The sequence below is a fragment of the Balaenoptera acutorostrata genome, chromosome 1 (genome assembly GCF_949987535.1).
Source record: "Balaenoptera acutorostrata chromosome 1, mBalAcu1.1, whole genome shotgun sequence".
NCBI lineage: Eukaryota > Metazoa > Chordata > Mammalia > Artiodactyla > Balaenopteridae > Balaenoptera > Balaenoptera acutorostrata.
The window spans coordinates 108,865,193-109,139,170 of record NC_080064.1 but is presented as its reverse complement, the minus strand read 5'-3'; the positions used below and the strand labels follow the sequence as shown (position 1 = coordinate 109,139,170).

Below are 273,978 nucleotides of genomic sequence, written 5' to 3'. Positions count from 1 at the left end.
TATGCATTATCTCAATTAATCCTCAAAACAACCCCTTAGGTAGGTTTTGCTGTTATGCCAATTTTAAGATCAGGAAACTGATATTAATTTACTTGACCAAGGTCACATGCTAAGAAGTGGTAGATGAAGTAAGATCTGTCTGAACTTCAGAGCCAATTGCTTAGTCACATTATACTATTATATTTACTGAATAAGTCCTTGTTGAATGAATGAATGTTTTGCCTTGTGACGTATTGGCTTTCTATATAAGCTATCCCCTCTCTTTAACTGGATTATAAGCTCTTCAAGGATAGGAATTTTGGTGCTTCACTTGTTAGCATCTCTCACTGGAACTTTATGGTATCTTAGAGGAGCTGTCACTGACCCTGTTTTGTCCCTCTTTACACTCCCCATTCTGACAATCTTGTGTCCTTGGAGTGGGGTACGTAAAAGCAGTGATAGGATATAGATGGGTGGCTGATGTTGAGTAGCAATTTAAAAAAACTTTTTTTGGCATGCCACGCAGCATGTGGGATCTTTAGTTCCCCGACCAGGGATCGAACCCATGCTCCCTGCAGTGGAAGCACGGAGTCTTAACCACTGGACTGCCAGGGAAGTCCTGAGGAGTAGCCAATTTGATAGGTAAGTGGTGAAAGAAGCTACACCAGGAAGTAGTACAAAGCAGTGGTTAAAAACCCTGGAAAGCGCTGAAACCCAGAGCTATGAAGCCAGAGACCTATATACTGTATGAATCTACTTATATAAAACTCTAGAATAGACAAATCTAATCTACGGTGACAGAAAGGAGATTAGTGGTTGCCAGGGATGGGGAGATTGACTGCAGAAGGGCAGAAGGGCACAAGGGAACTTTTAGGGGCAATGTTCTTTATCTTGATCAAAAGGTTGTTTACATGGATGTATACATTTGTTAAAACACATGGAACTATACACTTAAAATGGATGCATTTAAAAAGAGTAAGAGCTCTGCATCTATATTGCCTCGGTTCAAATCCTAGTTTTGCCACTTTTGAGTTGTGTGATTATATTAAGTTACTACTTAACTAATCAGTGCCTCAATTTCATCTGTAAATGGTGATCATCTCATAGGTTAATGAGGAGGTGGGGTGAGTTAATCAATGTAACGTGGTCAGAAAAGTGCCCAAGTCAGGTAAATGCTCTAACAAGGTTAACCATCATTACTATACACTCATTGATCACCTCCTGCTCCATAATCTTATTTCCCACACCCAATTTAAGCCATTTGTGGAGGAGAGCTGTCTGGTGGAGGGAGGTAAGAACAAGTCTAGACTAGTTCCCATCAGTGGCAGCAGGACCCCCAGTGCCCAGGTCCGCAGATGTGGGCGTGTTGGAAGCACAGCAGGGAGACCAGTGAAGGTAAAGCAGAGTTGAAACCTGGGAGAGACCTAGGAAAGAGGGTTGGAGGGAGCAGGTAGGGGCCAGAACATGCACAGCTTTTTAGATCTTGGTTAGGAGTGTGGATTTAATTTTTAGTATAATGGGAAGCCATTGGAGGATTTGAGGAAAGGAGAGTGGAAAGATCTCATTAAAGCTTTTTTAAAAAAATTGCAGTATAAAATGCATTCAGAAAGACACACAGTTCTTAAGTGTATTTTTACATCTGTATGCACCCTTTTAGCCACCATTTAGATTTAAATGTAGCACGTTCCCACCATGTAACCACTATTTTCTCTCACAGTAGATTTGCTTTTTCTTGAACTTTACATAAATGGAATCATAAAGTGTGTACTCTTTTTTTTTTTTTTTTTTTTTTTTTTTTTAGAACCTTCCAGTCACCTAGAGAAACGAAAAAGAAAACAATCTGGCCCTCTTTGTCAGCAAATCACATCTGTGTCTATAAAGTTGGTCACTATGAATTAAAACTTGAAAAAAAACACAGAGGAGAAAAACTCAGTCATATACCTGTAACTATATTAGGAAAGCAGAAGGTCACATTATCTTGTGGATTTGCAATAGTGCCTTTTTTTTTTTTTTTTTTTTTTTTAGACAATTGTTTGAATTTTATTCATTTTGGTGCCAATCCTCTTTTTTTTTTTTTTTCCACACACACACACTGTATTTTATTTTTACAAGAGATAGATAGACTGACACCAAGCATTGTACATGGATGACCACAACAAAAGCAACAATGATTGCAATTACCAAACATGAAACACACTTATACTATGTCATAATATTGACATTCAGTCCAGTAATCCTCCACTGTAACAGCTCCTTTACTTTGCAGTGAAAATTGATTTGTATATTCTTTTCCTCTGAGTCCTTGTGGGATTTTTTTTTTTTTAATTCAGACAGAAAGTCACAAAAATTATACTCATCCTCATCAGTTCACTCAGTCCCATGTAATTAATTTCTTTTTTTTCATCTTGATCTTTTGTTAGCACTTTTATGAGTTCATCAGTTTTTCATTAGAGTTCTGAAAATGCTTATTCATTCAGTTCAGCAGTACAGTCAGTTACCAGAAACCTGTACTTGTCAGAGTCTTTTCCATGAATTTCTTGAAGATGAAACTCTTTTATAGGAACATATTTGCAAAATCATCAGAGTACACACAGAACTGTCTGTAAATGACAAAAGACTTAAAAATGACCATGGTTAAAGATTTGATGAAAGTTCATAATAATGCAGTTGACAAGAAAATTAGTTATTTCTGAGATATACATTTTAAAGTAATAACTAGGATTATTACTTATAACATTATACCAGAACATATAAGATTTTTAGACGTTTCCTGTAATGTCTGAAACATTTATATTAACATATTTCCATACATATTTCCATACAAATACAAATATAAGATTTTTAGAAATTTCATGTAATGTCTGAAACATTTATATTAACATATTTCCATACATATTTCCATACAAATACAAATATAAGATTTTTAGAAATTTCATGTAATGTCTGAAACATTTATATTAACATATTTCCATACATATTTCCATACAAATACAAATATAAGATTTTTAGAAATTTCATGTAATGTCTGAAACATTTATATCAACATATTTCCATACATATTTCCATACAAATACAAATATAAGATTTTTAGAAATTTCATGTAATGTCTGAAACATTTATATTAACATATTTCCATACATATTTCCATACAAATACAAATATAAGATTTTTAGAAATTTCATGTAATGTCTGAAACATTTATATTAACATATTTCCATACAAATAACCCAAAGAAAGTTTAGTATTAGTTGTTTTGTTTGTTTTTTTATACTGCAGGTTCTTATTAGGCATCAGTTTTATACACATCAGTGTATACATGTCAATCCCAATCGCCCAATTCAGCACATCACCATCCCCACCTCATCGCAGTTTTCCCCCCTTGGTGTCCATATGTCCATTCTCTACATCTGTGTCTCAACTTCTGCCCTGCAAACTGGCTCATCTGTACCATTTTTCTACGTTCCACATACATGCATTAACATACGATATTTGTTTTTCTCTTTCTGACTTACTTCACTCTGTATGACAGTCTCTAGATCCATCCACTTCTCAACAAATGACTCAATTTCGTTCCTTTTTATGGCTGAATAATATTCCATCGTATATATGTACCACAACTTCTTTATCCATTCGTCTGTTGATGGGCATTTAGGTTGCTTCCATGACCTGGCTATTGTAAATAGTGCTGCAATGAACATTCGGGTGCACGTGTCTTTTTGAATTACGGTTTTCTCTGGGTATATGCCCAGTAGTGGGATTGCTGGGTCATATGGTAATTCTATTTTTAGTTTTTTAAGGAACCTCCATATTGTTCTCCATAGTGGCTGTATCAATTTACATTCCCACCAACAGTGCAAGAGGGTTCCCTTTTCTCCACACCCTCTCCAGCATTTGTTGTTTGTAGATTTTCTGATGATGCCCATTCTAACAGGAGTGAGGTGATACCTCATTGTAGTTTTGATTTGCATTTGTGTACTCTTGGTCTGGCTTCTTTTGTTCAATATTTTGTGAGATCTTTTTATGCAGTTGTGTATAGTAGTTCTGTCTTTTAAAAGTTTGTTACATAGTATTTCCTGTATGAATATACCACAATTTGTTTATCCAGGTTTAACCATTCTTTGGCTGATAGACATTTGAAGTTTTTGACTATTATGGATAAAGCTACTATAAAAATACTTGTACTTGTCTTTTTATGGGACATACGCACTCATTTCTCTTGGGAGTGTATTTGTTAGATCAGGTTTGATTTGTTTTTAAAGGATCACCCTGACTGCTGAGAATAATGGGTTTTAAGTAAGCAAGATTGGAAGTAGGGAAGCCAGTTAGGAGGCTGTTGCAGTAGCTAAGGAAGGAGATGATGGTGGCTTAGACTAGGGGGCAGTGGTGGAGAAGTGGTAGATACAGAATAGATTTTGAAGGTAGGGCCGACAAGACTTGCTGATGTAGGGATAAGAGAAAGAAAGGAAACAAGGATGACTGTAAGGTTTTTGGCCTGAACACCTTGGTAAAAAGATGAGGAACTCGTTCAGAAGTTTGTTTATGGTCTGTTAAGTTTGAGATGCTTTTTAGATACCCATGTGATGATGTTGAATTGACAGAGGGTGATTCTGAGTTTGGGCTTGGTGGAAAGGTCTGGACTGGAGATAGAAATGTGGGAATTAATAGCATATAGGCAGCATTAAGGTCATGGGTCTACCTGAAGTGATCAAGGAGAAGAGAGTAGGTGGACACAGAGACGGGCCCGGGACTGAGCCCCTAAGGAACTCTAATGTTAATGAACCCAGAAAAGGGACATGTGAAGGAGCAGCTGGTGAGGTGCATGGGTCCTTGGTTCTAGGGAAAAATGATGGTCTTTCCTCAGAACTTGAAAAATATATACAACCTTTCTCTCTAAGAGTACAAGATTTCTATTTTAGTAATGGATAAGTAGAGAGTATGCAAAGTTACCTTAAAGAGAAGAGATGGCTCCCTGCCAGCAGGACTTGGCTGTAACCTAATTGAATATTAACATATTTCAATAAAGAATATGTCAACCTGAAGAGAGGTCAGCAGTGAATGCTAGCCAGTAAAGGGAGAGTCCATGAGGCCCACGTGGGCACAGCCTTTCCAAGAGCCATCCTGGAAAGAGTGCCTTAACCAGCAGAGTTAGAGTAGTCCAGGAGCATTGGCAAGGCTGCCCATAGCTTAGAGATGGGGGTGGAGAACTGTAGCCAAGAAGAGTTTTCTGAACCCATTGGCACGACTCCTTGCTGGGGATGGCCAGATGCCATTAAAGATACAACTACTCCTGTTCAGTCAGTTATGTCATTGTGCATTTATATGTTGACATTATTATTCTGATTTGGTTTAAGGGAGAAAATGTGCTGGACATGCAGACATGAGTTTTCCTTCAGTCTGAGTGACAGTTAAATTTCTCACTGTAAATTAATGCTTATGTATTATGGTTTTATATTTTAGTAAATTGTAAAGTTTGTTGGCACAAAACAGTATTTCCAAGATGTAGCTTTGGAGTGTGCGAAACTCCAAAGGCCCACATCCTTGTCAGTGGTAAATTCAACACCACAAATGCCATCTGTGAGGTTGCTTGGGACACAGCCTGCCAGCCCTCTCCATGTAACATATCCCAGCATTTTGAAACCTCCATGTTTAGGAGAACAGAATCACAGGGATCTGATACAGCATCTAGTCCAAGCCCCTCATTTTCCAGATGAGAAAACTGAGGTTCAGAGAGGCAGAGAACTGGACCAAGAGCCCACAGCTTATCAGAAGTGAGAACCCAAGTCAGAGCCCCTGGTCAGTGCTCTGGGCAGATAACCCAAGACCTTACCTAGAACAGGTAGACACATTCAGTATGAACATCCCCAAAGCACCCTGCACCCCGCACCTCTGGAGCAAAGATTTCACCAAGTGGTATGTCTTAGATCTCTAAGCCCAGGTTACTGGTACGGGGCAAAGGAAAGATAAAGGAAAGAATTGAAACCAATTCACTCCTTGCCCTGGAAGCAGAAGTGTGTGTGTGTGTGTGTGTGTGTGTGTGTGTGTGTGTGCGCGCGCGCGCGCGCTCGCGTGTGTGTAGTAAGAGAAAGTGGGGAAGAGTACTGAGGGAGTTCTTTTTTGAGTCATTGGAGCAAATAAATGGAAGGGGAGATGCCCACTTGGTCAGGCCTGTTAAACCGCTTCAGCTTCTCCAAACTCTGCTGTCGCCAGCAGAATGGAGGACAGGGAGGTCTGCATTGGAAATAAATAATTTGGACTGTTTCTGGAAAGAGATGGCAGGGATCCAGGAGTTTCTGCCTCTGGCAGTTAGGGATAGAAACCACACCTTGTTATTCCTGCTTCCTCTAAAAACAGCCAGGTAAACTTGGAGTGTGAGCACTCCGGATTTGGGAGAGGGTTGTGCAAAGGAGTTTGGCTAGGAACCGTGAGGAAGGGGAAGGGAGGCGATCTGAAGGAAGAGAGAGCCCCTGAAATTCGTCGGTCCTGCCATTCTGGGATTGGGCCGCTGAGGAAGGGACTGCCTCGTTCACCATCTCCCTTTTTGTCTTCCCACTTGCCTCCCTGATATCAGTTTTACTTTCCTTAGATCCTTTAGTCTTTAACTAGAAGGGGCTGGGAAGGGGCTGTGTGTCATCTCCAGCTGTCCCTGTGACAGCCCACCTAGCCCCGTCAACACTTCTCCGCGGAGCTCCAAGTCCCTCCCCATCCTCTTTTCTTCTTCCATCGCCCCCCCCCAACAATGGTCTCTCCCGATGCTCAGTGGCGCTGGGGGGTGGGGGAGGGAGGGCGGAGGCGGGGCCGGAGCCTGCTGGGGGGCAGGTCTGCGCTGCCGCTTCCCCTGGTACCCGGAGCAGTCGCCGCTGCCGCCAGCCCCACGGCCAGGACCCCCGCCCTCACCCGGACTCCCTTATCCGGGGGACCCAGCCCAGGTAAGACCCCTCTCTCAGTCTCTCGGCTCCACCCCGCCCCGGGCAGAAGCATCCTCGCCTTGCCTTGCAGCCATTTTATCCTCCGATGCTTTGCTTGTGGGAAGGGTGACCGTCCCTCTTTAAGGCTGAGGGAATTGGTGGTGGTTTGAATGGACGTTTATTGTGGTTGCTGTGCTGATCAGAGAAGGAGAAAAAAAACATTGCGTATATATATATATATATTTCATATATGTATATATATATAGGGAGGAGGGGTGTTTTTCTCTACCTTAACCAAGTCCCTACTACCCTCCTCAGATATTAACGGGCTGGGGGTTTGTATGGTGGAACAGGGTTCCTTCAAACTCCAATTCCCAACTCATCTTCCCCCGCCTCCTTGCCTCCCCCCATGAGTGATAAATGACCTTGGCTGGGGCCAGAGAATGGATGCTGTCTCAGTCTGTGCGCCTGGACTTGAGTTGCCCGGGGGGTGGAGGAAGGGCAGGAGAAGGAGGGAGGGGAGGGAATGATGAACGGAAACGCTGGGTAGGTAGAGGTGGTAGATGAATAGGCTTAGGGGCACGGATGGCGGGGGATGGGGGCAGTTGCTCCGGGGTGGGGGGAAGGGGTGTTGAGTAGGCACTCGTCCAGCAGCAGAATCAAGGGTGAGGGGAGGCGCTCAGAGAATCGGTTCAGTCAGTTCTAGGGGCTCGTCTCTTACACCAGAGCGGAGCGGGATGGGGACGGTCGCCGCAGATGCTGGCAGGTGCAGTCTCTGCGCGTGTGCGCGTGGAGTTCTCCCCCTGCGCCCCTGCCTTTCCGTATTCCGTCTTGGGCATTCTCAGCTGACACCTTGATCTTCTTCCCTCAGATACTCCATCTTCCCAACCCTAGGGTAGCATGTAGGGAGGGGAGGTGCAGCCTTGGCTGTCCTGGGGTGGGGACCGAGGCTCAGTCACCCAGCTGTAATGGGGAGGGGTGCTCCAGAGCCTCCCCCTCCATGGATGTTTTGATAAGTGACTGCTTCTTAACGACCTTGTCACCTGGGCTAGGGTGGGTTGGGGAATCCAGGTGGCTTCCAAAGTCAGGGGTTTTGATGGGGGGAGGGGGCTTCTGGACCCTCCCCGCCTTATCCAGGGCTGATTCAGTTATCCTGAAAGGAAGCTTTTGCTCAGAGTCTCCCCCCTCCCTCCATCCTCTGCAGAAAATCTCCTGGGCACATTTTCCGGTCAGGTGAAGCCAGCCAACCTTAAAGGGCCCTGTAACCCTGAATCTTGTCTCCTTTAACCCCCACCTCTCCGAGTCCTGTCTCCTCTCCCACAGGCTTAGCCACCCTGTGCTGCTTCGGGGGCTAAAAATAACACCACTTCCTCACCAGCTCAAAGAATTTGTCTTCCTTCTGTCCCTCCTGACCTCCTGGGCTTGTTGGCCCTGGGGGAGCTGGCTGTTGAGCCATCGTATCCTGCTGTGGCTCTGGGGGCCTTGTCTACCCTTCCCGTACCTCTCAGGGGCGGATAGTGTTAACAAACAAGGGGCATGGCTCCTGGTGGGTCCATCTGCCTCCTTCAGGGTTTGGAGGGAGATTCTAGTTGGGAAAGAAAGGAGAGGCAAGCAAATTGCATGCATGAAGGGGATTCCACTGTTCCCTTTCTTTCGTGGGGGATGATTTGGGTCCTGAACCACAAAGAAAAGAAGGTGATGTAGGGGTCACTGGTTCTGGTCATCGTGGTCCAGTGCCCACATCTGACCTGAGGGGTAGGACTCTGCTTGCCAGTGCTTCTTTCTGAACTACATAGCATTACTTACCCCCTTTGCCAGGGCCACCGTGTGTGTGTGTGTGTGTGTGTGTGTGTGTGTGTGTGTGTGTGTGTGTGTGTGTGTGTGTGATATTTAATGAAGGCCCTGGATGGGTGGGAGCAGGAGGCAGGATGTTTTTCGGGGAATGATCTCTGATCAGAATCTGGTCCTGCTTCCTCTGCTTCTGTGAAGAAAGAGGGGGTTCTCCTATGCCTGCCTCTGGAGGATGTCTTTTGTGGTGGGGAGGTCCAAGGCCCTCTTCCTTCTACATCAGCCTCCTACGCAATGCGGTATTTATGGACTCCCTTTTCCTTGACTCCTGGAGGAGGAGCAGAAAGGATTAAGGGGGATTAGGAAGGGAGGCCATGGGGGAATGAGGTGCAACTGTAGACCTTAGACCCCCATGTTGGAAATGTACATGTTTGATCAGTCATTGCCACTCCCACCCCCACCAATGAAAGGGGGGCCTACTTATGACATCCTGAAGGAAGGTGGCAATAGCCAGTCATCACCTCTTTCTTAGATTTTGGTGTGCCTTTTTTTCCATGACCTTAGGTTCCGGGTCTCCCTTTTTGTGAGTCTTCCATTGTTTGTCTGGAAGGAGACAATGTGGGTCCAGCTGCTGGAATTCGTTTGAACACAGACAGAGGGGTCTTGGGACTCTGTTTTGGGAGGATACAATAGCATCCAAGTATGACTCCCCTGCTTTGCCCTTGCTGCTTACTGCTTCTTTCACATTTTTCAATCTAATAGGAAGGAAGGAAACTAATAGAATGTCTATTGTGAGATTAAATTCTCACATCAACTTGGAGAAATAGAGATTATTATCCCCAATTTAAATATAAGGACTCTGAGGCTTAGAGATGTTAAATGACCTTCTCAAAATCAGTTAGTAAATGGCAGAGCTGGGATTTCAACGCATGTCGTATAACTGTCCTGTGCTTTGCACTGAAGCAGCTTTCTCCTTGCCAGTATCCCTTTCTGTTGCTCACCCTAAAGAGCATCCACAGGGCTTTTGTTCTGGCATCTTGTGAAGGAGTAGAGGGCATCTCCGTACGTTATTATCACCACAAAGAGTAATAACTAATATTTATTCATCAATTTTTATGTGCCAGGTATTATGGTAAAGAGCTTACATACATTATGTCATTTAATCCTTACTTTTCCCTGCTTAAATAAGAGGCAACTAAGGCTTGGAGGTTCAGAGACATGCCCATGGTCACTTAGCTAGTAAGTGCTGAAGCAGGAAGTCAAACCCAAGTCTGTCTGACTCTGGAAGCTGAGCTATCACCCACTGAGCTATGTTGGGAGAAGACCTCTCCCTGTGAGGCCTATAAACATGAAACCTGAGGGAAGGACTGTGGAAGCCCCACCTTCAGATGCCATCAGTGGGCTGAAGGCAATAGGTTGGAGGACGCAGTGCTCCTTCTCTACCTTCTCTCCAAGCTCCGCCCTCAGTAAGAAACCCAGACCAGACTGGAGTAGGTAGTTCTGGTTTCTCTATCTCCTCTGGTGTTCTTGGCAGGTTGGTGGTAAAGCAAAAAGTCTGATCTTGATGTGCGGCAGGGGGTCGGGAGAAGGGCTCTGGGTAGATGACTGTGACTTTGGAGCGAATCCCATGGGTCTAGTCTCCAAGGTCAAAGTAAGGGGGCTTATACTGAATGGCCCATAGTAGGCCCAGGTAGTCATCCCTTTTTACCGAGTGGGACTTGAGGCAAGGAGACCATCTCTGTCATACATGGCCCAGGTGGGGCTCTGTGTCAGCAGGAGCTCTATGTTGGCCTTCTTCAGTGTCTTAGGCCTCACAACCTCCTTTTTCTCCCTCTTATTTTTTTCTAGATCTCCAGAGGCTCCTGGAAGAGAAGTAGCAGCCTTTTCTGAGTTATCCTGGCTCCCCAGCTTAGCCTCCACAACCTGGTTCCCCCTCCCCTTCCTGTTCCCCCTCTCCCCTTCTCCCTTCCCAATGCACCCAACTGAACTGGGTGTGGGCCAAAGCTCCTCTCCCTCCTTTCCCCTCCTAAACACACACTGGCCGGGCCCTATATTCTCCTATTCTGTACTCAAAGATACTCGAACACACTTCATCTAAGTAACAGGGGGACAGGGTCTTTCTGACTCCACGAGTCCTTGAGCAAAATCTGAATAAGGAGTGTAGGAGATCTGGTGAAGTATTCCCAAAGCCCCATCATGGAAGAGGGTTTCAGAGACCGGGCAGCTTTCATCCGTGGGGCCAAAGACATTGCCAAGGAAGTCAAGAAGCATGCAGCCAAGAAGGTGGTGAAGGGCCTGGACAGAGTCCAGGATGAATATTCCCGGAGATCCTACTCCCGCTTTGAGGAGGAGGACGATGATGATGACTTCCCTGCCTCTGCTGATGGCTATTACCGTGGGGAAGGGGCCCAGGATGAGGAGGAAGGTGGCGCATCTAGTGATGCCACTGAGGGCCATGACGAGGATGACGAGATCTACGAGGGGGAATATCAGGGCATCCCCCGGGCAGAGTCTGGGGGCAAAGGCGAGCGGATGGCAGATGGGGCAACCCTGGCTGGAGTGAGGGGGGGCTTGGGTGACGGGGAGGGCCCCCCTGGGGGCCGGGGAGAGGCACAGCGGCATAAAGAACGGGAAGAACTGGCCCAGCAGTATGAAGCCATCCTACGGGAGTGTGGCCACGGCCGCTTCCAGTGGACACTGTATTTCGTGCTTGGTTTGGCGCTGATGGCTGATGGTGTCGAGGTCTTTGTGGTGGGCTTCGTGCTGCCCAGTGCTGAGAAGGACATGTGCCTGTCTGACTCCAACAAAGGCATGCTGGGTAAGATTCTCAACGAGCACTCTAGCCCCATCCTGCCCCAAACTCTGGAAACACTCCTGTTCCTGAGAACTGCTCCTGTCCTCACCACTGGGCTCCTAAGGACCCTGCTCCCAGGATGCCCCAGAGGCTTCAGGGTTCCTCTGCAAACTCCCCACCCCCGCCCCCTCCTCTGGAGGTTGGGTCATGGTGAGGTTGGTTGTGCAAGAGAGGCCTGAGGGAGGGCAGCTGGGCTGGGGCCAGTGGTTGGGTGGTGGTCTGCTTAGTTCTGCAGGAGGTGGCCATGGTGGGATGGGCCCCCATTTAATGTTTCTTCAGAGCCTTCCCTCTTGTTATCCTGATCCATTCCCCTTTTGGGGGAACAAGAAGTCAGTATCCAAATTCCTTGGTTTACGTGAGGAGAGTCAGTTTGGGGTGGTGGGGGTGGGGGAAGAATCCTCGGCCTTCAGCCAGAGAAGCTGGTCACACTTGCTCTTGGTTAGCCTTGGGAGTGTTCAGGGGCCAGCGAGTGGTCCTTAATGGCCCTTCCTGATGGGGACCCGGAGGGAGGAAATCCCCTAGATTCACTCAGAAGGGATCAGGTCTTGCTCTGTCGCCAAGTTGCCATGAGATCTTGGGCAGTTCCCTTCTCCCTGGGGCTTGGCTTGGGCCTGGATAAAATGCAGAGTTTGGAGTAGATGACTTTTAAGATCAATTCCAACTCTGATTTTATGAAGGAAGTAAGAAACAGGAGAGTTTTAAGACCAGAAGTATTGGAGCTGGAAAGAGTAAAGGATGGATTTTGTGCGTGGGATTTCCTGGGAAGATTGAAGCAATGGAGCCTCTTTCCCAGGGAACATGAGACACCTCCTGCTGCTTTGAGAGCATCACGGCAGAAAGAATAGAGGGGACCCTGGGAGGGTCCGGGAATCTAGGCAGATCCATTCCTCATTCCAGGCAAGCCAGAGATGGGGGTGTCATGTATGTGTGTGCATGTACATGTGTGTGCGTGACAGCAAGAGAGTGAGAAGTGAGAGCGAGCAAGAAGGAATGAGGGAAAGAAAGAGGAGAATTCTAGGGATCTCCCATACCTGCATCCCTGCCTTTGAACCCCTGGCCTGCAGAGATGGCCTTCCATTTTTGCTCACATAATTCATCTTCTCTCACTTGCTCTCATCTCTGGGTAGACTTAGCTTCTAGAAGTCCTTCAGATCCTCCATCCATGCTCCTGCAGTTTCAGCTCATTTAAATATTTGGCAAGTGGGAGAATTGAAATGTGTCTGCTCATACCCCTTCTGCCCCTGTTTTCCTCCTTCCAGGCCTCATTGTCTACCTGGGCATGATGGTGGGAGCCTTCCTCTGGGGAGGGCTGGCTGATCGGCTGGGTCGAAGACAATGTCTGCTCATATCACTCTCAGTCAACAGCGTCTTCGCCTTTTTCTCATCTTTCGTCCAGGGTTATGGCACTTTCCTTTTCTGCCGCCTCCTTTCTGGCGTCGGGTGAGTGTCCACTTCCTAAGCCCCTGGAGAGCAGGGCTGGGTCTTGGTCACTGTTATATCTCTAGGGCCCAGCACAGTGCCAGGCACACCAGTGCACCTCAGATATGTGTGAGTTGAATGAGTGAATTTCTTTCTTTTCCCACCATCTTCGGGCCAGCTTCTCCCTGTCCAGGACCTGTCTACTGCCTGTGCAGAATGCCATTCCATGTGTGGTTCACTCCTGAGTCTTCCACCCTATGCTTTAGTTCCATTCTGAGCCCGGCTCCATGCAGAGGCCTAGTGGGTTTCAGCTTCACCCCTGGGTACCTGTGGACCCTTGAGTTATCCCCTTCCCAGAGTCTAAATATTTCCTACGTTCAATAACAGACCTTGTTAATACCCCCACCTGCCAGAACTCTGAAGTCTTGACCCACCCAACTCCTACACTTCCTCAGCCACCTGCATGTACTCTCTGCATTGTCTCCAAGCTCTCTTCTGGCCTGCTCCCATATATGTGCCCTCAGATGCCTCTTTGCTCTTTTTCCTTTGGGGATTTCCCCTCTTTTCTGTAATTATCTTCCCTCCCTTCCAACTCTGTAGTCATCTTCAAGATTCAATGTTTGTTCCTTCCCATTCCCCGAGACCTGCCTGCCTGTTTCCCAGCTTCCCAAGGATGAGTGCTTGATGGCTGGTGGTGAGGGAGCTTATAGGGCACATGTGAGAGAGAGTCTCTTTAAAAGGTCCAGAAGATGAAAGGGACTTGGGGATCCAGAGCACTGGGGCAGGGAGGGGATCAAGAATATGGCCATTTTCCAATGCTGAATTCTTGCAATGCCCTCCAGGATTGGAGGGTCCATCCCCATCGTCTTCTCCTATTTTTCGGAGTTTCTGGCCCAGGAGAAACGTGGGGAGCATTTGAGCTGGCTCTGCATGTTTTGGATGATTGGTGGAGTGTACGCAGCTGCTATGGCTTGGGCCATCATCCCCCACTACGGTGAGCAGCCCCCAGAAGATGCACCCCAGACTCCCTCCTCTCCTGTGCTCCCTGTGGTAGGACCTTCCAGCCTCTGGCCTCTCTGCTGATGCTGTGACTCTGTCCCTGCCAGGGTGGAGCTTTCAGATGGGGTCCGCTTACCAGTTCCACAGCTGGAGGGTCTTTGTCCTCGTCTGCGCCTTTCCTTCTGTGTTTGCCATTGGGGCTCTGACCACACAGCCTGAGAGCCCCCGTTTCTTCCTGGAGGTGAATGGGGCTGGGGGTGGGCTGGGGGAAGGGCAGCAGGGGCTCCTGTATTCAAACACCCACTGTGGGTTTGGTTTGGTCCCATGTGGCTGCTTTCCTTCCTCACAGGGTCCAAGGTCTGGGGGACTTTATCTTGCTTCCTTTGTCTTAGAGTGTATTTCCAGAGGAGTTCTGTGGGTGGAGAAACCATGGGACCTGCTCAACCATGGGTGGCTTAAGGTTTTGCAGGCAGAGGTCCTGGCCCTGGCCCTGACTTTACAGTTCAAAAGAGGATCTACTGCCTACTCCTTCCCCCTCCAACTTTATCTTGATCCAGCAGGGTTAGGATGCTGCCCCTTCTCTGACTACATACTTGCCCACCATCATCATTTCCCTTGTTTTCAGTTTTCTCTTTCCATTGGACCAGGGGATTCCCTAAGACTTGGGTTAGGACCCTGGATTCCCCCACTCTTGCCCAAGTCTGATGATATCTTGCTGTACTCCCGCTTGGGCTCTTGCAGAGTGGATGATGGATGTGCACATAGGTCACATAGCGGCACATAGGGGTTGGGGGTAGGAGCCTTTTTGTGTCCTGTGATTCCATAAGCCAGGCTGAGGGAGGGGGTCTATAACCCTGGGTCAGGGAGGGGCTAACCTGGATATGGGGATTGTGTCTGTGGCTCTAGAACGGGAAACATGATGAGGCCTGGATGGTACTGAAGCAGGTCCATGACACGAACATGAGAGCCAAGGGGCATCCTGAGCGAGTCTTCTCAGTAAGCCACAGTCCTCCCCCTCAGTCCTCCAAGCCCCCACCTGGCCCCTCTTTGGATACCTCCTGCAGTCCCCACCCACCTTCCTAGGCAACTCTGGCCACACTCTCCCTCAACGAGATCCCTCAGGGTATCATGTCCACCTCCTGCCTCCCATTTTGCTACTGCGGGAGAAACTGAGGTACCTGGAAGGGGTGGAAAGTACAGACTGTGTGACTGCTCACTCCTTCTCTTGACCCTAGGTAACCCACATTAAGACAATTCATCAGGAGGATGAGTTGATTGAGATCCAGTCAGACACAGGGACCTGGTACCAGCGCTGGGGGGTCCGGGCCTTGAGCCTGGGAGGGCAGGTAATGGGGTATGGGATGGTGGAGAGAAAGAAGGGAGTGGGAGAGATGGAGAGGAAGGCAGAGCTTGAGCCTGGGTGTGGGGGTGATGCGTGAACTGAAGGGAGGTGGTAGGGCAGAAGAATGGGAATCTTTAGGTGCTAAAACTACTGGCTAGCAGCCACTGTCTGACTGTCCTGTTCCACCTAGGTTTGGGGGAATTTCCTCTCCTGTTTTGGTCCAGAATATCGCCGCATCACTCTGATGATGATGGGTGTTTGGTTCACCATGTCGTTCAGGTGAGGAGGTGGGTGGGGCGGGTGGTATGTGGTGGATGTGATGGTTTGTGGGTTGGGAGAGAGGTGGAGAAAATGGAAGTGAAGGGGACGAATAATGAGGAAGGTGCTTTTCAGAGCCCCTCTCATCCTCCACCCTATACTTCACTCATTAATCCAACAAACTTATATTACAGGCTGAACAGTATTAGTTTCTATTCTGTGCCAGGTACTCTGATGGGATGGAATAGATGTGGTCCCGGTCCTCATGGAGTTTACATTTTGGTCCGGGAGCTAGAGAAAACTAGCTGTAAAGCAGTGTGATGGGTGCCACGGTGGGGGAAGTGCTTCTGGAACACATGAGCAGGCTTTCCAGCCCAGATCTGGGGTGGGCTGGGAAGGGAATCTAAGTCCTAAAGGATGAATAGGAGTTAGATAGGCTGAGGGTGGGATGGGGAGACTGTTTTAAACAGAAGGAAGAGCAAATGCCTGGGAGGTAAGAAATAATATGGTGGGAGGGTTAGAAGAACCTGAAGTCCCCCAGAACCACAGCAATTGGTGAAAGATGAGATGAGGTGAGAGATGAGGCTGGGGAGGTGAGCAAGGTCCTAACATGAGCTGACTCCTGTATTTCGCCCTCCTTCTGGACTGCGTGGCTCTGATCCTTGAGCCCTGTCTGATTCCATTGCCCTTGACTCTTCAGCTACTATGGCCTGACTGTCTGGTTTCCCGACATGATCCGCCATCTCCAAGCAGTGGACTACGCAGCCCGCACCAAAGTGTTCCCTGGGGAACGTGTAGAGCATGTGACTTTTAACTTTACCCTGGAGAATCAGATCCACCGAGGGGGACAGTACTTCAATGACAAGTATGTGGGGACCTTTACACTTCACTCCTTCCATCCCTTCTACCCTTTGCCTCTTTTGTGAGTCTGGGGATTTGGAGACAAGGTGTTTGGGGGCAAAGAGCCATGGTTCTCCTCAGCGCTGCAGCTTCCTGTTACTTCACTAAGGAACTGAGTCTTGGAGGAGGGTATAAGGATGAGGGGAAAGTGGCTCTCATCATCCTGGCCTTACAGGTTTATTGGGCTGCGTCTGAAGTCAGTGTCCTTTGAGGACTCCCTATTTGAGGAGTGTTATTTCGAGGATGTCACATCCAGCAACACTTTCTTCCGCAACTGCACGTTCATCAACACCGTGTTCTATAACACTGGTAAGGTGGGGTGGCTAATGGCTGACAGACTAAAGGGTTGGGTGGATCTTGAGCCAGGGAAAAGGAGCCTTCTTTATTTCCTAACTGAGTGTTCTCAAGCTGAGCTCTCTGGAGCCTTGGAGGCGGTATGGGGGCCTATTAGCTACTACCAATAATTACAAAAATCTAATAGAAATTGAACATTTTTCTGTGATAAATAGAACATCTGACAAAAACATCAAGTTCCTTTGCCTTTGGCTAGAATTGAAACAGCTCAGTGTGGTGATATTAATGCATTTTTGAAGAGGGCAAAAATCATTCAAAACAGTGTCCTTGGGAAACAGAAAAGCAAAGGGATATTTGGTGGAGAAAAGGGAGTCAGTGCCTTAATCCATTTCTTTAACAGTGATTCTCAAACTGTATGCACATGAAAGGCTGGTTTTGTGAGCTAGACTGAGGTTTCCCACCTCTAAATGGAGTACTGGGTGAGTTTTCCCACCTTGCAGGAAAAAATAATGGATAGGATTTTTAATATTTTGCTCAGTAATTCATCCTAAACTCATGGCACTGCTACTGCTTATAGTCAGCTAGAGCAGACAGAAAGAATGAACGGGAAAGAAGCAGACACTATTAATGGGAAAACTGGGAAACAGCCAGCCACAGTTTCATTTGGTAGACCATGGTCATTTTGTGCTGTAAAGAGTTCTAGTTCGTATGGTGATGTTATCTGATGCTTTGCCATGAGTGCCCTGAATGATTCTGAGAGCCATCCCAGCTAACGCCCTCAAAGGCAGAGCCCTGAGCATAGCAGTAGCAGCTCCCTCTCACATCTACCCTGTCCGCCTGTCTTGGCCTTCGCCCCCAGACTTGTTTGAGTACAAGTTTGTGAACAGCCGTCTCGTGAACAGCACATTCCTGCACAACAAGGAGGGCTGCCCACTGGACGTGACAGGGACAGGTGAAGGCGCCTACATGGTGTATTTCGTCAGCTTCTTGGGGACGCTGGCTGTGCTTCCTGGGAACATTGTGTCTGCCCTGCTCATGGACAAGATTGGCAGGCTCCGGATGCTTGGTAAGGCGGGGAGGCTGGCAGGTGGTGCGTCCAAACTGTTTAGGGGGCTGGGGGAAGGGGAAGGCTGTCACTGGGCTTCTCAGCTTAGTCTGTGGAAAGCTTAGCCAGAAGCTAAGACAGAAGGTTCTGTCTCTCACATCTTCTGCTTGGGGGTGGCTGCAGGACAGGGAGGGGTCTGGTGGGGAAGCTCTTCTGAGGGTAGGAGGTAGGCAGAATAGCAAGTTCAGGGCACAGGCTTTGAGGTCATGGGTTTTGAATCTCAGCTCCACCGCCTACCTTGGGCAAGTCACTTTACCTCTGTGAGCCCAGCTGTCTCATCTGCAACATGGTGGTGATGATAGTACCCGTCTCATGAGGCTGACTTATTAGCAATGTGTGTAAACCATCAAGTTGCTTGGCCCATAGCCTGCACTGAAGAAATGGTTGGTACTGAATTGTTAATAAGACAATTATAAGGGAGGCTGGGGATGAGTGGAAAGCCTTTCTTTTGGGTACCTTGGCAAAAAGAGAGTCTCATCCTGGGCTGCGCTCAACGCTGGTCGACAGAACAGTGTGGGCTGTGGCCAAGCTCATGCTGCTTTCTCCTTCCCTGGCTCTAGCTGGCTCCAGCGTGATGTCCTGTGTCTCCTGCTTCTTCCTGTCTTTTGGGAACAGCGAGTCAGCCATGATCGCTCTGCTCTGCCTTTTTGGGGGGGTCAGCATTGCATCCTGGAATGCGCTGGACGTGTTGACTGTTGAACTCTACCCCTCGGACAAGAGGTAGTTGGAGTGTGGTAGGGGCAGGGCAGCAGGTTTAGTGCTCAGAGGACAGGACAGAAATGGGGTGAGGAAGGGGGCTGATTGGGAAAAGCATCTTTAGGGGTAAAAGGGTACATATTCCCCTTGAGTTTCTCCTCTACAAGTTGGTAGCTTTTATATTCACTCCTTGCAGTCTTAACTATTAACCTAATTTTTTGGTGTCCTTTCCTCCTTGCCTCCCAATTTATCTGTATTCCCTGATATGCATCCCTCACCTCTCTAATCTCTCCATCTTTCCTCTCCCTCTTTGACACTGCCTGCCGTCTCTCCTTCACTTTCCCACCTACCCACCCTTCCCCCACAAACCCTCCCATGCCTCTTCCTTTGTCTCCCTCCTGGGCCGGGCCCCTGCATCCTGCGTGCTGCGCTGGGGGACTCCTGAGCAGGACCACAGCCTTCGGCTTCCTGAATGCTCTGTGTAAGCTGGCAGCTGTGCTGGGGATCAGCATCTTCACATCCTTTGTGGGAATCACCAAGGCCGTCCCCATCCTCTTTGCCTCAGCTGCTCTTGCCCTTGGTAGTTCTCTGGCCCTGAAGCTGCCCGAGACGCGGGGGCAGGTGCTGCAGTGAGAGTCTCTGGGGCTTCGGGGGTGGCAGGCACACTGTGAGACCAACAATTCCTTCTTCCCCTTCCCTGCCCTGCCATCCTGGCCACAAAGAGCCCTCATTCCCCGCTCCCGTTTGGTGTCTTAGCCGTGTGTGCGTGTGTGTGCGTGTGTATGTGTGTGCACGTGCGTGACCCCGTGGGCAGGGACTACAGGGAAGGCTCCTCCATCCTAGGTTTGGGGTGCAGTCCTGTCCCCACCTCCTCCCGCCCTTGACTTCGCCCAAGAGAAGGCTTGGCCCCACACTTCTCCCCAGTGTTAGTGAGAGGCCCTTGCTCTTCCCGGCGCCTGGGACTCCAGAACAGGCTTCCTGCCTTCCCCCTCATTCCCTCTGCCTGGGCCCTGGTGAAAGCACAGGCGTGTGGCTATGATGGTGGCGGGGGCCTAGTGTAGACCACGGACCAAAAGAACTTAGAGTCGTAAGGGCGTAAAGTGCCCTCTCATGCCTCCTGTTGGATGCTGGGGGAGTAGCAATAAACCTCAGCCCCCTGGCCTCCATTTCCTTCTCAATTTGGGCTACAAGAAGCCTGAATTTTATGAAATTAGCTTTCTGATTCTTATTTATTTATATATTAAGTTCTGAGGCAGCTCAGCAGGACTGTGTGTGTGAGTGCTTGTGTACATTTATGTGTGTGTGTGTGTGCGTGCTGTGAGGTGGGGGTGTCGTTATACTGTCCTCAGATACAAGCCAAGGGTAACTTCAGTGGACACACACACAACCCTGCCTCCCACAGTACCTCCCCTAATCTTGTTTCTGTGCCGGGCCTGGGTGGGAGGAGCCCTAGGCCAGGCTGGGATAAGAGTCCCACAGTCTAGGGAGAGCTGAGGGCACCTGACAAGGTCCATCTCCTCCCCTCCTCTCAAGAAGCACAGGCCTCCTCTGGAATGAGAGGCTCTACCCGCTATAGCACAGACAGGCACAGCACAGCAGCCCTCCCACCTCCAGCCTGTCCCCTCACAGGCAGGGGAGCGGGGGAGGGAAAGAAACCAGTCATATGGTCCAACCAGCAGATCAAAAGCACAAGGAGCTGGGGCGGGGCAGGAACTGGGGCCTTCCCAGCAACTCTGTAAAGTGGGAAGAGTTTAGGCAGTAAGCCAGGGACTCCTAATGCAGGGACCAGAAGCCTCAGTCTCCCCGTCTCACCCCTTCCACAGGATAGCCCCTATAGGTTAAGCTGCCCCTGCCCCACCCTACTCTGTGTGGCTGCTTTCTTTGGTGCCCCCTTTCCCCCACCGTAGCTGTGATGTGTCGTAGTTTTTAGCTGTTTGTGAATGTTAAAAAAAAGTTAAAAGGAAAAAAGTGAAAACAATAAAAAAAGAAAATCCAAATTCACCCTCCTCATGCCGCGTCTGGTGCCCCCCACCCTATGGTCACTCCCATTTTATAACACTGAACCAGGTGGTGACTGTTTAACTCTTTGATGTCTGTGCTCAAAGGACTGCCTTCTCCAGTGCCCAGTGTACGAGTGTGTGCCCTCTTTCCTTACCCTTCACTTGCTGGACGCAGCCCTCTCCCCTGCAACCCCCTGGAGGGACCCATCCATCTCCCTTACTCTCCTGGGGAGCCCTAAACCCAACTCTGTTGATGTAAAAAATGAAAATATTGATGAAAAATAAAAAGGAAACAAATCCTTAAAATCTATGTCTGCTTCTTTGCCTCTACCTACGTCCAACTCTGAGACAGTCCTGGGAGGGGAAGACGGTGAGATGGAAAAACAACTCCTCTCTCTCTAAACTGAAGGCCAGAATAACATGATGCATCACACTTACTTCCTGAGTTGGCCTCTCTATCCTGACCTTTCCACTTCTACAGATGGAGCGCCCCCTCGGTCTCCTAGATTTGAAAACCTGGGGTAATGTCCTACAACTCAATAGCAAAAAAACTAATAACCTAATTAAAAAATGGGCTAAGGACTTGAATAGCCATTTTTCCAAATAAGACATAAAATGACCAATAGGTATATATAAAAAAATGCTCAATGTCACTAATCATCAGGGAAGTGCAAATCAAAACCATAATGAGATACCACCTCATACCTGTCAGGATAGCTATTATATATATATAAAGTGTTGGCAAAGATGTGGAGAAATTGGAACCCCTGCACATTGTTGGTGGGAATGCAAAATGGTGCAGGCACTCTGGAAAATATGGAAGTTCCTCAAAAAATTAAAAATAGAACTACCATATGATCCAGCAATCCCACTTCTGGGTATTTATCCAAAAGAATTGAAATCAGGATCTTGGAGAGGTATTAGCACTCACGTTCATTGCAAAATATCACAATGGCTAAGATGTGGAAACAACCTAAACATCCACTGACAAATGAATGGATAAAGAAAATATAGTATGTACATAACAATGGAATACTTGCCAGCCTTAAAAAAGGAAATTCTGCTATGATAAACCATGAGGACATTATGCTAAGTGAGATAAGCCAGTCACAGAAAGACTAATATGCATGATTCCACTTTATCTAAAATAGTCAAATAGAATCAGAGTGGAATGTTGGTTACTAGGGGCTGGAGGAGAAGAGAATGGGGAGTTGCCAATCAACAGGCATAAAATTTCAGTTAAGCAAGATGATTAAGCTCTAGAGATCTGCTGTATGACACTGTACCTATAGTCAGTGATAACGTATTGATTGCACACTTAAAAAAAATTGTTAAGACAGATCTCAAGAGTTTTTGCCATAATAAAATAATATTTACAAAAACATTTAAAAAATTTAAAAACTCCAAAAATGAAAATAAACAAAAACTTGGAGTAATATTTCTTGAGAACAGAACCAGCTTTCCTCCAAATCCTTTTGTGTGTTTTTTAAAAATATAGATTCCAGATTCCATTCCTGACTTGTGGAATCAGAATCCTTTTTTGGAAGAGAGTTGACCTAGAATCCACATTTTAAACAAGCTCCCTTGGGAATTTTTATCTGTGAGGAAATCTGAAAAGTACTGCCTGAGGTTTACCATTGACTCTCCTCTCACTCTAGTCCATTTCTGTTGTAATCAAGCCGTTTTCTGACTTTTTAAAAATGGTAGCTCTCAGCTTCCCTGGTGGCGCAGCAGTTGAGAATCTGCCTGCCAATGCAGGGCACACGGGTTCGAGCCCTGTTCTGGGAGAATCCCACATGCCGCGGAGCAACAAGGCCCGTGAGCCACAACTACTGAGCCTGCGCGTCTGGAGCCTGTGCTCCGCAACAGGAGAGGCCGCGATGATGAGAGGCCCGCGCACCGCGATGAAGAGTGGCCCCCACTTGCCACAACTAGAGAAAGCCCTCGCACAGAAACGAAGACCCAACACACCCAAAAATAAATAAATAAAAAAATAAAAGACTACTACTAAAAAAAAAAAAAAAAAAAAAATTAAAAAATGGTAGCTCCCAAATCAACTCCTTCCTTTCCATTTCAACAGCTGACCTCTAGGTCAGGGTTCTGCCTTCACCATTGGTTAATCTCTGTGCCTATTTCCTATGCCAACCCACTTACACGTCACTGCCAGATCAATCTGCCCCAAAATGCTCTTTGGCATCCTTTCCTCAACACCCTTCAATGACTCCCTACTGCCCAACCAGATGCAGTCTAAACTCTTTAGCCAGAAATGGTCGATACATGTTAACCAAGCTTTCTCTTTACTAAGTTCCATTTCCACATTGAGATCATCAGAAAGTTGCTTATCTAGACATTATTTGAGCTTCCCTCAGAATTATGACGTTTGGAAGACTCATAAGAAAAAGGGTTATGTACAGTTTTCTCCCCCTTCTATACTCATTTCCCAGATTATAATCTTTTCACTGCTTTAGTGTTTTTTTTTAAGTTTTTTTTCTCACAAACAAATGTAAATCCTTTTGGAAATGGACAGGTTGATAGAAAGCCAAACATTCCCTAAGTCTGAAGTTCAAATGTGTCTGTAACTGCTGTCTTGTCCAATAACTCTCTGCCCAGTCCAGCTTCTATGCCTTTGCTTGGGCTCTTCCCCCTGCCTGCAACAACTTTCCTTTTCTTTCTGGTTTAATGAAGCCCTTCCTGACTATGCTAGGCTTCAAGTATCTTTCTTCTCCCAAGAACATCTGTAGCCCTGGTTCAACAGGCCTTTAACAACACAGCAATTCACCTCATATGATAATTTTTCTTTTAATGTACAGGATTACTTGCAACTCATAAGGTCTGGTGGTTCCTTAGTCACAATTTAACATGAAACAACTGGGCAGCTTTTCCTTAATAGTCCAGGGCAAGAGCAGTAGTGAGTGATTGTATGCTTTCCTTAGGTTGACCTTGATGTGAAATGAATTGCTGTCTCCAGAGAACCTGTATATGCCGGTTGAATGGGGCCCAGGTCCTCAACTCTTACAAATACCAGACTGTATTGAAGGGAAGAAGGCCCCAGTAGTTTATTCTCACCCAACCTGTTTGGATCCCGGTCCTCCCTCTCTCTCAGGGTTCAGGGAGTTCCTCGAGTTTTCTTGCTCCCGCCCAGGCAGGGGGGGCTCGTGTCCAGTTGAGGGTTCTCCCTCCACTGGGCGGGGGTCCGCGCTTGTATGGCCAGGGCGTGGACCGGCCCAGCCAGCTCGTCTGACAGCGCCGCGTGGACCAGCCGATGCCGTTGCAGGGGGCTCAGTCCCTCGAAGCGAGAGCTCACCACGGCCACGCGGAAATGGGTTTCACTGCCTGGTGGGACCGCGTGGCCGCCGCTCTCATTACGCAGCTCCAGGACCTCGGGGTTCAGCGCCTGCTCCAACTTTGCGCGAATGGCGGCCTCGACGGGACCGATGGCCCCTGATCTGGCGCTGCCCCAGGACACACAGACGCGGCCAGCCATGGAGAACAGGCTTCCGACCAGCTGCCCACTCAACATCAGCTACGGCAGAGACAAGGACGGGAGCACTGAGGGTCAGGGCCTCGCTCTTTATGAGAGACCAGTCTCTCAACCACCCCAGCCCCCGCCCCCCGGCCAACGTCCGCACTGGGAGCCCGCCTAGACGCGACAGTGAGACGCGAGGCACCGCCTCTTTCCCCTGTGTGACGTGGGGGAATCTGGTCTCCAGCCGCGAGCAGCTGAAGGGAGGCGGTGAATTAGAAAGAGCCCGCGCGCGAGGCACGTTCCTTACTAAGGGGATTCGCAAAGAATGAGCTGGAGGTTGCAGAGTAGGGTATGTGCAACTCCGGGCTTTTGGTTGAGCCAATGTCCCTGTGTCCCCTCTGAACCCCAGGCTGGGCCCTTTCTACCTTGCACTCAGTCTTCTCTACCGCAGCTCCCACTCAGGACCGGAACTCCTGACGTTCCGGGCGAAACGCAGACTTCGCGTCCTGAGGCACGCTGGGAACTGGAGTCCTCGCTACGCAACAGACCCGGCAGGCACCACGTAGTGCCCTGAGGGTTCACGGGAACTGTAGTCTCTACTTCGCCCGACTCGTGAGGTCGTGGGAGGCTCTGAACCTGAGGAATTGTAAAGAAAACGGGAACTTCTGTGCAATTGATATTGAGATTATTCATTTTATTGACAATATATCTTGTAGATCATCTAGCCCAATACCTTCATTTTACATACAAGAAAATGGAAGTCCATTTCATTTATTGAATACATAATTATTGTGCGCCAGACCAGTCCTGGAGGCTGGGGAGGTAAGACAGGCCCTGTCCTCAGGCAGTTAACAGAACATTGGAGAAGATGGACCAATGAGCGGACAGTTGCAATACTGTGTGCTAAGGGCTGTGATGGGACTAACAGCAGGATGCTAAGGAGGCATGTCATCCAGACCTGGGGGAGAAGAGAAAACTTAAGGAAACAGTTTACAAGAGGCACAAAAATCCCTTTCTCAGCCCCTCCTAGTGCGGTAGCTGCACGCGCAAAGTCCAGGAGGAGAGAGAACTTTGGGGGAGTGGTTCCTTTGGGTGTAGTTAGATATGGTTGGAGCCCACGGGGCAGAGATGATGGTGATGGGAAGCTGAGTGAATGTATAGGCCTGTGGGGAGAAGGCCTCGTTAGGCAGTTTTATTTTTATCCTAGGAGCAGTAGGAAGCTAGGGAAGGTTTTCAGCGGGGATATAACAGGATGAGATTTTTCCAAGATGATATATAACTCGTCAATTCAACCAGTATTTTATTTTGTATCCTAATATTTTATAGATTTCTCCATATATGTATTTCCCCAACTTTTAATTTTGAAAAATTTCAAATCTGCAGAAAAGTTGAATAGTACAAAACAGCATCCTCTACCTTTCACTGTTTTTTACATTTATATATATTATATACTTATACATATATACTTTTATGTTTAAGTACTTTATACCTATATACTTTAAAAATGTATTTCTATACTTTTTTTGAAAATAAGTTGCAGATAGCATGACATTTCACCCTTAGGTACTCCAGTATGTATCTCCTAAGAACAAGGATATTCTCTTATATAACTACAATACCCTATCACACTCAAAAAATTTAACATAATGTCAATTGCAAGGTTAGTACAATGAGCACCCCATTTATTCTTCGCCTATATTTAAGGACATTTTACCAGATTTGCTTTTTAATCTCTTTGAATGTGTGTATATAATAAAAATATTGTTATCATTTTTGCTGAACCATTTGAGAGTTGTGAAAATCTTTACATTTCATTGCTATATACTTCAGCGTATATCTCCTAAGACAAGGATATTTTCCTACATAAGCGCAATACCATTACCACAACTAAGACGTTTAATATTTGTTCAATACTATTATTAATATATAGTTGACATTCAAATTTCCCCAGGTGTCTCATTAGTGCCTTTATAATTTTTTATTTTTCGAAAGCCAATCAAGGATCATGCATTGCATTTAGCCATCTTTAAATTTTTATTTTGCAAAGATCCCTGGCTGCAGTGTGGAGAACTGTAGAGGAGGTAAGAGTGCAAGCAGGGAGACCAGTTGGGAGGTTAGTGTAGCAGTCTAAGTGAGGGCTGATGATGACTTGGACCACGCTGGTGGTCATGCAAGTGGAGATGGAAAGAAATTGTGGCTATAAGATATACATTGGGAGGGTAAAACCCACAGGATGTGGTAATGGGCTAGTTATGGGAGGGAAAGTGTGAAGGATAACTATCAGGTTTGTGCATCTGGATGGATGGCATTTGTTTCCTAAGATACAGAATATTGGAAGCAGCACAGGTTTGGAAGCGTGGGGAAGGGAAAGACTAGGTGCCCAATTCTGTTTTGGACTTGAGTCTGAAGTGTCTTTATGATATCCAAGAAGAGATGTCATGTTGGATGTATGGTTCTATGTGTGTGTATTTTATTTTTAACTTTTTCTTAAGTGCTTTCAGAGTTATAGAAATACAAAAATAGTACAAATAATTCTTGTATACCCCTCACCCTGATACCCAGATTATCCAAATATTGACAAGTTTTCATGTTTGCTTTGTTTCTTTTTATGTATCTAACTACACATATATAATTATTTTTCTGAATCATTTGAGAGTAAGTTTCAGAGATAAGTCCATTTACCTCTAACTACCTGTGATGGTTAATTTTATGTGTCAACTTGACTGGGCCACAGGGTGCCCATATATTTGGTCAAACATTATTCTGGGTGTTTCTGTGAGGGTGTTTTTAGATGAGATTAACATTAAAATTGGTAGACTGAGTAAAGCAGATTGCCCTCCCTATTGTGGCTGGGTCTCATCCAATCAGTTGAAGGCCTGAATAGAACCAAAAAGGCTAACCCTCCTGGAAAAAGAGAGTTCTTTCCTGCCTGACTGCCTTTGAACTGGGACATTGGCTTCTTTCCTGCCTTCAGACTTGAACTGAAACACTGGCTCTTTCTGGGTCTCCTGCCTGTTAGCCTTTGACTGGAACTACAGCATTGCTTCTCTTGGTTCTCAAGCCTTCAGACTTGGACTGGAATTACACCATCAGCTCTCCTGTTATTTCCAGCTTGCTGACTCACCCTGAAGATCTCGGGACTTGTCAGCCTCCATTGTCATGTGAGCCAATTCCTTATAATAAATCTCTCTCTCACTTGTTTGCTCTTGCCCTCTCCATATATATCCTGTTGTTCTATTTCTCTGAAGAGCTCTAATATATATTTGCTAATATGTATTTAGTAAAAAAAAAAAAAAAAAAAAGACATTTTCTCGCATAGCCACAATGTAATTGTCAAATTCTTGAAATTAACATTGATACAGTAGTATAATCTACAGATCTTACTCAAAATTTGCCAATTGTCCCATAATGTCCTTTATATAGAATGAAAAAAAAAATTCTGGGCCAGGATCCAATCTAGGATCACATGCTATATTCAGTTGTTATGTCTCTTTGGTCTCCATTAATCTGTAATAGTTCATTAGTCTTTTTGTCTTTCACGACTTTGACATTTTTGAGGAGTACAGACCATTTACTTTGTTAAATATCCCTCAACTTGGGTTTGTCGAATGTTTCACTCTGATTCAGATTTAGGATATACATTTTTGGCAGGAAAACTGCAGAAGTGATATTGAATCCTCTCACTGAAGCATATGGGGGCATATAATTCAATTTGTCTCATTGTTAATGATAATTCTGATTAATTGATTAAGGTGGTATCTCTCAGTTTTCTCAATTGTAAAATTTTTCTTTTTCCCTTTGTAGTTGTAGGAGATACTTTGAGTCTATGTACTATTCTGTTTTTCATTAAGCTTTTGTCTACTAGTTTTAGCATCTGAGAAGCGCATGTGAAGCAAGAGTCGCTGAAGATGAAATGAGATGGTGGGCGGGGGGAAGGTGGGGAAGTGAGTAAGGGGAGTGAAATCACCTGGGAAAAAGAATAAAGTGAGAAAAGAATCAGATTTTCTATTAGAAGATCACTCTGGCTAGTGTATGAGGAATATATTAAGGGAATGGGAAGAGTGGAAGCAGGGAGAAGAGGAGAAAGCCTTTGGCAGTAGTCTGGTGAAAGATAATCTGAGTAAAGGCAGGAGACAGGCTAGAGAGAAGTAAATCAACTAGAGTGCTGTTAAAGAGATGGAATCTCTAAGAAGGACTTGTTTTTGGTGACGGCCTTGTAATTTGCTAATCCAGTGACAGTGGCGGGGAATGGTGGGAGGCTGTGGTCAGAGAAGGCCTTGCTGTGGAGGGGACATTTAAACAGAGATTTGAATGACTAGAGGAAACCAATCATGTGGAAAGAGAGATCTGGCCAGAGGCAATGTATTCACTGCATGTGTTATGCCAGGCTCACTGTTGGCATACTTGGGTGTTTGGTAAAATGTACCGGATGGATGGTGAGCTAGTATGTGAATAGAGAGGGCCGACATTATTATTCCTGTTGCAAAAATAAATGAAAGCTTTGTAAGTTGCAAGCTCCCTAGGGCAAGTTTAGTGTCTTTGTTTCTAATAAAAACATAGTCATGACAATATTTACTATTTAGTGAAGGTTTGTCATGGTCAGATTAAGAGTCTTAGTTAGAGGCTTTAAGCACTGAGACATTATGGTGGCCGCCTCAAACAAAACGAAAACTAATAAACACTAATCTGTAATGTGAGGAGTAAGATGCCCAACAAAGTATTCATCTTTTTCCTATGATATTACTTCATTATTTGTTCATTAAAAAATTAATTTGTCCCTACTGATATATAATTTACACATAAGAAATGCACACTTTTTAAGTGTACAGCTTAATTTTACATGGGAATACACCATATCAAGATACAAAAAATTTCTAGCACCTTGGAAGGCTCCCAAGGAGGTCAATACCACCCTGCCACAGTTAATCATTATTCTAACCTCTAGCACCATAGATAAGTTTTGCCTGTTTTTGAACTTCTTATAAATAGAATCACATAGTATGAATACATTTGTGTTTGTCTTTTGCTCAACATTGTCTGTGAGATTCATCCGTGTGTGTGGCAGTAATTTTTTCATTTTCATTGTGTGGTATTGCAGTATATGAATATACTACATCCTTGTACGTGCTTTTTGTTGGATGTAAACATTCTTTTCTGTTTGGTGTATATCCAGGAGTGGTCATAGGATAAACTCAATATTTATTTCTGAAATGGCAAATTCGTTCAAATTTTTGAGATGCCCCTGCTTTGTTGGCGACAGGTACTATGCTAAATGTTTTACATTTATGAACTCTTTTAATTCTTGCAACAAGTCCATGAAGTAGCTACTGTTATTACTCTCGCTTTACCATTGAGGAAGCAGAGACCCTTAGAGGTTAGGTAAGTAATTTGCCTATGGTCACAGATCTGGTAAACAAACCCAGAGAGTCAGGCTGCAGAATTTGAGCTCTTAACCATTAAGCTATTCTGCCTCCTAATCCAGCATTTGGGCGTCTCAGCTTCCATCTCTGTACTAGGTTCTTTATATTTAATTCTCATTTATTCTAACAACTCTATTATGGTAGGGTATATGATTTTTATTTAATTGATGAGCTTCTGTTGTATTTTCTGTCACTCTGGCTACCACAGTCTACTGTTGATAGCTAGCTAGCATTTGGAGAGTGGTTTGTTGACCAAAGAGAAATATTTTAGAGAAGAAGATGCTAATTCTCTAAGAGTATAGTTTTATTTGTTTATGCAAAAAACATTTAATTACCCTACTAAGAGCCAGGTAGAAGGAATAAAGGACTCCTGATTTAAAGGTGAAGAAGACATGGTCTCTCCCTTGAAGTGGTCACAGAAGGGAAGTGAGACCAAGGTCAAAACACAGGGCAGAGTGCTTAAATGCTATCAGCAGGATATGAACAAAGAGATGTGGGTACACTGAGGCTGTGTGTTTGACAGTAGGGAAGCTTCATGAAAGAGGAGGTGATATCTAGGTGGAAACTGGAAGGATGGGGAGGATTTTGCAGGTCCAGAGGAGGCTGAAAGCATTCTAGCCAAGGGCAACTTTATGTGCAATGGCAGGGAGCTGTGGAAAGGCCTTGCTCATCTTATGAATGATGTGCAGCTCAGTACAGAGGGGGCTGGGGGTGGAGTTGAGGAAAGGTGTAAGAAAAGGGGAAGGGAGAGGAGTATGGCTGGAATGATAGAATGGACCTAGAATGCCCTAAATGTTTGATTAACTAGATTGCCTGGTTAGGAACTGAGTTGCTTTTTTTTTTTTTTAATTGATTGATTGATTGATGGCTGCGTTGGCTCTTCGTTGCGGTGAGCGGGGGCTACTCTTTGTTGCAGTGCACGGGCTTCTCATTGTGGTGGCTTCTCTTTGTTGCTAAGCACGGGGTCTAGGTGCGTGGGCTTCAGTAGTTGTGGTTCACGGGCTCTAGAGCGCAGGCTCAGTAGTTGTGGCGCACGGTCTTAGTTGCTCCGTGGCATGTGGGATCTTCCCGGACCAGGGCTCAAACCCGTGTCCCCTGCACTGGCAGGTGGATTCTTAACCACTGCGCCACCAGGGAAGCCCAACTCAGTTGCTTTTGGTTAAAAATCCCAGAGGTGTTAAAGGAGATAAGATCCAGCCTGTTTGTGATGGTGTATGACATTTACAAATAGCCTGCTCTGTTATATATTTTAATAGCTCTGGTAAGAATGCTGGGAAGGGAGGTCTGGGGAGCAACAGATAATAATTGAGCTTGATAAAATTTGTAGGATATTGGCCTATCTGGACTTACCTAATAAGGTTTTATAGCTAGATGGAATTTAAAGTATTAAGTCTAATTCCATCCCTCTCTCATGCTCTCTCACTCTCACTCTCTAACTCTCCTGCTCTCCAGCTCTCCCTCTCTCTGCAACAGAGGGAGGAAGCAAGGCTGGGTAAATTAAGTGACTTCATGAAACCCATAATCTAGTTAGTGAAGTAGTGTGCTTGGAGGGATGAAGAGCACAGTCTTTGAGTCAGGCAGACCTTGGTTCTAATCATATCTTTGTAAGTGGCTGTGTGACCTTCAGCAAGTGCTTAAACGCCTCTGAGCCTTGGTTTCCTTATGTGTGAAGGAATTACAGTCGTCCTTCAGTATCCATGGGTTCTGAATCTGAGGATTCAACCAACCGTAGATGGAAAATATTCTAAAAAGAAATCCGGAAAGTCCCCAAAAAGCAAAACTTGAATTTGCCCTGCCCTAGCAACTATTTACATAGTTTTACATTGTATTTACAACTATTTACATAACATTTACATTGTATTAGGTATTAAAAGTAATCTAGAGACACTTCATTTGGGAGGATGTGCTTAGGTTATACACAAATACTACACCATTTTATATAAGGGACTTGAACATCCTTGGATTTTAGTATCCACTGGGGGTCCTGGTACCGAGGTACGAGGTACGACTGTATGTCTACTTCATAGGTAGCCCCTAACATAGGGCTTATCTCATAATAAAGGTTTAATATAATCTCTTTTCCCTTTACCCTTCCTAACAGCACAGGGTCACTGTGATAGAAGTAAAAAGGAGATCAGAGACAGCAACAGTCAGCTCTACCCACCACCAGAGCCTCCCATCAAGCCTCTTAGATAGCCTCAACCACCAGAGGGCAGACAACAGAAGCAAGAAAAACTACAATCCTGCAGCCTGTGGACCAAAAACCACAGTTACAGAAAGACAGAGAAGATGAAAAGGCAGAGGGCTATGTACCAGATGAAGGAACAAGAAAAAACCCCAGAAAAACAACTAAATGAAGTGGAGATAGGCAACCTTCCAGAAAAAGAATTCAGAATAATGATAGTGAAGATGATCCAGGACCTCGGAATAAGAATGGAGGCAAAGATTGAGAAGATGCAAGAAATGATTAACAAAGACCTAGAAGAATTAAAGAACAAACAAACAGAGATGACCAATACAATAACTGAAATGAAAACTACACTAGAAGGAATCAATAGCAGAATAACTGAGGCAGAAGAACGGATAAGTGACCTGGAAGACAGAATGGTGGAATTCACTGCTGCGGAACAGACTAAAGAAAAAAGAATAAAAAGAAATGAAGACAGCCTAAGGGACCTCTGGGACAACATTAAACGCAACAACATTCGCATTATAGGGGTCCCAGAAGGAGAAGAGAGAGAGAAAGGACCAGAGAAAATATTTGAAGAGATTATAGTCGAAAACTTCCCTAACATGGGAAAGGAAATAGCCACCCAAGTCCAGGAAGCGCAGAGAGTCCCATACAGAATAAACCCAAGGAGAAACACGCCGAGACACATAGTAATCAAAGTGGCAAAAATTAAAGACAAAGAAAAATTACTGAAAGCAGCAAGGGAAAAACGACAAATAACATACAAGGGAACTCCCATAAGGTTAACAGCTGATTTCTCAGCAGAAACTCTGCAAGCCAGAAGGGAGTGGCATGATATACTTAAAGTGATGAAAGGGAAGAACCTACAACCAAGATTACTCTACCCAGCAAGGATCTCATTTAGACTTGATGGAGAAATCAAAAGCTTTACAGACAAGCAAAAGCTAAGAGAATTCAGCACCACCAAACCAGCTCTACAACAAATGCTAAAGGAACTTCTCTAAGTGGGAAACACAAGAGAAGAAAAGGACCTACAAAAACAAACCCAAAACAATTAAGAAAATGGTCATAGGAACATACATATCGATAATTACCTTAAACGTGAATGGATTAAATGCCCCAACCAAAAGACATAGACTGGCTGAATGGATACAAAAACAAGACCCATATATATGCTGTCTACAAGAGACCCACTTCAGACCTAGGGACACATACAGACTGAAAGTGAGGGGATGGAAAAAGATATTCCATGCAAATGGAAATCAAAAGAAAGCTGGAGTAGCTATACTCATATCAGATAAAATAGACTTTAAAATAAAGAATGTTACAAGAGACAAGGAAGGACACTACATAATGATCCAGGGATCAATCCAAGGAGAAGATATAACAATTATAAATATATATGCACCCAACATAGGAGCACCTCAATACATAAGGCAACTGCTAACAGCTATAAAAGAGGAAATCGACAGTAACACAATCATAGTGGGGGACTTTAACACCTCACTTACACCAATGGACAGATCATCCAAAGTGAAAATAAATAAGGAAACAGAAGCTTTAAATGACACAATAGACCAGATAGATTTAATTGATATATATAGGACATTCCATCCAAAAACGGCAGATTACACATTCTTCTCAAGTGCACACGGAACATTCTCCAGGATAGATCACATCTTGGGTCACAAATCAAGCCTCAGTAAATTTAAGAAAATTGAAATCATATCAAGCATCTTTTCTGACCACAACGCTATGAGATTAGAAATGAATTACAGGGAAAAAAACGTAAAAAAGACAAACACATGGAGGCTAAACAATACGTTACTAAATAACCAAGAGATCACTGAAGAAATCAAACAGGAAATAAAAAAATACCTAGAGACAAATGACAATGAAAACACGACGACCCAAAACCTATGGGATGCAGCAAAAGCGGTTCTAAGAGGGAAGTTTATAGCTATACAAGCCTACCTCAAGAAACAAGAAAAATCTCAAGTAAACAATCTAACATTACACCTAAAGAAACTAGAGAAAGAAGAACAAACAAAACCCAAAGTTAGCAGAAGGAAAGAAATCATAAAGATCAGAGCAGAAATAAATGAAATAGAAACAAAGAAAACAATAGCAAAGATCAATAAAACTAAAAGTTGGTTCTTTGAGAAGATAAACAAAATTGATAAGCCATTAGCCAGACTCATCAAGAAAAAGAGGGAGAGGACTCAAATCAATAAAATCAGAAATGAAAAAGGAGAAGTTACAACAGACACCGCAGAAATACAAAACATCCTAAGAGACTACTACAAGCAACTTTATGCCAATAAAATGGACAACCTGGAAGAAATGGACAAATTCTTAGAAAGGTATAACCTTCCAAGACTGAATCAGGAAGAAACAGAAAATATCAACAGACCAATCACAAGTAATGAAATTGAAACTGTGATTAAAAATCTTCCAACAAACAAAAGTCCAGGACCAGATGGCTTCACAGGTGAATTCTATCAAACATTTAGAGAAGAGCTAACACCCATCCTTCTCAAACTCTTCCAAAAAATTGCAGAGGAAGGAACTCTCCCAAACTCATTCTATGAGGCCACCATCACCCTGATACCAAAACCAGACAAAGACACTACAAAAAAAGAAAATTACAGACCAATATCACTGATGAATATAGATGCAAAAATCCTCAACAAAATACTAGCAAACAGAATCCAACAACACATTAAAAGGATCATACACCATGATCAAGTGGGATTTATCCCAGGGATGCAAGGATTCTTCAATATACGCAAATCAATCAATGTGATACACCATATTAACAAATTGAAGAATAATAACCATATGATCATCTCAATAGATGCAGAAAAAGCTTTTGACAAAATTCAACACCCATTTCTGATAAAAACTCTCCAGAAAGTGGGCATAGAGGGAACCTACCTCAACATAATAAAGGCCATATATGACAAACCCACAGCAAACATCATTCTCAATGGTGAAAAACTGAAAGCATTTCCTCTAAGATCAGGAACGAGACAAGGATGTCCACTCTCACCTCTATTATTCAACATAGTTCTGGAAGTCCTAGCCACGGCAATCAGAGAAGAAAAAGAAATAAAAGGAATACAAATTGGAAAAGAAGAAGTAAAACTGTCACTGTTTGCGGATGACATGATACTATACATAGAGAATTCTAAAACTGCCACCAGAAAACTGCTAGAGCTAATTAATGAATATGGTAAAGTTGCAGGTTACAAAATTAATGCACAGAAATCTCTTGCATTCCTATACACTAACGATGAAAAATCTGAAAGAGAAATTATGGAAACACTCCCATGTACCACTGCAGCAAAAAGAATAAAATACCTAGGAATAAACCTACCTAGGGAGACAAAAGACCTGTATGCAGAAAACTATAAGACACTGATGAAAGAAATTAAAGATGATACCAACAGATGGAGAGATATACCATGTTCTTGGATTGGAAGAATCAACATTGTGAAAATGAGTATACTACCCAAAGCAATCTACAGATTCAATGCAATACCCTATCAAATTACCAATGGCATTTTTTACGGAGCTAGAACAAATCATCTTAAAATTTGTATGGAGACACAAAAGACCCCGAATAGCCAAAGCAGGCTTGAGGCAAAGAAATGGAGCTGGAGGAATCAGACTCCCTGACTACAGACTATACTACAAAGCTACAGTAATCAAGACAATATGGTACTGGCACAAAAACAGAAACATAGATCAATGGAACAAGATAGAAAGCCCAGAGATTAACCCACGCACCTATGGTCAACTAATCTATGACAAAGGAGGCAAAGATATACAATGGAGAAAAGACAGTCTCTTCAATAAGTGGTGCTGGGAAAACTGGACAGCCACATGTAAAAGAATGAAATTAGAATACTCCCTAACACCATACACAAAAATAAACTCAAAATGGATTCGAGACCTAAATATAAGACTGGACACTATAAAACTCTTAGAGGAAAACATAGGAAGAACACTCTTTGACATAAATCACAGCAAGATCTTTTTCGATCCACCTCCTAGAGTAATGGAAATAAAAACAAAAATAAACAAGTGGGACCTAATGAAACTTCAAAGCTTTTGCACAGCAAAGGAAACCATAAACAAGACGAAAAGACAACCCTCAGAATGGGAGAAAATATTTGCAAATGAATCAACGGACAAAGGATTAATCTCCAAAATATATAAACAGCTCATTCAGCTCAATATCAAAGAAACAAACACCCCGATCCAAAAATGGGCAGAAGACCTAAATAGACATTTCTCCAAAGAAGACATACAGATGGCCACGAAGCACATGAAAAGATGCTCAACATCACTAATTATTAGAGAAATGCAAATCAAAACTACAATGAGGTATCACCTCACTCCTGTTAGAATGGGCATCGTCAGAAAATCTACAAACAACAAATGCTGGAGAGGGTGTGGAGAAAAGGGAACCCTCTTGCACTGTTGGTGGGAATGTAAATTGATACAGCCACTATGGAGAACAATATGGAGGTTCCTTAAAAAACTAAAAATAGAATTACCATATGACCCAGCAATCCCACTACTGGGCATATACCCAGAGAAAACCGTAATTCAAAAAGACACATGCACCCGAATGTTCATTGCAGCACTATTTACAATAGCCAGGTCATGGAAGCAACCTAAATGCCCATCAACAGACGAATGGATAAAGAAGTTGTGGTACATATATACAATGGAATATTACTCAGCCATAAAAAGGAACGAAATTGAGTCATTTGTTGAGACGTGGATGGATCTAGAGACTATCATACAGAGTGAAGTAAGTCAGAAAGAGAAAAACAAATATCGTATATTAATGCATGTATGTGGAACCTAGAAAAATGGTACAGATGAGCCAGTTTGCAGGGCAGAAGTTGAGACACAGATCTAGAGAATGGACATATGGACACCAAGGGGGGAAAACTGTGGTGAGGTGGGGATGGTGGTGTGCTGAATTGGGCGATTGGGATTGACATGTATACACTGATGTGTATAAAACTGATGCCTAATAAGAACCTGCAGTATAAAAAAACAAACAAAACAACTAATACTAAACTTTCATTGGGTTATTTGTATGGAAATATGTTAATATAAATGTTTCAGACATTACATGAAATTTCTAAAAAAAAAAAAAAAAAAAAGGAGATCAGAGATCAAAGACAGCGGGAGGTCAGCTGGCCCCTCATGCAGGGCCTCGAAGGGTACCAGAGTTGTTGTGGGGTCCCTACTACTGTATTTTGTTCTGTGCTCTGTAGGGCTGAAAAGTTGACACTATTAGAACTTCCAGAGCTTCTTGGGGAGAGAGTTACACTAACAAAATACACAAGAAATTGATGAATAGGTCAGAATGCAAATTAATTAACTTCTAGTGATAGATATATCTTCCCATACTGGTTCTCCCCTTCTCAGTCTCATATTTTTATCCTATAGTAGAATAATTGGAAAGTTGTTAATTGAGAGCAGAACCTGAGCTAAGAGGGTTGGATAGTCTTCAGAAACATTTCACCCAGACTATGAGAACAAGCTGATGCTTTCACCAAGGAACCTTCTGTAATAGCCTAAACCTTTGTGTCTAGCAGACACATACTCTTAGTGTTAGAGAAGCACAACACATTCCTACTGTAATTGCCCCATTTAGATGGTATGTGGACCATATCTTTCTATTAACACGTGCATCTTCTGAAATGCTATAATCCGTTTGGCTAGAATTATCTTCAGTTGCATCCTACTATTGAGGAAACACTCCCATTACTTTTGACTGTACTTGGGTGCTTCACAAATCTATACCAGCATCTTACCAGGGGTAAGCTCTACAGATAGCTGATATTAACTAATTTTAACTTACAGAGTTCACCAGATTTCCTCCATTTTCTAGAGGCATCTCATTACAGACCTCTTTGTACTAGTCTCAATTATCTGTATACCCATTGCCTGATAGGTAGCATGTACTCAATAAATGTCAGTTGAACAAAGGTGAGGATAAAAGAGGAACACTAGAAAAGAGCTCAAGGAGAAAAATTTAAGTCTATTCTTTTCTCTATAGCATTCTACCTCCTGTCTTTGATAGGGACATAGTGAAGGGACAAAGTAGGTAATTAAACAGTTAATCCCACTAGGGGATTGTAAGTAAAGAAGAAGGTATGGGAGACCACTCTAAGTTAATGATCACTCAATCAAGCAGGCCTGCGTAGCAACAAAACTATGCAACAGAAGCATGAGACGTGCCCCAAAACAATAAAACAATGGTGGCATGAGACCCACATCCTGCCCAGTGAGCTCAGTAAGCTGATTCGAAGGACATGATTCTCTGCACACACTAAAAACAAAAAATATAAGGAAAGGGTGACATTATACTGAAACCTGAGATGATTTAACATTTTTAGTAAATGAGCGCCTTTTTGCTCATTTCCATTGCACCATGACAGTCCCAACTTGACCAAGTAGGGACAAGAACCTCCCTCCCCCCCCCCCACGTGGAGGAGGAGCTGATGCTGGAAGTTTGACGTCTACTCAAGAATGAGGAAGAAGGTGGTCTTTTCCCCTTCCCCACTTTTCCTTTGATTATAAAACTGTAGCCCACTAAGTTCTAGGAGCACGGCACCCTCTCACCCAGCCGCTTGGGAAGTCTCACAAGTGTCCCATTCTAATAAATCGCTTATCTGTTACTTTGCCTCTCGCTGAATTCTTTCTGTGCTGAGACATAAAGAATTGAAGCTCCTCGGAGCCCCCAGAAGCATTTCAGCGGTTTCAGCTTTATGGGATATTCAGGAAAGGGTGAAAATGGGGTGGGGATGTAGAACTCCCAGGGATGGGAAGCTGAGGAGAAAGAAATGGAACTTTCAGGAAAGATTTCTATGTGGAGGATTACATAAAGGAGTCTCTAGGGGCTGTTGCTGAAGTCTAAGAGGCAAACAAGAGGATCACGGAGGAATAAGGCTGAAGTTAAAGAAGTAACACTGTGAAAGAAATTAAAGATGATACAAACAGATGGAGAGATATACCATGTTCCTGGATTGGAAGAATCAACATTGTGAAAATGACTCTACTACCCAAAGCAATCTACAGATTCAATGCAATCCCTATCAAACTACCACTGGCATTTTTCACAGAACTAGAACAAAAAATTTCACAATTTTTATGGAAACACAAAAGACCCCGAATAGCCAAAGCAATCTTGAGAACGAAAAATGGAGCTGGGGGAATCAGGCTCCCTGACTTCAGACTATATTACAAAGCTACAGTAATCAAGACAGTTTGGTACTGGCACAAAAACAGAAATATAGATTAGTGGAACAGGATAGAAAGCCCAGAAATAAACCCACACACATATGGTCACCTTATCTTTGATAAAGGAGGCAAGCATATACAGTGGAGAAAAGACAGCCTCTTCAATAAGTGGTGCTGGGAAAACTGGACAGGAACATGTAAAAGTATGAAATTAGAACACTCCCTGACACCATTCACAAAAATAAACTCAAAATGGATTAAAGACCTAAGTGTAAGGCCAGACACTATCAAACTCTTAGAGGAAAACATAGGCAGAACACTCTATGACATACATCACAGCAAGATTCTTTTTGACCCAGCTCCCAGAGAAATGGAAATAAGAACACAAATAAACAAATGGGACCTAATGAAACTTAAAAGCTTTTGCACAGCAAAGGAAACCATAAACAAGACCAAAAGACAACCATCAGAATGGGAGAAAATATTTGCAAATGAAGCAACTGACAAAGGATTAATCTCCAAGATTTACAAGCAGCTCATGCAGCTCAATAACAAAAAAACGAACAACCCAATCCAAAAATGGGCAGAAGACCTAAATAGACATTTCTCCAAAGAAGATATACAGATTGCCAACAGACACATGAAAGAATGCTCAACATCATTAATCATTAGAGAAATGCAAATCAATACTACAATGAGATATCATCTCACACCCGTCAGAATGGCCATCATCAAAAAATCTAGAAACAATAAATGCTGGAGAGGGTGTGGAGGAAAGGGAACACTCTTGCACTGTTGGTGGGAATGTAAATTGATACAGCCACTATGGAGAACAGTATGGAGGTTCCTTAAAAAACTACAAATAGAACTACCATATGACCCAGCAATCCCACTACTGGTCATATACCCAGAGAAAACCATAATTCAAAAAGACACATGCACCCCAATGTTCATTGCAGCTCTATTTACAATAGCCAGGACATGGAAGCAACCTAAGTGTCCATCGACAGATGAATGGATAAAGAAGATGTGGCACATATATACAATGGAATATTACTCAGCCATAAAAAGGAACGAAATTGAGTTATTTGTAGTGAGGTGGATGGAGTTAGAGTCTGTCATACAGAGTGAAGTAAGTCAGAAAGAGAAAAACAAATACAGTGTGCTAACACATATATACGGAATCTAAGGGGAAAAAAAAAAAAAAGGCCATGAAGAACCTAGTGGCAAGACAGGAATAAAGACACAGACCTACTAGAGAATGGACTTGAGGATATGGGGAGGGGGAGGGGTGAGATGGACATATATACACTACCAAATGTAAAATAGATAGCTAGTGGGAAGCAGCCGCATAGCACAGGGAGATCAGCTCGGTGCTTTGTGACCACCTAGAGGGGTGGGATGGGGAGGGTGGGAGGGAGGGAGATGCAAGAGGGAAGAGATATGGGAACATATTGTATATGTATAAATGATTCACTTTGTTATAAAGCAGAAGCTAACACACCATTGTAAGGCAATTATACTTCAGTAAAGATGTTTAAAAAAAAAAAAAAAGAAGTAACACTGGATATGCTGTTGAGATGCAGGAACAGTGGATTCTGGCTTAGGTACCTGGAAGATTGTTGGTGCCATTCAGGTAAAGAGAGCAAAGAGAGGAGGGTGGGGGGTGTTTGGATGAGTTTGCTTTTGGATAGGTCGAGTTATTGGGACAAACAGGTTGAAGTATCCAGTCAGCAGTTACATATATGGGTCTGAGCTTCTGAAACAAATCTGGGTGTTAGTTGAAAGCATGGAGTTGGGTAAGACTCTCTTCGGGAAGAGTGAAGAATGGAGGAGTGTGGGGGAGGGGCGAGTAGGGAGGCAGAGCTCAGCTGGACACCGGGATTTAAAGACCGGCAGAGGAATTTGGTGTTGCCAGAGTTGAGGGGTGGGGGTGGAGAGAAATAAAATAAAATAAATAAATAGGTTAAAAAAAAAAAGGGCAAAGGAACAGAAGCAGGATGAGGAAAGACGAAGGGCGACATTTTGAAGGCCAAGGGAAAGCCGCCTTCAGGTTCAAGGCCGTTTTGGACGCCGTTGGGAGGTAAAGAGGAGGATGACTAATTCTATGCTAGTCCTCAGGCAAACTGGAGTCCGAGGAGCAGTGGCGGGTGGCATGGGGCTAAGCCACGCCGCAGGCAACGAGTAAATTGAAAGGCGGAGGCCTTAGTAGTACTATAGTCTCTAAGGAAGTTTGGCTTTGACGAGCCAGAAAGGGAGGGACTTGGAGAGTAATTTAGGGCTCAAGGGGGTAATCAGCTTCAGAATTCGGTACCCTTGAGTGGGAGTAACTCTGCATCTGCCGGAGGCTCTCTGCAGTCCTTTTGGGCCCTTCTTGGGATTTCCCTTGGTGGACAAAAACCTACCACTCTTAAGCTGGAAAAAAATTGCCACTCACAAAAAAACAAAACAGCGTGTTGTTTGAAAGCCTTCGCTTTAAAAATCCTGGCATGCAAATAAGGGGCTTTAATGTGGCTCACAGCGATTGGTAGGTACTTACCAAGGCCGTCATTTCCTCGTAGTACAAGATGCAAACGAAGAGTCTGCTTTCCGCTTTCCTATTGGCTGTTCGATCGGACTCAGCTTTTAGCCAATCAAACCACTTCGCTTCACCCCTCCCGGTAGCTCTTATAAATTACATCAAATGGGTTATCCTCGCCACATCCTTCTCTTTGAAAAAGAAGCTGTAACTGCATTTTTAGCCGTAATGTCAGGACGCGGAAAGCAGGGAGGCAAAGCTCGGGCCAAGGCCAAGTCACGCTCATCCCGTGCTGGCCTTCAGTTCCCCGTGGGGCGAGTGCACCGCCTGCTGCGCAAAGGCAACTACGCCGAGCGAGTGGGGGCCGGCGCGCCAGTGTACCTGGCGGCCGTGCTGGAGTACCTGACCGCGGAAATCCTGGAGCTGGCCGGCAACGCGGCCCGAGACAATAAGAAGACACGCATCATCCCTCGCCATTTGCAACTAGCCGTGAGAAATGATGAAGAGCTCAACAAGTTACTCGGGGGTGTCACAATTGCCCAGGGCGGCGTCTTGCCCAATATCCAGGCAGTCTTGTTGCCCAAGAAAACGGAGAGTCACAAGCCTGGCAAGAATAAGTAATTAGGAGGCTTGACACCAACCCCATTCACCCCAAAGGCTCTTTTAAGAGCCACCAAAGTGTCAAATGAAGGGCTGATCACGAAACAGCGCATTAGCTCTTTTTTTGAAAACTTGGGTGGCTCTAAAAAGAGCCTTTGGTCTTTGGTTTACTTTGTCTGGATTTATTTGCTTTTGGCTTTGTGGCTTTCGGTTTTCTTTGGTAATAGAACGGCCTGGATGTTGGGCAAAACGCCGCCCTGGGCGATGGTGACTTTGCCCAACAGCTTGTTCAGTTCCTCGTCGTTGCGGATGGCCAGCTGCAGGTGACGAGGGATGATGCGCGTCTTCTTGTTGTCTCGGGCCGCGTTGCCCGCCAGCTCCAGAATTTCGGCGGTCAGATACTCGAGGACTGCCGCCATGTAGACGGGCGCGCCGGCCCCCACCCGCTCGGCGTAGTTGCCTTTGCGCAGCAGACGGTGCACTCGCCCCACCGGGAACTGAAGGCCAGCGCGGGACGAGCGCGACTTGGCCTTAGCACGGGTCTTGCCTCCTTGCTTTCCGCGGCCAGACATAATTGAAAATAATGCTATAAGGCCTAGAGCTCAGATTCTCGCAACAAACAGGATTGAAAGATCAGCAATTGGAAAGCCTTTATAAGCTTTCCTAGGGGTGGGGTCAGGAACGAATTTTTCATTGGTCCTAAATTGGCTCCAGAAATGGCCAATAAGGTCAAGAGTCGGTGTTGTTACGTAGCTATTACTGATAACGCAAGGTCTCTACATGGCCCAATGGAAACGTAAGACTTTTGGAGCCTTAATTTGCATACGGTGGTTATAAAAGGATCAGGCCCGCCCATTCTCCTACTATTTTTCTTTGCTAACGGGTGTTGTATTCTACAATGCCTGAGCCGGCAAAATCCGCTCCCGCGCCCAAGAAGGGCTCGAAGAAAGCTGTCACCAAAGCTCAGAAGAAAGACGGCAAAAAGCGTAAGCGCAGTCGCAAGGAGAGCTATTCCATCTACGTGTACAAAGTGCTAAAACAGGTGCACCCGGATACCGGCATCTCGTCCAAGGCCATGGGCATCATGAACTCGTTCGTCAACGACATCTTCGAGCGCATCGCGGGTGAAGCGTCGCGCCTGGCGCATTACAACAAGCGCTCGACCATCACGTCCCGGGAGATCCAGACGGCCGTGCGCCTGCTGCTGCCCGGCGAGTTGGCCAAGCACGCCGTGTCCGAGGGCACCAAGGCGGTCACCAAGTACACCAGCTCCAAGTGAGTCCCTGCCGGGACGCGGCGCTCGCACAAGTCGCCGGGCCGCTTGACTTTCCAAAGGCTCTTTTCAGAGCCACCCACCTAATCACCAGAAAAGAGCTTTGTTCACTTGTTTGCCCTCAGTCTCTTCTCACAAAGTAAGTTGCGTTAGTTGGTTAAAAGTAATGGCAAATGGCACACGAAGCTTTTTAGGCCCTTATGACTTGAGGTTCCTGGCGCGTGACTGGCTTTGCTTTTGAATCTAGGCCGAGTCTTAACTCCTCACTGTGCTGCTTAGATTTCCTATGAGTCAGTTCTAAATTAGGACACTGAGACTCTGCTCTTTCCCACCCTCTCCTCGTAGACTGTTGTGTCCTGGTGGCTCTGTTGGGTACGTTTCATCGGTGTTCTAAAACGAAGTGAGTGATTTCGGCCATCCTCATTTAAGAAAGGACCCCAGAACATAAGCCCGGGTCCTGCGAACACTGCATCACAGCCCTGAAGAATTCTCCCGAGAATTTGGCAGCTGCTTGGGTGCCCAGTCACCAGTTATGCCCTGCGACGTGACCTGTGGATACCAGTAGTTCGGGGTATTTAGGACGGAACCCGCGCTGCCTGGTCTCAGCCTTTCCCTGATTGGACGACATAAATATTCAAAATCTCGCGCCGCTCCAGAATTCATAGATTCTGGTTTCCACCGCTCACTTTGGTGCTTTGAAATCCCTGTTATTTTTTGGTTTGTGGATCATTTTTGCATTTAATTCTCTTATCTTGGAATGTTTCGGTCGCAAGTAACTGTAAGGCACTAGTCATTTTAGTCTGGGCTCAAACGTCACCTCTCAGAAACCTTCCCAAGTCATCCACTCAGGAGTTTGTGCCTCTCGTTCCTGCCTGTCCTGGTCCCTCACTCTATTTTATCTTCCTCCTAGCAGCGGTCAGAAATTGTCTTGTTCGTTTATATTCTTTTTTACGGTCTTTCTCCTCAAGCCCTTAACAGAAACTTTGCTGGTCTGGTTTTCCTCTATATCGTCAGTGCCAACCAGTACTGGGCACACAGTGGACACTTCAATACTTATTGAATTAATATTTGTTGAATTAATTTTTCTCTCCCACTCCTTTTTAAAATCGCTTCCGTGGATGGATGGGTGCGGTTCATTTTCATTAGATGTATGTGAAGACGTGATGAAAATGGAAATGTTTTTGGAGCTCCTTCCCCAAGTCTGTCCGTGGTCACCTCAGGGCAACAGCTGGGAGGAGGACTTTGTTAAGAGTTTTTTCTTTTTTTTTTTTTTTTTTGCGCTAAGGGGGAGGTGGCAGTTTTGTCCTTCCTTTATGCTTCTCAGTTTGGCCTAATCTCTTGGATTTTCATTAAATTCAGAACATTGGTCACTGGAAATTATTTTCCTTTCTCTATTTATGACATCCTCCTTCCATCCTGATCCTTTGTTCCTCACGGAGATGAGCTTTTAATTTATGTTCACCATCTTATTTGCTTTTCAGGAGACCCTGTACAATAGACAAGATTAATATCCCTTTAAAAACGAGATTGAGAGAAGCAAAGTGATTGGTCCACTGGTCATGCGGCTAACCTTGTCCACCTTTGTATCCTCAGATGCGAGGACAATTGTATTTTAGTTTTACTTCATGTAATTACAGAATGTTGAATCTTTCTGTACAAGCCTTGATTTTGCTGATAAAGACACTGATGGTCTGATGAGTTATTCAACTCTGCTTTTGGATAAGGGGTCCTGGAGTTAATTGCAGGGGTTTCATGAATCCAAATGGACTCCAGACATTATCAGAGACTGAATAAATCTTATGTTTCTTACATGTGTGTTTTCAGGTGTGTGTAGATGCTATTATTATTAATAAAGGTACCAGTTAATTTAAAAGCTTGGCTGGATTATTGTATCTGCAATATAGCTTTTAACTATATGAAACGAACAGATACAACCACTACTGGGTCTGTGGAAAAGCTGAGTGCCTCTGACTTGGAAGATGAATATTTATAAACCATCAACCAAACTTACTTCTACTCCAGAAGTGTACTGGAGCTGAAATAGCCTGTTATGAGGACACTGCTAATGCTCAGTAATTGAAAAATACATGACCACAAAACCAAACAAAAATCACCACAAAGAAGAAGCACTATAAACAAGATAGAAGAAATAAAGTCCTTAAGAAAGTTTAGATAACACCTGCAGTACTTACTGTATGCCAGACGATGTTCTAGGTCTTTTACACATATTGACTCATTTAATCCTCACAAGAACCTTATGAAATAGTTACCATTATTATGTCCCATTTTACAGATGAGGAAACTGAGGCACAGAAAGGCTTCTCGGAAACTCTCCAGAGAATAAACTCTTAGTTCAATTTTTAACGGACTTGAGAAAGTAAGATCCCTCTCCGAAAACCTGGGTTTTGGGGGAAATATTTATGCTTTAAAATTAAAATAAAAAGAAACACCGCCTGCTTTATTTTCAGCATGCACCCTGGATATAAGTCAATGATGGTGGTGGTGGCTGAAAGTCTTGGGTGGGGTGCTCTCATTCTCCATTCCAGAGACCATAGTTCAGCTCAGTTTAATTTGTCCCCATAGTTGTAGGGCTCACCAGCTGAAATACTTTTACTAATGTGAGAGAGCTTCGGTTACTGATCGTGGGCTCCTCCTGGGCATGGTGTTTACTAGGAAGGAAGTTACAGAGTGAGAAAGGGGAAGGAGGTGTTAGAGTTTGGTATTTTAACTCTGGAGGGGAGGTGATTAGTGATAGTGAGATTTATCCTCCTAAAGAACCTGTTTGATCTTTCTCCTTCTCAAAAACATCTGTATACATTTGCTTAAGTTGGAGTTAATAACAATACTTGTTATAATAATAATTGCTTCTACTTATTGAGCACATAAATATTTACCTTGTCCTCTGCTAAGTGGTTTACAAGCATTGCCTCATTTAATCTTCACAGCCACCACTTAAGATGGGTTCCATCCTTATTTTATAGGTAAAGGAGATTGAATTTCAGAAAAGTTAAATAACTTGTCCAGGGTTGTTTAGGAAGTAAATGGTGGAACTACAACCCAATGCACACTTTTAAAAAGCTTGATATTCAAGGCCCTCCATAATCTGCCTCTTCCTTCTTCCACAGCTCTATCTCCTACTGCTATACAGGTTTTCTGCTCTAGTTAACATGGTCCAGTCACCTTCCCCTAAACCCGTTTGCTCTTTCTCAGGGCTAGACTGGACTGCCCCTTCTTTCTGGCTTGGCCAGAGCTTTCTTTCAAGCCAAGGCCATAATATTCCACCTCAAATGACACCTCTCAACTAATTTCTCTACCACCCTCATCTCTTCTTTGAACAAACAAACAAAAACAAAAAAAACTTTACTGAGGTATAATTGGCATACAATAAACTGTGCATGTTTAAAGTATGCTTTAAGTTTAGACATACATATATACCTATGAGAACACGAGTACAATCAAAATAATGGACATATCCATCCACTCCCCCCACAAAATAAGGGTTTCCTAGTGCCCCTTTATGATTCTTCCCCCCTGCTCCCTTCACCAATGTCCTCCTTTGGCCCCATCCCTGCCCTCAAGCAACCACTGGTTTGCTTTATGTCATTATAGGTAGTTTGTATCATACAATGTATCATTTGTATCCGGCTTCTTTCACTCAGCATAATTGTTTTGAGATTCATATATATTTAGGTGCATGTATCAGTAGTTCATTCCTTTTTGTTGCTGAGTAGTATTCCATTGTATAGCCGCAATTGGTCATTCAGTTACTTGTTAATCGATAGTTGTGTTGTTCCCAGTCCTTCCTCCAGTTTTTTTTTCGTTTTTTTTGGCTGCTCCCACATGGCATGAGGGATCTTAGTTCCCCGACCAGGGATTGAACCCGCGCCCCCTGCAGTGGAAGCGTGGAGTCTTAACCACTGGACCGCCAGGGAAGTCCCCTTCCTCCACTTTTTAATGCACTCCAACTTTGTGTCATGTTGGTTCCACGGATGAGCACATTAAACTTTCTGCCTTCAATTGGGAAGGAACTCAGATGGTGGATGAGCCATATACACAAATACTTATTCTATTCAAGTGGGAGAAAGTATTAGGGTTTCACTTCTGTTCTCTGAGACTCAGAATGTCTCTAATCCATTTTGTGTCCTGTGGCCAGAGTAGTCGTCTAAAGCACAGACGGTGGCCTACCTCGCTGACTCAGTTTGGCCTTCAAAAGAAAAAAATGAGAGTAAAAAATGTAAAACTATCAGCAGTTCTTATACCATATTTGGTCTCACAGCATGGTCTGGGGAGCTCCGCTCCTTCAAAAGGGAGGCTAACATAACTCACAATACGGCTAATCAGTGGTTGTGGCACAGGGAGGAAGCCTGAGGGGCAGCTCTGTTCAGGTTTCAGACACTGACCCTTAACTGGAAGACTGTCCCTGTGGCTCGGGAGAATAGGTTTAATCATTCATTTAATACGGGTGATTGAAAATCTGTATCTGCTAATTTAATAAATAATTATTAAGTATCTATTATTAAGTTCTGTAAGAAAGGCTCTCTAGGACCACTCCTCTGACTCCTGAGCATTGTTAGGTATGATATAATTAAGTCATTCTTTCATTCAGTGATTTATTGAGTATCTGTTAGATAGCAGGCAATCTGGTTTAAGGTTAAACCGAACAGAGTGGCTTCTGCCTTCCTGGACTTTTAGTGGCTAGAAGGGAAGATAGATATTATACAAGTGACTATAATAAAATGTGACACGTGTTAAGATGGGAGAAGTACAGATACAGAGAGTGTAATGGAGGGAGGCCTAACTTAACACCGATGGGGTAAGGAAGGCCTCTCTGAAGAAGGACTTGAAGGAGAGTGAAAGACAGCAAGCTCAGGGAGATAGGAGGAACTGCAAGAAATTTAGTATGGGTAGTATTTAGAGGGTGAGGAGGTAGGCAGGTAGAGCCAGACCTTGAGGGATTAGCCCAGACATATGGAAACGGACTTTAAAGAACCCGATTAGCTTCTGGGCCAGAGTGACTGTGGAAACATCTGTATCCGTTCAAGCAACCTCTGCTGCAGATGACACCTTGACCCTCGAAAGAGTGTCCATTCGTTTCAGTGGCTTCCCTTAATGTGGAAATGGCTTCATCAGGCCATCCAGGCTGATGCCAGCCACCATCATGCTCTGAGGGGACCATGAGGTCCTGAGGGGGACTGTGAGATTCATAATTGGCCAAATGCAAAGGTTTGCCAATACCCAGAGCTGGCTGGGCTAGAGAAATGAGGTATTCTCATACACTAGTGGTGAGAGAAGAATTTGGTGCAAACTTTTTAGTGGGTAACTTCACAATAACTATCAAAATTCTTTTTTCATATACAAATACAAAACAAAAACCCCTAGCAAATCACTCTAAGATATTTGTGCAGGGATTGTAAATAGCAGCTTTTAAAAAAACGTATTTTTAATTCTTGATAATTGAGAAATTAAAACATATACACAAACAGATGCCAATGTACCCCTTATCCAACTTCAACAATTGTCAACTCAAGGTCAATTATCAGCTCAAACCAATTATCAACTCAAGGCCATCCATCCTGTGTCATTTTGAAGCAGATCCCAGGCACCATATTATTTAATCCATAAAAATTTCCTTATGTGTCTCTAGAAGATAAGGACCATAGTACCAAATCATGTCTAAAATAATTAACAATAGTTCCTTAATTTGTCAAATACCCAGTTAGTGCTCAAATTTTTAATTTTAATCTACCTATCTAATCTAATTTATATCTTTTAAAAGTACTTTATCTGAATCTGAATCCAAATAAATCTACACATAGTGGTTGGTTGATGCCTTTCAACTCTAATGTATGTTTCCCATCCATCTCTTTATTTCTTTTTTTTTTTTTTTTTCCACACACACACACTGTATTTTATTTTTACAAGAGATAGATAGACTGACACCAAGCATTGTACATGGATGACCACAACAAAAGCAACAATGATTGCAATTACCAAACATGAAACACACTTATACTATGTCATAATATTGACATTCAGTCCAGTAATCCTCCACTGTAACAGCTCCTTTACTTTGCAGTGAAAATTGATTTGTATATTCTTTTCCTCTGAGTCCTTGTGGGATTTTTTTTTTTTTTAATTCAGACAGAAAGTCACAAAAATTATACTCATCCTCATCAGTTCACTCAGTCCCATGTAATTAATTTCTTTTTTTTCATCTTGATCTTTTGTTAGCACTTTTATGAGTTCATCAGTTTTTCATTAGAGTTCTGAAAATGCTTATTCATTCAGTTCAGCAGTACAGTCAGTTACCAGAAACCTGTACTTGTCAGAGTCTTTTCCATGAATTTCTTGAAGATGAAACTCTTTTATAGGAACATATTTGCAAAATCATCAGAGTACACCCAGAACTGTCTGTAAATGACAAAAGACTTAAAAATGACCATGGTTAAAGATTTGATGAAAGTTCATAATAATGCAGTTGACAAGAAAATTAGTTATTTCTGAGATATACATTTTAAAGTAATAACTAGGATTATTACTTATAACATTATACCAGAACATATAAGATTTTTAGACGTTTCCTGTAATGTCTGAAACATTTATATTAACATATTTCCATACATATTTCCATACAAATACAAATATAAGATTTTTAGAAATTTCATGTAATGTCTGAAACATTTATATTAACATATTTCCATACATATTTCCATACAAATACAAATATAAGATTTTTAGAAATTTCATGTAATGTCTGAAACATTTATATTAACATATTTCCATACATATTTCCATACAAATACAAATATAAGATTTTTAGAAATTTCATGTAATGTCTGAAACATTTATATTAACATATTTCCATACAAATAACCCAATGAAAGTTTAGTATTAGTTGTTTTGTTTTTTTATACTGCAGGTTCTTATTAGGCATCAGTTTTATACACATCAGTGTATACATGTCAATCCCAATCGCCCAATTCAGCACATCACCATCCCCACCTCATCGCAGTTTTCCCCCCTTGGTGTCCATATGTCCATTCTCTACATCTGTGTCTCAACTTCTGCCCTGCAAACTGGCTCATCTGTACCATTTTTCTACGTTCCACATACATGCATTAACATACGATATTTGTTTTTCTCTTTCTCACTTACTTCACTCTGTATGACAGTCTCTAGATCCATCCACGTCTCAACAAATGACTCAATTTCGTTCCTTTTTATGGCTGAATAATATTCCATCGTATATATGTACCACAACTTCTTTATCCATTCGTCTGTTGATGGGCATTTAGGTTGCTTCCATGACCTGGCTATTGTAAATAGTGCTGCAATGAACATTCGGGTGCACGTGTCTTTTTGAATTACGGTTTTCTCTGGGTATATGCCCAGTAGTGGGATTGCTGGGTCATATGGTAATTCTATTTTTAGTTTTTTAAGGAACCTCCATATTGTTCTCCATAGTGGCTGTATCAATTTACATTCCCACCAACAGTGCAAGAGGGTTCCCTTTTCTCCACACCCTCTCCAGCATTTGTTGTTTGTAGATTTTCTGATGATGCCCATTCTAACAGGAGTGAGGTGATACCTCATTGTAGTTTTGATTTGCATTTCTCTAATAATTAGTGATGTTGAGCATCTTTTCATGTGCTTCGTGGCCGTCTGTATGTCTTCTTTGGAGAAATGTCTATTTAGGTCTTCTGCCCATTTTTGGATTGGGGTGTTTGTTTCTTTGATATTGAGCTGAATGAGCTGTTTATATATTTTGGAGATTAATCCTTTGTCCGTTGATTCATTTGCAAATATTTTCTCCCATTCTGAGGGTTGTCTTTTCGTCTTGTTTATGGTTTCCTTTGCTGTGCAAAAGCTTTGAAGTTTCATTAGGTCCCACTTGTTTATTTTTGTTTTTATTTCCATTATTCTAGGAGGTGGATCGAAAAAGATCTTGCTGTGATTTATGTCAAAGAGTGTTCTTCCTATGTTTTCCTCTAAGAGTTTTATAGTGTCCAGTCTTATATTTAGGTCTCTAATCCATTTTGAGTTTATTTTTGTGTATGGTGTTAGGGAGTATTCTAATTTCATTCTTTTACATGTGGCTGTCCAGTTTTCCCAGCACCACTTATTGAAGAGACTGTCTTTTCTCCATTGTATATCTTTGCCTCCTTTGTCATAGATTAGTTGACCATAGGTGCGTGGGTTAATCTCTGGGCTTTCTATCTTGTTCCATTGATCTATGTTTCTGTTTTTGTGCCAGTACCATATTGTCTTGATTACTGTAGCTTTGTAGTATAGTCTGAAGTCAGGGAGTCTGATTCCTCCAGCTCCATTTTTTTGCCTCAAGACTGCTTTGGCTATTCGGGGTCTTTTGTGTCTCCATACAAATTTTAAGATGATTTGCTCTAGCTCCGTAAAAAATGCCATTGGTATTTTGATAGGGATTGCATTGAATCTGTAGATTGCTTTGGGTAGTATACTCATTTTCAAAATGTTGATTCTTCCAATCCAAGAACATGGTATATCTCTCCATCTGTTGGTATCATCTTTAATTTCTTTCATCAGTGTCTTATAGTTTTCTGCATACAGGTCTTTTGTCTCCTTAGGTAGGTTTATTCCTAGGTATTTTATTCTTTTTGTTGCAATGGTAAATGGGAGTGTTTCCATAATTTCTCTTTCAGATTTTTCATCATTAGTGTATAGGAATGCAAGAGATTTCTGTGCATTAATTTTGTAACCTGCAACTTTACCATATTCATTAATTAGCTCTAGCAGTTTTCTGGTGGCAGTTTTAGGATTCTCTATGTATAGTATCATGTCATCCGCAAACAGTGACAGTTTTACTTCTTCTTTTCCAATTTGTATTCCTTTTATTTCTTTTTCTTCTCTGATTGCCGTGGCTAGGACTTCCAGAACTATGTTGAATAATAGTGGTGAGAGTGGACATCCTTGTCTCGTTCCTGATCTTAGAGGAAATGCTTTCAGTTTTTCACCATTGAGAATGATGTTTGCTGTGGGTTTGTCATATATGGCCTTTATTATGTTGAGGTAGGTTCCCTCTATGCCCACTTTCTGGAGAGTTTTTATCATAAATGGGTGTTGAATTTTGTCAAAAGCTTTTTCTGCATCTATTGAGATGATCATATGGTTTTTATTCTTCAATTTGTTAATATGGTGTATCACATTGATTGATTTGCGTATATTGAAGAATCCTTGCATCCCTGGGATAAATCCCACTTGATCGTGGTGTATGATCCTTTTAATGTGTTGTTGGATTCTGTTTGCTAGTATTTTGTTGAGGATTTTTGCATCTATATTCATCAGTGATATTGGTCTGTAATTTTCTTTTTTTGTAGTGTCTTTGTCTGGTTTTGGTATCAGGGTGATGGTGGCCTCATAGAATGAGTTTGGGAGAGTTCCTTCCTCTGCAATTTTTTGGAAGAGTTTGAGAAGGATGGGTGTTAGCTCTTCTCTAAATGTTTGATAGAATTCACCTGTGAAGCCATCTGGTCCTGGACTTTTGTTTGTTGGAAGATTTTTAATCACAGTTTCAATTTCATTACTTGTGATTGGTCTGTTGATATTTTCTGTTTCTTCCTGATTCAGTCTTGGAAGGTTATACCTTTCTAAGAATTTGTCCATTTCTTCCAGGTTGTCCATTTTATTGGCATAAAGTTGCTTGTAGTAGTCTCTTAGGATGTTTTGTATTTCTGCGGTGTCTGTTGTAACTTCTCCTTTTTCATTTCTGATTTTATTGATTTGAGTCCTCTCCCTCTTTTTCTTGATGAGTCTGGCTAATGGCTTATCAATTTTGTTTATCTTCTCAAAGAACCAACTTTTAGTTTTATTGATCTTTGCTATTGTTTTCTTTGTTTCTATTTCATTTATTTCTGCTCTGATCTTTATGATTTCTTTCCTTCTGCTAACTTTGGGTTTTGTTTGTTCTTCTTTCTCTAGTTTCTTTAGGTGTAATGTTAGATTGTTTACTTGAGATTTTTCTTGTTTCTTGAGGTAGGCTTGTATAGCTATAAACTTCCCTCTTAGAACCGCTTTTGCTGCATCCCATAGGTTTTGGGTCGTCGTGTTTTCATTGTCATTTGTCTCTAGGTATTTTTTTATTTCCTGTTTGATTTCTTCAGTGATCTCTTGGTTATTTAGTAACGTATTGTTTAGCCTCCATGTGTTTGTCTTTTTTACGTTTTTTTCCCTGTAATTCATTTCTAATCTCATAGCGTTGTGGTCAGAAAAGATGCTTGATATGATTTCAATTTTCTTAAATTTACTGAGGCTTGATTTGTGACCCAAGATGTGATCTATCCTGGAGAATGTTCCGTGTGCACTTGAGAAGAATGTGTAATCTGCCGTTTTTGGATGGAATGTCCTATATATATCAATTAAATCTATCTGGTCTATTGTGTCATTTAAAGCTTCTGTTTCCTTATTTATTTTCATTTTGGATGATCTGTCCATTGGTGTAAGTGAGGTGTTAAAGTCCCCCACTATTATTGTGTTACTGTCGATTTCCTCTTTTATAGCTGTTAGCAGTTGCCTTATGTATTGAGGTGCTCCTATGTTGGGTGCATATATATTTATAATTGTTATATCTTCTTCTTGGATTGATCCCTGGATCATTATGTAGTGTCCTTCCTTGTCTCTTGTAACATTCTTTATTTTAAAGTCCATTTTATCTGATATGAGTATAGCTACTCCAGCTTTCTTTTGATTTCCATTTGCATGGAATATCTTTTTCCATCCCCTCACTTTCAGTCTGTATGTGTCCCTAGGTCTGAAGTGGGTCTCTTGTAGACAGCATATATATGGGTCTTGTTTTTGTATCCATTCAGCCAGTCTATGTCTTTTGGTTGGGGCATTTAATCCATTCACGTTTAAGGTAATTATCGATATGTATGTTCCTATGACCATTTTCTTAATTGTTTTGGGTTTGTTTTTGTAGGTCCTTTTCTTCTCTTGTGTTTCCCACTTAGAGAAGTTCCTTTAGCATTTGTTGTAGAGCTGGTTTGGTGGTGCTGAATTCTCTTAGCTTTTGCTTGTCTGTAAAGCTTTTGATTTCTCCATCAAATCTAAATGAGATCCTTGCTGGGTAGAGTAATCTTGGTTGTAGGTTCTTCCCTTTCATCACTTTAAGTATTTCATGCCACTCCCTTCTGGCTTGCAGAGTTTCTGCTGAGAAATCAGCTGTTAACCTTATGGGGGTTCCCTTGTATGTTATTTGTCGTTTTTCCCTTGCTGCTTTCAATAATTTTTCTTTGTCTTTAATTTTTGCCACTTTGATTACTATGTGTCTCGGCGTGTTTCTCCTTGGGTTTATTCTGTATGGGACTCTCTGCGCTTCCTGGACTTGGGTGGCTATTTCCTTTCCCATGTTAGGGAAGTTTTCGACTATAATCTCTTCAAATATTTTCTCTGGTCCTTTCTCTCTCTCTTCTCCTTCTGGGACCCCTATAATGCGAATGTTGTTGCGTTTAATATTGTCCCAGAGGTCTCTTAGGCTGTCTTCATTTCTTTTTATTCTTTTTTCTTTAGTCTGTTCCGCAGCAGTGAATTCCACCATTCTGTCTTCCAGGTCACTTATCCGTTCTTCTGCCTCAGTTATTCTGCTATTGATTCCTTCTAGTGTAGTTTTCATTTCAGTTATTGTATTGGTCATCTCTGTTTGTTTGTTCTTTAATTCTTCTAGGTCTTTGTTAATCATTTCTTGCATCTTCTCAATCTTTGCCTCCATTCTTATTCCGAGGTCCTGGATCATCTTCACTATCATTATTCTGAATTCTTTTTCTGGAAGGTTGCCTATCTCCACTTCATTTAGTTGTTTTTCTGGGGTTTTTTCTTGTTCCTTCATCTGGTACATAGCCCTCTGCCTTTTCATCTTCTCTGTCTTTCTGTAACTGTGGTTTTTGGTCCACAGGCTGCAGGATTGTAGTTTTTCTTGCTTCTGTTGTCTGCCCTCTGGTGGTTGAGGCTATCTAAGAGGCTTGATGGGAGGCTCGTCTCACTGTGGCTTCTCCTCTGTCCTTGGACGTGGGGTGTCCTCCTTGGTGAAGTCCAGGGTCTTCCTGTCAATGATTGTCCAGCAGCCAGTTGTGATTCTGGTGCTCTTGCAAGAGGGAGTGAGAGCACGTCCTTCTACTCCGCCATCTTGGTTAATCTCCCATCTCTTTATTTCTTGTAATTTCTTTGTTGAAGAAACTGGGTTGTTTTTCCTGTAGAGTTTTCCCAATTCTGATTTTGCCAATTACTTCTTGATGTAGTTTATCATGATCTTCTGTCTCTGTATTTCCTGTAAATTAGTAGTTGGATCAGAGGCTTGATTAGATTTAGGTTCACTTTTCCACTCCCTGGCAAGACTACTTCATAGATAGTGCCATATATATATATATATATATATATATATATATATATACATACATATATATATATAATATATATATATATATATACACATGCATATATATATATATATTTTCATATCAGGGGACATAATGGCTAATTGCTTCTTTTTTGTGATAACAACACCTATTGTTGCTTAATACTTAGATCCTTTAAATCACTAGGGGCTGCAAAATAATATTCTAGCACTTCTCCTTTATTAGCTGGAATTAAGAGAAAGCAGTATTATTTTTAATAATAAACACATAGAAACTACTTAGATATCTATTAGCAGGTGAAAAGAAAGTGGTAGGATCCTTTTGGTATAAGTAAAAAAGGATATGTGTGTATGTATTGGTGTGTCTGCACTGGTAAAGAGGTACAACATTTTTCTGGAATTTCACATATTAAAGCTAATAATAGTGGCTACTCATCAGGAGAGGAATTTGGTTAGTCCAGAAGGAGGCTTTTACTTTTTCCTTACATCTTTCAGTATCATTTGAATTTTTGATCAATGTGCACTTAAAAACACTGTCAGCAGAAGTAAGTTATTTGGGCAGTGTGGGATTATTGGCCATAAAAAAAGCCCGAGTGATGTGATAATATTTTTGGTGAAAATAATGTATTTCAGATACCTATCCTAGTGCCTGGCACACAGCAGATCCTTAACTTGTTTTAGTTAATTGTGAAAAACAGTTTTAAAAATCTTCAATAATATAACCTAAACAGTAGTAACAACAACAACACACTCCAAAAGTCCTTGGGATTTATGAGCTGACCTACAGTTCTGGGGCTGGGACTCCACTAGTCCCAATCCTGTGAAAAAACCAATCACTTTAAATTGTGAACATCCACTTTAAAGAAGGTATTCTCTGAAGTGATTTTCCTGACTGGTCAACTTCACTGATGAGGCTTCGGCTACAGATTTGGTCCTCAGCCAGGCTAGGAGACTGGGTCACGGAGTGAAACAAAATCAGGTGGAGAAGACAATGTGTAGAACATGCCTGGGAGAGTCGGTGTGGGTTACTGAGCAAGTCAGGAGCAGTATTTTGGGAGGATTATTCTGACCTTTAAATCTTTATCCTGACTGAGACTTGCAGGATAAATTGATGCTCCTGAATTTTACTCAAAATTTTTTTCTAAAATTTGCAAATCACAAACAATCTGAGGATCTCTTACTATATTTGCTGTATGCATTTAATAGAACCATTTCCCCTGTTCTTATTTATTATTCCTTTTTATGTTCATTATTTGCTCCCTTTCAGACAATCATTCTAATTTCGCTTCTTTGTGTTCCTGCAAAAAGTGTATTGCTTTCTATGCATTAAAAATAATTATCCTCGCATACTATATATTCCACTTATGTGGCATTCTTGAAATAGCAAAGCTACTGAGATGAACAGATTAGTGGTTTCCAGGGGATGGGGGTGAGGTAGGAGGTGGTTGGGAGTAAATTGCGGAGTTCTTTTGAGGTGATTGAACAGGTCTGTATCTTGATTGTGGTGGTGGTTAGAAGAATTTATACATGGAATAAAATTGCACAGGATTACATGCACACACGCACATATGAATGCAGTTTAAAGAAACTGTGAAAAGTAATTCAGGTCTGTAGACTAGTTAATGGTAATGTACCAATGTCATTATCCTGGTTTTGATATTGTACTACAACTCTAAATCATGTCACCATTGGGGGAAGCTGAGTGAAGGGTACATGGGATTCTACTATTTTTGCAACTTCCTGTGGATCTATTATTATTTCAAAACAAACATTTTAAAAAGCTGCAGAACATACTTTACTACTAACTAAATAGATGCAAAGTTAAACTAGAATGGCATATGCTTTTTCCGTTCCTATTGCTTATATGCTCTTCTTTGGTACCAGACAATGTTTTAAACACTTTACATGTATTAAGTCATTTTATCCTCACAATAACCCCATAGGTAGGTAGTATTATTATTTCCATTCTACAGATGTAGAGATGGAACCACAGAGAGGTTAAGTAATGTGCCTATAGTCACACAGTCATATCAGCAAGAATCATATCCTATCAGCCAAGTGACCAAGCCAAGATAAAAATTCAGTCTCCTTTTAGTCACTATACTACACCACTAATGTCAAAGAAGCAAGATGTTGATGCAGCATTTACAGCAGTTAACAATATTAGAAATAATCAACAATTTAGGAATGCTGAAATAAGTTATATCAACTCTAAGGGGAAAAAAAAAGTTAGCAGTTAGACTTAGTCTAACAAGCCCAGTTTATTGACTTGTTTTCAAGGAGGGAGAGCACACACCAAAAACTGTGAGGTGTCTCACCAACAAAAGAAAAACAGAGTTATTGTAAGCTGTGGGGAAGGATAAACTATAGAGTTTTGATGGGCTTAAAGCAAAGCAGGGCTGTGTGAAAGGATGGACATCAGAACTAGGCTTTCAGGTGCATTCAGGGTCCTGTTTCCTTGGAAACTACAAAGTTTAGATAAAGGTGGAATGTTGTGTTTAGAAGTCTCTTGTTTGAAGTTTTGTACCTGGGTTGAAAACCAAGGCTGCTTCTCTGTGTCAGAGTGACTTAGGTCCTCTGGGCAGGAGGGGGATATTTCATTCTTACTGATATGATTTCACACAGCAAAAGTTCTGATAATCTATGATTTTTAAGAGAACAAAGTTTCTCAGTGAATAAGAAAGCAGTGGTCCCTCAAAGAAGGGGATTCTGACTCTTTATAGCTACAGCATGTCCTTGGGACTTGTGTTTCCTGCTAATTCTTTCACTAATTCTTTGACGTTCATTGCAGCCTGATGAATGGCAGAACAGATTTTTTACTTTCTCAGTCCTAGCAAATGTCTACTTTCTCAGAATGCATGTAAGTGGTATTGTGTTTTATATTTAATTCTATTTTTTACTTCCCCCTTTCTAACGTATATGTTAAAAATTGGCCTTTCCCTCTCAACTCCCACAAAAAACCTGCATCTCTCTTTTGCTATCCATGTTGTGATGTGAACATGCACTCTGTTGACTGAAGTGCTGCATTGAACTTCAGGATGTGCAAACACCACATTTTACCCCCCACTCTCCCGCTGACAGACATCCACGTTTACTCCAGTTCCCCATCATCACAAACATGCTGTTATAAATAAACATCATTGTGCATTTCCCTTATGGACCTATGTAATAATATCTTTTGGATAAGAACTCTCATTACTAGGGTCTATTTATTCTTTATTGAACGAAGTAGTACCAGGCTCCCCTCCAGAATGGAAGGCTCAGACTTCCAACACCAAGGCATCAGGACTCCCATGAGACCACTTCCAGGTCAACGCTTGGGTCATCCAACTTTCTAAGTTTGGCCAGACTATCTGGTGTAGAGTGATATCTCATCTTTGCTTTCATTTTCATTTCTTTGATTATTAATGAGTTCAAGCATCTCTACATGAGTTTGATAGCTTCTGTGTTTGCTTTTCTGTATATTGCTTACTTATAGACTTTTCCCAACATTGTTTATGGAGTAAAACCTAGCCACTCCATAGTTTGGCATTTGAGACCCCTAAAACTGGTCCCTGATGTCCCCAGTATGAAAAGCTCATTTCTCATTACTGCCCTTTGTCCATGCTACCTGTGGTCCAACAACAATTCTTCTTTGTTTTCACTCTCCCTTCTGCCTGGGTTACACCACCTTCCTTAGCCCCCAATCTAAACATATCTCAAATCCTAAATATTCCTGAAAACCCATCTCAAATATCACCTCCTACAGGAAGGGTTCCCTTGTTTGTTCAGCTGGAATTGACCTTTCCCTCTCAGCTCCCACAGAGCTCAACCTGCACTCTCTTTATCATCCACCACAATAGGCCTTCCACTTTTGCTATTCATGTGGGTATCACCTCCCCATAAAGACAGGCATCAGGTTATGTGTGCAAGAACAGAAAGATTCAGAAGGCATGTTCAGAGAAACATTGACTTTAAAGAATAAGTAAGATGATTTTTACTTTATTCTTTGTAGTTTCCTCTAGCCAGTGTTTTTCTAAATATAGGTTGTAACTCATTAGTGGGTTATGAAATCGATTTACTTGATAGAGAGCACATTTTTCTCCCTTTTTTTAAGAAGAAGAGAAGAGAAAATATCAGAGTATATCACAAATAGTAAGTATTATTTTGTGAAACCTGTTGCAATTTATATTCTTTTGTGAATGTGACTAGGAGGCCATGTAAAATGTGTTTCTTACTGGGGGTTGAGGTCAGGAGAGGTCTGTTCTACTGTACTGAAAGGGTCGTAGAACATGCCATCCCAGAATATGCCACTTTGGCATATTGATCATTTTGAGCTGTAGGCACTTGAAAAACAGGAAATGCAGGGACAGACTTTCTTTGAACTCCCCTTATCTGCTTAAGGACAGATTCTCCAAAGGAACTCAGTTGTCATAAATGCCCTCCCTGGAGAGTTTCATTGACCAGGGAACATTGACTCTTCACAGGATAGGAGACCAGAAGTCGAGACCACACTCAGACAAACTTTGTCACAAACTATCATACCTCCCACCTATTCTTCTAGGGCCTATTCATTTCTCCTCAAAGTCATTTATTCTCCCTTAAGAGGCTTGTATCCCCTGTCCCCTTTCCCTATTAAGAAAGATATTTAAGTCTGAATTCTAAGCCACGTCGGTGTGTTACTCATTTTTTTCCTGAGTATCTACCATGTATACATGAGGTATACATGTTAGTAAACTTCTGTTTGCTTTTTTCTTGTTAATTTCTCTTTTTATTATGGGGGTCTCATCTAAAAATTCAAAAGGTCAGAGGGAAAATTAGTTTTCCTCCCCTACAATGCATGTATTGATGTTATTTGTATCTATTTTGTATATCACTTTTCCTTGAAACACTGACTCTAATACCAAAAAAAAAAGTAAAACACAGAACTTTTTTTCCCCCTGGCTTTAATGAAAGCAAACTCATGAATAATATTTTCAAAACCTGCTTCTTTGCTTAGTTCATTTTCTTTCTTTCTTTTTTTTTTTTTTGAATTCTCCTAATTCATCACACCCCCACCCCCACCACCACTTTCCCCCCCTTGGTGTCCATACATTTGTTCTCTACATCTGTGTCTCTATTTCTGCCCTGCAAACTGGTTCATCTGTACCATTTTTCTAGGTTCCACATATATGTGTTAATATACGATATTTGTTTTTCTCTTTCTGACTTACTTCACTCTGTATGACAGTCTCTAGGTCCATCCACCTCACTACAAATAACTCAATTTCGTTCCTTTTTATGGCTGAGTAATATTCCATTGTATATATGTGCCACATCTTCTTTATCCATTCATCTGTTGATGGACACTTAGGTTGCTTCCATGTCCTGGCTATTGTAAATAGAGCTGCAATGAACATTGGGGTGCATGTGTCTTTTTGAATTATGGTTTTCTCTGGGTATATGACCAGTAGTGGGATTGCTGGGTCATATGGTAATTCTATTTTTAGTTTTTTAAGGAACCTCCATACTGTTCTCCATAGTGGCTGTATCAATTTACATTTCCACCAACAGTGCAAGAGGGTTCCCTTTTTCTCCACACCCTCTCCAGCATTTGTTGTTTGTATATTTTCTGATGCTGCCCATTCTACCTGGTGTGAGGTGATACCTCATTGTAGTTTTGATTTGCATTTCTCTAATTATTAGTGCTGTTGAGCAGCTTTTCATGTGCTTCTTGGCCATCTGTATGTCTTCTTTGGAGAAATGTCTATTTAGGTCTTCTGCCCATTTTTGGATTGGGTTTTTTTTTTTTAATATTGAGCTGCATGAGCTGTTTATATATTTTGGAGATTAATCCTTTGTCCATTGATTCGTTTGCAAATATTTTCTCCCATTCTGAGGGTTGTCTTTTCGTCTTGTTTGTAGTTTCCTTTGCTTTGCAAAAGCTTTTAAGTTTCATTAGGTCGCATTTGTTTATTTTTGTTTTTATTTCCATTACTCTAGGAGGTGGTTCAAAAAAGATCTTGCTCTGATTTATGTCAAAGAGTGTTCTTCCTATGTTTTCCTCTAAGAGTTTTATAGTGTCCAGTCTTACATTTAGGTCTCTAATCCATTTTGAGTTTATTTTTGTGTATGGTGTTAGGGAGTGTTCTAATTTCATTCTTTTACATGTAGCTGTCCAGTTTTCCTAGCACCACTTATTGAAGAGACTATCTTTTCTCCATTGTATATCGTTGCCTCCTTTGTCATAGATTAGTTGACCATAGGTGCGTGGGTTTATCTCTGGGCTTTCTATCCTGTTCCATTGATCTATATTTCTTTTTTTGTTCCAGTACTGTATTGTCTTGATTACTGTAGCTTTGTAGTATAGTCTGAATTCAGGGAGTCTGATTCCTCCAGCTCTGTTTTTTTCCCTCAAGACTGCTTTGGCTATTTGGAGTCTTTTGTGTCTCCATACAAATTTTAAGATTTTAAAACACAAAACTTAGGCTCAAATTCCATCCTGGCTGCTTTTTAGCTGGGTGACCCATGTATCCAGGTGTCTCATCTTCACCAGAAATTTTCTTAACTGTAAGACAGGGAAACAAACCTCTTCTTCCTTTCCTGGGTTCTTGTGGAATCAAATGAGAAGACATAAGTGAATGGCTTTTGTGATTCATAAGGCACTCAGGAACCCAAGTATTCTTAATGTCTGGGCCACAGTCTAGCAGGATCTCAAGATGCTAATCATCTAGAGATTAAATAATGTACCAATTGTTTCCTATGTATTAGTCTTTCTTTCTACAACATGATTGTAATGTTCCCAAAGGAAAGATTTAGGACTTGTATCAATTAGTGTTTATCATAATGTTAATTAAATTGACTAATAATTATTAATTTATTGCCATGTTGAAACTCTGCTCTAAGTATTTTGCATTACTTGTATTTATCTCATTTTATCCCTATGGCAATCCTATGAGGTGTCTACATTTATTGTCACTATTTTACAGATATTGAAACTGAGACACTGAACTCCTATTCTAGCTCCATATCTTTTCTCTTCCAGCTTTTCCCAGACAAATGAATCCGGGAACATTCTACTATTGCCCAGACAGTTCAGGCTGTCTCATGATTACCAGAGGCATCTAACCAAGGGCCAAAGACATTTCCCTGCACTGCCCCTGAAGCCTGGACTTCCCCAAGTGGAGATACAGCCTCTCCTCTAGCCTCCACACTCATGGGCACAGAGAGCATTAGTAAAAATGCAAAGCTGTTGCTCTTAGTTTTAATACTCAGGTGCAAGTGACTGACAGATGGCCTTTTGGAGGTGGAGAGTTCATGGGCACCTAGACAGAGGGAAACCAGGGGAAGTCTGGGCCTGCTTCCAGAGGGCCCTAGGGGCTCAGGGCTCAGCATCCGTGGTGGGTTGAATAGTGTCCTCCCCCAAAATTCATGTCTACCCGGAAGCTCAGAATGTGATTTTATTTGGAAATATGGTCTTTGCAGATGTAACTAAGGGTCTTGAGATGAAATCATCCTGGATTGAGGGTGGGATAAGTGAAAGGAGAGGGAGAGTTGGACGCAGAGATTCAGGGAAGAAGGTCATGCGAAGACAAAGGCAGAAATTGGAGTGATGCTGCCAGAAGCCAAGGAACGCCAGGAGACACTGGAAGCTGAAAGAGGCAAGGAAGGATTCTCCCCTAGAAGCTCTGGAGAGAGCATGGCCCTGCTGATACTTTTTGATTTCAGACTACTGATCTCCAGAACTGTGAGAGAATAAATTTCTGTTGTTTTAAGCTAGCAAGTTTGTGGTAATTTGCTATAGCAGCCCTAAGGAAACGAACACAGCATCCTTGCAGCAGTTTGGGTGTGAACTGTCCTGAAGAGCAAGAAGAGTTTGCCACTGCTGCAGACGACAGCGGAGTCAATCTGGGTTCTTCCTGCCCTGGTATGGCCTCAGGGAGTCCTACAGACGTCCATGGCTGGGAGAGGTCAACCAGTGTCTAGAGGCCCTCAGTGCCACTTGCGAAGATGGAGATGCCCTGAGGAACTCTGGGTTGAACAGGTCAAGGGGCTCATGAAGGGGCCAGTCTGATAGCTGTGGAGTACCAAGTCTCCCATTCTTGAGGCCTTTTCTTCTCCACTGCCATCTCCCTTCCCTCCCTCCCACCTTCCCTCCAAGTACAGTGTATACTCTGCTTCTTATCACACTCAAATCTCCCTTCTCACAAATAAAAAGAACCTAGTGTCTTTCATGAATACAGGATGGTGTATTAGTTTCCCATTCCTGCTTTAACAAATTACCATAGATTTAGTGGCTTAAAACAACACAAATTTATTCTCTTGTAGTTCTGGAGGTCAGAAGCCAAAAATGAATCTTAAGGGACTAAAATCAAGTGCCAGAAAGACTGATTCCTTCTGGAGGCTCTGTGGGGAGAATCCACTCCTTGTCTCTTCTAGCTTCTAGAGGTTGCTGGCATTTCTTGGCTCCTGGCCTCATCACCCCATCCCTGCTTCTGTCATTACATCACCTTCTCCCCACTGAGCCTCGTGCCTCCCTCTAATAAGGTCTGTTGTGATTACATTTAGGGCCCACCCAGATAATCCAGGATAATCTCCCTGCCTCAAGGTCCTTAACTTAATCACATTGGCAAAGTCCCTTTTGCCATATAAGGTAACATATTCAGAGATTCCAGGGATTAGGATGCAGGCATGCTAATGGGGGGGCTGTTATTCAGTCTACCACAAATATGAACCCCTCTCTAAAGCACCTCCCTTCAAGCACTGATCCTATTAAGCAGGTCACTAGTGGTGAACTCTGCCCTCAGCAAAGGTCACCAGAAGCAGGCTAATGGTTGGCTTTAGCCATCTGTGGGCAAGGGTTACAGCCCAGGGAAGCTACCTTCTGCCCTCTTTTGGAGCCAACCTGCAGGAAATTCCTTCCAGACCTGCTGTTGGCCTGCAAATTCCTGAGAGTTCCCTGAGAGCTGGGAGGGGCGTGGATACTGGGTCCTTCTGAGTGAGGATTCAGAAGCCAGGGTTTCTGGGTAAGCAGGAGGAAGAGAGTCCACTGAAGCAATGAGGCCCTCAACCCTGTGTTCAATCAGGCACCTCCTGTCATTTCCCCTCCCAGCTTCCAGTATGTGCCCTTTACTTGGTGTTTTCTGCTTAATATGAACTTTGGAGTCCCAGCACTTTGGTCAGAGTCCCTGGCCCTGGCACTCACTAGCTGTGAGAGCTTGGGCAAAATACTCAAAGCTTCCCAGTCTAAAATGAGGATGATAAAACATCTACTTGCCTTGCAGGGTTGTCATGGTGATTAAAAGAGATACAAAATATAAAGCATAGTCAGAAGTGACTGAGCTTAATGCATAAGTGGTTGTTATTTCTGAACTTCAGTGTACAATATGTCCCTATGATGACCACAGTTGCCCCTTGGGACACTTTCTCCTGGTGGCCCTCTTCTCTTTCCAGCTCTCCTTCTGCCTCTTGGTGTTCTCTTCATCTACCAGCCCCACCACTGGTCCTGCTTGCCCAGGATGCCTGCCTCAGTCCTCTTCTCTTCTCCTTGACCCCTGGGTAGATCTCATCTCATTCCTTGCCTTCTGTTACCCTTATCTATCTGCTAAGGGCTTCCCCCAAAGTAGCTCCAGCTGACCCCCTTTGCTGTTTAAATTAATATTCCTAACTCTTAGTGAATGTGTCCTAGATGGATAACAGGAATATCAACTTCAATGTTGGAAGGGCCTTTATGCAGCTTCTTGGTTCCAAAAGCAATTTCTTCTCCCTACATTCTCCACCTTAGTGAAAAACTACCATTATCTCCTAGCTTCTCAAGCCAAGGAGAGGCTCCTTCCTCTCTTGCATTCTCCAAATACCTAAATCACCAAATCTTATCAAATTTACTTTCTACAATTCCCTCAAGTCCATCACTGTATCTCTGTCCACTCCTAGCCACTGCCTTAACTGAGGCCACCAACAGCTCTGATTAAAGGACACAAAGTCCAATAAACAATCCAGTTCCATGACCAACTTTTTCTGGAAACAGGCTGGACATGATGAAACTTTTAAAAAGAACGTGAATTTCTTTTTGCTTGATTTTCTTTTTTGTAATCTGAAAGCGGAAAATTACTTAAGTACCTAAAATAATTAAATTTTGATACTGACATTAAAAAAATTGGGTACTACTTCACCCTAGGTTTTCAAACCAATGAAGACATTCCAGAAGTTTTCTATTAGGCCTAGGAAGTTTGACCTTCACAGAACAGTGGCAGGAATATCATCTTTGTCCTATTACCCCAAAGGTGTCAAAGCTAAAAATGCCTGTGGCAGTTTGGGAAGCCCTGAAGGCACTGGAGAACTCCTCACTCCTCCCAGAACAGGCTCACAGTGAGAACCAGATTCTGTTGTCTTGGCCTTGTGGGGCAAATCCCCCAAGCAGCTGCTGATGGGTGAGGCAGCAGTGTCTTGCTAAGGCCTGACTCTCCACTGGGTGAGAGGGATTGGGTCAGACAGGCCCACTTCCTCAGAAAGTGAGTGTGTACACACCTGTTTCCACTGCCTGTTGTTTCTTGGCCCCATGTGAGGGCTGGGGGCTGTCAGCTGAGTAGAGATCACCTCCATGGTTGAGGCCCAGAGCCTGGCTGTGTAGCAGCCCTGGAAGAAGGATCAATGATGCAGACAAGGCCCTGCCCTTAAGGGGCTCACCTTTGACAGGAAACCAGGAAAGACCAACCAGGGAGGGCCTCCCCTGTTCCACCAGCAAGAGACCAGTGCTCCTCCCTCTCTGCTTTCTTTCATCATTATCCTTCCACACCCTGCAAGCATTGAGTTTGGTGAGTGAGCAATCCACTGCTGTGGCAGGAGGACAGAGGTGGGTAGAAAAATGAGGAGGGGGTGAAGGCAGGATATAGACATTCCTGCTAAGCTAGGAACGCCTGACCTGCCTTAGCCATGACAGATGCCCATGCTGACTGCAAATTTCAGGGCCACAGGGAGATCTTAGATATCTGCTTTTAAATCTGATGTAGTATCCCTTCAGGGAGTATGATCCTGGGGAGGAAGAGCCCTGACATGGAAATCTATGTGCTCAGGGGTCTGCTGAGCCACTAATGGCTCAGACATGCTGGAAAGTCACTCACTGTCTGAGAACTTCAGGCTGCCTCTTTGAAAACAAACTTCAGTGGATGAGATGCTGGGTGCAAATGTGCCAACCCTGCACAGCCCTGAGTCACTGCTGCTTCTGCTTATATCTCACAGAGTATAGATCCTGAGGATCCCATCTTGCAGTGTTGGTCTGAGCAGGGAATGAGACCCTGGGTCTGTTTTAGTTTTCTAGGGCAGCCATAACAAAATACCACAGACTGCGTGGCTTAAACAACTAATTTTATTTTCTCACAGTTCAAGAGGCTAGAAGTCCAAGATCAAGATGTCGGCAGGTTGGATTTCTTCTGAGACCTGTCTCTTTGGCTTGCAGATGGCTGCCTTCTCATTGTGTCCTCACATGGATATCCCCCTGTGTTGTCTGTGTCCTGATTGCCTCTTCTTATAAGGACACGACTCATTTAGGGTCCATCTTAATGACCCCATTTTAAACTTAATTGCCTACTTAGAGGTCCTATCCCCAAATACAGTCACATTCTGAGGTACAAGGAATTAGGGCTTCAACATATGAATTGTTGGAGGGCACAATTCAGCCCATAACAGGGCCTATTCTGAAAATCTCTGTGAGCCTGGGGCTGCAAACTGGGGACCCACTGTCAGGAGAAGCTGCAGTCCACATTGCTCTTTTTTTCCCCACACTCCTTGCAAAGGGCAAAAAAGTTTTCAAAAGTATGTCTACTTTACTTTCTATTCCCCTCAGTGAATTCTCACCCATCTCTGGTAATGCTTTTATCTATCAACTGTGCTGAGACAACAAAAACACAAACTCTGGCCTCTTCCAGGTGCAAACAAGCGATGATCAAGGTTAAAAAGAGATGTCATCTGAGACCCACATAATAGCTCCTATCTGAGTCTTGTGTAGTGTGGGCTCTACAAGATACTGTCCCACTCCCCCAGTTGAACAGGTTCATTCCTAAAAGACAGTAAGAGACCTTAGACTTCTGCTCTCATCTGGTGCAGGAACTGCCCCTCTGAGACAACGTCAAATCTCTGCCCTTACAGATCCTGGGGCCAGCAAATGGGTGCAAGGGAGAGGAGCAGGGTCTTTTCTGCCTTCCATTGGTTCAGTGCCTCCCACAGCTTGAACTCTGAGCGCCTTGACCTGGATAACTTCTCATATAACCACACAGACCTCACGCCTATGCCTCTCGGGATGTCTTCCAGGAAGAATCAGTCTCCTGCCGTGGAGCCGAGAACAATACCGACAAGACCGAGTCCCCGGGGAGTGGCCTAGGTTATGGCGGCCCTTGAGCTCCCGGCCGTCCATCCTCTTCCCCACAGCTGCTCCTTTGGGCTCAGGCCGGTCAAACCCACCCGACTGTCTGAACTGAATGCCATGCCGCAGACACCAGATCCTTCCTTGTCCTCTGGTCTATTCCTGCACAGAGCTACCGGTACTTGTCTGAGTGGGGTTGGCATTTGAAAGAAAAGGAGCAAGGCTGAGGAAAGTGAGAATGTCAAGGGCTTAAAATAACAGGCGAAATCGTTCAGGCCCGCGCGGGAGTTTTGAGAGAGAGGGTGGAGTAAGGGGATGAATGGCCTCCGCTAAGTTCCTCGCTGAGGAGTGACGCCCGGGCATTACCGACTTCCAACACGCAGCCAGGTTGCAGGAATCCCTCATTTTCCCCGGCAGAAACGGGGCGGGACCGACCGAGGTGGCGATTTCCCTCCGGAGCTGGAGAGCCACGCGGGGCGGGGCCCTTTCCAGCGGGGGTGAGGAGGTCAGACATGCGCGCGGCTCTCAACTGCCTGAAGGCCAGCCCCCGCGCGCTCAAGCCCGCGAATCCTGAGCGTCCCCTAGTGACTCTGCCTGCTCTAACCTCCCCCCCCAGCCCCCCCTCCTCCCGGGACAGATTACAGCTCTGGGCCACGGTCGACTAAGAAGACGCCCTAGAAGAGCCCGACCCTACGGGAGGACCCGTGGCCGCCTCCAAGAAGCGAAACTGGGCGCCCTGGCCGCGCCCAAGAACGCAGCGACAACCTCGCCAGTCCAGAGAAGCCGACTGACCAAACTCACTCAGATCTTGACACCCCGGAAGGCGGCCAGCAAGCAGGGGACTAGGCCGGATACCTGGCCTTTCTTTAGCCTATCTGTTGGAGCCTAACGCTCTGCCCGCTCTAACGGCCTCTCCTCCCGGGGTATGCGAGGGCCCGCCGGGAGAGCACGGACAAGTGGCACAGCTTCTTCCAAGTGCAGTTGTGGGTGGCTCTGAAAAGAGCCTTTGGATATGATGGAACCTCGAGCCGAGCGCACACTGCTTAAGCCCGCTCCCCGCGGATGCGGCGGGCCAGCTGGATGTCTTTGGGCATGATGGTCACGCGCTTGGCGTGGATAGCGCACAGGTTCGTGTCTTCAAACAGCCCCACCAGGTAGGCCTCGCTCGCCTCCTGCAGCGCCATCACGGCCGAGCTCTGGAAGCGCAGGTCGGTCTTGAAGTCCTGCGCGATCTCGCGCACCAGCCGCTGGAAGGGCAGCTTGCGGATCAGCAGCTCGGTCGACTTCTGGTAGCGCCGGATCTCGCGCAGGGCCACGGTGCCCGGCCGGTAGCGGTGCGGCTTCTTGACGCCGCCGGTGGCCGGCGCGCTCTTGCGGGCCGCCTTGGTGGCCAGCTGCTTCCGCGGGGCCTTGCCACCGGTCGACTTGCGGGCAGTCTGCTTTGTACGGGCCATAGCGAAACGAGACACGAGCTCGCCGGCGCAACGCTGCACAAGGAGAGGAACCGGGATCCAGCCCGCCGCAGCGGTCTTTATAGGCACAGTCTTTTCCCGATTGGGCGGGACAATAATTGAAAGTCCCGCGCTGGCTGTCCATTGGCTGTGACGTCATCGGCCCTAGCGCCACTGATTGGCTTGGGCAGTATCCCCCCGCCTCCCCGCCTCCCCGCCTCCCCGCCTCCCCGCCTCCCCGCCTCCCCGCCTCCCTTTCTACTGTCCAGTTTGCCAACAGTTTTCCCTGCCTTGTTTTTCCTTTCTTTCAGAGTGAGAGTCAGTTTTGAGCGCAACTGTGTCAGAATGTTCCTCCTCAGCCCTTCGCTCCCTTGGAACGCGCTACCCGCGAAACCCTCTTTCTACGCTTTCTAGCTCCCGAATTGAACCTCAACCTTCTGTTTGGCCCCGCCGCCCCCGGAACGCCTTGTTGCCTTCTCCGAGCCCCCTAGCTTAGTTGGCATGACGGATCGTTGTGTGGTTTTTGGTTTTCTTTTGTTTCCGCCTTTCCGTGCTTTTCGGATCGGAAAGTTATCTGCGCCCCCCTCCCGGCGCAAGACTCCGCCTCCGAAAGCCTAAGTGGGGACCTGTATCTCCGCCGCGAAGGCGCCTTTTTTTTCCCCTTTGAGACAGTCGACTCACTTAAGCCAAACTCCAGGTCCGCCACACTCCCGAAAACTGTCCGTTCCCCTAACCGACTGGGGTGAACCGGGCGTGTACGTGTGTGAGAGAGGGAACGTCCCCTTGGTACTAGACCTCAAGTGTTGGGCAAAGGCCTGGGGAACAACTATAGAGTTGCTCATAGGCATCCGACTCCGAGTTAAGGCATCGCGGGTCGCCTGACGGAGTACTTAGAACTGAGTCGACCCTGGCGCCTAAGAGGCTTGCTACCTTGACCTGAGCTAATTAATCTCCTGGATTTACAACCCGTCGCCCCCCCCAACTCAAGCAAAACACCGGTAAGGTACTCAAAGATTCCTAAAGGATGGGCGAAAGGTACTCCCTTCCCCTCTGTACCCCTGGGCCGCACGTTTACTACTGAGAAGGGTGAAATTGAGCAAAGCAGGTGCTGGAACAACTCTTTTTATTTGAAAAAATGGGTGGCTCTGAAAAGAGCCTTTGATTTCAGAGGTGCCCCTTCGAGTAGGGGGCTTGGGAGAGCTTCCGGAGACCGGCCTCACTTGCCCTTTGCCTTGTGGTGGCTCTCCGTCTTCTTGGGGAGCAACACAGCCTGGATGTTCGGCAAAACGCCGCCCTGGGCGATGGTGACTTTGCCCAACAGCTTGTTCAGCTCCTCGTCGTTACGAATAGCCAGCTGCAGGTGACGAGGAATGATGCGCGTCTTTTTGTTGTCTCGGGCCGCGTTGCCCGCTAGCTCCAGGATTTCGGCGGTCAGGTACTCAAGAACTGCCGCCATGTACACGGGCGCGCCAGCCCCCACCCGCTCGGCGTAGTTGCCTTTGCGCAGCAGGCGATGCACTCGCCCCACCGGAAACTGCAGACCTGCGCGGGACGACCGCGACTTGGCCTTGGCGCGGGTCTTACCTCCTTGTTTGCCACGACCAGACATGACACCCACAGGCACTGCAAACTGCTCCCGTTCGATGGCTAACAAAATCATCCTCAACCGCGCCGCTTCACCCTTTTATAGGCAGAACGGCGATTGTCTACGGAGCAATTTGATTGGCTACAGCACAGCTTTGTCCTGATGACCAATAGGATAGCTCAACCAGAATCCACTCATTTACATAACCTCGTCCCCCTCGCAAGAGAGCCACTGAAAACTCGCGAATCGCAACGCGGCGTAATCCGAACCTTAATTTGCGTACAGCCTCTATAAGTACCGAGTCGCTTCCGGTAGCCTCGGTGCGGCTGTTGTGTTTGCGTTCGTGGTGGTCTCTGCAGCTCGTGCTTGCCGTTATGCCTGAACCGGCAAAATCCGCCCCGGCGTCCAAAAAGGGCTCGAAGAAAGCTGTCACCAAAGCCCAGAAGAAGGACGGCAGGAAGCGCAAGCGCAGCCGCAAGGAGAGCTATTCCATTTACGTGTACAAAGTGCTGAAGCAAGTGCACCCGGATACCGGCATCTCGTCCAAGGCCATGGGCATCATGAACTCGTTCGTCAACGACATCTTCGAGCGCATCGCGGGCGAAGCGTCGCGCCTGGCGCATTACAACAAGCGCTCGACCATCACGTCCCGGGAGATCCAGACGGCCGTGCGCCTGCTGCTGCCCGGCGAGCTGGCCAAGCACGCCGTGTCCGAGGGCACCAAGGCGGTCACCAAGTACACCAGCTCCAAGTGAGTTCCTGCCGGGATGCGGCGCTCGCACGAGGCCCCGAGCCGCTTGACTTTCCAAAGGCTCTTTTCAGAGCCACCCACTTTCTCAGTGGAAGAAGCTGTCATGTTGTTTTACACAGGTTTTTTGTAGCTCTACTTTGCTTTTTTTCCTCACCTAGTTAACGTTAAGAGCGTTCACAGTCGTTAAGTACGAACGCAGCTATTTCTTTCAGATAAGTGATGGAGTATTTTTACCTAGTTTGGGAGAACCTAATGGGGTATAGATGTGCTGTGTTTTGTCAGAACTCTTGGAACTGTTTCAATGATGTTGCTTTTTATGAACTTATGTATGCAAGATAAAGTTCGAATATCAAAGGTGCTACCATCTGGTGTTCCCAAGTGGTAAACAGTCGTGGTACTTAATTTTTTGTATTGTGTGGTCGGTGTTGTTTACAAAAAAGGGATAACTTTCACTTGGTGCTAACAAATTCCTTGCGTTTGTGTTATCTTGCATTCCCAAGCACCTGCGTACCCAGTTTATGTGTAGATTCCCCAATAGGGAAACTGGAGCTTGCTTTTGATACCTAGGAATTAACCATTCTTCTGGTGGTTTTTGTCTGCCTCATCTTAGGTCAAATCACATAAAACTTGACTAATACTCGGTGATAGTGTTCTCCCCAGAGAATTGCCTCTTAGAAAAGCTTACCCAATTTAAAAGATATGTCCATACAATGGAAATAAGATATGCATAATTTCCGAAGCAGGAAAATATTTGAAATGTTCAAGGAGCAGAAAGCCCCAATATAGCTGGGAATGCAAAGGAGACTGGCTTCAGAGGTTAGTGTCGGTGCTTTGGGAACCCTTGGATTGCTTTCTGTAGGGACATGGATAACAGGACCTCATTAACCTTAAAGTAGGTCACTGGTTGCTATGGTGAATCATAGATCCTAGATTATCCATAGAAGCAAGGGAACCAATTAGAAGGGCTATTACAGTGTTGCAGGCTAGAGCAGTGACTCTTTACAGTGGCTTCTCTTGTTGCGGAGCACAGGTTCTAGGCACGTGGGCTTCAGTAGTTGTGGCACGCAGCCTCAGTTGTTGTGGCTCACAGGCTCTAGAGCGCAGGCCCAGTAGTTGTGGCACATGGGCTTAGTTGCTCTGCAGCATGTGGGATCTTCCTGGACCAGGGCTCAAACCCGCGTCCCCTGCATTGGCAGGCAGATTCTTAACCACTGTGCCACCAAGGAAGCCCCTATAGCAGTGACTTAAATAAAGTCTCTTCTCCAGACCAGCAGTATTAGCATTACCTGAGAATTTATTAAAGGCAGAATCTTCAGACCCTAATAGTTTGTGTTAACGAGCCCTCTGGGTGATTCTGATGCATGCTAAAGTGTGAGAACCACTGGGTGGTCTAGACATGCTGGATTGGAGAACAGTGATAATAATGGAGATGGTGAGAAATGTTGTGATTACGATTATATTTTGGAGGTAGTACTGTGGATAGGAGCAAAACCCCTAGATTTTTAGCTTGAGCAACTGCGTAAACAGTGGTGCTGTTGATTAGGATTGAATACTGGGAGGAGGGATAGATTGGGGCATTGAAGGGAGATCCAGAATTCTGATTTAAGATTGAGAACCTTCAATATATGGAGTTGACATTCAACATTCAGCTCGATAAATGGAGTTGGCAGTGTGAGAGATGCATCTAGAGCTCAGCGAAGAGAACACGAACCTGCTTTTAAAAAAAGTGCACAACCTAAAAATTGAGAAGTATGTTTTATTCGGTGGACTTAGCTGAGGAATTAAGCCTGGGATACAGCCTCTCAGATCCAAGGGACTGTTCCAAAGAGGTATGGGAGGAGCCAGGATATATAGGAGTTTCTGATGAAAAAAATAACCAAACATATAGTCGAACATAAAAAGATTACTGCTAATCACAAAAACAGACATCTCAAGTTAATGATTTTAGTGCTTTCCTAGGTATGGGAAGATACAAGAGTTTGGGCTTATTGAAACCATTTCTTTGATATGCACCTTAACTACGTAGGGCCATTATTTTGTTTTTCTGCATCCTGAATCTCCTCAGGGTGCACCGTCAGGGGTGGCTGCAGTGGCTGAGGGCTTTTTGGCCACAACATCTTTTGCTTACTGAAATGGCAGGCGACATTCTTTGTCCACACTCTAAACACAGCAGTGGGGATGAAGGCTATCACCTTATTCTTCTAGACTTTATTTCTCCTTATATGTTTCCTTAACGTATTCTTTGAGATTTGATTTCGTATGTGTTTATGTAGTATAACTTAGTAGTTGATAGCCCTATAATGTATGTTATTGACTATGTAGCATTTTTCTTATTCTGTTTTTCTAATTTTATGCTGATTTTCATTAAGGAACTCACCTTTCTCAATCCCTTATGTAGGTGGAGCTCAAACTTGACTGCCCATAGGTACCTGGAGAACTTTTAGAAATACTGATGTCTGGGTGCCATCCCCAGAAATTCTGATTTAAGTGATTTGGGACACAGTCATCACTTGGAATTTTTAAAAAGTTCCCCAGGTGACTCTAATGAGCAGTCAAGTTTGAGAACCATTACCACATGTGTTTCCCAGAAAACAGATCTTATCTACAGTTCTTAGTGTTGGCATGATTGGTTTAAATGTAGTCCCAACCACTTCCCACACTGATTAGCTCAGGAATCTAGACCAATCTAATCAGCACAAACATTTCAGAAACTGAACTACTGGGAATGTAGATTGCTCTTATCTTTTGGTAAAGAATCTTCTTTGCTTTCAGGAGGCTGCAGCAGAATGTAGTGTTATGTGGGTGTGAAGGCAAGAATGATTGTAGACAACAGGAGGGCAACTGCTGAGAGGAAGAATTCAGCCAGCCTCAGAGCCCTACTTGGATCTTGAAATATTTGAGAAATAATAATTTCCCAGAATAAAAGGAAAGATGATAGACCTTTTATCTTGGAAGGTCTCAAAGAGACCAAATAGGGTAGATAAGGAAAAATAGAGGTGCTCCAACTACACATTTGGACTAAATGTCCAAGTTTTAAAATCAATATTTGACCAGGGCCAACGATTAATATTGCCATTAAAATGAAGGACAGTCTAGGATTTTTAAAAATCTGAAATTTTATTTAAAAATTAAATAATTCTATTATTAAAAATTTTAGTTTGCATTAGTTTCTTAGGGCTGCCATAACAAAGTCCCACAAATTGAGTGGCTTAAAACAACGGAAATTTATTCTGTCATCATTTCTGGAGGCTAGAAGTCTAGTCAATGTGTTGGCAGGCCCCTGTCCCTCTGAAGGCTCTTGGCCAGGATCCTTCCTTGTCTTTCAGCTTCTGGTAGCCCCAGGTATTATTTGGTTTATGACAAACCCTGACATTTGTCTCAATTTTCTTCCTGTGCATTTCTATATATATATATATTTTTTATTATAAAGACACCTGTCATACTGGATTAGAACCCACCCTAATGACCTTATTTTAACTTGATTACATCTACAAAGACCCTATTTTCAAATAAGGCCACATTCTAAGGCACTGGGGAGTTAGACTTCAACATATCTTTTGAGGGGACACAATTCAACCTATAACAGTAGTCAACAGCGGGGGTAGGCTGAATAGGGCTCCTAAATATGCCCACATCTAAATCCCTAGAATCTGTGAATATTACCTTAAATGTCATAGGGGACTTTCCTGGTGTGATTTTGAGATAGGGAGATTATGCTGGATTATTTGGGTGGACCCAAATGTAATCACCAGTGTCCTCATGAGAGGCAAAAAAAAAGCCAAGGGAGGAAGAAGGTGATGGAAGCAGAGAGATTTGAAGATGGTACGATGCTGGCTTTGAGAATGGAGGCAGGAACCATGAGCCAAGAAATGCCTCTCTAGAACCTGGAAAATGCATGGAAAAGGATTCTCCCCTAGAACCTTTGGAGAGAGCAGTTTTGAGACCCACCTGGTGAAACTGATTTTTGTGCTTCTGATCTCCAGAACGTTAAGAGAATAAATTTGTGTTTTAAGCCACCAAGTTTATAGTTATTTGTTACAGCAGCCGTAGGAAATGAATGCAACACCTTTATAGCAGGGGTCCCCAACCCCCGGGCAGCAGACCGGTGGGGGTCCACGGCTTGTTGGGAACCAGGCCGCACAGCAGGAGGTGAGCGGCGGGCGGGTGAGGGAAGCTTCAACTGCCGCTCCCCATTGCTCGCATTACCGCCCCCCACGCCTGTCTGTGTAAAATTGTCTTCCACAAAACCGGTCCCTGGTGCCAAAAAGGTTGGGGACCGCTGCTTTAAAGGATATTTTTTTGACAATTGGAGAAATTTGAATATGGATTGCATATTGGTTAATATTACTGAATCAATATTAAATTTTTGGGGGGTAATAATGGTACTGTAGTTACATAGGAGAATGTCCTTGATTTTAAGAGAGACATGTAAATAAAGTAGGGAAAAGAATGAAATTTTGCCATTTGCAGGAACATGGATGGACTTGGAGGGATTATGCTAAGTGAAATAAATCAGAGAAAGATACTGTATAATATGACCTATATGTAGAATCTAAAAATTACAACAAACTAGTAAATATAAAAGAAGCAGACTCACAGATACAGAGAACAAACTAGTGGTTACCAGTGGGAGAGGGGCAATTTAGGGGTGGGGGAGTGGGAAGTACAAACTACTGGGTGTAAGATAGGCTCAAGGATGTATTGTACAACACGGTGAATATAGCCAATATTTTGTAATAACTGTACATGGAAAGTAACCTTCAAAAATTATGTAAAAATTTTAAAAAATGTTTAGGGAAAAATGTCAAGATGTTTACAACTGATTTTCAAATGGTTCAGAAAATGCAAATGCAGCAAATAGTAACAATTGGTGAAACTAGATGAAGATAATGCTGGTCATTGTACAGCTTCTTTCAACTTTTCTATAGGTTTGAATTTTACAAAACAAAAAATTGAGAAAATTTTAAAAACTTGTAATCAGACTTAATAAACTAGTACAGAAAACTTTCATAGACGTTAATTATTCCATTTTATTTTTACAGTATGTTAACTGATAGAATTTCAACATATGAACATATAAGATTTTTTTACTCCATTATATTTAAAAGTCTTATGTATGTTTGAGAGTGATCATCTATATATTAACTAGAACTCTGAATGATATCCTTTGTTCATACTTTGCTACAATTATTAGAGGTAACTGATTTATGTGGTTGCACTAGCCAAGGGATGCCCAATTAACATTGATTTAGACATTCATTATTCTGCCTTCTAAGGTTGGAGGTTGAAACTGAAGTTGGATAGGGGATTTTAGTGAAACACTGAGACCACAGCTAGATATGGAAAAAACCATATCTAGACATGTTATAGCGATTCTAAAAGCATCCAGAAAAAAAAGGATAGATCACCTACAAACGAGCAAGAGTCGGGGTTTTAGAATCTACCCCTTTGTCCTTTCTCTTCCTTGAACTCCAGTTCTCATATTTCATATTCCCAACGTGGGAATTTGGTATTTCCTATTTGATATTTCCACCTGGATAGCTACCAGTAGTCTCAAAATTTTGTCCAAGACATTATTCTAGGCTTTCCCCCTCCAAACCTACTTGCCTCTCGTATCAGTAAGTTGCAGCTCTTTCCAAGTGCTCAGTCCAAGAACCTGCAATTAATCCTTGATTCCGGGCTTCCCTGGTGGTGCAGTGGTTAAGAATCCACCTGCCAGTGCAGAGCACATGGGTTCAAGCCCTGGTCCGGGAAGATCCCACATGCCGCGGAGCAACTAAGTCTGTGCGCCACAACTACTGAGCCTGCACTCTAGAGCCCGCGAGCCACAACTGCTAAGCCCGTGCGCCTAGAGCCCGTGCTCCACAAGAGAAGCCACCGCAACGAGAAGCCTGCACACCGCAACAAAGAGTAGCTCCCGCGCGCAGCAACAAAGACCCAATGCAGCCCAAAAATAAATAAACAAATAATTTTTTTTAAAAATCCTTGATTCCTCTCTTTCTGTCATAACCTATATACAGTTCATCAGTTTAATTTGAACTATATCTTGACTACTTTTCATCATCTCCACGGCTACCACCCATCTCTCTCCTGAGCTATTACTGTAGCCCTTTTGATATTCTCCCTGCCTCTACTCTTGCTCACCTATAGTCTATTTTTCAACATAACATCCTGGGTGAGCTTTAGCGTAAGTCGAATAATGTCATTACTCTGATCAAACTCTCCAAAGGCACGCTAACCTACTTAGAATTAAAGACAAAATCTTTGCAATGCCCTAGAGGCCACTCAATGGCATACATAATGACTCTCAACTACCTTTCTGATCACATCTCCCTGCAGATCTTTCCTTTGCCCACTGTGCTTTAGCCACAGTGGCCTTGCTTATTCCTTGAACTCCTCAAACTTGTGCCTGCCTCAGGGCCTTTGCACTTGCTGTTTTTTGTTCTTAGAATACTCTTCTCCAAGATATCCTATGGCTTGCTTTCTTTCTTCATTCAGGCCTCTGTTCAAATATTAACTGAAAGGAATAGCAAAGTGAGACACGACGTGTGTCTAGACTAAAAATTGTCTAGATGAAATGTGGATGAAAAATGTCACCTGCCATATCAGTAATCAAAGGATGTTGTGGCCATCAAGCCATCAGCCGCTGCAGCCACCTCAACTGTACACCCTGAGGGGATTCAGGATGGAGAAAAACAGGATACTGGGCCTAGACAGTTAAGGTGCATATCAAATGAATGATTTCAATCAGCCCACTCTTTCACCTTCCCATAGAGAAGTGCTAAATTTATTAACTTGAGATAGTTTGGGTTTTTTTTTTTCATTAATTAGAATTCTTTTGATGTTCAACTACCTGGTTTGTTTTTGTAAAAGTGGTATATATTCTGGTTCCTCCCATACCTCCTTGGAACAGTCCCTCAGAGCTATCTGAAAGGCTGTCTCTTGGGCTTAGTCCTCAGCAAGTCGCCGAATAAAACTTGATTCTTAACGCAGATTGTGTTTTTTTTAGTCGACTTACAGATTTTCTATACGTGCTGGGGCCTGGTCAAGGTATTGCTTTTTTTTTTTTAACAGTAACATTACATTTAGTTTCCTGAGCTCAAGAAAAATGCATTTACAAAGTATTGACCCAATGTAATTGCTGCAGAGCAACCACTGCGTAACTTTTTACCCCATCCTCCTGAGTAGATTTACAGTGATCATCACCAATCGCTAACCGTTTCACTGGAAAAGGCAAGTTACTTGCATGAGAATGAACAATTACTCTAGCTAGTTCTTAACCGATCGACACAATCTGGTCCTACCTTGGGATTTTTCCTTTATCCTAAGGAAGAGAGCAAATTTACACTACGAAAGGAGTAAGTGATACGGAAAAGAAGCATAACAGAAAATGAAAATAAATTGGATAACAGCTTCTTCCACTGAGAAAGTGGGTGGCTCTGAAATACTCACCGAGTATTAGTCAAGTTTTATGTGATTTGACCTAAGATGAGGCAGACAAAAACCACCAGAAGAATGGTTAATTCCTAGGTATCAAAAGCAAGCTCCAGTTTCCCTATTGGGGAATCTACACATAAACTGGGTACGCAGGTGCTTGGGAATGCAAGATAACACAAACGCAAGGAATTTGTTAGCACCAAGTGAAAGTTATCCCTTTTTTGTAAACAACACCGACCACACAATACAAAAAATTAAGTACCACGACTGTTTACCACTTGGGAACACCAGATGGTAGCACCTTTGATATTCGAACTTTATCTTGCATACATAAGTTCATAAAAAGCAACATCATTGAAACAGTTCCAAGAGTTCTGACAAAACACAGCACATCTATACCCCATTAGGTTCTCCCAAACTAGGTAAAAATACTCCATCACTTATCTGAAAGAAATAGCTGCGTTCGTACTTAACGACTGTGAACGCTCTTAACGTTAACTAGGTGAGGAAAAAAAGCAAAGTAGAGCTACAAAAAACCTGTGTAAAACAACATGACAGCTTCTTCCACTGAGAAAGTGGGTGGCTCTGAAAAGAGCCTTTGGAAAGTCAAGCGGCTCGGGGCCTCGTGCGAGCGCCGCATCCCGGCAGGAACTCACTTGGAGCTGGTGTACTTGGTGACCGCCTTGGTGCCCTCGGACACGGCGTGCTTGGCCAGCTCGCCGGGCAGCAGCAGGCGCACGGCCGTCTGGATCTCCCGGGACGTGATGGTCGAGCGCTTGTTGTAATGCGCCAGGCGCGACGCTTCGCCCGCGATGCGCTCGAAGATGTCGTTGACGAACGAGTTCATGATGCCCATGGCCTTGGACGAGATGCCGGTATCCGGGTGCACTTGCTTCAGCACTTTGTACACGTAAATGGAATAGCTCTCCTTGCGGCTGCGCTTGCGCTTCCTGCCGTCCTTCTTCTGGGCTTTGGTGACAGCTTTCTTCGAGCCCTTTTTGGACGCCGGGGCGGATTTTGCCGGTTCAGGCATAACGGCAAGCACGAGCTGCAGAGACCACCACGAACGCAAACACAACAGCCGCACCGAGGCTACCGGAAGCGACTCGGTACTTATAGAGGCTGTACGCAAATTAAGGTTCGGATTACGCCGCGTTGCGATTCGCGAGTTTTCAGTGGCTCTCTTGCGAGGGGGACGAGGTTATGTAAATGAGTGGATTCTGGTTGAGCTATCCTATTGGTCATCAGGACAAAGCTGTGCTGTAGCCAATCAAATTGCTCCGTAGACAATCGCCGTTCTGCCTATAAAAGGGTGAAGCGGCGCGGTTGAGGATGATTTTGTTAGCCATCGAACGGGAGCAGTTTGCAGTGCCTGTGGGTGTCATGTCTGGTCGTGGCAAACAAGGAGGTAAGACCCGCGCCAAGGCCAAGTCGCGGTCGTCCCGCGCAGGTCTGCAGTTTCCGGTGGGGCGAGTGCATCGCCTGCTGCGCAAAGGCAACTACGCCGAGCGGGTGGGGGCTGGCGCGCCCGTGTACATGGCGGCAGTTCTTGAGTACCTGACCGCCGAAATCCTGGAGCTAGCGGGCAACGCGGCCCGAGACAACAAAAAGACGCGCATCATTCCTCGTCACCTGCAGCTGGCTATTCGTAACGACGAGGAGCTGAACAAGCTGTTGGGCAAAGTCACCATCGCCCAGGGCGGCGTTTTGCCGAACATCCAGGCTGTGTTGCTCCCCAAGAAGACGGAGAGCCACCACAAGGCAAAGGGCAAGTGAGGCCGGTCTCCGGAAGCTCTCCCAAGCCCCCTACTCGAAGGGGCACCTCTGAAATCAAAGGCTCTTTTCAGAGCCACCCATTTTTTCAAATAAAAAGAGTTGTTCCAGCACCTGCTTTGCTCAATTTCACCCTTCTCAGTAGTAAACGTGCGGCCCAGGGGTACAGAGGGGAAGGGAGTACCTTTCGCCCATCCTTTAGGAATCTTTGAGTACCTTACCGGTGTTTTGCTTGAGTTGGGGGGGGCGACGGGTTGTAAATCCAGGAGATTAATTAGCTCAGGTCAAGGTAGCAAGCCTCTTAGGCGCCAGGGTCGACTCAGTTCTAAGTACTCCGTCAGGCGACCCGCGATGCCTTAACTCGGAGTCGGATGCCTATGAGCAACTCTATAGTTGTTCCCCAGGCCTTTGCCCAACACTTGAGGTCTAGTACCAAGGGGACGTTCCCTCTCTCACACACGTACACGCCCGGTTCACCCCAGTCGGTTAGGGGAACGGACAGTTTTCGGGAGTGTGGCGGACCTGGAGTTTGGCTTAAGTGAGTCGACTGTCTCAAAGGGGAAAAAAAAGGCGCCTTCGCGGCGGAGATACAGGTCCCCACTTAGGCTTTCGGAGGCGGAGTCTTGCGCCGGGAGGGGGGCGCAGATAACTTTCCGATCCGAAAAGCACGGAAAGGCGGAAACAAAAGAAAACCAAAAACCACACAACGATCCGTCATGCCAACTAAGCTAGGGGGCTCGGAGAAGGCAACAAGGCGTTCCGGGGGCGGCGGGGCCAAACAGAAGGTTGAGGTTCAATTCGGGAGCTAGAAAGCGTAGAAAGAGGGTTTCGCGGGTAGCGCGTTCCAAGGGAGCGAAGGGCTGAGGAGGAACATTCTGACACAGTTGCGCTCAAAACTGACTCTCACTCTGAAAGAAAGGAAAAACAAGGCAGGGAAAACTGTTGGCAAACTGGACAGTAGAAAGGGAGGCGGGGAGGCGGGGAGGCGGGGAGGCGGGGAGGCGGGGAGGCGGGGAGGCGGGGGGATACTGCCCAAGCCAATCAGTGGCGCTAGGGCCGATGACGTCACAGCCAATGGACAGCCAGCGCGGGACTTTCAATTATTGTCCCGCCCAATCGGGAAAAGACTGTGCCTATAAAGACCGCTGCGGCGGGCTGGATCCCGGTTCCTCTCCTTGTGCAGCGTTGCGCCGGCGAGCTCGTGTCTCGTTTCGCTATGGCCCGTACAAAGCAGACTGCCCGCAAGTCGACCGGTGGCAAGGCCCCGCGGAAGCAGCTGGCCACCAAGGCGGCCCGCAAGAGCGCGCCGGCCACCGGCGGCGTCAAGAAGCCGCACCGCTACCGGCCGGGCACCGTGGCCCTGCGCGAGATCCGGCGCTACCAGAAGTCGACCGAGCTGCTGATCCGCAAGCTGCCCTTCCAGCGGCTGGTGCGCGAGATCGCGCAGGACTTCAAGACCGACCTGCGCTTCCAGAGCTCGGCCGTGATGGCGCTGCAGGAGGCGAGCGAGGCCTACCTGGTGGGGCTGTTTGAAGACACGAACCTGTGCGCTATCCACGCCAAGCGCGTGACCATCATGCCCAAAGACATCCAGCTGGCCCGCCGCATCCGCGGGGAGCGGGCTTAAGCAGTGTGCGCTCGGCTCGAGGTTCCATCATATCCAAAGGCTCTTTTCAGAGCCACCCACAACTGCACTTGGAAGAAGCTGTGCCACTTGTCCGTGCTCTCCCGGCGGGCCCTCGCATACCCCGGGAGGAGAGGCCGTTAGAGCGGGCAGAGCGTTAGGCTCCAACAGATAGGCTAAAGAAAGGCCAGGTATCCGGCCTAGTCCCCTGCTTGCTGGCCGCCTTCCGGGGTGTCAAGATCTGAGTGAGTTTGGTCAGTCGGCTTCTCTGGACTGGCGAGGTTGTCGCTGCGTTCTTGGGCGCGGCCAGGGCGCCCAGTTTCGCTTCTTGGAGGCGGCCACGGGTCCTCCCGTAGGGTCGGGCTCTTCTAGGGCGTCTTCTTAGTCGACCGTGGCCCAGAGCTGTAATCTGTCCCGGGAGGGGGAAGGGGTGGGGGTGGGGTGGGGGAGGGGGAGGGGGTGGGGGTGGGGGAGGTTAGACCAGGCGGAGTCACTAGGGGGCGCTCAGGATTCGAGGACTTGAGCGCGTGGGGGCTGGCCTTCAGGCATTTGAGAGCCGCGCGCATGTCTGACCTCCTCACCCCCGCCGGAAAGGGCCCCGCCCCGCGTGGCTCTCCAGCTCCGGAGGGAAATCGCCATCTCGGTCGGTCCCGCCCCGTTTCTGCCGGGGGAAATGTGGCATTTTGGGGGTTCAAGTGTCGGTAATTTGGGGCCTCACTCCCACCCTCTGCTTCTAGTCAAAACCCGGGTGTTGGATGGAAGGGTGTTTGTACAGATCCTAAGGCCACTTTCGTGAGCTGGGCGTTAAACAGATTGCTTCTTTCCTGCCGAGTTCACAGTGAGACTCACTCTACTCCGTGAAGTAATCTCTAAAAGCTTCAACCTGTGTTTGGATTCTCTGCCCAGACTTGGTAGTGTCTCTACATGTTTTATTCAGACATGTGGGAAGTCGGTCCTCAGGTTTTGGATTACTCAGCGAAAGAACAGAAGTGGGGCTCTGAGTTCAAGTTTGGGGAAGAGATCAAACAGGCAGAACATGGTCCTCCTTTGGGGAGAGGAAGTTACCCACTGTTAGGAAACAGTGAGAATGGAGGCCTTAGAGATGATTCTTGTACCATTTGGGAGGTGGAAGTGCAAGGCCTCTAGTGGGCAGTGACGTGGGGCAAGGTCTTGTAGAGCCCATCCCCACAGATACAAAGGCTCTGACCCATGGAGCTCAGATACAAAGGCTGTACAGGTCTTAGGTGACACCTCTTCTTAACCTTCTCAGTCACTTATCTGAACTTGGAAAAGGCCAAGACTTATGTTTTCTGCTTTGTCTCAGCACAGTGCCAGGTTAAAAGCATTCATTATAGAGATAGTGAGAAATCACAGAAGGGAGAGGGAAAAGGAAGGATATTTACTTTTTGTTTGTTTGTTTGTATTTTAAGCTTTAGTTATGTCTTTTGAGATGTGTCAGAAAAGGGGGGAGCAGTGTAGGGACTGCGGCCCCTCCTGCTACAGGTTGCTGTGTGTTTCTGCTCCAGGGTCACAGCAATTTCCAGAGCATGCCTCTGGGTCTCTGCCTAGACCCTTATTACCTGCTTAGACCCCCAGTGCAGGGTGGATCCAGGGCCTGGGTCTGTACTCTGAGTTAAGAAGTAGTGAATTCAAGGGCTGTGTGGGGCACCAACTTTGCACCCGTCATCTCATCCATCCTCACGGTAAAACTTTCAGGGACATACAGACATAGGGCTCTCTGAGGTACAGCTTGAGGTTCTCTGGTGAGTGACTTTGTCCAGCATCTCAGGTTCAGGAGCAGCCGAGCAGACCCTGGAAACTGCAATTTCGTGTCAGGTGTCAATGCTCCACATCCTCTGCCTGCCTCTGAGATCACATTGCTTTATTTTACCAGTCTGGGCACCCTTAACATCCAGGAAGTCTTTCTGTATGAATCTCAAGGGAAGTTTAGTGGCATTTTTGATATCCAGTCAGGAATAGAATAAAATTTTGTGTTCCTGTCACTGTAGAGACCTACCCTCACAGCAATCTAAATTGATTTTATCACCTGCTCATGGGTTACAACCTGCAACTGCAAACCACTGCAATAGAGAAAATTACAAAGAATAAAGTAAAATCATCACTCAAACTAAAAAATTCTTACTGTTCTGTTCAACAAGAAGCCTGGCTGGGGCTTCCCTGGTGGCCCAGTGGGTAAGACTCCGTGCTCCCAATGCAAGGGGTCTGGGTTAGATCCCTGGTCGGGGAAATAGATCCCATATGCATGCCGCAACTAAGAGTTCCCATGCTGCAACTAAAAAGGTCCTGAATGCCACAACTCGGTGCAGCCAAAATAAATAAATAAATAAATAAATAAATAAATATTTAAGACTTGGTGCAGCCAAAATAAATAAATAAATAAATAAATAAATAAATATTTAAACAGAAGCCTGGCAACTGTTCATAGCTGGAAGCATGTATATGAGTTTGCAGAAATGGGAACCAGGTCCTTAGGCTCTGTGAGCAGACATGCACTATAATGAAGGCGAGCTGTGGTAGGCAGTGGAGAAAGGTGCAGATGAATTATCTGGAAGGTCAGAGGGAAAGGTCAGGTTTAACCGAGGGACCCACGGAGCTCTTCTTGTAGGACAACTTGAGGTGGGGTTCAAGAAAAAGACAAGGAGAATTGTGAGTGGTGGCTGGTCCACAGGGTCCAAGGCCAGAAATGGGAAATGACTTTTCAGGGGTGGGATTTTGAGGCCGGCTTATTGGGGGTCTTGAATGCCAAACTGGGGAGGGGGTAAATTTCTCTGTAAACAGTGTAGGGGGAGGGATTATAGAAGAGGAAGCAACAAAATTAACATACCTATGTAGAGATGCTCATAAATACTAGTAATCAGAGAAAGGCAAATTAAAGCAATAATGAGATAATCACTTTATACCTGATACTCTGGCCAGTCATGGAAAGTTGAATAATGCTAAGGGTTGGCCAGGATGGAGGGCTTAGGTGGTTGGTGCCCAGCTGGTGGGGTGTGACCTAGGGCAGCCATTCTGAAGAGCAGCCTGGTACTTCTTAGGCCAATTAAGGTTATACATCATGGGAACCAGCAACTCTGTTTCTGGGTATTCATCCAAAAGAAATTCTCACACAGGTCTATCAGAGACCATGACAAGTATGATGGAACATTAGAAACAATGTGGGCATTCATCACTGGAAGAGTTGATAGAGAAAATGTGGTAGACACACTCCATGGAGTGCTCTGCAGCAGTAAGAGACAGTGGATTATATGGATACATAACAATAAGGACAGATCTTAAAAACATAGTTCTGAGAGAAATAAGGACATGAGATCTAAAAGAATATTATTTATGAAAATTTTAAAATTAATAGATTTTGCAATCACACATAGAAATTAAAAGATACTTTAAACATAGTAGAATGGTTTTCTGTGGGGGGTGATGGGGAAAAGATAGGGAAATGGAGACAAGAGAGTAAGAAAAGTGGGGAACGCCCAAACGGGGCAATGCCTTAAGCAGGTGGGTAACATAATCAGGGCTGTGTACACGGAGGGTTAATCTGTAGTGGAGGTGCAAAAGGAGTCAGAAGTGAGCAGCAGCCAAGGAAGGCGGCCAAGTCCCAGGCCTCAGGGATGTAGCAGATGAGAGGTGCTGAGCATGAGGAGAACAAGGCAACCAGCCACAGCAATGGACTGGAGGGAAAGTTTTGATGTTATCGCAGGTAGAAGATTGCCTGAACCTGGATGGGGATAGAAGGAGGTGGTTATGGCAAAAAGTAATCAAAGGTGTCTCGAGACCTTCCTGCCTGAGCGACTGGGAGGATGAGGCCACCATCACAGGAGTAGGCAGCCTGGGACGGGGAGCTGCTGAAGCGTTCAGGCCACACTGGGTCAGAGTTGGCACCGGGCAGAGGCAAGTGGCCATGTCCTTCAGGCAGCTGGGATTGTGGATCTGGAGGCGGAGCTAGAGACCAGCTGGATTTTCCTATCTGCCCAGAGGAGCTAGAGGAACCAGTGGGAGTGCTTGGGAAGAGCTTATAGGGAGATCAAAGAAGGGGCCTCTCAGGAATCTACACCACTTAGGGATCTGGTGGGGAAGGGAAGCTAGAGTAGAGTTTTGTCCTAAAAGCAGAGGAAAAATATCATGAGGAAATTGGATCAGATGATTTCTTGGGTCTTTTCCAGAATCAATATTATATGGTTCTATTAAATAAATGTAGCAAATGTATTAAAGATCCTCAGATTATTTGGGGTTTTCAAATTTTAGACAAATATTTTAGTAAGATTCAGGAGCATCATAATGTATCAGAGAATGCCAAGTTACTTAAACTGCATGAACGTCAGTTTCTTGCTTTGAAAATGGGGATAACTACCTTTTGGGGTTGTTCTGAAGATTTGTAAACTATGCAAACTATATAAATGGTACATAGTAGGTATTCAATAAATGGGAACTATTACTCATTATTCTCTTGCTTAAAAATTAATTCAGGGACTTCCCTGGTGGCACAGTGGTTAAGAATCCACCTGCCAATGCAGGGGACACGGGTTCGAGCCCTGGTCCGGGAAGATCCCACATGCCGCGGAGCAACTAAGCCTGTGCGCCACAACTACTGAGCCTGCGCTCTAGAGCCCGTGAGCCACAACTACTGAGCCCTCGCGCCACAACTACTGAAGACCATGCCCAGAACCCATGCTCCACAACGAGAGAAGCCACCGCAATGGGAAGCACGCCCACTGCAACGAAGAGTAGCCCCCGCTTGCCGCAACTAGAGGAAGCCCGCGCGCAGAAACAAAGACCCAACGCAGACAAAAATAAATTAATTAATTAAAAATAAATAAATTTAAAAAAATAAAAATTAATTCAAATCAAAGAGTGGTATCTAAATTCAACTCCAATGGCCACTTCATGGTTAGAGAAACCAGAGGTTGCTGTGCCTCCTTCCATCTCCATCTATTTTCTCCTTCAATCCTGCTGCCACCATTCTTGTCCAGGGCCCTATAAGGCTTGCAACAGCCTCCTAACTCATTTCAATTTCTAATTCTCTGTCCCCTTCAGTCCACCTTGCACACCTCAGCCAGACCAACCTTCCCAAAATATCACTCTCAACTTGCTCAAGAATCAACAGAGATCTCCAGGCTCTATTCTACTGTGTCTAATCTCCTCTGCTTGATTTCAAGGTTCTCCAAGATTCATCTCTTTAGGGTGTGGTGAGCCCAGCTGAAAAAAAAAACACTGGTATGGAAAATCACCCAGAGGATTGCCTGCTGAAAAATAGACATATGTGTAGTGAATTCTTTCCCTTTTCAATTTATAAAATTGAATTCTTTTTAGCGAATTCTTTTCCTTTTCAATCTATAAAACTCTATTTTTTAAGATTTAACTAATATTTATTGTCTGCCATGTGCCAGGCACTATGCTAGCCATTTTGAGATGGTTTATCCCACTTCCTATATTTTTAAAACATTGAGTGTTTTTTATAATAAAGACTTACAAAGGAAAAACAAAATGGCTCTCTAGATTACTTCTGTTGATACACACACACACACACACACACACACACACAATAAAAGTGATACTTTACTTGAGAGAGAATCCAACAGCATAGAAAGGAATAAAATGAAAAGCAAAATCCTCCTCTTCCCAGTCTCCTACTTTATTTCCTCTTCATAATGGTAACAACTGTTACAGATTTCTTATATGTACTTCCAGAAAAATGTTCTATTTATTTACCAATACAGTTCTATTTATTTACCAATGTTCTTTTAAGACAATTTACACAGAAGACACACTATCCTGCCCTTTGTTTTCTTTTTCCTTAAAAATATATTTTATCTATAAGTGAAATATATAAGTGAAAAAAGTATATATATATATTTTTTATATAAAAGTGAAAAAAGCAAGGGGCATGACCTTGAGATATATATATGAAGTCCTTCTATCTCAACTCTTACAGATATAAAAGTGCCTCTGAATCAATCTGCTTTATTCTTTTTAAAGGATGCACAGCTTTCATTTAATGGTTATTTCTTAATTTATTTACCCAGACTCATATTAATTAATATTTAAGTATTTTCCAGATTTTTGCCACTAAAAACACTGTTACAACTTATTATCCTTGTACATATAATTGGGGTACATTTTCAGTATATCTGAAGGGTTTTTTTGATAGGTGTTGCTAAACTGTAAGCTTCCAATCTAAAAGTTTTGGTACAACTGGCTCTGGACATTAGCAATTAAATTTGGTCAGTTTGTTATTTAGTTCTGAATCTCACAGTCCCTCTTAGACAGGATGAGCAAAATGTTAAGTGTTTCCTGATCTTCCTGCAAAGTTTCTTTCTTAAGGCCGTGGGCCCTCTCCAACCAATCAGAATCCCTGCTCAGGGCTAAACTTTGTGAACTCACGATTGAATTTTCCTCAGTCAGGTTTTGATTTTGGATTTGTGTTTCTTTGATTGATTTTCCCCCCTCTTCTCTTCCTTTGCTACTTGGATTTTGTGTTTAATGGTTGGGAAGTTTTTGTATTCAGTCTTATTGCATTGTGAGGTGGTAGAAAAGGAAATGAAGGGCTGGTGGCCACTCGTATGAGAAAATTGAACTTTGGCAAAGTTAAGATTTGCCATGGTTCATATAGCCCAGACTATCTTCCTATCTATCTATGTATCATCTATCTATCTATCTATCTATCTATCTATCTATCTATCTATCTATCTGTATCTTCTGATTGTCTGGGGTGCGGGGAATTGTACATTCTTATTTTAAGACATCCGAAGAATTCAAAATGTTCAATGACTATAACAAAAACCAACATCCATAAATCACTCAAATTTTTGTGAACATTCTTCCTGATAATTCTCTATACATCCATACATATTTATATATACTAGTAATATTCTGCATTAATGATAATTCTATCCTTTTGGCTCAAGTAGAGAAATAACATGTTCATCAATAGATAGAATATAAAGTTCGGAGTAAAAGGTTTCAAAGGAAGCAAATAAGAATGTTGTGAAAGATGACAGGAGCATCCAGTCTTCTAGAGGATAATGCTGCTATTCAGAGAAACAGGGAGCCTGGAAAGGAAAGGTAAGACTTCAAACTGGTCCATTGTGAAGTCTGATGAGCCAGTGGGACACTTAAGTGACCATGGTAATGGAAGTAGACATGCAGACTGGGCAAGAATCATTTGTATACATATATCCTAGTGGAAGTCCTGAATTCACCCAGGGAAGGAAAGACTTGGCAGCCAGGGCTGGCTTACAGAGAGTATTTGAGCCACTCAGGGGTAGAAATGGGAAGAAAATTATTTTGTTAGCAAATCAGAGCATTGGGTCTTCCCTGGCGGTCCAGTGGTTAAGACTCTGTGCTCCCAATGCAGGGGACATGGGTTCAATCCCTGGTCAGGGAATTGAGGTCCCACATGCCCCGCAACACGGCCAAATAAAATAAAATTAAAAAACAAACAAGCAAAACAAAAAAGCAAATCAGAGCATTAATTCCTCACTGTTACAGATAGTTAAGAACAACAACAAAAAAGCCATTTATTAACACAAAAATATGCATAATGCATATACTGTAATTCGGCAATATTCAAAGGCTGGATATGACTAACAGAGGATTCGGTCATGTCCTATTACAATAGTATTTAATGGAGTAGACGAGGGGGGAACAAGGATCATTATTAAAATCACGGTAAAGAAGATGTATAATTAATGTTTAAAGGACAAGATCTTGGAGAAATTTAGGAGTAAAAAAAAGAAACATATCCACTGATTACAAAATTCGATACTGTCAAAAACACAAACCAGTAGAGAACAAATGTATGGACACCAAGGGGGGAAGGCAGCAGGAGTGGGGTGGTGCTGTGATGAATTGGGAGATTGGGATTGACATATATACACTAATGTGTATAAAATGGATAACTAATAAGAACCTGCTGTATAAAAAAATAAATAAAATAAAATTTTAAAAAAACCCCACAAACCAATAATATTTAGTAAAACAAGCTAACTACATTTTTTATTCATACTTCTTTTTTGCTCCAAATGCTTTTAGGAAATAAGCTATTTTAACTTTTTCCTCCTGTAATATTTTGTCCTACAAAAATTTTATTAGGATCATTCACCTAATGTTTTTCTTTTCCATCAAAGAAAGCAAAATTTAACATTATGGTAAAAAATTAGGGCAATATATACCCAGATTCTAAATATTTTTGTTTGATTTAAAGAAAAACTGTTACCTAGATCAGTCGTTCTCAAACTTTAATGTGTTTCAGAATCAACTGAAAGGTTTGTTAAAATACAAATTGCTAGGCCTCACCTCCCAGAGTTTCTCATGCAATAGGTCTGGGGTGAGTCCAAGATTTTGCATTTCTAACAAGTCCCAGGTGATCTGATGTTCCTAGATTAGAGACCACACTTTGAGAACCACTAGTTTAGATAATGGACATGTTCCCCCACCCCCTTCCTTTATTCTTTGGTTTCTCTTCAAACTTTTGATATCTCCTTCTCCAGAGTATCTCAGTGAGGATCAGATATATTCAATCTGCATTGCCTTTAAAGTTAAAAAAAAAAAATCACAGTGATATTTGAAATACAAATGCCTTCAGTTGCAGTTGAGATTTTGATTTAAAGGGAAGATGAAACATCTTGACCATTGAATCCTCTTATTTATTTCTCACTTGGACATCTTCACAAATGTTATTCTTGCCTCTCACCCCCTGATCCTCCCCCTCCCCTTTACTGTATCTCTTAATAGGATGCCGGGCATTCGGTTCCTTCCTTTTTTTTTTTTTTTTTAATATTTATATATTTATTTATTTGGCTGCACCGGGTCTTAGTTGCGGCATGTGGGATCTATTTCCCTCACCAGGGATCGAACCCAGGCCCCCTGCGTTGGAGCGCCGAGTCTTAACCACTGGACCATCAGGGAAGTCCCTCGGTTCCTTCTTACCAGTCTGACACAAGCCCGACCTCCACAGCCAAGCTTGCTCATTTCCCAGCAGCCAGTGACTTCTGTAGTGTTGAGTCCTATGGTAATCATCGGCTACATTTCTCATCATACCGAATATGTGCCACCATGTACTTTTGGGCTGTGTATGTTAGTATGTATGTATTGTATATGTATGTATTTATGTATTATTTTTATCCCCTATTCTGATAATAAGCTCTTACAGGCAAGTCTCACGTGCTTTGACTTTCTGGCATTTCCATTACTAAGCACCATGTTTTAAACCTAGCTCACCAAGTGTTTGATGCTAATGAGAGCTGCCAAATGTGGAGACGAATAAAGCAATAGCTGGCTTATCTTTTGGGAGCCGACAGAACTTCTTCTGTAGGATTTTTTTCTTGGCTACATACAAGCCAAATTTAGCTGTAAAATCATAAGCCTAGATAGAACACCAAAAAAAAATCTTTTACTTGCAAATGTAATAGCTGCAAAACTATAATTAGGTTTAAGGACCAGAGGCGTGGACCTACATTTCAATTCAAATCAAGGTGATTTAGAAGTGATAGTATAGAGAATGGCTTCACATATATATATAAAGGAGAATTTGCCTTGTCAAAAATTAAATTGTGCTTTCTGTATTGATGGTGGGTATGTTTCTGCCGGTCTCTTACTCTAGGCTATAACAGGCCCTAATGGAAAAGTCACATACCCGAACTGTTTCTTGAAGACTTGCTTTCACATTAAGGTTATATAGTTTGCTCAGATTTTACATAAGGTTCATACTTAGTTGCTTCTGCATTTGTCTCTTTGTAATGTTATCACTGAAAGACAAACCTCATAAACTAAATTCTCCCTTAAATGTAGCGTACGCATGCACGCACAGGCACTACTCTCAGCAGATAATTGTGAGGGGCCTTTAACACCAAAAACACAGGAAACCAAAAATACTTTTCATACGCTAGCCAGATAATTTCCAGATGTACTTAAGTATTGTATTAATGAGCTCATCTCTGGTCTAACAACCTATATTTGTTTCATTTTTGAATGGTTGGTGGGTGGATTTGGTTTTGCTAGTGCTTTTGCACCTTTCGAAGTGAGGAGACTGTAATGACACAATTACCCAATGTGAGCACAGCGTTAAGCGGCCCAGCCCAGTCCCTCGCTGTAGACCTGGTAAATGAAGCCCCCACACACCACTTTCCGCAGTCTGGTCCAACGATTACAAATGATACACGCCCAAAAGCGAACTGAAAAACGCTTTAAATCTGGAGCACGTATAGCCTTTCATGTTGGCAAAAATTGAGGCAGGCAAGTGAAAGGCAGCTTTTGGTAAGTGACTCGGGTTTTCAGGGCTGTTAGCACTTTTGTTGGGCATCGATACCTCCTAGACTCCTGGTCCCACTACTAACCAACCCCCAAATTCAAAGTTACCTATACTTCAGGCAAGTGTCTAGCTCTGCTGATGACTGTGTGGTTGGCCCTAAAAAGGGCCTTTGAGATTGTCACGTAGCACAGAAGCTGCAGCTTAGCCTCCGAAGCCATACAGGGTGCGTCCCTGCCGTTTGAGCGCGTACACCACGTCCATGGCAGTGACCGTCTTGCGCTTGGCGTGCTCCGTGTAGGTGACCGCGTCCCGAATGACATTCTCCAGGAACACCTTCAACACACCTCGGGTCTCTTCGTAAATGAGGCCGGAGATACGCTTGACTCCCCCGCGCCGAGCAAGGCGCCGAATGGCGGGCTTGGTGATGCCTTGGATGTTATCTCTCAAAACTTTGCGGTGGCGCTTAGCGCCACCCTTGCCCAAGCCTTTCCCGCCCTTCCCTCTTCCCGACATAGCAGATGAGGTCTGAAAACACCTTTGAGACAAGCAAGGTCGGCTTTTCCCCTTATATACAAGAGTAGCGGACCAGATTGAAAACCGAAAGCGCGCGGGCGGGAAGCTGTCCAAATGGGCCCAGCCCGCTCGACATTTCGTCATTTCTTTTCTGCTGTTTCCCTATCCCTCCTTCACCCTCCACAGCTCTCTCTAATGGACTCTCACCGTTTATTTTTATTTATTTATTTAACTTATTTATTTCTGAAGTATAGTTGACTTACAATTTTATATCAGTTTCAAGTGTATCGACAGCGATTCAATATTCTTATAAATTAGACTCCGTTTAGTTATCACAAAATACCAGTTACATTCTCTGTGCGGTACGATATATTCTTCTAGCTTATTTATTTTATACATAGTAGTTTGTATCTCTTAATCCCCTACTCTTATATTGCGCCTCCCCCCTCGGACTCCAATCTTTTAAAAGATCTATTTGCCAGAGTCCCCGGGAGAATTCGGATCCCAGCTTCCGGATCCCGTCGCTGTTTTCGCCTCTGTCTCTCTCCCTGTGTGCCCCCAGAAGGCATTAAATTTAGGCTAGGAAGAAAGGAATAGTGGAGATGACCAGAGGAAGAGCAAATGGAATCCGGAGACGGAAAGGAGAACAGAGCACCAGCGCCGCGTACAACACCGACAGAAGGATCCCAGGCTTCGGAACCACGGTTACATAAAACTGCAGTAAAGGCGTTTCCCACAATTAGACTGACAAACCCGGTAGGCGATCTCAAGAGCAGCGGCACCTTGGATGTGCGTGGAGGGGGAAGCAGGGAGAGCGCCATAATACCCGAGTCTCGGCTCTGTTTTGCTGATACGAGGCATGGAGTTTCACCTCATCTACGAGAAATCAGATCCTAGGAAAATTGGTCTGTATACTGCAAGACTTCTAACATGGAGGTCAGTGAATCCAACTCACAGTCATCCAAAGCTCTGCTGAAAGAAGCAATATATATATAGAAAGAAGACTGAAGGGCCTCTGTACCTCCGTTTCTACAGATCCTCTAAATCCGACCCTTGTTTTCAGCCAGAATTCAGTGCCCAAATTGAGGCCCTACATGGAGCTAGCAAAGTTTGCTGGATTGGGTTTCACAAGAGGACATCTGCTCCATATTGAGAGTCATTACCAGAAACTTCCTTATGAAATCGGGGTTCTACTGATAACACGTTCATTACCAGGGCCTTCTGTAGAATACAGGAGGAGATGTGGTTTCTGCATCAGAAATAATTCTGTTTTTTTCTGAGACATTATTATTTTTTTGATATCTTTAAAAAAATAACGACAACAAAAAACAACTTATGTTCCTTCTTTCAGCTCTCCTTTAGCTCAACCTTCTATATGCTAATGAATCTTAAATCTATATCTTTATCCAAACTTCCAGGCTCCAGACATGTAGATTCTCCTGGTTGTTCTTTAGTCATTTTAAACTCAAAATCTCCAAAAATCAAAATGTTTAAAACTTAAAATCTCCAAGGTATGAATCTCGTGGGGGCTGAGGGAATATCTTCTCCTCCCCCAACCCCATAAGAATGGGGTTCTCTCTCTGCTCTTTGGATGGTGCCACCATGCATCACATGCCTAAATCAACACCCTGGAATTCACAATAGATGTTGAAGGGTAGTAGCATATGCCACCCCAAAACATGACTGTAGGAATTCAGGACATGCTACCTCAAAATATGCTGCTTTGGTGTATTGATTATTTTGAGCCGTAATACTTTGAAAAACAGCAAATGCAGGGACAGACTTTCTTTGAACTCCCCTTATCTGCCTAAAGACAGATCCTTGGAAAGGACCTCAGTTGACAGAAATCCCGTCCCCAGGTGGTTTCATCAACCAGGGAAGATTGACTCTTGTCACAGGAGAGGAGACTAGAAGTCAACACCACACTCAAACTTTGTCACAAACTATCATACCTCCCATCTATTCTAAGGGTCCATTCATCTTTCCTAAAAATCATTTACTCTCCCTAAGAGGCCTACCTGACCCCTCTTTCCTGTTAATCTTTGTTAATTTTCAGACCCAGCCAGGGACCCTAAGGGGGTTCAAGGAAAAATTTTCCTCCCCTACACAACCCCTCACTGTACAGTATAGGCAGTAGTGTTAAGGACTGGTAGAAAAGAGGAAGTGTTTATCAATGAGTAGGATGTTGGGGGAATGAGTTTAGCTCAGAATGGGGTAAGAAAAAAAGCTCAAAATCATGGCTTCTCAATTTGGTCTAGGGCTGCAGGCCACTCAAAATGAAAGGGAAGAAGGCACATGGCCTGACTAACCCACAAACCAAAGATTCAGTCTCAAAATGGGGTACTTGAAGCCCTGGCGGTGCTTGAAGTCAAAAACTAAACACAAACTGTCTTTCTGAAACATATATTTTAATTTAGTTCACTACTTTTGTATTAAAAAGAAACACATGTGCATACAAAACATTATATGCCTAATAATTCACTTACTAACATTTTCTTTTGCCTGTTTATTCCCTATGGTAAAATTTAAGCTTCTCATCACTGTTTTCTTCCCCTCCTCAGTACTAAATAGTGAAATTTCAGTGCTGTCTCAAAACTGCAGATTCTTATTATTTCTGATGAAAGAAACTTCAGAAATATTAAAGGAGAAAAATATTCCCTCTTCCTCACAGCTGCAGCAAAGCAGAGGTTCTTCTTTTTTTTAAAAATTAATTAATTAATTTTTGGCTGTGTTGGGTCTTCGTTTCTGTGCGAGGACTTTCTCTAGTTGTGGCAAGCGGGGGCCAGTCTTCATAGCGGTGCGCGGGCCTCTCACTATCGTGGCCTCTCTTGTTGCGGAGCACAGGCTCCAGACGCGCAGGCTCAGTAGTTGTGGCTCACGGGCCTAGTTGCTCCGCAGCATGTGGGATCTTCCCAGACCAGGACTTGAACCCGTGTCCCCTGCATTAGCAGACAGATTCTCAACCACTGCACCACCAGGGAAGCCCAAGAGGTTTTTCTTTATTATAAACTTGCTTCTGATAAAGTGGTGTATTGAGAATGCTCACAGGAGTATCACTCTATTGTCCAATGTGGAGAATAGGTGAAGTTGAACTAATATGAATCAGAATTCTGTTATTAAAGGTGACTTCTAAGGCAACCATATATCAGATTGTTATATTCAGAGAAATGTTACCTATGACCCATAATGATATACTATTCTGATAATCTTATTTGATTTGTTGCCCCGGAGTTAATATTTAAATTGGCATCACTGTTTTTGAGTAGAAATTCTTATTCAATTTCTTTATTAAGCCAGAGGAAGACTCTTGGAATTTTCTTATTCTCTACATTATAAAGGTAATATATGTCCCATTACTGTTAGATTCTATATAAATAGCTTGAGAATCTTTTTCTTGTTTAAATGAACACATCCATACAGCTTGGCCAAGAGTGCATACACTAAAAAAAAAAAAAAGAACATTTCAAAGAAATGTGTCATTTGTTTGGGCAGCTTTGGACTGTCATCGACACCTGCCCTGGGGTAGTTTCCTCTTCTGATGGGAATAGTTCAGTTGAGTAATTCGATCGTATGTTGTGAAGATTCTTCAGTGCTTTAAAATATACTCCAAGCCTGATTAAACTGGAAATCCATTATAATTTCATTCTTTTGCTTTAGTATATTACGCAGGCCTTGTTGCTTATCCAGGATGAGCCATAACTTCTCTGAGACTCAGTTTATTTATCTGTAAAATGAGGAAAATAACATCTATTTCACAGAGTTGGGATTAAATGAGATAGTGTATGTAGAGAGTTTTACAATACTGAGTACTGCTCTGTATATGTAAGACATCATTACAAAACCACCACAGGAGGGGGTAACAGTTGTTCACATCAGCTACACTTTTGTGCTGACATTTTGGCTCTTCTCCCTAGAGCAGGAGATTGCTGCTGCCTAAGGAGACTTCTAATATGAATCAGAATTCTCTTATTAAAGGTGACTTCTAAGGCAACCATACATCACAGATTGTTATAAAGGTAAGTTTCTATCTTGTGTCTAATTTTCAGGAAATCCTTTCAAAATCACTTTTATTTTATTTTGACTTCAGGAAGATGGTCATTCATACTGACACCATAGAGGTAAGTTTTGAGCCTCTTGGGGCTGCTTTTGTTCTCAGGCTTGAGATTTTATAAGATTTGGATGCAGTAATGTTTTTCTAATCAAATAAGCATATGAATAAAAGTTTTTATGTCAGTTATTACAATTTAAAGCATTGGTAACCTTACATAACTGCTGTTTTATTACATGTAATTTCCGAGAAATTCTTCAAAGCATATGAAATAAAAGGCAAAGGATCTTCAATTTCCTTACAGAGAATAGAAAAGATATGAAACTTTAAGCATCAGAAAACACTTTATTGAAGAAAATATGCTAGCAACTCAGTAATCAACGAAAAACTTATTTGCTTTCACACTTTAAATTTAAATCTGACTGATAAGCAACTTTATTTAAAACTCTTCACCACTGTAAAGGAGAAATTAATATTTCTGGTCTTATCGTCCGTTACTTAAAGCGTTCCATCTATAGGACCAAATTAGCCATTGATGGATTGAGGAGGAGGAAACCGCATTCCAAGGGGAAAAGGCTGAAGGCTCTACTCTGTAAATTGATACCGGTCAGCACGCAGCTTTGGCAGAGATCCGAATCAGGTAAACGTTAAGTTTAGTTTTTGGTTCCTTCAACCACATATTTTGTTGAACCTCAGTCATAATGTAACTCTAACTTGCTTGGCTCGGTGTCAGGAGCTAAATAAATGTTAGCTATGGGAGAGGAGTTACAGTAACTAGTAAGTGGAAATGCAGGCTGAAACCTAGGGCATGCTTGTATTTCGAAAGAACCTGCTAATATATAAATCCCAAGCGTGTAAAAACACTTTATAAATTACTCTTACAAACGTTACAGCAGTTTAAAGAAAAGGTCTGAAAAAAAAATCTGTGATCGGTAAGATTATAGAGAAATACTGGAAAGGGGAGGTTATAAAAGATTAGCATAACAATCTTCTGCCCAGTAAATAGGATTGATTTCTATCCAATGAGATTACATTTTCGGAAATTCCTAGTTTTTCTGGCCCAATCAAGATGAGGCTATGTCTATAAATAAGACTGCCTAGGGGCCGCTGAATAAAACGAGTGAGATATCATGGCCCGTACGAAGCAGACTGCCCGCAAGTCGACCGGTGGCAAGGCCCCGCGGAAGCAGCTGGCCACCAAGGCGGCCCGCAAGAGCGCGCCGGCCACTGGCGGCGTTAAGAAGCCGCACCGCTACCGGCCGGGCACCGTGGCCCTACGGGAGATCCGGCGCTACCAGAAGTCGACCGAGCTGCTGATCCGCAAGCTGCCCTTCCAGCGGCTAGTGCGCGAGATCGCGCAGGACTTCAAGACTGATCTGCGCTTCCAGAGCTCCGCCGTGATGGCGCTGCAGGAGGCGAGCGAGGCCTATCTGGTGGGGCTGTTTGAAGACACGAACCTGTGCGCCATCCACGCCAAGCGAGTGACCATCATGCCCAAAGACATCCAGCTAGCCCGCCGCATCCGCGGGGAGCGGGCTTAAGGCACGCGTTTTAAACTAGACGATCTAAAGGCTCTTTTCAGAGCCACCCATGTTTTCATAAAGAGCAGCTGTGCCAGCTTTAAGCTTGGTGAGTTCCTAATGCACAAGTGTTAAGGGTAAAGTGGGTCGGGGAGTCTCGCCCGTGCTGGGTGGTGAGGTTATGGAATTAAGGCAGACAGACGCTAGAGGGAGCACCAGAGGCAAGGTCTGGGTCGTGTCGGTCAAGTACTGCTTTTACTTGCTGGCTTGATTTCTTAGTCCAGAGCGCCAACCTTGCTAAACTTTGCAAGAGGATAGAATCTGCTCTACCAGTCGTTTGTAACGCGTTCCAAAGTGCTAGTACAAAACGTTAGCACAAATCTGAATACTGTAATTAAGTGACACTTTAGAAGGCCGTCGTTATGTGATAACTGTTGGGATGGCAATCTGTGTTTTCAGCCCGATTGTACAGTTACTAGAACTAGGCAGGATGTTAGGTAAAATCCTCGATCCCCAAGTAGTTCCTCGGGATTTCAACTAAGAAGAATGGGGGCAAGAGTCCCGAGATGTGTAAGAACCCATCTTCCTCGTTGCCTAAGACAGGGGGCGCAAACCGCGAAAAAAAAAAAAGAAAATGTGGGCTGAGGTATTGTTGCAAAAACCAGAACCAAACAAACTTCCACAAAGTAGTACAGAGGAGTAAAATGATGCAAAAATAAGAGAAAGTTAACTTGTCTTTAGCTGGCGCTTCAGATCTCCAAGTAAAAGTGAAAACCAATTAACAACAAAAGACCACAAACAGGTGAAACTACTTTTTACATAATTTAGTGGTGAGTGTGAAATGGAACATTTTGATTGGTTAACAAGACATTTGTTCTACGGGCCACTAAGGGAGCGCGAGCCGAACCTTATTTACATGGACTCCGCCCCTCTATGACGACACTGTTGGATATTAACCAATAAAAACATAATACTGTGCTAGTCTTCATTTGCATACAGGCTCTATAAGTAGCGCGTAACCAGGTTGTTTCGGTGTAGTCGGGATCACTTCTACTGGCGTGTGGGGATTCTCCTGTGCGAAAATGCCGGATCCAGCAAAATCTGCTCCTGCTCCTAAGAAAGGTTCTAAAAAGGCTGTCACGAAAGTGCAGAAGAAAGACGGTAAGAAGCGCAAGCGCAGCCGGAAGGAGAGCTATTCTGTTTATGTATATAAGGTGCTGAAGCAGGTTCATCCAGATACCGGCATTTCGTCGAAGGCCATGGGCATCATGAACTCCTTCGTGAACGATATTTTCGAGCGCATCGCGGGCGAAGCGTCGCGCCTGGCGCATTACAACAAGCGCTCGACTATCACGTCCCGGGAGATCCAGACAGCTGTGCGCCTTCTGCTGCCCGGCGAGCTAGCCAAGCATGCCGTGTCCGAAGGCACCAAGGCGGTCACCAAATACACCAGTTCGAAGTAAGCGTGAAAGAGACGGACTAGAACATCTTATTTTACCCCAAAGGCTCTTTTCAGAGCCACTTAAGTTATCGGGGAAAGTGGCTGTAAACACTTGATAAAAGGTGGGCTTAGTTGTTGGTTGGGTAGGGTGGGCCCATGATCACGAGTGCTTTTTGGATTTGGGGCTAGATTGGGACAGTGATTGAAGGTTGCCTTGTTAAAGTCTAGGACCTCCCATGGTCCAGTGGTGCCACCTAGTGGTATGTGTCTTGCTGCTGGTAACAAGTGATTGGTCCTTAAGATGGTTCCTACCTAGTCTGAGTCCTCAATGGGAGCTTAGGTACGGAGGGGCGGGGAAGGGCTGTCTCTTATTATTAAACCAGTAAGCAAGTTGGGTTTTATTTTATTCTAGAGTACAGATAGAGAGTCCTATAGTTTCCCCAGTTCCCGCTGTTTCTTAATGTTTTAATCTATTTTTAACATATACCTCTAGGTGTCTGTCACAAACTTTCAACATCGCCAAATGCTTTAGTATGTTGGCCTACCTGTAAATCCCAACCTGGCCCAGTGACCCTCAACTAGATAGATTTCCCACCCCACCCCCTCCACCCCCCCATCACCCCCCCCATGGGATATTGGCAATATCTGGAGACATTTTTGATTGTCATCACTTGGGGAGAGGGGTGCTACTGGCATCTAGTGGGTAGATGCCAGGGATGCTGCTAAACATCCTATAATGCCTAGGAGAGCCCCCACTACCAAGAATTATTTGGTGAATGACGTTGACCCTTGCGCCAAGGTTGAGAGACCCAGTGCCCAAAGACTTCCCTTCCTTCAGGATTTTTTCCTTTCTGGGTTTAATCCTCATTTAGGTCAAACCCTTCCCCACTCCTACCCTGCTTTTGGTGAAAACTGAGCAGCACTTAACTTACTGTGCTTGTTTACAGGCCTCCACTGGAAAATTATCTTCTCCAGGGCAAGGACCTTGTCTTGGTTCTGTAACTTTCCTGGTTATAGGACCCACCTCCAAGCTTGCTAAACATACTTCCAGGTGCCTCTCCTGAAGTTCCCTGATAAGGTCACGTTGGAGGTGGGGGACTGGAGAGGTGGTTTTTAGTGTTCTCAGGTGTATTTTTTTAGAATAGATTTTGGGGGCATGGTGTACAAAAGGGCACAGTTAACATGTGGGATGAATTTCTAAGGCCCTCTCAGTTCAAAACTTGCATAACTCAAGACCAATCCCGAAAAAGGCTGGATATTTTACCAAATAAAATATACCCTTGAGGCAAAAGGAAAAATCTTAGCTTCCAATTCACTTGACAGTCAAGTTTTGAAATTAAGCCATTCCTAGTTAAACTTGGGGGAATTTACATGACTTTGTGCTTAAAATGAATTTTATTCATTTATAATGTAGGAGTTCAAATTTACATCTAATTAAAAGTTGCATAAAGTGGGCTGTATGTGATTTCTTTCTTTCACTGGGAAATTAAGATTCTCAGTGAGTCATCTTTCCCTAGAGACTATCAGACAAGGGACCAGGGAAAGATGACTCAACTGAGAATCTAAAATTTCTAGTTGAAAGAAAAGAAATCATTATACAACACACTTTATGGTAGGAAAAATCACTCTATAAGTGAGAACTTACATGTGCCAGACCCTGTGCTAGGTGATGGGGATATACAGGTGCTCTCCTTCCCAAGTCCATGAAGTGCACCTGGAATTTTATTTGTGACCAATTATATCAAGTGTCCTCTGGGAAGTTTTTTTTAAGTTTTAGTTTTACCCAATTTTCACTGTAACATCTTTCAACTTTTTAATCATCTGATTTTTGTAGATGGAATTCTTCATCGTTCCCTTTATAATCTGTGACTAGGTGTCATTATTTCTGTACTCCTCATCCAGGTTGTAACATTTTCTTTTCACTTTAATATGTCTCTTTAAACTTAAAATTTTCACATAGACTATTTTTTAGGGTTTTTCATTATATTGGAAAGCTCTGGCTGTCCCACCCTCTTGCCCGCAAAGCAATTTAAGTCACATTGTACTTGGCTCCTAGCATCTCAAACCTGCTGAAGCTTTCTTTGTTCACCATGGTCCTAGCTTGAGAGAAATTTTATCTTCTTGTTCCCTGTGAGATTCATTTTCTTTTGCAGAGGGTATAACTATAGTAAAGTATGGGAATAAGCCTTTTCTCAGTCATCCCAAATAAAATTTATCAGAAAATATTGTCGGCTTAAAATGTCCCATATCCAACCATACTCGACACTTCCACTGCTGTCTTCCCACTCCAAGCCACCATCACACCTCCCAGGTATTTGCAATGACTTTCTGACTGGTCTCTTTGCTTCTGCCTCTACCCTCACTCTATTTTCCACAAACCAGCTAGAGTAAACTTTCTGAAACCTCTAAGTCAGATCATGTCACTCCCACACCATCCTGCCCAACTGAAAATCCCCATATGGCTTCAGAGAGAAGGTCCACACTGATACAATGGCCCACATCCACCTCCTCTCTTTCCACTCTCCCTTTTGTTCTGTTTCATCACACTTGTCTCCCTGCTCTACCTCGAATACACCAAGGCCCTCCTATCTCAGGGTCTTTGTGCTTGCCATTTCTTCTTCTGGAAAAGCTTTTCCCCCAGATATTTATATGACTGGCTTCCTCATTTCTTAGGCTTCTGCTCAAAACTTCCATTACTCTTCAGTCCTTCCTTGACCAACTTATGTGAGATAGCAAGCCCACCTCCCTCTCTCCCCCCATTTCTTGGTACTCCTTGTCCCCATACCTTGCTAAATTTTCTTCCGTGTATCATCTGAATACTAATGTATTTATTATTTGTTTATTACTGAATCAGAGACTGCTACCCATAAAAGCTGTTCTTCTCTGCTTACTTTAACCCCCTGCTTTATGGGTGCATGGCTTCTCAATTAAAGGCTAATTTACCAGCTTTTCTTGCATCTGGGTTTCTTCATAAGACAAAGTTCTGAGCCAATGAGATATGAATGGAAGTGATACATATTATTTCTAGTTTGTGTCCTAAAAAGGAATAGATATGTGCTGCCCTTGCCTTTTTACCCTCTCCTCTGGCTGGGTTACAGATACAATGACAGGAACTATGGAAACCACTCTGGGCCCAGAAACAGAAGCCATGTGATGAGAATGGCAGAACTGTTCTACTAACCCTGGACATGAGAGATGAATAAACTTGTATTTTGTTTAAGCCACTTTTTTTTTTTAATATTTGGCACAATAATTTAGACTGTTCTCCGACCAATACGTTGTCTGACTCTCCTCCTACCTTATCAGAGTAAGTCCTATGAAGGTAGGTACTTTGTTTTGTTCACTGCTCTATGCCCATCATCTCGAGCTGTACCTGGAATAGAGTGGGCACTCAGTAAATACTGATGGGATGAATAGATTGATGAGGGAAGGAGTGGTTGAGAGGGAGGGCAGTGGGATTGCATTTATGAGATGCAGAACTCTAAGAGTTGGCTTTAACAAAAAATGATTTTAAAAATCTTTTGCCCTCTGAATGGGGAACAGAACAATACAGAGTGAAGGTCTAGGTGCAGTTGCAGACACCTGGTCCACAAATCAGTTTAGAAGCTTCATAGTGTAAGTTGTTGGGTATTTAAGGATACTTACCTACACTACCTCAGAAGCAGTAAGAGGGTAAAGGAAAACTTTTGTTTCCTCTACTATTCTCAATACTTCTGGCCACCAAGTATGTGGGTTTTCCACACCAAGCAATCCTGACATTAACTACGTGGAGTTAGCACAGACCCCACAGGTTAAGGGCTCAGTCCAAAATGATTGCCCCCCCACCCTCTATACCAACTTCAGATGCCAATCACAAGTAGTGGGTCCCTAGGTTACACACACCTCTGTCAGTCTTGGCTATAGATCAGGAGTTCCCTCAACCCCCTCCTCAGATTCAATAATTTGCTATAACAGCTTACAGAACTCAGGGAAACACTTAGGTTTACCAGTCTATTATAAAGGATATAGTAAAGTATACAGATGACCAGCCAGATGAAGATGTACATAGGGCAAGTGTCCTGAGTGCAGGAGCTTCTTTCCCCGTGTAATTGGGGTGTCCATGTGGCTTCCTGGCATGTGGATGTGTTTACTGACCCAGACGCTTTCTGAATCTCATAGTTTGGGGGATTTTATGGAGGCTTCATCAAGTAGGCATGATGGATTATTAACTCAACCTCCAGTCTCTCTCCCCTGGAGGATGGGGGGTGTGGGGTTAACAGCTTCAATCTTCTAATCATAGCCTGGCCTTTCTGGTGACCAGCCCCTGTCCTGAAGCTACCCAGGAGTCCACCAAGAGTCGTCTCATTAGAACAAAATATGCTCCTATTATCCTGGAAATTCCAAGGGATTTAGGAGCTCTATGTCAGGAATTGGGGTCAAAGACCAAATATTCGAACAAACGATGTTCTTAGCACCCCTATCACTCAGGGAATTACAAGAGTTTTAGGAGCTCTGTGTTAGAAACTGGGGGAAGGATCAAACATACATTTATTATGTCACAGGCCACCCCCTGGTCTCTGGCCATGGACCCCTTAATAGCAAACCAATTATAAAAGTCAAAAGATACTGGCTGAAAGGCAGTGTACTGTAGTAGTGATGGGCATTAGCTTTGAGTCCCAGCTAACCCACCTAAGAGCTATATGACCTTGGGAAAGTTTCTTTACTCTTCTGAACCTCAATTTCTTCATCTGTAAAATGAGAAAAATAATGGAACCTACCCTCAAGACTTGTGAAGATTAATTGAGAGAATGTACTTAATGCACTTAGTACAGCAGCTGGAACATGGCAAATATTCGATCAGTGTTTCTCCCATTATTGTGGCTGGGAAGGCACTTGCATGAGCACCCTTGTACCTCCAGAGCACATTTCCTTCCCAACAAGTTATGCTTTAAGAAATTTCTAGTGATTTGAGAGTCAACTCTCTAAGCATCTTGCAGTAGAGCAGTAAGACCTTCTTTATCTTAAAAACATCCAAGAAGGCAATGCTACAATTTACTTGTTGGGCCTCTGATACTGTAGAATCTTTAAATATCAGCTATGTGTCCCAAAAGGGAAAAAAAGAATTAAATAATAAAAGACCTTATTATTTCTAGTGTCTGTTACTAGTGCTCTGTAAAGACCAATATAATCTTTGGCAAATACCTTTTAAAAAAAAAATCAGATGATGTTTGCAATACTTCCCATCAATGCTTTCAGAAAAAAATGAAATACTTTCATCCTAATACTTCTTTCTGATTTCTGAGTTGAAAGCTCTGAATTTTGAGGCTTTAACACAAGAGCAAGCCAAATGAATAGAAATGATATAAGGCATACTATCAGGTAGCACAGAGAAGGACACACCTTATAACCAAAAGGAGAATGTGCAGATATTTGGGAAATGTTTAATTAGAAATTCAAAAATGGGCTTGGTGGAGTCAGGTTGATGACTTCTGAGTTCTTCATTTCTGCTTGTTAATGTACTTCATGTTTTTCCTCTCAGTATTTTCAAGATGAAGCTCCTGTTCCTGTCACTATTCAGGAATGAAAGTTTCCCCAAGAATATAAGACTTTCTTATTCAAACTACAGTCCAAGGAGTGGTAAACAAGTAAGATGGCAGTCCCAAGACCTCAATATTTCTTTTCTTTGACCAAGAACTCATTACACAATGGATGAGATATTTCAGATGGTTCTGCTAAAAAGAAGCATAAGAATCTAGAGAGTATCACTATCAACCAATCCAAGAAACTTTGCTTTAGATGGCCAAAACCAGAAACAGAGAGCAAAGTAAGAGAACTAATAGAGCTTGAGCAGCTCTTTAGCATTTTGCCTTGAAGGATCCAAACCTGGATGCTGATCTATTGTCCCAAGGATGGTAAAGAGGTAATGGCTTGGGACTGGCTGAGTATTTTGAGAGCGAGAGAGATTGACAGATCAAGATCTCAGTTGATCTTGGGACTGAGGCAGCACAAGGCACCCAGAAGAAGGAATTCTTGTGGCAAAAAATGGAGGATGCAGATTTGTGAAATGAAATAAGGAACAATTTATCTCTGTTGTTTTACAAGATCAAAGGCAATAATTTTAAATTATCAGAAGGTAGGGGAAAATCCATATCACTCTTTTGATATCAGTGTTTTTAACATTCAGGGGAACAGAAAATACCTAAAGATATCAACTTTATTTTTTGTTGTTGTTGGCAATGATGTTTGAGCTTTGTGTAGGTCTTAGTTTCCAGTTAGTGGGATTATCATTTTGAAATGCGTTGAAGGAAAACTCCTTAGGCCAAGAGGGAATGTTAAACAGAGTTCAGACACACCACAGATATAACCCTGGACAAAGGTTGTTCAGTGTTCTTAATAAAATTCCCAATCCTAGGGATGGGCCTTAAATTACTTGAATTTCTCTCTGGAGATGTATATTTCCTATAGTTTGGCATGTCTGCTTACTCAAGACCCCTATTATAACATGTAGAATAAGCAGGAGAAAGGCATACTGATTAACTTGTATATGCATCAACCATAAGATTACTTCCAGTGAGGGAGCATATCCTTGTTTTCGTAGGCTTCTTCCTTCTCCCTGCTGCAATATGAAAATCAAATGATCTTGCTTATATAAGCTTCTTTGTAGGGAACTTTTCCTGTGATGTCTTTTTAAGTATTTGAATTTTGATTTTCACAATTTTTTCACATTAATATCAAGGAACTGGGCAACAGAAATTATTATTTTTGAATTTTATTTATTTATTTACTTATTTATTTTGGCTGTGCCAGGTCTTAGTTGCGGCATAGGGGATCTTTTTTTTTTAGTTGCCACATGCAGGCTTCTTAGTTGCGGTATGCGGACTTCTTAGTTGTGGCATGCATGCGGGATCTAGTTCCCCAACCAGGGATCGAACCCGGGCCCCCTGCATTGGGAGCGTGGAGTCTTATCCACTGGACCACCAAGGAAGTCCCCAGAAATTATTCTTAAGTTAATTTTTTTTCAGAAACAGCAAGTATGCATAGAGAACACAATTTTAGGATTAGCAGGAAAGTTAACCAAGGTAGAATTGGAATTTCAATCCTTAGCCTAGGGGAAAAAAAAGGAAGGAATCTTTTCATTTGTCTAAGGGAATTTCATTGTATTTATGATTGTGGGATGTGTTTAGGCAGGAAGGGGCATAATAGATAAATCTTTCTGGATTAGTATATGCAAATCATTTATAATGGGAAATAGCAAAGTCCCAGCGACTATAAGAGTAAAACAAAACAACTCTGACTATTCTTCCTGACAGGAGAAAACAGTAATATATGCGTACATGAATTACAAGCATGACTGAGTCTTCTAGATTGAGTTGGTGGATAACCATGTAGCAGGGCCCCACAACAGCACAGAGGTGTCAAAGTAAATACATAATCTGGCAGTGTAGAAAGATGATGTGTTCTTAAAATCTGAGTATGCCATTGTATTAGTGAAGAGCGCAGGCTCATAAAACAGATCACCTGGTTTGTAACCCAGCCCTGCTCTTTATCAGTAGTGTGACTAGGCCAAGTTTTTGAACCTTCTATGCTTTTTCCTCATCTTTTTTTTGGGGGGTGGGGGGTGCCGCGCAGCATGGCTTGTGGGATCTTAGTTCCCCCACCAGAGTTTGAACCTGGGCCCTGGCAGTAAAAGTGCTGAGTCCTAACCACTGGACCGCCAGGGAATTCCCTAGTTTCATCATCTTTAAATTGAGAATAATAGTAATGCGTACTTTATAATGTTTTTTTGAAAGGTGAATGAGTAAATACATATAAAAATTCTTAGACTGATGCTTGACACAACATTTCAATAACCGTTAGTTGCCATTGATAGTAGGGAATTCCTGTTGAGTGCTATGTAAGTTTTTCATCTCTAATGTACAGTGAAATATCTACTAATTCAAGATAGTGTTCCAAACATATGTTGCATTCTTCCCATTTTGCACCCCAAATTCCTTAAATGATAGAAAACTGACAAAAAAGACGGCAAATGGGTTAAGAGTGAAGAGTGCAAGAACAGTAAACATCTTGGAAATTTAAAATTTGGTTATTGACACAAAAATTCAACAGTAGGACTGAGTCCAGAATAGAATCAATACAGCTGGGAGAAAATAGGGGAGCTGAGAGATGAAGCCTAGAAATTCCCCCACAATGCCATATAAAAAGATATAAAGATAGAAAATATGAAAAAAAGTTAAATGACATGGATGATAGATTCAGATGTTCCAAAATTCACCCAATAGGAGTTTAGAAGGAGAGAATAGAAATAATGTAAAAAAAAAAATACCGGTCTACCAAATAAGGTTTGCTGATTGTACACTGCACAGCTTCAGGAGCACCATTTAAATTATAATCTTTGTGAATGGTATCCCCTGCAGTTGTGCAGTGCACAACCCAAGTGTCATACATGGTGGTCCTGAGGAAATAAAGAAAAGGAGACTTTCACAGAATATATATCTTCAGACTGCAAGGTCCCATTAAATGTAGAGCATATAGATATGAATTAAAAGTATCTTTACCTAGAGACATGGCAATAAAATTTCAAAACACAAGAGTTAAGGAGACGATTCTAGAAACACCCAGAGAAAATTCTCACAAAGAAACAGAAATCAAATTATGTCAGACTTTTCATTTGGACAACACTGGATATAAGAAGACAATGAATCGGTATTTTTTTAAATCTAGGGAAAATAATTTTGAAACTAAATTTCCCTATCCAGCCAAACTATCATCTAAGTGTGGGTGACTTTTCAGGCCCTCCCTGAAAGAATTTCTGGAGTTGTATTCCTGCAAGAGTCAGAAAAGATTCTAAGGGGAAGATGTGCGATACCAGAAGGGGGCCATGTGCCCAGTAAAATATATTGCTAAGTCTAAATAAGTTTAGATTCTAGAAAAATTTCTTTAAGGCTTAGAATACTTGGTATTTATTCATCTATCTAATTTCATAATTAAATAAATTTATTGAGAAATTAGAAATCAGGTGATAGGAGAGAGATGAAATAAATGAAGCAGAAAAGGTTCAGATAAAAAAGAAATATAATACATATACCAAGTTACCTGTAATACAAATTTAAAAAAATGTGCTATAAATGATAGATACAAAGTACTGTGAGGTTAGAGATACAGGTGACATTGTTCGTGATATCCTGGGTCATACAAGAAGCATTAATTTATTTTATCCATCATGTCTGTATTGAAATCTGCCTCTGTTTTGATTACTGACTCAAGTTTGGATTTTAAGATTTTTGTTTAGGTATCTCTGTGATTACAGAGTTTTTTACATCTATGGTTTCTGCTCCACATTTTGTCTACTGTTTTGAAGAAACAAGAGCTCAAAACTGTTAGTGATTTCAAATATACACATCTTTTGGTGTAGATCCTAAAAAATTGAAAAGAAAATCTGGACTTCAAATTCCAGATGATATTGACATGGCAAGAATGAAGAGAAATAAAATAAGCTAACTAATATTTATGTTATATTTAGGAGGATATAGATATTATTATTCTAGAAGTTGTTAGAAAAGTGTAAGTTTAAATATATATGTATATACAAAATGTATATGTATAAATGCTGACTATAAAGCACTAGAAGAGGGATATTTCGTATTCAGAAAAGCAGAAATCCATTAAGCAGTGATCAAGAATTGTTTGCACTTGAAAGGCAATTGTAGGACGAAAACTTCCAGTTGAACTAATATGAAACCCATTTGCTAATTGTGGGAGGGGAAATAAAGCTTTTAAATTATACAATGTAAAAAAAATTGTTTGCACCTAACACAGGTACACACACATGCATAGACTCACACGCATGTGCATACAACAAAGATTTTTAATAAGTCAACAATCATAGTGGTGATTATGTTAACACAGACACATCTTTCTCAAGAATTAAAAGACCAAGTCGACTAAAACTTGTTTGAAGATATAGAGGATTTGAAGAACATAGTTAACAAAAGTAATCATAAGTATAAGATTATACCTACACCATCTTGTATCCAAAATGGAAAAAGTACATTATACTGAAATTCACATGCAATACTGATTCAAAACTGACCATGTGTGAGATGACAAATGAAAACTCAACAAGTGTTGAATAAGCTGAAACCATATAAGATATATTCACTAATCATAATGCAATGAAATAACTAAAAATACTCTCCTTGATCTATACTGTTAGGGAAAAGCACATGGTCAAAGAAGATATCGAAATAAAAATTATATAGTCTTTAGAAATAAACAAAGCGAGCACTATATATTAAAACCTATATGAAGAGGTCAGAGGACATCTTCATAGCTTTAAATGCATTTATGAGAAAATAAGAACTATTAAAAATAATGAATTAAACTTTATATTTAAAAGCTAATAAAGGAACAATAAAACCTGAGGAAAGTAGAAGGAATAAAGTAGGATAGAAATCATTGGAATAGATCATACTTCCCCACTCACTCCCCCAAAACAGAATTAATCAATAAAATCAAAATCTGGTTCTTTGAAAATTTAAAAGTTAATCCTTTGGTAAATTTAATATTGAAAGAAAAAGTACACAAATAACATCAGAAAAATTAGATATTGAAGTATTAAAATGGTATGTATATTTTGATACAGATATTTACAAATGTAGACAACTCATTTTTCAATACAAATGATCAAAGTTGCCTTAAGAAGAGTAGAATACCTGAATAAAAAATTAGCTATAGGAGGAACTGAAAAGATAGGCAAAGATCTACCCTTAAAAACAGCACAAGAAAAAAAAAACAAACCAAAAAACAAAAAAACAGCACCAGGCCCAGACAGTTTTACCAGACACTGGGGGAAGAGACAATACTTATTATATAAATTGATCATGATAATGGAAAAATATTAAAAGCCACCTACTAATATTATGAGGCAATGAGAGCAACAAATATTATTAAGATTAAGTGAAATAACCCCTGCAAGGCAAATGAAAGAGTATTTGGTAAATAAAAATAATCCATAAAAGTTAGATATTATGAGCCAGAATATAGATTTCAAAGTAGAAAGGTAATTGGGATAAGAAACTGCAATACAAGGAGTTATTAAGTGTAAGGTTAAGATTTGAATTCTAGTTTATTGTGCCCAAAGCCTGTGAAATTTCAAGAAATTATTGCTTTAAAGTTAGAAAATACTATTTTCTAAAATAAATATGATACTTAAAATCCCATTGTACATACCTATTTTTTTTCTTCAAGGCTTTTTTCCTGCCCGTGCAGAAGTTGTCCTCAAAGTTACAGCCAGACTCCAGATGATTGCTGTTTCACTGGAGATCATTGCTTCCTCAAAATTATCTTTTCAGAGAACACCATATTTGGGGAATTTATTTCTCTAGAATGTGTAAACCAATTATTTCTAGCCTTTCTTAGAGATTTTCTATCTCTATTAACTCACATACCGTGTTTTGGCATCTTTCCCTTTTACACATGCTCCTTCTCCACAATTTATTCTTTTGTATCCTAAGTCAAAGGGTTAAGGAATAATATGTGCTTAGTGTGACATGAAGATGAAAGGGGAAGGCAGGAAGATGAACTTCTTACCCTTTTGGGGTTTTGACCCCATATTTAGAAACAAACAAAGGTATGAGGAATAAAGGGCAGCAAACAATTTTATTGACTCCAATTTTACTGCCAGTGTGCATTAACAAAGACCTCATGGGGGTCCAGATTTTCAACGTACTAGCATTTTCTTTTTGATATCCTGCTTTCCATTGCTAACCTTAATATACAGGTCTCTTAGGTAGGGTCTTTCATTTTTTATACTATTATCGCTATGAGACCTTTTTCTGTTTTTTATTTGTACTTTCCACTTAGATTGTCTCTCTAGTCCCATGGCTCTGAATATCACATATATATGATGATTCTCAAAAGTTTATCTCTAGTTCAGGATCCTTAAGCTCCACACATGTATCCATTGCTTTCACAACAGTTACACTTAAATGTCAAACAGGAATCTTAAGATGTTCAATACAAAACTTTTGCTTCTTGCTACTTCTCTCTCCCCTGCTCCACCAATTTGCTCCTGCTGTTTCCCAGCTCAGTCTATGGAATCAGTTTATTGCTCAGGCCCCAAATCTAGGATTTGTACCTGATTCCTCTCTTCCCCATATTCCCTACATGTAATCAATCAGCAAGCTTTTTTTTTTTTTTTTTTTTGCACTTCCTACAAAGTACATTCCAAATATGACCACTTAACACCTCTACTGCTACCACGTTAGTCCAGTTCTCTCTCCCCTGGATTCCTAACTTTTTCTTGTTTCCACTGTTGTCCCCTTACTACCCCTGAGGGTCTGTCTCCAACTAACTCTGGTGGCAGTGAGGACTGCCAGACACTTTCCAGCCAGCTATAGCTCCAGTGTCTAATTCTTAGACTTGGAATTACAGGATAGGTCTGGCTATCTTTGGCTTCTTGGCGGAAAATTTCTAAATCCAGAAGGCACTGGTTTTTCTCCCGACTGAGTCTGGGAGCCAGGAAAGACCCAGAATGGAACCAACTCTTCCTGTTTTACCCAAAACCAGTCGATCCACTTTGGGGATTCCTTCTCAGGCTAGGAAACTTCTGAGTGTTCTGAAATGGGCCTGGACTCTTGTAGAAGCTCCCGTGGTCCCCAAATGAGTTTAGGGCTCATCCTGCAGAGCCTGGAAGGTGAGAAACGACCACTCTCCTCACACCCAGTTGCCTGTTCAGCTCCGTAACTCTCTAATCTGGAGAGTTGTGCTTAGGTCTGGAACAGACCTGGGGATTACAGGATGGGCCCAAGAGCTTCTCAGATGAAGCTCTAAACTTCTAAGATGAAGCCTCGATAGGTCCAGCAGGCCCTGGGTCTTGTCCCTGCTGAGTCTGAGGGCGAAGGAAGGAAAACCCCACCTTCCTCCTCTCTCCCAGCCAGCTGCATCAGTCCCCTCTGGGCCCTTGTTCTCAGTCCTGGAAACTTGTCTTCCGGGATAGGACAGGCCTTGGACCCTTGAGGGAGAAGCTCCATGGTTCCCAAATGCATTTCAGAGCAGCCCGTGAAGAGGCTGGGGGCTCCCTGCCCACAGGCCTGCAGGTTCTGCCAGCCCGGGGTCCCTTCCTGGCTCTTGATGGTGGTGGAACCAGCAAGTTAGTCATCAGGGCTTGACTGGACGGCCGTCTCGTACTCTCCACCAGCTCCCTCCCTGCTGCTACCACCGCCTCCAGCCGCCTTTATTCTTGGGGTCTCGCCCAGACGGCCAGCGACCCTCCCCTTAATCAGGCCTCCGCGGAGGCCACCGCCAGCCGCAAACTCCCGCGCGCCCCGCGCCTCCCGGCAGCACCTGCGCTAGGCGGCAGCCGAGGCTGCAACCGCAACAGGCGGCCGTGGGGTGGCGCCGCCGCCAGGTCCGCGAGCAGGATCGAGCTCTCCCTCCATCCCCCCTGACCTACGAAGGGGTTTTTCAGCTGCGCGGTTCCGCTGCAGGTGCCCACCCGGCTCATTCGGGAGTCGGGTTCTCACACCTGCCTGCCCCGAGCAAACAATTACGTCGGATATTAAGGAGCAGGCCCCGAGTTGGGTGCTTTTTTGGGTACCGGGGCGAATCTGACACTCACGACCCCTTTCTCTCCTCTACCCGCCCGCCGCCTCTGCCGCCGACCTGACCAGAGCTAATTTATTGCCACTGCCGGCTCTGGGGTAGCAAATATTTCTCACGGGACTTTGGGAGGAGGTTACAGAAAGCGTGCACCCGGCCAGCCTCCGCGCCGCTGAGTCCGCGCTCACTGGCAGCTGCGGCTTCTGTGGAGAGCTAAGGTCGCAATGTGCACAGGACACCACACCACAGGGTGGCGCCAGCGGCCTTCCGTGGGATACGCACAATGCTGCCGCCTCGTCGGATCCGAGAGCTACCGCCACGGTCTGTCCATCCGGGAGCCCGGTTATAGCCAGTAAGTGTGGAGCTAAAAAAGTGTATTAATGATTGTTGGTAAGTAGCTGATTTACAATAGAATCTACTAACACGCCCCAGTTAGGAAGAGAAATGACTGATGAGTGATGATAAGCAGATTTGCAACCAAGTAAAAATATAAATATGGATTTACGCTATCTAGTACACCCCCTTTTTCTTTTTTTTTTTTTTGGCAAAAATTAATGAGACAATCCCTTCTAAATTGTTCCAGAAAATGGAAAACACCAATTTACCTTCAATACATTCCTTTTACTTGAAGATATAATGTTGATCTGTTAGAAGTAAAAGGGCTTTTCAGGTTTTTTTGAAATCATGCAGACTGTTCAGCTGAGAAACAGACTTAGTCATGGATGAATGAGATCAACCTCTTTACTGAGGATGGTGATAATGCAGGAAGACTGCTCTTTGAAGTCAGTTGATATTTCCCAGCATGCTTTTTGCATATCACTCTTTGTGATGGCATTTATGCTGTTCTCACAATATTTCCAGCTTCTTGCCTTAGCTTACGTTAGGATTTTACATCCTCTTTGTGGTTGGGTGGAGCTATGTAACCAGTTCTGACCGGTGAGTTGGAAGTGGGAGTGTTGCATGTCACTTCTGGGCTGGAGCATTTAATTTCTGGTTTGAGATGCTCCAGAACTCTTTTTCACTCTGGCACAACGCCTGGCCTTCTTCCTCCCTCTCAGCTGACCCCAGTGTAATATAAACAACAAAACTTTGTTGGTGTAAGGTGCTGAGATTTTGGAGTTGTTTGAGCCTTAACATACCCTAGCCTATTCTTATACAGCCTAATTCATAGATGAATAGACCAGGTATAGAGCTGTGCATGTTTGTTGTCCTAGATAAGGTGCGGTTGTTATCAATATTTCTTACTTACAATTTCTTTGCCTTGCTCTCAGAGGACTTTCACCTCAGAGCCAAGCATCTTTTTTTTTTTTTTTTTTTAAAATAACAGAGCAAAGAGGCAAGGTCTTTAAATAAAAATTGTCATGAAATTTGCCCTACCTCTCTACAGTATACTAGGACTCAGAACATCTCAACATGGGCTAACATATCCATTTCTAATACCTGACTTTTCCCCTAACACCCATAAGTATAAAATAGAGAAAGACACAAAAACTTACCTCTGGTTTATAGTTCCTTTGTCTCTTTGGTACACTCAGAGATTTTTTTTTTTATCCCCAGGGTAGTTTATCATGATTTGGGATGGGTGAGAGATATGCCTTTCTTTTGTAAACTGAGAGAAGGGTGAGTGGGAAAGAGGAGTTGGAAAAGGTGAACCAGCTTCAAGCATTTACAACAGGCATGTTCTTAGGCTGCACAAGGTAATGAAAGAGTGCTTATGGAAGTTGATGTTTGGGGGTTGATTCCCTTAAACTATCATTGCCAATGTACCTGTTAGAACATCTTTATATATCCCTGTGGGTTCATACACTCTTGGGGGACACCTATGCCAGTGAGTAAAGCAATTGATATGTGTGACAATAGGGAGTGGTGGTGACCGTAGAATAAAATGCTGTATGGTGCTTGTTTCATCAGTGTTGAATAAAATCTTACTGACCCATTTCTTGATTCTACAAATAAAATTAGCAGGCTTGCATTTTGCTTCTAATGTTAACTAGTGAAATTGCAAACCCTGACCTTAAAATGCAAGCCTTATAATTCATAAAAGTACAATTAGAAACAAATGAAGATGTTCCCTCTCCCTTACAGACAGAGGGAGAGAGAACATTTTGCATCATAAACCAGCTCAAGAAAATCTGATTTAATAAGGTGTTAAACCAAGAACATTCACAGGAATATCAAGCTTATTCTCCTGTGCACAGTGGAGCCGTGGTGCATATTTTCTAATGTTAACAACTTGTTTTGTTCTCTGTTAAAATAAATGTGTCCCTAGAAGTGTTATTTGAAAAGTCTTATAAGACTCCAAAGACTTTATAAATTGTTGCAGTGGCATACAAAATGCTCAGGTTGGACTTTCTGGAAGCAGAGGCTGAGATAGAGTTTAGGGTACAAGATGATTATTAGGGATGAACCCTTGTGAAAGGAAGAATGAAGACATAGGATTGGGCAGAGGAAGAAATCAGACTGCAATGAAGGCTTGACAGCCTTGATCGACCTGCTGAGGAGCTCTGGAGCAAATACTGCTCCTGATAAGTTATTTGAAAAAGGCAAGGTGCAATGGTGTGTATATTATGCTAACATTTGTGTACAAAGGGAGAGAGAGGGAAGGATGTCTCCCTTTATTTGCCTATAAAAGCATAAAAATCTCTGAGATGACAGAAAACAACCAATAGTAATTATCTTTTGGAAGGGACATTAGAAGGTGCTATAGACTGAATATTTGTGTTTCCTCCCAAATTCATATATTGAAATCTAGTTCCCAAAGTGATGGTATTGGGAAGTGGGGTCGTTGGTGAGTGTTGATTGAGTCATGAAGGTGGAGCTCTCATGAGTGGTATTAGTGCCCTTAGAGAAGAGACCTCAGATAGCACCCTCACTCTCTGCATGTGAGGACACAAAAAGAAGATAGTCATCTGTAGATCAGGAATTGGGCTTTTACCAGACACCAAATCTGTAGGCACCTTGATCTTGGACTTCCCAGCCTCCAGATCTGTGAGAAATAAATTTCTGTTGTGTACAAGTGACCCAGCCTATGGTATTCTTTTATAGCAGCCCAAACAGACTAAGACAGAGGGCTAGGAGTCCAAGATGGAAGGAAATTTTTAACTGTATATGTTTTTTGTACATTTTGGATTTGACCATATATTCAAAAACAAAAACATTCTTAAAAATACATAATGTGATGTTAAATGTTCAATAAATGTTCTCAGCTATTCTGAAAAGAGCATTGTGTTAAAAACATGTAAGAGCTTGATTTGTCCTGATGATATTAAGATGATGGATAGTTTTGTTTAAATATTACGTTTTAAAAGATTTAAGCAATATTATTAGAATTTTTGTTCTTATGATGGTAAAAGACCAATTAAGCTTGTTTAACAAGATACATCTGATTATAAATCTTGAACATATAACCATGCATTAAGTTATTATTAGTGGACAAGATGGTGGCCAGATGAATTTGTTGCACATAATCTGGAGCCTAAACTTGGTTTTCAATGCATTTCCCAAAGGGGATTCGTAAAACATACTTCTCATAGCCTCCAGTAAGTAAAAGCTGATACCAGCTTTTACAAAAGCACTTCTGGCTTTCCCTGGATGCTAGTTCACACAGCCGAGGAGCCTTCAAGAATCAGAGGCATTTTGGAGAACTGCCTGCAGGTGGCATCTGGAGTATGCAGAGGGGGCACAGGACCGACATGGTGGCACACAAAGCACAAGAAACAGAATGGCTCTCTTCCAGTGATCATGCCTGCTCCAAAGGTTGGGGAGAGCAGCCATCTCTGACTTTTTTCAGCTGTGCCCCTGTCTGCAAACTGAAAAACTGGTGTGAAGATTCAGGTTAATCAGTGCATTGTCTTTGTGCCAGAAACAAATTGGATTTAGTGATTCAAAAAATGAGACCATGAGGTAAAGTTTCCCTGTGGGTACCTGTTAATTTGTCTCTAGAGCAGACCTAGAGAACCTTTCACTTTCCTTCCCATGGTTTCCTGGTCCCACCATGGAGTCTACCACCCCCACCCCAGCCCACATACACAGGCTTTCCCCAAAGATGGAGTATGGTGAGCAAAGAAGGGATCAGGGATCCTTTGGGCCTCTCTACTCAACAGGATCCTGTGATTTCTGTGTGTTTCCACGCACTGGATGGAATAAAAATAAAGAGGAGTGAGCTCTTAGAGAGATAGGGCAAGTGCCAGGGAGAGGGCACTCAACCCCTGTAGGGAAACAGGAGGGCTGGACACTCACCTGGAGAAAGGAGGAGGTGGTACCAGGCCTTGACCAGATGCAGCACCAAGCCTTGGGGAACAGGAAGGTAGGCCTCAATTTGGGGGACCCCAAGAACCTATTTCCAGCACAGCTATATGCCAGAAGTAAGGGTAGATGGAGGTGCAAATTGTTCAATCAAGAAACTGACTTAATCAAATCAATTATTAAAGTGTATTAAAGTACACATGAGAAAATACTGTGACAAAGATACAAGTGTAGAAAAATCTTGAGAGGAAGCACAGAAGAAAAGCATGGGGAAAGAGGAAGTACTTCCTGATGCGTTAGCGATGACTGGCTCCATTACAGTTTACCCCAGGTCTATATCCATGTCTGCCCCCAGCCTTCTGTCCCCAGGGAGCCCTTTTCCTGAAATTCTATCCACCCAGTGGGGGTAGAATATAACTGTCTCCTCTGAGTGTGACTGTCACTCTTGCTTCAATTCCCAATTCCTTAGGTTGGAGTCTTCTACAAACAGTTCCTCTATAGAGGGTCTTTGGGCCTCTTTCCTATGGAACTAATTCCCTGCAATTCTCCTCATTTCTGTTTCCCCAGTCTATAATATCAAACATGGGCAATCAATAAAGCTCCTACTATAATATATGACCATTTCTTTTAATACAAATGTTGGAGTTGTTGCATTTCTCTTGAGATGATTATTGTACTTTTTCTTTTTTTTTTTGAACATCTTTATTGGAGTATAATTGCTTTACAATGTTGTGTTAGTTTCTGCTGTATAACAAAGTGAATCAGCTATATGTATACATATATCCCAATATCTGCTCCCTCTTGCGTCTCCCTCCCACCTTCCCTATCCCACGCCGCTAGGTGGTCACAAAGCACTGAGCTGATCTCGCTGTGTAATGCAGCTGCTTCCCACTAGCCATCTGTTTCACATTTGGTAGTGTATATATGTCAATGCTACTCTCTCACTTCATCCCAGCTTACCCTTACCTCTCCCTGTGTCCTCAAGTCCATTCTCTATGTCTGTCTCTTTATTCCTGTCCTGCCCCTACATTCGTTAGAACCTTTTTTTTTTTTTTTTTTAGATTCCATATGTATGTGTTAGCATATGGTATTTGTTTTTCTCTTTCTGACTTACTTCACTCTGTATGACAGACTCAAGGTCCATCCACCTCACTACAAATAACTCAATTTCATTTGTTTTTATGGCTGAGTAATATTCCATTGTATATATGTGCCACACCTTCTTTATCCATTCATCTGTCAATGGACACTTAGGTTGCTTCCATGTCCTGGCTATTGTAAATAATGCTGCAATGAACATTGTGGTACATGACTCTTTTTGAATTATGGTTTTCTCAGGATATATGCCCAGTAGTGGGATTGCTGGGTCAAATCGTAGTTCTATTTTTAGTTTTTTAAGGAACCTCCATACTGTTCTCCATAGTGGCTATATCAATTTACATTCCCACAACAGTGCAAGAGTGTTCCCCTTTCTCCACACCCTCTCCAGCATTTATTGTTTGTAGATTTTTTGATGGTGTCCATTCTGACTGGTGTGAGGTGATACCTCATTGTAGTTTTGATTTGCATTTCTCTAATGATTAGTGATGTTGAGCATCCTTTCATGTGTTTGTTGGCAATCTGTATATCTTCTTTGGAGAAATGTCTATTTAGGTCTTCTGCCCATTTTTTGGATTGGTTTGGTTCTTTTTTTGATATTGAGCTGCATGAGCTACTTGTGTATTTTGGAGATTAATCCTTTGTCAGTTGCTTCGTTTGCAAATATTTTCTCCCATGCTGAGGGTTGTCTTTTCATCTTGTTTATGGTTTCCTTTGCTGTGCAAAAGGTTTTAAGTTTCATTAGGTCTCATTTGTTTATTTTTGTTTTTATTTCCATTTCTCTAGGAGGTGGGTCAAAAAGGATCTTGCTGTGATTTATGTCACAGAGTGTTCTGCCTATGTTTTCCTCTAAGAGTTTTATAGTGTCTGGCCTACATTTAGGTCTTTAATACATTTTGAGTTTATTTTTGTATATGGTGTTAGGGAGTGTTCTAATTTCATTCTTTTACATGTAGCTGTCCAGTTTTCCCAGCACCACTTATTGAAGGGGCTGTCTTTTCTCCATTGTATATTCCTGCCTCCTTTATCAAAGAAAAGGTGACCATATGTGCGTGGGTTTATCTCTGGGCTTTCTATCCTATTCCATTGATCTATATTTCTGTTTTTGTGCCAGTACCATACTGTTTTGATTACTGTAGCTTTGTAGTATAGTCTGAAGTCCGGGAGCTTGATTCCTCCAGCTCTGTTTTTCTTTCTCAAGATTGCTTTGGCTATTCGGGGTCTTTTGTGTTTCCATACAAATTGTGAAGTTTTTTGTTCTAGTTCTGGGAAAAATGCCATTGGTAGTTTGATAGGGATTGCATTGAATCTGTTGATTGCTTTGGGTAGTATAGTCATTTTCACAATGTTGATTCCTCCAATCCAAGAACATGGTATACCTCTCCATCTGTAACATGGTATACCTCTCCATCTGTTTGTCTCTAATTGTCTTTAATTTCTTTCATCAGTGTCTTATAGTTTTCTGCATACAGGTCTTTTGTCTCCTTAGGTAGGTTTATTCCTAGGTATTTTATTATTTTTGTTGCAGTGGTAAATGGGAGTGTTTCCTTAATTTCTCTTTCAGATTTTTCATCATTAGTGTATAGGAATGCAAGTGATTTCTGTGCATTAATTTTGTGTCCTGTTACTTTACCAAATTCATTGATTAGCTCTAGTAGTTTTCTGGTAGTATCTTTCGGAGTCTCTATGTATAGTATCATGTCATCTGCAAACAGTGACAGTTTTACTTCTTTTCTGATTTGGATTCCTTTTATTTCTTTTTCTTCTCTGATTGCTGTGGCTGAAACTTCCAAAACTATGTTGAATAATAGTGGTGAGAGTGGGCAAACTTGTCCTGTTCCTGATCTTAGAGGAAATGGTTTCAGTTTTTCACCATTGAGAATGAGTTGGCTGTGGGTTTGTCATATATGGCCTTTATTATGTTGAGGTAGGTTCCCTCTATGCCTACTTTCTGGAGAGTTTTTATCATAAATGGGTGTTGAATTTTGTTGAAAGCTTTTTCTGCATCTACTGAGATGATCATATGGTTCATAATCCTTCGATTTGTTAATATGGTGTATCACATTGACTGATGTGCGTATATGGAAGAATCCTTGCATTCCTGGGATAAACCCCACTTGATCATGGGGTATGATCCTTTTAATGAGCTGTTGGATTCTGCTGGCTAGTATTTTGTTGAGGATTTTTGCATCTATGTTCATCAGTGATACTGGCCTGTAGTTTTCTTTTTTTGTGACATCTTTGTCTGGTTTTGGTATCAGGGTGATGGTGGCCTCGTAGAATGAGTTTGGGAGTGTTCCTCCCTCTGCTATATTTTGGAAGAGTTTGAGAAGGATAGGTGTTAGCTCTTCTCTAAATGTTTGATAGAATTCGCCTGTGAAGCCATCTGGTCCTCGGCTTTTGTTTGTTGGAAGATTTTTAATCACAGTTTCAATTTCAGTGCTTGTGATTGGTCTGTTTATATTTTCTATTTCTTCCTGGTTTAGTCTCGGAAGGTTGTGCTTTTCTAAGAATTTGTCCATTTCTTCCAGGTTGTCCATTTTATTGGCATTGAGTTGCTTATAGTAATCTCTCATGATCCTTTGTATTTCTGCAGAGTCAGTTGTTACTTCTCCTTTTTCATTTCTAATTCTGTGGATTTGAGTCTTCTCCTTTTTTTTTCTTGACGAATCTGGCTAATGGTTTATGAATTTTGTTTATCTTCTCAAAGAACCAGCTTTTAGTTTTATTGGTCTTTGCTATTGTTTCCTTCATTTCCTTTTCATTTATTTCTGATATGATCTTTATGATTTCTTTCCTTCTGCTATCTTTGGTGTTTGTTCTTCTTTCTCTAATTAGTTTAGGTGTAAGGTTAGGTTGTTTATTTGAGATTTTTCTTGTTTCTTGAAGTAGGATTGTATTGCTATAAATTTCCCTCTTAGAACTGCTTTTGCTGCATCCTATAGGTTTTGGGTCGTCATGTTTTCATTGTCATTTGTTTCTAGGTATTTTTTGATTTCCTCTTTGATTTCTTCAGTGATCTCTTGGTTATTAGGTAGTGTATTGTTTAGCCTCCATGTGTTTGTATTTTTTACAGTTTTTTTTCCTGTAATTGATATGTAGTCTCATAGTGTTGTGGTCAAAAAAGATACTTGATACGATTTCAATTTTCTTAAATTTACCAAGGCTTGATTTGTGACCCAAGATATAGTCTACCCTGGAGAATGTTCCATGAGCACTTGAGAAGAAAGTGTATTCTGTTGTTTTTGGATGGAATGTCCTATAAATATCAATTAAGTCCATCTTGTTTAATGTATCATTTAAAGCTTGTGTTTCCTTATTTATTTTCATTTTGGATGATCTGTCCATTGGTGAAAGTGGGGTGTTAAAGTCCCCTACTATTATTGTGTTACTGTTGATTTCCCCTTTTATGGCTGTTAGCATTTGCCTTATGTATTGAGGTGCTCCTATGCTGGGTGCATAGATATTTACAATTGTTATATCTTCTTCTTGGATTGATCCCTTGATCATTATGTAGTGTCCTTCTTTGTCTCTGTAATAGTCTTTATTTTAAAGTCGATTTTGTCTGATATGAGAATTGCTACTCCAGCTTTCTTTTGATTTCCATTTGCATGGAATATCTTTTTCCATCCCCTCACTTTCAGCCTGTATGTGTCCCTAGGTCTGAAGTGGGTCTCTTGTAGACAGCATATATACGGGTGTTGTTTTTGTATCCATTCAGCCAGTTTATGTCTTTTGGTTGGAGCATTTAATCCATTTACATTTAAGGTAGTTATCTATATGTATGTTCCTATTAGCATTTTCTTAATTGTTTTGGGTTTGTTTTTGTAGGTCTTTTCCTTCTCTTGTGTTTCCTGCCTAGAGAAGTTCCTTTAGCATTTGTTGTAAAGCTGGTTTGGTGGTTCTGAATTCTCTTAACTTTTGCTTGTCTGTAAAGGTTTTAACTTCTCCTTCGAATCTGAATGAGATCCTTGCTGGGTTGAGTAATCTTGGTTGTAGGTTTTTCCCTTTCATCACTTTAAATATGTCTTTCCACTCCCTTCTGGCTTGCAGAGTTTCTGCTGAAAGATCAGCTGTTAACCTTATGGGGATTCCCTTGTATGCTATTTGTTGCTTTTCCCTTGCTGCTTTTAATATTTTTTCTTTGTATTTAATTTTTGATATTTCTGAATATTCCTCTGTTAAGTTGACTGGAATTGTCTGATAGGCTGTTAGAAGAGGTAAATAATTAGAATTCAAAATGAACTATTGACTTCTCAGATACTAGGTTCCAAAAGTTAACTTAATGTACAATTTTGACCATTTGTGATATTGTGGTGACCTGTACAGTGACCTGTTGAGAGAAATGTCTTTTTTGGCCAAATTTCTCATCTTTCTGGTCCGGTGTAACATGACAGGAGGTTCAAGAAAAGTTTATGGAATGGCAACCTAAAGGAGAGGGTGAGACTTCCTCTATGTTCCTCAAATCTCTTGGGGTACATTTACATGCATCATGACAAGAGAAAATCAGAATAATATAGGCATGACAAGGGAGGGTAATCTTCTGATCTTTTTCCAAAGCTAACTTCCAAAAATAGAAACACAGTAAAGTTATTCCTCATATTCTAGGACACTCATTTGTTAGTAGGTGATGTCATGGTGTCAGAGGTTATACACATGAGTGTAGCAAGGATTTTAGCTCCAAATGTTACATGTCCCAGCAACACACCAGAACTTACTTCCTGCCTTGGAAGATGCACCCCAGAGGAACAGTTGTGTAACTCATGCCAGGCACTAATCTTTCCATGATCATAGCCCTATCCCAGTCCCAAGACTGTCACGTTACTGTTTAGAAACGGTCTTCAACAATTTTTGTTCCCAAAACACTGTCCATTTTATTCTTTCCCTCCCTTACCTCAGTTGACTGTGTTGCCCCTGCCTGTTGGATCTTTGTAAAGATGAAACTTGCATTTGCAATAGACTTAATAGAGGTAGTAATGAAGCCACTATGGTGCACAAAGAAGAAGAAAAACAGTTGTACATTTTGGCCTGCAATCAAACTTGGGTCACTCAGGTGGGAGATAAAATGCTTGCTATTGAAGCACCAGTATTCTTAGTTTAAGGTGTTCTTCACAGATCATAACACATCCAGTAATTCATGAGGTTGATTCTCCCACAACCACCAGCAGGTCCTAGGACTTCATCTGCCAGGATTCTTCAAAGAAGTGGAGCCACCTGTCCACACCCTGGACTCAGTGACTGCACAGATTCCAGCACAGTAAGCAGCCCACTGTTTCTGGAGCTTGGTCTGGGATGGAAGAGAACTGCAGGTAGGACCCAGCTCCCTCTAAAGGATAAAAATTCTCCCCTGAGGAACCCAAAATTGTCCCTGTGTGAAGACCTCTGTGCTTCTAGGACACCTCTGATCTTTACTACTAAGAATTCCCGTAAGACCAAGTTTCAGAATGTTTCCTCCGGAGAACTTCCTACAGGGGCCATTTGGTGGCCTTTACTCCAGCTGCTAGGAAACTGACTTGGTGAAACTGAAAAGTCAAAAGGCCAGGTGTACCAGCACAGTGACTCATTTTTATCCTTGCTTCCTAATTTCCAAGCCCTGTCAGAGACTTCTGCTTCTCCAATATGTAAATGTTTTAAAGCCAACATAAGTCCAGAAACCACTAACTTCAGAGGCTGATCTATTGCAATTTTTTTTAAAATTTAATTTATTTATTTATTTATTTTTGGCTGTGTTGGGTCTTCGTTTCTGTGCGAGGGCTTTCTCCAGTTGCGGCAAGCGTGGGCCACTCCTCATCGCGGTGCGCGGGCCTCTCACTATCGCGGCCTCTCCTGTTGCGGAGCACAGGCTCCAGACGTGCAGGCTCAGTAATTGTGGCTCACGGGCCCAGCCGCCCCGCGGCATGTGGGATCCTCCCAGACGAGGGCTCGAACCCGCGTGCCCTGCACCAGCAGGCAGACTCTCAACCACTGCGCCACCAGGGAAACCCCTATTGCAATTCTTTTCACAGCACCTCCCACAGTCTCCAGGGCCCTAATGACCAAGGGAGGGAGGACTACTGTTGCTTGGCTACTGTCTTGGTTGACGTGGATTTAGGTACAGGTGTGTTCAGATTTATGCCACGGAATGGTCAATCAGAATGCAGTGTGGCAAAGGGCCTGGAGTAGACTAGACTGGCTGTAGGGAGGCCAGTTTTTGATCTGCTTAGATTAATGGAGGTAAGAGGTGATAGAGGAAAGGTATAGTAATGAAGTGGAGGTGAATCTGTAGAGAATCCTATAAATTTAAGCACTATTTATTAATTATACTGGAAATAAACTTCTGCGCTGGGAGGATGAGAGAGTCTATCCAAAAAGGATAGTAAGATCTGGTATGGGCAACAGGCTGGATGGTGGTGAGGATAAATGTACTAGGCAGGGATGGGAAGAGGTCTGGGTATGGTTTTACTGACGGATTGAAACACGGGACAGTATACTACTCACTTGGGGATGCCGTACCTGGGTCTGATCACAGAGTGTTGAGGCAGAGGGTGGTGTGTGATGCTGACAGGGAACTCACTGGTATGTTGAGTTTTAGCATTTGTGACTCCAAGACGCATATGAGGCACTGACTTGTGAATTAGGAGTTGTGAGTTGGAAGTATAGGTTTGTAGTTTAGAAAGGGATGTGGGAATAAATGTAGATCTGGTTGATGTAGGTGGTAACTGAAAGCATGTTGGCCAGAGCTTGTGTGTGTCTGGGGTGTTGAGCAGAGGGCAGATAGAGCCAAAGCTCTTCAAGGTCAAGGGGATGGTTGTTTTGCTTGTTGAAAACAAATTTATGACTCAGCCTGGAACTAGCCTGGCTTCTCAGCAGGAGAAGCATGATTGCAGGTCATAGCTCCTGTCTTTCAAAAAGTCCTAAGTCCCAAAATGTGGGGGAGCTCCCCAGGCTCCTTTCATCAGTTTAATTTCCCCAGGGAAGATTGAGGAAAGAAACATCTATACTATTTGAACTTCACCAAAAGATCACCATGCTAATATTTTAACAATCAATATTTCTTTAAAATAGTCTACGCCTCATACAGCTAATAAATCAAAGCCTATTAATTTAGGAAATTGAATTCTCCCAAAAAATTAAATATTGATTGCAAACAATATTAATCTTTTCATACTATATACCCATTCAAATGTTTTATGCACCTTAAAAAGAAGACACATAATACTATTATAATTATCGTAAGACTGATCATTACTCTTTCGCGAAAAAAAAATAAAGCCTCAAAGGACCAACTCCAAGAACCAAAATTGATCTCTTCACTATCTCTATCTTGATTCTGTCCCCTTTCCCCATCTTTCTTCTAATTGTAATTCTGATTCTGATTCCCATTTCTTTCCTGGATTAGAATTGTACCTTACCTAACCTACAAGTTAGCTTACCTTTTCAGGCAACAGTTTGAGGTTGACAATTGAAGATTTAGGAACAGAAACAAAGAACCTGGATGAATTTCTGATGTTCTATCAGAATCTGTTGTGCAGTTGGACAGAATCTTTTTCAGAGTTAAGAGTCTGATCAGATAAATCAGATATTTTGTTATTTATAGTTTTGTCTACGATAAGTCTCCTATTAAAAACCTTTTGTTCTGGTGTCCTTGTTAGCTATTAGTCAGCACCATAAAAAGCTTCTTTTGGAACTACTGCTGGGTCTTTCTGGACACTCTAATTACTCTGCCTGTGGTGTAACAAAAGGGAAGCATTGGTGGTTCAGTGGTAGAATTTTTGTCCCCAACACAGGGAAGGATCCCGTGTACCTGATTATGTGTGTCAACAGGTGTTAGCCTGAAAATTATATTTTTTTAAAGGGAAAATGAACTGAGAATCTGGCAACTGTTTATAGGGTTTTGTTTTATAGCTCTTGACACATTAGGAAGCTCCTGTGAAAGATTGCCATTTAAAAGTAATGGGTGTTAATGTGTTAGAAAGACAACTTGGTGATTAATCTTCCAAAATTTTTTTACCTAAGAATAGCTTAAAATTTAAGTTTTTTTAACCTATTTTCAAGCCAGCTACATTTCTCTTTTTAATAATAAATTATTAATATTCAAAGATTTCCTTATTCAGACATTATGTCTTTCTACATTTTGTTTATAAACTGATGGGTTTTTTGTTTTTTTTTTTTAAGTCTTAAACTGGCATACTGTGTTGAAATCATCAGGGTTGTTTTACTATTTTGTTTTAACTTGTTTGGGAATCTCTGTATTTGTTGAATAAAAATTGTAATGTGTTACATACAAGAATCAGGCTTTAGAGAGAACAAACTAGGGGACTTGATTTATAAAAAAGAAATGATAGATTACTTATATGATGAGGCAAAATGAAAGGACTCATCAGGTATCGGGGAAAACTGAACCAGGATGATCAACTCCAAGACAATATCATAGTAAAACTCTTAGACTTTAAAGATAAAGAAAACAAACAAACAAACAAAAATAAAGAAAACATCCTTAGGCTTGCCAGACAAAACTGTGAAATAAGTTATAAAAGCAACAGAATTAGATGAGCACCAACATACAAAGCAAGGCAAGAGTGGAGCAGCATTTTCAAGGAACTTATGTAAAGAAAGTGCAAATCAAAGATATCATGTCCAGTCAACCTCGTTTTCAAGGTTCATGGTACAGGGGAATGGCTCTGGTATGGTACTCCGGTGACCTTATACTTCTCCACATAGGCCACATAGGCAAGGCTCAACTGGAGTCTGACCCAAGTCTTGGCTGAATGCCTCGGAACATGGAAAGATAGGCAGTCTTGTGAGGTGCTATCATAAGGCTATTTCTCACTGATCTCTTATAGGAGGTTCCCTACCTTGGGACAGGCTACCAGCAGATAGTTTCTCACCTGCCTCCTTGCTTTTGTGAGACATAGAAATTTCCAACCTTGCCCCCACCCTCCTAGGGCGCAACTACAAGCTGTAAAACCGCTCAGCTGTAACATGGAAACTGGCTCCTTCGTAACAGAGCAAGCCATCACTTGTGTCTTCTTGTCATCTGATCCCTCCAGTGTGGTGTGATTTTGTGGAATTATGGATGTGGGGAGTTTACAACGTGCTACATTTGCTTATGCTGTGTGTATAAATAATGAACTACTTCAGTTCATCTGAGATTGTTGTCTCCTTACTGACCAATTCTACAGAAGTGTGACTAGCAGCTGCCTCTATACCATTGTCTAGGGACTGCTAGACAGCCTGACTAATTTGGTGCCCAGGGTAGGGCCAGTGAGGTCACAGTACCTTCTTGGAGAAAAGACAGAAGGGTCTGTGTAAGCCAGGTTAGGAGATATGAGAAGGCTCCCCGGGATGTTCTCCCCCAGGTGGTGGGTATGAGCAGGAGTGGGGAGGGAATAAGGATCCTCCAACTATCCCACGAGTTAATGAACATTTAGAGGCTCGGCAGTGACAAGGAAGGATCGAAAACAGTCACCTAAACAGTGTTTTAGTTGTTCTAAAAATTTGTTGAGACTGAGTAGACAGCCTCTTAAAACCAAAATGCAGAGCTGTGCTTACTGCTGTGGGGCTGCCACCCTCATGCTCTCCAGTCCCTCTCTTCTCCTCCTCCTGACCTCAGATAATAAGAAGCCTCCCACTGTTCCAACTGACCTCACAGACTGGTCACACCTCCTTGCACTTCCTGAACTTTCTGTCAAGGGCGTAAAATGGTCTCTTGGCTGCTGCTGTAACTCATCAAGTGCAAGTGTTAAACTCCTTGGTCTGTGTTCCTGCAAAAGAGAGTGTGAATTCAACTGACAGAGTTTGGGTACAACTTGCATTAAAGAGAAAAACCAAGTTAAAGTTATGAGTGAGGCCTTTGAGTCAATTCAACGCATAGCTGTGAAAATGTGTAATTGAAATTAATGAGTTACATGCTTATACTATGAATGATCTTAAAGTGTTAGAGGAGATTCTTCTGTTCAGGGTACTGTCATGTGTAAAAAAAAGTGCTACTGGGATAAACTCCCCTGGGGTTTGCCACCTGTGGATGGGTCAAAGTTTAGCATGAGTGCCTGTACCCTCTAATGTCCAAAGTTTCACCGTGTAAATAATATCCTCTTGGTTGACGAGTCAAAAATTTTAATATCAACAGCTCTGACTGCAGTGTTATTAGACTGCTACTAGCAGGAGTGACTGAAAAACCCCAATAAGCAAGTAGCTTGCTTGTCAAGTAAAGTTACTTGGAACTAGGTGGATCAATCCCTCTGGCCATTCTCAATCCCTCTGGCAGCCAAAAGAAAAAAACAAAAACAAAAAAAACCAAAACTGCTTTCTCTCACAAAGTAAAGAACTCTGTATTTCTGATATGGAAGCCACCACTGCATGCTAGACTTATAACTCCTGCCAAAGTTTGACCTGTTTGTTTTACAGTAAAAATTGTTGTTCCACGGTCTTCTGGCCTCCATGCTTTTTGATGAGAAATCTCCATTATAGCTCAAATTTGAAAAATACAGAAATAACATTAAAGTAATAATCTCCATTGCCTACAAACTGGACTTTCCAAAATAAAGTGTTTAAAATATGGTGGGTGTAATTTAAAAAACTGGTGGAATTAGAGCAGTTAATTGGTGGTGTTTGGCTAGAGGACCAAAGAATTCCCAAATCTCAACCTGCCAATAACTTAGGTTTGCTGGTTGGTGTGGGGGGTCCCTGAGGGAGATATGTACACAAAGAAAAGTAGCAAAGTGTATTGGTTATTACCAATAACAAACTTCCATTGGTAGGGCTTGTGCCATAGTAGATGGAATTCCAGTAAACTAGACCAGAACATAAGGCTCAGTTCGAGGTCTTAGAGGTTTTTCCTTCTGTCTAAGCACAAAACAACCTTTACCAAACTTCCCCAAATGAATCTGATGGTGCAAGTCCTATGAGAGGGCCAGAAAGAAGGCAGATGGAATGCGGATGCATGGTTGGAACCTCTCCCTGACACCAGTTGGGTTAGAAGTTTTGCTGCTCAGGTAGAAAGCAGCAGTAATAACCACACCCTTTGGTATGATGTTTTAATATACTGTGACCTCAACAATTAGAAAAGGAAGCTCAATATCTGTCCTGGATTGTGAAGAATGAGAAGTGTTTGCTCCCCCATTGGGTATTAAGGGTTGGGGAAGAGGAAGAGCAGAGAATGTCCCTTTTCTACATAAATATTTCCCTTTGATTTTCTGATGTTATTCTAAGTAATAATAAGAGAGAGATATTAGGTAAGTCCATCAAAAGGCCATTTTCTTCCCATTGTCACTCCTCCTGTGTTTAATGCTGGGTCAGGAAATGGGCAACAAAACTGGCCAAGGAATGTCATTTTAATATTATAGCATAGCCTTCTAAAGTATGTGAGAACATGGCATAAGATCAGTTAATTTCAGGGCTACACTACCTAAGAGGTTACCAACACCTTCCCATTATATTTCCCTTCTTGAATTATAAATAATTACATTATCTGTCTATCTATCTATATGTAAAATATATACAAAATAGTACGTATTACTACATATTTGAATATACTCATCAGGTAATGTTATACAGTGGGCAATACATGACAGCATAAGCCAGCTACATCAATGTGAATAATGTAAGATGTGAAATCTTATTATTAAATTTTATTGTTATTATCACCATTAGAGTAAAATTTTTTATTAAGTTTCCTTTAGATAAATAACAATATAGAAAAATTAATGATCCAATAAAGAAATTTCCCTCCACTAATGTCCTCATCAAAATAGATAAAGTGGCCATCAAAATGAAAATTAAATTAGGAAAACAACTCCTCTCTGGTTTTAAAAAGTCTGCTGTGGATATAAACTACTATATATAAAACAGATAAAGAATAAGGTCCTACTGTATAGCACAGGGAACTGTATTCAATATCCTATAATAAACCATAATGGAAAAGAACATGAAAAAGAATATGTATATATATGTATAACTGAATCACTTTGCTGTACACCAGAAACTAACACCACATTGTAAATCAACTACACTTCAACAACAACAAAAAAAGTCTGCTGTGGTACCAACCGGTCTTTGGTCTTCAGAAGCTGTTACTTTTATTTCTGGTGTTTATTTCTGCCAACACTTCCAAAGATGGACCTAGGGATCCTCCGATGTACCACGTTTGTGAAGTTCCTAAAGGTAAAGTATACCCATGAAACTATCCAAGCTACAGCTCCATATGCACAAAATTTAGAACCAGTGAGACCGCTGCAAGCAAAAAGGCCAGGCTTACATTTTTTATTGCGACTTATCTTACCTGGAAGGGTGAACACCAAAACAGAAGAGAACAGAGAAAGAGTCTTGAATTCTTTTAGTTTGTCTCCTGTGGACTTAAAAGACTATGGGGAAATTGAGTGTGAAGAGATTGATGGTAAATAAAGTTCAAAATCATATCTAAAAGATTGATAATTTCTAGTGTTGGTTTTAAATGTGGGGGAGAAAATTGTCTCATACAATTTGGGGCATGTAATTGGATTTATACTTTGGTGGTCCCCGCATATGGGAGTTTTAAATTCATACTACATTTCACCTAGCTGTTCACTTTCTGGAATGTATTCTCGGTAAACAGTTAACCCCATGTCTCCTCCAGTCGTGGAAAAAAACGAAACCTCGTAGGAAGCAAAACCTCCTTCCCTGACCGGGAATCGAACCCGCGCCGCAGCGGTGAAAGCACCGAATCCTAACCACTAGACCACCAGGGAACGGCAAGCTAACTACTCTTCTCCTTGCTTCTGACTAGAGGGACCTTTTCCCTTTGCTCTGGAAGGCCTTGAGTCTGACGGAAGTGTCACCCGTCGTTCCAGAAATACTAAGGTCGTTCCCTCCCTGCTTCGTCCAAAAAAGGAGCCCGCAGGTGACGCTCCGAGCGCCCGCGAGGCCAGCCGGGTCTGCAAGTCTCGAGCGAGTTTCCTCATCCTGGCAGCACCTCAGAACTGGCCTGGTGACGCGTCTTTGCGAGGTGGCTGCGTGTGGAGAGAAGGTCACCGGTGACCGGGGAGCGTGCGAGGGGCCCGGTGGAGGCGGGAGGGAATGTGCGCGGGGTGAGAAGAGGCCGCGCACCGAGACCCGGCGTCTCCATCGTCCAAATGTACTCAGGCGGATGTAGCAACGGAGACGGCTTGGATGGAAAACGCTTTCAAATCAGGCTCCAAGGCCCTGAACTGGATTCCGGATCTTCCCCATACAACCTGCTGCACCTGCAGTTTTCTTACCTTAGTTGAGGGCAACTCCATCCTTCGTGTGCTCACGCCAAAAAAACTTGATGCCGGTCTTTCACAATCCACAACCTAATCAGTTAAGAAATCGTTTTTCCTTTCTGATTAACTGCGCACTTTGATCCACACAATTTTATTCTTGGTCTGATTTTGGTCCTCGACTCTCCTGATAAAGGCGTGGAAATCGATTCAACTCGCGACGCTCGGTCCGCTAAGACTTCAGGGTTTGAGACCTTTAACCTCGGGAGCGTGGGGCCGGGCCGCGCTTGAGACTTTTCTTGGCTCCGCCGGTCCAAATCAGCCTCTTCCGGGCCTGTCCTCGAGGGCCGGGGGCAGGGCTGGGCCGCCTCAGCGGGGTCCCTTCTCGCCGGTCGGGAGCCCCGCACCTTGCGTGGCGCCGGCGGAGAAGCTTCCGGCGGTGTTGATTCAATTTGCCCGCGGCCCGCGAGACGCAGAGGCGCGGTGCGCGCGGGCGCACGCGGCGACTTTGTGGTTCTCGGGCACCCGCTGCCCTCCCGGCTCCTCTCGTTCTCCCTCGCGGGCAGTAACGTCCGGGCAGGAAGAGACCTGTAGGAGAAGGGCAGCCTCTCCTTTAAGTCCTGTCCAGTCAGGATCCAAAAACGGTCTTGAAGAGACAGAGGGAGAGGTGAAAACAGATTAAGGGAAAAGAAGAAATCCTATGCGAATTCCTCATCTAAACGCACCCTGAAGATGAAGTCGGCGTCCGCAGGGACCCGGTCCTCCCGGCGCTGGTGAAGGTGAGTCGAGTTCCGGTGAGCAGTTGGAGCCAAAGCCGACAACCTTGGCCAGGCGGCCAGAGGGTAAGCAGCCCCTCTGCCTCCCCAGATGGGCAGCACTTGAACGTCTCTCCCTTGGCTTTTGATGGATTCCAAGGATGCAACAGATACGTCAATTTTTAAAATGCACTTACTTGGGGTAAGAGTACTTTAAAATCTTTTAGCAAAGGAAACGGTTTATGGCTGGTTTTGAACGACGACTTTCAGGTGTGGGGGAAATATGAAAACCAATACACTAGGGAAAGCAACTACTGTTAATGGCACAGACCCAGGAACGGCACTTCAGCCAGGTAGGTTTGTCCCTTAGGTTGGGACCACTTTGTTTTAAGTGCACTGTTGGTGGAACTTAAGATAAATCTAGGACGTTCACAATGAATATTTTAATTTTAATAGTTTTCAGTGGAAATACACATTCCAGAAGTCATATAACAAACACATGAGGCCAGCTTTATGCCAATTTTACAAAAACGAAAAGGAAAGATGATATATAAATGACAAGGCCTAATAAAATGCCTTTAAATAGTTTTTTTCCACCAACATTTTTTCCGTCTTTGGATAGGTAGCATCTAACTCCTCTTTCTACGAAATCTGACAATCACTGCAAGATCCTAATATCAACTTTTTAGTTCCAGCTTACTCTTCCCTAAGCCTTTCCTCAGCATCTCCCCATCATCTTTTCTATACAATAGAAGTAAATTCTACTTCAGCCTTTAATTTGCAACCCCACACTCAACAATCAGCCTAGTAAATTAGGGTAGGCCCTCCAGGGGACTGTCCCTACAAAGAATAGAAAATTGCAAATCAAACATTGTATTCATGAGTGTAAGGAAAATGAACTTTTTTTTCAAAAAAAATCTAGATTCATTGTTGAATGTTGCAGATATTTTGTCTCTCAATCAGCTCTGAAGGTAACTGGAGATTTTTCTCTGGAGGCTGCAATAGAGGATCTTTGGCTAACAGGTCAGCCATAATACGTGAAGGCATGTATCCTACAATTAAATGAGAGGGATTAAGTGACAGCATATCTTGATGTGCATGGTGGCTACTTTAGTATATACACATTTCAAAATTTGTTGAGCTGTGTGAAAAAGTCAAACCTGGAAGACTTTAAGATTTACTATCAAGCTGTTTATTACTACAAACAAGATAGTATGGGAGTGGCAAAAGGATACATGTATAGATAAATGGAACTGAATTGAGACACCTAAAACAGACCCACCTTATATGGTCAAATTATTTTTTTAAAAAGACACTAGAGCTATTCAATGGGTAAAGGAATATCATTTCAATAAATAGTGCTGGAACAACTGGATATCCATGTCGTGAAAAAACCTGCAATCCCTACCTCACAATATACACAAAAGCTAATTTGAGTTGGATCATAGATCAAACCATACAAACTAAAGCTATAATGTTTTATAAGAAAATACATGAGACTATCATTATGACCTGGTAGTAAGCAAAGGTTTTCTAAATATGACACAGAAAGAAATAAAAAATACAATGATACATTAGGCTTTAACAACATTAAAAAGTCTTCTCATGAAAATATACCATTAAGTAAGTGAAAAGTCAAGTCACAGATTGGAAGAAAATAGTTACAAAAGATATCTGACAAAGACTGTCTCCAGAATATATAATGAACTACTACAGTTCAGTATTAAAAATGGAAACACCCAGTTTTTAAAACAGGCAAAAGCTTAAACACACTTCAAAGAGGAAGATATATTAATGTCTAGTAAGCACATAAAAAGTGTTCAATATCATTAGCTGTCAGGGAAATAGATATTAAAACTACATTGAGATACCACTCCACTCAGTAGCATGGCTAAAATTATAATGTCTGAAAACATCAAATCTTGGTGAAGATGTGGAAAAACCGGAATTCTCATACATTTTTAGTGGAACTGTAAAATGTTATAACCACTTTGGTTTGACAATTTCTTATACATTTAAACATAAATTTACATAAATATCCTTTTGTTCCCAGAAACACTTCACCTAGATATTCTTCCAAGAGAAATGAAAACACATGTCCATACAAAAAAAATTGTAGCAAGAATGTTCATAGCATTTTTATTCACAATAGCCAAAACTTCAAACAACCCAAATGTCCATTATCAGGACACTGGTAAACAAATTGTGGTATATCCATGCAATGGAATACTACTCAGCAATAAAAAGTAATAAACTTTTGATATACTCAACAATATGAATAAAACTCAGAGCCATTATGGAGAACACAACAGCGTTCATATTCCATTATTCCATTTACAATAACTTCTCGAAGACGTAAAACTAAGGTGCAAAATATCAGCACAGTGTTTTTCAAAAATAATGCAGAGGATAATGACAATGAAAATGATGATTCTACTAAGTATAACATTATTGATCGAGTAGCTACTAAATTCAGGCACAGCTAACAATGGTGGAATGAAGTAGACTACTCCTATTAGGCCCATTTTACAGAAGAAAGAATTGAAGCACATAAAGTTTAAGTTACTTGTCCAAGGCCACACAAGGGCTGAATCAGTTTTACAAACTGGAACCTGTGCTCCTGAGCACTGATTGACCAGGTCTTTCTTCTCAGTTTTAGGTTTTTCTGGTTTTCTCAGCTGTAGGGATAAGAGGAAGAGAGAGAAGGAAAGAGAGGGCCAAAGAAAGAGTGAGAGATGGAAGTACAAGGATCTGTAGTTATCAAAGAGCAGAGCAGGAAACTATTGTGAATGTTTTTACATCAAAGGTTGTAAAAATTTTGGGGAGTCTGGGTTGGTGGTCTGCAAGCAAGCTATGGATTCTCTAGTGATTAAGTATTGTGCTGAGGTCAGGAGATGAATCATATATGTAAAAGCTGAAAGCTAAAACATTAAAGCTTCTAGAAGAAAATGTAGGAAAATATATTCACAACCTGGGGTTAGGAGAGATGTCTTAGGGTAAGATGCCTTAACAATAAAAGAAAAAATAAAGAAATTAGATTTCATCAAAATTAAAAACTTTTGCTCAGCCAAAATCACCATAAAGTAAAAAGGCAAGCCACAGACTAGGAGAAGATATTTGCAATATCCTTAACTGAAAATGACTCTAGTATTGAATGTATAGAGAACTCATAGAAATAATAACAAAAGCCAAGCCATATAAAAATGAGCAAAATACTGGAATAGACTTTCTTCACAAAAGAGAATTTCTAAATGGGCAAAAGACCTAAGAGATGTGCAATATCATTACTTATTAGGGAAACACAAATTAAAACTACAATGAGATACCTTTATGCACCCATAAGAATAAGTAAAACTTTAAAGACAGAGAACGGCAAATGCTGACAAGAACGTGGAATAACTTATATCTTGCTGCTGTTGAGAAGGTAAAATCGCACAGTCATTCTGGAAAACTGTTTTGGCAGTTTCTAATAAAGTACACCTACCCTGTGACTGAGCAATTCTACTACAAAGTATATACTGAAGAAAAATGAATGCACATGTCTACAGAAAGGAATTGTACAAGCATATTCATAGCAGCTTTGTTCACAATAGCCAAAACTAGAAACAGCTCAGTTATCCATCAACAGTGATACGGACACACACAGGAATAACCTTCATGAATAACACCAAAATAATACACTCAAAAACACAGATGCATCAAAAACATTATGTTGCATGAAAAGAAAGAGCCAGACACACACAAAAAGTATATTTATTTATGTGAATTTCAAAACAGTCAACACTAATCTATGAAGATAGAAATCAGATGGTTTACATTTACTTAATTATATGTTCTTGTTGAACCATTTTGAGGAATTTACAGACATCATGATCTTTGAACCTAAGTACTTCAACATGCAAATGACTTCATCTCTTTGATTATCATTTATGGACTCCAATATTCTGTTTTTTAATCCACTAGACTGCGGTCAGCAAACTCTTTTCTGAAAAGTACCAGATAGTAAATATTTTAGGCTTTGCAGGCCATATGGTCTCTGTTACAACTGCTCAACTCTGCCATTGTAACACAAAAGCAGCCATACATAATACATATATGAATAGGCCTGGCTCTGTTCCAAAAAAAAAAAAAAAAAAAATTTACAAAAACAGGCTGTGTGCCAGATTTGCCAGTAGGCCATAGTTTACTGACCCCTGCACAAAAATCACAATTCCTTTTCATGCTCAAATTATCACAACTTATGCCACTGGGAATTCCTTAAAGCTGGCTATGTGTTTTTGAAAAGATCCTAATAGTTTGTTAATGAGCATTGCTTTCTGGTCCAAGCTTTCCCATGCTCACCTTGTAATTCCCCTGCACCATTCCTGGAAGTAGTCATTTCTTTAAGAAGTCTGCTTCATTTTGTGGGCAATGGTATTAAAGACCAAAACCTGGACACTGTGGATACTCATTGAGCTTTGGGTGATGTTGATTTTAAACCAATTCAGTTTACAGTGCTAAAATAGATTCTAACTGAGTTTATTTCTTTTACATGTATCAAATACCCATTTAAAAATAACAGTGTGTGTGTATCTATTATAGATTTTTGGTTTGTGATTACCAGAGGTTTATATATAGTAATCTTTATATCTGTATTTATGTATGATTATTTTAAGTTGCTGATCTCTTAAGTTCAGACTCATTTTAACAACCCTGCATTTTTACTCCCCTCCTCCTATGATTACTGTTTTTGACATCATATTTTACATCTTTCTGTGTTTCCATTAACTACTTATTGTGGCTATAGATGATTTTACTACTTTTGTCTTTTAACCTTCCTACTAGGCTTTATAAGTACTTGATCTACTACCTTTATTGTATATTTGCCTTTACCAATGAGATTTTTCCTTTCATAATTTTTATATTTCTAGTCGTGGCCTTTTCTTTTCTGCTTAAAGAAGTTCCTTTAACATTTCTTGTAAAACTGGTTTCATAGTGCTGAACACTTTTAACTTTTGCTTGTCTGTAAAACTTTTGATCTCTCCTTCAGATCTGAATGAGAGCCTTGTGGGGTAGAGTATTTACATTTTTCCCATTCATCACTTTAAATATATCATGCCACTCCCTTCTGGCATGCAGAGTTTCTGCTGAAAAGTCAGCTGATAGCCTTATGGGAGTTCCCTTATATGTAACTTCTTGTTTTTCCCTTGCTGTTTTTAATATTCTCTCTTTATCTTTAATTTTTGCCATTTTAATAACGTGTCTTAGTGTGATCCTCTTTGGGTTGATCCTGTTTGGGACTCTCTGTTCTTCCTGGACCTGAATGTCTGTTTCCTCTCCCAGGTTAGGGAAGTCTTCAGCTATTATGTCTTCAAGTATGTTCTCTGTCCCTTTCTCTCTGTCTTCTCCTTCTGGGACCCGTATAATGCAAATGTTAGTATGCTTGATATTGTCTCAGAAGTCTCTTAAACTGTCCTCATTTTTTAAAATTTGTTTTTCCTTTTTCTCTTCAGCTTGAGTGGTTTCCACTGCTCTGTCTTTCAGTTTGCTATTCTATTCCCCTGTATCATCTAATCTGCTGTTGATTCCTTCTAGTGTATTTTTATTTCAGTTATTCTTCAGCTCTATTTGGTTCTTCTTTATATTTTCTAACTCTTTGTTAAACTCCTCACTGTGTTCATCAGTTCTTCTCCCGAGTTCCTTGAGCATCTTGACCACTCCCTGTCCTTTAATATTTTTGATGTGAAAACATCCACAATGTTTTCCAACTTTGTTCTTAAACAACTACAGGTTCTTGTACATTTCTCTCTTTCAGGTCCTCTCTCTCCATTTCTCCCTCCCCATTCTGATACAGAATAAAAACAGTTCTCTTCTCTCAGGATCTGGCCTGGGTCTCTGCACAAGCCTCCTAGGAGGTCTTGTTGTCCTTGACCATGCCTCCCCTTCTTCTTTTCCTCCTCCTGAAGTTTCCCTTTTGGCCCTGAACCTTTCCCCATGCCCACCCACTGACCCACCCCCCACTGAGACTGAATGCAATTGAGTTGAGTGCATGGAACTCAAGCAGCACAGGTGGTGCCCCGTAGGCCCCGCCATTGTCCCACCTGTGGGACATTGCACACTTCAAAATCAATTGACCAAAATAGAGCCCTTTAAAATAAGACTCTCCGTTTTGAAAAACCTTTCTTCTATTTCTGCTCTCAGAGTTCTTCAAAGGACTAAAAGCTTAAAGGCTACAATGTATGGAAATAAACAAATACCAACCAAATGAGAAAAGCAGAGGCAGTTTATTCAGAGCTTGCTATTATTACAAGGGAGTCAGCCAGGGTCACTTGCATTTTAGCAGAGACTCAAGGGCGGAGGAGTAGGAAAGCTTTATAATGAAAAAAAGGGAAGGCTTCAGGTGTGCCCTGATTGGAGGCTGTCAGCATGGAGAAGCTGTAGGTGGACTAACTGGAAGCCAGGCGTCCTGTATGACTGGTTGGGGGTGCATATTTGGCTTTCTCTAGTTGGTTCTAAGTTGCAATGGGAATAAAAATTAGGGAAACTATCATTTATTAATGAAGTCCTGGCCATTTTGAGCCAATTATTCCAGAACTTATTGTTTAGCTTCCTGGATTGTTACTAGAGATAACAGTCTGACTTCCTACAAATCTGACTTATAGCAGGTTAGCTTCCTGAGGGTTTATTGTTAGATAGAAAGTGTTGGTTTCCTGGACGGGTGGCTGCAGGTTGTGGATCAGAGTTCTATATTTCTCTATCATCTAGCCATTGTCTATTTGTATGTTCAGACTCTCAAAATGCATTGGTTCCACAAGTCCTAAATGAGCTCCTTGGGTGTTAAGCTTGCCTTGGGCCCCACTTGGCTGGTGGTTGGGTGAGGAGAGTGCCCTCCCTGGGCATCTGGGGGGGGGGGTACTGATTTCTGAAGCTGGTGAGGGTCAAGGCAGGGTGAGACCATTCAGGTGCCCTAGTTTCAGAATCACCCTACACAACGGCTTCAAATGTGACAAACAACTTAATTTGTGGATCTAATCTCCCTAGTTTTATGAGGCTTTGGAGCCTGCCTAGTCATATTGCAGAAAGTGGGTGGAATCCATTTGTGTTAAATGAGAGATCACTCTCTATTACAATGAAAATAGGAAGTTTACTGTGTCTCTGTGGCGTAAGTGCATTTTGCCATTACCCAGAGTTTGGTCATTACATCATACCAGGGGAAGGTGTAAATCTTTTACAATATCCAAACTGGTATCAACGAATTGCTCACTTACCTTTCTGTCATCTAATGGCCACTTCTTGTCCTCTCATATCCTCCCAGAAGATCTGTTGGGAAGAAATATACAATTGGGAGACACGAACTTCCTAGAAGCAGGAACAAGAGAGGCCTGATGTAACCTGTGTTTAAGAGCATTGGTTCTGGATGAAATCATCTTTTTCCTCTTTGAGCTAGTAACAAATTTTATGTACTTCATTTTTTTTTAACTGTGTAAATAGTAGCTTACCAGCCAGATGTGCCTGGATTTAGTAATTGCTCAATCATTGTTATTATCCTCTGCCTTATTTTTGATGAAGGCATTTCTTCCTTTGTTTGTACCTTTGTTTGTACCCTTTACACATTGTTTTTTAAAGTGGGTTGGTTTCATGGTTTTATGATTACAAATAATGCTGTAGTCATCATTTTTGTACACATATCTTTTGTCACTTGTGCAACTATTAGGAAACAAATTGGTATAATTTATTCTCTTCTGGAGCATATAGACAAACTAGGTCTCTAAAAATTCAAAAGATGTACTGCCTAGGTTGGTTTATGTATACTAACAATCACTTATATAAATTGAAAATAAGAGAAATTAAGTATTTTTTTAAAAGGTAAATGTTACTGTTTATAAGTTCAGAGAGTATTTGGCTCCTTTCAATTTTCATAGATAATTATTTTGTGCCTTTTCTATGTGTATCCCTGAAGTTATTATTACTATTATTATTATTATTAATTATTTTGAGTAATGAGATGACTTTCCCATGCTCACCAAATCAAAAATGCCACCTGGACCATTGGCGTCTGGCCATTCTAACAACAGAAAAAAAAGCAGTTATTTATATAAAATTAAGAACCTAACATGCTAAAGATATGATCTGAGACTCTATAGATTTCACCAGTTTGTGATGTATGAGGATTTCTACTCTGGCTCATTGTTCTTAAACTAGAACACGTGACCCATAACTTATCACTGACTTTGGTTCAAATAAATAAAACAGCTCAAGCTTTAGATACTCTACAAATTAGCATAAATGTGTTACCTAGAAGAGTCCATAATTGTGAAATTACCCTTTACTATTTACTGGCCAGCTACACAAATGCTATTTTACCTTTTTGAACTAAGGACTTAAAAAATTAATCAATCAGTCAATTAAAAAGTTTACCTTGTTAGCTAAGGTTGACCAAACTGATTCTTGAGCCCTATTCTCTTAGTTAGGCCTAGGCGAACTGGAAAATTGGATATGAAGTTGATTCCAAATTACTTATGATATTTGTGATTTTACTCATACTTCTTCCACTAATATTCATGTGTATAAATGTTGGTACAGAACCATTATCCTGTGGTAACATCCTACTGATTATTATGTATCAAAAAGAGACTGAGGCTGCCATAGTCAAATTGGCTCCATTAGAAGCAGAATTTTGACCAAACGCTGGCAGGTTAAAAATTCTGAAGAAGAAAATGGCACAAACCTGGTCTAACTAATACAGAGGTTCCAACAGACGGGCACTGGCAGATATAACTTGTCATGCACAATTTTTAGCTAAATTTTCAATGCTATCCAGAAAACCCCAAAATCACTGATATTGGTTTCTCCCATGAACCAGTGAAATTGTTCCTAAGGCAGACTACTCAGACTGTCCTTTTAGAGATTCCAGAATATCAGCTTATGAAAAAAAGGAAGGGGAGAGAGAGAGAAATCCATCATTCCCTGGCTGTGTTTTCTTTTCTCCCCCTCACCTATTTTGTTTTAATATATTTGGTGGGCCGGGGTGGGAGGGGGCTTTATTTGAAGATCAACAGTTCTCCTTCATATATGAGAGTAAATTATGTACTCATAATTGTCTCTGAGTTATTTTTAACACTATCTATTAATATGGACACATAACATACAAATACATACACACACATTTATAATACTCATGATTTACTTTTTAAATGAAAATGTGAGTTTACATTCATATACCTTGGATCCTCTAAAGACTAGCAGGAAGAAGCAGCAGATTGCAGAAAGCTGACAGCAGAACTGAAGAGCAAAAAGATCTCTGCTATGAGCCAGAAAGTGAAAAGCCAGGCTGTAAAGGAGAAATATATCTCTCGTGGTTCAGAAAAGCTGGTTGCTGGGCTGAAATGCATTTTAAAAAATGTCCGGAGTCTCTCTGGTACTCAGATCCCAAACCCAGCTGGAAAAAAAATTTCTGATCCTACTCAAAAACATTTGAATCCAGTGAAAAACCAAATCTAATAAATCGAACAAAACCAAACCCAACTCAAGACAGACACATTAGATTGACTCAGCCCTTCACACTAGAGGCCTGATAGAAAAATGGGTATGTCCATACCTGGGAGTAAATATTTACTTCTGTCTCTACACTGTCAAACACACTGTCTGGCACATATTAAAAAGTTACAAGAGGCACAGTGAAGCAAAAAAAGTGACATATAATCGAAAGAAAACATCAGTCAGTAGAGACAACCCCCGGGTGGCCTAGATGCTGGACCATTATACAAGGGCTTGAAAATAAACATAAGAAATATGTTAAATGACCTAGCAAACAAAAAAGTAGGCAACACATGTGAGTAAAAAAAAAATGTGAATCAATGTAAAGAAAACACTGTTTTCAATGATAAAGGTACATGAACATGGCTAAATATGAAAGTGTTACATTCATTAATGAACTTAGAAAAACATGATTTTGTCTCATTTTTTATGAGATGTCCTCCCTCCTCACTGTCCCTCCAGGAGCACTCCCTCGTCCCTAAGTCAAGAAGATGGGGGTGCTCAGCTGTCCCCTCTGTCCTATGAACACAAAATGCACTGTTACCCTTAGGAGCCCCTCTAAGGGAACTCCCGAGTTCAGACCAGAAGAATCAAGGCCCATAAACACTTCTGGTTGGGAGATGTGATTGCATCATCTCTGGAACCATGGAGTCTGTTTCTGGGGAAGATTAAATGGTTTTTTTTTACTCTTTCTCTCCTCTTCTTCCTTCTTTCGTTAATTGAGTGTTTTGTAGGCCTTCCTTTCAATCTTCTTTTTCTCTTTGAAATCTTGGAGGTTGAACAAGAAGGAGGTGATGCAAATCTTAGTGAAGTCTTCTCAGTTACCAGTGAGCATGGTGGCCAAGGGGAAGGACTCTGGAGGCAAACTGCCTGGGTCTGAGTGCTGGCTCTCACTGTCACAGGGGTGGGACCCTTAAAATTAGCCAGCCTTTCAGTGCCTTAGCGTTCTCATCTGCAGCAAGGGGATGGTAATATCCTACACTATCTTTTAGGATTGTTATGTGAACTTAATAAGTTATTACATAGTAAAGCACTGAGGAACAGTGCTGGCCTCACAGTAAAGCTACAAGAAAGCTGTTATTATTGTTATTATTATTAAGCCGTTTATTTCCACTTCTAACTGTACCACTGCTGACTTTCAACATTCCCTAGAATAAATTAGGGATGTTTAGTGGCTTGGTTGGCCTCTTCTCCTGCATATTAGTGACCAATATCTGGAAAACTGGTTACTGGCAAGGTTTGATACTGATCTAACTGAAGTGCAGACAGTTCAGCAGGAAACTGGATCAAACTTCATCAAATCCTTGGACCTTATGCAGGCACGATGATTTTTCAGCTCATGGTAGAAAGTCTTTTGCACGTAATTCTAGGAAGTGCTTTTAATATCCAACCAGACTTACCCAAATATTATAAGAAAAATCCAGGTATGTATCAGTGACCCCTTCTTTTCTGTTGTCCTTAAGAAATCAAAGTAGGAAATTTTAGTTTACCTGGAATTTGTAGATTTCCTCTTTCAGTTGTGATGGAGTATCTGTAGCAAAACAGCACACACCCTGAAAACAAGTAGATAAAATCTGATTTAAAGGAATTCTGTTTGAAGTCTTTGGAAAGCTACCAATGCAGTTAAGACACACAGAGCCAGTTCTAGAGAGAAGCTCATTGGAATGAAACCAATTCTCTGCTTTTTCCCCTCAGGACATTTGCCAGTTCTTGGCAAGGAACAAGAGGCTGAGAAGCTGGGTAGAGGGCAGCTGCTAAGAGTCAGAAAAAAATAGTAACACTTTAAGTAATCTCATGGGATCAGGGATTGGGAATTGAGGAGTTGGGGGTCGGAGAGGGGGCAGGGAAGGCTTGTGGAGCTGTCCAAGTATTCAGACTTGAGGAGCCAGGATCCTGGAGTGCATTGGGAAGTGAGCTGGACACTTGGTAAAGGCTTTCCCCTCAAAGCATTTGCAAATGCAGCTCTATGCCGGCATGAAGCTATGAAAGAAACCAGAGTACAGCTGAAAGAAGAGCAGTTTTCAGTGGTACCATGGTACAAAGGAGATAGATATAAATTGAAGTTCAGGACCCTCCAAAGAGATGGTGCTTCTCAGATGGGAGCCCTAAAGCAGCAGCCTAGGTGTGTTGGAAAAACCAGATATATATTAAGACTTCCCATGAGGGCAAACAAACTGTAAATCAGTTTAGTCATGGAATAGATTGAGGCAATCTGCCCCTCTATAATATCCCCCCACCAATAACTTTATTCAAAGTCTCCATTGTTTTTCACACATCCGGGCCATTACCCAATCACATTTTCCAGGCATAGAAAGAAATAAGACCAAGAGGAAAAAAGCAAACAATAGAAACTGACTCATAATATGATTAAGCTATTGGAGTTACCAGATAGGAACACTAAATTATGTATGTTTTAGGTGTTCAAGGATGTAGATGACAAGATGGAAACTTACATCAGAGATTAGGAATCTATTAAAAAATCAAATGGAAATTCTAGGACTGCTAACAGTAGTTATTGTGATATAACTTACAAATAGTACAATGCATGTATGTAAAGTGCACAGCTTGATGAATCTTGACAAATGTACATACCCTTGTAACCACTGGCCAGACCAGGTTCTATAGAACATCGACTCAGGAAGTTTCCCTCATGTAAGTTTCCAGTGAAAATACTTCAAAGAAACAACTACTCTTCTGATTTCTATGCCTACAACTTAGCTTTGCCTCTTCTACCTGTCTGGAACTAACTGGAATCATACATGAGTAACACAGAAGAATATTAAAATAGCTATGTTTTGGATATTCAAAAACATTCTGTCCAGAGGCATCCTTTGCTGAACATAGTGTGTTGGAGGGATTTATTCATGTTATTGTGAATATTAAATTGTGAATATTAAAACTCATTTATTCCTAATTATTTTGCATTTTACTATTATCTACGCTCTTGAGGTTTACCATCTTAACCATTTTTAAGTGTACAGTTCAGTGGCATTAAGTACATTCATGTTATTATGCTACTATCACAACTCACCATCCATCCACAGAACTCTTCATCTTGCAAAACTGAAATTCTCTACCTATTAAACAGTAACTCTCCATATCTCCTTCCCCCCAGCCCTTGGTAACCACCATTCTTATTTCTGACTCTATTAGTTTGACTATTCTAGGTACCACATGTAAGTGGAATCGTACCCACTTAAAAAAAAAATGTGAATTTCACCACATATAAGTAGAATCTTTTGCCCTTTTGTGACTGGCCTATTTCACTTAGCATAATGTCTTCAAGGTTCATCCATATTGTAACATGCATTAGAATTTCCTTTTTTTAAGGTTGAATGGTATTCCATTGTATGTATTATATACCACATTTTGTTTATCCATTCCTCTGCTGAATGGACGATTGGGTTGCTTCCACCTTTTAGCTATAGTGAATAATGCTGCTATGAATATGGTTGTACAAAGATCTCTGAATCCCTGCTTTCAATTCTTCTGGGTATGTACCCAGAAGTAGAATTGCTGGATCATATGGTAATCCTATTTTTAAAAAATTTTTGAGGAACTGTTATACAATTTTCCATAGCAGCTGTACTGTTTTACATTCCCATCAGCAGTGCATAAGAGTTCCAATTTCTCCACATCCTTGACATTTGCTTGGTGTTTTTTTTTTTAATAGTGGCCATCCTAATGGATGTGAGGTGGTATGTCTATAGTATTTATGTGGTGGATATAATATCTATATATATCACGGTGTGCTACTTAGCATTCCTTCCCACCTCTGTATTCAGTGATGTCTCATTGGGAGCTTAAAATTGGCCACAGTGAGAGTATTTACTCCACAGAGATAGGCAAATGTTACAAGTCAGGACTTTATCCCCAGGAGTGCTTGTTGTTAAACACTTATCAGCATGCCATTGAAATGGAGGCTTAGGAAGTGGGAAACAAGGTAATCCCTCTCACTCCTGTTCTGCCTCTGACTCTCTTTATAGTCTCAGCTGCTGTGTCACTAAAAACTATTGCTTGCATTTGCCATCCATTCCCTCCATTCCATGGCCTAGGTCTTACTGGGCTCTGTCAAGGGCCATTCCCAATGGCTTTTTGGCAGCCCAGGCAACTGTATCAAGACCCAAGTGAAAGAATAAATAAATCTGTTAGATTTTTAAAATCAGCACCAACATTAAGTATCCATTAATCATATTAAAGGAGATAAAATATTTTAAGGGCTTTGACAAAGTGGAAAGTAAATTGTAGATCCAGAATTCAATTCAAAACAGACATTAGTAGAGTATAATGTTTATACAGATTTTTTTTAAAAGCAATGCAAAAACAATCATCTGTTAAGTAGCAAAGTTGGGTGAGGATGGGAGTTCAGAAAGTTAAAATTGACTTCTTGTTAAATGAAACCCCTACATGTTTCCCTACTTCAAGGGAAAGAAATCCAACATTGCATCGGGATATATTAATTATTATGGAATGAAACGATTATGATTAATGAAAAATCATTATGCTAAATTTATTAGTCATACTTAGAACATATACTCCAGTTATTGATCACTATGCTCTTAAAAGAATATAAGGAGCAAAATCTGGAGCCTGTGCTCCGCAACAAGAGAGGCCGCGATAGTGAGAGGCCAGCGCACCGCGATGAAGAGTGGCCTCCGCTTGCCCCAACTAGAGAAAGCCCTCGCACAGAAACGAAGACCCAACACAGCCAAAAATAAATAAATAAATTAATTAATTAAAAAAAAAAAAAGAACTGTTCCAGGGGGCACATTGTAGGCTTCATTGTTTACTTTCTTGTAGGTTCTGCTCTTGTGATTTTGATGCTCCTAGGGGACCCTTCATAGTAATCTGGCCTCTTTAAACCATTATTTTGTTTTGATTCCTCTAGGTAGCTTTGGAGGAAAGTCTAGCCATTGTGGAGACGCAGATGCATTTCTTTTCTATCTTTCCTTTTAAAGGAGGCAGTAAGAGGGTTCTTTGTGAGAAAATGCTCCAACTGAAGACTGTGATGCATCAGCCCTTAGAGAAGAAGGGACCTGCTGAGAGGGGAGTGAATAAGCAGAAGACTCAGCCTGAGAAAGCAGGATTCTCCTCTGTGTCCCACAGTGGGTAAGAGACTCTTTGTTCAGAGACTTCTTCTGTCAGAATTAAGTCATTGCTATCGTAGCAGCTTTCAGGGTCTGTATTCAGGCTTTGTACCTTAACTGTAGTGCTTTCTCTTAAGACCTTCCTGGAAATTCTTTAAAGAAAAGTCTATAGTATTTTTATTTTATTTTATTTTTTAAAAAAGGTCCACAACGCAGAACCAAGTTGTGTTTGATTTTTATTTATTTTTTTTTAAGATTTTTTGATGTGGACCATTTTTTTTAAAGTCTTTATTGAATTTGTTACAATATTGCTTCTGTTTTATGTTTTGATTTTTTGGCCCTGAGGCATGGGGAATCTTAGCTCCCTGACCAGGGATCAGACCTGTACCCCCTGCATTGGAAAGCAAAGTCTTAACCACTGGACCACCAGGGAAGTCCCTGTATTCTTATTATTAATTACTTTATATTATTCAGAGTAATTTGGTTTTATTCTAACTAACAATGCATGTATTCACCAAATATATGATCTCATGGGTGCTTGAGATTTCATGGAACTCTTCAAGTCACGTGAGTAGTGTCTCTTTTCTGCATTGATGGGAGCACATACGAATCTCCTGTTACCTGAGATGTTTTGGTGGTGAAAGCTGACCCACATCAGTGCCTGAGGAGGTAGACTTACACAGAGGCTCCTCCATCTCCAACCCATTCTCTTGGAAGCTCATGCCCCTGGTTTCTAGAATGGCAATTTGGATAAACTCAATATTTTAAATTTATTTTTTATTGAGGTGACATCGGTTTATAACATTATATAACTTTCATGTGTACAATCTTATATTTCTACTTCTGTATACACTACAGTGTGATCAGCTCAATTTTAAAAATAAGCTTACAAAATTGCCAAATAATGGCCTGTTGGCTAGATTTGTCAGTCTGTCTTTAATGGCTGTTTTCCTATAACTTTTGGAAGGCATTCAATTAATATGGGGATAATCTATTATACAGTTACCTGTGAGCACCAGTTACTGAAATACTAAATCATCACTGACTTGCTTAGTGGTTGAAGTGCAGCTTTGGAGGTGGTTAGATTTTGCTTCATGCTCCATTGGGTCACTGTCAATATGTACCACTTAAATTTCACTGACCCAGAGAATAATGTTAGAGCTAAAATAACCTGAGAGTTATTTTAGACCTGAGAACACTCAGGCCCAAAGATACAGTTGCTTGATCACAGTTGCACAGTAGCCTTTGGCAGAAATAATGTCAGAATCCTAGGCTCTCAATTCACAAAGCCTACACTCACTTTGTCAAAGGCATTTTAAAAATTTATATTCTTGTGATCATTCTTTTTAAAAAATAGACTTTATTTTTAGAGCAGTTTTAAGTTCAGAGCAAAATTCGTGGAAAGTACAAAGAGTTCCCATATACCTATCCCTGACCCCGCACATGCATAGCCTCTTCCCCCAATATCAACATCCTGCACCAGTGTCGTATATTTATTGGTATTTGTTGCAATTGATGAACATCATTATCACCCAAAGTCAGTAGTTTACATTAGGGTTCGTTCTTGGTATTGTACATTCTATAGGTTTTCACAAAACTATGATGACATGCATCCACCATTACAGTATCATATAGAATGACTATTCACTGCCCTAAAAATACTCTGCTCCACCTATTCATCCTTCCCTCCCTTTTAATCCCTGGCAACCACTGATCTTTTTACTGTCACCATAGTTTTGCCTTTTCTAGAATGTCATATAGTTGCAGTCATACACTATCTAGCTTTTTCAAACTGGCTTCTTCTACTTAGTAATATGCATTTAAGATTCCTCCATGTCTTTTAATAGATTGATTGTGCATTTCTTTTAAGAACTGAAAAATATTTCATTTTCTGGATGTACCACAGTTTATTTATCTGTTCGTCTACTGAAGAACATCTTGGTTGCTTCCAAGTTTTGGCAATTATGAATAAAGCTGCTATAAATATTGTGTGCAGATTTTTATGTGGACATAAGTTTTCAACTCATTTGGGTAAATAGTGAGGAGTGTGGTTGCTGGATCATATGGTAGGAATATGTTTAATTTTGTAAGAAACTGTCAAACTGTCTTCAAAAGTAGCTATAGCATTTTGCATTCCCACCAGCAATGAATGAAAGTATCTATTGCTCCACATCCTCACCAGCATTTAGTGTTGTGAGTATTCTAGATGGTCACCATTCTAACGATGTATAGTAGTATCTTATTGTTGTTTTAACTGGCAGTTCCATGGTGACATTGATATTGAGCATTTTTATATGCTTATGTGCTCTCTGTATATCTTCTTTGGTGTCTGTTCAGGTCTTTTGCCCATTATTTAATTGAATTGTTTGTTTTCTTATTGTTGAGTTTTGAGAGTTCTTTGTGTATTTTGGATAACAGTCCTTTATCATATATGTCTTTTTCAAATATTTTCTCCATGTCTGTGATTTGTCTTCGTCTTCTTACTCTCTTGACCATGTCTTTCGCAAAGCAGAAGTTTTAAATTTTAAAACTTGGTATTGTATCTAAAGAGTCATCACCAACAGCAGAAACTAACACACCATTGTAAAGCAATTATACCCCAATAAAGATGTTAATATAAATTAATAAATAAATAAAAAGTAAAAAAAAAAGGAGTCATTACCAAACTCAAAATCATCTAGATTTTCTGTTACATTATCTTCTAGGAGTTTCATCGTTTTGTGTTTTACATCTAGGTCTATGATCTATTTTGAGTTAATTTTTGTGAAGGGTATAAGGTCTGTATCTAGGTTCATTTTCTTTGCATGTGGATGTCCAATTGTTCAGCACCATTTGTTGAAAAGACTGTCTTTTCTCAATTATATTGCCTTTACTCCTTTGTCAAAGATCAGTCAACTATATTTTTGTGGGTCTGTTTCTGGGCTTTCAATTTTGTTCTATTGATTTGTCTATTCTTTCACCACTACCACACTTTCTTGATTACTATAGGTATATAGTAAGTCTTAACGTTGGTAGTGTCTGTCCTCTGACTTTGTTCTTCTCCTTCAATATTATGTTGACTCTTCTGGTTCTTTTGCCTCTCCATGTAAACCTTAGAATCAATTTGCCAATATCCACAAAATAACTTGCTTGGAATTTTGACTGTGATTGCCTTGGATCTTTAAATGAAGTTGGGAAGAACTGACATCTTGACAATATTGCATTTTCCTATCCATGAATATGAAATATCTCTCCAGTTATTTAGTTCTTCTTTGATTTCCTTCCTCAGAGTTTTGTAGTTTTCCTCACATGGGTCTTGTACACATTTTGTTAGATTTATACCTAAATATGTCATTTTGGGGGGTGCTAATGCAAATTGAATTGTTTCAATTTCAAATTCCACTTATATGTTGCTGGTATATAGGAAAGAAGCTGACTTTTGTATATTAACCTTGTATTCTGCAACCTTACTGTAATCACTTATTAGTTCCAAGAGTTTTTTGGTTGATCCTTTCAGATTTTCTACATAGACAATAATGTCATTGCAAACAAAGACAGTTGTATTTCTTCCTTTCCATTCTGTAAACCTTTTATTTCTTTTCCCTATCTTATTGCATTAGCTAGGAATTCCAATATGATGTTGAAAAGGAGTGGTGAGAGGGGATAACCTTACCTTGTTTCTGATCTGAGTGGAAAAGCTTCTGGTTTCTTACTACTAAGTGTAATGTTAGTTGTATGTTTTTTGTAGATATTCTTTATCAAGTTGAGAAAGTTTCTTTTTATTCCTATTTTGCTGGGAGTTTTTTGTTTTGTTTTGTTTTGTTTTAATCATGAATAGGTGTTGGATTTTGTCAGATGCTTTTTTTTTACATCTATTGATAAGATCATGTGATTTTTCTTCATTAGCCTATTGATGTGATGAATTACATCAGGGGATTTTCAAATGTTGGAGCCAGCTTTGCATGCCTGGAATAAATCTCACTTGGTGTGTTGTGTCATTCTTTTTATACATTGTTGACTTCAATTTGCTAATATTTTGCTGAGAATTTTTGCACATGTGTTCATGAAAGATATTGGTTTGTAGTTTTTTCCTTATAATGCCTTTGTCTGGTTTTGATATTAGGGTAATGTTAGCTTCATAGAATGAGTTAGAAAGTATCTCCTCTGCTTCTATCTTCTGGAAGAGACTGTGGAGAATTGTTGTAATTTTTTCCCTAAATATTTGGTAGAATTCACTAGTGAACCCATCTGGCCCTGGTGCTTTCTGTTTTGGAAGGTTATTAATTATTGAATCAATGTCTTCAACAGATATAGTTCTATTCAGATTGTCTATTTCTTCTTGTGTGAGTTTTGGCAGATTGTGTTTTTCAAGAAATTGGCCCATTTCATCTAGGTTATCAAATTTCTGGGATTAGAGTTATTCATAGTATTCCTGTATTATCGTTTTAATGTCCATGGGATCTATAATGATGTCCTCTCTTTCATTTCTTTTATTAGTAATTTGTGTCTTCTCTCTTTCTTAGTTAGCCTGGCCAGAGGCTTATTGATTTTATTGATGTTTTCAAAAAAACAGCTTTTATGCAAAAAAATTACCTAGATACATTTTAATTGTTATTGTGATAAGTGCTATTTATTATTTGGGAACTGGCTGAGAGTAAATAATAGACCTATAGAATCCAGAATAATAAATGTGTTTCAGAAAAGAGCCTTGTTTTAAAAGTAGAATTAGCTTTATTTATATCTCAGTGACCCCTGAAAGTCAGAAGAAGAGGATGCATGATACTGATAAAGATACTAGGTTGGGAGTTTGAAGCCAAAATTTTTAATGATGGCTCTTCCACCAACCAATTATGGGGGTTCAGATATATCCCCCCTCAGCTTTATTGAGATATTATTGACATATGTCAAATATCTTTCTTATTCTTTGTGAGCCTCAATGTCTTCATCTGTAAAATAAGATGAAGTCCCTTCCTGAACTAGTATTTTATACCTCTTGATGGACTAGGATGTTAAAGGGTCTGTTATCTTAGTAAATGCAGCCAGGACTGGGCCTTGGCCTCTGATGTATATCTGTGTGTCGTGTGTGTGTTTCTTACAAGGAACACTATGCTAATATTATATCCTGAGATAGAGCTGAAAGAGCAGATAGGCGAAGAAACACCTTCTTAGCTGGAAAAAGAGAATAACAAGAAGAAGGATGGAGATGATGGCAGTGGGGTGGGAATGGGTAGCCAAAGTTGGTGTGAATGAGAAAGTTAGAGGGAACTGAGTGTTAAAAATCCAGAAATGACAACATTGAAACTATTGGATCACTAAAAATAGTGATTAGTAAGAGTTTATTGTGCACATAAAAACAGTTCATGAACTGGGAACTCTTAAACGGACAGTTAGAATGAGGCTCAGAGGTATATTGTTATAAGATAGCTTATATAGTAAGAATGCAGAGGCTGTTTATTATTTACAATGATTTGTTATAGCATTAGAGTTTTCCTAATGATAGAGGTTTGGTTAAAACTGGCCACCTCATGCCAATTTGGGGGAACAGCTTAAGTTTTGTTTATGATTTTCAAAGGCACTTACAAGATGCAGCCCAATGTAATTTTTTCTTGTTTTGCAGATTTGGTTGAGTTTAGCTTCAGTAATTTTCTTAATAGTATAATCAAAGATTTCATTGTCATTATCTATTTTAAAATCTGTGTCATTATATATAGGAGTTCAGTCTCCATCATCTGAGTCAAACCAAAGGGTGTGATTAAAGAGTGAGTCCAGAACATGTCCTAAATCAAGTCCAGTACCATTAAGGTTTTCTATGCATAGGGACAGATTGCCAGCAATGAAGTTTACAGTGATTACAGCCATCCTTTGGCTTCTGAAGCTTCCTCTCAATGGCAGATTAATTGGCCATCAGTATTAACTGAATGGCCAAAGGATGGATACTAAATCTTTCTGTGAGGCCATTTTTCCTGTCATCCAAGTATGTGTAAAACCTGGTTCTAATATTAACTGAGGGCTCCCTGAGCATTTAAGTGGCTACACTTAAATAATAATAACATAACAATCATTTTGATTAGTAAAGTAGGGTATGCATTGAATGGTGGACCTTAGTGGGTGGAGAAAATCCCTAACAGAAAAAGGAAAATGAGTTTGAATGTTTTGTGTTTGTAAAATAGCAATATCACAATAATTGTTATAAAAATAAGTCCTGGAAGAGAATGGGGAATCCAGCAGAATCATGCTCTGTGATCTTGGGTGTAAGCTGTCTACCTTGTGTTGTCATCTGCTTTGAGGGAAGATTTTTTTTTTCCTGGAAATCTTTCATTTTAAGTCAGATGAAGGTTGACAAGTTCAAGAGTCTGGTGGTGGTACGGGGAAGCTTCTCTTCAGTTGAGAGACATGCATCCAAGTTTCAATATCCTGTAATTTAACTGCTGTGTGAGAAATTTAAAAAACCTGGTAGGCCCCTTTCCATCAAGGTTCAAGTGGTGTTTTTCATTGATGTCTCTTCCAGAATACCTAGTCTCCAGGTTCCAGTGTAAGGGATACAAAGTCCTTATCAGACCAAGGATCTCTGAAAGTCTCCTTGACCTGTTGACTGTAAGCTTTTGAATATTGTATTAGTGCCCTACAGTATTGGGTCATATTAGAATTTACAAGGGCAGGATGTGCATGGGGTTCTCTTATCAAAGGCATTGGTTGTCCAGTGGTGATTTCACAAGGGTGTTAGTTTATGTTTCCCAAAAGGTGTTGACCTCATTGTCATGAGGGCTGAGGGTAGCACTTTAGGCCAAGGTATTCCCGTGTTTTCAGTCAGTGTTGCCAATTTAAATTTTAGAATGCCATTGGTACATTCAACTTCCCTAAAGACTGAGGCTGATTGGGACAATGATAATGCCATAATGTTTGAATAACCTTGGTTAGTTGTTTTAAAACCTGTCTAGTAAAGTGAGTCCCTCTAACATTTGAAATTTCATTTGGGATTCCCCACAATGGAAAAACATTTTCTAATAATTTCTTGGCTACAATGTTGGCATCAGCTTTCCAACATGGGAAAGCTTCTATTCCTCTAGACACACCATTACAAGTACATATTGATAGCCCCTAAAGGAGACAATTGAAAAAGTTTAATCGTAAATATTCAAATGGTTCAGACAGTGGGGGAGCAGCCCCTGGAGTTACATTAATGGTTTTACCCATGTTATATGATTGACAGTTTAAACATTTATTATAAACGTGTCTTACTAATGTAGAACAACCATATCACTAATATTTTTTCATAATTTGAGTCATTTTGTCAATTCCATTGTGGGTAGTCTCGTAAAGTGCTTGCAAGAGTGGTAGTTAGAGAGATTCGGGAAGCACCAGACAGCCATTTGGGCCCTCCGAAAGTCCTCTGTTTTATGTTAAATATTCATCCTTCTTCATGACACTTTTGTATCTTTCAGCATCAGATACAATTTTTTGCCTATTACACAAATTGTCTTAAGTAATCTGATTTGGCTCTACCGTGGACGGTAGGTTGTGGAAATTCAGGAAAAATGGCTATGTGCCATTTTATGGAGTTCATTTAAATTACAAAGTTTTGGTAACTTAGTAATTTCTTGAGTAGTAGCCTTAGCATGAAAGTGAGCCATCACATTTCCCTGGTATTCAGGGTCTGATCAGTGGGTATGAGCCTCAATTTTTATGATAACAACTTGTGAGGGCAATAATAGTGCAGAGAGGAGGTCAGCAACCTGAGGTCCATTTTTATAGGTGTATCACTGGACTTAAAAATCTTCTCTGTTCCCAGAGCATACCAAAGCCATGGACTACTCTGAAGGCATACCTGCTATCAGTGTAGATATTTGCAGTTTTTTCTTTTGCCAATTCACAGGCTCAAATGAGGGTAAACAGTTCTGTAGGTTGAGCTGAATTAAACTGAGGAAGGGACTCCTCTTTCTAACAGTTCGTGTTGAGTAGTTACAGTATATGCAGCTTGATGTTCCCCTTCAGAATTTGTGGCATAGGAGCCACCAACACAGAGTACTAAATCTGGGTTGGCTAATAGGGTTTTCTGTAAAACTCGTCTAGGAGTTAGATTTGGGGAGCCAAATTCAGCACAGTTGAGTCTCTCTCTGTCAGGTAAGCATAGGAAGGTAACAGGGTTTAAAGAGCGGCAGCAAAGAATGCTCAGATTAGGAGACAGAAGTAGAATCTCATGTTAATCTACTAGCTAAGAAATGGTGTGTATGCTCAATGTTTAGCAAACTTTCTACAGCATGAGGAACCTGTAAATTTAATTCACTTCCCTGAACAAGTTTCAAGGAGGATTCCACAAAGGAATTTAAAGGCTGCAGCTACTGCCTTTAAACAATTTGGGTATGCCCGGGCCACTGGACCCAATTGTAGGCTATGGGTCTATTTTTTTCCTCCAGGTTTTTGCATAAGAACTTCCAAAGCCTGATTATTACATTCCTAAACAAACAGCGTGAAAGGTTTAGTGTAGTTGGCGGGGTTGGTGGGGGGGCAGTGCGGGTTCCAATGCAGGAGGATTTTGTAAAACCCGTTAGTTTCAGTAAAGCCTTTCTCATATTTTGTTTCCCAAGGAAGAGGTTCTTGAGTGTTATTTTTAGTCAATTCCTACATAGAGTGGAGTAGCTAACAAGGAAAAGTTAGGGACGCTGGCTTGTCAATATCCTGCAGGTCTGAGGAAACCTCTAAGTTCTTAGTCATAGGTTGGGTTACTTGGGGTGGTACTTATTCTTTCTGGAGACAGAAAGTGTCCTTTTACAGATAAATCATGACCTAGGTAATGTACCTTTCCTTGTGAAAACTGAAGTGTATCTCACGGCCTTTATAAGCCAGTCGTAACAAATATTTTGAATTAACTTCTGAGTTCTCTCTAGATGAAAAAAACAGAAGTAAGTCATCTGCATATTGAATCAAAGTAGAATTTCTGAGATTTTGCAGTGTGCTTAAATCCTTAATGCATCTGAAGCAGCAGTAATAATAGTATTTTTCTGTACTTATATTACATTTGAGAAAGGCTTTTATACATAATAGCGTATAAATGTTTACTGAATGTATCATTTGCTAGATACCATGTTAGGCACCTGGAATCAATAAGATCTGGTCTCTTCCATGGAGAAACTCAAACCGGTGGGGAAGAAAAGTATACGAATTAGATAGCTTCAACAGAACAGTCTAACTGTTCTAACCTCTGGGTGTTTTGAAAGCCCAGATGAAAAGAGTGTAGGACAATGCCATCTCTTCTTAAGAAGCTGTCACCCATTGAGATGAATTTCTGAGGGCAATCCCATTTCACAGACCTCCGCACAAGTGAGTGCAGGGTCCTTCTTTTTTTTTTTTTTAATTAATTAATTTATTTATTTATTTTTGGCTGTGTTGGGTCTTCATTTCTGTGCGAGGGCTTTCTCTAGTTGTGGCGAGCGGGGGCCACTCTTCATCGCGGTGCGCCGGCCTCTCACTGTCGCGGCCTCTCTTGTTACGGAGCACAAGCTCCAGACGCGCAGGCTCAGTTGTGGCTCACAGGCCTAGTTGCTCCGCGGCATGTGGGATCCTCCCAGACCAGGGCTCGAACCCGTGTCCTCTGCATTGGCAGGCAGATCCTCAACCACTGCGCCACCAGGGAACCCCAGTGCAGGGTCCTTCTTAAGGGAAGGGTTTTCTGCGTCAATGGAGAATCCATAGGCTCCCTGAGAGGACACTTAGGACAGGAACACAGGGAGAGATGAGTGGAGGTTTGCAGGCACTTCTCTTTTCCATTATTGAAGAACTGTTTACTGAGAGCCCCCTCTGTGTTTGCCTGTGTGCATAAGATGAATAAAAAACTCCCAGCACTGAAAGAATTCTTAGCCTAGTAACCAGTATAGCTGCTTAATGACATGAGAATTGCTGGACAGAAATGTGAATAAAGTATAGGGTGGGTTAAAAGGTTCAAAGGGGGTTTTATGCTACCTGACCTGCCCTGATCCCCATTCAGGCTCCTTCCAACACCTGGGTTGCCTGTTCCAGACCAGCGACTCTGGGCCTCAGGCAGATTTCCGCTTCTCAGGAAACAAATAGCACCTGTGCTTCCTGCTGGCACGATACAGACAACACTGCCTAGGTCTCCAAGAGAAAATGGTGAAATCAGAAGCCATTGGTTCTGCTCTGCCACATCTGTAGAAACACAGAGGACGTCAAGTTGGTCTTATAAGTTCACCATTACCAAAGTAATGAATGATAATCTGTCTTCATTTTGATAAGTTAAATGCTTTATAGGCTTTGCTCTACTCATCCCAACATTTAAAATAAATTTCAATCCTGACCGTATTTCTAAAAAAGGCAAAGTAGTTAAATGACTCTCACTTTGCAGATAAAGAAACTGAGGCACAAAGTAGTAAAGTGACTTCTCAAGTTTGCAGTGGGAGGACAGAGTGCATTGGGCTTGCTGATTCCTGCTCATACATCTAACCACTCTGCCTCCCTCAGGAACAAGATAAACTAAAACCTTCTCTTCTACTCTTCTGTATAACAAATAGTAGTTATATTGGCCAAGATATCATGGGATTCTGAATTAGTTCAGAACATTTTTTGGAGATCATATTCTTCAGATCATTCTTTTGAACCCTATGGGCAGAACTGTAGCAGTTACACTGGAGAATACAGAAGCAGTAGTATATAGTGATTAAATTAAGGGCTTGAGGATGTCTTGCCAATCAAGCCTTGGCTGTCTATGGAAAAGACACAGATAGGTCCATTCTGGTGAAAGAAGGATCCTGCTGCCTAGACAAGTGGTCTCTTCTCTCACATAATGATTTTCCTTTCAACTTTTCAATTAACACCTAGCTTTGTTTACTGTATTGAAGTGGATTATAAGCTGAAGAGAGGAACTGGGAGCAGATTTTGCAGTAGAATTAGAGAAGAAAGCCATTTTCAGAAGTATAGGGCAGGGAGAAAGATGATCTGAGAAGGGGTCTTTTACACAGAGAAACTCTTTTGTTTTCCTTCCATCATTCTCTTTACCACATTCCGGTCACTAAACACGTGCTAGAGTTCAGCGTGGAGGCTCTTCCGGTGAAATTCTCAAAGCACCTTCTGCTGAAGCGCTATAATCTATCAGTCACCCCTCTCCACCCTTACTGTTTCTTTCCCACCTTAGGAAATATTCCTTGATCCAGGATCAGGCTCGAGAGTTGACCCACCTGCGGGAAAAGATGAGGATTGGGAGGGCTGTCTCTTCCCTTCTCATCCAACATGTCAAGAACACAGTGAAGACCTTTGAAGAGCTCCTCAGCAGTAATAAGATCGACTACTACATGGAGCACCGTTTCCGTGAGCAGCTGGCCAAGGGCAGCCAGCTGGCGGAGAGCCTGGCCAGCAAATTCAACACAGGTAATCGGACCCCAGGGCTCAGGAGGGCCTTTCGTCCCTCCCAAGGACCTACGCTCACACAGGCCCACACTCATCCACAAGTGACTTTTCAATCTGGGGTCCTGCTTTGTAATCACCATCTTGGGGCCAGAGTCAGGGCTGGCTGTTTAGGAGCAGCAGAGAGGCACACAGGGTTGAGGAGGCCATGATGATTCCCAGCTCCTCCATCTCTCATGGAATATGGTTGCTATGGCAGGAGGTATCAGTGGGGGGACAGCATTTATCTGAAACTAATTGGCAGAAAGAGAGGTGTAGTAGGGGCAGCTGGTTGTCGTGAAAAGAGCCCTAAACTAGGAATCTAAAGACTCTTGCTCTAGCCTGTATGTGATCATTACTAGTTCTGGACATATTCATATTCCTTTTGATATCTGTTTCCTCACCTAAAAAATTAGGTCAAATAATACCAGCCCCTAAAGTTTGCATGATTGTTCTTAGGATCAAATAAACAATATTAATCAGTGTACTTCAAAAGAATGATAAAAGAATCATGCTGATTTGGGAATGGTTTAGGCGCTCTATGTATTAGTACCTTTTGTGGAATATTTATTTCAGGAGCCTTTTACATAGAATATTGCCTGGAGACCTGAGGGCACATAGTAAGAGCAGGCTTGAGGCCATTGTGCAGGCTCCTGGTGGCAGATGCAGAAGTGGGACAGGGAGGTCTGTCGCCTCTACAGAGGCAGGAGTAGGTTCTGCATGAAAGCTGTGATGGGACACACAGACACGGGACTGGGAACCAGCCTTGTGGCAGGACTTGGAGGCTCTGGCTGGGGTGGTCCAGAGGCCACCTGGACAAGTAAGCCATGATCTGTGGGAAAAGAGACACTTTCAGCTTTTTACTCTGACTCAGGGCAGAGCGAGTAGAGATGATGATCTTCATGGTGGGTTCAGGAAAGTCTGCCAGACAAGTTCTCTAAAGACTCAACCCAGTGTCTCCTGAGAAAATTCAGAGTATCCTGGACTTGAGTGTCAAGCAGCTATGTGTCTCTGATCCCAGAGAGAGAACCCAGTGTGTGTTTGTATTTGGTAAATGAGAGCTGTTTAAATTATGACTGGTCCTTTTTTTAATTTACTTTTCAGATGACTGTATAAGTAAGAAGAATCAAAGAGAACAGGTGCTGCGGAACCTCAGGTAACTCCAAAGTTTCAGGGGCTATGAAAGATATAATCTGGTAAAGGATCCAGAGCAAAGGCCAGAAGATCAAAGGAGCAGGAGCTCTCACCCTCTGTAAAAAAACAAACAGCTGATTATACCATTACACCATTATGTATCCTTAGTGACAAAGTGGTCTCATTTCCTATTTTTTTAATTCATTTTTCTTTTGGTTCCAAGTCTCGTATTAATTCACTAATTTAGTAATATAGAGCTGCTCTAGCCTAACTCTCCAGTCTTAGGAGTCTCCTGTACTCCCAGGGATCACCTCTGATTTCCCCTAGATCTTTAAAAACTGGAGTGAGATTATATCTGATATCTTCAAGTGTGACCCAACGAGTGCTGGCAGATGTTAAATGGCTACAAATTTTCTTTGAAAGAAAAAAGTTTTATACTATAAATATGACATAGATAGATTTATACTGTGTATAACTATACTTAGGGAAGGAGGTCTAGAAACTACAAGACACCCAGAAGGCAACATTGCCTCAGGAAGCAGTTTTAAATACTATTCAATGGATTATGTCACAGAGTACGTTGAAATCTTACGTGCCTCTGGGTGTCTTGTGAAGGAACCGTAAGTGTTAAAGAGCCTGATGGGTCTTCTCTCTTTCTCAGGATGTTTGTGGCCAAGGCACTGGACACTGTTGTTCTCTCCTGCCTCCCAACTCTCTACCCCCAAATGGAAATGGATTGTTTGGCTTCTTCCCTAAAGGAACAATCTCCTTGACTCCTGGGGCCTCTCCTGTGAGCCCCCAGGTCAATACAGCTGTGGTGTTCGGGTGACTTTCACTTTTCCTTCTGTCTTTCTTACCCCCTAGTATCTTAAGGGAGTTGCAGAAGAAGGGTAAAATGACGGAAGTCCTAGAGACCAAGCAGGATGCCCGGCCCCAGACTAGGCTCCAGACCCGCTCCAGCAGCCATGCCCAGTCCGCTGCCCATCGCTCCTCTAGCAGCACGTCCCCACTGTCTGATGAGCAGGAAGTGCGCCCTGCAGTGGATGTGGCCAGTAAGTATCCAGAGAGCCTCCAGTTTCTGGGTGCTCGCTTATTTGTCTAGACCAAGAGGAGGCATCTTGGCAGCCAGACCCTGCAGATCCACTGTGTTGTACCTGGTTGAGCACAGGCCCCAAGGGTGTCAGATAGCTTTTCTCCATTCCTAGTCCCACACGTCGTCAGCCCCCAGACCCCATCAGGCACATACATGGTGTTGGACTTGAGGGGAGGGGACAAATGCTCCTCATCACTGCAACACAGTCGCGTCATGTTTCAGACTACGGATGCAAATATCGTTAACATTGGGCCTCGGATCTTGGAGTCTTTTGGGTAAACAGCCACAGTTCCTATTTTCTATTCACCACTAAATATTCTCTATCATTTGTGGATTTACAGATCCCACTCATCATTCTAATAATTCAGCTGTAATATCCTCTAAACCATCAGTAACTGGGACTGGCTGAATCCATCACCAGCATGCCCCTCCCCAGAATTCCCCAAGGAGGGCTGTTAGGTAGCCTTGCTAGGGATAGGAGGAGGAGAGTAAGTTTAAAATCAAACCTTCATTTTCTCCTGCTAAGCCTTCTCTTTATTTTCCCTCCTGAGAAAAGCATTTGAATTTTTAGGCGACTGTATGAGTCAGATTCTGGTGTGAACAACCAGGGACCAGGAAACCATCCTTAGTCCCTGGCTATATCTGGGGTTTCTTTGCTTTTTTGTTTGTTTGTTTGTTTTTTTCTGAACTGACTATTTTGGGCGTGAATAAGCCATAATGGGTTTTGACCTGGTACTATTCCTGTTTCTCATTTTACCCTGAGAAGCAAAGCAGCATAATGTTTCCTCACGAGTATAGCAGCCAAGGGAAGACAGGAAGTACACCTTTATTGGGCACCTATTATGCTTGTATTATTGACCACTACACATATGTTGCTTCATTTAATCAAGACAGCAATCCTCTTAAGTTGGTGCTGGTGTTCTGATTTTACAGCACAGCTAAGGACACTGAGGCTTGGTGAAGTAAGGGAACTTACTGAAGACAGCCCAGCTTGGGGTAACGTTCACTGTGAGCCTGCCTGACCCTAAAGCTTAGACTGTCCACTGAACTGCAGCCTGAGCATTCAGGGACCAAGCAGGGAGGGAGTCACTCCGTTGCACACCTCTTTTCTCTAGGCTTCTGGAGCGAGGGTTTTCCCCATTCCATTCTTTCTGCCCCTATGCCCCACACAAAGGCCTAGCCTCTGCAAAGGAGACAAGACCCTAGACACATTGCACTTCCACCCATGAATTTATAAATGAACGGGCTGCCCTTGATATGTATGTGACATCATCCAAGGGCCAAGGGAGTTTTGAGTGCATCCTTGGACTCAGTTGCCCATAGGCACTTGGTTCCACCTCAGCACTGCCCTGAGGGATAGCAGGAGAAAGGCAAGTACACCTTCTCCTTACCTGCAATTCCTGCCACTACTTGTAAGAATGGCCACATTTAAAATGTGGCCGCTGGAGTGGCACTCTCAGAAAGTATCAGCCTTATTTTCTGTTATTCCTATCTTTTCTGAGGGAGACTGAAGCCCTTCTTTTTCCCATCTGAAGTCATTATTTTCTCAGAGGGGCAACGGCTTATCACTACTCCTTCTTTGCTTTTGGGGTCAAAGTTTCTAGGGTAGTTAACAAATGGTGTGTGGCAGATGTGGCAGCTTCACCGTGAGGCTGAATTCCTCTCACAGGAGGCTATTCTCTGCTGCTTTCCACATGCCGTGTAGGGCACGCTCCCTGTGTTGTGTGGCCAGGGGAGAATGGGACAAGAAAACGCTGATCACTGTTAACTGACAGACTTGAACCCTCCTACGCTCTTAGCTGAGAGTAAGCTGATTTTCTGGGGAGGGGATAAAGGGGCTTTGAAAGGGGTTGGGAATCGCATTTTGATTGAGTTCCTACTTTAAGTGAGGCTTTGAACTGAAGGCTTTACTCTTTATTTCACTGTGATGTTAATTACATCTGGTATTATGTAAACTGGGGAAGGATACTGACTTAAGTAGGCAGTTCCCTAGAGGAACTTGGCTTGGTTGAGGGAAATAGGACCTCACTCCTCCCTGCTTAGAGGAGAAACCCTACTACTCTGTGGACCTTGATAATAATCCTTGAAAGGGGCGACTCTTGAACTTTTCTCTGAATTATGGCCCTGCCACCTAGCCAGGTTTTTTGCTAAAGGGAGCCAGCAAAGGACAGGATGATGTTCTCATAGCATCGTTGAGCCGTAAGATACCATATATTGTTTGGTTCTACAATCCCCCATGCAGAAATACCCCAGTCATTCTTTGGGCAGGAGCCAGACAATCAGCTATATTTAAGAATTATTTTTACAGTCTCATGAGCCATTCTGGGTGGGATGCAACTCACCGCTTGCTTTCCTCAGACACTCCCTCAGCCTCAGAAGGCGTCCAGAGTAAGCTGAGGCAGGAGGAGCGGCAGCCACCAGGAGTGAGCCACCCTGTCTAGGTTTTCTGCGCATCTGCCAGAAGTAGAGACCATTTTCCCTTCTTCATCCTCTTCCAGCAACCCCAGTACAGAACAACCTCAGGAAGGACTAGCTGCTCTGTTGCTGGCAAGAGCATAGACTGTTGGGTGAGTGGATCACCTGTTCACAGACCAGCAAATTGCTTCATCTCCTTAGTCTCATGACTTATACGATTGGCAATGAGTCCTGCTATTGGAGGAGACATTTCTGAAGTACCTCCCTGGGAACATTCCAGCATTTTGGGGATCAAAGAGGGAGCTAGGAGAAGGGCCCCTGTACTTTTCCTGTGTGTGCACTGTGACCCTCAGGCACTACATCTAACAACTACTTCTTGATATCATAGGCCAGGAATGCCAGTAACCTTGGGGTGAAATTTATGGTCCTTGAGAAATGAGTTTTTAGCTGATATTCAGCACTAGGCTGCGGGTCACTGATATCCACCTTAGTCTTCATTCCACGAATTACTGCATTAGTTTTCTAAGGCTGCTGTAACAAAATATCACAAACTGGATGTTGAAAACAACAGCAGTTTGTTCTCTCACAGTTCTGGAGGCTAGGAGTCGGAAACCAAGGCGTCAACAGCCCATGCTCCCTTTTCCTTGCCTCTCCCTGACTTCTGGTGGTTGCAGGAAGCATCCTTTGCCTTGAAGATGCATCACTCCCATTTCTGCCTCCACTGTCATGTGGTCTTCTCCCCTGTGTATCAGTCATGTTGGATTCAGGGTCCACCCTAATCCAGTATCATCTCATCTTTACTAATTATATCCATAAAGATCACAGTCTGAGGTTCCAGGTAGACATGAATTTTTGGAGGATACTATTCAACCCAGTATGATTATTTTTAAAACACTTCATTTCTGACTTCTCAGTTTGTTTCTCACTCATATTCCTTTCTGGACAGATGTCAGCCCAGCCACTCCTGCTGATTCAGGTTCATTGCCCAGCAACCATTCAGAAGCCATGTCTGCTCAGCCCTTCTATCCTTTGAGTGGCAGCACACAGCTGAGTGGGACACCAGACCCTGGGCTTCATGGCAGCAGTGGCCCATGGGACGAGATGAGGCCTCAGAAGATGAACGCATCTGGGAACCTATCCTCCTTCTCCTCTTTATACCAGCCCAACTCCAAGCCCTCTGGTAAAATACAAAGGAGCAGTTGGTAAAATAGAGCCCATTGACAGGAATGACACATTCTTTTCCTGGCCATATGTTTTTTTGTTCCTCTGTTAGACCCTGGCTCACAGAAATGGGTGAGAAGATGAAAAGCAACATCCCGTGGGTCAGCCAGAGAATGAAGTCCCAGCTCAGTGTTGGTCCTTTCTACATGCCTCTTCCATTTCCCCTACCTAGGGACTCACTCTGGGCAGGACAATAAAGGAAGGCACTCTGAGGCACTCTGTAGGGAGGATGAGTTGCCTCACGTTTGTGTGTTCCCTTCCATGGGGAAGGTAGGTCTTCCTTAGGTCAAGGGCTATTGCAGGATGGGAGACTATTTCTATATATACACACACACACACACACACACACACACACACACACACACACACACACTTTGTATACAACTATAAGCCAGTCCTGCCTCTCAAACTTTGCCATTGGGTTTGGAACCAGGCATCCTGGCACCCAGTGGCTAGGGGTGCAGCTGTGTAGAGGAATGCCGTGAAGCAGCTCAGTTTCTGGGATGCAGACAGTGTAACAATACAACATTTGAAATTCTCAGAGAAAAACCTGGCCCTAAGCAAGATGTCCTGGTGGATGAAGCTAATTTTGGTCTTTCTACCCTTGCCTTTGTACATCTTTTTCTCTCCTTGAAGGTGTTCCTTTCTCTCACTCCTCCTTCAAGTCCTGATACCTCCCCAGGCTCTTCCTTGTCACTTCTCACCAAAGAAAAACACTCAGTGTCACTCATTATTCACAGCCTGATCTAATTTCATCTCCACTTACCTTAGTCTTTCTATCAGTGAGTGGATGTTAAAGGTTGTTCAGTCATGGATCATAGGGTAAGAGAGGTCTGAGGTAGAGAGGGAGGCCCTCTGGATTGCTGCCTAAGGAAGTAGATACACTTTCTCATCGTCAGGCCAGTCCTACCTAGAGGACTTTAGCGGCTTCTCACCCTTGTTCGCCAGCCCAGTGTCCATCTCCCTCAGGTGTACTCAGCTTCTATCTGGGAGGAGGCCTTGTGGAGTTCTAACAGAGGGCCATCTTGTGATTGAGAGCCCAGGAGCTCTTTAAACGAAGTTGCCTGGTGTTTCCTGGGTGCCCAGGTGTGAGGAGGAAGTTGATGGAAGTATAGATATGGGCAGGGATCTTGCAGGGAGACCCTGGGCAGAACCCCCCACCTGCCCATGAGTGACAGCCTTCCCCATTTCCTACCTCTCCCATGCCTTGGTGGTATGCAACAGGGGCCGACCTGCTGGAAAAGAATCTTGTTGAGATCCGGAACCTGCGCCAGCGCCTGGAGGAATCCATATTCATCAATGACCGCCTGCAGGAGAGGCTGGAATATGTGCTCAGTAATGCTCACCAAGGAAAAAGTAAGAAAGGCACCAAAACCTCCTGGTTCTCTCCACATCTAGGGAGTTTCAAGAGGGCATATAGGTTTGCAGTTATAAAACACATTGGTGTGCAGTACTCCACTCTTCCTCACAGTCAGCCCAGAGAGGGAAGCAGGACAGGCACTGTTGTCCCTACTTTATAAATACTGACCCCAAGTGGCTTGCCCCAGGCAGGGCTAGTTTTCATCCTCAGGGCCGTCTGATGTGATGCCCATTCTTGTGACTCCCTATGCTACCTGGTGCTGCCCCTGGGCTTGTGGCCTGACTGTCAAATGGTAGAGCCAAGGCTTCCATGGTGCCCACTTCAGCAGAGGGAGGACCACATCCCACCTTCATGTTACTACCACATGCCCTGGATAGCACCTGCCACTCCCCCGCCCCATGCAAGTGGCCCATATTTCCACACTTTCCACCCAGATGTTCTCACTGGAAGACCAGTACTTCCACATTCCTTCTCCCTTGTCATGATCAGAAAAATTGTGACCAGAGCCCCTACAACATCACAGCAGCAGCCAATTAGGGGGCAAGACCCTGTTCTACAACTGCAGCCATTGACATGAGTGTGTGGCCCGTCATGGACTCAGCCACGTCATACTATTGTCCCAGTGCATGAGGCTCCCAGGTGTTCTGTTTGGCTAGGGCTGAAACTTTGGTGAATGCAAGGAACTATATCTTTGAAAGAATCTGTAACCCAAATGTGTGACTTGACTGGGTTGTTTTTATTCCCTGAGACAGTATCCACCTTTGGCTTCCATGGTTAGAACCCAGAGTCCATGCCTCAGCTCTACAACAAGAAAAGGGCCTTCAGGGAAGCCAGCTGGAGTTTTCAGGGCACTTCCATATTCCTCCTTTCCACAGCAATACTCTGCTGCAGAATCAAAGAGAAGAGGGTGGAGAGTACAAAAATTGCCCAGACCCACACAGCTCAATCTAGATAAGGCTGCTTCTTATGAGATCCCACCTACAAGTCCCTAGACGCACAAGCTCTAGGTGTGAATAGCACTGAGAAATTCACATTTCATGTATAAGTCCCTTCTCCCATCTTTGCAGATAACCAGAGGGTCGCTGGCTGTGAACTGAACACCAGCTTGGTGTCTCTTTCTCTCCCTTTCCCATTTCCAGCTGAGTGTGAATGAGGAGGGAAAAGAATGTCAGTTTCTGTTTGGAGCAGTCAGTGACGAGAGTTCCCTAAGTCCCTCCAGACTTCATTGCAGCTCTGTCTCTCCCTCCCCAGGCACTGCACAACCAGCTCCAGATGTCTCCCTCGCAACCCCTCATTCATACACTGAGAGTCACTATTCTGGCTCTGGTAAGGACATCTTGTGACATGACAACAGGAGGGTCTAGAGATATGTTCTCCAGATTTTCCAGCCCTATCCAACAGCATTCGTGGGTGTAAACTTGGAGGCATCAGACATTACCTTTAAATGAATGGATCAAGTTAATAAATTATTATTTAAAAATTGTTTACACGTATTTATTGAGTGTCTACAAAAAGTAAAATTTGGGCAGGAAAGAATAAAACCCAGAATGGCCTGAAATTCATAGCAAAGGTTAAAGGAAAAAATACGTTTTCTCTATTAGCTATCTCTATTTCAGAGAACTAGACCAGAAAGGCCAATGCTGGGAAAAGGTTGGAGCTATTAAGAGTGGGGCCCTGGGACTCCTTGACCCCCATTACATGCTTGGAAAGAACAGAGAAACTATCACGTGAAAATATAGTAGGATAAAATCTGAACGTTTATAATGAAGACCATTTACCAGACCCGGGTGCACTCCATTCAACAGAATGACAGAAGCTGCTTCTCAAAGTCATGAAGATCAGAGTTGCCTCAAGCCTGGAAAATAGCAGTTGTCCAATTTTCAGAATGGTAGAAATAATATATTTCAATATATATAGAAGAGTAAATTTTATTTTGATCCTTTTCAAACTAAGAATGGATTGGTATTAATTAGATGACATGTAAGCACATAGAAAAGATGGGCACTGATAAGAAGAATGGGTTCACCAAGAGCAAGTTAAGCCATATTAATAACTTACCAGGTCAGAAGAATGCCCAGAGAGCTGAGTCAAGGATAAAATTTAGGCCCATGTGCTCTATATTGGTCATGGCATAACTCGGTTTTAAGAGAACTTCTAGTTGCCAACTAAGAGACATAGTTTTGCTGGTTTTCAGAGGATGACAGAGTATTTCATGAAAAAAGGTACACGAGAAGAAAGGATTCTGAATACAGTATCATCAAATATTGGAACAGCTGCCATGTGGAAATGAAATTAGACTATGGAGTTAGAGGGCAGAATGAACACTAGTGGGTGAAAGTGACATGAAGGCCAAGGTGGACTTGATGATGAGAGCCATTTCTACCAACTAGAACTGTCCAATGACAGAAGTAGCATGCCTCATAGTGGAGCGAGCTCTCTGTCCTTGGAAGTATTCAAGACCAGAGTAGATGTTTCCTCATGAAGAATGTCTGAGAGTGAATCCTTGAAAGGATCCTTGCTGAACTAGATGCCTAAGGCACAATCCAACTGTAGGGTTCTATGATTCTTTAATCGATATTCATGGCTTGGTCTTTTAAATAGTTCTATTGCATAGTTTTTATGTGCTTGTCTTTACTGGATGCTACCTTTCTCGGTAGGTTATCACGAAGGCACTCACACCATCTCAATAGCTCTCTTCAACCCCCGTCAACCTCCCACAAATAAACCTGGCACATCCCCTGATGCCTCAGTACTAAGCTCAGTTTCCCTGAATTTAGATGCCACTCTTATTTCACTGAACCCAGATAAGTGCAGGTCACCCCAGGGGCCATTATATGGCCCTAGCTCACCTCAGATACCAATAGTGCTGCTTCCCTCCACCTTTGCTTTAGATCTCAATATCAATGTGGGTGTGACTGAGCTCAACTTCCAGCTGACTGCTTTGCAGTGATGAGAACCCAAATTCCCCCTCCTTTACCCCTTCCCAACCTGGGCTCACCAGAACACTCCAAGGAGATGGAATTCCTGAGGAGGCTCTGCTACCCTCTCTGTCCCAGCTTCAAGGGCTCAAATGGAAGGTAGAGCAAAAGAAGGTGGAGTGATAGTAGCTTTCATAGAAATGGAAGGAGAAGCAACAGGAGAACTTGTATTTCCAGGATGAATGTCCTTCCAGATGAAGACTCCAAATGAAGTGGCCCTCATTTCATGAGCTGGAAGTGACTAGGGCAAGACAAGTGATGCCTACATTTTTAGAATCCAATACATGTATTTGATTGTGGGATACAATCCCAGTACTCACTGGAGGCGTTGTGCAATATAAAGGCTGTGCTTTATATTATTTTCCTAAAAGAATAACAAATTCCGACATCTTAAAAACATCTGGCCCCAAAGATTCAAATAAGGTGTCATGAGCCTCTACTGTATTAATTACAGCTGCTTGTCCCCACTATCTGCAGGAGGTTCTGGTTTGCCACTACTTTTTTGGTTTTTGCTTTAGGCAAACAGTGCAGGCTCTCAGGTATTTAAGCCAGTCCCAAATTCCTCATTTCTAACACCATAATAACAAAATCTACCTCATGTGGTTGCTGGAAGCATTAAGTGAGTGAGATAGGGAGATAATGCCAAGCAACATAAGAATCACTGAATTAATGGCAATGCATATTCATTATATATAAGATCTATCTCTTCTGTTTTGGGGTACATTGAAATGTACAAAGTGCTTTCACATGCATTATTATTCCATGTAGTGTGCGTCCATTTTTTTGCATTATCACATCCCTCTGGGCTCAATCTTCTTTGCTTTCTCAGGAGGGCATTCTTAGCCCTTCTCTTATTCTTTCAGTATTCTTTCTCAATCTAAACTCCCCTGTCTTCAAAAGAAATGTGGATACTGCCCTCAGCAACCCAATCTCCTTACATATTTAGTTTTTCTGGGGGGTAGGGGTGGGGATGAGGGGGGACCTGTGCCACGCAGCTTGTGGGATCTTTGTTCCCCAACCAGGGGTCAAACCCAGGCCTTCAGCAGTGAAAGCACAGAGTCCTAACCACTGGACCACCAGGGAATTCCCAAGTTTCTTTTTAAAAAAAATATAGTGGGCTTCCCTGGTGGCGCAGTGGCCCTGGCCCAGGAAGATCCCACATGCTGCGGAGCAACTAAGCCCATGTGCCACAACTACTGAGCCTGAGCTCTAGAGCCCGCGAGCCACAACTACTGAGCCCGTGAGCCAAACTACTGAAGCCTGTGCACCTAGAGCCCATGCTCCGCAGCAAGAGAAGCCACAACGAGAAGCCCGTGCACTGCAACGAAGAGTAGCCCCCGCTCACTGCAACTAGAGAAAGCCTGTGCACAGCAACGAAGACACAACACAGACAAATATATATATATATATATATATATATATAGTAGTGTTTAGTTATGTCTTCCCTGTATCCATTCTTCCTGCTCTCCTTGCCTTCCACAATATGAGCCAGCCCTCTGTCTCAGTCACTGTTGTACATGCTTACATTCCATGCAGGCTTGAGTAAGAAACAATGCCGTACTTACTAGAAAAAGAATAGTTTTAACCAAGATGCTGTCAACAGGATGACTTGTCTCATGAAATCAGCCCAGGACACAGAAGTAATCACATCTGTGGCTCTTGGGTCCACTTATTCCTTATTGCCACTTATAGCTCAAACTGAAGGTAGAACAAAAGGTGAGTGACAGTAGCTTTCACAGAACTGGAAGGAGAGGTGACAGTTCTACCACTGTACTTATTTCTGTTCCCCATACTTGCCAATCACTAGTACTTTTGTGTAGTCTTACATATATTCTGGGTTTGGCTGCTATGATGGCCATGATAAATTGCCTTATAGACCTTCATAATACACAGATCTTAACTGACTGAAGGACCCAGCTATGCTTTAAAATCTATCTCTGAGGCCACATCTCCCAAGGGCTGCTCCCTGCCAGTAGCTGAGTGCAGTGAGGATGCAAAGGCAGACCCATTCCTGGGAGACATAGGACTCTCTGTTGGCTGACTTTGATTCAGTGACTCCACAATAACTTTGATGAATTTAGACTTCATGGCAGGCAGTCTTGGGTACTTTCTCTCCCCGTCTTCCTTATTCAGAGTCAGATTTGCTTCATGTTCTAAGGTGTCTCCCATCCTTCCGAAGTACTTTCCTATTTCCGTTCACATAGGTATTTTACCTAATATAGTCCTTGTATATTTAATCCTGCTCAGCATTTGCTTTTTGGAGAATCTGGAATAACATAGCTGTCATCCTGCCAGCCCATTCTATGGCTATGTGCTGTGGGCACTTTGAACTCTGCTTTGTTCCAGACATAACTGTCTTGATATTGCTTCCCTTTCCTCACCCTGCCTCACAGCCACAGGGGAGTCTGTGCACTGTTATAATTAGTAGTTTATTTATTAAGCCCATAAACATAGAAGGTGTGTGTTGATCACCTTTATTAGCTTATAGTCACCTGGCACATACCCATGAGCATAGGACATTCAGAGAGCAGAACAAACCATTAAATCAGAAAGAAATGAAGGTATTTCATACTGATAAATCACGGGAATGCTTAGAGGTTTGGCAGCCATGTAATTTCTCAGCCTTAAAAAAAAAGGTGAAATCTTGCCATTTGCTACAACATGTATAGACTTGAGAGTATTATGCTAAGTGAAATAAGTCATTCGAAGAAGGACAAATACCATGTGATTTCACCACATGTGGAATATTTTTTTTTAATTTTAAAATAAATGAACAAGCTGAACCATACAAAAACAAACACATAGGTACAAAAACAGGGCAATGGTTACCAGAGGGGAAGAGTGGAGGGGGGAGGGAGAAGTGAATAAAGGGAGTCAACTGTACGGCAAGAGATGGAAAGTAAATCTTTGATGGTGAGCACACTGTAGTGTATACAGAAGTTGAAATATAATACTGTATGCATAAAAAATGTTATAAACAAAAAAATGAGTAAAATGATATCCTAGCAGGGCACAGAAAGCCAGGCAAGAGCCAAGGGGGCAGCTGCACTTCCCTGAAGGGTCTCTCCCAAGGTAGGCGGTTCTAGCTCTCAGGCTGACCCAAGACCCCACTGCCCACCAAGGCAACCAAGCAGAGTCTGCAGGGCAGTGGGTTCTGGGGGCGGATTACAGCCTAGTTGTGTTCCTAAAAGCTCAACGCCATTCTGGCCTGCACTGTCAGGGAGAGCCAAATAAATTTCCACCTGAAGCTTCTTATGGCCTGCAGAGAACGGGTCAAGAGGGGCCTCCTTGCCAGGACAAAATCTTCCCTTGGCCTTGGAGGACAGATACCACAGAAGCTGGTTTTGAGGGAGACGAAGGAAGGGAGCAACAGCGGCCCAAACAGTGATCTTGAGTTGAGATGTCTGCAAGTTACTCTAAAATGGTGTAACAAATCATGTACATGGAGAGAGAGTTAGAAAGCAAATGTGAGGGAATGTTAAATGGTGCATTTAGGGGAAGAACATATGCTGTTACTATTCTTGCAAATTTTCGGAGGTTTCAAAGTAGGTTTTTTTTGTTTGTTTTTTAAAGGAGTAATTGGTACTCAAGTCCCAAGTTCTCTTTAGATGGACACTGAAAGTGAGGCTGTGGGTATCTGAGATGACCGGAGGAGTGGAGGCGAGGGAGTGCCCAGGCTGCTCATCACACCTCCCCTCTCCCAGCGTGGGAGATGCCTTGGACCATGGGGACCGACCTCAATGGCCTAAGGATTCTGTACAGAGACTTTACTGCATCTGGACACTGGGGCACAGCACACTTCTGCGGAAGAAGTAAAGGCGGCTGCGTGTGACGCCTCAAAAACGAGGCTTCTGTAAGTGGGAATCGAACCCGGACCGTGAAGGTGAAAGCGCCGAATCCTAGCCACTAGACCAGCAGGGACCTGCGTGCAAACTCCTTGTAAGTGATTATAGGAAGCATACAATGAGTGTCTGCTATCTCCCGCCCTCCCGTTCCGAGTGCCGCACCTCCCTCCAAGGAACTGTACCCGAAGAACGTTCCCTCCCTGCTTTCTCCAAAAGAGGAGCCCCACACGAAAGGCCGAGCACTCTGCGGGACAGTGGACGCGCCCGCGAGGCCCGCCGGGGCCGCAAGTCCCGAGCGAGTTGCCCCATCTGGGCCGAACCTCAGAACTGCCCTGGAGCCGCGCCTTTGCCAGGCAACCGCGTGTGGAGAGCAGCCGCCGGGGCAGGGGCTGTAGAGACAGGAGGGGAGGCGCGCGGGGTGAGACCCCGGGATTCCCAACACCATAAAAGACACCCGGAGGATGCAGGATCGGGGACGGCTGGACGGAAAACGCTTTCAAGCAAGGCTGCGCGCCCGGACCTGGATTCCGGGTCTTCCCCTCACTACCTGCGGCGCCTGCCGTTCTTCCGCCTTAGATGACGCCAACTCCAGGTCCTAAGGCTCCGACCAAGAGTTGTCTGTGACGCAGCGTTTTCCTCAGACCCCACAAGCAATTAGTTAGGACTTCGTGTTTGCTTCTCGGTCAGGTGTCTTGGCCTACACAGTCCCTCCTTTTCGCGACTCTGGACTTGGGCAAACGACTCTCCTGATAAAGGCGGGGAAATCAGTGTAACGCTCGGCTCCCTCACCCTGAACCTCGGATGGGGGCGTTGGGCGACCCTTGCGCTTTTTCCTGGGCTGCGTCCCTCTTCCGGGCCCGTCCTCGAGGCCAGGGGCGGGACCGGGTACCCTCAGCGCGCTCCTGTCGCCGGCTCTGGAGCCCCGCGCCTTCCCTTGCGGCTGCAGGGAGGCTCCAGGGGCCGCCTGATCGGGTTTGGGGGCCCCAGCGGCGCGGGCGTGTGTTTGTGGTCCCTCGGGGGCCCGCTGTCCCTCCGCCCCTATCGGGGAAAGGACGACCGCCCCCTCGTCCTGTCCACGTGGGACGGCAGCGCGCCGGATGCGACTGAAAGACCGCGATTCCGTTCCTCTGGCTCCGCGTGGGAGGTGAAAACTGGAACCTGGAGGGGAGGGAAAAGAGGGAAAATCTCATGAAATGTCCTGATCTAAAGCTATTTTCAAGTCCGCCTCTTTGGGGACTCAGCCCTCCAGCGCTGGCGAGGATGCTGCAGTCCGGTCGCACCCTCGACGGCACTTGGAGTCGACGCGGAACAAGGCAGAGCCCCACGGCTTGCGGGTCAGTGCCCACGCTGCCCGCGCCTTCCTCGGGGTCGGAGCACTTGAACCTCACGTGTGAAGGAAACGCGGTGACCACCACACTAAGAAAGAAGAAAAGCAACCGCTGGAGAAAATGGCACATGCTTCCCCAAACTTGTAAAGCTTTACTTTTAAAGGAAACCAGACAGGGAGACACAGACACACAGACAGACAACATTACATTAAAGTCTTTCAGCAAAAAGAAAGTCATCTGCCTACTGGCCGTGTGCTGTGAGGCGAACACGAAACCCCCTCCAGACACCGGCTTTCTGGGAAAACCTCTTTGTCTTCCTAGGTTAAAAATCGCTCTCCATGACCTGTTGAAGTGGAAAATTATAAAAGGCAAATAAAAGACGTTTCAGACATTGTAAAAGGTAAAACAAAACTGTTCCTCAAGAAGAATGTCAAGTACGATGAGGGAGGAATGAACAACCATGAGATCGGCGTGGACCGCGCCTGCGGCTTTCTGCTGGGCCTAGTCTTCAAACGAAGTCAATACAGGCCGGGAAGCGCGGCTCGGCCTGCCTTGATATTCGATGTTTTTCCAACAGCCAAATGACCTGAGACGTCAGCCTTTGCTACGGTTCCTGCTAAACGTGAAAGTGTGATTAAAGTACTGGACTTCAACTAGACGACTAGAATAAGCCACAGCGGCAGGAACCTAAGGAAGCCCCTTTGCCGGGAGACGCCGGAGAAGGGCTGCTACGAAAGGGCTTGCGAGGAAGGAGCGCGCAGGCCAGGCGCAACAGAGCAGAGGGGAAGGAGAGGAGGAAGGGGAGAGAGTGGAGGGAGGGAGGGGTGGAGGGAGGGAAGGGCGGGTCCTATGGTTCCTGGGTGAATTCGAAGCATCGATCATTTCCGAGAGCCCAGAGCACTGACCGCCTACGCCGTGAAAAGGGCCACCGAGGCGCGGGTCCGCAGCCTTGGAGGGGCGGTGCCCACGCTGCTGAGATGCGAGGTCGCATGGGGCTCAGGCTCACCTAACCCCCGGCTCCTGCGGCTTCCGGGAGCTGGAGATTCAGCGGGGGCGACCCCTGCACTCGGTGCATAGCTGTGTGTTGGATGCGGGATCGGGAAGTCAAGCTGGGGGGGCCCCAGGGAGCTCGCCTCGGGGGAGGCGAGGAACCCTAAGCCAGGGTCTCTCGGGAGCTGCAGCCTCCTTACCTGAGGGCTTGCCTGTGCTCCTAGGGTCCTTTCCTTTCGAAAATATTTGTGCCCAGTCGTGCCAAGGGATACAGTTCTTGAATGTGCCTTTAAAAAAGGAAAAGCGAGTTGTTTCCGTAGTGTAGTGGTTATCACGTTCGCCTAACACGCGAAAGGTCCCTGGTTCGAAACCAGGCGGAAATAAGTGGGTTATTTTCTGAAAGTAACATTCACGTTTAAAAACCAAAAAACGGGGCGAGTGGGATGGATTGAGGTAGCGCGTGCAGCTGTGTTTTTATCCCCCCGAAATACAGGAGGAGTTCCCTTATTGCCTGAAAGCCTACTCAGCACTAGGAACCATCCCTCCTTTGTCTGCTCTGTGTCACTTTAAGACAAGGCCACAGACAGACCAAGAAGGGCACAGGACAAAGCCAACTTAAGGTTATCTTTACATTCGGAAATCCCCTCACCTTCTCATGTGGCACCTAAATCTCCTCTACACGCTGACACGTATTTTGTCTCTGAAAACAAGAAGTTTATCCCTGTGAAGCTCACTTGCTTACCCCACCTCAGCACACTTGCGGAACACGTTGATTTGCGTGGCGGAACAAAAGAGACCAAGCCAACTCCGCACCGGGTGCTCGACCCAAAGACACGTATACGACTTTCAGGCTCCAGAACTGCAGCTGGTAGGGGCACGTAAAGGAGTCCTTACACGTGCCATTATCAGGAGAGCCCCTGTAGTGAGGTCAGAGATCAGGAAGTAGACGGAATCGCTCATCAGCCGCTGAGAGCCAAGTCAGCACCTGACTCATAAGGAAACCGAGGTTCAGAAAGAGAGCGTGACCTTGGCTCTGCCGCACACAGCGCTAAAGCCAGACCAGGATGGAACCCAGCCAGTTACCCTGCGGCCTGGCCTCAGAGCCCAAAGCGTCGCCCAGGACAGGAGAGGTGAAAGGTGATGAGCAGCGGGGCAAGGGCTGGGAGCCTGGCACAGCTGCATTCAGCCGCGGGCCGCTGGGAATCGCCTCCTTTTCTGCTCTGCCATTCTCAAAAATCTAACCTTACTCTTACAGTTTTCAACTGGAGAAGCCAAATTATGGAGGTTTGTTATGTCTGGTTGCCTGGTAGCTACAATTTGGCGTTTTACTGCTGTGGCCCGGATTCGATTCCAGGTCAGGAAAGCTCTAAGTTGTGCTAAATCTTCCTCTTCCCGAACAGAGGGAGTTTGCCAGAAGGGCGATGCAAGACCCTCCTCAGGGTTCCTATTGCCAGGCACCCTTCATGTGGGGGAGGGGAAATGTGATGAACCACCAGGGCTTCTGCCCTCCACCCTTTTCTTCCTTTATTTCAGAAACCTAGTGTCTCACATATGGAGTTTTCATCCAAAGAGAACCTGGGACTTAACTTCGAAAAACTCATTAAGAAAACAAAAACATAAAACCTTTTAAATATACAAAAATTTTGAAACACTAACATTGTCTATTCTGTACCTAATCTCACAGTTAACATTTTCCCACGCTTGCTTTCTCACTCTCTCTCCATATGCATGATTTGCTACACCATTTGAGAGTAACTTACAGACATCTCAACTCAAGATCACTGGTTGGGCCACTGTTGCTCCTTTCCTTTGGCATCTCCTTCAAAACCAGCTTCTGCGGGACCTGTCCTCCAAGGACAGGAGGAAGCTTTGTCTTCGTGAGAAGGCCCCTCTTGCCACTTCAGAAACCTGGAATCTGTTCTCTTCAGGCTGTAGAGCAGCTTCAGGTGGTGTTTTATTCGGCTCTCCCCTGAGTTGATGTTCGATGTTTTTCTGACAGCCAAATGACCTGAGACGTCAGCCTTTGCTACGGTTCCTGCTAAACGTGAAAGTGTGATTAAAGTACTGGACTTCAACTAGACGACTAGAATAAGCCACAGCGGCAGGCAGGAACCTGAGGAAGCCCCTTTGCCCGGGGACAACGCTGGAGAAGCGCTGCTGCGAAAGGGCTTGCGAAGAAGGAGCGCGTGGGTCAGGCGCACCAGAGCAGAGGGGAGGGAGGGGAGGTGGGGAGGGAGGGGAGGGAGGGGGCAGGGTGAGGGAGGAAGGGGGAGGGGAGGGCGACTCCTATGGGTCCTGGGTGGATTCGAAGCACCGCTCATTTCCGAGAGCCGAGCGCACTGACCGCCAGCTCCGTGAAAAGGGCCACCAAGGCTCGGGTCTACAGCCAAGAGGGGCGGTGTCCACGCTGCTGTGAGGCGGGTCGCCTGAGGCCTAGACGCACCTAACCGCCTGCTCCTGAGGCTTCAGGGAGCTGGGGAGTCACCGGGGGGATCCCTGAACTCCGGCGCTAGGCTGAGGAACTGGAGACCCTGCGTTGGATGTGGGAGCCCGAAGCTAGACTGTGGGGGCCCCAGGGACCTTGCTTCGTGGGAGGTGAGGAACCCTAAGCTAACACCTCTCGGGAGCTGCAGTGTACTTGCCTGAGAGATCGCAGGTGCTCTCAGGATCCTTTCCCTTTAAAATTTTTTGGCGAGCCAGTCGTGGCAAGACATAATACATTTCTTGGAAGTTTCTTTAGACTACCTTTCCCTCGTGGTTTCCGTAGTGTAGTGGTTATCACGTTCGCCTAACACGCGAAAGGTCCTCGGCTCGAAACCGAGCGGAAACAAATAAGAGTTACTTCTCTTTGTTTTTTTCCCCTGAAACTTACATTCACGTTTAAAAACCAGAAAGGGGGCGAGTGGGATGGGTTGTGGCAGAATGTGTAGCTGCGTTTCTCTCTCCCCAAACCCAGGAGGAGTTCCGTTACCACCTGAAGCCTCCTCAGCACTAGGAACCAGCCCTCCTTTCTCTGCTCTGAGGCACTTTGGAGACCAGGCCACAGACATTCCAAGGAAGGCACAGGAGAAGGCCGACTTCAGGTTATCTTTAAATCTGGAAATCCCTTCACCTTCTCATCTGGCGCCTAAATCTCCTCTACACGCTGACACGTATTGTCTCTGAAAAGCAAGAAATGCATCCCTGTGAAGCAACCTTGGCTTTCCCTCACCCCAGCACACTTGTGAAACAATTTGATTTGCGTGACAGAAAAAAAGAGGATGAATTCAACTCTGCACCAGGGGCTCGAGCCAGACACGAAGATGAAGAATTTCAGGCTCCACGAATTGAGCTGGTCGGGGAGGAAAAGGAGCCGGTAACGTGCCGTTTATCAGGAGAGCCCCCGGAGCCAGATCAGATCAGGAAGTAGACGGATCCACTCATCATCACCCACTGAGAACCAAGTCTGCCCCTGACTCATAAGGAAAGTGAGGTTCAGAAAGAGAGCGTGACTTTGGCTCTGCTGCACACAGCACTATATCTAGAGTAGGATGGAACCCAGCCTGTTACCTTGTGGCCTGGCCTCAGAGCCCAAAGCGTCGCCCAGGCGGGGAGTGGTGAAGGGTGATGAGCTGCGTTCAGACCTGGGCTCTGGGAATCGCCTTTTTTCTGCTCTCTGCATCTCTAAAATCTAACTTTTACTGGGGTAGACTGCCTATCTCCACTTTACTTAGTTATTCTGTGGTTTTATCTTGTTTCTTCATTTGGAACATATCCTTCTGTCACCTCATTTTGCCTAATGTATTTTTCTTTATTTCTATGTGTCTGGTAGGTTGGTTACATTTCCTGGTCTTGGAGAAGTGGCCATTTGTAGGGGACTTCCTGTGGGTACCAGCAGCCCACTACCCTCTCATCACCAGATCTATATGCTCTAGGGGTGCCCTGTATGTGGGCTGCATGGGTCCTTCTGTTGTGCCTGGCTGACTGCAGTGCATGGCCTGGTAGGATTAGTTGGTCCCCGTCTCTTTGGTTGTCAGGCCCTGCCTTGTTTGGAATCTGCAGCCGCTAGTTGGCACTGCCGGATCAAGAGGCAACTGGCTGTGGAACCCCCGTGGTGGGGGGAGGCGGGGGCTAGTGCTGGCTCACTGGTGGGTGAAGCCAGGTGCTAGGGCTAGTGCTAGTGCTGGCCCACTGGTGGGCAGAGCGGGGTCCTGGGGTTTGGCTGCAAGGCCCAGGAGTCCCAGAGCTGGTGTCAGAGTGCTGGTGGGTGGGGCTGGTTCCCGACACAGCTGACTGTGGGGGTTCTGGGTGTCCTGATACTTGTGTTGGCCTGCTAGTGGGCAGGGCCAGTGTCTAGCCAGTCCCAGGGCTGGTGAAAACATGGGACAGTTTAAAGAAAAGTAATAACCTTGGATTGTTATTATTTGGATGGTTATAAACCTTGGGTTTATAACGTATGCAAAGTAAAATGCATGGCAACAAAAGCATAAAGGCAGGCAGGGGAGAAATGTGAACTGGTATCACTTCACTTGAAGGCAGACTGTGGTTAAGTTACAGATGTCTGCTCTAAAGCCTAAAGCAATTGCTGAAATAACAAGAGTTATAGCTAGTAAGTCAACAAAGGCAAGAAAATGGAATCATATACAAAACTATGTATAATCTATGATAGAGCATTTGCTCTTCTGGCTTTCTACCCTATGGACATGTGTACAAGAATGATGACTGCAGCATTACTTGTAATAATAAAAGCATAGAACCAAATTAATTTCAAAGTATATGCAAAGGGGTAAATAAATACTATACAGACAATGGAAGAAACTTCATTGATTACAGGAATTCACAGGGTAGTGATGAGTCTACTCTTGAGGATTCCTCAATTCCCAGTGACCTGTTTTCCTCCTGAGCTCCTCTGGGAGGATCGATGATGATCTGGCCTTAGTTAGATCCTCCTGTTGTGCACAAAATACAGAGTACAGGAACCTAGTAGTGGAGGAGCCTGTCTCGGCCTTTGAGGGAGAGGGTGTGTAGAAAAAGGGAGGACCCCGAAAACTCTGTATTACAGGGGGCAGAAACATGCATCGTGGAGGGGATTCAAACCACCAATCCTTAGGTTAAGAGGCGAACGCGCTAACCGGTTGCGCCACAGAGACAGCTACAGAACACTTTCTCTCTCTCCTCCCTCACCTCATCCCCAGCAAGAGCAAACACGCCTTCCACTCTATGCCGAGGCACCCGCCTTTAGCAGTGCAGTCGTACCTGCTGAAAAGAGCCCGGGAAAACCGGAGAAACCCGTGGGAAAGCCGTGCGTCGGGCGATTCCGAAGGCAGAAGGGCAGCCGAGCGTCCCCGCCGCGCCTTGCTCCACACCCGCCGCAGATGCCAGCGCCTCGGAGACGCCCGGGGCCACGAGCCCCCAAGCCTGAGCCGAGTGGGGCCCAAGGGGAGCTGAATGCTGGGTGGGCTCTGTGACGGCTCCCCGTTTGCTCCGCCTTCACCCGACCATCTGCCCCGCAGGTTTAGTAGGTGTGCTCGGTATGGCTGCGTCGGGAAAAAGATCAGGTCAAAAGAGGAAACGTGAAAAGGAGCGAAAGCAAGTAGAGGCATGGATGAGACAAGGACACCTCCCAGGAAGCCTGTGAGGAGGCTCGGGCCAGATCCGGAGAGAGAAAAATTGCTTTTATTAAGTAGCAGAATGGGGAGGGAGAATCGGAGAAGAGCATGAAAGAGAGAAAAGCACGAACATCTGTAGGTGTCCAAGAATAAAACAGCAAAAGCAGTGTGAATATATTTACCTTCAAAAAATGACGGGAAGTGCAGTGACTGCCAGCCGGCCTGTGGCGCATCATGACCGCACGGTGGTTAATACTATGTGGTGGCCGCAGTAATCTCGGCTCAAATCCGAGCTATAGCAGGGTGGTGTCTGTGACTGGTCTCTCGGTTTGCTTTTTTTTTTTTTTTTAACATCTTTATTGGAGTATAATTGCTTTACAATGGTGTGTTAGTTTCTGCTCGGTTTGCTTTTAATGCCAGCACCAGCTACGCCCCTTAAGAAGCGGTCAGAGAGCGGAGTATACCGCCGGCCACACAGCGCGATGCGATCAGAAGAGGAGTAAATCCCACGGTGCACAAACCTGCGGGTGGCCTTGTCTCACTACTGACCAGATAATGTCTCTAAGGGTGAAATACAGCCTCTCAAGGAGGCTTGTCTGTACGTTCCGCTAATTAAATAGTGCCGTCATTACCATTTTTCTGGTAAAGATAGTTCAAGTATCAGTGTTGGGTTTTTTCTAAACGTAAACGAGGTTTTAATGAGTTTACAATAAAATGCAAACTAGTTGTCATCATCTACACCAGCTTGTCTCCATCCATCATCTACTAATTTTTATGGGAACAGTAAATCATTGAGCTACAGTTCACATAGAGTTAAAAGCACAAATCTTTATAGCATAGTTTTTTGAATTTTAGCAAATGTAACTATTACCCAGATCAAGTTATAGAATATTGCCATCATCCCAGAAATGTCCCCTGAGCCTCTTTCCAGGCAATTCCTACTTTCTCTCTCTTAGTTGATAACTATTTTGAGGTCTATTGCTGAAATAACTATTGCCTGCTATTGAAATTCAAATGAATGAATGTATTTTTTTGTATCTAGCTTTTTAAATACAACAATATGTTCATTAAACATAACTATATTACCGTGTATATCACTTCTTAATTTTGGTATTATTGAAGTAATTTTGGTGTTATCTGTTGTTATTTGTTGGATATTCTTGGTGTTTTGATGAATATTCTATACCAATCTTTTTGTATACTTGTGCATTCATAGAAGTACTGCGACTGCTGGGTCATGGAGTAGGAACAAGGTTAACTTTATCAGAAACTGACAAATAGTACTCTGAAATGGTTTCAAACCAGTAACTATGGTTGGAATTTCTCTGCATTCCAGTGCATGGGCTCCACTCTGGCACTCTTCTGGCTGTGCCTTCTTCCATTAGGCAAGGATCATGTGGAGCCAAGAGGACATTCCCACATGGTGCCCATGTCCTCCCTCCCCCATAGGGCTGTCAAATGTGTAACGAATCCCAGAGTCCCTTGCCCAAGTGTCTTTTAGCTCATGTATAGAGACTGTGGATCTTTCTTCCTCGCATTGTCAAACTGAGGGCAAAATGTACCTTTGTTTGTTTGCACTCAAACCTAGGGCTTGTGGGCAATGTGACATCAAGAGACCACTTTTTAGGGAGAGCTAGTGGATGTAGCATGGATGTGTTGGAGTTGCAGAACACAATCTGGTTCCAGCAGGCCAGTAGGCAAGTGGTGATGGATGTTCTCACCATGCTTCCTTTTTCTGGTGTGTCACTCCAAAAAGTATAGGAATTCTAAAATCCTATACATTCAGGTGATTATAAACGTATAGTTTTCAAAGTAAGAGAATACAATCTATTTCAGTTTCAACTGAGTTTTTTTTTTTAAAACTTGATCAGTAGCTTTAAAAAAGATAGACACAAGGTAGATGCCAAGCTTGTCACTAACATTTGCAGGTGCCAGTGCAAAAAATAAAAACAGAGGCATGAAAGCTGCTCACACTCTGAGGTTGGAGTGCCAAGATAGTTTATTTCATATTCTGTTCCAGGGGGCCTTGAGTACAAGAAATATGGAAGTCAAGTTTTAGTCCCAGACTAACTTGAGAAGTCATATAGGAGGTCCTCACTGCATTAAGCTGGGGCCCCAAAGTCTTAAGCCCTCAGGGGTAAGGGTCATCCGATCTAGTCCTGTCCTTTCAAATCACAGGGCTCTTTGGACAAGGCAGCCTTGGTGCCACAAACAGTATAAAGAATAAGAAAGTTTTAAAAGTTCATGAGAAATCGTGGCCACAGACTTGACCTCTAGCAGATTTAGCCTTGAGTACCCACAGCCTGGGTAGTCTGAGAAACCATAAGACAGCAACTTGGTGTGTTGTTTCCCAGCTGGTGACGAACCCCAAGAGCCTATTAGAGGAGAACATATTCAGAGGAAAATATATTCATTCTAGGGCTGTAGAGGTGTCTACAAATAACATTTCAAGAGAATCAACTAGTATCTAGAATTCAGTTATAAAATATAAGAACAAAATCTCATGTATTTGGAATTTTAGAAACACTTCTACCAATCCTTGTATCAAAGCAGATGTTAAAATTAGAAAATATTCTGTATCAAACAAAACTGAAAATACTACGTATATGCAGAAGGTGCAGCTAAGCCAGTCTTTAGAGGACAATACACAGATTTAAATGTATATGAAATTTAAGGCTGATTTCTGAAGAGCTAAATCTCCATCTCATAAAGTTACAAAAAGAATAACGACAACAAGAAAAGCAGATAGGAGCAGAAATTATATATAAAACCAGGAATTTTCAAATTAGAAATAAATATACAGAAGAAAAAGTATAAATGGTTGGCTCTTTGAAAAGATTACTAAAACTGATAAAACTGTTAAGATAGAAGAAGGAAGTCATTGCTGCTGAACCTGTAGACATATGGGAACAATAAATGAATCTCATAAACACATATATGCCAACAAATTAAAAATTTGAGAGGAACTGAACATATTCCAATAAGGATTCTAGGGGGAAAAATGAGCTAGTCCTACAAGCATTACATTTTTTAAAATCAGAATTAAAAAATCTTCCTGCAAAGAGAGCTCCAGAACCAAAAAAGTTCATTAGAAGAAATGATTCCCGAGCAAATAAATTCCAAAAGTATTAAAAGATGGCATATTTTCTCCAACTTATTTTATGAGTTTAGACTGGAACCAAAAAAAGGCAATGTAAGAAACAGAAATTATAGGTCTTATTGCTGAATATAGCTGTAATTTAAAAAAAAATAATCAGCAATGTATTAAAAAAGTATATATCGTGACAAAATTGGTTTTATCCTGGAAAATAGTTGATTCTTGTTAGAAAATAAATTAATCTAATTTACCACATTAACAATGTAAGGGAGGAAAATAATAATCACTAAAATACAGAACAGGTGTTTGAAAAAATTCACCATCGATTTACCATTTTTTAAAACTTAAGCATAATAGTATAGAACAGAACAGACCTAATCTGCTAACGGGTAGTTTCCAAAACAAAAACAAAGAAACACACAAAAAACCTTCAGCAAACATTATAGCTGTTGATAAAATACCGGCTTTCCCCCCTCCCCCAACCCTTACCAATCAGGAACCATCAGGAATCAGACAAATAGGCCTCACTCTGACCACATCTTTTCACCACTGCGATGGAGATCTTAGCTAGTGAGGAAAGGCAAGAAAAAGAAAGAAACGGTATAAGATGTGAAGATGACCAAAAAACAAATAACCTAATCAAAATATGGGCAGAAGACCTAAATAAACATTACTCCAAAGAAGACATACAGATGGCCAAGAGGCACATGAAAAGACGCTCAACATTGCTAATTATTAGAGAAATGCAAATCAAAACTACAATGAGATATCACCTCACACCAGCCAGAATGACCATCATCAAAAAATCTACAAACAATAAGTGCTGAAGAGGGTGTGGAGAAAAGGGAACCCTGTTGCACTGTTGGTGGGAATGTAAATTGATACAGCCACTATGGAGAACAGTATGGAGGTTCCTTAAAAAACTAAAAATAGAGCTACCATATCATCTAGCAATCCCACTCCTGGGCATACATCTGGAGAAAAACATGGTTTGAAAGGATACATGCACCCCAATGTTCATTGCAGCATTATTCACAATTGCCAACATATGGAAACAACCTAAGTGTCCATCAACAGATGATTGGATAAAGATGTGGTACATATGTACAATGGAATATTACTCAGCTATTAAAAAGAATGAAATAATGCCATTTGCAGCAACATGGATGGACCTGGAGATCATCATACTAAATGAAGTAAGTCAGACAAATATCATATGATATTGCTTATATGCGGAATCTTAAAAAAAAAGATACAAATGAATTTATTTACAAAACAGAAACAGACTCATAGACTTAGAGAATGAACTTATGGTTACCAGGGGGGAAGGTTGGGGGGGAGGGGAGGGATAGATTGGGAGTTTGGGATCGACATGTATACACTTGAAAAAAAAAGTAAAGATGAAAAATGAATACTATAACTATTTACATATATGAAAGATAAATTACTGGAATTATTAAGAGAATTGAGTTTATCTGGTATATATAAAATTTGAAAATCAGAGGAACTGAGCTAAATTAAGGGTTTAAGAAACAAAGGTATTAAAAACGTTATAGGGGCTTCCCTGGTGGCGCAGTGGTTGACAATCCGCCTGCCAATGCAGGGGACACGGGTTCGAGCCCTGGTCTGGGAAGATCCCACATGCCGCGGAGCAGCTGGGCCCGTGAGCCACAGCTACTGAGCCTGCGCGTTTGGAGCCTGTGCTCCTCAACAAGAGAGGCCGCGACAGTGAGAGGCCCGTGCACCGCGATGAAGAGTGGCCCCCGCTTGCCGCAACTAGAGAAAGCCCTCGCACAGAAACGAAGACCCAACACAGCCAAAAATAAAATAAATAAATAAAATTAAAAATTAAAAAAAAAAAAAACGTTATAAATATTCAACAATTGTAGCATACAGTTCAATCACATGCACTGCGGAGGGGACAGGTTAGAGGTTACCTACTGTAACCAAAATCATTTCAGTGTGGATTAAGTACCTAAAATGAAATGAAACCTAAAATGATTTTAGTTGGTATTATGTAGCAAGGTATTTCCATGATCTCAAAGGTAAGCAAGGATTTTTAAAATCAGACAAGAAGACTAATTCTTAATGAAGAGACTGATCAATTTGAATACATCAAGCATCTCTGTTCATCAAAACACAGAATAAAGAGTAAAAAGACAGGTCACAACTTGGGCGAATGTATCTGCAGTCAGCATAATTAACTGGTACTGAAGATATTTAATGAAGTCTTACAAAACAAGAAGAAACAGACAGACAGACCTATAGGGAAATCAACAATGTCTTGGGGCGGGGGGAACCCTTTATACGAGAAAATCCAAGTAGCTAACAAACATGTATTGGTGCTCAAATTCATTACCAATAAGGGACATTAAAAGGGAACCCAAATGAGATAACATTCAGATTGGTGAAGAAGAAGATGGAGGAGGAGGAAGAGAAGAAGGAGGAGAAGGAGGAAAAGGAGAGGGGTAGGGATGGGAGAGGGGGAGGCAGAGGAGGAGGTGAATGCAGAAGAAGAGGAGAAGGGGGTGGAGGAGGGGCAGAGGAGGAGGAGGAGAGGAAGAGGAAGAAGGAAAAGAAAATAGGAGTGGGGATGAGGTAGAAGGTTATTACCTGTTAAAGTGTGGGAGGAATTGAGGAATTGCCATCGTTTTATACTAAAAATGTGGAAAGACCATCGCAGAATATGGAAACTCTTGAAAATGAATAAATCATGTTTTTCTTCAAAACAGAAAGGGGAGGTAACTCCCAAAATGTCACTGATCTTTGATTTTACCCAAAATGTCAGTGATCTTTGATTTTAAACTACTGTTAGGTAGGGGAATCCTCCACAGATTTTGGGGAAAATTAATCACTCCTAGTCTCTCTTAAGGTTGCCACACCCCTAGTACCCTCAAGTCGGAATCCTTTAGAAGGAACCTCCAAGAGCTATAAAATAAAACCGGATAAACATATCCCAGATTCTGTAGCTCATTTTCCCTTAAAAAAAAAAAATATATATATATATAAATTTTCAGGCTAACACCTGTTGATACGCATTGCCAGGTACACGGGATCCTTCCTGCAACACCGACGGGCCCCTGGGACACGCAGAGGCCGAGGTGGCTGACGATGTGAAATTTAGCACAGTGTCCGGTGCACAGAATCGAGAGGCCTCTCCCCACCTCTGTGCAAGGCCTTCTTTTCGCATCTCCCCTCCTGCCCACGCGGATTCCTCCCCACACACCTTCCTCTTCCTTGGGCTGCTAGCGCCTCCCTGGACACTGAGGTGTCTGCCTGGCCCCACAGATGCTCTCCTTCTGGGACCTTCCTCTCTTGATCCTCGCTCCCCGGTGAGACGTGGCCCAGCCGTCAGCCCAAGGTCCAGAGAGCGAATCAGTGACCTGATGGCTCTTTGGGTTCCTAGGATCTTCCAGGAGAAAAACTGCAAGTAAGGTGGCTGCTGCACTGCGAGCCAAAGGCTACTCTGTGTACCCGAACGCCTCACGGCCACAGGGCTCTGCAAAGCCCCAGTTTAGCTCAACTCTTTATAGTCTTCTGCTCAGAACCGCCTTGAGGATTTTAGTTCTCATTTTCCTACTCCTGGTGGCCAGAACCACGGAAGTTTCGGACTTGACTATGCACCGCGCAAACAAGGAGGAAGCGTGAAAAGTCAGGGAGGGAAAAAGAAGAGAAAAGCACTGTGCATTGGCCGGGAATCGAGCCTGGCTCTCCCGCGTGGGAAGCGAATGTTCTACCAGTGAACCACCAATGCTTCTCTCTGTCCACGTCTCTGACAGCTCTCCAGAAAGCATCTCCAGAATGACCGAAGAACCGGTGGCGGGGAAACAAAAAAGTTCCAAAATAGGCTTACCCCTTTGTCTTTGGAAGACAGAGCTCACAGACTGACAGGCACCCGAAGCAAAGGCTTGCGAAAGAGACTCGCAATCAGGCAACAGCATGAAGTGGGGACAGTCAAATGAAAATATCAAAATATCAGTTCAAATGAAAATATCAAAATATCAGTTTTGTCAGCTCACATCACAACTCTGATCATTTCACCCATTGATACTTTTCTAAAAATAAGTCCGCTCCTTATGTAAGCAAAGCACCAAAGCCTATACCTCATATGCATCTCAGAGTCACAAATGCTAAAACTCAGCACAACATGGAGTCCAATTTAGGAGATTAGATTCCCCCATATAATCAAACATTGATTGCAAACTTAATATTAATTACTCTTTTAATGATTATGATATGTCACATATCCATCCAAATTCTTTGAACCATAGAACAGAACCCTGCAGAAAATAATCGGAGATTCATCCAGATCCCTTGTTTATGACCCTAAACCTTTAACTGTCAACCTCAAATTTTTACCTTAGAGAATCTGAGAAAATGATCTAACTTGCTAGGTTAGGCAAGTAAAATTATTTTTTTATTAAAAAATTTTAATTTATTTTTGAGACTTTTAAATATACAATTTTAAAGGTTACTTTCCATTTACAGTTATTACAAAATATTGGTTATATTCTCCGGCTTGTGCAATACATCCTTGAGCCTATCTTACACCCAACGGTTTGAACCTTCCACACCCTCACCCCTGCGTTGCCCTTCCCCCCTCACTGGTAACCAGTAGTTTGTTCTTTATATCTGTGAGTCTGCTTCTTTATTGTTATATTCACTAGTTTGTTGAGTAGTATTATATATATCTACTTTATTATCTGTTGATGAACAATTAGGTTGCTTCCATACCTTGGCAATTGTAAATAAGGCTACTACGAACATTGGGTTGCATGTATCTTTTCAAATTAGTGTTTTTGTTTCTTTCAGATATATACCCAGGAGTAGAATTGTTGGATCTAAAATTCTAATCCAGGGAAGAAATAAGAAACAGAAGCAGAATTAGACTGGAATTAGTAAAGAGCCAGAATCAAAATAGAGATAATGAAGAAACACATTGATTAACGGAGTTAGTTCTTTGTAACTGTTTTTTTGTACACGAATAATGAGTCAGTCTTGTAACCACTATAACAATAATATGTGTCTACTTTTTAAGGTGTTCAAAGTATTTGGATGGATATGTGACATACCATAATCATTAAAAGAGTAATTAATATTAAGTTTGCAATCAATGTTTGATTATATGGGAGAATCTAATCTCCTAAATTGGACTCGGTGTTGCGCTGAGTTTTAGCATTTGTGACTCTGAGATGCATATGAAGCATAGGCTTTGGTGCCTTGCTTACATAAGGAGGGGACTTATTTTTAGAAAAGTATCCATGAGTGAAATATTAACATATTGGTCTTCTGATGAAATTGAAATACGGAGAGATTTCTTTCCCAATTTTTCCTGGGGGAAATTACACTGAAGGAAGGAACCTGGAGGGGGGGCTCCCCCACATGTTGGGACTTAGGAATCATTATGACTTTCTGAAAGATAGGAGCTGCAGACGTGCAGTCATGCTCCTCTTGCTGAGAAGCCAAGCTAGGTGGAGGCTGAATCGTAAACTTGAGCTCAACAAGGAAAACAACCATCCCCTTGACCTTGAAGAGCTTTGGCTCTATCTGCCCTCTGCCCAACACCCAAGACACAAGCCAGCTCTGGCCAACACGTTTTCATTTACCAACTACATCAACCAGATCTACATGTATTCCCACACCTCTTTCTAAACTACAAACCTGCATTTTCAACTCACAATTCCTAAATCACAAGTCAATGTCTCCTATGCGTCTCAGAGTCACAAATGCTAAAACTCAACATACCAGTGAGTTCCCTGTCAGCATCACACACCACCCTCTGCCTCAACACTCTGTGATCAGACCCAGGCACAGTGTCTCCCAAAGAGTAGTGTGCACTGTCTCTCAAGTGTTTCAGTCAATCACCAAGACAACACCCAGATCTGTTCCTACCCTTACTTAGTGTGTTTATCCTCACTGCCAACCACCCTGTTGTCCAAACCAGATCTTGCTACCCTCTTTGGATATACACTCTCATCCTCCTGGCACAGAAGTTTATGTCCAGTATAATCAACAGATAGTGCTTAACTTTATTGGGTGCACTACTGGCTTACTGCCACTCTATGCCTACACTCTTCCACCCATTAATACATTAATACATTCCATCCGTTAATACAACCAGATAAAAAGCCGGCCTCCCTACAGCCAGTCTAGTCTACACTAATCCATTTGCCGCACTGTATCCTGAGCGACCCTTCCACAGCCTAAATCTGGACATGCCTGTTGCCTAAGGCCACCTAGTGTCCCCATATTCCTTCACTAAAATGTCTTATTACCTCTATGACATGTACTCTACTTCCCCCACTCCTCATCATCAGAATATCTCTTGCCAATTCTCAAATCCAACAGCAGTGAAGTACTTGACCTGTCAGGAACTCTCTCACTCTCAGGGACTTGCTTCTCTCTACAGGGGATGGTCTTTCACAACTCCCTCTTCGTTCTTCAAATTCATTCTCATCCTTCAGGTCTCAGTTCAGAAGCTTTTTTCCTCTGGAAAGACTTTCCTGACTGTCGGAATTGAATGTGTGATGTGTCAACTTTTATTTTGGCATTAATTGTGTTCTAACAAAATCACATTTTACTTGACTCTGTCTTCTGAAGACGTATTTTCATATGAAAAAGATTCATATTTCCCAGAAAACTAAGGTTGTATATGTAAATAAAATATTCTCAAGAGGTAGCACAGTGCCTAGCATAGTTTATAGTCTAGGGTTGTTAAATAATGAAAGAGAGAGAGAGGAGCAAATAAGGAAAGTTTCTCTCTCTCACACACACACACTCACAGATAGACAAAAGAGAAAATAAATTTAGTTAGATAGGCAGAATGATTAGTCTGCAAAGTAGCAAAACTCCAGCAGAGCAATTGAAAAGGGTAGAGAATACAATGATCAAGAATAAAGTTTTGCTTGAATGTAAGGTAGTAAAAAGACCTTGAATGGATCTTCAGAGTTGAAAATAAGTCAAGAGCTAGAAAGGAGAGGGGAAGGATATGGTGTGATGTGGTGAATGGAATAAACCTTGGAGTGAAAATTTCACTTATACTCTTGTGTAGCTCTTGTAAGACACAAGAGTCTGAAAGCTGCCCATTTTGATCCTTAGGCTTTTCTAGGGACTTAAAAGAGATGCCAAGAGAGGAGAGAGGCTCTGGGGCTCTGGAGTGATTGTGCGTGGGTTAGTGCTTGGCCTGTGCCAAGCTAATTGTAAACAAAAGAATAAAAAAGGAATAATTTGGATATCAGAATATCAGACAAGGCAAAGGGCAAAAGAGCTTTACATTAGACGGAAGAGTAAGATTCTAGCATCTACCCAGAATCGAATGTAATCGTTTTTCTCTGGCATGCCCTCTTCAAGTGGCCAAAGAGGGTGGGGCTAAAGGGAAGAAATCTTGGAGTGAAATTTTCACTTATTCACCCTTTTGTAGGTCTCTCTCAAACACAAGAGCTTAAATGCAGGGCCATTTGATCCTTAGCCTTTTTCAGCGACTCAGAAGAGCATCTTATTTGGTTAATTTTATTTATTCTGAAGAGAATAGATTAAATTCACTTAACTGTCTACTCTATTAAATTTTGTTATAATTTATGTTACTGTAATTGAATCAGGACAGGAGGAAATTAAATTGCTTTAAAAAAAAGCCTTAGGAGGAGAGAGGTTTAATAGTCACTCAGATCTGGAGTAACTCAGGCACATCCCCAAACATCCAGCCTCCCAGACCGTTCCTGAGTCCTGAATGCCTGTTTAGGGAAAGAACCTGTGCTTGTCTCAAGATTGGGGGGAAAGGGTTTGGGAGGCACCAAGCAATGGGAGGGCAAAGAGAATGCATCCTCAGTGAGGAAATGAAGTCCAGTATTTTGATTTGAATGCTGCAACTTGATGGTGTTTCCTGACCTAAGCCTCCTACACAAGGCTTTGCTCTGGGTGTGGTTTTTTTGGTGGGGGGGGAGGGGGTTGTTCTGCCTAATAAAGAGGGCTGTATAAACTTATTTTTAGAACTGGCTTTTCAAAGTCCTTCCCGAGACCCTGCCTGGTGACACCTAGTCTAGCAGTACAGACCAAGGCATTGGTGGTTCAATGGTAGAATTCTCGCCTCCCACTCGGGAGACCTCGATTCCCAACCAAAGCATAGCTTTAGCTGCGGGGCTCTTCCCGTTATAAGGAGCTGATCTCGACAGGAGTACTTTTGCAGCCCTCTGAAGCCACGAAGTGATCGCGCATGCGCTAGTGCTACAGGGCAGAAGCCACCTGGCGAGAGCCTGGCTTTGAAGCCCCAAGTGTGTCTGTCTGCTGGATCTCTGCGGTTTGGAATACTTGAAACTGAAACCATTGTTACTACCTATCCTTTCTCCTATCCTATCCTTGGACTACATCACACGTGGAGTGAGGATCAAGAAATGAAGGTCACTGAAGGACAGTAGCTGTGACGGGAGAGTCGTCAGGGGCCCAGGGAGGCGGACGCTTGTGGGGAGGAATTCGCGTGGAGATGAAGGAAGTTGGGGAGCGGGACCTCTGACCTTCCTGGGGAGGCAGGCCCTAGTTTGCTGGTCTTGGTAAAATTAAGAACAAGGATGAGCCCCCAGTGGAGAGGCGCACCCACGAGAAAATCATTTTAATCTTGCCTTTTGGTTTTATACTCCACCACTCCAATCTTCTGGTCAGTAGATCTTTGTTTTTGTATTATTAATACTCGTTAGAACTGTTTGAGGATTACAAAAACATCGAGCACATAGCAGAGTTGTCATATTCACTCCTTCTTTGCACACAGTTTCCTCTATTATTTACATCTTGCCTTTATGTGATACATTTCTTACAATTAATAAACCAATATTGATACATTATTATTAACTAAAGTTCATGGTTTGGGTTAAGGTTAACTCTCTTTTACTATCTCTATAGTTTTGCCTTCAATGTCATATAATTAGAATCATACAGTATGCAGTCTTTTCAGACTGGCTTTTCACTTAGTAATATGTGTTTAAGGTTCTTTTGATTATAGTCCATTTCTTTTTATTGCTTAGTATTATTCCATGTTTTGTTCAATACGTTTACCTATTGAAGGGCATCTTGCCTCCAGTTTGGGGCAGTTATTAATAAAGCTGCTTTAAACTTTCGTGTGCAAATTTCTGTGTGGACATATGTTTTCAACAGATCTCTGTAAATACCTAGGAGGAGCACGACTATTAGATCATATTGTAAGGCTATGTGTAGCTTTTGTAAGAAACTGCTAAACTCTCTCCCTAAATGGCTGTATCATTTTTCATTCCCACAAGCAATGAGTGATGATTTCTGTTGTTCCACAATCTGCAGTAGCATTTGGTATTGTTAGTTTTTTGGATTTAACCATTCTAACGGGTGTGTAGTGGTATCCCATTGTTGTTTTCATTTGCAATTCCCTAATGACATAGGATGTTAAGCATTTTTTCATATGCTTTGTTGCCATCTGTATACCTTCTTTGGTGGGATGTCTGTTTAGATCTTTTGCAACTTTTTAAACTGGATTAAAAATTTTTTTCTTGAGCTTCCGTGGTGGCACAGTGGTTGAGAATCTGCCTGCCAATGCAGGGGACACGGGTTGGAGCCCTGGTCTGGGAAGATCCCACATGCCGCGGAGCGACTAAGCCCGTGAGCCACAATTGCTGAGCCTGCGCGTCTGGAGCCCGTGCTCTGTAACAAGAGAGGCCACGATAGTGAGAGGCCCGCACACCGCGATGAAGAGTGGCCCCCACTTGCCGCAGCTAGAGAAAGCCCTCACACAGAAACGAAGACCCAACACAGCCATAAATAAATTAAAAAATTTTTTTTTCTTATCATTGAGGTCTAAGAACTCTCTGTGTATTTTAGATACAAGTCCTTTATCAGATACTTGTTTTGCAAATATTTTCTCCCAGTCTGTGGCTTGTCTTTTTGCTCCCTTAACTGTGTCTTTTGCAGAGCCGAGATTTTCATTTTAATGAAGTCCAATTTATCAATTTTTTCTTTCATCAATGGAGCTTTTGGTTTCATACCCAAGAAACTTAATGTCAAACCCAAGGTCACATAGATTTTCTCCTATGCTATCTTCTGGAAGTTTTATATTTTAACACATTCCTTTTAGGTCTATGAACTATTTTGAGTTACATTTTGTGAAAAATGTAAAGTCTGTGTCTAGATTTGTCTGAGATTCTCTTGCAGCTTGGCTTCTGCATAGAAATTATGTTATGCCATTAGATGCACTCAAGAGAAATTGCGGAAGTGAGAAGAAGCAATTTTCTGCAGCTGTTGCTGGTGGCACGTAAGGTTATGGAACCATGAGTGTTTAGACACACCTGTGACTGGCAGCCGTATTCTAGTTTCTAGTCACCTTTTTAGTGCTCTTCAGTGGCAGTAAATATTCCACTTCTCTATGACCTGCCTCACTGCTCCCCTTCACTCCCCCATACTAAAACCTCTAGGATAGAAGGCCATTGGTCTTGCTTTCCTTGACAATTTCCTGTCCATTGCTCTCTTTCCTTCAGTGGACATTTATTCTCATATCCACAAACAACTAGTAGAATGGCATTCATATGAGCCTTTCCCCAAAGCTGTACTTTGAAATTACCCCAAATATCCATCATTTGTGACATGGTTTTACATTAGTGTAATGCTTATCAGTAACACCAAAATTAAGGTGTGAGAAACTCAATAACATACATATATATCAAAAACATAATGTTGCTTGTTAATAGCTAGATAGAAAAATTATATATTCATTCACATGAACTTGAAGAAAGGACAAGCCTAATCTGAAGGGGTAGACATCAGAGTAATTTAAAGTGTCAGGGGATGTACAGGCATTACCTGGAGAGTATCAAAGGGCCATGCTTGAATGATAAAAATCTTCTGTCGATCCTGGTGATATCACACATTTCAATAGTTAAATAGCTGCCCATTAATGATTTGTGCATTTTGTTCTGTAAACACACCTTAATAAATTCCTTTTAGGATTGGTGGTCGGATGTCAGAAAATCCAGTGTAGACCATGATCAGTTTGCAGTATACTGTAAACTCTTTAAAATCTGTTTTATTTTGTGTAAAAAAGCATGACTGATGTTTGAAACATTTGCACCAAAGACCAAAACCAAAACAAAAAGGAAATGGTGACTAGACCATTTCCTTCGTGGAAGTTACACATAAGACTCATTTAGAGCTTGAACCTGATCTTTAGATATTTTCTCTTAAATGGTGAGACCCGGAGCACATCCAGAGCTCTATAGCCTAGTGCACTGATGGGCTGACCTCCGTTCTCCTTACCTTACGCCGTTTGGACAAGCCAGCGACAAGCTAAGAGTTGCTTTGGTAGATACAACGCAAAAGATGGGGGAAAACACTGCTATAACTCGGACTCGAGCCGAGGTTGCTGCGGCCACAACGCAGAGTACTAACCACTATACGACCACAGCGCGCCACCGTGCTGGCAGTCAACTGCACTCTTGCTCTTCTCATTTTGACATAAATCCGTTCCAGTTACTGCTCTGCTTTGTTGTTGGATAACTGCAGGCACTCCTGATTTTCCTTCACATCTTCCTTCCGTTATTCCCTCCCAATTCGGATGCTTTTCTCATCTCCCCTGTGTCCAGCCCTTGTCTCTGCACAGCCTTCCAGGAAGTTATCTTTGCTTTGTCCTTGCCTCCCCTGCTTCATTCCCGCCTCTTTATATTTCCCTTTTGAGCAACCCTCCCCAACCCCTCTTTCCGGCTCCCGCGGCCGAGCCCAGATGGTCGGGTGACGACGGAGCAAACGGGGAGCCATCACGAAGCCCACAGGGCGTTCAGCTTCCCTTGGGCCCCACTCGGCTCAGGCGGGTAGGGTAGCGACCCCTGGCGTCTCCGGGGCGCTGGCATCTGCGGCGGGGACCCTCGGCTGCCCTTCTGCCTTGGGAATCGCCCGACGCACGGCTTTCCCACGGAACGAACGCGCTGCGTCGACTCCACGTCTGCGGTTGTCCCAAGCTTAGAGCCAGCTCATCAGTCCTGCGAAAGGCGGACTTGCTCTCAACGCAGATGATGTGGGGGAGGGGAGAGGAAAGGCAGCTTGAAGGTGTCTCTGTAGCGCAATCGGTTAGCGCGTTCGGCTGTTAACTGAAAGGTTGGTGGTTCGAGCCCACCCAGGGACGGGTCTTACTGTTTTAGAATGTAAAGGGTTTGTGGTTGTTTCTACCCTGTACATTTCTCTAAAAGTGCAGAAGCCTTCCATTACGCTTTTGTCCCCCGAGTCTTATGCACAACAGGAGGACGTAAGCCTAGATCATCACTGATCCTCACAGAAGAGCTCTGGAGGAAAACAGGTCACTTGGAATCCAGGATTCCTCATCTCATCGTTATCTTCTGGGTTCCTTTTAGCAATGAAGTTTCTTCCATTGTTTGTACTAGTATTTATTGAACCCTTTCCATATAACTTTGAAATTAATTTGGTCCTATGCTTTTTTTTTCTTAAAAAATAAAAAATCATTCGTGTACACATGTCTATAGGGTAGAGTTCTGGAAGAGCAACTGCTCTATCATAGTATTTACATGGTTTTGTATATGGTTCCATTCTCTCACCTTCGTTGGCTTATTAGCTATAACTCTTTCTTTTGCTATTTTAGCGACTGCTTTAGGCTTTACAGCATACATCGGTAACTTGCCACAGCCTGCCTGCCAGCGATGCCACACCTCTTCACATTTCTCCCCTGCCGGCCTTTATGCTATTGTCATACATTTTACTTTGCATATGTTATAAACCCCACAATCCATCGTTGTTACTTTTCGTTAAACTGTCCCATGTTTTTAAAAAGATTTAAATAGTAATAATAATACCAATAATAAAAATAAAATAAATGTTATATATTTTCCCTGCAGATGCCATTTTTGTTGTCCTTCATCAATTTGTGTACATCCAAATCTGCTAGAGGTCAAGTCTGTGGCCACGATTTCTCATGAACTTTTAAAACTTTCTTATTCTTTATACTGTTTGTGGCACCAAGGCTGCCTTGTCCAAAGAGCCCTGGGATTTGAAGGGACAGGACTAGATCGGATGACCCTTACCCCTGAGGGCTTAAGACTTTGGGGCCCCAGCTTAATGCAGTGAGGACCTCCTATATGACTTCTCAAGTTAGTCTGGGACTAAAACTTGACTTCCATATTTCTTGTACTCAAGGCCCCCTGGAACAGAATATGAAATAAGCTATCTTGGCACTCCAACCTCAGAGTGTGAGCAGCTTTCATGCCTCTGTTTTTATTTTTTGCACTGGCACCTGCAAATGTTAGTGACAAGCTTGGCATCTACCTTGGGTCTATCTTTTTTAAAGCTACTGATCAAGCTTTTAAAAAAAAATCTCTCAGTTGAAACTGAAATAGATTGTATTCTCTTACTTTGAAAACTATACGTTTATAATCACCTGAATGTATAGGATTTTAGAATTCCTATACTTTTTGGAGTGACACACCAGAAAAAGGAAGCATGGTGAGAACATCCATCACCACTTGCCTACTGGCCTGCTGGAACCAGATTGTGTTCTGCAACTCCAACACATCCATGCTACATCCACTAGCTCTCCCTAAAAAGTGGTCTCTTGATGTCACATTGCCCACAAGCCCTAGGTTTGAGTACAAACAAACAAAAGGGCATTTTGCCCTCAGTTTGACAATGCGAGGAAGAAAGATCCACAGTCTCTATACATGAGCTAAAAGACACTTGGGCAAGGGACTCTGGGATTCGTTACACATTTGACAGCCCTATGGGGGAGGGAGGACATGGGCACCATGTGGGAATGTCCTCTTGGCTCCACATGATCCTTGCCTAATGGAAGAAGGCACAGCCAGAAGAGTGCCAGAGTGGGGCCCATGGCAGAGCTCTTCTTCCTTGGCTCCAAGCACAAATTGGGTAGACAAGCATATGAACAATGAAAGCACTAACATTCCCCAAGATACAGTGATATACTTGTGTTGTTGTTGCCAACCATTTTATTAGGATGTTGTTACCTAAGAACTGAAGAAAGGAGACAAAACAGAAGAGAGTGAGAAAAAATTCTCCATTTGAACTAATCCAGGGTATTGTGCCGATTACCTAGAGTCCTTGAACTGAGACGGTAACAAGCTAAGGCAATTGGCCCCAAGCGTTTGATTGTTGGAAAATTTTTGTTAAAGGTATTTAACACTGACAGGTTGGCTACAGGGTGGAAAAAAGGACAGTGCCTATCTTACAGAATTGCCAAGGATTTATAAGTAAGAACTTTCTACAGCATTATTTTTTATATGAATTTATTCATTTTATTTATTTATTTTTGGCTGCGGTGGGTCTTCGTTGCTGAGCGCGGGCTCTAGGCGCGCGGACTTCAGCAGTTGTGGCTCACAGGCGCTAGAGAGCAGGCTCAGTAGTTGTGGCGCACGGGCTTAGTTGCTCCGCGGGATGTGGGATCTTCACGGACCAGGGCTCGAACCCGTGTCCCCTGAATTGGCAGGAGGATTCTTAACCACTGCGCCACGGGGAAGCCCTACAGCATTATTTTTGATACTAAAATATCAGAAGAAATTTATTATTCAAAAATTATCATGCTTTCAATTTAATTCAAAAATTATCATGGCATCTTTCCTGCCAGGTAACTAGGGGCACATACTCCGCAGGCACAGTGAAGCCTTCCACCCCTCCAAGGTTCACTCAGGGTCGCCACCCTCCCTTCCACCCGCCCCACGCTGTTTTTCTAAACCTCTTTCCTCAAAGGAATTCAAGCGAAGACCTCCCCTCCCACATCTCCTCCCCAATCTCCCCCCAACACACACACACACACACACACACACACACACACACACACACACACACACACAGGAGAACTCACTGCACAGCTCACAACACCGACCACCTTTCCGCAGCGGCTCCAAACAGACCAACCTGCAGCCATTGCGCTGTCTCAACTGACAGTTCTCTGCCCTTGCTTAACTGAGGAGTGCGTGGAGATGGCAAAGGCCTGGGAGGCCGGAAGGGGGCGCGGATGCCGTGCCAGTCATTGATCTGCACATGTCGCCGCTCCAAACACCCCGAGTCTGGGTCTCTGTCTCGGAGAGACACCTCGGGAGGATCCACCTGCACAGCGACTGACCACCCGACCCTGTTTCCTTTTCCTGGGAAGGCTAAGCCAAGGTCGTCCTGGATCACAAAGGAAGATATCTTAATGACCAAAAGTTACAAGAAAATATTCTTGACATTTTTATTCATTAGGGAAATGCATATTAATACTATATGGAGATATCATTACACATCCTCCAGCATGGCTATATTTAAAAGAATTAGTACACCAAATGCTGACAAGAATGCAGAGAAATTCCAACCATAGTTACTGGTTTGAAACCATTCTAGAGTACTATTTGTCAGTTTCTGATAAAGTTAATCTTGTTCCTTTACCAAGATAAAGTTAATCTTGACCCAGCAGTCGCAGTACTTCTATGAATGCACAAGTATACAAAAAGATTGGTATAGAATATTCATCAAAACACCAAGAATATTCAACAAATAACAACAGATAACACCAAAATTACTTCAATAATACTAAAATTAAGAAGTGATATACACGATAATATAGTTATGTTTAATGAACATATTGTTGTATTTAAAAAGCCAGATACAAAAAAATACATTCATTCATTTGAATTTCAATAGCAGGCAATAGTTATTTCAGCAATAGACCTCAAAATAGTAATCAACTAAGAGAGAGAAAGTAGGAATTGCCTGGAAAGAGGCTCAGGGGACATTTCTGGGATGATGGCAATATTCTATAACTTGATCTGGGTAATAGTTACATTTGCTAAAATTCAAAAAACTGTGCTATAAAGATTTGTGCTTTTAACTCTATGTGAACTGTAGCTCAATGATTTACTGTTCCCATAAAAATTAGTAGATGATGGATGGAGACAAGCTGGTGTAGATGATGACAACTAGTTTGCATTTTATTGTAAACTCATTAAAACCTCGTTTTCGTTTAGAAAAAACCCAACACTGATACTTGAACTATCTTTACCAGAAAAATGGTAATGACGGCACTATTTAATTAGCGGAACGTACAGACAAGCCTCCTTGAGAGGCTGTATTTCACCCTTAGAGACATTATCTGGTCAGTAGTGAGACAAGGCCACCCGCAGGTTTGTGCACCGTGGGATTTACTCCTCTTCTGATCGCATCGCGCTGTGTGGCCGGCGGTATACTCCGCTCTCTAACCGCTTCTTAAGGGGCGTAGCTGGTGCTGGCATTAAAAGCAAACCGAGCAGAAACTAACACACCATTGTAAAGCAATTATACTCCAATAAAGATGTTAAAAAAAAAGCAAACCGAGAGACCAGTCACAGACACCACCCTGCTATAGCTCGGATTTGAGCCGAGATTACTGCGGCCACCACATAGTATTAACCACCGTGCGGTCATGATGCGCCACAGGCCGGCTGGCAGTCACTGCACTTCCCGTCATTTTTTGAAGGTAAATATATTCACACTGCTTTTGCTGTTTTATTCTTGGACACCTACAGATGTTCGTGCTTTTCTCTCTTTCATGCTCTTCTCCGATTCTCCCTCCCCATTCTGCTACTTAATAAAAGCAATTTTTCTCTCTCCGGATCTGGCCCGAGCCTCCTCACAGGCTTCCTGGGAGGTGTCCTTGTCTCATCCATGCCTCTACTTGCTTTCGCTCCTTTTCACGTTTCCTCTTTTGACCTGATCTTTTTCCCGACGCAGCCATACCGAGCACACCTACTAAACCTGCGGGGCAGATGGTCGGGTGAAGGCGGAGCAAACGGGGAGCCGTCACAGAGCCCACCCAGCATTCAGCTCCCCTTGGGCCCCACTCGGCTCAGGCTTGGGGGCTCGTGGCCCCGGGCGTCTTCGAGGCGCTGGCATCTGCGGCGGGTGTGGAGCAAGGCGCGGCGGGGACGCTCGGCTGCCCTTCTGCCTTCGGAATCGCCCGACGCACGGCTTTCCCACGGGTTTCTCCGGTTTTCCCGGGCTCTTTTCAGCAGGTACGACTGCACTGCTAAAGGCGGGTGCCTCGGCATAGAGTGGAAGGCGTGCTTGCTCTCGCTGGGGATGTGGTGAGGGAAGAGAGAGAGAACACCATCTATTAGCTGTTTCTGTGGCGCAAACGGTTAGCGCGTTCGGCTGGTAATCGAGAAGTTGGTGGTTCGAGCCCACCCAGGAACGCATCTTTCCAGCGTCCAAAATGCAGAGGATTTGGGATTCTCCCGTTTATACACATCCTCTGCCTCAAAGGCAGAGACAGACTCCTCCACTAATATGTTCCTGTACTCTGTGTTTTGTGCACAACAGGAGGATCTAACTAAGGCCAGATCATCATCGATCCTCCCAGAGGAGCTCAGGAGGAAAACAGGTCACTGGGAATTGAGGAATCCTCAAGAGTAGACTCATCACTACCCTGTGAATTCCTGTAATCAATGAAGTTTCTTCCATTGTCTGTATAGTATTTATTTACCCCTTTGCATATACTTTGAAATTAATTTGGTTCTATGCTTTTATTATTACATGTAATGCTGCAGTCATCATTCTTCTACACATGTCCATAGGGTAGAAAGCCAGAAGAGCAATTGCTCTATCATAGATTATACATAGTTTTGTATATGATTCCATTTTCTTGCCTTTGTTGACTTACTAGCTATAACTCTTGTTATTTCAGCAATTGCTTTAGGCTTTAGAGCACACATCTGTAACTAACTTACCACAGTCTGCCTTCAAGTGAAGTCATACCAGTTCACATTACTCCCCTGCCTGCCTTTATGCTTTTGTTGCCATGCATTTTACTTTGAAAATGTTATAAACCCAAGGTTTATAACCATCCAAATAATAACAATCCAAGGTTATTCCTTTTCTTTAAACTGTCCCGTGTTTCCACTAGCCCTGGGACTGGCTGGACCCTGGCCCCGCCCACTAGCAGGCCAACACAAGTATCAGGACACACAGAACCCCCACAGTCAGCTGTGTCAGGAACCAGCCCCACCCACCTGCAGTCTGACATCAGCTCTGGGACTCCTGGGCCTTGCAGCCAAACCCCAGGACCCCGCTCTGCCCACCAGTGGGCCAGCACTAGCACTAGCCCTAGCACCTGGCTTCACCCACCAGTGAACCAGCACTAGCCCCCGCCACCCCTTCCAACGGGGGTTCCACAGCCAGTTGCTTCTTGACCCGGCAGTGCCAACTAGCAGCTGCAGATTCCAAACAAGGCAGGGCCTGACAACCAAAGAGACGGGGACCAACTAATCCTACCAGGCCATGCACTGCAGTCAGCCAGGCACAACAGAAGGACCCATGCAGCCCACATACAGGGCACCCCTAGAGCATATAGATCTGGTGATGAGAGGGTAGTGGGCTGCTGGTACCCACAGGAAGTCCCCTACAAATGGCCACTTCTCCAAGACCAGGAAATGTAACCAACCTACCAGACACATAGAAATAAAGAAAAATACATTAGGCAAAATGAGGTGACAGAAGGATATGTTCCAAATGAAGAAACAAGATAAAACCACAGAATAACTAAGTAAAGTGGAGATAGGCAGTCTACCCCAGTAAAAGTTAGATTTTAGAGATGCAGAGAGCAGAAAAAAGGCGATTCCCAGAGCCCAGGTCTGAACGCAGCTCATCACCCTTCACCACTCCCCGCCTGGGCGACGCTTTGGGCTCTAAGGCCAGGCCACAAGGTAACAGGCTGGGTTCCATCCTACTCTAGCTTTAGCGCTGTGTGCAGCAGAGCCAAAGTCACGCTCTCTTTCTGAACCTCACTTTCCTTATGAGTCAGGGGCTGACTTGGCTCTCAGCGGGTGATGATGAATGGATCCGTCTACTTCCTGATCTGATCTGGCTCCGGGGGCTCTCCTGATAAAGGCATGTTACCTGGTCCTTTTCCTCCCCGACCAGCTCAATTCGTGGAGCCTGAAATTCTTCATCCTCGTGTCTGGCTTGAGCCCCTTGTGCAGAGTTGAATTCATCCTCTTTTTTTCTGTCACGCAAATCAAATTGTTTCGCAAGTGTGCTGAGGTGAGGGAAAGCCAAGGTTGCTTCACAGGGATGCATTTCTTGCTTTTCAGAGACAATACGTGTCAGCGTGTAGAGGAGATTTAGGCGCCAGATGAGAAGGTGAGGGGATTTCCAGATTTAAAGATAACCTGAAGTCGGCCTTCTCCTGTGCCCTCCTTAGAATGTCTGTGGCCTGGTCTCCAAAGTGCCTCAGAGCAGAGAAAGGAGGGCTGGTTCCTAGTGCTGAGGAGGCTTCAGGTGGTAACGGAACTCCTCCTGGGTTTGGGGAGAGAGAAACGCAGCTACACATTCTGCCACAACCCATCCCACTCGCCCCCTTTCTGGTTTTTAAACGTGAATGTAAGTTTCAGGGGAAAAAAACAAAGAGAAGTAACTCTTATTTGTTTCCGCTCGGTTTCGAACCGAGGACCTTTCGCGTGTTAGACGAACGTGATAACCACTACACTACGGAAACCACAGGAACACAAGTGGGGGCGGGTCTAAAGAAACATCCAAGGAATGTATTATGTCTTGCCACGACTGACCCACCAAAAAATTTTAGAGGAAAAGGATCCTGAGAGCACCTGTGATCTCTCAGGCAAGTACACTGCAGCTCCCGAGAGGTGTTAGCTTAGGGTTCCTCACCTCCCGCGAAGCAAGGTCCCTGGGGCCCCCACAGTCTAGCTTCGGGCTCCCACATCCAACGCAGGGTCTCCAGTTCCTCAGCCTAGCGCCGGAGTTCAGGGAACCCCCGCTGACTCCCCAGCTCCCTGAAGCCTCAGGAGCAGCGGGTTAGGTGCGTCTAGGCCTCAGGCGACCCAACCTCACAGCAGCGTGGACACCGCCCCTCTTGGCTGTAGACCCCAGCCTTGGTGGCCCTTTTCACGGAGCTGGCGGTCAGTGCGCTTGGCTCTTGGAAATGAGCTGTGCTTCGAATCCACCCAGGACCCATAGGAGTCGCCCTCCCCTCCCTCCCCCCTCCCTCCCCTCCTGCCCACTCCTTTCCCTCCCTCTCTCCTCCCTCCCCGCCACCCTCCCCTCCCCTTCCCCACTCTGCCCCTCCCCCTCCCCTCCCTCCCTTCCCTCTACTCTGGTGCGCCTGACCCGCGCGCTCCTTCTTCGAAAGCCCTTTTGCAGCAGTGCTTCTCCAGCATAGTCCCCGGCAAAGGGGCTTCCTCAGGTTCCTGCCGCTGTGGCTTATTCTAGTCGTCTAGTTGAAGTCCAGTACTTTAATCACACTTTCACGTTTAGCAGGAACCTTAGCAAAGGTTGACGTCTCAGGTCATTTGGCTGTTGGGGAAACATCGAACATCAGCACAGGGGAGAGCCAAATAAAACACCACCTGAAGCTTCTCTACAGCCTAAAGAGAACAGATTCCAGGTTCCTGAAGTGGCAAGAGGGGCCTCCTCACGAAGACAAAGCTTCCTCCTGTCCTTGGAGAACAGGTCCCGCAGAAGCTGGTTTTGAAGGAGATGCCAAAGGAAAGGAGCAACAGTGGCCCAACCAGTGATCTTGAGTTGAGATGTCTGTAAGTTACTCTCAAATGGTGTAGCAAATCATGCATATGGAGAGAGAGTGAGAAAGCAAGCGTGGGAAAATGTTAACTGTGAGATTAGGTACAGAATAGACAATGTTAGTATTTCAAAATTTTTGTATATTTAAAAGGTTTTCTGTTTTTGTTTTCTTAATGAGTTTTTCCGAAGTTAAGTCCCAGGTTCTCTTTGGATGCAAAACTCCATATGTGAGACACTAGGTTTCTGAAATAAAGGAAGAAAAGGGTGGAGGGCAGAAGCCCTGGTGGTTCATCACATTTCCCCTCCCCCACATGAAGGGTGCCTGGCAATAGGAACCCTGAGGAGGGTCTTGCATCGCCCTTCTGGCAAACTCCCTCTGTTCGGGAAGAGGAAGATTTAGCACAACTTAGAGCTTTCCTGACCTGGAATCGAATCCGGGCCACAGCAGTAAAACGCCAAATTGTAGCTACCAGGCAACCAGACATAACAAACCTCCATAATTTGGCTTCTCCAGTTGAAAACTGTAAGAGTAAGGTTAGATTTTTGAGAATGGCAGAGCAGAAAAGGAGGCGATTCCCAGCGGCCCGCGGCTGAATGCAGCTGTGCCAGGCTCCCAGCCCTTGCCCCGCTGCTCATCACCTTTCACCTCTCCTGTCCTGGGCGACGCTTTGGGCTCTGAGGCCAGGCCGCAGGGTAACTGGCTGGGTTCCATCCTGGTCTGGCTTTAGCGCTGTGTGCGGCAGAGCCAAGGTCACGCTCTCTTTCTGAACCTCGGTTTCCTTATGAGTCAGGTGCTGACTTGGCTCTCAGCGGCTGATGAGCGATTCCTTCTACTTCCTGATCTCTGACCTCACTACAGGGGCTCTCCTGATAATGGCACGTGTAAGGACTCCTTTACGTGCCCCTACCGGCTGCAGTTCTGGAGACTGAAATTCGTCTACGTGTCTTTGGGTCGAGCACCCGGTGCGGAGTTGGCTTGGTCTCTTTTGTTCCGCCACGCAAATCAACGTGTTCCGCAAGTGTGCTGAGGTGGGGTAAGCTAGTGAGCTTCACAGGGATAAACTGCTTGTTTTCAGAGACAAAATACGTGTCAGCGTGTAGAGGAGATTTAGGCGCCACGTGAGAAGGTGAGGGGATTTCCGAATGTAAAGATAACCTTAAGTTGGCTTTGTCCTGTGCCCTTCTTGGTCTGTCTGTGGCCTTGTCTTAAAGTGACACAGAGCAGACAAAGGAGGGATGGTTCCTAGTGCTGAGTAGGCTTTCAGGCAATAAGGGAACTCCTCGTGTATTTCGGGGGGATAAAAATACAGCTGCACGCGCTACCTCCATCCATCCCACTCGCCCCGTTTTTTGGTTTTTAAACGTGAATGTTACTTTCAGAAAAGAATCCACCTGTTTCCGAACCAGGGACCTTTCGCGTGTTAGGCGAACGTGAAAACCACTACACTACGGAAACAACTCCCTTTTACGTTTTTAAAGACACATCCAAGAATTGTATCTCTTGCCACGACTGGCCACAAATATTTTCGAAAGGAAAGGACCCTGGGAGCACAGGCAAGCCCTCAGGTAAGGAGGCTGCAGCTCCCGAGAGACCCTGGCTTAGTGTTCCTCGCCTCCCCCGAGGCGAGGTCCCTGGGGACCCCCCAGCTTGACTTCCCGATCCCGCATCCAACACACAGCTATGCACCAAGTGCAGGGGTCGCCCCCGCTGAATCTCCAGCTCCCGGAAGCCGCAGGAGCCGGGGGTTAGGTGAGCCTGAGCCCCATGCGACCTCGCATCCCAGCAGCGTGGACACCGCCCCTCCAAGGCTGCGGACCCGCTCCTCGGTGGCCCTTTTCACGGCGCAGGCGGTCATTGCTCTGGGCTCTCGGAAATAATCGATGCTTCGAATCCACCCAGGAACCATAGGACCCGCCCTTCCTTCCCTCCCTCCACTCCCTCCCCCCCCTCCCCTCCCTCCCTCCCCTCCTTCCTTCCCCTCCCCTCCCTCCCCTCTCTCCCCTTCCTCCCCTCCTTCCCCTCTGCTCTGCTGCGCCTGGCCTGCGAGCTCCTTCCTCGCAAGCCCTTTCGTAGCAGCCCTTCTCCGGCGTCTCCCGGCAAAGGGGCTTCCTTAGGTTCCTGCCGCTGTGGCTTATTCTAGTCGTCTAGTTGAAGTCCAGTACTTTAATCACACTTTCACGTTTAGCAGGAACCGTAGCAAAGGCTGACGTCTCAGGTCATTTGGCTGTTGGAAAAACATCGAATATCAAGGCAGGCCGAGCCGCGCTTCCCGGCCTGTATTGACTTCGTTTGAAGACTAGGCCCAGCAGAAAGCCGCAGGCGCGGTCCACGCCGATCTCACGGTTGTTCATTCCTCCCTCATCGTACTTGACATTCTTCTTGAGGAACAGTTTTGTTTTACCTTTTACAATGTCTGAAACGTCTTTTATTTGCCTTTTATAATTTTCCACTTCAACAGGTCATGGAGAGCGAAATTTAACCTAGGAAGACAAAGAGGTTTTCCCAGAAAGCCGGTGTCTGGAGGGGGTTTCGTGTTCACCTCACAGCACACGGCCAGCAGGCAGATGACTTTCTTTTTGCTGAAAGACTTTAATGCAATGTTTTCTGTCTGTGTGTCTGTGTCTCCCTGTCTGGTTTCCTTTAAAAATAAAGCTTTACAAGTTTGGGGAAGCATGTGCCATTTTCTCCAGCGGTTGCTTTTCTTCTTTCTTAGTGTGGCGGTCACCGCGTTTCCTTCACACGTGAGGTTCAAGTGCTCCGACCCCGACGAAGGCGCGGGCAGCGTGCGCACTGGCCCCCAAGCCGTGGGGCTCTGCCTTGTTCCGCGTCGACTCCAAGTGCCGTCGAGGGTGCGACCGGACTGCAGCATCCTCGCCAGCGCTGGAGGGCTGAGTCCCCAAAGAGGCGGACTTGAAAATAGCTTTAGATCAGGACATTTCATGAGATTTCCCCCCTTTTCCCTCCCCTCCAGGTTCCAGTTTTCACCTCCCACGCGCAGCCAGAGGAACGGATTCGCAGTCTTTCGGTCGCGTCCGGCGCGCTGCTGTCCCACGTGGACAGGACGAGGGGGCGGTCGTCCTTTCCCCGATAGGGGCGGAGGGACAGCGGGCCCCCGAGGGACCACAAACACACACCCGCGCCGCTGGGGCCCGTAAACCCGATCAGGCGGCCCCTGGAGCCTCGCTGCAGCCGCAAGGGAAGGCGCGGGGCTCCAGAGCCGGCGACAGGAGCGCGCTGAGGGCACCCGGCCCCGCCCCTGGCCTCGAGGACGGGCCCGGAAGAGGGACGCAGCCCAGGAAAAAGCGCAAGGGTCGCCCAACGCCCCCATCCGAGGTTCAGGGTGAGGGAGCCGAGCGTTACACTGATTTCCCCGCCTTTATCAGGAGAGTCGTTTGCCCAAGTCCAGAGTCGCGAAAAGGAGGGACTGTGTAGGCCAAGACACCTGACCGAGAAGCAAACACGAAGTCCTAACTAATTGCTTGTGGGGTCTGAGGAAAACGCTGCGTCACAGACAACTCTTGGTCGGAGCCTTAGGACCTGGAGTTGGCGTCATCTAAGGCGGGAGAACGGCAGGCGCCGCAGGTAGTGAGGGGAAGACCTGGAATCCAGGTCTGGGCGTGCAGCCTTGTTTGAAAGCATTTTCCGTCCAGCCGTCCCTCATCCTGCATCCGCCGGGAGTCTTTTATGGTGTTGGGGATCCCGAGGTCTCACCCCGCGCGCCTCCCCTCCTGTCTCTACAGTCCCTGCCCCGGCGGCCTGCTCTCCACACGCGGTCGCCCGGCAAAGGCGCGGCTCCAGGGCAGTTCTGAGGTGCGGCCCAGACGGGGCAACTCGCTCGGGACTTGCGGCCCCGGCGGGCCTCGCGGGCGCGTCCACTGTCCCGCAGAGCGTTTGGCCTTTCGTGTGGGGCTCCTCTTTTGGAGAAAGCAGGGAGGGAACGTTCTTCGGGTACAGTTCCTTGGAGGGAGGTGCGGCACTCAGAGCAGGAGGGCGGGAGGTAGCACACACTCATTGTAGGCTTCCTACTATCACTTACAAAGCGGTTGTACGCACGTCCCTGGTGGTCTAGTGGATAGGATTCGGCGCTTTCACCACCGCGGTCCGGGTTCGATTCCCGGTCAGGGAAGTTTAAGCTTTGTTGCTTTTCTCCCTTCTTCCCCTTTGTGGCATCTCCGCACCCAACAATCTTCACTTCCTCCTCACAAGTGTTCTGTGCCCCAAGGTGCAGATGCAGTAGATCTCTGCACTGAATCCATAAGCCAGTGAGGTCGGGCCCCAGGTCCAAGGCTTCTCCCAGGCTGGGAGAGGGGAGGTGTGATGAGCAGCCTGGGCAGCCCCTTGCCTCCACGCCTTCCTTCATTTCAGATACCTACAGTCTCACTTTCAGTGTCCATGTAGAGAACTTGGGACGTGAGTAAGAATTACTCCTTTAAAAAACCAAAAACCAAAAAAACAAAACTTTGACACCTACAAAAATTTGCAAGAATAGTAACAGCATATATTCTTCACCAAAACGCACATTTTCCCACATTTGCTGTCTCAGTCTCTCTCCATGTACCTAATTTGCTACACCGTTTGAGAGTAACTTGCAGACATCTCAACTCAAGATCACTGGGCTGCTGTTTCTCCCTTCATTGGTGTGTCCCTCAAAACCAGCTTCTGCGGTATCTGTGCTCTAAGGCCAGGGTAAGACTTTGTCCTGGCGAGGAGGCCCCTCTTGTCCTGTTATCTGCGGGCTACAAGAAGCTTCAGGTGGAAATTTATTCCGCTCTTCCTGATAGTGCAGGCCAGGCACTCCTTGAGCTTGTAGGAGGAACATGACTATGCTGGTATTCCCCCCAGGACCTGCTGCCCTGTGGACTCTGCTTGGTTGCTTTGGGGGGCTGTGGGGTCTTGAGTCCAACTGCCCAGTGGAACCTCCTACCTTGGGAGAGACCCTTCAGGGAAGTGCAGCTGCCCCCTTGCTTCTTGCCTGGCTTTCTGTCCTGCAAGGATTTTTTGTTTGTTTGTTTATAACAATTTACTTTACTCACTTCCCCTCTCTCCTCCTCCTTCCCCTCTGGTAACCATTACTCTGTTCTCTGTACCTATGTGTTTCTTTTTGTATGGTTTGTTCATTCATTTAAATTTTTATTTTAATTCCACATATGGGTAAAATCACACGGTATTTGTCTTTATTTACCTGACTTATTTCATTTAGCATAATACCCCGAAGTCCATCCATGTTGTAACAAATGGCAAGATTTCTTTTTTTTTTTTTAAAGCTGAATAGTACTCCATTGTGTATGTATGCCACATCTTCTTTATGCATTCACCTGTTGATGGACACTTGGGTTGTTTCCATATCTTGGCTATTGTAAATTATGCTTTGATGTATGTATGGGTGTATATATCTATTCCAATGACTGGTTTTGTATTTTCTGGATAAATACCTAGAAGTGGAATAGCTGGATCATATGGCAGTCTTATTCTTACTTTTTTGCACAATTTCCATACTGTTTTCCATAGTGGCTGCACCAGTTTACATTCCTACCAACACTGTAAAGGGTTCTGACTCGACAAAAAGGTGAAGAATCTTTCTGTGGTGGGAGGATGAGGGGAGCAGGTGGAAAATTATCAAAAGTAGGGGATAATTCTCAAGAGCTGTCCAGAATTGTCTGTATCACTGCTGTCAGGTAGGTGGCTGCCTTGTAATAATGGTGCTTAGTCTGTTTTTTAAAAAATAAGATAACGTCATTACATTTTATTTAAATATTTTGGGAATGTCTTTTTGAGAATCTGGCAATTAGTAAGACAAGTTTCTGGCAGTATACAACATTGTTCTACTCTAAATCACTCTGGAACTGTTAAGTGACTTTCATATATTTAGATTATTTAACATTTAATTACTGAATCCATGCTTTAACAACCCAGGTAACAATGGTGCTTGGTCTTAAATGGTCCTGGCTCCAGTCTGAGGTATCCTGATTTGTGGTTCATATTCAGCTGTGCCTCTCCCCAACATGGGGTAGTAACCAAGCTTCTATATCCAGGATCCCAGAGGAATCCAAGGACACGCTTGATTTTTTTTCCTTGTCTTTCCATAGACACCCTTGAGAAAAAGGATACATGAAAGTCTTTCACAAAAGCAGTTCCTGCCTGCTTTCCATCTGAGATACTTTCCTGTAAGAAGAACCAACCAAGGGAACAAACTTTAGTTGTCTTAAGGAAGCTTCTCTGTCTTTTATGCTTTCCTTAATCCTGAGTAAAATATCTCACTTGATGACCTGTAGGTCAGCATAAATAAACAAATGCACACATATGAAAGTAAATAAAAGACAGGGAACTAGATGACACAGGTATTGGGAAGATAGAAACGCAGTTGTTCCCTTAGAAAACATCATTATCTACATCAAAACAAAGAATCTAAAGTTGAAAGAAGAGAAAGTAGAGTCAGCATGGTAGTCTGTGTTTCCTGGACCTTGGCCCTGCACTAGGTGGCGGCCCAGTGATGTGAATAGTTGACACTTGGCTTCATGGCTGGTCTTCTGTCCAATTCAAACATGTAATCAAGGGCTGACTTGGAACAGATATTCACCATTTTAAAGCAGCCAAATGCCCTGAGACCTTCAGCCTTGGCTAGGGAACTGTTTAAAACATGAAGGCCTGGTTAAAGTATTAGACTTGAAATTTGATCAAATAGAACAAAGTGACAAGAGCCAGAGAGATCTCCTATTTCTGAGGGAAAGGCAAGAAAGAGGCCCTGGAATTTGAGAGGAATGACCTGGCAGAGGAATGTAATGAAGAGGAAGGAAAAGGTGGGGGAGGGGAGGAGTCCCACAGTTCTTGGCTTGCAAGGAGCTGTCTCATGCCTCTGATCTGTGCACGTCCCCTAGCTCCTGCAGCTTCCAGGAGCTCCAAGGTCCAAGCAGTGAAAACTTTCAGTTGGTGTTCTGTTCTCAAATCAGGAGTCCTGACTGAGATGTGGGATTCTGAATCCAGGATGTGAAAATCCTAGGCCCTTTCTTCCAGGGAAAGGCAATACAGCCCCGAAGCAGGAGCCTAGGGAGTGCTGAGCTCTCATGGAGATATTGCTCCTGGTATAGAATGCAGTTGAATTTTGGACATCACATGCCCTAAATTTGGACACAGCAGGCAGCACTGAATTCAGGAAGGAATGGGGACACTACAGTGGAGAGGTTGCCTCAATGTGAAAAATGTTCATTCAAAAACTGGGTAGAATCACCTTTTTTTTTTTTTTTTTTTTAAAGACAATGTACTCTTTTCAGAAAGGTCATGTTTGAAATACAAGAAATATAAGAGACATCTTGCGTCCTTGGACTCCAGAGGAACTCTAGAGATAGATCTAAGCTCACTGAGCTAAGCAAGAACTGGAAACAAGTTTGGAGCACACGAAGCCTGCCTTCCAAGGATACACAGTTACAAAGAACCAAATTCTGGCAACATAAGAAAACTACTTTGAGGGCAAATTTTACCTTTAATTTCCAGAGCTTAGATGAAAATATTTCTATTATGTCCACCAACACTCTACTAATTAGGGCTTTTTGTTATCTGATTTAAATGGTAAGGGCAAAGAGGATGAGATCACTGCTGAAATGACAGCAAAACTCAACCGTGTAGGGAATCTACCTGAAAAGATTCAAAAGGAAGCTTTGATTCCAAGTAGGTTTATGCCACCAAACCCACTTAGTTGATAGCCCAAGAGACTGGTGACCCTGAAGTCTTTGTACCATACTCTAGAATGTGCTTACAAGAACCTAGGCTTGTGTCTCTTTCATTCTCTCCTCTTTCAAACTTCTCTAGCTTTGGGAGCCTGGGGAGGCTTCAGATATTGGAGACATGACTGAGGAAGTCATGTCATGGAACACATTTTGGGGCTCATGAGAACACCTGTTAGTTAAATGATTTCAAGGCTATACTGACAGTCAACTGCCCTCCCATAACTTGTTCCTTACCTCCCTCAGAATGAAAGCTTCTGTAAATTCCACCTACAAACTGAGAAGTGGAAACATGACTTCTCTTTGGTGGAAGTGATATGTCATGGATTCAGAAGCCTCCTTCCAACCAGTTTTGACTGCCATTTCTCCTCAGCCCCATGGTGAATGCAAAGGCTTCCATTTTAGCTTAATACCCAGAGCTAACTTCACAGCTGCCAGCAGTGTCACTTCAAATTTCTCTTTGTAGGAAAAGCAGATATTCAAGTGTTAGTTTTCTAAGCTTTTTTTCTACAAAATACCCTGGGATGGATAAATGGTCTTCTTTGAGTTGATGTCTCTCCAGGGAACAAGCCTGTAGTAATGTCAACAATATCATAATTCTCCATTTACCTCCTGTTCCTGAGAGAGAGGGCCAGGGGCTTGAAGAAGGACATGTTGCAGAAGGGCAGGAATAAATGAAAATCTAATGAGAGGAAGTAGAAGGATGGTGAGGCAAGTGGGACAGAAAACTGAGGCCTCCAATGTGGTTCAAGCCTTGCCTTGTTTTGTTGAAAACCTAGGTAGTACAAATGCCTGATTTAATATTTGGGAGGAGGGAGTAAGATGTGTGTTTGAGTTTGTGTGCGTGGGCACAAGAAAGTGGCATGGTAGTAGAAATCCAGTATGCTGAAGTTCCTAGTCGTCTTTGTGTGGTGTCATTGTTCTATGTTTAGCATTGTTGAGGTGACACCCTTGGTTAGAATTGAGTGATAATAAATGGAGTGGTTCTATATTATCTGGAATTGGATCTTGGGCCTGATTAGATGTGAAATTATTAATGACCCTGATGTCAGAGAACACTTTCGGTTCATGGCATGCAGTAGCACAACATTTTCCCAAATCATCATCTGCAGACACCTGTATTTAGATTCCCATAGAAAGTAAGGATTAGAGTGGTCAAATAGTTGCCACCATAGAACATTTTAGTGAAGATATGAGTATAATGGGTTGGTTACTTACATGTAAACTGGAGGAATTGGGGAAACAAAATGATGAGCTCAAGGTTCTAAGTTCCTAGCTCAAGATTTAGGTTAGGGACCTGAAAGATTCTATAACCATATTTCAAACAAAACAAAACAAAACAACCTTAAAACCTTGTCTAGTAGTATAACTGTAGGCCCGAGCTCTGCAAACTAAACCTAAATTGAATTTTCAACATCACAGAATCTCTTATGTTCAAGTCAGGGAATTTATTAAGAAGGACTGATTGGGATGGGGTCTTATGGATAGATTCTGATGAAGGTGGGGCTCTTGAAACCCTAAATTGCCCCGAGCCTCAGGTTACCTGAGAAGCAGCCCTTCCTCCCTTGTTTGAGGAGGTTACATGAAGTAGGTTACCTCCACTTACCTGAAGAAGCTGGAAGGTCTCCCTATAAAGTCTGAGTAGTTGCCTTACATGGGTCTGCTGATCCTCCTCAGGACCTACTGCTACCATGTATCAGATTTGCTTTGTATCAGACTCATTTTTTAGAAACAATGACAGAAAATTTTCCAGCCACAATTAAGATTATAAACCACTGATCCAAGGAGTCAAATGATCCTCAAGCACAATAAATATGAAGGAGACCACACCTAGTCACATAATAATTAAATTGCTCAAATCAATTGGGAAAAAATCTCAAAAGCAGCCAGAGGGATAACACAGGCTACATACAGAAAATAAATATAATGTCAGATTTCTCATCAGAAGCACTGCAGCAAGTGAAAAAGACAGTGGAGCAACATCTTTAAAGAACTGAGAGAAAAAAAGTCAACGTGGAATTCTATGGCTCCTATCCTCAAAAAAGTCTTTCAACAATAAAGGTGAATAATGATATTTACAGACATACAATTGCTGAAAAACTTCATCACCAGCAACCCAAACCACAAGAAAGGTTAAAGTAGTCCTCTAGGAAGAAAGAAACTCACATCAGAGGGAAATCTCCATATGCACAAAGGGATGAAGGACAACAGAAATGGTATCTGCATGAAAAACATATAACCTTTTTCCCCTTATCATTTAAATCTCTTTAAAAACATGGGACAGTTTAAAGAAAAGTAATAACCTTGGGTTGTGGGGTTTATAACATACTCAAAGTAAAATGCATGACAACGATAGCATAAAGGCAAGCAGGGGAGAAAAGTGAAGACATCACTTGAAGGCAGGCTGTGGTAAGTTACAGATGTCTGCTCTAAAGCCTAAAGCAGTCGCTGAAATAACAAAATAAAGAGTTATAGCTAATAAGCCAACAAAGGTGAGAGAATGGAACCATTTACAAAACTGTGTCTATCTCATAAAACAATTGTGCTTCAGGCACTCTAACCATAGGCATGTGTACAAGAATGATGACTGCAGTATTGTTCGTAATAATAAAAGCATATAAGCAAATTAATTTCAAAGTTATATGTAAAGGGCTCAGTAAATACTAGTACAAACAAGGGACGAAACTTCACTGTTAAAAGGAACCCAGAGGGTAACGGTGAGATGACGAAGTGACCTAACTGTTTCCTTCAGAGCTCTTCTGTGAGGATCAGCGATGATCTCGGCTTAGGTTCTCTTGTTATGGACAAGACATAGGTGAAAAGGAGGGTAATAGAGGCCTAGCTTCAAGTTTACGTGAAAGGATATGCAAAACAGAAGTAACTACAAACCCTTTAATTACACCCTAAACATGGCAGAGGAGGCGTCCCTGGGTGGGCTCGAACCACCAACCTTTACGGTTAACAGCCGAACGCGCTCACCGATTGCACCACAGAGACACGTGGAAATTACGTCCCCTCTCCCTCCTTCCCCACCTCATCCCACAGACAGCAAGCACGCCTTCCACTTTAGGCGGAGCCACCCGCCTTTCGCAGGACAGTTGTACTGATTCCAAAGCCTCGGAAAACCGGAGAAACTCGTGGGGAAGCCGCGCGTTGGGCAATTCCGAAGGCAGAAGGGCAGGCAAGCGTCCCCGCCGCGCCTTGCTCCACACCCGCCGCAGATGCCAGCGCCCCGGAGTCGCCCGGGGCCGCGACACCCCGGGATTGAGCCGAGTGGGACCCAAGGGAAGCTGAATGCCCGATGGGCTCATAATGGTTCTTTCGGTTCTTTGCTCCGCCTTCACCCGACAGTCTGAGCCGCTGGCGCTGCCCTCCCTCAGCTCAGCCACGGTAGGTGGGCCGGGAGCCGGAAGGAGGCGGTGGGGAGGGTTGGTCAAAAGAGGAAATGTAAGGAGGAGGGAATGAAGCAAGGGAGGCAAGGACAAAACAAAGATATTTCCCAGGAGACCTGATCTGAGGCACGGGCTGGACGCAGAGGAGATGAGAAATGCATCAGAATGCGAAGGGAATAACGGAGGGAAGACGTGACGGAAGCTCACGAATACTTGTAGTTTTCAACAACAGAACAGCTAAATAATTGGAATGGATTTATATTAAAAGTAGTAGCGCAAAAACTGGCCTCGCCGCCGGCTCAGTGGCGCGCCGTGATCGTATAGTGGTTAGTACTCTGCGTTGTGGCCGCAGCAACCTCGGTTCGAATCCGAGTCACGGCAGTGTTCCTATTTCTTTTGCGTTGTATCTGTTACCAGAACAACTCTTTAGTCACCAAACGGAGTAAAGTCAGGAGAACGGAGGTCAACCCAACAGTGCACTAGGCTGAAGCGCTCTGGACTTAAACCACGTCTCACCATTTACGAGAAAAACCTAAAGATCAGGTTCAAGCTCTAAATGAAACTTGTGTGTAGCTTCGACGAAGGAAATGGTGTAGTCATATAGGGATTTTTGCTTTTTTTTTTTTTGGTTGAAATATTTCAAACAGCAGTGAGGCTTTTTGACACAAAACGAAACAGATTTTATTATTATTTTTTAACATCTTTATTGGAGTATAATTGCTTTACAATGGTGTGTTAGTTTCTACTGTGTAGCAAAGTGAATCAGCTATGCATATACATATATCCCCATATCTCCTCCCTCTTGCGTCTGCCCCCCACCCTCCCTATCCCACACCTTTAGGAGGACACAAAGCACCAAGCTCATCTCCCTGTGCTATGCGGCTGCTTCCCTCTAGCTATCTATTTTACATTTGGTAGTGTATATATGTCCATGCCACTCTCTCACTTCATCCCAGCTTCCCCTTCCCCCTCCCCATGTCCTCAAGTCCATTCTCTACGTCTATGTCTTTATTTCTGTCCTGCCCCTAGGTTCTTCAAAACCTTTTTTTTTTTAGATTCCACATATATGTGTTAGCATACTGTATTTGCTTTTCTCTTCCTACTTAACCTCACTCTGTATGACAGACTCTAGGTCCATCCACCTCACTACAAATAACTCAATTTTGTTTCTTTATGGCTGAGTAATATTCCATTCTATATATGTACCACATCTTCCTTATCTGTTCATCTGTTGATGGACACTTAGGTTGCTTCCATGTCCTGGCTATTGTAAATAGAGCTGCAATGAACATTTTGGTATATGACTCTTTTTGAATTATGGTTTTCTCAGAGTATATGCCCAGTAGTGGGATTGCTGGGTCATATGGTAGTTCTATTTTTAGATTTTTAAGGAACCTCCATACTGTTCTCCATAGTGGCTGTATCAATTTACATTCCCACCAACAGTGCAAGAGGGTTCCTTTTTCTCCACACCCTCTCCAGCATTTATTATTTGTAGATTTTTTGATGATGGCCCTTCTGACCAGTGTGAGGTGATACCTCATTGTAGCTTTGATTTGCATTTCTCTAATGATTAATGATGTTGAGCATTCTTTCATGTGTTTGCTGGCAATCTATATATCTTCTTTGGAGAAATGACTATTTAGGTCTTCTGCCCATTTCTGGATTGGGTTGTTTGTTTTTTTGATATTGAGCTGCATAAGCGGCTTGTAAATTTTGGAGATTAATCCTTTGTCCGTTGCTTCATTTGCAAATATTTTCTCCCATGCTGAGGGTTGTCTTTTCATCTTGTTTATGGTTTCCTTTGCTGTGCAAAAGCTTTTAAGTTTCATTAGGTCCCATTTGTTTATTTGTGTTTTTATTTCCATTTCTCTAGGAGCTGGGTCAAAAATGATCTTGCTGTTATTTATGTCATGGAGTGTTCTGCCTATGTTTTCCTCTAAGAGTTTGATAGTGTCTGGCCTTACATTTAGGTCTTTAATCCATTTTGAGTTTATTTTTGTGTATGGTGTAAGGGAGTGTTCTAACTTCATTCTTTTACATGTAGCTGTCCAGTTTTCCCAGCACAACTTATTGAAGAGGCTGTCTTTTCTCCACTGTATATCCCTGCCTCCTTTATCAAAAATAAGGTGACCATATATGTGTGGGTTATCTCTGGGCTTTCTATCCTGTTCCATTGATCTATATATCTGTTTTTGTGCCAGTACCATACTGTCTTGATTACTGTAGCTTTGTAGTATAGTTTGAAGTCAGGGAGCCTGATTCCTCCAGCTCTGTTTTTCTTTCTCAAGATTGCCTTGGCTATTCGGGGTCTTTTGTGTTTCCATACAAACTGTGAAGTTTTTTGTAAGTTTAGGTTGTTTATTTGAGAAGTTTCTTGTTTCTTGAAGTAGGATTGTATTGCTATAAGCAATCTGTAGATTGCTTTGGGTAATATAGTCATTTTCACAATGTTGATTCTTCCAATCCAAGAACATGGTATATCTCTCCATCTGTTTGTATCGTCTTTAATTTCTTTTATCAGTGTCTTATAGTTTCCTGCATACAGGTCTTTTGTCTCCTTAGGTGGGTTTATTCCTAGGTATTTTATTCTTTTTGTTGCGATGGTAAATGGGAATGTTTCCCTAATATCTCTTTCAGATTTTTCATCATTACTATATAGGAATGCAAAAGATTTCTGTGCATTAATTTTGTATCCTGCTACTTTACCAAATTCATTGATTAGCTCTAGTAGTTTTCTGGTGGCATCTTTAGGATTCTCTATGTATAGTATCATGTCATCTGCAAAGAGTGACAATTTTACTTCTTCTTTTCTGATTTGGATTCCTTTTATTTCTTTTTCTTCTCTGATAGCTGTGGCTAAAACTTCCAAAACTATGCTGAATAATAGTGGTGAGATTGGGCAACCTTGTCTTGTTCCTGATCTTAGTGGAAATGGTTTCAGTTTTTCACCATTGAGAACGATGTTGGCTGTGGGTTTGTCATATATGGCCTTTATTATGTTGAGGTAAGTTCCCTCTATGCCTACTTTCTGGAAGGTTTTTATCATAAATGGATGTTCAACTTTGTTGAAAGCTTTTTCTGCATCTATTGAGATGATCATATGGTTTTTCTCCTTCAATTTGTTAATGTGGTTTATCACATTGATTGATTTGCATATATTGAAGAATCCTTGCATTCCTGGGATAAACCCCACTTGATCATGGTGTATGGTGTGCTGTTGGATTCTGTTTGCTAGTATTTTTTTGAGGATTTTTGCATCTATGTTCATCAGTGATATTGGCCTGTAGTTTTCTTTCTTTGTGACATCTTTGTCTGGTTTTGGTATCAGGGTAAAAGGGGACCCTCTTGTGCTGTTGGTGGGAATGTAAATTGATACAGCCACTATGGAGAACAGTATGGAGGTTCCTTAAAAAACTAAAAATAGAGTTACCATACGACCCAGCAATCCCACTACTGGGCATATACCCTGAGAAAACCATAATTCAAAAAGAGTCATCTACCACAATGTTCATTGCAGCTCTATTTACAATAGCCAGGACATAGAAGCAACCTAAGTGTCCATTAACAGATGAATGGATAAGGAAGATGTGGCACATATATACAATGGAATATTACTCAGCCAAAAAAAGAAACGAAATTGAGTTATTTGTAGTGAGGTGGATGGACCTAGAGTCTGTCATACAGAGTGAAGTAAGTCAGAAAGAGAAAAACAAATACCGTATGCTAACACATATATATGGAATCTAAAAAAAAAAAAGGTTTTGAAGAACCTAGTGGCAGGACAGGAATAACGATGCAGACATAGAGAATGGACTTGAGGACACGGGGAGGGGGAAGGGTAAGCTGGGATGAAGTGAGAGAGTGGCATGGACATATATACACTACCAAATGTAAAATAGATAGCTAGTGGGAAGCAGCCACATAGCACAGGGAGATCAGCTCGGTGCTTTGTGTCCACCTAGAGGGGTGGGATAGGGAGGGTGGGACAGAGACGCAAGAGGGAGGGGATGTGAGGATATATGTTTATGTATAGCTGATTCACTTTGTTATACAGCAGAAACTAGCACACCATTGTAAAGCAATTATACTCCAATAAAGCTGTTTAAAAAACTTTAAAAAAAAGAAGTTATAGTTTTTCATCTTTAAAGTTTTATTTTGGCCATTTTTATATGTTCCATGTTTCTACAACTCTTTGGAATGTGTAACACAGTCATGATAAATGTTTTAAAGTCCTCTCTGTTGATTTTACCATCATGTCAGTTCTGGTTCAGTTTTGATTCATTGACTATTCTTCCCCTTATTCATCATGTTTTCCTGCCTCTTTGCATGCCTCACATTCTTTGATTGGATACCAGACATGGCCAAAATTTACTTTCTTGTGTACTGGCTATTTTGGTACTCCTATAAATCTACTTGAGTTTTGTTCTGGGGTAGAGTTAAGTGACTTGTAAACAGTTTGATCCCTTTGAATCTTGGTTTTATGATTTTTTAGGTAGGTCAGTCTAAGGCTGACTAATCCAACTAGTAAGTCACAACCTTCTTTGAGTATTCTTCTCCATGGCTCTTATGAGTAGTTCAGTCTGGCTGTGGGGAGAGAGTACAATTGCCTGTACTGTGTGAACATCAGGCACTGTCCCATGATATTTTTCAAAGTTTCTTTATTTGGTCTCAGGCATTTCTCCACAAGCATGCTTGTATCAGGACTCCACTCACTACTTGAAGGAAACCCTTTCCAAATGCCTGGGTTCTCTCTGTTCATCTCTCTCATCACTAAATCTGTCCTATGAACTCTAGCTCCCTTGTTCTCCATGGGTACTCAGCTTCATCCCCACAATCCAAGGAGTTGGCCTCAGATCCCCTCCTTGTGCTCAGCCTGGAGACTCTGAAAGCAGTAAGCTGGGCCAATGGCAGGGCTCACCATATTTGTTTCTCATCTCTTAGGGATTTCTACCCTTTATTGCCTGATTTCCAGTGTCTTGAAAACTAATATTTTATGCCTTTTGTCTTTTTCTTTTCTTTGGGGACAGGGGAGAAGGGTAGGGTCTGGTTTCAGGCAGAAAAGTAAATCTCATTTCTGTCACTCCACCTGTACCAGAAGCTGAAGGCCGCTCTTCACATGTTCCTAGTTTGACTTCAATAGGAGGTGTGCCACTTTATAGACAAATGTATTTTTCCAACTCAATGAAAGATCCTTTTTCTTCATAGTCTTTCTAGTACAACAAACTTTCTATAAGTCTATCTGATACTCTTTTTTTTTTTTTTATAAATTTATTTATTTATTTATATTTGGCTGTGTTGGGTCTTCGTTTCTGTGCGAGGGCTTTCTCCAGTTGCGGCGAGCGGGGGCCTCTCTTCATCGCGGTGCGCGGGCCTCTCACTGTCGCGGTCTCTCCCGTTGCGGAGCACAAGCTCCAGACGTGCAAGCTCAGTAGTTGTGGCTCACGGGCTTAGTTGCTCCGCGGCATGTGGGATCTTCCCAGACCAGGGCTCGAACCCGTGTGCCCTGCATTGGCAGGCAGATTCTTAACCACTGCGCCACCAGGGAAGCCCTATCTGATACTCTTACAACAGGTGTTGGACTCCTGACTCAACTAAGCCGGGGGTATGGCAGAAGAACAATGTGGACATTACCCAGAGGTACCTATTGCATATGTTCAGCTGATAACTTCCAAGATGTTTAGAAAGTCTTTCAGTAGTTGTTATTGGTTTTGGTGGTGACCTACTAAATTGGGTCCAGAAAAGATTGACCAGAATGACCCCAGGTTGCTTCCTGCCAAGTAGCTGATCGATTGGAGGGGAATAACCACTGGTCCCAGGCATTTATTCATCTTCTCTTCCCTTTGTGAATTGCTATTTGCCTTCTTGGACACTCACAGTCTGTGGACTGGTCACCTTCCTACTCAAAGTTGGGTTAGTAATCCAATAGCTGTCTCTATATGATTCCTTGACAGTGTTTGTCTATTTCTGAAAAAAAATTGTTCCATTTGAGACAAAACATTGGAAGCAACAGAATCCTGCACCTGCCAATGCTTCTGGTGCAGACCTGGATACCAAGAGTTGTTGGCTCACCCTCTCTTGGTTCTTCTGTTGAATGTCATGAGCACACATGAGCTCCTAGGCTTTTATACTCTAAATCCAGTTCTTGAACATTCTCTCTACTCTCTTTGTGGGTGTTTTTGTCTGTCTGTCTCACTCTGGCCCTCATACTCTAGACTGCCCCAATCCACCCACATTCTTTTCCTCCTCTTCAGCTTTCTAGGACCCTGTGTTAGAATTCCTTCAATCACTGAGCACTTATTAGTTGTTACTAAGTGTCAGGCCCTGGTCCAGGAGAGATGCTGCATCCTGAGCAAACCCAAGGTCTCTGCCTGTGGCGTCCCCTTCTGGAGGCATCAAAAAGTGTGGGAGCATAATTTGTTCAAGCCCTGTAGTTCCTGGCTCCTCTGCCCACTGGGGCCTAGGGGCACCAGCGGTGTTCTACACAAAAGAAGCATAAAGAAGAATGGAAAAATGGATGAATCCAGATCTAGAAGGCAGGTAACCAAGAACCAAAAAAAAAAAATTTTTTTTTTTTAAATAAACAAGCCCTTCATGAAAACAGCTGGTCTTCAGTGACAGCTCCTTTCTTCCTGGAGAAGATATTCCATGTGTTTTACATTTCTTCAAGTGACATGATGGCTGTACTCACCAACATGCTCTAAAGGTACCCACATATCCTCTTAACCTGTTAACCTATGGCCACTCTGTAATCTATAAAAATACACACCAGCATTATATAAACACAGAGTTTTGTTATTTCCATCTTAATTAAAAATTCTCCAGGCAAATATTATACTTTAATTAATTTAATATCAGTCTAGGCACTTAAAGATCATGATAGAGCTTAAAAACACAACTTGAGCTGAATCATAATAGAGAAATGAATGTTGGAATCATATATTGAATGATACATAAAAACATTTACCCCCAAATTGTAAGTGGAATAATTGTTACAATGATTTCTAGAATTGTAAGAGTTAATCTCCATTTAAAAGTTATTAAATGGTATATTTAATTTACTGGAACACATAATTTTAAATTTTATAAACTTAAATATTTATTGGAATTAAAGTTCTCTTATTGGACAAGTAAAACCAGTAGAGGAAAATTAGGCAATTCAGTGTCATGAGGATTTAGAAGAGAACATAAATCCAAGGTGTGTATAAACTAGAATACTCTGCTACCAATATTTTCTACACTATTAGAAAATCTGAAAGACGGAGTAAAGTAGTTTTTAGACCAAAATTATTAAACCAGTGTGATGCATAAAAGGAGTCATCTCTAGAAATATGACATGACATAAATATTTTCTATGCTATTAAGTCAATTTTTAGAATTCTTTAAAGGCTTTAAAAGTATTTGAGATTCATCTTTATTATCAACTTAAATTTTTTTTCTTATACCTGTTATGGAGACCACTAATTTATCTAGACCACTAATTTATCTACTTTTTAATTTCCCCTGATTTACATTTCAGCAAGAAAGAAAGTTCAGGGATCTGTGAAGGAGAAGAGAGAGAAAAGGGTCAAAAATGTATTTGAAGAAATTATGACTGAAAATTTCCCAAACCTGAAGAAGAAAGCAGATATCTAGGTACAGGAAGCACAGAGGGTCCCAAACAAGGCGAATCTAAACAGACCGACACCAAGACATATAATTAAAATGGCAAAAGTTAAAGACAAAGACAGAATTCTAAAGGGAGCAAGAGAAAAACAATGAGTCATATGCAAGGGAACCCCCATATCAGCTGATATTTCTGCAGAATATTTGCAGGCTAGAAGGGAATGGCATGATATATTTAAAAGTGCTGAAAGGGAAAATCTACAACCCAGGATACTCTACCCAGCAAGATTATCATTTAGAATTGAAGGAGAGATAAGGAATTTTTCAGACAAGAAAGAAAGTTCAAGAAACCCCATGGACACCATCCACTGGGGTCCTAGAAATAGAAACTCAGTGACTACCCCATTTTGGAGAGAGGCACAATGGAATATGTTCTGCAAACCAGGATGCCTCTGTCTGCTTGGACACAGACTGGACCCGGGACCAGATCAAGGCCAGGACAAGACAAGACTAAGTGCCACTGTTGTCACAGAGCAGCCACAAGCCCCCCCACCCCCACAACAGCACTGATGCAGACAATTCTGGGAAGCTCTTCAGAACTTTCCCCCTCCCTTTAACGCATTACCCATCTGCTCCCCTCATCCTCCTACTACAGGAAACATCCTTCACCTTTCTGCCTGGTCAGAACTCTTTTCACTCCGTACAGGGCCCAGAGAGCCAGGCAAGAGCCAAGGGGGCAGCTGCACTTCCCTGAAGTGTCTCTCCTGAGGTAGATGGTTCCAGCACTCAGGCTGACCCAAGACCCCACTGCCCGCCAAGGCAACCGGGAGGAGGGCGGAGGGCAGCCGGTCCGGGGGGATTCCTACTAGCACAGAACGTGCCTGGCCTGCACTTGGGGGAGAGCCGAATCAAACACCGCCTGAAGCTTTTCTACAGCCTGAAGAGAACGGATTCCAGGTTCCTGAAGGGGCAAGAGGGGCCTCCTCGCGAGGACAAAGCCTTCCCCTGGTCTTGGAGGACAAGTCCCGCAGAAGCTGGTTTTGAAGGAGATGCCAAAGGAAAGGAGCAACAGCGGCCCAACCAGTGATCTTGAGTTGCGATGTCTGCAGGTTACTCCAAAAGGCGTCGCAGTTCATATATATGGAGAGAGAGTGAGAAAGCACACGTGGGAAAATGTTAACTCTGTGCGGTTAGGTACAGAATATACGATGTTAGTATTTCAATTTTTTGGTATGTTTCAAATGTTTTATGTTTTTGTTTTTTATTGTTTTGGGAACTCAAGTTCCAGGTTCTCTTTGGATGAAAAACTCTGAAAGCAAGACATTAAATTCCTGAGATGAAGGGAGAATGAAGGCGAGGGGCTGGCTGCTCAGCCCTGGCCATTCATCACATCTCACCTCCTCCAGCCTGGGCGATGCCAAGAATCCTGAGGCAGGACCTCACTGGAGTTTAGGGACTCAGTGCAGAAGCACTTCTGCATCTGAACCTTGTGTCAAAACACACCTGTGGGGTTGAAGAGGAAGACTCCTGCGAGTGGAGACGCTGAGAAAAGAGCTTTCCTGACCGGGAATCGAACCCGGGCCGGAGCTGTGAAAGTGTGGAATCCTAGCTACTAGACCACCAGGGAGCCACACTGGAGCCCGAATTTGGCCTCTCCAGGTGATAACTGTGAAAGTAGAGGTTAGGTTTCAGAGATGCAGAGAGCAGAAGTGGGGGTTCCCAGGGCCCAAGGCTGAATGAAGCTGTGCCAGGCTCCCAGCCCTTGCCCCGCTGCTCATCACCTTTCACCTCTCCTGTCCTGGGCGAGGCTTTGGACTCTGAGGTCAGGCCGCAGGGTAACAGGCTGGGTTCCATCCTGGTCTAGCTTTAGCGCTGTGTGCGGCAGAGCCAAGGTCATGCTCTCTTTCTGAACCTCGGTTTCATTATGAGTCAGGTGCCGACTGGGATGTCAGCAGGTGATGAGAGGATCCATCCACTTCCTGATCTCTGACTTGGCTCCGGGGGCTCTCCTGGTGACGGCACCGCTACGGGCTCCTTTTCGTGCGGCAACAACTCAAGTCGTGGAGTCTGAAGTTCTTTATCTACCCATCTTTGGCTCCAGCCCCCGGTGCAGAGTTGGGTTCGGTCTCTTTTGTTCTGTCACGCAAATCAAATTGTTCCGCAAGTGTGCTGAGCTGTGGGAAAGCCAAGTGTGCTTCACAGGGATGAACTCCTTGGTTTTCAGAGACATAATACGTGTCAGTGCGTAGAGGAGATTTAGGCACCCGATGAGATGAGGGGATTTCTGGACATAAAGGTAACCTGAAGTTGGCTTTGTCCTGTGCTGTCCTTGGAGAAACTGTTTGTGGCTTGGTCTCCAAAGTGACTCAGACAAAGGAGGCCTTGTTCGTAGTCCTGAGTAGGCTTTCAGGTGGTAATGGAATGCCTCCCATGTTTCTTGCAGATTGAAAATGCAGCTGCGTCTGCTGCCTCACCCCATACCCCTAGCCTCCTTTTTGTTTTTAAAATGTGAAGGTAACTCGGAAAAATCAAACTGTTTCCGCCCGGTTTGGAATCGAGGACCTTTCGCGTATAAGGCGAATGTGATAATCACTACACTGCGGAAACAAGCCAAGTGCGTGAGTTTAACGATACATCTGTGAAAACTGTAGGTCCTGCCACCACTGTTCTGGTCACCAACCTTTTAAACTGAAGAATAAACCTGGAAGCACCAGTGGTCCCTCAAGCAAGGAGACTGCGGCTCCAGAGAGGCCCTGGTTAAGGTTCCTCGCCTTCCCGGAAGCGAGGACCATGGGACACCGCCCCTCCCCCCCCAAGTTTGACTTCGGGATGCCGCATCCAACGTACGGTCTCCAGTTCCACAGCTATGCCCCCGAGTGCAGGGGTCGCCTACGCTGACTCCTCAGCTCCCGGAAGCCGCAGGAGCCGCGGGTTAGGTGCCTCTGAGCCTCAGGCGCCGCCCAGCAGTGTGCACGCCTAATTCCCGGGCTGCGGACTCCAGCCTCGGTGGTTCTTTTCACGGAGCCAGCGGTCAGCGCTCTCGGCTCTTGGAAATGTACCGTGCTTGGAATTCAAGGAACCGTAGGAACGTCTCTCCCCGCCCTCTCCTCTGCTCAGATGCTCCGGATCTTCCCGCTCTTTCCTCTCAAGCCCTTTTGCCTCAGCGCTTCTCGGGTTATCAAAGGTGATCTCTCCGGTATCGTCCAGGCGAAAGGGATTCCTCCGGTTTCTATCTCTGTCGCTTAATTCTTTCAATTCAATTTAAGTTCAATATTTTAATCACGCATTTATGTTTTAGCCACTACATAGCAAAGGCTATGCCTTAGGGCATTTGGCAGTTTTAAAACATGGAATGAACATATAACATATCAAAACTTGTGGGAAACAGCTTAAATCAGTGCTGAAAGGGAAATTTAAGGCCCTAAAGGTTACATTAGAAAAGAAGTATATAGATGTTTGGATGGAAACAAAGCACTAGAATGAGTTTCCTCTTATAGGTATTAAAAATAGCACTTTTAGGAAACTGATTATTGTAAATGTTTATTTTTGTCTCATATACAGTTGGCACTGGAAGTTTAGCCCTTCCTTGAATGTATACTGCAGATTTTTTAAAAAGCAAGTTATATATTTATTATGTTTAGTGTGGTTTGAAATACCCCCTTTCACATGTTTTAAATAAAGTGAAATTTATGTGAAAAAAAAAAGAAAAGAGGTATCAAATCAATAACCTAAGGTCCCACATCAAGGAACAAGAAAAAGTAAAAGAAATCAAGCAAACAGAAGGAAGAAAATAATACAAAGCAGAAACCAATGACATCAAAAACAGAAAAGCAATAGATAAAATCAATAAAATGAAAGCTGATTCTTTGAAGAGATCAATAAACTTGACAAAGGAAAAAGAGAGATGACAAGTACCTAGTATCAGGAATGAATAGAGACTACAGTCACTACAGATTTTGCAGATATCAAAAGGATAATAAGGGAATATCATGGAAAACTCTACACAGATAAATTTGACCACATAGATGAAATGGACAAATTCCTCATAAGTACAAACTACTACAACTCACTCAATATGAAACTGATCATTTGTATAGCTCTATAACTGTTCAGGAAAGTCAATTTGTAAGTTAAATATTCCAAGGAAAGAAATCCCAGACCCAGATGGTTGTGCTGGAGAATTCTACCAAAAGATTAAAGAAGAATTAATATCAATTCTATACAATCTCTTCCAGAAAATAGAAGAGTACAAAACACTTCTCAATTCATTCTATGAAGCCTGTATTACCCTGACACCAAAACCAGGGGGAAAAAAGTTCAAAAAGAAAACTACAGCTATCTTACATAAAAATATAAATATTCTAATATCCTACAAATTTCCCTCATGAATATAGCTGAAAAATCTTAACAAAATATTAACAAATAGAATTCAGCAATATGTACAAAGAATTACACACCATAACCAAGTGGGGTTTACACCAGAGCTACAAGGTTGGTTCAATAGTCAAAGAAAAAAATAGTTTAAATACTCATAGCTATTATCATGCTTAATGGTGAAAAGATGAAATCTTCTTCTCTAAGATTAGGAAAAAGACAAGGATGTCCACTCTAATACTTTTAGTCAACATGACATTGGAAGTCCTAGCCAGAGCAATTAGTTAAGGAAAAGAAAGAAAAGGAATCCAAATTGGAAAGGAAAAAGTAATACTGTCATTATTTGCAGATCAAATGATATTTTATATAAAAAACCCTAAAGATGCCACAAAAAACTGTTAGAACTAATCAATGAATTCAGTAAAGTTGCAGGATATATTCACAATACAAATAATACAATAATACAAAAATCTGCTGTGTTTCTATACACTAATAGCAAAAAATCACAAGGAGAAATTAAGAAAACAACCCCATTTACAACTGTATCAAATATAATAAAATACCTAGGAATAGATTTAACCAAAGAGATGAAAGACCTGTACACTGAAAACTATAAGACACTGATGAGAGAAACTGAAGAAGACACAAAATAAATGAAAAGATACTCCATTCTCATGGGTTGGAAGAATTTACATTGTTTAAAATATCCATACTACCCAAAGCAATCTACAGATTCAATGCAAACCCTATAAAAATTTCAGTGGCATGTTTTACAGAAATAGAACAAACAAACCTGTATGGAACCACAAAAGCTCCCAAATAGTCAAATCAATCTTGAGAAAGAAGAACAAAGCTGGAGGTATCCTGCTCTCTGATTTCAAACTATATTACAAAGCTATAGTAATCAAACAGTATGTTATCAGCATGCAAACAGACACCTAAATCAATGAAACAGAATAGAGAGCCTAGGAATAAGCACACAATTAATTTATGACAAAGGAGCCCAGAATATACAACAGAGAAAGGACAGTCTCTTCAAAAATGGTGTTAGGAAAACTAGAGAGCCACATGCAAAAGAATGAAACTGGACCACTACCTTACACCATACACAAAAATTAATTCAAAATGGATTAAAGACTTAAAAGTAAGACCCTAAACCATAAAACTCCTTTAAAAAAAACACAGATGGTAAGCTCCTTGACATTGACCTTGGCAATGATTTTTTGAATTTGACACAAAAAGCAATGGGAACACAAGCAAAAATAACAAGTGAAACTACATTAAACTAAAAAGCTTCTGCACAGCCAAGGAAACCATCAATAAAATGAAAAGTTAACTTACCAAATGAGAGAAAATATTTGAAAATCATATATCTGTTGAGAGATTAACAGCCAAAATACACAAAGAACTTATATAACTCAATAGCAAAAAACCCCCCCAAATTCCAGGTAATAATGGGCAGAGAATCTGAATGGACATTTTACCAAAGAAGACATGTAGATGGCCAAGAGGTACATGAAAATGTGCTCAATATCACTAATTATCAGAGAAATGCAAATCAAAACCACAATGAGCTATCACCTCACACCTGTTAGAATGGCTATTATCAAAAAGACAAGAAATAACAAGTCCTGGTGAGGATGTGGAGAAAAGCAAATCCTTGTGCCCTGTTGGTGTGAATGTAAATTGGTGCAGCCACTATGGAAAACAGTATAGAGTTTCCTTAAAAAACTAAAAATAGAACTACCAGATGATCCAGCAATTCCACTCCTGGGTATATGTCCAGTAAAAATGAAAACACTACTTTGAAAAGATACATGCACCCTCATGTACACAGCACCCCCACAGTAGCCAAGACATGGAAGCAACCCAGGTACGCATCAACAGAGGGTTAGATTAAGAAGATGTAATATGTGTGTGTGTGTGTGTGTGTGTGTGTACACACAATGGAATATTACTCAGACTTTAAAAAGAATGAAACTGCCATTTGCAGCAATGTGGATGGACCTAGAGATATGATGCTTAGTGAAATAAGTCAGACAGAAAAACACGAACACTATATGATATCACTTATGTGTGGAATCTAAAAAAAACAAATGCATATGCAAAACAGAAACACACACACAGATATAGAAAACAAACTTGTGGTTACCAAAGGAGAGTGGGAAGAAGGGATGGACAAATTAGGGGTATGGGATTAACAGATACAAACTACTATATAAAATAGTTAAGCAACAAGGATATACTGTATAGCACAGGGAATCATATCCATCATCTTGTAATAACCTATAATGGAGTATAATCTGCAAATATACTAAGTCACTATGCTGTACACCTGAAGCTAACACAACATTGTAAATCAACTATACTGCAATTAAAAAAAAAAACCCCTAACAAACCACCAAAACAGAAGTATGGGAGATGGAGATAAGCCGGTGTAGACTAGGGCAAGGAGTTTGATTTTATTTTAAATGCACTAAGCTCATTTCTCCCTAGAAGCCCCACTAATATTTAAAATATCTCAACTAGAAAAAATGGCTATGATGGCACGATTCATTAGTGGGAGCTACAGACTGCTTGAGAGCAGGCATTTCACATTTGGGAGTAGCTTTTGAGCATGCTCAGACATGGGGCCCATCCAAGGTTCCCAGTGGCCTGGCTGTAGGTTTGTTCACTGTGGGTTTTCCTTCCCTTCTTCGGATCTCATTGCGCTGGCAAGTCTTCAGTAAATCCTGCTCTACGGCTGCAAATAACGGACGCAGTCAGTGCTGGGGTTAAAAGCAAACCTAAAGACTCAGTTCCTGTCAAGATAGATGGCAGACACTGTGGTTTGGATTGAAGGACTACAGGCACAATACAGACTGCTAACCTTGCTGGCAGATGGTGTGTTTCCTTTAATATTTTCGACGAAAAGTATTCACACTATTTTGTTGCTTTGTTCTTCGACAGCTTGCTTCCTGACAGGATGCAGTAGGAAGCACAAATACTATGTGCTGATCTTCCCAAAAATGTTTAGTTTGATCAGAATGTAGGACACTGAACAAGATAATTAGCCTGTCCTCTTCAGAAATTCAATGCGATCAGAAACAACAAAAACAAAGACATCAGGAGAGAGTTCCAGGTAATAAGGACCAAAGTGTAATTTAGAAACTTTAATTAGAACAGGGGAAGATACCAGTACCACAACACACACACTTAATTCTTAATCTCTTGCTCATATATATGTATAATATAGATGCTTATGTTAAATGCATCTGTATCTACATGCATGCACATGCATATGACATTTTTTAAACAATTGTAAAGTTTATACCTGAAGCATATATTAGATAATAGTATTGAATTAGTATTAATGTCCTATGATTTGGTAATTGAATTGTATTATGGTTACATAGAATGATGCCCTTAACACCAGGAAATACATGCTGAAGTATTTAGAAGTGGGCATTTTGTCTGCATTTATTAAAGCAACATGAATGGGTGGGTGGGTGAGTGCAGACAGAGAAAAGGAGCAATGAATGTTAATTGTTGTATTTAGATGAACAGAATAGAGGTGTTTATTGTATGGTTCTTTCAAATTTTCTGTAGGTTTGAAATTTTTCAAAGTAAATATCTGTGGGGGGAAATGATTGTAAAACACAGGAGGCTGTGAAGAGCTGAGTCCTGGACTAAAAATTGGTTCTCAATGTCTCTCTCCCTTGCGGAAGGGTGTGACAGTGCTCAATGCCACCCACTCATACAAAAAAATGTAAGTCAGGAGTGTGTTGTACAAACCCATCTAAAGGATCCCTTCCTGCCACCCAGGATTTGTCCTCCTTACATGAATCAGCTTTCTAACCCAGAAGTCTGGTAAGTTGGAGCCTACTTTATATGTTTCAAACCTTCTGAATGAGATGTCCTGATGTTATATTTGATAGCAAAAGACAGACAGAGGGTACAAGGAATTTATTTTTAGAAAAAAAAATCCAAATGAGAGTGGAGATATTTGAAAGCTACCAGTTCCATCTAGGTATGTTATCTCTCTCTCTGTGGGCCCTAAACAGAGACCTCTAGGATGGGACTTTTGTTAGAGTGTATCGGAAGTACAACAGTGAACAGTAAGCTCTCAGGATCCTTCTCTGGCAGAGATTCTATCCCTGTGTCCTTGGGTTCCCCATTAGGTGGATATGTACGAGACCGTGGCTCTGCTTACAGATGCCCAACTGTGGGGGCAGAATTTTTTGTCTGAGTATCTTGGTTCCCAGAGGGTGAGACACAATGAATATTTTCTTTGTAATACCAGATGTACAATAATATTTAATTTTGGAATGAAATGATGCACTCAGACCTGGTTTCTATCACTCTGGGGTATAAATGCAGTGGGCACTTTAAAGTTTGAGTTTCCTGCTTTAAGCTGAAGAAAGAAAGCTTTATAATTTTGATTTGCACAAAAAGATGATAGCCAACAGAATGTATATAAAATAAACTCTATTCTAGGATCTTTATAAACCCCCAACCTTCAAGGAAAAAGTACATGTGCTGAAGAGCTGATGAACGGTCTGCAGCGACACTATTCTGACTTATTCTTCACCCAAATCCTTGCCATTTTCTTCCAGCTGCTGCTGACTCCAGTTATCCACAGGATGGGGGTGGGAAGGAAAAAGGGTTAGGGCTTCTCAAGATTATCTGAGACTCTAGGTATTGGTGTCCCTTAGGCAGTTATCACATTTGCAGGGTGAAGGGCTGTGATTTCTGTAATCAAACTATCCATTTGGAGTAAAAGTCTGGAGTGGCTGTGAAATCTTGCTGTTCCTTTCAGATTTGGACTTTTGCTTGTTTTGTTGTTTTTCTCATCAACTGGGGAAATGTTTGTGACTATGCTTTGTTGAAATAAGACAGAACGTTTCATAGTTCCAGCATTAGTTGTTACCTGAAACAGAAAACAGAAACAAAAACTGAGAATTTTCTATCAGGTTCTGCTGATACCAAACTGAGGTTTGATTGAGAGCTAAGAGAGGAAAGAGGCCACGTGCTACCCAAATGCAGTTGAGTGGATAAGCTATGGTGGTAAGCCTACAGTCTGGAAAGAGAAAGTTGTGCTAGCAGATTAGAGGGAAAGTCCTCTGAAAGATACTGTCTGCACTGTGGTGTGGAACTTAGGCCCCCACCAGCTCAAAATACTGATAGCCCTGCTCAAAGCTGCTGCACCTTTAAGCAGCATTTAGCCTTAAGCAGCTTTTAGCTAGATCCCTACCACCTCCTCCTCAGTATCAGTTTACTCTCCCTTCTACTCTTGTGGAGAAAAATGAAGGCCTTTCACACCTCTCAGGAGAGATGTGCCTAGCTTCAAGCATGCACATTCAGAAACAGTCTGTTCTAGGAAAGAGAGGATATTTTGAATGGAAATCTGGCTCCCAAATCCATGTCCGATTCCTTTTAAATAGGAGGGTGGTGCCAAGGGAACAGCCCTAGAATGTGAAACCAGGAGGCTCTCAGACACCACCTGTGTGATGTGATTTATAATAAGAAATGTATATTTGGTCTTCATCTCTGTTTCCGGCATAGAGCTCCTAAAACCCTTGGAATTTCCTAAGTGATGGAGGGATAAAGTTTACTGTGTTATGTTAATGAGGTAACTTTCGGAAAGCAAGGAATGTGGGGGGCTTGTTGCCAGGAAGGTCCACCTTGTGATTAGAGGGTTGGAGCTTCCATTCCCAGCTCCTGACCTCCTGGGAGGGTTTTTAGTGTTGTGAGAGCTTCTGGGTTGGTGAACACATGGAGGTGCTGGGAGAGTGGCGTGCTCTGAGAGGCCGTGGAAGCTCCACACGCTTCCCCCCTGCCTTGCCCTGTGCATCTCTTCCATTTGCTGTTCCTGAGTTATATCCTTTTATAATAAACCAGTAATCTATTGATAGTAAGTAAAATGTTTCTCTGAGTTCTGTGAGAAACAACTCTAGGAAATTAATCAAACCTGAGGAGGGGGTGGTGATATCCTCTGATTTCTAGCCAGTCAGTCAGAAGTACAGGTAACAACATGGGCTTTCCACTGCCCTCAGAAATGGACAGGGTATGGGGGTGTGAGGCAGTCCTGAAGGCCTGAATGCTTAACCCTTAACCTGTGGAAGGGGAAATCTCCCTTACCACGTTGGAATTGGTACCAGGACCTATATACCATTCAGGTACAGTTCCTTTGCCCATGAGGAAACAGTAGGTCAAGAGGTTAAGTAGTAACTAAAGCCACATGGCCTGTAAATTGAGAAACCTGGGACTGGAATCCAGGCTTCAATAATAGGGTGAATTTTGTAACTAAGTGGTGGATTTCCCAGAGCTACTCATTCCTGGAGCCTGGAGTCTTGGGGACCTGTAGAGGGAGCACCTTTCTAGGCTGAAAAAACTATGAGAATTCTCGGTTGTGAAATAGTTTTGGTCTCCCCATCATCATCTTTTGTTTCGATACCCAGATGTGGCAAGAGAAAAGAGAGATCTGAGAGTGATCTCACCCTGTGGGTTTTGACCACTTATATCTGGAATATGACTCAGGTGAGCCAGAAGGCTCTGATTTTCTTTCCTGATGTCTGTTTTCATTGTACAGCTGGGCAGTGGACTCCAAGATCTGCCCGTAGAAGTGAGAAGTGCATCCTGTTCCAGGAAATAATTACAGTTTAGACAAGTTACACACATTTGCTTAAGAGGATGCTTTCTGCAGTTCCTTGTCCTGGGCTTCTGTCTCAGCTCAGAACAAAACCAGGACTCAAGGGTTGGGACTTCAGCGTGATGGGGCAGAAACTTAACTTTCACATGGCCCTTAACAAATGCCAAGACATTCATATGTATTATCACACCTAGCAGCTGCAATTAGAAAGAAACCTTTTCCCATTAAATAGCTGCTGCTTTGGTGTGGGAAGGGACCAGGTCACTGTCCCAGCACAAGACTGTGGAATGATGGCCTCTGTGTGAATGCAATCTGACAGGAGGATGTGGGAACAAGGACCACCCTGGGGACCATGAAGAGTAACCAAGACAAAAAGGAGGGGGTGAGGATGGCAGCTGTGGAGACCCTCACTCTGCTGGAAAAGGAGCTCAGAAACCTGAGTTCTGCTGAATGACGATCACACAAGAGGAGAGGAGCAGAAAGTACACAGCACAGGAGTCACAAGAATGGCTTTGGAGGTCAGACAGTTCTAGGATGGAGGCATAGCTCAACCTTGGGGCAAATCTATCAGAGCCTACTTACTCACCTATCAAGTAAGAATAATAGTGCCTGGCCCATCTGCCTAGCTGCGCCATTTATAAGAAGTAAGTGAAGTAAGGTATATCAAAGCTCTTGAAGTCTGTGAAGCCCTGCTTCACAAGAGACTGGTCCTTAGAGAGATACACATGGCCAGAAGCAGGCAAACTTGGGCCTCCCCTACCATTTCTTTGGTGAGAAATGCTGAGAAGGTGTTCCAGCTTTTCTGGAAGGCAGGCATTGATGAAAAGGATTTCCTTCAGGTGCTGGCACAGGTTCTGGATCTCATCTACTGCAGCCATTCCCCCAGGACATGGAATGATGTAGAAGGTGGAAAATCCTTATCAGTAATGGGGTGGCCGGGGCCTCTCAGCAAGATCCCTGCCTTTCACCATTCTTCTGCCAATTCATCTTCTCATCAGGGAACACCAGGTAGCTTCCTTTAAGAGCCCTTACGCTTTCAAACAAAGCATGGCCCAGGGCCAAGCTCACTCCATAGAGCCACCTCCTACACAAGGATCTGGGAAGTCTAAGGGACGTTGACACAAGGTGGGAAAACACTGAAGGCCTCTAGGTAGGGCTTGTCTAGCACTGGGAAAGGAGTGGCCCCCTCTTCAGCATGACTTTGTCGGTACTAGGAAGGTATTCCTCTCTACTAAATACCTCTCCCACCTGATTTATGACGGAACATCTTTAAGAGATGGCAAAGACCTCCCTCTGCACCACAGGGTGAAATGGGAAGCAGGAGTGAAGATACCTTTGTAAGGGAATGGACTGAGTAACAAAAGACACGTACTTATACCCATCGCTGGCAAAAAGACAAAACCTGATGTGGTTTATATCGCTATGAAAAACTCAGTTAACAGTGAGCAAATTAAGACAGTTTCTTTCTCATGCCTAGAAGAGAATATAAAATGTATTGTCCTCTAACAATCCAAACTTTTGTCCCCAAAGGAAAGTCATTCAAGTAGGGGAAAGGAGATGAACGTTGAGGTCTTAGTCTGCACACACACACCAATGTGTCTGTTAAGCCAGGGGCTCTTACTCATGGAGGAGCTTCACTGGCTAGTTTGGGTGGGTTTTGTGGAAAGGGGCATGCTAGTGGCATTGCTGTTAGATTCAGCCATTTCTCTAGTAGATATGCTAGTTGTTGGTTTAGATTAGAATACTGCACTGAGAATAAACCCACAAACAAACAAAAATAACCCCACCAAATCTTGTGTTGCATAAAGAATGGGAACCCTGGCCATTTACCCAAGTGTTGCCAAGATCAGAGCCTTGGCCTTAGGGACACCATCTGATATTCTAGTACTAAGATGGAACCTTACGGGGAGACAAGCCACCTGAGGGGGGACGGACACTGGTGCTTGAACTCAGGAACCATGATAAGTGGGCCCCAAATATGGGCAAGACTGCCAATATTCTTGGACAGCTAGAAAAGCCTAAGGGACACCGTTCCGGAACTATAAATAGCAAGAACAATTCAGAAAAGCTAAGATGCTTCATCTTAAAGAAGGAAGTTTATTAGACAGATTCCGTGCATGTGTTAAAGGGTGGCAGAGAGTTTGCCATGATCCCTTCACTCTCTGCACTCTGGTTTGCCTGGGGTTCCTCAGCTTGCATATGCCAGTGGGGGACAGAGGGACAGAGGTGAGGTATGGACCAGGAACAATGCAAATGACCAGACTCACCAGGGACTTGTACTTAAAACTTGGACCCAGAACTGTGTTCAGCCTAATCACTTTTTCAAGGTTAGTTTTTAGGGTCTGCCTGCAGAGATGATCTCAATCAGCATAGACAGAGGTGGTGAGCATGTAAAAGCTACCAGACCTTTATTATGCAGTCTTCTGGTTGTTGGGGGTTATTCTCTTTAATTGGGAGTACTCACTGGCTACATCCACAGCAGAGGTCGCCTCCTGCACATCACACACGAAGGCATTGCTGCTGGGAGGCTGGTGGGAGTCGTGGAGACTGGAATGAGTCAGATACCTTTCATCCAGTGAGTCCTCCAGGACTTCATTCGCTTCTTCCTCCTGGAGCCCCCTGCTGAGCCTGGGTGGGGAATGGAGAGGAGGGAGGGTGGGGGGCAGGCAAGACAGGAGATTAAACTAAGGCAACCTGGAACCACAGCCTCACAGCTGGTCCTGATCTGAAGCTCATGGAAGAGGCACCAGAAACCAAAGGGGCCATCCTCTCAGAGAGAGAAAGCATAACAATCCACTTCTGACCGGGGTTATAGTGTGCCTAGAGTTGGGGTAGGAGAGAGAGCAGCAAGTGTTCAGTGTACTGACCTCATAACGCGGATGAGGAAGTAGACTCAACGACTCCTCTAAAATACACTCTGACACACCGGAAACACAGAGACCTATAATATTGGCTTTAAAATGCTGTGGACAAATTTTATGTAATAGTATATGAAGGAGTCCATTGAATAATGGCTCCTGAGGCAATGTAAACTCCTAGGGCTCTTGCAGCTTTTAGACCTCTCTCTCTCTCTCTCTCTCTCTCTCTCTCTAAATGTTTGATATGATTGACTTTATTTTTCAAGATATTTCTGGCTATGAAACATCTGCCAACATATCTCAGAAAATTGTGCAGAAACCAGATAGGCATCTCACTTTAGCTTTTAACCATGCAGGTTTTTAGAAAATAGAAACCAGGGATCTCTGGCTGGTTTACCTTTAGGTCAGACTGATTCTAGTTAACTTAACTTGAGGAATTACTAAAAAATGGTAACTAATACAAGAACTGCAAAGAGAACAGAAAACATGGATTAATAGGACATATCATTGTATGATGAACGAATGAAATAGGTACAATCAGCAGTTTCTGGTTTCTCCTGGATCTGGGACCTTTGGCCTCTGGGTCTCTTGCTTCTGGAATCCTCTCTAGATTTCACCATTCCATTATCAGTCCTTTCATCATTCAGAGTTACCTGGGTGCCAGCGGCTCCTGTCCGTCTTCATCCTTCCTATCATGATGATTTCCTGTGAACCAAAAATAGAGACAGCTGGTAGGAAATTGAGCCTGTCCCATTTCATGCCTTACAAATACAAGGGCCTATCTGACAGAGCCATAATACCCTAAATGTTTGTTTTTTTTTGTTTTTTGGGTTTTTTTTTACTTTATTTATTTATTTAGAATTTTAGAATTTTATTTATTTTTTTATACCTACATGTTTGTTCATAACGCTCTGAAAGAATTATTCCAGGAGGGCTCAGGTCGTGTCTTTAGAGGAGTAGCCTGGCAGGCTTTCCTGAGCAACACTGAGCACTGTTGCTGGTGTGGTGAATTGTCCCCATGATGTCTGCTACTGAATCCAGGCAAAAAGTTTAAAATGTCCTGTTCCCCAGCACACAGGATACTTGCCCAGCTGTATTCTATACTTCTTCAGCTGTAACCTTCATTTCCCCCACAAACTTGGCTGATGGACCATGGTTGTGAGTCCCATTATTCCTCTCACACAGACCCTGCAGCAGCCACTGAGGACTAAATACTTTAGAAGAAACCACCTGTTTCTAAGCAACTGACTGGACCAAGGGACCTCTGCATGCTGATGACTGTAAAGGGAATCTTCCCTTCTTTTCCATTTCTCTTTTTTTTTCTCTCCTGACCCTGCCCAGAGACCAGCCCAGTTGCAGAACTGTATTGTCGAGGCAGCTGAGCAGGGACCTTAACCACAAATGAGAATCTAGCTCTCTAGTCCAAAAGGGACCTCTTGTCTGAAAAGTGTGAAGAGTGTCCCCTCTTTTTTTTTTCTTTCTCAATTTTCTTGCCTCCTTGCTCTTAAAGTAGCCCCAGTCGTGTGGAACTGCAAGACAGTGAGACAGGAGAAACGACTGAGAGAACCCAATCTTTCTGAACAGAGAGACTTGGAAAAAGGACCCTTGGGAACTGGAAAGTAGGAAAGAAATGCCAGAGAGGGGAGAGGCTGGAAAACTGTCTACAAACTGTCAAAAATCCCAGGGCTCATCCCCAAACTGAACATGTGTGGAACAGACCCAAGGAATCATGGCAAAGGATTAGAGATCTGAATTACCATATAAAACACCAGCTAGTGCAAACTAAACCTAGTGACATATTTGCTGGACTGACCCAAACAACACATCAAAGGCCCTGAACACTAAACTGACATTGGAACTACTGCCCATAGAAGGTGAGACACAACTTGAAGTCTGAACCTAGAAGGGGTTGATTGCCCTCTAGGAAATAATTTCCAGAGGACTTTAACAGGACCCAGTGTCTCAAAATTTAATGTTCAAAATGTCCAGAGTACAATCTAAAAGTACTCAACATAATAAAAACATATAATCATCTCAACAGATGAATGAAAAGCATTTGACAGAACTCAACATCAATTCAAAATAAAACTCTCAGCAAATAAGGAACAAAGAGGAACTTCCTTAAATAAGTTGAAAGGTTTATTTAGCTGTACCGTGCCTGCTCACGTCTGTGTGAGGAGACAGTTTCTTCTCTGATGTCCACAGTCGCCATCATAAAACAATAAGTAGAAGGTTTGTTTGTTCATTGAAATACGGATAAATAAAAGAAAACAAACAATAGCTCAACTTGATGAAAGGCACTATGATCATTAATTACAAAACTCAATATTATTAAAAATGTCCATTCTCCTCAAACTTTTCATAGATTTAGAGCAATGACATTCAAAATCCCAATAGGATTTAAATAGATAATGACAAGCTGATTGTAAAATCTACATGGAAAGGCAAAGAACCTTGTTTTAGGCAAAGAGTTCTTAGATAGAACTACAAACTTATGATCCATAAGTTGGACTTCATCAAAATTAAGAAATTCTTCTCTTTGAAAGGGAGTTAAGAGAATGAAAAGATAAGCCACAGACCGGGAGAAAATACTGACAAATCAAATATCTTATAATGAATTGTATCCAGAAATATAAAGAACTCTCAAGACTCAATAATAGGAAAACAAACAACTCAACTTTAAAATGGACAAAATAGGTGAACACTCACTTTTCCAAAGATATTTGGATGGTCAATAGGCATATGAAAAGATCCTCAAAATCATTAGTCAATAGGCAAATGCAAATTAAAACCACAGTGATAGGCAACCACACACCTATTAAAAGACAAAAAGCAAAAGAACAACAACCTGAAAATATCAAGAACTGGTGTTGGGGAACAGTTGGAATGCTGACTCATCACTAGGGGGAATGTGAAATGGTATAGCCACATTGGAAAACAGTTTGGCAGTTTCTTTGTGTGTGTGTGTGTGTGTGTTACCAAGAAATGTTTTTATTTTGCTTGCAGTACCTTTTTGTTAATTGCACAAAATCATGTTTTGTTTTTGCCATTTAATCATTATCACACAATCCTATTCTGAAAGACAAATGTTCATGAAAAATGAAGCAAAAATGAAAATTCACAACCTCAATTACCTAGAAGGCAGTGTCTTATAAGTTAAACATACACTCACCCTATGACCCAGCAATCTCACTCCTAGATATTTACCCAAGTGAAGTGAAGTGAAATGTATTCTCACATAAAAATCTGTATGTAGATCTTAACAGCTATTATTCATAATTGGCCCAAACTGTGGATGAATGGATAAACAAAAAGTGGTACATCTCTATAAGGGAATAGTACTCAGCAATAAAAAAGGAACAAACTACTGATACATTCTGGAGATGAAAAGTCTAAAGGGACAGAAAACAGACCCAGTGGTTGCCAGGGACTGGGTTTGGGGAAAATGGCTGACTACAAAGAGGCACAAGGGAACTTTTAGGAGTGATGGAACTATTCCACATCTTGATTGTGGTGGTGCTTTTACCACTGTATGCATTTTTCAAAACTCACAGCACTGATACTACAATGGGTCATTTTACTGTATGTCAATTATCCTTAAAAACCAAAAATGATTGGATGGCTGCTGCCTCCTGGTCCAAAAGCCTGTGATGAAGGAGGCAGTTGTAACAATGTGGCCTCCAGCCCCGTGTATTCTCCCCTGTACTCGCCCCCGGCCAGTCCTCACATTGTCATGGTCCCCAGAATGTGAGGTGAACGGCAGGTGGAGTGTAAGCACCTGACAGTCCTCTTCTTTTAAAATTGTAACCCGAGTGCCTGATATTATTACTGATTCCTGAGGCATCCACTTCAAAGACAGCTACCTCAAAGAATCACATGCACAGCTACAGGACTAGATAAAGAAGCAGGCTGCCCCACCTCTGGAGGTGCTCTTGATTTAGAGATCCCTGCTTGATTTAGATAACTGGTGTTTGACCGCTTGTTTTTCTTTCCTGCGCTTTAATTCCCCCTCTTCTGTTTTAAATTCACAAATAAAGAGTGAACCCACAAAACCCTAAGCACCCCAGCCTCAACGCAAGTTAAACAGAACCACAGGCCTGTGCTGTCTCCCTCTCTACCCCTGACCTCACTGGGTGGCCCTGGGGGAACCGTGTACCCTCCAGGAAGTGTCAGTAATACACCTCATGTTTTTCAAAGTTCCCTGATGGTTGTTGCTGAGGTGTATCTTGCAATCATAATAAGAACCACAAGGGTTGGTCCAGCCATAACATTGGCTCCAAAAGGGGAAATGTCTGTGGGGGCTTGCCTCGGGCCCAGGGGAGGACCCCCAGGTTTTTCTAGCTGACAGCATCACTATCCTTTGGCTGAGACTGGCACAAAACAGCAGGACATCTGGCTAAAAAGTCACTCTTAGAGTCGTGGAGGCACGGAGTCTTATGTGAGGCTAGGACCTTGGGAGGAGCTAAGGGTCCTCAGACTTGTAAGCCAACTTACCAGTGGTGAGTTTGATGGCAAGTCTCTCTGCCAGCTGGCTTCCTTGGGCCAGTAGCTCACAGAACCTCTGTCTCTGGTAGTAGGTAACGTCAGTGCTCCTGAGGAGACTCTCAAAACACTTGACTGTGTTCTTTGCATGCTGCATGAAAAAATAACAGACACCTTTCCCTTCCTGTAGCTTCTGTCGTAAGTGGGTCAGTTCTCGGGCCTGAGCCTGAATTAGGGGATCATATCTCCTAAAGTGGGAAAGAAAAGTAAAATGTAAAAGTGAAAGTCGTGAATGATAAGTTATGGGAATTTCAGCAGAGCTATCTCTTAGATTACTCGTAAGAAATTCCCCATGTTGAATTCTTGCACAGGTTGTATGACTTGCCTGCGACAGAGGGAATGAGTAAATAGCATTGGGTTTGTCTCTTTCTTTTTTATTAATTTTGCTTTAAAAATAAGCCCTTTACTGAATGTCAATATTATGACATAGTATGAGTGTGTTTCATGTTTGGTAATTGCAATCATTGTTGCTTTTGTTGTGGTCATCCATGTACAATGCTTGGTGTCAGTCTACTTATCTCTTGTAAAAATAAAATACAGTGTGTGTGTGTGAAAAAAAATTATATATATCCAGAAAGTGATCAAATCATACATGTGCACATTAACAAATCATAGTAAAATGAGCTCTGATGGAATCACTCCAGTGGCAAGAAATGGAACAGTGCCAGCCTCTAGAAACAGACTCTCTGTGCATCTTCCCCATCGTAACTCATTCCCTCCCTGCCTCCACTATCTTGACATGTGTTATAATCATTTTCTTACTTTTCTTAAAGTTTTACCACCTAAACAATATATTTTAGTTTTGTCTATTTTTGGACTCTATTAAATGATTGTATTTTGCTGCTTTCATTCAGAACTGTCCTTGAGAACCATCCTTGTGGATGAGTGTTGCTCTCATTCATTCCTTTTCATCGCTGTATGGTATTCCACTATATAAATATATAAACAATTAAAAAAAAAAAAAGAAGCCCTTTCAGTTCCTCACTTCAGCCCACATCCATTTCAATGTCATATGCATCATCAAGCATTATGCAGAAAGTGTGTGTGTGGGGAAGTCAGGTACAGAAGTATTGGACAGGTACATCTGATATTAATTGAAAGGATGAAAGGAAAAATCAGTGAGAGGGTCGAGATGAAGAGCATTCCTTTGAATGACAAGAAGATAAGCCGTAATTAGTAAGGAGGCACTTAAGAGTAACAATTAAAATTCTGAGTAACAATTACATTACTCTATGTGGGATTTCACAGTTTTCTAATTATTGTACAAATATTTCTCATAGATTCCAATCTAGAATGTGAGCTCTGTGAGGCTGGAGACAGTGCCGTATTACCCAACTTACAGTATGCAGTAGCGTGTACACCCAAGTAAGCAATCAGTTAATACTTAGAACCACGTAATCCTAATGCTAGACTAGACATTGTCATCTACCCCATCTAATGCCTGAATCTCCTCACCACTAAGTGATCTTCTACAGATTGTCTTTCAAACTCTATTCCTTAGAGTTCCTATAAAGTATCGGAGGAGGTAAAGGCAGAGACCAGGGAGAAACAGGGCTCCAGACCTAGGCCCCCTTCAATCAAGTATCTCTGCTTTAGTGGGTCTTACACAATTGAGCTTCTCAGATTTCATTTTAACCAAGGTTAAAAGACGTCTTAAATGCCACAATCTACCCTATGTTTGAAACTCTCTAAGGATGGGCAATGCTGGTCCTTGCAAATTAATAATTCATTTTCTAGGCAACAGCTGCTCAATTATCTAGCTACTCAATGGCCTTCCCAGTTAACACTCCACATAGTCTGATACTTAGGAAAAAAAAAATCAAAGTTGGGGAGGAGAAACATTATTATCATGAAAGGTACTTCGGAAAACTGGAAATGAGGAGTGTCTCCTTGCCAGCCATGGCCAAGCCCCGGGCCTGTCCAGAGCAGAGGTCCTCGCAGTCCCCAGGCTGCCACCACCCCAGGGGCCTAGTCTTACAGAGGCCCAGCCCTGAGGCTGCGTAACCTGGGGCAGCCATCATCAAGAAGCCCCTCTCAGGCGTCAGGACTCCTTTGCCAGCATGGATTCCTTAAGTCGGGACTGCATAACTAGTAAAAAACAAATCTAATATTAAAAAAAGATGACAATCACCACACTTATAATAAGTAAGAACAAGTATAATAATTACAGCAAATATTTGTTGGGAGGTTCACATGTGTGTGAGAGGGTTCTAACCACTGGTAATCATGCAATTAATCTTCATAACCCTCTGAGGCAGACACTGTTCGTATTTCCATTTTACAGATGAGGTAGCTGAGGTAACTGAGATGCTGGAAAGTTAAGTACCTTTGCCCAAGGTCACACAGCTAGAAGCCACATTGCTAATATTCCAACCCAGGCATGTGTCTCCATTTTATTCATATAGTATTTGAGGGAGAATCCAGAGGCCTAACTAGTCCACCATCCAGTTCCCACAGCCCCGCAGGCTGTCTTTGTCTAGTTCTGGGCCTGCCGTGTACATTTCTGCCCTTCTCCTTGCACAGATTTGCTCTTTATTCTACCAGCCTGGGCTTCCCCACTTCACACACGTTCCCACACAGCTTCCTCCTTACCCAAGCCTTGCAGCCAGTCTCATCTTCTCTGCCAGCTCCCCCTCCTCAAACAGCACTTCCTCCTCCAGCACAGATTCAATGAGGTCTTTGTACTCTTCACACTCTGGGGAAACAGAGATGCTGCCTCAGGGGAAAGCTGGACAGGCTGCTGCGGTCACCGCCTTCAAGGGAGGAGGCAGGGTGCTTTCCGGGGACAGATGTAACCTCGGTGCCAGGCTCTATGCAGGGATTTCCACATCTGATTCCTCAGCCTCCCAACTACGTGGCATTTGATTCCTCCCCATGTTACAGCTGAGGAAAGAGAAGCTCAGAGGCAGGTATAATAACTTTCTCAAGATGATTCAACTGGAATGAAGCAAAGTCAGAACTCACATACCCTGAGTTCTGACTCCAAAACTTTACCAAGCCTTGCAGCCTCTTAAGTAGAATATTAAGCTGGGGCATGGAGTAGGAATTTCCCGTGTTTTGGGGAAGGCTCCAAGGACTGTAGGGCTGACAGTTGTCCCACACTGAGAGTGTCCGTAATCCCCCAATATTTCAAAGATTTTTAAAAATTTTTATTTATTCATTTGTTTTTGGCTGTGTTGGGTCTTCGTCACTGTGTGCGGGGTTTCTCTAGTTGCAGTGAGCGGGGGCTACTCTTCACTGCGGTGTGCGGGCTTCTCACTGCGGTGGCTTCTCTCATTGCGGAGCATGGGCTCTAGGCCGGCAGGCTCAGTAGGCGTGACACACGGGCTTAGTTGCTCCGCAGCATGTGGGATCTTCCCGGACCAGGGCTTGAACCCGTTCTTAACCACTGTGCCACCAGGGAAGTCCCTCAAAGATTTTAAAGTTTATCTGGATACAAACTATGTAAAAATGTGTATGAAGGGGAAAAAGTCTGAAAGACATATGCTCAAATACTAGCAGGTGTTGTGTTAGTCTGGAGACAGAACTAATACACAGTGTTTGCCAAGGCCCTGTTCTAGTAGATTTTCGAGAATTATCATCCTGTAATCATCACCACTACCTGAGGAGGTAGATACTAGTCCTCTTACCATTACAGATGTGGAAACTGAGGCCGAGAGAAGATAAACAACTTGGGTTTAAATCCAGGAAGTCTGGCATCAGGGTACATGCTCTTAATCACTGCACTGTATTACCTTTACACAAAAATGTTGGATGATATCTTTCTTCTGCAGTTTCAAAAAAAGCTGCAATATGATTATAATAACTGATACTAAGAAACCTAACATTCCCACACCCCAAAGCTTGTCTTTTCACTTCTTTGACAAGTAGGCTTTAATTTCTACTTTTCAGCCCATGTCAGTAAGTTAGATAGAAAATTTTATCCCCCATTGGTTTATTGAAAAATAATGGTAGAAATTTGAAAGCAAACTCAATTTCAGTGTCAGGAAGAATCCTCCCCTTATATCCCTGTCCCTCTCGTGCCCTCGCTCCTGTGTTCCTCAGTCACTACAGCTCCACCCCTCCACTCTCTGTCATTGATGTTCTCACCTCCAGATATCTGTGGTTCACTTGGGAACAGAGAGCTTTAAACTCCTTTAAGGTAGGTGGGGTCTCCTATCACTTCTTTCTCCCCGAGTGCAGCTAGAACTGTGCTTTGCAAATGGGTGCTCATAAAAGTTTGAATTAAATTCTGACATGTTTAAGCCAACAAGGATCTGACACCTGTTCCTGGGAGAGAAAAGAAAGTTTAGTGCCTGAACCGAGATCTCAGCCGCTATTCCTCCATACAATCTCACTGCAAACTTTACTCCTTTGTGCCTCAGTGCTTCCATCCTCTGCAAAATTAGGGTAAACTACCCACTTCCACCTTTCTAGGAGTATACTAAGGATGAGATTTATTTGATTTGATTTGATGAAGAAGAGAAAAGAAAGTCTGGAGGGTGTTTAGGTGCTTGGAGGGAATATGGACAATCATTTATCACTCTGGTGACTGTGAACCCATAAGACTTACTGTATTTCTGCAGCTGGTTGGCCAGGGAGTAGGCAGTAGCTTGGGACATGAGGAATTTCTCTGTGAGGTCTTGAAAGTCCTGTTTGCTTTTTTCCAGCTGGGAGCGCAAGTACTGGTTGGTTTCCAGGATGCTCATTTCTGTTCTTGGACCAGAGAAAGTGGTGAGAGATACCGCCATGCTGAAGCTTATGGTGGAAGAAGTAGAGCCAAAACCTAGGGAGAAGAAACCTAAACAAATAATAAATTAAAAACAAGTGATGGATTCTGGTGATGGCTGCACTGCCTGGTAAATTACAAAAATCACTGAAGCATACAATTATATTGGGTGAGTTTTATAGTATGTAAATTATACCTCAGTAAGGTTTCATTAAGTGAAAAAATGTATTTAAACAAGTGTAAAGAATGCAGATGTAATTCATTACTTAGTTCAGGCCAGACTTTGTCAGCATTCCACAACTGAGAATCCTTAACCACAAAAATAAGGCAAAAGATGCCAAAGCTCAGAGGTCAGGCTCTGACAAGAGTGCCCGAGGGAGGACCCAGTGTGCCAGGCAACCATATGGAGCTGCAGTAACAGAAATGGAAGGTGGGGCTGTCATGGAATCTTGGGAGCCCCTGTCTTCTAGTTGCCTAGGCCACACTGATACTCAAGACCACTGGGTCTGCTCTGAAGGTCACCACTGATGGGGACACCCCCTCAGAAGCTACTCTCAATATCTTGTACTGAAACCACAGACCTGTCTCTTTCTAAAATTTAATGCTATTTTGTACTGTTTATTCTTGCAAGCATAGAAAACACCAAGGAATCGAGATTTCCCCAAATTCTTTCATTGTCTTAAGGACTGTCATGAAGACACTTTTCTTACAGAAAAATTGAAAACGTTTAGTTATATTAAGGGGGTAAATACACAGTCAAGATTATTTTATTATTTTTAAAGGAATAAAAATGAAGTATTAGCCTAAATAGCAAGAAAAGGAACAAAAATGTGCAACTTCAAAGAAAGCAGAAAAGAGAAAATAATAAAGCAAAAAATTTTTAAATGATGAATTGAATGGTTGCAAAACTTTTTGAATATACTAAAAATCACTTAACTACAAACTTTAAAATGGTGAATTTTTGGTATACGTAAATTATATCTCAAAGCTCTTATAGAAAGAAGTAAGGAGTCAGTAAAGAGCAAAGCAGTAGAATGAAAAATGAAATAAAATTTAAAATCTGGTTCTTTTGAGAAAAAAATAATGAAATACAGTAAAATTGGCAACTTTCTGGAAAATTTAATCAAAGAAAAAAGGAGAGAAAAATAAACTTTAAAAAAAGAAAAGGGATAAAACAAATATGAAAAAAATTTAAATTATAAATGAATACTACATGTCAACCCTTAAACAAATTTTAAAATTTCAAAAAAAGAAAATCAAAAATTGAAAACTTTTAGATAGTCTTGGTGTTCTTTGATTCTCTAGTTTTTTCCACACCATTTTAATATTGTGGGGAAAAAATCCTGAGTATAATACTGCACTCCGTGTGTGCATAATTAATTTATAAGGATTACCAGCCAGATTGTGTCTTATTTAACTTCTTGCTGGAGACCAATGTTATGGTGGCTTCTTTTCACTCACTGGGGAGGCATGTAGGCTTCTCATTAAACTTGAAATCAGGTTTGACCTCCCTGCCTCCAGTCCCGCCCTCCTCTTCTCCTGTAGGTTGCTTTGTGTTTTAATCTGTATATAAGATGTTGTGCTTGTCACTTGTAAATGTCATTCTAGCACCACAGGGTTTCTTTCCAACTTGTCAAAGTCACTGAAATACTTTTTTTATGTTTCTTTGAATACGAGCAGTGGCCACCTAATTTGGGATGACTTGGAAACGAATGCTGTTCCTTATGCCCAGAGCAGTTTTCATAGAACTCTGGCTGATAGTTTGTGTTGACACAAAGCTGTTGACCTGTGGTTGTATTCTCAGCCAGAGCACAGTAAACATCAAGATCATGGGTCTATGGTTGTTGGTGGTGACCCACGGCACTCCTGCGCAGTGGGATCTAGTGACATAGAAGCTGAGGTTTTAAAGAGAGGCACAGACAGGCAGGACAGAAAGTGATGCCCTGACCTCTGCTTACTTCCTATGTATCAATTCGTCCCTGGTTTTGTGAGTCTGAGACTAGGGCAACTTCCCTGAAATATCTATCTCTTCTCTTCAGCTGCCTAGCTTTCCCAGGCTGATGGCCTACACATAACATGTGGGACCACGGCCACCTCCATAAGTGCCACTGAACATTCATGACAAAGTGAAGGAAGGAGGACAGACTACCCAACCCGCTTGCCACCCTGCTTCTAGACTGTAGTATTGGTGTGGGAGATGTCCCAAATTGTATATGACTTCAATCCCTTTAAATGTATTTTAGCTTATTTTATGTCTTAGTGAACAGTCTCCTGGAGAATGTTCTCAGTGCACTTGAGGGAAATTCTATTCTGCTCTTGTTGGGTGGAGTGTCTATAGGTGTCTGTTAGGTCACATTGTTTAAATCTTCTATCTCCTTCGGCTCTTCTGCCTGGTTAGTCCATCCACTGCTGAAAGTGTGGTATTGAAGTCTCCAACAATTATTGTTGAATTGTCTGTTTCTCCCTTTGATTCTGTCAGTATTTCCTTCATGTATTTTGGGACTCTGTTAGATGCACTGTGTTTAAAACTATTACATCATCCTGATGGATTAACCCTTTTATTGTTATAAAATATCACTCTTTATCTCTGGTAACATTTTATTGTTGTAAAGTCTCCTGTCTATTTTGTCTGGTGTTAGTATAGCCACTCCACCTTCTTTATGGCTACTATTTGCATAATTATGTTACATTACATGGCAAAAGTACTTTGCAGAGGTAAAACAGTTGACCTTAAAATGGGGAGATTATCCAGGTGGACTGATCTAATCACAGGAACCCTTTAAAATCTGGGTCAGGAGGTCAGAACTAGGGAGTTGGAGAGAGTCCAAGCTTGTGAGGGATTCAGTGAGGCTTTGCTGGCTTTGAAGGTTGGGGGAGCCACAGGCAAAGAAACAAATTCCTCAGTCCTACAGCTTCATAATTACTGCTACCTACATACATTCACTGGTAACTTTAAAAATGCATTTATTGTGTGTGCTGTACAGATTCAGATGGATTCCCACTGCCTCTGACCACCCTTGTCTTCTTGCAGGTTACTGTATCTGTCTAAATTGGGGGACACAACTGCCAGGGCTTTGTTCAGCCTCTTCTCTTCTCTCACATGTGTATGGCTCCCTGGAGCCAATGACATTGTTGAGGGCGGAGTGCTGAGCCCAGGCTCCTGGTGTGATTGGAAGCCACAGGCTCCTGATACATCTAGACTCTGAACACCACTTACCTGGAAAGCCCCAGTACCCTCCTCAAGCTTCCTGTCAGCAATAAATAGATTAGTACATTCAAGCCCTGCCCTTCCGTGCACCCCTGAGGCCATGGCCTCTATCATCTCAGCCACTTTTGGATGGATATGTCCCACCCCAGGGCTACTTTCCTTCCTGGAGGTTCACTTCCTTCATCCCTACAGCACATTGAGAAGCTACCAGTGACCAGCCCAAGGGCCAGCTTGCAAATTAGGGTTAAACAGTGACCTGAGGATGCTTTGTCTAGATCAGCCAGTGGTGTAGGTGAATATGCCAAGGAGATTATTTCCAAATGTTCCACACTACAGAAACACCCCACAACCGACTTCCCACCATGGAATATACAACCTGGAGGAGCGATTGTTACACCTCAGGCCAAGCACTAATCCCTCCAGGATCACAACCTGGCACCCAAGGCTGCCAAGCTACTGTTTAGACAAACTCTTGAATATCTTTTATTCCAAAATCAAGGCTGGGTTCTCCACAGTTTCTTCAGTTGACAGCATCATTGCTCCTGGTTGCTAGATCTCTGCATGGAACAGACTTACCTGTGCAATAAACAGTCCAGCAGAGGTAGTAAAAAGGGTGACTCTTCTAATCTTGCATGCACAGTAAAGATTCCCACACATGCTCTGCAGAGGCAGAAAATAAACTGTGGCAGAGTGAATGGCAAACACATACCTTGGCCGGGAGTCAAAACTGGGTACTGCACATGAAACCGCAGATACTGCCATTGAACTAGCGATGTTCTAAATTCAAGGTTGGGTGCAAGCTCATAACACTCCCAATAGTTCACGTTCTGCGACCACCATATCTGGACTTGGGGACAGCACAGCTCCCAACTACACTGAGAGCCCTCGTGGTTTGGGAGCGGGGTGTGGAAAGAACCAACTGGGCCAGAACTGCAACTAGTATCCAGTTCCTCCTCAAGGCTACAAATTCCCACCTGGGGTCTGGAATCCAAAACTGTGCCTGTACAAAGGTCAGGGTGCGCCAATGACACCTCTGACACTTGACTACTAAGAATTCCCCAAGCTTAAGTTCCATAACGTTCCTCTAGCGAGTTTCCCTAGAGGGATCTTTAGGGGCCTCCATCCCAGCTGCCAGAGAATTGAGTTGAATGAATTCATTAGTCAGAAGTTCAGGTACATCAGAGGACTGCTGTTGGTCAGTTACTCCTCTGATGAGTGTGGTCCAGATGCCTTCAGGACTTTGACTGATAGGTGAAAAGCAAACATTCGAGTGGTGCAAACCTTTGGAATTTTGTCTTCCGAAAAAGGAGGCGGGAGACGGGAGGCTCCCAGAGAGAGACCCAGGATCTCCAATATCATAAAGGACGATGGATGCGGGAACGGGACGGCCTGGGTGGAAAAGGCTTTCAAGGAAGGCCCCAGGGCTCTGAACGAAATTCCTGGTCTTTCCCCTAAAACCTGCGGCAATTGCAGCTTTCCCGCCTTAGTTGATGATCCGTATGCTCAGACCAAACACACTTCTCTTTTATGCCGGTCTTGCTCTCACACCACACTTCCAATTTGTCACAAAATCGTATTTTTTCTTTGATTAATTGCGCACTTTGATCCACACATGTTTTTCTTGGTCTGATTTTGGCCCTCGACTCTCCTGATAAAGGCGTGGAGATTGATTCAACTCGCGACGCTCGGTCCGCCAAGGCTTCGGGGTTTGAGGCCTTTAACCTCCGGAGCGTGGGGCCGGGCCGCGCTTGAGACTTTTCTCGGCTCCGCCGGTCCAAGTCGGCCTCTTCCGGGCCTGTCCTCGAGGGCCGGGGGCAGGGCCGGGCCGCCTCAGCGGGGCCCCTCTCGCCGGGTCGGGAGCCCCACACCTCGCGTGGCGTCCGCGGAGAAGCTTCGGGCGGCGTGGGTTCATTGGCCCGCGGCCCGGGAGACGCAGGGGCGCGGTGCGCGCGGGCGCACGCGACGACCTTGTGGTTCTCGGGCACCCGCTGCCCTCCCGGCTCCTCTCGTTCTCCCTCGCGGGCAGTAACGTCCGGGCAGGAAGAGACCTGTAGGAGAAGGGCAGCCTCTCCTTTAAGTCCTGTCCAGTCAGGATCCAAAAACGGTCTTGAAGAGACAGAGGGAGAGGTGAAAACAGATTAAGGGAAAAGAAGAAATCCTATGCGAATTCCTCATCTAAACGCACCCTGAAGATGAAGTCGGCGTCCGCAGGGACCCGGTCCTCCCGGCGCTGGTGAAGGTGAGTCGAGTTCCCGTGAGCAGGTGGCGCCAAAGCCGACAACCTTGGCCAGGCGGCCAGCGAGTAAGCAGCCCCTCCGCCTCCCCAGACGGGCAGCACTTGAACTGGGAGCAGTTGAACCTCTTTCCCTTGTCTTTTGATGGATTCCAAGGATGCAACAGATAGGTTTCTTTTTAATGCACTTACTTAGCTTAAGACCACTTTAAAAGTTTTAGCAAAGCAAACGACTGCCGAGAGGTTTTAAAGTGAGGATTTTTAGGTTTGGGGGAAACTAGACAAAACGACCACATACTGTTGAGAATGTCACACACTCAGGGGCACCTCAGCCGGGTAGGTGTGACCCCCAGATCGGTCCCATTTTCCTTTCAACGCATTGTTTGTGGAACTCACTGAAATATGCGTTATATGTCGCAGGGGGACTACCTCAATGCGGTTTTGTGGAAAGACAGAGAGAGAGATCAGGCTCAACGCTGAATACAACAAAGCAAAGTGGGAATTTATAGCCAAGAAGCACGGTGAGGGTTAGTGAATGGAACATTACTAAGAGGAAACATCAGGAGTAAGGGGAGATTATGGCTAAACCAAGCTAAGGGATTCTTACTGAATGCTGGCCAAAGTGATCAAGCATCAGCTGGGGTATGGTGGTGGAGGAGGAGGAGGAGACTATCTTGGGGGGGGGTTCTGTTTAAAATGACTTAGCAGGATTCTTGCTAAAATTGGACAACGCAAACACAAACTCTGAAGTCTGAGAATCAAGACCTAGTTGAGAAGAGAGTTCAGAGGAGCCTGACGTAGCGTTTGGTCAAGGAGAGAATATGTGTCAACAATCAGAGCTCTCATACATTGCTGGTGTAACTATAAAGTGGTACAACCACTTTGGGAAACATTTAGGCAGTTTCTTATAAAATTAAATCTCCACCATGCCTCTTAAGTATTCAACCAAGAGAAATGGAAGTGGGGCGGGGGGGGGGGTGGCTGGGGGAGTAATGTGCCCACAAAGACACGTATAAGAAGAATGTTCATAGAAGCTTATTCATAACAGCCCAAACGGGAAACAACCCAAATGCCCAATATCAGCAGAATGATAAAGAAATTGGAAAATATCTCTGCAATGGACTACTACTCAGGAATAATACTACTTCTTCAGTCTTGCCTGTGCAATAGAGAAATTAGCTTTGCAAAATTCAGTAAATCTCCATTTTGGAGAATCAAAAGCAGTGTCCTGGGGATGGGACAAAAATTCGACCACTGTCCCGCAATTGCTGACATGACTGCCTTACTCTCGTCCCAGCAGCCTTCCAAAACAAGGAAATCCCTGCAGTATACAACATAGGCGCCTGCACAGTACTGCAGCGATAATAATCAAACGTGGAAGGAAAGGAGGGAAGCTCTACCACCTGGGTAGAGCTGTGGGACTAGCCAAGCAGCTGAGACCCCTCTGTGAGAGAGCAGGACTGGCTGAGGCTCTTATTCTCTTGGTGAAGGTGTTGGGATCTGATGAGGAAGCAAAGGCAGCTGCACAGCCAGCCCCACCCCGGAGTACCCGCGGCTGAATTGACATTCAACTCTATCTAGGCAGATGGAGAAAGGCATTCAGAATTGTTATTAGATGTGAGATCTTATGAAATCTGTTTATCGCTACAGGGAAATAAAGCAGATGATTTTATGGTATAATGGTTATTCTCTAACCTGTGCTGTCCTATAGTGTAGCCAATAGCCACATGAGAGTATTTAAATTTAAATTAATTACATATTATGAGGTAAGAAAAGAAATATTCAACATCTCCACACTAGCGGCATTTCAAGCACTCAGTTGCCACGTGTGTCTAGTGGCAACTGTATTAGATAATGCAGATCTAGGTCATTCATCTAGCGAGTCAGTACACATAAGATTTTTAAATTTCAAGGTCCTGACTTCTCACTCAACATTCGATTCATTCTAGTCCATTTTGTTCATCCCTCGTACCAGTAGCTCCTGGGTCTGTACTGATCTCTATGTGGTCTCTGAACTTTGATTGAGAGGACGACTTTAGTGGTTCCCTCGGCTGGAAAAGAAGAAGCATTCCATACCCTAAGGGCTACTATAGGGCAGTGGTAAACCAGGCACAACCAGGGTTTTCTCACATTGGTCTCTCCAGCCCCAGTGCTGCTCTAGATTGCTCTAAAGGCTGCCCCTGCCCAGACCTCCAGGGAATGTTTGTGCTAACTCACGAGCTCTGCTTATTACCTCTGCTATTAACCATGATAACACCTGTTTTCTTTGTATTTAATTTTAGAATTACATCCTGCTTGTGGCAATTCATAGTGGTATTTCAGTTGTGGTAGTGAGAAGTAATTAATTTTAAAAATAAATTTTCCAAGTAAAAAGGTGAATCAAAGCATGAAAAATATCAGGTAATCAATGATAAAGATACATGGATATAGCTAAATATGAAAGTGATCTGTTCATTAATGAACTTAGAAAAGCATGCTTTTGTCTGATTTCTATGGGATGTCCTCCCTACCTCTTTTCCCTCGAGGAGCGCTTCCTCTCGCCTGAAGTCAAGAAGGCAGGAATGCTTAGCTGTTCCCTCTACAACTTGAACACAGAAGGCACTATCACCTTTTTCTGGGAACTCCCTAGTTCAGATCAGGAAAATCAAGGCCCATAAAGACATCTGGTTGGAGATGTGATTGCATCCTCCCCAGAGCCATAGAGTCTGTTTCTTAGGAAGACTAAATGGTTCTGTTTAGTCTCTCTCTTCTTCATTGTATTAATTGGTTCTGAGTGTTTTGTAGGCCTTCCTTTCAATCTTCTTTTTCTCTTTGAAATCTTGGAGGTTGAACAAGAAGGAGAGGATGCAAATCTTAGTGAAGTTTTCTCAGTTACCCCTGAGCATGGTGGCCAAGGGAAAGGGCGCTGGAGGCAGACTGCCTGGGTCTGAGTGCTGGCTCTCACTGTCACGGGGGTGGGACCCTTAAAAGGGTAGCTCAGCTTTTCAGTGTTCTCGTCTGCCACAAGGAGGTGGTAATATCCTACACTATCTTTTAGGGTTGTTATGTGGACTTAATAAGTTCTTGCACAGTAAAGCCCCGAGGAACAGTGCTGGTCACACAGTGAAGCTCCGAGAAATCTGGTATTATTTCCACTTCTAACTGTACCACTGCTGACTTTCAACATTCCCCAGATAAATGAGTGTTTAATGGTTTAACTGATCTCTTCTGCCCCATATTAGTGATCACCAACTGGAAAAGTGGTTGGTTTTGATGTTGATCTAAGTGGTGATCTAACTGCAATGGGGGACTGGATCCAACTTCATCAGTTTCTTGGACCTTGGACAGGCATGATGACTGTTTAGCTCACGGTAGACAATATTTTGCACATGCTTCCAGCAAGAACTTTCAATATACAGTCAGTTAAGTATTATAAGAAAAGTCCAAGTATGTACCAGTGACCCAGTCTTTTTGGTTGCTTTTGTTTGTTTGTTTGTTTTGTTTGTAAGAAATCAAAGGAGGGAAATATACTTTATCTGGAAGTTGTAGAAGATTTCCTCTCTCGGTTATGGTGCAGTGTTTGTAGCAAAGCAGCATTCACCCTGAAAATAACCAAATAAAGTCTGGCTTAAAGAAATTCTGTTTGAGGTCATTGGAGAAATACCTATGCAGCGAGGACCCACAGGATCAGCTCCAGAGAGAGAGAGAAGGAGAGAGAGAGAGAGAGAGAGAAGCTCATTGGAACGAAACTGATTCTCTACCTTTTCCCCTTAGGGCATTTGCCAGTTCTTGGCAAGGCACAAGCGACTGGGAAGCTGGGGACAGGGCAGCTGCTGAGGGTCAGGGAAAACAGCAATGCTCTAAGTAGTGTCAGAAATCTGGTGAGCAAAAAAATGAGGAGGAGGAGGGTGAGGAAGAGGGGAGGGGTGGAGGAGGGGAGAAGGAGGGGAGGGGAGGGGGAAAGGGAGGAGAAGACAGGGTAGGAAGAAGAGAAGGGAGATGAGAAGAAGAAAAAGAAGGAGAAGAAAGAAAGAAATGTGGAGCTGTCCACGTATTCCGACTTAAGGAGCCAATATCCTGGAGTGGCTTGAAGAGTGTGCTGGATGCTTGCTTCAGGATTTCCCCTTAAGACATTTGCAAATTAAGCCATGTGCGTGTATGACGCTATGAGGGCAAGCAGAGTGTGGCTGAAAGAGAGTGGAATTTCCACCAGCATCATGGTACGAAGGAGATAAAAATGCAAGTTCAGAATTCCGCAAGGGGCAGGACCCAAGGAAACACCTCAAGGTCTCAGGTGGGAGCCCTAGCCGTCTAGAGCACGGCACTGTGAGCAAACTAGCTATGGACTGAGACTTCCCTGCAAATCTGCTCAGTCAAGGACTGGATTGAGGCGATCTTCCCCTCTGCTGCCTGCTGGGGGAGAGGGTGCACAATCTTCACACAAAGATAACATCATGACTCTATATATGATTTTTCACACAACAGGTTCATCCTTCAGTCACAATATTCTAGGACTATAAAGGAACAGAAGCAAGGAAACGTGGAAGTTGACTCAACAGATGATTGAGATATTGAAGTTATCAGGTAGGAACTTAAAGTGATACGTTTTAACTGTTCAGAAAATAGATGACAGGATCAGTCTTTTTCACCAACGGTAGAGAATCTATTTTAAAGAACCAGTGGAAATTCCAGGAGCTGGGGAGTCAGCAGCGGCGACTCCTGCCCTCGGGTGCTTAGTTGTGGAACTGGAGAAACTGCGTTGGATGCAGGATCCCGAAGTTAAGCGAGAGCCTCTCAGGAGTCACAATCTTCTCGCTTGAGGTGTCGCTGGTGCTTCCCGGTTTATTGTTCACTTTAAAACGTTGGTGACCACGATACTGGTGGCAGGACCTCTGGTTTTCATGGATATAGCTGATAACCTTCAGCACTGTTTCCGTAGTGTAGTGGTTATCACGTTCGCCTAACACGCGAAAGGTCCTCGGTTCGAAACCGGGCGGAAACAAACTGGAGTGCGTTGGCCTTTTTTCCTAAAATTTACCTTCCCATTTAAAACATGAAAAGGGGGCGAGGGGAGTGAGGTGTAGGGACCTGCGCAGCTGCATTTTCCATCCACAAGATACATGGTCCGAGTTCAGTTGCTGCCTGAAAGCCGACTCTCCTGATAACCAGACAATTTTGTATGCATCACAGGAGTTTAAGAACTTCTGTCTAAACACTACTTTATGTTGTCTTCCGGATTTTCTAATGATGTGGAAAGTATTGCTGGCACAGTATTCTAGCGTGTACACGTCTTGGATTTATTTTCTCTTCAAAATGCTCATGACACTGAACGGCCTAAATTTCCTCTTCTGGTTTTACTGAGCCAATAAGCAAACTTTAATTCCAATAGCTATTGAAGTTCATAAAATTTAAAATTATGTGTTCCAGTAAAATACATGTGCCCTAGAATATCTTTTAAATAAAGATTACGTCTCAGAATTCTGTAAAATCATAGCGACTTAATTATGTCAGTTACAATTTGGGGGTAAACTGTTTTAGGCGTCACCCAATATATGATTCTAACATGCATTTCTCTATTAGGATTCGGTTCGAGTTGCCATTTTAAGATCTATTGTTCTCGTTAAGTTCTCTGGCTGATATTAAATTGAGTTAATTAATGTATAATCTTTGCCTGGAGAATATCTAATTAAGACAGGAAAAACAAAACACTGTCCAACTTGGTATAATGCTGCCGCATATTTTTATAGACTGCAGAGTGGTCAAAGTTTCACAGGTTAGGAGGAGTTGTGGGAATCGTTAGGGGATGGTGGTGAACGCAGCCATCATGTCACCTGAAGAAGTGTAAAACGGACCCCAAAAACCATGAAAGCAAGATCCAAAGGGATCCAACTGTTTACAAGTTGCTTAACTGTACCCCAGAAGAAAACTCAAGAAGATTTAGAGGAATACCAAAATAGCCAGTGCCCAAGAAGGGAAACTTTGACAATGTCTGGCATCCAATCAAAGAACGCCAGGCATACAAGGAGGCAGGAAAACATGAGGTGTAAGGAGGAGACTAATCAATCAAAACTGAACCACAACTGACATGATGTTAAAATTAGCAGAGAGGACTTTAAGACAGTTATTATGACTGTGTTGCATATGTCCCAAGAGTTAAGTAGAAATGTAGAACACATACAAATGGCCAGAATCAAACTTTAGACATGGAAATAAATGATAACATCTCATATTATGTAATTCACCAGATGGAGTTAATAGTAGGTTAGACATTGCAGGGGGAATTAAAAAAAAAAAAGAAAAAAAAAAGGATCAGGGAACGTAAAGCCATGAACGACTGACAGTATCCAAAATGAAACTACAGCAAAAAAGTATTTTAATGAACATAGCATCATTGAGTGGTAAGGTATGTTTAAAAGGCCCAATATATGAGTAATTTGGAGTCCCTGAAAAGACCAGAAGAGAAGGAACAATTCTTGCAGAAACACTGACAGAAAAATTTCCAAAGAGCCAAATGAACAGTATGAGTACAAGAAACACAAAGCAAAGCACACTTAGCCACATCATAATTAAACTGCGCATTACTCCATTGAAATAGAACAATATCTCCAAAGCAGTGAGGGAAAAGACACAGTACATACACAAAACAAAAATAAAGATTATGTCGGATTTCTCATCAGAAGCAGTGAGAAGACAGTGGAGCAACATCTTTAAAGAACGTGGAATTCTATGCCTCCTCCCCAAGAAGTGTCTTTCAAAAATGAAAGTGAATAATGACATCTACAGACATACAAATGCTGGAAGAATTCATCACCCGCTGACCCACACTATAAGGAATGTTAAAGGAGTCCACTGACATCAGATGGAATTCTGCAGCTACGCAAAGGGGCGAAGGACAACAGAAAAGCTATCTGCCGGGGAAAATACCTAAGATTTTTCTTATTATTTAAGTCTCTTTAGAAACATGGGACCGATTTTTCTAAAGTAATAACGGTGGATTGTGGGGTTTAGGACACATGCAAAGTAAGATGCATGATGACAATAGCATAACGGCCGGCAGGGAAGGAATGCGAAGAGGTGTGGCATCGCTTGAAGGCAGACTGTGGTAAGTTACAGAAGTCTGTTATAAAGCCTCAAGCAGTCGCTAAAATAAGAAAGAGTGATACCTCATAAGCCAGCAAAGGAGCGAAACTGGAATCATATACGAACCATGTAAGCACTATGTGATCGAGCAACTGCTTCTCCAGGACTCTTCCCTCTAAGAAGAACTTGTACAAGTGGCTAAAGATACCTGTACAAGGATGACTGCAGCATTATTTGTAACCGTGAAATCGTAGAACCAACTTAATTTCAAAAGTATATGGAAAGGGTTAAATAAATACTACTACGTGCAAACAACGGATGGAAGAAAGTCCATCGTGAAAAGGAATTCAGAAAGTAAGGATGCCAGCCGTACTCTTTCGATGATTTCCAGGCGACCTCTTCCGATCGCACCTTATGTCCTCGTGTGGTGAACACGACACGGGGGACAGGAGGGTAGTACTGGAGGAGACTTTTTCGGCCTTTACGGGAGAGGGTGTGCAGAGCAGAAAGAACCACGAAGCCTTTATTTTGTAAAAGAGGCGGAAGAAAGGCGTCCCTGGGTGGGCTCGAACCACCAACCTTTCGGTTAACAGCCGAACGCGCTAACCGATTGCGCCACAGAGACACACGAGCGCCACTGCCCTCTCATCCCCGTGGCGATCAAACACCGCTTCCGCGCCAGGCGGAGTCACTCGCCTTTCGCAGGACAGCGGCGACGGCTCCAAAGCCTCGGACAACCGCAGACGTGGAGTCGACGCAGCGCGTTCGTTCCGTGGAAAAGCTGTGCGTCGGGCGATTCCGAAGGCAGAAGGGCAGCCGAGCGTCCCCGCCGCAGATGCCAGCGCCCCGGAGACGCCCCGTGCCTGAGACGAGGGGGCCCCCGAGGGAAGCTGAACGCCGGGTTTGGCTCCGTGACGGCTCCCCGTTCGCTCCGCGGGCGCTGCCCGCCCTCTGCTCGGCCTCGGTCGGTGGGGCGCGAGCCGGAACCAGGAGGAGCTGGGGAGGGTTGGTCCAAAGGGCAAACGCGAAGAGGCGGGTAAGAAGCCGGCGAGGTGGGCACGAGGACAACTTGACTTCCCAAGAGGCCTGTGGAGAGGCACGTGCTGGATTAAGGGAGATGAGAATTGGGTTTTGGTTTGGTTTGGTTTGATCATCATGTACCAGAATTGAGAGGAAGGCAGTGGAAAACGGAGGGAGGGGATGAGAGAAAAATATGAATACCTACAGTTGTCCAGGCACAGCGCAGTAATTGGAATGATTTTACGTCAACATCGTAAGAGCAAGAACTCCTCCCGCTGCGGGGTTTGTGGTGCGCCGTGATCGTATAGTGGTTAGTACTCTGCGTTGTGGCCGCAGCAACCTCGGTTCGAATCCGAGTCACGGCACCCTCCTCTGTCTCACGTGGCACGGCGGTTCCCCTTTTACTTTGTCTTGAAACTTGCACCGGCCTGGGGACCCGTGAGCACTGCTTTCCCCAGGCCACCTGGCGGCGGGAGGTCAGGAGAAGGGAAGGAAACCTCACACAGGGCACTCACCTCGTGTCTGAGCAGAAGGAAACCCAGGGCAGCGGTTTCTCTTCGGTCCTGCTCCAAAACAGGGAAGCCCGGCAAGGAGCCTCCTGTGCTGTAACTGGTGAAAAATGTTGTTTCTGTGTGACTCAAAATCTGCAGGATCTTAAAGACCAGATAAAAAATTTTATCAGATAGGTGACTCCCCCTCTCTAGACCTGTTTTGCTGGTTTAATCTTGGCTCCTGGGAATCTCTGCTCCGAGGACTTTTTCAATCCTTGGCTATTGTTCCCTTTAGAGTCACCGAAGTAACCTCTCTAGTGCCTTTCCATACTCTCAAGGATTTTAAATGCCTGTCGGCAGCCACTCACAAGACAAATGGTATCCATCAGGAGTGGACAACTGGAAGACCTTAACAGTCACCGCAGAAATGATGATAACGGTGACTACGGCACCCTCCGCCCTGACGACCCAGCTAGTGGAGACAGCGAATATGTGTGATTCTTCTGCCTGACTACATCAATGCTGGTACCCGAGAGTACCGTTAGACTGAGAGCATGACCAAAAGCGGGGAACTGTTAAAAATCAAACACAAGTGGAGATCACACTTGAAAATTCCCTGAGCAGACAAACCCGTTTAGTCATACAAGGAAGAGCTCATTTAGCTTATTTTGCAAAACAAGTGAAACTTACCTTGGGCCACTTCTTGTTTATGCCTCTCAGAATCATAAACAAAGCCTAAAACTGTTTGCCAAAATTGATGGGAGGTAACCACTTTTAACCAATTCCCTATCACGAGGAAAACTCTAACGTTATAACCGATCACTGCGAAGGACAAAACAGACACCGCCTCCTCACAATATAAGTTGCTTTCTAACAGTGTACCACCTCTGAGCCTCCTTCCATATTCTGTTGGAGTGCTCCCAGTTCCTGAACGGTAAACCTTCACTAATTACTGTTTCGGTGATCACCAGTGGTTTAACTTCTGCTATTTGTGAACTTTGACGGTGCCTCGACATTTTCATCTACCAGATTGGACCAGCAAGGGAACTGCACATCATACTGTTGTTGTCCCATGCGCCTGGACTTAGTGACTACTCAGGCAGTCACGCAGAATCATTAAAATCATTGCCATTGTCCTCTGTTTTATTTCTTAACAATCACTGTCCAGACTCCTTTCACTTTACCTTTGCCTCTTCTAGAATGTCATGGAAATGGGATCGTAGTGCACACGCTCTTGCCTGAAAACCTCTTCCTCTTTGCACAACGTCTCTGCCTTTATCCATTGTTGAGTAAAGCAGATACCATTCCTCTTTCATTGCTGAGTTGTATTCCATGGCAGTAACATAGCACAGTCTGTTTACCATTCACTGGATAATGAGCATTTGAGCTGTATCCAGTATTGGCTATTGTGAATAAAGATGCTTTGAACAGTCTTTCCACAAGAGACTTTTTGGACATAGGTTTTCATTTCTCTTGGTGAAGAATTGCTGGTACCAAAGAGTAGTATATGCTCCACTTCATAAAAACCACCAAAGCCTTTTCCAAAGCGGTTGTACCATTTTATGTTACCACCAACAATATGACACTTGTGGTGATTCCACATCTTTGCCAAGATTGTTGGTGTTTCCTCTCCTTATAATTTTAGCCACGCTACTAAGAGTAGTGGTATCTCAATGTGGTTTAATGTCCGTTTCTCTGACTGCTAAAAATATTGAACACTCCTTGTGTGCTTTTTTGGCCATGTGCATATCTTCTTTTCTGAAGTATCTGTTCACATTTTTAAAGCCATCTGAAAAAAAGTGGGTTTTTTGATCTTTGAAAAACTTGTTACTGGGTTGGAGGAGCTCATTATACATTAAAATGACAGGCGGTGAGTGTTGTCAGCTATGTGCTGTGAATATTTTCTCCCTGTCTCTAGCTTGCTTTTCCATTTTAGTGGCCTCCTTGGATGAGAAGATACGGCTAACGTTGTTGAAATCTAATTTATCATTTGTCTTTGTTTTATACATTCTTTGGGTCCTGGTTAGTAACTCTTTGCCTACCACCAAATCACGAAGTATCCTTAAAAAGCCTTATACCTTTAACTTTTATGTCTTGGTCTATGATGCACTTAAGGTTGACTTTTGTGTGTAGTGTGAGATAGAAATACAGCTGTCCCCCCTCCTCCCAATATGGAACCTATTTCCTTTCCCCATTGAACTGCTTTTCTTGAAAACTCATTCACTAATTGAGATATGGGTCGGTTTCAAGTCTCTCAACTCAGTCCATTTTCTAGCTGTGTACCCTGATGCCACCTGCACACTGCTGGTCTGTGTTGGGGGTGGGGGCGGTGATAGTAACTCTTAAGGTCAGGTAGTGCAAGTTTCCCCATTCCATTCTTTTCCACACAGAGCGATACATTTTGCAACATGTAATAACTCAGGTAACCATCCCCCAGGTCAAGATATGCATGCCATCACATCATCCTTCTCATTTCCTTGTGGGACACAGGCCCTCCCTGCCATGTACTGGCTGCCCCCTTGTGGCCAAAGAGCCTCTATTGTACCCTCTGGGGAGAACAAACACCCAGTTGCCTGCAGGGCGGCTGAACCGTGCGAGAAAAATCTACAAGACTCAAAACAGTCGGGATTATAGGATGCAGGGGCAGGGGCGGGGGCGGGGGCGGGGAGGGTGAGGGGGCGTCGGGAAGTTAGCTCACTTTTCAGGCCTTTGGTCTTAGAGAAAGTTTCCTTTAGTAATTCCTAACCATGGAAAGTACAAAGCTTTGTGCTGCTTAACATTTCCTCTTCTTTCTAGGCAGAGAGAGTCCCATGGAGTGTACCTAATTTGTGAATTTGTTCGCTGGGTGCGATGTTGAAAACTGGAGGCTGAGGGAGAGCTCTATCATGTTTTGTTTTGTGCGAATAAAAGAAAATGAGGAAGAAGTGGAGATACAGAGAGGGGAATAATAGGCTGGAGCCTGAAAAGCAATCGTAGGGTCTGGCCCTGGATGTCAGGTTTTGGAGAAAGAGAAGACATTGATGAGCATATCCAGGGAAGGACTTCGTTGGAAAGAGCAGACACTTAAGGCTATTTTATGATGTTTTCCATTCGTTCATATGTACTTCTCCTTTCCCATCTTTGTAGATAAGGCACAAGTGAGCTTGATACGTTCATGGCTTTTTGGAATGCATGCTTAAACATAAGTGACTACCATACTTCAAATATTGATCTGTGAACCTCCTAGACTCCTCTTAGGTGCCACCAACTGTGCATTAAAAGTAAAATGGGTCCAATCTGGGGACTCTACCAGGGAAAGTGCAATTAACTTTCAACGGGTGGGTGAGAGAGAAATGAGACAGTCTCAACAATGGTTGCTTTCCTTACTGCAGTGGTTTTCATATATGCTCCACACTCGATCGATCGATCCTTTCCCCAAATCCTTTCCTCCTTTTCTCAAGCAGTTGAGAAAAAGAACTCAGTTAGTTGCATCCTGGAAATGCACGGAATTCGTGGCTAGGGAAGTTCAAGTACTCCCAAGTGGGAAGATTGGGGACTGCCTACTCACTGGTACCCGGGCCATCGTTGTCTGCTGTGTCTACTTGGACTGGACTGGACAAGGGGACTCCACTCGCCTTCGCCAGCCACGGGGAGGACGCGGTTCCAGAGGCGGTCAACTTCATGGTAACTCCAGACCCTGAAACCTCATAAGATTTTTCTTCACTTTCCCTTTCATGTCTCTTCTGTCTGCCCAATGAGAGAGGATTCACTGCCTTTCTCTCTCAGTCAGGACCCTTTTGAGCGTCCCTTGTGGACAGGACTGAAGTGGCCCTCTGGTTCCCCCTAGGTGTCCCTGCTGGCTTGGGCGTCTCCGGAGCTCAGGCGGGCCCAATACAGAACCCCCGGCTGGTAGGACCGCGGGGAGCCCAGGAGGTTGCACTAGCGGTGGTGGAGGTGGGGGCCCCAGGCGGCATGCGTCACAGTCAAACCCTATTCTTCCCCCGTGCACCTCCTCCTCGGGGATGCGCGGGGCAGCTGGAATAAAGCGGCCCCTAAAGCTTCTCTGCCGGCTGAACCCAAAGAGGCAAGAAGTTCCAGAAGGGGCAAAAGGAACCTCACTGAGCAGACTCAGACTTCTTCCTGGCTGCTTCTCCTGGGCAGGCTCAAAAGAAGCTGATTTCGAGGATGGAGCCAAAGAAAAGGCTTCATGGCAGAAAACCCCACGATCTCGACAAACATGAAAGTCTTAAATCCTAACGTCTAGATGAGCAGGGGGCCAAGTTGAAATCCACCTCGTGCCCTCATCAGGAGAGTCATCTGCATGAGTTCAGAGGCCAGGAACAGGAGCGACTGTGCACATCTGTGGTTCTCAAACGGGGGCGATTTGGGCTCCCACCCTCATCCCCGGCCCCCTCTGTGACACTAGGCCTTGTCTGGAGACATTTTTTATTGTTAAGACTGGGGGAAGGGGGACGGAGAGTTTCTCCCTGGCATCCAGTCAGCAGAAGCCAGGGGTGTCCGAAAACATGCTTCGGTCCTCAGGTGGAACCCTCCCCCACAAAAATGATCCCGTCCAAAATATCAACGCTGCGGAAGTTGAGAAACCCCGGTGTAGATCAATGTCCACACACTTGAGAGAGGAGAAAGCACGAATTCCTGACTACTTGGATGTGGGGTCTGAGGAAAACCGTGGCATCAGAGAGAACTCCAAGATCGTTGACCTGGGTATAGAGAAGGATGGAGTTGGCATGGACTAAGGCGGGAAAACTGCAGGTGCAGCAGGTTGTAAGGGGGAAGATCTGTTATCAAACGGCATTCGGGTCCTCTGGCCCATTGCACAGCAAAGCCAATCAACGGACACCAGGTTGTGGTAAGGAAAGTACAGCGTTCATTGCAGGGTGCCCAAGCAAGGAGAACGGGCAGCTAATGCTCAAAAAACCCGAAATCCTGGATGGCTTTCAGGACAGTGTATTTAAAGACAGTGTGAGGGAGAGGTTCTCAGGGTGTGTGATCAGCTCCCACACAATTCTCTGGCTGGTTGATGGTGAGGTAACAAGGTGAAGTTTCAGGAATCAACATCATCAATCTTCTGGCTCTAACTGGTCTGGGGTCTATGTGCTTGTGGTCAGCAGTTTCCATCTGGTGGGGAATCTGGGTTCTGTAAAAACAACTTGGGAATGTGCATCAAACAGTGTTATCTATGTCCTTCAGAGAGGAACTACAGGTCCTGTGACTCTGCTATATGACTGATATATTGTGAAAATTCTTACCAGTTCTCCTGCCCGACTGCTGTTCTTTGTCTCTGCATGTTCTCATTCCTTTAATCATTAATTCTTGGGTCAGACTTCTTGCAACTCAGGGAAGGCTCAGGAGACTGAAGTTTTTCTTTCCGGAGAGCTGGGGACACGACGGGATGGGTTAACCGACAAAGCCCATCCGGGGATTGCTCGCCTTTAGATCCGGAATCCAATTTAGCACCTTGGAGCCTGGCTTACAAGGGTTTTCCATCCAAGCCGTCTCCGTTGCTGCATCCACCTGAGTCTTTTTGGACAATGGAGTTGCCGGCTCTCGGGTGCGTGGCCTCTTCTCACCCCGGGCACATTCCCTCCCACCTCCTCCAGGCCACTGGGCCCCTCGCACGCTCCCCGGGCTCCCGTGACCTTCTCTCCACACGCGGCCACCTCACAAAGACGCGTCACAAGGGTAGTTCTCAAGGCTAGGTGCGGCCGTGATGAGGCAACTCGTTCGGGACATGCGGACCCGGCAGGCCCCGCGGGCGTTCGGGCTCCTTTTTTAGAGGAAGCACGGAGGGCACGGCCTTAGCTAAGGCTTTCTGGAACGACGGATGACCCCTCCGGAAGGCTCAAGGCCTTCCAGAGCAAAGAGAAAAGGTCACTGTTGTCAGAAGCAAGGAGAAAAGCCAACTACCAGCAGCTCCCTGGTGGTCCAGTGGCTAGAATTCGGTGCTTTCACCGCCGCGGCCCGGGTTCGACTCCCGGTCAGGGAAACCTTTTGGGCAGCTTTCCATCCCCTGAATTGTGTGCTGGGGTGCTCCCCGCACCGAGGAAAACCAGAGTGGCCGATTGTCAGGGCACCTAGGTCGTGCTTATCTCCAGGGCAGCCCTACCCCACCCGCACATCGCCACATCCCCTCATCTCCACCGCACAAGTGGCTTTCGAGGGCTTCCGAGCATCTTGCTCAGATTTACACAGCCCTGCAGAGGTTCAACTCCCTGTGCGGTTCAAACCCACGCCCGTTGCCACCCGCGGCGCAGGTCACGTTGAGCTCTGAATAACCGAGAGAGGCCAAGCCGAGTCTTGGTGTTAGTATCAATAGATGCCTTGGATGAAATGCTTATTAGGCGCTCGGCAGAGGTGCCTGGAGGCGATATCCACGAGGGTTGAGAGGAAGGTGAGCGCTGGGTCGGATCCTCGAGGGTTGTTCCACTTGCAGATTAAGCGGTGAAGGGAGTTAACATCAGTTAACTGACCCAACAAAGGCAGCAGGTGAAGTATGCGCAGAATGGAAAATTGTTACACTGCTGCCGTAAGCAGAAGGTAGGAGTAAAAATCAACACCGCTACGTCAAAACGATGCTACCCACCACAATCAAGTCCCACAGTTTCTACAATGGCTCTTGCATTTAAACCCTGCACACTCTCCCTGACACTGGGTGCGTTTTCCCTTTTCCCTTGGACGCTCACGCCGAAGACCTGTTGGGATAAATGTTGCGTCCACTGTGCGGCAACAGGAGAGAGAGCGAGAGCCGTGGCAGGTGTTGCGGACGGAGCCTCAGAGGCAGCAGGTGGCGTGTGTAGGTGATGAGACAGCGCAGTGGCTGCGGGTCGGTGGGTGGGGCGCCACTGCTGAAAGGCGGTCAGTCTAGTAGGCCGGGCCGCGGGATCTCCTGTGTGTTGGGCAGGCGGGAGTGGGCGATCGGTGGCTTTTCGGAGATCGGTTTGGAAGACAGCGAGGGGAGGGCAAGGTGTTGACCGTGCCTGCGGGGTGTATGCTCATAAGTTACCGGGCACGGGAGAGACTGTGGTCACGAACGTAGTTTTCCCAGGACGAGGCTCGTCTACTGCACTTGGGACGTGCTGATGTAGGGATTTGTGCTAATGAGAGGTTGCGTTCGTGCTCTCCCCTGATACCCCTCGGTTCATGACAGACGACGTCTCTTCCGTGGTGTCTCGCTGCGCTCCGCTCCCTGGGCGCAGGGCGAGAGGCGCACCCCCAGCCAGCGCTCCACAGCTTGGGAAATCGGGTCTGCACCCGCATCTTCCCGGCTTTCCTATTTTGTGAGCAAAGTGTATGGATGGGTCCTGCTTCTTGAGCCACGCCTCCTGTCTGTTCACAAGTGCAGGACGTGCCTTCTCCTCTAGCCCGCTGCCGGCCACGCGCGTGTGTGTGCGCGCGCCGGGCCCCCGCCCACTGGGCACCGCTCTAGTCTGGGCAGTTCCCGCAGGCTGGCCGGCAGGCATCTGCAGGAGAAAGGCCACGCGGCCGCGGTGTTGCGAAAGCGTGGGAACGTCGCCCGAAGGCCTCGCGCTCCACAGTCCCTTGGGGGCTAAATCGGAAGGAGGCACCCCTTCCAGGAACAAGGAGGCCCGAGGCCTGCCTTCGCAAGGAGGCTCCCGGAGCCGGCGCGCAGTATCCTTGCCTGGGCTAGCCAGCCCTTCTGGCCTTCCACCCGGCCTCGCCTTCCGCCTTCTCCTCTTCCACCCCAGCTATGTTCCTGCGGAGAGTTAGCGCTCCCTCCACCCGCCCCTCGGCGCCCCCCGCCCCCCCTGCCCCACCCCCGCCCTCAGAAATGATCTAGCTGCCTCTCCGGTGCTTACGGCGGGAGTTGGATCAGTGTTTTCCTGCAACGGGAGGAGAGAGAACCTGCGGCGGCAGGAGGCAACCCGTTCCCTTGCTGGTTCTCTGGGCTCAGCCCATCGAGGGGCCTAGCTCAGGGGCCTGGGTCTCGCGCGGCCCGGGGAGCCGGCCAAGTTGGCGTCTCTCCCACTGCTCCTCAAGGAATAGTAGGAATATCCTGTGGGGTCCACTCTTACCTTGAAGAGGCACCCGGGAAATCATCCAACAGAAGGCCGGACGCTGCGCAATGGACCACTTCGGAGCAACGCTTCCGTCGGTCTGTCCTTCCCTCCTAGGGCTTTGGGGAGCGGAGAAATCATCTAGGACGACGCGCTCTTCAGCGTCCTGTCTGAGACAAAAGAAGGAAGGAGGGTGTCTTCCAAGAAGGCAGCAGAGCCTAAGCCTGTGGTCGCAGAGAGGCTTATGAAGCAAGAGCGCCCTCTCTCGACCAGGGTTATCCAGCTGCTACGCAAAACTCACCTGGCTGAGGCCTCCTCCTCCCCTCCTCCCCCTCTTCCCCCTCCTCTCCCTCCTCCGCCCCCCCCGCCTCCTCCCCCTGCTCCGCCCGCCCCTCCTTCGCCTTCCCCTCCTCCTCCCCCCTTCCTCTTCCCCCCTGTTTGTTTTCTATCCTGGGGTTCCTTGAGTGCCTACCTTCCTTTGTGCCACGGGACCTCTCACCTCCGCCGGAGGGCTGCAAAACATACAAACAAGCAAAGAAACAAAACCAAAAACATATCCTGTTGAGGGCAATTTCTTAAAGTCTTCTAGGGAATTAACTAAATTGGCACATTTGCCATTTTCCTCCCTTTACCGCCGCCCCCTCTATTGGAGAGTAAGAACGACACAAATTGCCCTCAACAGGATTTTTTTTTTTTTTTTGCAGCCCTCCAATACCGTGAAGAGAGCATGTTTTTGAAGCCCCAAGTGTGTCTGCTGGATCTCTGCGGTTTGGAATACTTGAAACTGAAACCATTGTTACTGTTATCCTTTCTCCTATCCTATCCTTGGGCTACATCGCACGTGGAGTGGGGATGAAGAAAGGAAGGTCACTGAAGGACTGTAGCTGTGACGGGAGAGGCCTCAGGGGCCCAGGGAGGGGGACGTTTGTGGGGAGGAATTCGTGCAGAGATGAAGGAAGTTGAGGAGTGAGGCCTCTGACCTTGCTACGCCTGAGTTTGCCAGTCTTGGTAAAATTCAGGACAAGGAACGACCTGTCTGTGCCAAGGATATTGCCCATGGAAAAGGGGAGAGGCAACCAAAGAAAAGCAAGCATTGGCCTAGAATCAAACCCGGTTCTCCCACATGGGAGGTGAGAATTCTACCATTGAACCACCAATGTTTCCACCTGTACTGCTCAACTAGGACTCCTCTGGAAGAGGCTCGGGAAGAACTTTGAAAAGAGTTCTGAAAACAACAGGATTCTTTGGTAGACATGCAGAACAAACTGGAAAAACAAACAAACAAAAAAACACCCACAGCAAAGGTTTGCAGAGGACGCTTACGTCAGGCAATGCCATCAAGCTGTGGCTTTCACATCAAAATACCGTGGGCTTCATTTCCTCACTGACGATGCAGTCATTCTCTTTGTCCCCCCATCGCTTGGGGCCCCCAAACCTGTCGAGGCAGAGGGTGGTGTGTGATGCTGACAGGGAACTCACTGGTGTGTTGAGCTTTAGCATTTGTGACTCTGAGACGCATAGGGGGCATTGATTTGTGATTTAGGAGTTGTGAGTTTAAAGTGCAGGTTTGTAGTTTAGAAAGGGGTGTGGGAATACATGTAGATCTGGTTGATGTAGGTGGTAAATGAAAGCATGTTGGCCAGAGCTGGCGTTTGTCTTGGGTGTTGGGCAGAGGGCAGATAGAGCCAAAGCTCTTCAAGGTCAAGGGGATGGTCGTTTTCCTTGTTGAGTTCAAGTTTATGACTCAGCCTCCACCTAGCTTGGCTTCTCAGCAAGAGGAGCATGACTGCACGTCTGCAGCTCCTATCTTTCAGAAAGTCATAATGATTCCTAAGTCCCAACATATGGCGGAGCGCCCCTCCAGATTCCTTTCTCCAGTGTAATTTCCCCATGGAAAATTTGGAAAGAATTCTCTCTGTATTTCAATTTCATCAGAGGACCAATATGTTAACCTCGACACTATGCTAAAAATTAGTCTGCTCCTTATATAACCAAAACACCAAAGCCTATGCCCCACATGCATCTCAGAGTCACAAATGCTAAAACTCAGCACAACACGGAGTCCCATTTGGGAGATTAGATTCTCCCATATAATCAAACATTGGTTGCAAACAATAGTAATTAATCTTTTAATAATTATGATATATCACATATCCTTCCAAATGCTTTGAACACCTTAAAAAGCAGACACATACTATTGTTATAATGGTTACAAGAATGACTCACTATTCTTGTACAAAAAAATGGTGTGTTTCTTCGTTATCTCTCTTTTGATTCTGGCCCTTTCCTTCTTCTAATTCCAGTCTAATTCTGCTTCTGTTTCTTATTTCTTGCCTGGATGAGAATTTCACTTGCCTAACCTAGCAAGTTGGATTATTTTCTCAGACTCTCTAAGGTAAGAGTTTGAGGTCGACAGTTGCAGGTATAGGGTCATAAAAAAGGGATCTGGATGAAATTCCGATGTTTTTTCGGCAGGGATCTGTTGTACGGTTAGAAGGAGCCTTTTTCAGAGTTGTGGTGTGAGCTGACGAAGCCGATATTTTGATATTTTCATTTGAATGTTCCCACTTCATGCTGTTGCCTGCTTGTAGGCCTTTTTCACAAGGCTCTGCTCCGAGTGCCTGTCAGTCTGTGAGCTCTGTCTTTCAAAGACAACGGTGTAGGCCTATTTTGGAACCTCTTTGTTTCGCCGCTGTGGGTCCCTCGGTCGCTCTGGAGATTCTTTCTGGAGAGCCGTCAGAGCCCTGTGCAGAAAGAGGCATTGGTGGTTCAGTGGTAGAATTTTCGCCTCCCATGCGGGAGACCCGGGTTCGATTCCCGGCCAGTGCAGTTTTTCTCCTCTTGATCCCTTTTCCGGCCCAGACTTTTCACTCCTTGGTTTTTGCCTGCTGCACACGCAAGTCCGATGACGTCGTGGTTCTGGCCACAAGGAGTACGAAGATGAGAATTAACAGCCTGAGAATTAACAGCCGAAGGCAGTCCTGAGCGGAAGACATTAAGGACGCGTCTAAATGGGTGCTTTGCAGAGCCCTGAGGCTTTGAGGGAGTAGCATATGGCAGCAACCACCTCGTTGGCCAGTTCGTACCTTTCTACCTGCAAGTGTCCTCCACCTCCTACTCATCCTCCTTCTCCTGCCCCACTTCCTCCCCTCCGTATCCCCCTCTTCCCTTCCCCTCTCCTTCTCCTTCTCCTTCCCTTTCCCCTCCCTTTCCCTCTTCCCCCTCCCTCTCCTCTTTCTCCTTTGCCATCTGTAATGTTCCCTCATTGGGATTTCACTTCTAATATCCCTTATAGGTTATGAATTTGAGCACCCTTACATATTTGTTAAACATTTGGATTTTCTCTTATAGGTTCTCCCCCCACCCACAAGACCTTGGTGATTTTCCTACAGGTCTTTTTCTTCTTGTTTTGTAAGAATTTATTAAATATCTTCAGTACCAGTTGATTATGCTGACTGCAAGGACATTCGCTCAAGTTGTGACTTGTCTTTTTTACGCTTTAGTCTGTGGTTTGATGAACAGAGATGCTTGATGTAGTCCAATTGATCTGTCTTCGTTAAGAAGTGGTCTTTTTTTTCTACATTTTATGATATATTCTTATTAGTTATCCATTATACATATTAGTGTATGTATGTCAATCCCAATCGCCCAATTCATCACACCACCACCCCACCCCCGCCACTTTCCCCCCTTGGTGTCCATACGTTTGTTCTCTACATCTGTGTCTCTATCTCTGCCCTGCAAACCGGTTCATCTGTACCATTTTTCTAGGTTCCACATATATGCGTTAATATATGATATTTGTTTTTCTCTTTCTGACTTACTTCACTCTGTATGACAGTGTCTAGATCCACCTGCGTCTCTACATATGACCCAATGTCGTTCCTTTTTATGGCTGAGTAATATTCCGTTGTATATATGCACCACATCTTCTTTATCCATTCATCTGTCGATGGGCATTTAGGTTGCTTCCATGACCTGGCTATTGTAGATAGAGCTGCAGTGAACACTGGGGTGCATGTGTCTTTTTGAATTATGGTTTTCTCTGGGTATATGCCCAGTAGTGGGATTGCTGGGTCATATGGTAATTCTATTTTTAGTTTTTTAAGGAACCTCCATACTGAAGAACTGGTCTTTTTATCTTATTTTTAAAATCCTTGCTTACCCCTGAGATCATGGAAATACCCTGCTATATAATACCACCTAAAATCATTTTAGGTTTCATTTCGTGTTGAAATGATTTTGGTCGTGGTAGAGGTAGGAGTCACCTTTCATTCCCCTGTCCCGTCCCCAGTGCATGTGATTGAACTGTGTGGTATAATTGTTGAACATTTAAAATGTTTTTAATACCTTTGTTTCTTGAATCCTCAATTTCATCCAATTGAATCCTCCAATTTAGTCTGATTTTAAAATATTTGTATATACCAAATAAACTCAATTCTCTTAATAATTCTAGTAGTTCATCTTTCATCCATGTAAATAATTATAGTAGTCATGTTTCATTTTCACTTATTATACCTTTTCTTTTTCTTGCCTTTCCTCACTGGCTAAGATCTCCATCACAATGGTGAAAAGATGTGGTCAGAGTGAGGCCTATTTGTCTGATTCCTTAGGGTTCCTGATTGGTAAGGGGGTGGGGGTGGGAGCCAGGAGTTTATTATCCACTATAATGTTTGCTGAAGCTTTTTTGTTTGTTTTTGTTTTGGAAGCTATCCTTAGCAGATTAGGGCTGTTCTCTTCTAGCCTGTTATGCTAATGGGTTTTTTTTTTAATGGTAAATCAATGGTGAATTTTTTCAAATACCTCTTCTGTTTTAGTGATTATGATTTCCCTCCTCTACGTTGTTAATGTGGTGAGTTAGATTAATTTATTTTCTAATGATAATCAACTGTTTTCCCAGGATAAGACCAATGTTTCACAATTAAAATATGTATTGCTGGATTCAGTATTTTTTTTTAATTGCAGCAATAAAACAGGTCTGTAATTTATATTTTTCACATTGCCTTTGTGGGGGGGTGTTGGTTTCAACATAAACGCATAAAAAAATGTTGGAGAAATGTGCCATCTTTTAATTCTTTTAGAATATGTATGCTTTGGAGTCATTTCTTCTAATGAACATGTTTTTGGTCCTGGAGCTTTCTTTGAAGGAAGATTTAAAAATTCTGATTTAAAAAATGTAATGCTTGTAGGACTAGTCCATTTTATTTCCCTAAACTCATTACTGGAATATGTTCACTTCCGCTAAATTTTTTTTTTAATACTTTATTTATTTTATTTATTTATTTATTTATGACTGTGTTGGGTCTCTTAGTTTTCGTGCGAGGGCTTTCTCTAGTT

The 273,978-nt window shown here is 43.4% G+C and overlaps 15 protein-coding genes and 11 non-coding genes across 35 annotated transcripts; 16 read left to right on the top strand and 10 right to left on the bottom strand.

Annotated features, from left to right (window-relative positions):
- Nucleotides 1-6,779: 6,779 nt before the first annotated feature.
- SV2A (synaptic vesicle glycoprotein 2A) lies at nucleotides 6,780-20,823 on the top strand. 2 transcript variants are annotated; one of them, XM_007177953.3, is made up of 13 exons: nucleotides 6,780-6,905; nucleotides 10,521-11,490; nucleotides 12,786-12,966; nucleotides 13,788-13,939; nucleotides 14,052-14,185; nucleotides 14,851-14,940; nucleotides 15,180-15,290; nucleotides 15,477-15,565; nucleotides 16,245-16,409; nucleotides 16,620-16,753; nucleotides 17,598-17,804; nucleotides 18,404-18,563; nucleotides 18,989-20,823. In XM_007177953.3, the coding sequence occupies exons 2-13, from the start codon at nucleotides 10,869-10,871 to the stop codon at nucleotides 19,170-19,172; spliced, it is 2,229 nt and encodes a 742-aa protein (XP_007178015.2). In that variant the 5' UTR covers nucleotides 6,780-6,905; nucleotides 10,521-10,868; the 3' UTR covers nucleotides 19,173-20,823. The 2 variants fall into 2 exon arrangements, with proteins under 2 accessions (XP_007178015.2, XP_007178016.2); XM_007177954.2 differs by lacking the exon at nucleotides 14,851-14,940.
- A 2,747-nt stretch (nucleotides 20,824-23,570) lies between these two features.
- Nucleotides 23,571-41,671, bottom strand: BOLA1 (bolA family member 1). The gene is made up of 3 exons (XM_007177952.3): nucleotides 41,428-41,671; nucleotides 24,431-24,641; nucleotides 23,571-24,062 (listed from the first exon to the last, which is right to left on the bottom strand). Exon 3 carries the CDS (start codon nucleotides 24,057-24,059, stop codon nucleotides 23,646-23,648), a length of 414 nt encoding a protein of 137 aa, XP_007178014.1. The 5' UTR covers nucleotides 24,060-24,062; nucleotides 24,431-24,641; nucleotides 41,428-41,671; the 3' UTR covers nucleotides 23,571-23,645.
- LOC103019656 (histone H2A type 2-B) lies at nucleotides 41,605-42,027 on the top strand. Its single transcript, XM_007177951.3, has one exon. It carries the CDS (start codon nucleotides 41,635-41,637, stop codon nucleotides 42,025-42,027), a length of 393 nt encoding a protein of 130 aa, XP_007178013.2. The 5' UTR covers nucleotides 41,605-41,634.
- Nucleotides 42,028-42,138: 111 nt separating this feature from the next.
- On the bottom strand, nucleotides 42,139-42,932 carry LOC103019385 (histone H2A type 2-C). The gene has a single exon (XM_007177950.2). The coding sequence runs from the start codon at nucleotides 42,576-42,578 to the stop codon at nucleotides 42,189-42,191; it is 390 nt and encodes a 129-aa protein (XP_007178012.1). The 5' UTR covers nucleotides 42,579-42,932; the 3' UTR covers nucleotides 42,139-42,188.
- LOC103019119 (histone H2B type 2-E) lies at nucleotides 42,870-45,152 on the top strand. The gene has a single exon (XM_028165474.2). It carries the CDS (start codon nucleotides 42,905-42,907, stop codon nucleotides 43,283-43,285), a length of 381 nt encoding a protein of 126 aa, XP_028021275.1. The 5' UTR covers nucleotides 42,870-42,904; the 3' UTR covers nucleotides 43,286-45,152.
- Nucleotides 45,153-68,614: 23,462 nt separating this feature from the next.
- LOC114237146 (histone H3) lies at nucleotides 68,615-69,517 on the bottom strand. The gene has a single exon (XM_028165439.2). The coding sequence runs from the start codon at nucleotides 69,426-69,428 to the stop codon at nucleotides 69,018-69,020; it is 411 nt and encodes a 136-aa protein (XP_028021240.1). The 5' UTR covers nucleotides 69,429-69,517; the 3' UTR covers nucleotides 68,615-69,017.
- Nucleotides 69,518-70,531: 1,014 nt separating this feature from the next.
- LOC103018010 (histone H2A type 2-A-like) lies at nucleotides 70,532-71,210 on the bottom strand. The gene has a single exon (XM_007177945.3). It carries the CDS (start codon nucleotides 71,083-71,085, stop codon nucleotides 70,642-70,644), a length of 444 nt encoding a protein of 147 aa, XP_007178007.2. The 5' UTR covers nucleotides 71,086-71,210; the 3' UTR covers nucleotides 70,532-70,641.
- A 35-nt stretch (nucleotides 71,211-71,245) lies between these two features.
- On the top strand, nucleotides 71,246-76,380 carry LOC103018297 (histone H2B type 2-E-like). Its single transcript, XM_057546400.1, has one exon. The coding sequence runs from the start codon at nucleotides 71,385-71,387 to the stop codon at nucleotides 71,763-71,765; it is 381 nt and encodes a 126-aa protein (XP_057402383.1). The 5' UTR covers nucleotides 71,246-71,384; the 3' UTR covers nucleotides 71,766-76,380.
- Nucleotides 76,381-79,227: 2,847 nt separating this feature from the next.
- Nucleotides 79,228-80,365, bottom strand: LOC103018579 (histone H2B type 2-E-like). Its single transcript, XM_007177947.3, has one exon. The coding sequence runs from the start codon at nucleotides 80,229-80,231 to the stop codon at nucleotides 79,851-79,853; it is 381 nt and encodes a 126-aa protein (XP_007178009.1). The 5' UTR covers nucleotides 80,232-80,365; the 3' UTR covers nucleotides 79,228-79,850.
- A 44-nt stretch (nucleotides 80,366-80,409) lies between these two features.
- LOC103018846 (histone H2A type 2-A-like) lies at nucleotides 80,410-81,084 on the top strand. The gene has a single exon (XM_007177948.3). It carries the CDS (start codon nucleotides 80,531-80,533, stop codon nucleotides 80,972-80,974), a length of 444 nt encoding a protein of 147 aa, XP_007178010.2. The 5' UTR covers nucleotides 80,410-80,530; the 3' UTR covers nucleotides 80,975-81,084.
- A 1,014-nt stretch (nucleotides 81,085-82,098) lies between these two features.
- LOC103017730 (uncharacterized) lies at nucleotides 82,099-98,980 on the top strand. Its single transcript, XM_057553106.1, has 3 exons — nucleotides 82,099-82,588; nucleotides 83,190-83,296; nucleotides 98,549-98,980. Exons 1-3 carry the CDS (start codon nucleotides 82,188-82,190, stop codon nucleotides 98,962-98,964), a joined length of 924 nt encoding a protein of 307 aa, XP_057409089.1. The 5' UTR covers nucleotides 82,099-82,187; the 3' UTR covers nucleotides 98,965-98,980.
- LOC103010675 (histone H4) lies at nucleotides 93,064-93,375 on the bottom strand. Its single transcript, XM_028165447.1, has one exon. The coding sequence runs from the start codon at nucleotides 93,373-93,375 to the stop codon at nucleotides 93,064-93,066; it is 312 nt and encodes a 103-aa protein (XP_028021248.1).
- Nucleotides 98,981-99,004: 24 nt separating the features above from the next.
- LOC103017256 (histone H2B type 2-F) lies at nucleotides 99,005-106,078 on the top strand. Of its 4 annotated transcripts, XR_009008306.1 has the most exons (3): nucleotides 99,007-100,402; nucleotides 101,332-103,706; nucleotides 105,903-106,038. XR_009008306.1 is itself a non-coding variant. In XM_057546344.1 (2 exons), the coding sequence occupies exons 1-2, from the start codon at nucleotides 100,026-100,028 to the stop codon at nucleotides 106,048-106,050; spliced, it is 525 nt and encodes a 174-aa protein (XP_057402327.1). In that variant the 5' UTR covers nucleotides 99,005-100,025; the 3' UTR covers nucleotides 106,051-106,078. The 4 variants fall into 4 exon arrangements, 2 of the variants coding, with proteins under 2 accessions (XP_057402327.1, XP_007178004.1); XM_057546344.1 differs by lacking the exon at nucleotides 101,332-103,706 and having other exon boundaries at nucleotides 99,005-100,402; nucleotides 105,903-106,078; XM_007177942.2 differs by having other exon boundaries at nucleotides 101,332-106,024.
- Nucleotides 106,079-106,380: 302 nt separating this feature from the next.
- Nucleotides 106,381-167,892, top strand: LOC103016598 (myomegalin). Of its 6 annotated transcripts, none has more exons than XM_057546323.1 (9): nucleotides 106,381-106,496; nucleotides 114,034-114,352; nucleotides 147,731-147,881; nucleotides 158,982-159,214; nucleotides 160,334-160,385; nucleotides 161,228-161,415; nucleotides 164,818-165,051; nucleotides 166,317-166,448; nucleotides 167,704-167,892. In XM_057546323.1, the coding sequence occupies exons 2-9, from the start codon at nucleotides 114,343-114,345 to the stop codon at nucleotides 167,793-167,795; spliced, it is 1,092 nt and encodes a 363-aa protein (XP_057402306.1). In that variant the 5' UTR covers nucleotides 106,381-106,496; nucleotides 114,034-114,342; the 3' UTR covers nucleotides 167,796-167,892. The 6 variants fall into 6 exon arrangements, with proteins under 6 accessions (XP_057402306.1, XP_057402307.1, XP_057402309.1 ...); XM_057546324.1 differs by lacking the exon at nucleotides 106,381-106,496 and adding an exon at nucleotides 124,471-124,562 and having other exon boundaries at nucleotides 113,767-114,314; XM_057546326.1 differs by lacking the exon at nucleotides 106,381-106,496 and adding an exon at nucleotides 124,471-124,562 and having other exon boundaries at nucleotides 113,767-114,352.
- Nucleotides 167,893-175,903: 8,011 nt separating this feature from the next.
- Nucleotides 175,904-175,976, top strand: TRNAV-AAC (transfer RNA valine (anticodon AAC)). Its single transcript has one exon. It is a non-coding gene; the product is annotated as a tRNA-Val (tRNA).
- Nucleotides 175,977-178,350: 2,374 nt separating this feature from the next.
- TRNAV-AAC (transfer RNA valine (anticodon AAC)) lies at nucleotides 178,351-178,423 on the top strand. The gene has a single exon. It is a non-coding gene; the product is annotated as a tRNA-Val (tRNA).
- Nucleotides 178,424-196,328: 17,905 nt separating this feature from the next.
- On the top strand, nucleotides 196,329-196,402 carry TRNAN-GUU (transfer RNA asparagine (anticodon GUU)). Its single transcript has one exon. It is a non-coding gene; the product is annotated as a tRNA-Asn (tRNA).
- A 4,971-nt stretch (nucleotides 196,403-201,373) lies between these two features.
- Nucleotides 201,374-201,447, top strand: TRNAT-GGU (transfer RNA threonine (anticodon GGU)). Its single transcript has one exon. It is a non-coding gene; the product is annotated as a tRNA-Thr (tRNA).
- Nucleotides 201,448-203,673: 2,226 nt separating this feature from the next.
- TRNAV-AAC (transfer RNA valine (anticodon AAC)) lies at nucleotides 203,674-203,746 on the bottom strand. Its single transcript has one exon. It is a non-coding gene; the product is annotated as a tRNA-Val (tRNA).
- An 11,681-nt stretch (nucleotides 203,747-215,427) lies between these two features.
- On the bottom strand, nucleotides 215,428-215,502 carry TRNAS-GCU (transfer RNA serine (anticodon GCU)). The gene has a single exon. It is a non-coding gene; the product is annotated as a tRNA-Asn (tRNA).
- A 704-nt stretch (nucleotides 215,503-216,206) lies between these two features.
- On the top strand, nucleotides 216,207-216,278 carry TRNAH-GUG (transfer RNA histidin (anticodon GUG)). Its single transcript has one exon. It is a non-coding gene; the product is annotated as a tRNA-His (tRNA).
- Nucleotides 216,279-232,700: 16,422 nt separating this feature from the next.
- On the bottom strand, nucleotides 232,701-246,637 carry NBPF20 (NBPF member 20). Its single transcript, XM_007177938.1, has 6 exons — nucleotides 246,460-246,637; nucleotides 244,500-244,602; nucleotides 241,860-242,095; nucleotides 238,019-238,070; nucleotides 236,972-237,135; nucleotides 232,701-232,785 (listed from the first exon to the last, which is right to left on the bottom strand). Exons 1-6 carry the CDS (start codon nucleotides 246,635-246,637, stop codon nucleotides 232,775-232,777), a joined length of 744 nt encoding a protein of 247 aa, XP_007178000.1. The 3' UTR covers nucleotides 232,701-232,774.
- A 10,327-nt stretch (nucleotides 246,638-256,964) lies between these two features.
- On the top strand, nucleotides 256,965-257,037 carry TRNAV-AAC (transfer RNA valine (anticodon AAC)). Its single transcript has one exon. It is a non-coding gene; the product is annotated as a tRNA-Val (tRNA).
- A 2,629-nt stretch (nucleotides 257,038-259,666) lies between these two features.
- On the bottom strand, nucleotides 259,667-259,740 carry TRNAN-GUU (transfer RNA asparagine (anticodon GUU)). The gene has a single exon. It is a non-coding gene; the product is annotated as a tRNA-Asn (tRNA).
- A 688-nt stretch (nucleotides 259,741-260,428) lies between these two features.
- TRNAH-GUG (transfer RNA histidin (anticodon GUG)) lies at nucleotides 260,429-260,500 on the top strand. Its single transcript has one exon. It is a non-coding gene; the product is annotated as a tRNA-His (tRNA).
- Nucleotides 260,501-271,399: 10,899 nt separating this feature from the next.
- TRNAG-CCC (transfer RNA glycine (anticodon CCC)) lies at nucleotides 271,400-271,470 on the top strand. Its single transcript has one exon. It is a non-coding gene; the product is annotated as a tRNA-Gly (tRNA).
- The last annotated feature ends 2,508 nt before the right edge of the window (nucleotides 271,471-273,978 follow it).

What these genes read in the sequence shown, in the direction of transcription:
- SV2A (XM_007177953.3), top strand. Translation starts at nt 10,869, where the DNA reads ATGGAAGAGGGTTTCAGAGACCGGGCAGCTTTCATCCGTGGGGCCAAA. An exon ending in GCCCCCGTTTCTTCCTGGAG is followed by an intron (nt 14,186 to 14,850) that starts GTGAATGGGGCT and finishes CTGTGGCTCTAG; the next exon opens with AACGGGAAACATGATGAGGC. An exon ending in CTCTACCCCTCGGACAAGAG is followed by an intron (nt 18,564 to 18,988) that starts GTAGTTGGAGTG and finishes ACTCCTGAGCAG; the next exon opens with GACCACAGCCTTCGGCTTCC.
- BOLA1 (XM_007177952.3), bottom strand. Translation starts at nt 24,059, where the DNA reads ATGTTGAGTGGGCAGCTGGTCGGAAGCCTGTTCTCCATGGCTGGCCGC.
- LOC103019656 (XM_007177951.3), top strand. Translation starts at nt 41,635, where the DNA reads ATGTCAGGACGCGGAAAGCAGGGAGGCAAAGCTCGGGCCAAGGCCAAG.
- LOC103019385 (XM_007177950.2), bottom strand. Translation starts at nt 42,578, where the DNA reads ATGTCTGGCCGCGGAAAGCAAGGAGGCAAGACCCGTGCTAAGGCCAAG.
- LOC103019119 (XM_028165474.2), top strand. Translation starts at nt 42,905, where the DNA reads ATGCCTGAGCCGGCAAAATCCGCTCCCGCGCCCAAGAAGGGCTCGAAG.
- LOC114237146 (XM_028165439.2), bottom strand. Translation starts at nt 69,428, where the DNA reads ATGGCCCGTACAAAGCAGACTGCCCGCAAGTCGACCGGTGGCAAGGCC.
- LOC103018010 (XM_007177945.3), bottom strand. Translation starts at nt 71,085, where the DNA reads ATGATTTTGTTAGCCATCGAACGGGAGCAGTTTGCAGTGCCTGTGGGT.
- LOC103018297 (XM_057546400.1), top strand. Translation starts at nt 71,385, where the DNA reads ATGCCTGAACCGGCAAAATCCGCCCCGGCGTCCAAAAAGGGCTCGAAG.
- LOC103018579 (XM_007177947.3), bottom strand. Translation starts at nt 80,231, where the DNA reads ATGCCTGAACCGGCAAAATCCGCCCCGGCGTCCAAAAAGGGCTCGAAG.
- LOC103018846 (XM_007177948.3), top strand. Translation starts at nt 80,531, where the DNA reads ATGATTTTGTTAGCCATCGAACGGGAGCAGTTTGCAGTGCCTGTGGGT.
- LOC103017730 (XM_057553106.1), top strand. Translation starts at nt 82,188, where the DNA reads ATGGCCCGTACAAAGCAGACTGCCCGCAAGTCGACCGGTGGCAAGGCC. An exon ending in GCCCGCCGCATCCGCGGGGA is followed by an intron (nt 82,589 to 83,189) that starts GCGGGCTTAAGC and finishes CCCGCCGGAAAG; the next exon opens with GGCCCCGCCCCGCGTGGCTC. An exon ending in TTTTGGGGGTTCAAGTGTCG is followed by an intron (nt 83,297 to 98,548) that starts GTAATTTGGGGC and finishes AAAACGAGTGAG; the next exon opens with ATATCATGGCCCGTACGAAG.
- LOC103010675 (XM_028165447.1), bottom strand. Translation starts at nt 93,375, where the DNA reads ATGTCGGGAAGAGGGAAGGGCGGGAAAGGCTTGGGCAAGGGTGGCGCT.
- LOC103017256 (XM_057546344.1), top strand. Translation starts at nt 100,026, where the DNA reads ATGCCGGATCCAGCAAAATCTGCTCCTGCTCCTAAGAAAGGTTCTAAA. An exon ending in ACCAAATACACCAGTTCGAA is followed by an intron (nt 100,403 to 105,902) that starts GTAAGCGTGAAA and finishes TTTTCCTCTCAG; the next exon opens with TATTTTCAAGATGAAGCTCC.
- LOC103016598 (XM_057546323.1), top strand. An exon ending in GCCCAACTCCAAGCCCTCTG is followed by an intron (nt 165,052 to 166,316) that starts GTAAAATACAAA and finishes GGTATGCAACAG; the next exon opens with GGGCCGACCTGCTGGAAAAG. An exon ending in TAATGCTCACCAAGGAAAAA is followed by an intron (nt 166,449 to 167,703) that starts GTAAGAAAGGCA and finishes CTCCCTCCCCAG; the next exon opens with GCACTGCACAACCAGCTCCA.
- NBPF20 (XM_007177938.1), bottom strand. Translation starts at nt 246,637, where the DNA reads ATGGCGGTATCTCTCACCACTTTCTCTGGTCCAAGAACAGAAATGAGC. An exon ending in CAACCAGCTGCAGAAATACA is followed by an intron (nt 244,603 to 246,459) that starts GTAAGTCTTATG and finishes CTGTTTCCCCAG; the next exon opens with AGTGTGAAGAGTACAAAGAC. An exon ending in TGCCATCAAACTCACCACTG is followed by an intron (nt 238,071 to 241,859) that starts GTAAGTTGGCTT and finishes TTTGGTTCACAG; the next exon opens with GAAATCATCATGATAGGAAG.